This window comes from Chlamydotis macqueenii, chromosome 3 (assembly GCF_036417535.1).
Source record: "Chlamydotis macqueenii isolate bChlMac1 chromosome 3, bChlMac1.mat, whole genome shotgun sequence".
NCBI classification, from domain to species: domain Eukaryota; kingdom Metazoa; phylum Chordata; class Aves; order Otidiformes; family Otididae; genus Chlamydotis; species Chlamydotis macqueenii.
The window spans coordinates 75180227-75468584 of NC_141558.1; the positions used below are offsets into that span (position 1 = coordinate 75180227).

The 288358-nt window shown below is 36.6% G+C and overlaps 2 protein-coding genes across 2 annotated transcripts; one reads left to right on the forward strand and one right to left on the reverse strand.

Annotated features, from left to right (window-relative positions):
• Nucleotides 1-27659: 27659 nt before the first annotated feature.
• SPATA17 (spermatogenesis associated 17) lies at nucleotides 27660-114567 on the reverse strand. The gene is made up of 10 exons (XM_086745218.1): nucleotides 114485-114567; nucleotides 110997-111086; nucleotides 108800-108881; nucleotides 102304-102354; nucleotides 96806-96909; nucleotides 78306-78429; nucleotides 60709-60909; nucleotides 55874-56016; nucleotides 46955-47090; nucleotides 27660-27740 (listed from the first exon to the last, which is right to left on the reverse strand). Exons 1-10 carry the CDS (start codon nucleotides 114550-114552, stop codon nucleotides 27660-27662), a joined length of 1080 nt encoding a protein of 359 aa, XP_086601344.1. The 5' UTR covers nucleotides 114553-114567.
• A 289-nt stretch (nucleotides 114568-114856) lies between these two features.
• GPATCH2 (G-patch domain containing 2) lies at nucleotides 114857-241874 on the forward strand. Its single transcript, XM_086744834.1, has 10 exons — nucleotides 114857-115065; nucleotides 124426-125139; nucleotides 130388-130449; nucleotides 141331-141513; nucleotides 142682-142761; nucleotides 207278-207342; nucleotides 210046-210085; nucleotides 211605-211675; nucleotides 225948-226030; nucleotides 238169-241874. Exons 1-10 carry the CDS (start codon nucleotides 115010-115012, stop codon nucleotides 238336-238338), a joined length of 1524 nt encoding a protein of 507 aa, XP_086600960.1. The 5' UTR covers nucleotides 114857-115009; the 3' UTR covers nucleotides 238339-241874.
• The last annotated feature ends 46484 nt before the right edge of the window (nucleotides 241875-288358 follow it).

A 288358-nucleotide genomic window follows, 5' to 3' on the forward strand; every position in this document is an offset into this window, starting at 1 on the left:
TTGCTTTGTCAGCTCCTGCTTAATGCTTGAAAACAGTTATTCACTTTAACATCTTCAAATCTTTTTTTCTTTCGTTCTTTTGTTAAAAAGATCTGCTTATACCATGCAGAGAGAGAGAGAGAGAGAGAGAGAGAGATCTGCTCCCTTGAAAGCACCTACCTCTCCAACTAATGGATTAAAAAAATCTAGATTTGCTATTTGCCTGCAGGTATGTCAAATGAAAGATTTCAGACTTCTCCAGAAACAACTTCACTAAAAATAATAATAATGAAATAGTAATATAAAAACTCCTACCAACTGGTCTTTTTACCTTTTTAGATGTCAGGAAACTTTTCCATGAAATGTGTTCTTACAAGTCAGTCTGAACCGCTGTGAAATGCGGGGCAGTTTGTGCTGAGTGGCATTACTCTTGCAGACCTCTTGTAAAGGTGCTTTTTCAGACAATGTTTTGACAGATTTTTACAGGAGTGATTTTGTTTTCCCTTCCTTATTTTTTTTTTTAAGTCTTTACCTACTCTTGAGGAGGAATTTTAAAAGAAAAACAAAACCTCCAAACCTGCTGGAGTCAGAGTTATACTGTTATTAGGAGGAGTTAGCAGTCAGTTGGCCAGTGTTAACAGCAAATCAAGGTCCTTGCCGGTTTGAAGCAGTATTAGCAGACTCTAAAAGATCCTGAATTTAAGGATGCTGTCCAACACCTAACTGACAACCGTCTTTCACATCCCTGGCGAATTCAGAAAGCTCTGCAAAGCAGAGGAGGCTGAGAGATGCAGAACTGTCCTATAAGGCTGCATCAGCCCACAGGTAACTGACACTTCCTCTTCCTCCAAACGACTCCGGCCCCTCTTGCTTCTCCATCTTCCTACCTTCCCTGCCATCTGTTCCTGCTGCTCCCGCAGCTTCCCCGCTCTCCTCCCGCCAGGGCCTGTCTGAGCAGACGGGTACGAGAGCCTCTGATGAGGTAGGCCTCGGGCCCCTCCATCACTCCTCGCCACGAGGAAAGCACCAGCTGTCTGGCTTCATTTGCATTTTCTCTCCAAAATAATGAAATTAGCCATGAGTATCCTGAGGTGATGTGAGACGCAAATTTAGGCTGGATGTGTCAGTGTGCGCTGGGAAGGGAGAGGGAAGGTCATGGAGGATGCTCGCAGCATTGAAATGGAGGGCAAGGCATCTCCTGCCTGCTGCAAGCACCCCACAACCCCAGGGAGAAACTCGACATGCGGCACACCTCCCCACCACCCTCAGCCCGCGCGCTCATCTCTTTACGTGGGACAGATATGTCCACTCTGCATCGGTCAAAACACAGGGATGAAACATGAGTGTGTTTCAGCTTCTTGCCAGCCTTACCCAGATGTCAGCAGTTAGCTCAAAAGTGCAGCTGGGCGGTATTTTAATTTGTAGGTAGCTGTGTTACGGCAATTTCTGATGAGGCTGGTCTGGCCTCCCACCACGCATCTTCCACAGCACTCCCATTTTTAATTATCTCAGCGTTTGTTCAATCAGGACTCGCCACAGCTGTTGTATGGCAATTCTCATCTCCGCTTCATATTTCTGATCTAAAGTAAAACAGAAGATACTTGCTGAAGTATTTCTAAAGGTACTAGCACATCTGAACGAGGAGAACAAGCTGTGATTCAAGCCTTGCAAGCTCTCATTGCACTGGGGACAATCACTGGGTCTTCTGTTTTTACTGTTGTTCTTTGCACATGTATGATTTATATATTGTGTATATATTTATAGACTGTACAAGTATTTATAAAGCGTACAAGGAAGTTAGCTTTAGACATTCTACAGTTTCTTTGTCTTAATCGTTCTTCAGTGATAAAGAGTCTTGGGACAGCTTTAAGATACATATAGAAGAACTACAACAGTAGCATAACACTGCACCTAGATGAAGACTTAAAATATTTAGAAAAAAGGCATTTTGAAAAAAATATATATATTTAACTTTATTTCAGTCCGTATTTGCTCAAATAAGCTTATGGATCAGTTTATGTATGCAAGCAACTTATTTTGAGTTAATATTGTGAAATATTCTCAGAAAGCAGAATTTTTGTCCCTAAAAATTAGTGTTCTCACTCACAAGTGGACTCTATACAGACTTATGTCAAAACTAATCAATTCGCTCTGATTTTACTATCAAATGCTTACATTAAATTCTTCATGAAAACAAAGGGCTAGCTATGCATCATGAACTAATCTCAGAGGGACAAGTTTGAGCAGTTAATACATTCAAGAATATTACAGATTACAGACAATTCAAATTATCTGCTTTTTCAATGAAAATTATTTGCTCTGCTGCAGCTAGTGAGCTATGTACATATAAATATGTGTTTCTGTGTGTATATAAGGAAACAAACGCCCAGCTGCCAGATCAGATTCAACCGCTCATGACACCTCCAGGCCAGGTGGTTGGCGATGGATTCAAGAGCAGCCTGTAAGGCTACACTTCCTCTTGCCCATGTGGGAAGATTAGGTGTTTCCCTCCATTTTTTTTTTGTCTTTTGTTTCATATACATAACAAAAGGTTATGGTTTTCCATCCAGAAGTTTGGTTCATAGATTGTACGGTCTTGTGCTGAGGGCCCCCAAGACAAGATGGAGTATTCTGCATGTGGTCTAATGGATGGGGAGACACACTCATTAGACAACTGTTTCATGAGCAACTGGCTATGCTCTGTTAACATACAGGTTGTGACCTATAAAGACCTTTATTGTTTGGACTATATATTTTATCAGCAACCACGTGTTGCGTGCAATCATGTTGCATGCTCACATTGTCCAAAAGACAGTGGGAAGGTTCATCTGGTCATATACTGGACTCTCTAGGAAAAAGAGGGTACATTTCAGGAACTGGAAGGTTTGTGAGATGAGGATGAAAGTGTTTTTTTTACTTTGTACATACTTAATTTCTTACCCGTACCCTGCAGACAATGTGGATATGTATTAGAGTTAGACTGGAGAGGAGATACACAATTACAGTGGATCATATTAAGACTTTACCTTGTGTGCTTGGAAGTGAATGATAAAAATTTATCACATGATTTGTCATGATTTGCACTAATTGCAAAGTTTTGGTGATATCTTCAGCTCTAACTAATTCTTCACTTTCATCTTCAAACATATTTTACTTCATTATGTGTTCTGTCCTACCACTTTTCTCTACCTGTGCTTAAAGACTAAACAAAGGTGGAATAAGCCAACATGGTCTTGCCTTGCTTTTGAAGTCTTCCCCTTATTTTGAAATTAAAACAGATGTCATAAGACTGGAACAGGATATTTTCAAGTTCATGAGAATTTCCAGTGGTTTTGCAAAGCTGGTTTTGCTATTTGAAGTACAGTAGAACTCTTGCAAGTTCAGAATGTGAACAAAGACAGAAGCTTCTGTGATGTTCCTATATCTGCTTAAGGAGGGGGGAAGGTATCTTTACTTGCAGCCGTGAAGAGGAGCAGATTCACATGTGAATGGTGACTCCCCACTTCTAGGACACACCTCTTTCTTAGAAGTTTCAAGGTCTTGGGTTAGTCATATTCTTTTTCAATGGCAGAGGTATATCTGGAGATGTAGATCTAGCCATGTGTCTCAGCTGCTTAGTTCATTGTATCTCCCAGGCATTTCTGTACTTGCCTACAGTTCCATATCATATATCATTTCCAGGGGTGAAATACCATTTTTTTACATGCAGCCATTGATATGTTTTATAAGCAAGAAGTGTAATACATAGTGAAATACATGTTGAAAAATAGTCTCAAGGGCCCAACCTTACCTATTTTGAGGGAAACTTTAAACTTGATGAGTATGGGTAGCAAGGATGCTACAAAGTGTGCAGGTTCTCTGAGATGGAACAAAATAAGAAGTACTTTGGCAGCTACAGTGGTTCTCAGATACACTCAAGATATCCATCACCAGATGGAATGATTTAAGGGGATGGTAAATAGACAATGGGAATTTTTTGTTACATCGATCTTTAATTGTCCAAATCCAAGTATAATTATATTCTTTGCATTCTTACTTTCTTGCAATCTAGTTCTCACCTCTTCTTTCCATCAGAAGTTATTTTAGCAAACAGGGTAGTGCTTCATTCCTTCAGTGCTTACTCACCACTTATAATGATGCACCTTGCCTGACAGCGTTTCCTGTCAGTCAAAAGTCTGGGTCAGGCACTTATCAATTGACCCTGTGCTAAAGGTAGACCCTCATTTCAGCACCTGTCAATAGCAGCTTTTGATACATTTAGAGTAGAGGCTGTATCAGTAGTTATTTGTAAGTGAGAATACATGGACTTCAAAGAAAGCAAAACATTTCTAAAACTCTGGAAGCAGTTTGGTGTCTGGTTTATTGGTATTTAATAAAAAGATCTTTTTTTCTTCTTTGTGGAGAGGACAATTTTCATTACACTAGTATCACTGGGATATGTGTTGATAGCAAGAGATGCAGTAAGTCCTACCAATGCATACAGCTAGAGCCCTTGCTAATCTCACATTCCTTTTCTAATACAAATGAACACAAATAAAATGCTGGTCTCTTGTACTGTGCTAATGTGGAAGGAGAACCTTTTGATTATTAGTTGCAGTTACCATGAGCTCCCAACCTGGGATGGTGTCTACACTTCTCCTTCTGAGGTGTTAATCACAAATCTGCCAATCCTGTCCCACTTACAAGACAAGGAAAGAAATGTGAACATGTAAAAATTCACAGAGGGGCCCAGGAAAATTTCCCTGACACACTCCTGCTGTGACACCACAGCAATTGAAGAAGGCCTGTCATTTGGTTGTCAACCTTTGACCTCAACCAGACATATTTTGAAATGATGTGAAAAGAATTGCTGTGCTGTACGGCTGGCTCCTTACAGCTTTGCATGTCTGTCCTTGATGTCAGTCAAAAGTAGTTAACTGGCACCCATGGAGTCTAAAAAAAAAAAGCTCCTTTAAAATATCAGTAATGACTTCTGTTAGCAAGACTAGCTCTTGTCAAGTAATGACTTTATGACATAAGGTATTGTTTATCTAGACATCGTTCTCTTACTTGCATTTTAATGAGCCTAATTAATAATAAGTTAGAAGTCCTCAGCTATTTCTTCACAGCTGGACCATATGCACTAATTACACTGAGTGTGCAAACTTAGACTAATCCCTTCGTCAAAAGAAATATTTTAATTTAAAAAAAACCTCAATGTACTTTTTTTTTTCACCTGATTACTTTAAAGATGTAATCTTTTCATTCTGGCAAATTTGCACAGAATCAAAGTAAACCTGGGAGTGGGAGAATTCTATAATTTATAATTTTTCTATCAGTAGACTTCATTCTTAAAATAATTGAGGAAGATCATTCAAGAGCAGAGTGGTGTCAAGTTCATTTCTGATGTGCGTTATGTTCCATAAAGATAAGGGATAATAATTTTTAAGTTGAAGGATAATCACCAGTCTCTATAAATATTCTACCTGAACAGAACTATAAAGGATAACTATACTTAGGTGCAAACAAATTGAGTATGTTTCTCTTCTCAAAATACAACGAAATGCATAAAACCAGTCAGAAAATTCCTTAAAAGTGATGGGATGCTGTTAGTTCCAGTCTAACAATAATATAGTCAATATTAGATCAATTATTACTGTCTGAAAATAAGAAGGGTGATTTGGCTGTAAATGTGTATATTTGCCAGCTAATGAAATATAATTTGTTTTAATAATAATTCCTAGTTTTCTTCTTATGAGGTAAGTCACTTAACTGATATATTGGAGTTTGAATCTTTTTGAACAAGAAAAAGACCATACAATACTTTTCCAATCCTTTGATGACAAATTTCACTATACAAGTATCCATAGATTGCAATAGGGCACATAGGGAGCTAGAATCAAGAATTATCATAGAATCATAGAATCTTTAGGGTTGGAAGGGACCTTTAAAAGTCATCTAGTCCAACCTCCCTGCAAGGACCAGGAACATCTTCAACGAGATTAACCTCATGCTGATTCTATCATGATATTAGATGGCTAAGTATGCTGATATAAAAATAATGGTGGTATTAGAGATTCAATAACTAAGAAGGGGAAGTTAAATAAAAAATATCAAAATCCTGTTGGCAGATATGAAAATGGCCTGTCATCAGAAGTCCATGTTTTCTAACTTCATATCAGTTCAAACTCAGATCTGTCTATCTTCACAGTAGAAGCAGAAATCAAACCAGCCACAAGAAACACGAACTCCCCCAAGCAGGATCACTGTTGTCCAGTTATGTTGTTTTCAAACAATAAAATTTGACAGAATTAGACAGTCCACTTAACAGCTTTTTAGGTTAGCCAATAAAACATGTAAGAATCATATAGAATCATGCACTGAAAGTAGTTAGATACTCAAGTCTGTATGTGGAAGTAGATTTTGGGACTCTACAAACTGGCAGGTTTGTACAACTCCCACTTCTTCTTTACTGACTTGAACCACTGTGAAGAACCAACTTTGATAGCAGCACTGTTATTCCTATTTGACTCCTGCCCCCCCCTCCCCAGACTATCGTTTGAATTGGATTAGTCTGCTGACTGAAGAATGGTTCTGGTGACTCTTCTGCCTTTTCTTCATTTTGCCTGTAAGGCTCCTTCTTGAAATGAGCAGTGAGAGGATTTTCTCAACAGCTTCTGTATTTGTGTGTGTCAATATACGTGCAAGTGCCTTGGGAACATATATTTAGTATTCACCTCTGCTGATGGAACTAGCAACTCTTAACCCAAATAAAACTCTTCCCCATCTACCAAAGGAGTAACTTGCTCCTGCACATGATCACATGTGAAGCCACTAGAGAGCTAGAGAGTCATCCACTATGTTACTGACCCTTCTCCTTCATGTCTTCAGGTCTTACCCCTGTGCCAGTCTCAAAACTGTTTCTGTTCTTTCAATCAGCTCCTCAGTATCTGCAACCTCAATGTACAGCTGGTTTCTTTCTTAGCAGATATACTGTGTACCTAAGCCCATGTCGTCTATTCTTGATAAGTTACACTGCTATATTTAGTGCCCAACACTATTAGCTGAAGTGCCCAGAAGTAAGTATCCTATTTATCAGCATATGGTTTTCAGTGGCAGGACTGGAATAAGTAAGTTGGAAAGAGAAAATGTTGCAGTGTGGAAGGAAAAACTTTATAATCAAAGTAATCCTTCTGTATGTACATATTGAAAAGATCTTTTCCAAAAGTTTGGTTATAAAGTAATCCTTTCACATTGAAAAGACCTTTTCCCCAACAAAATATGATGTTAGGCAGTTACCTCAGCCTGGATACATATGAAGAATGTGAGGCCTTTCAGCAAAGAAAAACATTGACCTGATGTCATGAATTTTGGTTTGCCAGACAGAGACCCAGTTTCAGCCTGGAAGCTCACTGATGTGGAACTGAAAGCAGTTATTTGTGGAATTCCTACCCCCACAGGCTGGTCAGGGGACACATTTGTGTAATTCACGCATTATTCTGAGGACTATGAAGGCCTTTTCAATTTTTTTTTTTTAATAAAGGCACAAAACCTATGTAAGCGTGGACTTTTTTTCATTCACCAGCTACTTCTGTTCTTCCCACTTACATTATGGTGCTTTTACTGCAGTCTCAGGTCGGTGAAATGAAGATATGGAACCAGGTGATTCCATTAAATCATAGGTTGAGACCTTTTTCTTGTCACCAATCCTGATGTTGCTCTTGCCACTACGGTCTATTCTATTGTATGTAGAATCATTTTAACTATTTCAGTGAATTTCAGCAATTCTAGCGTATCTTTCAGGAGCATCTTTGACAATCTAATAAACTTTTCCAATAAGAACAATTTTCCTGATGTGCTCAGCTTGAATTTTCCATTTCTTATTTTCATTCCATTAGCCCCTGCTGCACTTTACTGTACCTTTCTATAATTCTTCATTACTTCTGGCTCATCCACCCTACAGATCATTGCAAACCGTTAGCTCATCCTGCCCTATATGTTGTTTAGCCATGCTTTCATTATCTATCTTCAGACCTTTAAACTTTTGTTTCAATGAAGTGCTACTAACCTTTCAAGTATTGACTCTGGAAATACAATAGTTCTTTCATAATGAGTTACTCCATGTGTAATAGTTTGCATGAAAATTTAATAACTGTGCTTTATCTTACTTTGAGAAAAACAGTCGCAATCAAATGAAGAATAACTTTTACAAAACTATAACAAGCATTTTTGTAATTTGAAACAGAGGGAAACATTCCACCAATACAATTAAATGAGCTTGAGGTTTCTATTCTGTGTTGTTCTCTTGGAAATCTGAATGCTATTCATTACTTGTCTAATTTGTAGTATTTCCCCTATTCTTTCCAGACAAACAGGGTTAGTATGCCAGATAATCTACCCTCAGTTAAAAATTTATGGTTTAATCCTTAGAGTCTCTCTCACAGCGCAGAAATCCTCTGCCTGCTTTCTATAGCAGCTTCCTCTATGAACAGACCTCACTGCTCTGAAAAGCAACTTGCTGTTGATATAGGCATATTTCACAAAAGGCTGTTCCTCTTCCTATTAGGCACCAGCCTGTGTTCACCTCTTTTTCTTACAGAGATGCACATTTTTTGAGTAGCTACAGTACATATAGAGATGTCCTTGGTGTCAGGTTGAGCTCTGGAGCCAGAGGTTGTCAGCACCATCGCACATGATGAAGTCGAGCGGTGAGTGGAGAGAAGGCAGCAGGAAAGACCCTGAGCTGAAGCTGAAGCTCAGGTGACATTCCTTCCTAAAGATCAGCCACTAGCTACAACAATGCAGCCTGACCCAAAGCTTCTGGAAATCAGCCTGCTTTCATTTTTGGTGCTGTTATCAGCTGTGGCAGCACTACCACTGCATGCTCAGGAACTCCAGTTGTGAATCAAATGAAGGAAGAAAAAAGAGACTAACTGTACCTAAATTACCTTCTCTGTACTTAATTTATGCTGATGCTAAAGTTTGTTCTCTCAGGACCTTCCAAATATAGACACAAAATCCTATTTCCATTGGAAAGCTTAGAATCTTTCCCCTCCAGAAGGTTAGCGCTCCAGTTTATAACCTTGATATATTGTCTGATCCTAACCTTGTTATTTAATTAAGTTTGGGCTCCAGAGCAGTGCAATTCTGAGGTGCTAATACTGTGTTCAGTGAAGACGAGGACATTGCTTTGCTTTTTTTCAAGGGAAAGCAGCAGTGTAAGAATGACAGGAATTACTTTTGGTGTTATAAAGCCTTTTATTCTTCTTTGCTTCCCATAAGAAAGATACAGCTAATTTAGGTACATACACAATTATTTTTAGTGATGATTAATGGATTAATCTAACCATAACTATTCTATGATTCTATAATTGTACATGGAATTAGTGTATTAGTCTCAATATTGCATCAGATGTCAGATTATTTTTCTGGTTTAGGACTTTGAGAGTTCATGGAACTGTTCTGGACGGAAAATTTTCTTTCTTTCTTTTTTTTTTTTTCTTTTTTCATGTTTTTTTTTGTTTGGGTTGGTTTTTTAGGAGATGGGGTTTGGTTGTTTGTTTGGTTTTTTTTTAGTATAAGCTAAAAGGGAGCCTGACCTCATATCTCAGTTCCATCATACAGATTTTTCCAGGGGCAGTAAGATCTCTGTTAAGAGCTGTGATAAGGCCTTTCCATATATTGTTCCACTATTTTTGCCATTTATAGCCCTTTAAAATGACATGAAATGGGTTAGCTGAAGGTTGCTAACATATCCAGCATTTACTATGGTTAGATAAACCTGCTTTATGTATAGTGGCAGGTTGTTTTGTGGGTTTTTTTAAGGGAGCTATTTGATGTTGATCAGATCTTTTAAATGATAGAAGTGGTCCCAGTGGAGATGGATTAGTAAGCAGAGGGTAGATGAGGCAGTCAAAAGCGCAAACTGCAATTTACCACATGGTCTCTGTAATTTATCATACGAATGTCTCTGACACATACTTAGTACGTGTGTATCCTACAAGTTTGATTGTGTTGTGCTTATCTACTCGATTAAGATGTTACCTAGCCTTCTCCTAGTACTGAAAAAAAGGCTAAACTGCACTGGAAGTTTGCTACTATTTGGTCGACAAAACATGGTGTAGTAATGAAAATATTCAAAGCAGAAATTCTTTGGGCTGAGAATCTCTATAAAATTTTTACTAAGACAGATGCTGAAAATAAGGTTCACCCTCAGGTTAGATATGAATACACAAGAAAGAAAAACACCTTAAGAACCTGACACAGGTTAATTTAATCAGGAAATACTCTGTGCATAACGCAGTACTGCGCAGAGGTATCTGTGCTAGCTAATACATAGAGATGTATTTTTTTGTGGTCTGCAGATAACAGTATGGATATTAATGAGATTCAGTCATTTGTGCTAGAGGCAACATTTCTCCTAGATCATTATATTTGTTCCATATTTTTATCCAGTGCTGCATCAGAAGGGTTTACTTTACTGGAGTTTCTTTAAAAATTACATCATGAAAACAGTGCAGGCATCATGCTGTGTGCACCTGATAATGTTCTGCACCATTAGTACAACGCTTTGTGCCATTATGAAAACACTGGAACACAATAAATGCTTTTATAGAAATAGCCTATTCATTAAAAAATAACACATATATACTATTTTTTTTCTCAACTGGGACTGCAGATCCTATAGGCACTTTCATAGCTCAGAATGTTACCTGTAAAGACTGAATAGTCACCATTTCTTGATTACATTTTAAATTAAAAATAAAGAATTCTGTACAAGTTGTTAAGACAACAATGCTAACACGAAGAAAAACAGGAGAATAAGATACAAGTTTAAGGGTGGATTTTAGTGATGATGTAACTTAGTGATGATTAATAATATCTTGCTATTTGTTAATACTGCCTTATTATTGACTGTAAAAGATTTATATGTGCAGCAAGGAGGACATTCAAGTTCTAGAATGAAGAACATTTTCATTGTCTAAGCTTTGACCAAAGTCATACCCAAGACAGATCAAAATGAAAAACTTGACAAATGCATCAATTATTACAATTTTTTAAATACTTAAGAAGTAGAGTAGCCAAAGAGAGGATGACTCCCAAAACCTCAGTGGAGACAGATGAAAGGATTTGTCTCTCCTAGCTGTGTGCACATGAACAGTAAGTTATTTATCATCCCAGCTAAATAACTGGTGAAAAATGAATCAAACACTCTGCTTTGTTCTACTTTAATGTAAGTACATTCCACATACTCCTCCCTTTCATGTTGCAAACATGGGAAAACTGGATTTTAAGACAAATTTCAGAATTCAGATGAGTTTCATTTGTTTAAGTGTCGGAAGGTTTAAGCGGCACTGATGGTTGCAGCTGAACTGTTACTCAAGAAACCTACTAGAGTTGCCAGAGGAAGCTTGTGACATGCTGTAAGTTTAATTATGTTCAATTAATTAACACAATTAGAGCTGTGAACAAATTTATCGACACAGCCAGAATCACTTAGAAACAGCTAGTAAGTCATAGATTACGGGGACTTGTTCTCCATTCCTACATGCCGAGCATGATTCCCTGGCAAACTACATCAGTTGGTCATTTGGGAATGTGTCTTTGATGCTAGGGGTTTGCTCTTTTCCCTGGATTAGGTTAGTTGCATTTCAGCAGAAACATCTAATCACACCCTATGATGAAAAACATCCTGAAAGCAAAGGCCTTAACATGCACTTATATCAAGCAGTTGTGAATGATTCCTTTACTGGGTTTACCTACTGATCTATTTGTTGATAAAGGAGATCGATGTTTCAGGTCCAGAATTTGATCAAAATCATAATTCCTTCACAATTTGGCAGCAACCTCTCTGAGAGCTCTAGTTTTGTTCTGAGCATGTGTTTGTTAGTATAATAAGTCAGTCAAATAAGTGATAGATAGGGGATTCAAGAAGGAATGTACAGGAGAGGTCTAAGGGGAAAAAAAAAATCCTTCCCAAAATTTCTGTTCTGTGCTTTTGCCACAACACTGCCCTTTTTGGGATCCACTCCCCAAACGTGTGGCTCACAAGAAATTTCTGCAAGGTCAGAATAGTCACTGTGAAAGTCTTTTGGTGCCATTGTAACTTAAACTACTTCCAAGCAACTTGACTACACTTGGGCAGGACTGGTAACAAATCCCTGTGGTTGTTTTCACAGGCTCACTGTGATAAGTGAACCAAGCAGATGGAAGGAAATGATATTAAGTATTTCAGGCTGTCTTCCGCAGTCTGTAGCCTGATTTCTCTGCTTTTCCTCCATCTTGCAGGTTAGGAGATTTAGGGAAGTGAGCTAAGGTGGAAAGTGAATCACACTGACTGTGTGAGGAGGTTATGTGAAGGGTCCCTTCTAATTACAGATGTTTGGAAAATAAGCTTAGTTCAAGTCTGTGTAGTGCCAAGTTGCTCCTAAGGACAGCTGAATAGTCCTAGTTTTGTAATTGATAGATGATGAAAGAATAAAGGCTGTGTCCTTACTGGTCTTTTTTATTTTATTTTTCTTAATACAGTTTTAAAAGCACAGCTCTCTTCCCCTTGATCTTCAGGGCGTGGAATAGTCCCAGATAAAATATTAAGTTTCACAGAAGTTTGCTTTTCATATAAGACAGTTAGGAACAGCCTAAAATTCATGGTCATTAGGATATCTACAGAAATGTGTAGTGAAGCTCAAAAACAGCATGATCTCTTTTCCAAGCAGAATTTTGCAACTCTGGAGGCAATATAACAAATCAAAACAAAATGTGCGAAGAGGGTACACTGCTTGTGGCTAATTTGTCACAGAGAGGCAATAAACAGGATCGTCACTGTTCCTTTGTTAGGCTTTGTGAACAATTTGAATGGTCTTGATTCTACCTAACAGAGGACAGCAGCCTGCAGCTCCACATCATCTGGTTCACAGTTTTATTTCCCTGAAAATAGATTTGACCGAAGTAGTCTGTTTCCAGTAGATCCTTACACAGAGGATGTCTACAAAACCACGTGTGGTTCTCTGTCTCTGTTGTGTCCTGTGTGAGATGCATAAGTTCTACATGTGACTTGTCACCACAGCTTAGTAATAATCTCTGGCACTAACACATGTTACCATTGCTTTCCAGAGCCACTAACTCCTATTATTATACAGCAGAACGAGAAAAGGACAGCATAGCCCCCATCTTGGGTCAGGACTGATGATGCCAGTAGCCAGACACCTGCCTTTGAATAAGCTGGAATGAACTGCTGAATTTGCAGGTGCCTGCAATGTGGGTGAGAGGCATCTTGAGAATTTTTTTCTTTCTACTTTCTGCTGAATGCTTTAAAAATACTAAAATAAAACATATGATTCTATATGCTCTGATATATGCACTGCAGAAGTAAAATTCATATATACCTTTTGCAGCATTTACTATATATTAATTGCAGAGATGTATCTAGTAATATAGTAGAGCTGTTGAATCTACCTTAATTGCACTATTAAAATCCACATATATTGTACATACACTATTTCACAAGCAATCCATAGAGCATCTGAAGGCCTTTAATAGCTATCATAAAAATTAATAATAAAATATATAAAGGATAAGCTACCATGAAAATTGCAGAGGAAAATGATGACCTGTGTATTTTAGATGAAGTAACTTACATGTATGTTATGGCGTTACTTACATTCACTTAACAATTTTTTTAAAAGATGCATTTAAGTGTTAGATAACCTGACGGGTTAATGCACTAGCTTTTCACGTCAGAAGACTGAAGTCAAATTTGATTTTGGCTGTGTGTTGAGCTTTGTTAGGTTCCTCTCCTTAACGAATCTTCCAAGCAGCAAAACTATGATAGAGTTTGGTATAATTAATCAGATTTAACCTTTCCTGCACAGAAGGAATCCAGGAAAACTGTATCTGAGACCATGAAAGCAGTTGCAATGGAAAAGCTAAACTGCGAAGCTTCCATCTGACCAATTATGCCTTTAATATTATTAAGCAAATAAAATGTCATTCACTGAGTTGCTGCTATGAGCATTATTCTGGAGCCAGTAATGGACTGGTAATAACAGGCAGCCTTTTTTATAGTTAACTGGAAGACCAGGGAATGCGATTATCTCTAATTACATACACATCTCGCTGTGAAGCACCCTGAAGACATCCCAAGCCAACTCCAGGCTAGCTAGATCCAGCACATTGAGATGTGTATACTCTTGTGTAGATTCATATCATGTGTCCATTCTGGGAAGTATGCTGTACTCTGTCCACACCATCTCTGTTTGGCTTTGCACGTGTCAGACACGTGGCTGTGCTGTGTCAGACACACCTGGTTGATCAGTGCCTCTGCAGGAATTTCTTCTACAGGGCCTAAATGCACCGGTGTAAACAAGTGGTAACTCCAGAAGCTAACTTAACTGGTTGCTTTAAAAAACAGAAAGCTAAAAATGGTTTATGTTCATAAGCAAACAACAGCTTTCAATCTGTAACTACACTTTTCACTGTCTTAACACTGATCTTTTTCTTCACATCAGCTTTTTGCATCAATCTTTCAGTGCACGATATCAGAAAGTCATTGTGGATCTAGCATTGCCATAGCTGTGGTATGGAACTTCCCTTTAATGATCAGGGATAGGATTCTGCCCCCGGGTCCCTGAAGTCAAGCTAAGAGCCTCTTGCCTGCAGCACAAGAACTCTATCTGCTTTGAGTTTGAATCAGCAGAGTGACTGAGACAAACTCGCATGCACAGAAGCTGATTGATGAAGCATGATGCATCCCTTAATTAAGCAGAAGCTACTAATAAAAATGAACTTACTGGATGATTTGTGTGATTCTTGCTAGGCAGCCATATGTGCTGCGCACTGGTAGTGGGAAAGGGTGGTATGCAGCTGATGCTGGGAAACTACAAAAGAGGAAACTTGTTAAGAGAGGCAGTTTGGGTGCTGTCACTATTTCAGGGCATTCCATAATTAATGCCCTCCTCGCTTATCCTTGCTTCTGTGATAAGTTGTCCTCTCCTCCCTCTCTACACCCTTTCAGCATTAGTCCTTGCCACCACTGCTGATCCCACAACTGCATCTATTTTTACTTCTTCTTTAGCTGTGACTGCAGCATTTGGGGGGATAAAATTCCTTGAATCTGCACATCTGTTCCCTTTTCTGTGAGCTATAAACATGTGTTTGTCTCAGCAAACCTCCACAGCAGTAGGGATCCAGATGCCTCTTCCTGTGCTTGTCTACAACACTTGACTGCAGCATTTGCCTAGGGAGCTGGAGTAGGAGCACACTTGGTGGGTGGGATCAGGAGGAGGCTCCTGGAAGCCGTTCTCTGTGCCATTGGCCAGCTGCAGTTGCTTTACCTAAGTGTACAGTTCACCTCCTGAAGATCCAAACTAGTTTTAGTAAGATGGTACAACCTTGTAGGGTTGTGTTGCCAACTAATCAACTAAGAAACAGCCTTGTGGTCAGGATGTTGTGAAAATGTGGCAACAGTTTCTTGGTTACTGTCCATGGCTCACAGGAATCCCTGCTGTGAGCCAGAGACACAAGAACAGAGTTTAAAGGGAGAAGTGATGTGTGATGCTTGTGTCCTCAAGCTCCCCACTCCATATGTCTGAGAATTAAAACATTACTTCCAGATGTACGTTCCTTTAACAGGCTGAAGAAAACTGACTCTTTCACCTCATTTGTTTGGGGGACATGAAAATGTCTTAATGCAAATAAATATTATTTTTCTGCAATTGTCCGCAGTGAAAAACAGCAAAGAAATCCCTTCTTCAATATATTCAGTCAACGTTTATTAAAACCAAGATGGAAATGAGCGGCTAGGCAAGAGTTCTGTAGGAAAAGACCATAAATTTATCACAAATAGAAAAAGTCAAACCTTAGAAAAAAAGCAAGCCTCCTACCAGGATACATAACAGGAATGTTGTCCATAACACATGTGATAAAATCCTTTTGTTCTGCTGAGCACAGGTAAGAGTGCAACTACAATGTTCAGTCTTCAGTGTCACCTTTGAGAGACCTATAGTTCTAATAAAGGAAAATTAAATGATCAGAAGTCTAAATGGGAAGAAAATGAAAATCAAATGATCAGAAGTCTAAATGGGAAGAAAATGAAAATCAAATGATCAGAAGTCTAAATGGGAAGAAAATGAAAGAACTGGTACTGCTTAGTCTAAGAAAAAAAAAAAAAAACATACCAGGGAAACACAGGAATGATCTTCCTATTTGTAAAAGGCACCTGGTAAAAAAAAAAAACGAAAAAAAAAACAAAAAAAAGACAAACTTTTCTCCATGCCCTTGATCAATAGAACAAAAAATAGCGAGTTTAAACTGGAGCAATGGTGATTCAGACTTAAACATTAGGAAAAACTTTCGAACAACGGGGGATAGTTAAACCCTGGAATAGATTGCCTAGGGTTGTTTTGGAACCACTGTGATTGGAGCTTTATAAGAACAGGTTAGACAAACATCTGTCAGGAATGATTTAGGTACAGTTGATCTTGCCTTGGGGTAGGGGGATGAACTAGACGACCTCTAAAGGTTCTTTTCAGCCCTCTTTCCTATGATTCTATTAAAAATACACGAAATGATTGCATGCAGAATTGAGTTTGGCACCTTTTAGTAAATCTCATTGTTTCTGCTTTTTTGTTGTTCGCTTTGCAGCTCAGGCATGCTGAAGACTCCAGGTTTCAACAAGAATATTAAAAAGCTGTTTGATGCCAAACAGTACTCTGGTTCTTTTACACTGTTACATTTAATTAGGGTTTCTAATTAATCATCTCTGTGTATTACACTATATCCAGCCATCAATGTTAATAAAATCTTTGCTTAGTTTAAAGACTCTCTGAAAGTTTTCATTTGGAAAGTGAGACCATCTGGCCTCTCTTCCTCACTAGGATTAGATTCTGGGAAAAGTGTACTCCATCTGTTTCTGAGATTCATGTACATATTACATAGGAATGTGCGTTGGGGCAAGGCTAAGGAGGGATTTCATTGCCCAAATAGCTGAAATACAGTTGGATCCGTCTAGAGAATCTATTTTATATTCTTGAGGCAAAAAAAACCCAACATTTCCTTTTCAAAATGTTCTCAACATCTCTTCAGATAAGAGGTTTTTATTGTTTCCCATTGTGTGAGATGAAGTCTTCCACTGAGAATATATCTCAATCCTGAACTTATTTAGGATAATACATTGAAATGGTAATCCCTGATCTACACTGGTGCTCCTGAGAAAGATTCTTCAGCCTACCCTGGATGTCACCGAGGAGTCTCCAATAAAGGTGTAGTATTGGGAGCTCTAGAACTGTACTGCTGCCAGACAGTATGGTACCGCAGAGCAAGCCCACGTATTTAAACACAGTTTGTGAGCTAGGATGAGCTCAATATCACATTCTTGTTCATTCATATCCCCTTAGCACCCCACATACGGTGTCTGCCACCTCCTTGACTTTATTAAAGAGGTAAATCAAATGCCTTGATTTACCAAAAAAAGTACAGTAAGTTTTGCAAGTGGAAATATTGGCAATTGTAATGGTTCCCCAGCTGTGGTTATAAGGTGACATTTTTAAATGACCAGACAACTAGATTTCCCAGTCTTCTTCCCTTACTCTGTATTTGGGGCAATCTTGTGGTTGAAGCCCATGTGATCTGGATTCCGTTCCAGCCATTGCACACACTTCCTCTTAGCCTCTGCCATCATCCTATTACTTAAAGAAGTCATAAAGCAGTTATGGGGCAGTCACACTCAATCACCTAACTGGCAACAGATGCTTATTTTCTCATTTTAGGTTCATTCCCATCTTTCTGTTCTAGTTTGGGTTGGATGATATCTAAAAGTTTCTGTGAACTATTATCCCTAAGAAATTTTGGGTCCATCATAGATTTCTGTCCATCACTGCATGGAAGATCAGGGTGAACAGAATGTTTTCCCTAGCATTTTGATCGGAACAACTTGAAAAGTTTCATTGCTATTGAATTTAAATCCTATTTCTAATTTGACCTTGAACTACAAACTATAAATTGTCATTTAACAGGAATATCACTCTTCCAATTCTTTTTTATTCAAATTTGTTTGCCATAGTCAACAGACTCTATCCACGGAAAAATGCCACATCCTCTTGTGTTCTCATCCTTCTTGACTGAAACTCACAGAGAAAAAAATAAAAGTAAAAAGCTTTGAACATTAAAACCACTTAATTAAAAATTACCATGGATATGTGGAATTACTTCCCCTTTTTAAATGTGTCCTGGCTTTGTCCATGTGTTATTTAAGAATAATAATAAAAAAAAAGCAGAAGGAGAGTATTGAAAAAAAGAAGTATGACAATTTGGCTCCTGGATGCAAAAAAACATTAGCTACGACTCAGCTTCCTTAGCATAGCAGTTTAGAACCTCAAGTAGATAACAGTGACTTTCATTGATACTGGCAGATTTATGGGGCCATCATTAAAAAGAGCAAAGTGGCCTTGATCAATGTTTTCAATGGATGAGGTACAAGCTTGCTTTCCATCAATATCAGACATGCATCACTACTTTTCCTACCTGTTCTTTTTTTTTGAGAAAAGATATAAATTGTGACCAAGGGAAGACTAGCTCTTTTCTTGAGGCTCCCTGCTATAGTTTTCACTGGAACAGACAGTGTCACGAACTGATAAAGGTCCAGTCGTGAGAAGTATGAATTTCTTGGTTACAGAATTAAGACACAACGGTGTCATACGCATATGTTGGTTCTTTATTTCATTCACACACAAAGGGTAATGGGGGGGAGAGAAAGAGAAAGAGAAGAGAGAGAGGAAAAGAGAAAAAGAGGGGAGAAAATACCACCACGGAGAGTCAGCATCCTGAAAGTCCGTCTTACAGAGTGGATGGGGTGGGCGCCTCAAAAGGATGACAATGCCAACACAGAGAATCGGCGTCCCAAAGGTTCATCTGAGTGGGGTGGAGGTCCACACAGGGGTTCATGCGGCGACCCTTTTTGTAGTCCTTTGTATCAGCCCCTCCTTCTTGATATTTTGGGGGCCTTCACCAGTCCTTCCATCTTAGGAGGTCAGGTGCTTCCTGCCTGTGGTTTAGCTTGTGATTGCTGCATTCTGCTGATCTGTCTTCATGGTGGTGGGTGTTAGCTCTCTGCAAATGCAAGGCCCGCTTGTCCTTTGTAAGCTGTGCGGTTATTTGAAGCATGTTGTTACCCGATGTCCAGTAAGACAGTGTCCACAAAGTCATTTTGCATCCCCCAGAGCTGGCCTCCATTGTGCAGTCACTTGGCAATGCTGTGCATGCTTGATATCGTCCAGGGCCTGAGCTCATGCACAGGGTTTGGCTCTGTTCTGGGCTAAGGGTACAAAAACAAGATACCCCAAAGCTGTGAATTTCTAAGTGCATGCATATGGAACTATTGCGGCACTATGAACTTCCTAGTTGGCCATAGATTTATAATTTTTTTAATTTGTTGTCGTGAGAGAGATGTAAGTGGGTTAAATATTGATGCAGCAAAAGCACGTTGTCCTTTTAGCTACGATTATATGGGAGGAGGAATAATGCAGTCTTCACTGTAAAAATATAGTGTTGAAAAGGGATACCCACACTTGGAAATCTTTCAAGCATCTTAAAGATTGTTATTGCGCTTGTTATAACATAGGTGATTTAATCTCAGTGCATAGTAGTTGTGATGAATTAAATAAGCAGATGGATGTATTTTACGAGAAATCAAATATACCATTGTTGTTTTCACATTATTGGAATATGCTAGTGGTTAAATGGAAATAAAATCTTCAGAGCAACAGGAACAACTATTCTTATTTTTTAACAAGAAACATAGCTTGTTACTGTAAATGGTCAGATCTCATCATTTGACAATACCTTTGTAAAGCATAAAGTCATCAAAAACCTTTCCTAATTCTTGGTGCTCAGCAACAGCTGTGAGATATATGACCATGAATAGAAATGAATGAGAGCTAAATCATGTGTTAATCATTTCCAGAACTAGGTCAAACATACGCTCTCTCTTGATGCTTACAGACACAGCTGTCTGTCACGGTCATCCTCTTCAACTGTCACTAGACTACAAGTGACGAACTAACAAGTTGCAGGAGCTGTGGTACCAAGCATCTATATCAAAAGTAGTCCCAGTCAGAATTCCTGCCTTCTCAGGGGCAACAGTGAATTTCCAGTCCATTCTTTACCACAGATACATGGCTTTGAGTCATCGTGGTGTAGATTAAGAGCTATTGGTTATCACTGGCTTGCATAAAGCAGGGAGTGACTCATGCCCTTGATCAGCGTAGTCCTTTCCCTCTCTTTTTCCTGTTTGAAGCCTGGATAAAATGTTCCCACTACTTGCAATATATGCCAATGGCTAGATTTCATAAGGAAGATTGTTTCTATGGTTCTTCATCACCACTTTCATTGCCTGTTTGCCTTGGTTCTTAAACTTGTTGTAAAGTCTTTTCCCTTTTTAATTAATTTCTTTTTTCTTTAGATTTGTACAGCAGGAGCATAGAAGAGTCTGTGTTCTGAACGGGGCAGCTGAACCCTCTAGTGAAACCATAACAGTGTCTATCCTCAGAACAGACCTCCCACAAAAAATGTGATGGGCAGAGAGCTGGACAAGTTTTTAGGTACCTGGAGTCAGGTGCTCTTCTGTATTTAGTTTAACATTAGAACAACTATGTGGTTCAGTGGAGTTGTAGCTGATTGTAAATGGCTTTGGAAACAGAGCCTAGTAATATGGATAGTTTAAGTAATCATCCCAACTAAGAAAGACTTAAGGATTAAATTTAAGTTTTAGAAAATATAGCTATCATTGGATACATTGGTATATTCTGAATGAGCATAAGATATAAGATGTTCAATCAGACCAGCAGTTGCAAAATGTTCATGTTTATGGCACTGTCATATGTATGTTCAGGGAACTGGGAAGAAATCTCTATTTCAAAGAAATGTTTAGATGTGGTTTAAAGCCACATTGACTGCTTCAGAATACTGCAGAATTCTTGCCTCATTTGCAGATGGCAACACTTTGTGATGGAAAAAAATACAGGAGCTTAAGAGGGAAAGAAATGTTAGACACAAATTTCATAAAGATTTGAGCTTTTTCCTCCCAACAGATCTTTAACTAGTTTCTGTCAAGGGTTTTTTTATGCCATTATTAGCAGAAACTATAGGTATCCTGTGTTGCAGGGGAAATGGAACAAGCGGGAAGAAAAAAGCGGATCAAGCACAGAAACAAAACCTAGAGGGTGAACGATTCCTAGCAACTACAAGGGAATCTCACCTATCTGGCACACAGCTTTGGAAAACAGGAAAAATGAAGCCAGCAAATGTCTTCTGAAGTAGCAAAAGACCCAGGCCAGAGGCTCTTTGGTCAGTGTCTGAAACACAGCTGACTATGTATTCCTATTCAAAGCTACTAGGTATGTGTGAGATTATTATTGCCATAAAAACATAAAGTATGGGCAGTCTGTTTCATACTTTTTACATACTATGCGTATTGTCTCCTCTTAGCAGTGATTCAATGGCCCAGATTTTGGTCAAAATGCCAGTGAGAAAAAACAAGAGTAACAATCCTACACACGCAAGAGGAATTATATTAAGGACGCATTAAAAGGAAGTTTAGCATCTACTTTACTTATGTATGAGTTATCACAAATTTACAACTCTACTTCTTTCTTTCTTTCTATACCTTTCTATCACTGAGTAGCTCAGATTTTTTTTTTATAAATCTAAAGAAGAGACAATAAACTGAAAGAGCAATGGTTGTCAGTAGAAAAATAATACAGTGGAATTAAATGAAGCATGTAGATAAGGAATCACCACAATACCATGCTAAAAACTTAAAAAGAAAATGTGGCAAGGAAGCTAAATCTGGCATCGTCTTCTTCTGACAACAGTACACTGGAAACATGGCTTTCTATTTTATAAGCACTGCCTCTCTTTAAAAACATTGTGAGATAAGCATGCACAGACTGCAATTTCAAGTGTCCCTTACTTGTACCATGAGCAGAGATACAGAATGTAGAAGACTGGGGTTTTGGCATTGTTGAATATCTTGACTCAAACCAAAACCGACCTTAACATTCATTAAACGGCATAAAGTAATGAAGAGTAAGAAAGAAGGTCCAGTTTGGGATATTCTAATCTAGTTTATATGTGTTATTAGCTGTTACAACAACCTAAACTAGCATTTAAGGATGCAATCATGTCAGACATACAGTAGCACCAGTGAATGAAATTTTTTTTGTTAAATGTTATATATATGGAGTCTCAATGTTTTTTCTTGAAGTGCCTGAGTGATTTATCTCAACAAATTTCTGCACTTAAGAATTTTTTAACCAAAAGATTCTCAAAGGAAGCAGTTTAATGCAAACTCTCAATATGTCACATTTTGGCAGTGATTGCTTAATGCAGCAGTGCACTAATGAATTGCTCCACTGCATCCTCTGATCATGAATATGAATCTGAGTACTATAAACTGAACTCAATGTACTGATAAGTGACTGTATCTGATTGTGCCAGCAGCCAGATGATTTTCTCATTAATGAGCTGAACTATTAAAAGATGGAAGAACATGAAGCCAAGACAGCTTTGCATTGTTTGAGCTTCTTTGCTGATATTTTTCCAAGCCCACCAGCAACCTTTGTCAACTTGTGAAAGAAAATTGACTAAAAAAAAAGTTTTATGAATGCAGTTAAGATAAATAAAAGCTTCAAGGCTCAAATTCTGTTTCTGATTACATGGGTGTGACTCCTTTGTGATTGCAGTGTTTCTGTTTTAATATGGGGTAATCCAGATTTTAAAATTAAGGAATTACTCACATCCTCTGCTTTTCAGTCTCTGCTATTCTGAGTACAGGAGCCCATGGCTGCCAGTGAGGGACAGAGCTCCTCATCCTTCTAACAAACTCTACTATGCAGAACTTCTAAATTCATTAAACTGAAGACCGTAGATTAATGAAAGACATGTTGCAAATACCTCCTTTGGAATAACAGTAAACTGTTAGAAATATTTTTAAATTTTCACACTTTCAGAGTCTCATTCAATGTCAAGCATTGGTATGTCAAACTCTATTATTGTTTACAAGTACCACCATTTTGCCTTGTAGTTTAAGTATGGCCACATCTCAGCTGGAGACCACTTCAGTACAAGTCCACAATGAGGCATCGAGATCAGCTGCAGAGCCCTTAAAGGTTCTAGACCTCTGCTGCCATGGAAATGTGAAGTTTGGCTTATTAAAGAAAAAAAAAGCAAAAAAGAAAACAAACAGACAAACAAAAAGCTGTTGCTTGAAAGCTGCAGCATCACTGTGGACCAGAAAAGCATAGAGTAAATCTGCGGTCAACACTGTTAAAGCAATTCTGCCTCTAGAGGGCATTACAAGCTAAATGTTTTCTCTGGCAAGTGTTGAGAAAAGACAGTTCTTAAATTACCTAAATTAAGAGATTTTCTGTGGTTACAACATCAGCTGTGTAGGAGTCAAACAAAATTATTGGGCGGCATCACTGAAAGATCCTTAATCCACTGAGTAACAGCAGATAGATCTGGTAAGAAAAGATGCTACCAGACATTTTCTAATATCTCTGAAACATCTCATGATGTGAGATGTTGTGAGCCATTTTTAGCACATTGCTGCTCCATTTTCATGACTTTGCCTGCATCCTTTTTATGAGTGATGTGATCCCCAATGGTCATTACACCCAAAGATCATTGGCCATTAGCACAAAGGCTTTGAATCCTTCGCACCTGGCATGTAGGCCTGGGTATCTGTTCTAGAAATAAATGACTTTATTATTTGAGTCTCTCAAGATCTATGACCTATACAAATTGCTTAGATACCAGTGGATATCAAAGTATTAAGTTCCAGGCTTTTTTTTGCATTAGACAAAGATATCTAAGCGACATATCAGAGATATTCTGTTAGTGAGTTGGTATGGCAGGTTCTTCCCAGTAAGTGCTGCTTCCAAAAGGTATGTGATAAGCCTCTTCAGCCAAGCAGCACAAAAAAGCCCAACAGTATTTTTTTTTTCCTCTGTGCACATGGACTAAATCAATCCAAATCACAAAAAAAAAAATTGTTTCTGTGACTGAATAGCAAGGATCGTGCATGTCTTGCTGCATGCTGAAGGCCGTATTTTCGTTATTGCAGAAAATAGCAACCGGGTCACTTTGGTATAGTTTGGCTCTATATAGTTTTATTATTCACATTTGTTCAACTCCAGATTACTGAAATACATTTAATGGGGCAATTCCAGTAATTATTCTTCTTTTTTTATGAAGACTGATATACAGCTTCTTATATTTGTCTATTTCTCTGTCATCACAATGATTCTTTTTCATTTTTAGATCCTGCTGTGAGTAGTTTGCTAAATGTCATAGCAAACTACATTTCTGCATATCTTCCAGACTCACCAAGACCCATAAGTCCATTCCAAATTTTCAGAGTATTCTTTCCTGGTGCCTCTATCTATACCCATTCTTTGTTGTTAAGATTTTGTACTGTGAGACTAGATTGTAGCATCCCCTATAAAACAGAAAAATCTTCTCTAAAGTACATGTCATTCAGTATTGGAATGCTGTAAACCAACAATTTTATTAATAAGGAAAACCTACAATAAATAAAATATTAAAAATACATTACTAAAATATATTACAAAAAGTAATTTAATAATTAAAATTGATACGGTAAACTACATCAATAAGAAAGATACACAGGAGAAAGTAAAATCACTTATTGTTTATATTGATAGACTGGTTACATAATGCTATCACCAAAATTCTTACTGTCTTGTTCACTATATTATTGCAGTGAATAAAAAAAAAATGAACATTTTAACTTTAACTGGCTTTAGATAAAAACTGTAAGTTTCTACATGCAAACATTTTGATGTAAACAAGAGAGCAAATCAAAACTTTCTTTACCAGGCAGACACTTTCACTTGCTTGCCACAGAGGGTTATCAAATGGAAGTGGTAGTCTATCCCAGAGTCACAGAAATCAGGGTCCACCCTGGGGTTAAAATTCATCTTTTATCTCCTTTCCTATATACTACAGAGTTGCTAGCATTCACTTCCAAATTATTTTTTGAATCTTTCATGATGTCCAATTCCTCTGCATAATAAAAACCTACTGGTGTCTCCTGTGCTATATTATGTACTCTGAGATTCTTTTGTAATCAAGGGAGTCCAACACGCTGAAGGTATCCAAAGACTGGTTCTTAAATTATTACTAGCTACTCCTCTAATATTGGGAGTTTCCTCTATCAGCCTCATCCATACATCAAAAAAAATGTAGATGCAGGTTCTTTAGCCAACGCTTGCAAAGCTTCTTGGACTGTGCAGCATCTGGATGGGAGTTAAAACTGAAAAAAAAAAGTCAAGATCTATCTAAAGTTTCATAGATTGATATGCATTTATATTTAAAAATATCTTCAAGCTAATCCTCTGTTAACCTTCTGTATGTGTTTATATGCAGTTTAAGATAGTAATAGAAATAATAAAAAGACTCTACACAATGCAAGAACTGGTAGAGGCCCCATTAGAATCATTATCAAATGGTTTGTATGAACATACTGAGTAAGTGCTGAATGTACTTAGCGAGAAATGAAAGGATTCCGGTGTGGCCACACAGAAGAGTTTGGATGTTATATGCCTACAAATGACATAAATTCTGTGTGAACTCCAGTTAAAGAGAAGTATTGGATTCCCTATGAAATATAATTGGCAAAAGAACCCCAAAATCTAAACATGGCAGGTAATGTGGTTGCTGCTTTATTAATTTTGCGGATGTTTATTTAGCTAATCAAATGAACAGACCTGGTTTTGTGTAAGAAGGTTTCTGGGAAGTAGCTGGCTGCCGAGAAACAAAGAAGGTTTGTTTTTTGTTTTTTTTTCTTAAGAGAAGCAAATATTTATATGTATCAAACAATTAAAATTATTTAATTATTAAATTATTACACGTGTTGGTTTTAACCTCCCATCTGTGTGCCAGAGCCTTAGCTATGAGCACTGCGGCCAGTGCAGTGCTGGTCCACACGGTAGGCTTTGTTTTGTCCTGGGGCCAGAGACACTGAAAGGAAGAAAGAGAAAGAAAGATTAATCTGATAAAGGCATTGCCATTTCTAATCGGACTGATGGGAAACTGTGGTATGAACTTAAAGAGGCAACACAGGGTGAATTACTGTGATGAACTACCTTAAAGCTGAAGCAATCAAATAGATAGCTCTCACATATAAAAATTACTGAGGCATCTTTATTCATCAACAGTTTTGCACAAGTGTCTCATGTTCAATCCCTTCCACAAACAACTAAAGCACTCTGGTACGTTTGATCACATTAACTCTTACTGGGGAGACCCAGCCTCCGAGGTGGCTGCTTCTCATTTCCCAGAGTTAAATGCTCATTGCTGTGCAGAAGAACAAACTTTTCAAAGCTTGAAATGACAAACTGCAAAAAGTAACACCACCACAGCCTGGTGCCGGTGCTCGTAACCTACTGTCATGGAATTGAAAGTGCTTTTATTCTTCTGTATGATAGCAGTAAATTTTTTTTCACATAGGCTGAGAGCTGAAAACATGTGGAAGTTAAAATTGTGACTCCTAGTTCAGAAAATATTCATACAAACAGACATCTCAGAGAGGTTTTCTGCACATTTGCAGAGGACAAAAGAATCACATAACAAAATTCAGTAATAAAAAGCCTACCATTAAGTGATTTGAATATTATAAACAGATTTATTTGATACAAATATAATAAAATTATTTGAAAAGCAAACGTGGTATCCTAGACAATTCAGCATTTAACTCCTGTAAAAATTCACTCACAAAATTTTAAGAATTAGCTTATGATTTGCTATTAAGAAATGCTGAAGTCTTCCCATTATGCTGAATTATTTGAGTTTTTTGAAGTTAATGGACAGTAAAAATACTGGATATTTTGCAGGATTGCATGATAGTGAACGCATGTGAACAAATACCAGTTCTGTGTGATCAAATGTGTTCTTCTCTGCCAAGCACCACATGATTATGTTCCCACATATCAATCTGCTTAACATGGGACTAGGAGTAAATGCACAGCTATTGATAAAGAAAATTAAGTGGATATAGAAAAACTTATCCAATAGTAAGGTTTATATTTTGTTAGAACTTTATTTTTTCAACACTGATGTTATATTCCCCACAGAAGAGCTAAAAGGATTTAAAATAGTATATTCCATGTAAATAGCCTATCCTGTCCTTCTGAAGAGATGGATTAGTATCCAAAAAGAACATATACTAACACAGAAAATTACGAATAACAATGATGAACCAGATGCATTTATAGCAGTGAGAAAAAAAAAAATCACAGAAGTAACTTTTAAACTTTTCTTTTTTTAGTGTTAATCTCACTTACAAATGTCTAAAAAATACAATGTGATTCCAAGTCTTTTACTTGATTACTCTGGTTTTGTATCCTAAAGGATTTACATTAAATAAAATACAGCATTTTCAGAAATAATTTTCCTAAGATAATACTTTTTTTTGTATAATTGCAAAAATATTTTTTTTTAAATGTTCGGTTCTGGATTGCTTAAAGATCAAGCAAAATCAATTAACATTACTTCAGACATAATACACATCATTTTACAGAAAGAGTACTTTATGGGACATTCAGACAACATACTGCTGTGCATTTGCTGGAATACATTTATTGATTACTTATCAGGTGTCTTATATTACGTAGTTTACAGGACAATTACACTATTTGCCCAGCTCTGGAATAAGTTTTTCCAAACTTTTCGAAGAGAGTAATCGATGGTAACACTGTTTGAAAGTCCTAAAGAAATGAGAAAGACAAAAAAAAAGTGTTAAGTTTGTCTTTCATGGTTTTATTTTAGAACTCTAAATATTGTCTTCTAGTTACATTTCATTATATGAGTTAGAATGCAAATTATGCAAAATAATGTATATTAAACATACGTTTTTACATTATATTACTTAGAAAAGGAACACAGGAATTTATTTATTTAATTGCAAGAAAATATGTGTTTCAAACTCTAAGTATAGCACTGGAAAAATTTCCTGCTGCAAAACCTAGATTTATAGTCTTTTGCAACATCATTATGTTCTCCTCCCTGGCAATCTGGTAAGTTAAAGATAGTAAGATATCCTTGCAATATTTTACCTTTTTAACTTGGCTAACATTTAAACACGGATATTAAATTAGCTCAATGAGAAATGGTAAAAAAAACCAAATATATATTAAGCGAGTATTGGTGGCATTGATTAGGAGTTCTGGTAGAAAAAATTCAAGCAGGGTGATTCCTGAACACATTTTTTCCATTAAAAGTTTTTTGTTATTACATTCAATTTCTTAAAACACAAATGCATACAAATCTAAACAGAGTAAGAGAAATGCAAGTGAATCTGTGCCTTAAGAGTACAATGTAAATACAGCCAACAAACAAGAAAGTAAAAGAAGCTAAGTATTCTAAACAGTATTTTGATTTAGCTACTTACTAATAAATGCTCAGGGTAAATGATTAGCAAGTCCATGGTGTTTGAGATCAAGGTTTTAAAGCATTCTTAATACAATTATTTTCTTTGACCCTGAAATACTGGGAATAGCATCAGTGATACAAAATATTTATTTTGCATTAAAATTTATTTCCCTTTCTGAAAGTAACAGGGCACAGATGAATTATCAGCTTTCTGGGATCTGGTGATTAATTTTTAAGAAATAAGTTGGTCTGAACACTTTCTACTGTTTTAGATTGTTAACGTGATACTGTGTGAAAGTGTATGGAAACACAATGACTTAATAAAATGTCTGAGGCCATGAGTAAACGAAAGCTAAAATTTTTTACAATTTTCAACACATTTCACAATTTGAAAGGTTTGGTTTTCTCTTAAAACCAGAATGAAAACTACTTTTTTTTTTTTCCTGAATAATGACATGAAGCAGAATTATCATTCTGTGGATAATTTAGATTTAACTACTTTACAGACCAGACAGTTCAGCTGAATCTCCATAAACAGATAGAGCAACTACAACTTCTGGTAAGCTTCAGGCAGACACTGACATGGCCCACTTGAGTTTCATCTGCACTGTGTATTGCCAAATTGTGACCATGTGATTTCTTACATCTCGTACCTAAAGTTATTTGGCACAATTCCTCCAAGATTCTGGTGTGTGAATCTTAAAATAGCAAGGTAGATGTATATATTCAAAAGGAAATACTCCTGGTGCAGTGTGAAAGTGAGTACTGCCCCATTCTTAACTGTTCACAAGATTTAATTTTTAATGTTTCTCTATGCCTTGTACTGCCCAATTTCTTACCCAACAGATACAGCATACTTGCATATTTTCATATTATTCTTCAAGAATGGGACAGTATTTTAATTTTCATTGTGTGCTTGGCACCACAAGCACCTTCTCAATGCAGGAAAAGTTGCCATGTAATTGTTATAATAAATATTACAACTGCAAATAGTTTCCGTCTAAAGTGAAGCTAGTTATATTTAATTCAGTAAATTCACCAGTGTAATATTCTTCATGGGAATGGAAAAAAACCCAGTTCTAGTTGCTCAGAAAGCAAACAGAGAATTCAGCTATAATTTAGGATTAAGCAGTAATTCAGAGCAGAATACAACACCTTTCATTTTGAAAAGAAGAAGTATATTTTTCATTTACATGCAGGACAGTTTGATACAGTTTAACAGAAAAAAAGCAGTCAACTTGGGGCAAGACAAGGAAAACAGTAAAAGGTGAACACCCCCCCCACATCAGGATAAAATCAGGAATGGTAAGTCTGAGCACTGAAGAAGTCTTCAGTTGCTGGAACAGACGGCTTTTGCTATTAGGATGCCTGGCCAAACAAAAACAATTGGCTGCCAAAATTAGCTCCTTGGGACGATTTAGGAGCCTTTGAAGTGAACAGTTTTTTGAGCTGGAACTAAGCCCAGGTCCAGCTTCAAACTCAAATCAAAATGACAAAGAGGAAATTTTCTGTGCCACACACCCCCTCGGTGTAAGATTATTTTGGGTTGGCAGCTGTACTGTTTATCTTGTTATTTAAAGCTATTTCACTAGATACTCACAACTGAGCATTTAAACAACTGGCTCTGATTATGACGACAGCAGTTATGTTTGACCAAATTCAGGAAACACCACACAGTCTGATGGGTAAATAAAGTGTTGCCGGCTTTGCAGTTGGACTAATTAGAGAAGTGTAGAATGTATACTAGATAAATGTTGCACAGCATCCATATAAAATATAAATATATTTTTAGGAAAAGAACCCCAGCCGTTTCTGTATTTGAAGATGTAGATTTTAATCAGGCTTCAATACTGCGAGAAAATAAAGCCTGAAAATACCACTTGGCCTTGCAAGATCTACCTCACAGTGCTCAAGAGAGTCTATCCCATTGTATCATTTTAGCAGCATAAAGGGAAAGGAATCAGAAGCCAGGATCTCATGTCTATCTAATTTGGTGATAAAATGTAGGTTCAAAGCACTGAAATGCGCTGCTGGTTGATTCTGGTAGCCTGATATAACTAGCCCTGCCAGGATCATCTTGAGTTTAAGCTGATTGCTACATAGCGTAGAAGTTATGAAGTTGTGCAGATAATCCTTTTGAAGCTGCAAGAATGAAAGTTGAGAGCAGAGAAGAACAGACTGCTTCAAAATTATTTTCACTGCCAGTCTGTCAACGTTGGTGGCTGGAATGAATTAGCTTACAAATATGAATTCCCACATATCAGTGAGGTTGACCCTACAGTTTTGCAGTCTCAGGATCATAGGAGCATAGAGCTGAGCTTTACAGAATTTTTCCACAACCCATTCTTAAATCATGCCATATAATTCTCAGCATCAGAGACCTGTAATTCTCAGGATCGAGACCTATTTTTAACCAAATGAAGTTAATATAACACTTCCTTTTTAAACTTGTCAGGCTTTGACTCCTTTCACTCTAGTAAATTGTAAGTGACTCAAGTTCAGCCGACAGAGCTTAACAAGACCTATGGACCCTTTCAATATATTTGACTGCTTAACTGTCATGTGTGCTTATCCGTTCTAAACAATGGAATCAAAAAAGGTGACATAAAGCCACCAAAGATTTGTCTCAATCAGCACACTCCGATGTCATACATTAGACTTGCCGAATGTTCACATAGTTTATCTTTGGAATCTTATTGTTAAAGCAAATTCTAAAGAGATTTTGCATCTGTGTATGTTTAGAGGATGCAATGGAAAATTCTGCATAAATAACCATGCAGTAGTTGCGTCCTTAGCGTAGGGTAATAGACTGAGGAATCTTGCTTTCCCCACAAGGATGGGACACAGCTCACGTGCACACCTCATCTGAAATCCAGGCAGCAGTGCCAAGTGCCACTGTGCAGCCATAGTCCACAACCTCTTCTGTTTAATACTAAGTGGTCAAATTTAAGTATTCCCTATGATCCTAATGATAGTAATAGTAAAATTAGAGTTTTAAATTGAGCTGTCATAGTAAGCCTCCTGACCTATTAATAGCCACGGAGGCCTCTAACAAGGAAGCAAACCAGGAATGGCAAGCTGTTACACCAGTAAAATGTTGATCCAGCTAACTTTTACTCTTAGCAAATTTATCAATACTGGTTAACAATACTTCCAACTAGTCCAGGGCCTTCTGACATGACAAAATGAGTGTAACAACCCATTCTGTCAATACAACACAAATGTCATTTCAAGTGCTCAAAACCCACTAAGCTACCCTAAAAAAGATTGATTTATCTGCTCCAGTGTTTCTTTGGGGCAAACTTTTCTCACAACTGAAACCAATTAGTGGGCCTGGCACTTGTAGTGCAGAATGTAGGTCAGCATCAAGTAATAAAAAAGTATTGACTTTTCTCTGTCTGTAAGCAGCATGAAAGGGGTGCCATGGCCTTGTCGTATATTAAAAGAGCTCCATTAATTTCACTTATTTCAACCAGGGCTGTCAAATACTAATGCTTCTATTGCACTTTTCACACAAAGTACATTGACACCAATCCTGGCCCCAGTGAAACAAGTTTACAATATTTCAGTCAGTGAAAGGGGTACTATAATTTTTAATTCCCTGTTGTACATTTAGTCTCTTTAAGCAGCACTGCTCATAAGACCTATTGAGAGATATGAGCTGAGACATTAATAATGGCTACACACTTCTTCCCATGGGCAACAGAACCTATTTCTTGGGCATAGCTTCAACAGCTAATTAGCCATAAAGTCCAAGACAGAGTTGTTTGGTGTAACTCGTTTTTGGGGCTGGTGGGCATAGACTGCCAATTTTGCTCTCCACTGTGGAGAAATAACCAAAAACAAGGAATAGGTCTTCCATGACTTAAGGCTATAAAATTGAAAAGCTAATGTGTTAACCAACTGGGTCAACTAGCTCCTTCAAATGAGAGATAATAATAAAAGCCTGGATCATGCCTTAGGGACTGGATCTCATTGTGTCAGTGCAGAGGTATTGACTTCCAGGGAAAAGAGTGCCTAATAGGAGTTCCCTGCGCTACAGTGGACAAGTGACCACTGCTGTGATGAAAGTGGGTAGAACTACACATTTCACTATTCAGTTTGCCAGTGCAATGCAAAGGAGGATAACAAATTCTATTCTTTTGGGAAAGCGCAATAAAAAAACCTGTGCTTCTATGAAGACTTCATGAGCTTCCCCATATTGTGGATCAACACAGCATGGTCAAACTGACCCAGAATGCTACGATCTTGTATGATCTTGTTTCCCTCTATTCTCTGCAATTTCCCTCCTAAACTGTCTGCTTTTTTTTTTTTTTTTTTTTTGCAAGTGAAGTTTATGGTCCTTCTTGACAAGCTCACAGGCTCAGAGTGTGATATCTGACTCATTCCCTAATTACTTCCTGCAAACACAAACATCATCAACAACAACAAAACTCTGATTTAAAAAGACTGGGTGACTATGGTAGAAGGCAATTTTCTACTTGCTTTAATAACTTCATCAGTGCAAGTCTCACCCTTTGAATCCACTTGCTATTAGATCTTAAAATAAAATGATATTGTATAGCCATCATAAAAGGCAACTTTATAACCTTCTCTGTTGCACTCACATCAGGCAAGTTTTTACTACTTGTTAGTTTTAGTCTTTTATTGACATTATGATAATGTGTTATAAAAAAAATCAGGAAATTATGTTCACAGTAGGAAATCTAATAACACTCTTTTAATACCCTATCTTCCAAACAGAAAGACAAAGCATTAATTGCTATTTAGTTTATGTAACAAACATTTCATCATTATTATACTTAAATTTTCATGGAGATTTATAACTATCACTGAGTCTTACACACTTCATCTTTTGGAATTACAAATGAGGAAACCAAACTCAAACAGTGCTTTCTAGAAATTAAGATAGACGACTTATTATGGTTCATGAATTTGAAAAACCACTGATCCGATAATCACATAGGTTTAGATACTTCCTGCGTGATGGGTCCAGTATGAGCAGCACAGCAGTGACAGCCGAACATGGAAATTATAACTCTATTCCTCCCTTTCTCTAATATTCTGAAAAGGAAGTGTTCCACTACTAATTCACGCTCACTGAAGTTTGCTTTCTTGGCTCAGCAGCTAAGGTGTGCTAAATTGTGCTTTGGAGATACCTGGTGATAACGGGCTAACACAAGTCAAGCTCTAAAACTTCTTGTCGTCATCTGTGCAAGGTAGGAGAGGATGTATTCTAGCCTTGAAAAGAGTCTATTTCTGCTCCTGCATGGTTAGAAGCAGTTTGGAGAAAGGAACAAAAGCACATCCCACTGTACCCTTCCATAGCTGCACAAATTAAGCTATGACATGACGGAAAATAATGATGCTTTTGAGAACGCAACAGTTTGAGCCATTGTACAAGGAAAGCACAAATGTTTCTAAACCAATAAGATCTTTTGCAACAGCTGTGTTCATTAAGGATCACAAGTGTGTCAGCCCTTACAATGCTTTCTCACAAGCAAAGGCAAACTATCTCTTGGCTTTGATGGAAGTTTGGTGCAAGGACAAAGGAAAAAAGGGGAAGGATTTGGTCCAGTTAATTACTTTTTCTCCTAAGTACTGACTCTCTAAAATTAACCTGGGATCAGAAACTAGCCTGTCCTTTTTGTCATGTGTAATGTAACCAGCAATGAAGATTTGTGGTCCAAATTTGCATTTGCTACATTTACTTAGTACCCTGCAGTCATTGTGGCTGCCCAAGGGGAAGGAAGGGTAGAATTCCCAGCTGTACCCTCTAAGTTCATTTATTCCATTTATTGATGATCTGCAAGTCAGACACTGTCTGGTCCGTCCTCCCAAACATATTCTAGCTTTGCAATGCTTTAAAAAGAAATGTATTCTCCTTCATAAATAACTGTTCTGATAATGAATTCACCTCTATGTAGGCACTTTTCAGGTACTTTTAAGTGTATTCAGAGTCAGTATCAACATTAAAAGTATAGTTTGCCACACATAAAGTTACAGTGCGTGCTGTACAATACTTCAGTCAACACTATGAAACGTCACCAAAATTCTGTTCTGAATGTCTATATTTGAACCAAAATTGCCAAAGATAATATTCTATTTTTTTTTCAACTAATGTAGCCTTTTTTTTTTACAAGTAAATTAAATTAAGAAAACAACATAAATTTCTCTACAAGCTATTTCATATTTGGATACCCTTGAACTTCACTGAATCTGGGCTATAAAACAAATGTGCAGTTGAAATAGTTCAGTAGGTATTCAGAATTCCAAGAGGTGTTTATTTGCTATTGTCATGCAAATGTCTACTTCTTGTAGGGTATTTTAACAAAATATTTTTGAAGAGGGGAGTAGATGTTCATCTTGATTTATTTAAGATGTATAAACAACATTGTCGAGTATGAAAACACACTGATGAGTAACACATAACCCTTTTATGAAGTTATTAAATCTGAGGTGGAACTATGCCTACACATTCCTGTGTAGAGAAAAATAGAGTCTCAAAAGCATCTGATGAAAAAGCAGAGGGTATTTTTTTTACCATAGTGCTTGCATTTTTAAACCAACTCCTTGTCCTGTTCATCACACACACTGCTAGCAACAGGACTTGTATTAGAAAATAATGCACTTAGCGATAAGTACCTTGACTTATGCCATTTATAAGCTGCCCCTTTCATTGTCTAATCTGTTCAACCACAACATTCTCTTTCCAGCTGAAAATAAGCCAGTGCCAAGTGTTGACTGCCAAGACAAACTCGGAACCACTTTTAACCTGCTGGACTAAAGACAGAAAATGTTTAACCTGCCAAGATCAAGTTGCAACTATCTCTAACTTGCCAAAATCATGCCACTAGGAGTTAAGGAGGAAAAATTCTGAGTTCAAATCCTCAAATGAAAATATTTTTTATCTTATCAGGTTCAGTTGTATCTGCATATGCAGCAAAAACAGTACTCCAGTTAGATTTCATCTGGTTTGACGTTGTTCTGGTTGATGCTTTCAAACCTGGTTGCTTTCTGTGATGAAATGACTAGATATGCAGATCAAAGAAGAGTGGATGCTATCCAGCTGAGCATAGCAAGGCTTTCAACATAGTCTGCCAGAGAATCCTTTTATCCACTTTGATAAATTATAGCCTAGATGTGCAGACTAATAGATATAATATCTGTCTGGAGTATCAGGTTCAGACGGTAGCAATGAATGGTTTGTACTCTAACTGGAACCTGGGTACAAATGTATTTCCTCAGGTGCTATCTTGGGACCTATCTTGTTTAATATCTTAATCAGTGACCTGGAGGTGGAGATGGAATGCACTGTCATTAAGTTCATGGACAACACCAAACTAATGGGTGCCATCGATACACTTCAGGGCTGTCATGCAGAGTGATGTAGACAAGCTAGAGGAATGGCCTGACAGAACTTCACAAAATACAATATAGAAAAATGCACCTGGCACAGACTAACCCCAGGAACAAAGCATGCTGGAGGCTGACAGACTGAGTAGCAGCTCTCCAGAAGAGGACCTGGGGTCCTGGTGGCAACTAGCTAAACATGAGTCAGCAATGTGCCCTAGCAATGATGAAAGTCAAAGAGAAAAACAGCTTTCCTGTTTTGCAAATACAAGCTACCTTCAGAAGAGATTGAAATGATCGAACAGAAAAAGGCCTTTCTCATTTCGCAGGCAGCTTACTTTGGAGATCAGCTAACACTAGAAAAACTACTCATCTCCTATCCAGTGTTCACAAATGCTCTCACTAATGAATAAAACTGGAACAATAGCTCTTAGGCTAATACCTATTGCTATTTCTTCTGTCTGTATTTATTCATATATGACAACATATATTCTTTGCGTGTCATGTTTTTCTTCATTTTTCAATGGCACCTTTTCTTCTGAGTAAATCCACCTGTTCTTTGATACAGTTCAGGACTAGCACCAGTAACACTGATCATTCATTCAGGTGCCACAGATTTGTTTTGGCATTGACATGAAGCTAGTTCTGTCAAACTGTGGCTGATCAAGAAACTTCAGGGAGAGGAACAGTTTATATTTATAGCCAAACATTATTTCAGCTTCAACAGTGTTCAGAAAAACAAAATGGATTACATGTATTAGTACAAATTTTAAAAATAGATGGCTGAACACTTCAAACCTAAAATCATACTGTCTTGATTCTGATAGGAATACATATTATATATACTAAATGTAACAACTTGTGTAAATATATTCTATGTTAGTACATAAGCAAAAGTTTATTTCATTTTTCAGCTGGATAACTTCCAAACTAAGTTCTACACTCTGTTGTCCATGTTGAGGAAAGAATTTAGCCTCAGACCTTCTTTAACATCTACGCCTTTAACGTCTATGCACAACTTTCAATGTATAGCTGACTACTATTATATCTTAGAAATGAACAGGAGCTAGGAGTTTTTACAAAGTTTTATATGCTAATTTATTCATTGACAGTGTAGTAGCAATATAGGTTATACTGTAAATTTTCCCATACTTCTCTGAGGACTTTGGATTTGACCTGAAGTGTGGAAATTGTTTAAATAGCAACACATTTTGGTCTTCCTCCTGCCAAAGGCTTGGGCATCTGCAAAAAACTACAAATCATGCCAAACTCTTTGAGTGATATATGGAGGATCACAATCCACTAGGAAATAAACTAAGACCAACTGATTCATTTCATTTAGGTCCTTCAGTGGGATTTGAACCATCCAGCCCACAAACCATGTCTCATGAGATTGCAGTATACATCCAGCCCACAGTAATAATGATTCATATACATATATGTGTATATGCTTTATTGCTACCTTTAGCTGGATTAAAAGCAATATATCAAATTTTATATTTCTGCTCCTTTTATTAGCTTTCTAGCACTTGATCAGCTGATAGAGGCAATAATGAAATGTTTTTTATAAACTGGAGTTTGTAAGTCCTGTCCTGAGAATGTAATATTTCAAAAAATAGCCTAAGCTTTGGGGAAAAAACCAATTACAGAAACAGCATTAAAAATGCCAAGCACTGGGCAGAAGCAATTCTGGATCAGTTTAAAAAAGTGATTGATGAAACTCTAATCTGAGCTGAAGGAACAGTTTCACGACAAGCTGTGACCATTCCACACACTTCATTAGCTGCCATAATTAGCCTGGTGTTTCAATTTGTTAGAACTGGTGAGGACAATTTTACTCAGAATGCAAACATCAAAAAACAGGGTGCCTCAGACTTCAGAAGAGGCTGATGAGAAGCTTTTCTAGTCTCTGTTAACTAAAAGATTAATTACAGCTGATGGGAGGCTGTACTCTGATTGTCACTCTGTCTATGTGCATTACTTTTAGCATTAGAAGAAAGACATGGTTGACACTACGCTGCTCAATCAAGCAGCTTCGCATTAGTGTACAAAGTCTGTTAATATGCAATGTTTTTAATATTTCTCTTCTTCTTTTCCTTCTTTTTCCCCTAAGTTTGAGACTGTCATACCTAACAAGCTATACTTTAAAAGAGCAGGATATTCAGTTGCTAAGTATATGTGCTTACCACTTCTGTTGTTATTCCTTCATACAGCTACAGGTGAGAGATCCTAGAACACCTCAAAGTTACTGGCTGAGAATATTATTAGTTCTTATTATCACAGTTGAAATGTAAATTCCTACTCAAACAGTCTCATTATGGAAAACAAAAACAATACAGTTGTGAAACAGATATTGTGTGCATCATAGCTTTCTTTCTTATCCCCTTTATTTGAGGTGCTATTATCTCTGTACATTAACTCAAAGCTTGTAAGGTTATTTACATCGAAGTGAAGTCTGAATTTGAAGTGCAATGGTTACTCCTGAATAATTCCATAAAACTCTTATTCTAGAATATTAACATGTGGTAATACACCTACTCATAAATAACTCCTTATGTGGATATGCCTTTCAGTTTCCCCTACATATTTTATGCTGAGATAAACAAAAACCATAAGAGAAGAAAGAATAGTTTCTTATCTCTAAAGTCCCTTCCAACTCTAATGATTCTTTTCCATGATTCTGTGATTTTATCCTGAGTTTATAAAGACCATGTTGAAACCAGCTCTTCATTGCATTATATGAATAAACACTGAAGTGTATTCCAAAGTGAATATCATATTACTATTTAAAATGGAGCAAACCAGTTCAGAGTTGATTCATGATACAAATTTAAAAAAAAAAAGAAGCAGTAGCTACAAAAAGCAGTCTGTATTACTTATAGTCTCTCATCCACTCCAACATAAGTGCACAAAACTATATTTTACTGTGATTTTTCCTATTCAGGGAATGTGGCTTACTCTAAAATCCATTTCACTGCACTGAGGTCCTACTGCTCTGAGAATAATCTACTCTTGCTCTCTGGAGAGATCATCAAAACAACAAAAACTTGTAGCCTTTCTCTCAGCCTGAGCATACACCTGGCATAACCTCATAGAATCCATCCAGAACAGCTATAGGTATTAATAACACTACAAATTATACAGTCGTAATGGGTCAGTGTAACAAAATACGTAATTCAGGCATTATTTTAAGATGCAACATTCTGTAGTGCTAACTGTATCTGTTGCAGTAAGTCATCAGAGTATGTGCTTCTTTTCTTAGGCTTCAGGTTGTAAACTCACCACCAACACACATTTAAAGATGATATTAAAAAGTCTCCTCTTCTCTGAAAATGGGTAAGAGCATTTTATTCATTCTAAATAGCATTTATCTACATATTGATTATATTCATCATGGGTCAGATCCTTATCTGATGCAAATTAGCATAGCCCCATAGTTCTATCTCAGTTATGCTAGGTGCTGAGGATTGCTTCTCATACCTGCATTCTTCAACAGTTATATGGACCATGTAACTCTTAGACGACTGTGAAAAGCTTTCTGTTACCTTCATTTCAACTCTAACCAGCACAAACAAGGTCTAGATGAGTATTATCAAATAGTAAGTCATTTGCTTTTGCAGATATGTTGCATGAAGAATTTTAAGTGACTTCAAAATATAGCCTTTTTGATTCAATATTGTGGGAAATTGAATTGAGTTGAAATGCATTATGTTTGGCACATATATAAACAAATCTTCTTAATTCCAAGAATGCTGAACAGCCCATCCAAAACTGTCACCAAAAGGCAAGGCCAAGCACTCCCCAGTTTAATGTGAGGATTTTCAGTTCCAAAAAAGAAAATAATATCTAAATAGTGAACACCTCAAAACAATATAAACAAAACAAATCAGGTGTAACTTCAAACTCTACCATTTCCATCTCAACAGATTATTTTTTTTTTTGCATTAAAAGCTCTGCCACAAGTTACTGTAATGTACACTAAGCATGCACTGAAGGAATTGGTCAAGATACTCCATATCTAAAGTGTTTCTGAATAAACAAGCGGCTTTAAAATGTTTAAGTAATGTGTACAATGGGAATTATAAAGTTAAAACATGCATGTATCTCCCTCAAAATATTGGTTAAAGTTAGCTTTCACCAAAAAGCAAGATTTTCTTTTATGCCACAAACATACAAGTTACATTATTAAATGAGGATGGTAGGCAAAGCGAGACATTTATCATCCAACAGACAAATGACATAGGATTGCTAGTTAGACAATATAATAAGTACCATCTAATTTTCTCTTTCAAATCAATTTATTCTTCAAAGCCTTGGATCATCATCAAGGGACTGCATTTTCCCGTTGAGAAATTACAGAACTGAAAATCAGGTTTTATGAAATATTCAACTAGTTGCCGACAAACCCTTGCAAATAACTACTAGAATGGATTTGATTAGAAGAGTCATGACAGTATCTTTTCTAATGCAAATAACAGAATGTTTAACTCTTCTCAGTCACTACTTTGTAATATTCCTTCAAAATAAAACCCTGTAACTCATCAGTAACCTTCACCAGAAAGTTTTTTCAGCCTTTCTTTTCAGCCTTCCATTTAACAGAGATTCTTTTCTGCATTTAGTTAAATGGTAGCCAGAGATATATTTCATATGTTTTAATTTGCTTCACAGTGTTTATCTTCCTTCTACACCTAAGAAAACCATTTGAAAGATTGCTGATAGTTAATAATCATTTGCACTACATATATCAAGAGCAGCATTTTTCAAAGGCAGCTCAGCAGTGCTGACCTTAAGGATTTTCTCAAAGGAAAAAATCTACAGCTCAAGAACTTCTCCAGTGGGAGCCCTGAAAGTGATCTTCATAAGAAAATGTTATTTCTGTAAATATGACACAGTCATTCAGTAAGGAATCTGGAAAGCCCATTATGTCAACTGTCAAAAGTTGAAACTGTCATTTGCTTTTCTGGAAGACTGAATGGGTGCATATTACAATGAGAGATATTTCTTTCTAGTTGCATGAATGAGAGTTAATGTCTGGTGTTTCCAGTATTGGATATGACCTGCTCTCTCCATTTCCTTCTCAACAGTACATTATGACATTTACTGAAAAAATAAAAAAAAATCCATTAAGTTGCAAAAGTAGCTTTAAACTATTTTTTGTTACCCAGTTTCAGAGATTGCTTGCTCATTAAGCTAGTTTGTGATATTAAATTGGGCAATACTGCTTTTCTTCTGTGCTACCTAACAAGGTGGCTGAATGCCTGAACTCCAAGGAGCTCGCAGCTCTGAAGACTAATGCTGCAGTGGGAATCGCCTTATGTGGAGGCAGGGAATTACTCAAGTTTATTTTCACATGAAGATACAGCAGCATTCTGACTCACAATGGTTGTTCTCAGAGCAGAAAATACAAGCTACACAGTACAAAAGACTTTTGATTAATAGCACAGGAGGTATTGTTGTAAGACCAGATCCTTCTGTTTAAATGATTTGGTTTGGTGCAGGACTCAGGATAGGAAGAAAAGGAAGTAGCCTTATCTTGGAAACAGATAGTTGGTAACTCAAACCAAGGGTCCATTTGGAGCATCTGAATAGATACATCAAGTCATGCCAGCAGTAATTATCATACAGGAGCCATGTTATTGGCCAGGGTTTGCTGGAGTGCAACACAGTTTGGCAAGAACTCATTATTCCTGACATGGCTCATGAGGAAACTGGTAGTGTAACAAGCAAACTCTTACAGATCATCTAATAATTCCCCTACAATAGAATCACTTCTGGCTGCCATATTATGTCAGCTCTGCATTGCCTAGGAAAACACATTGCAGTTGGATTGGGGAACTAAGAATCTAATGTTCAAAATATTTGCTAGCTCTTCTCATTGTATATTAGTAACTTCTGTCACAAAGTATACTAGTAAATATGGCCTTAAAAGTTTTAAAACATGTCATAAGGGTCATAGTACAGATGCACATTCATTAGCCAATATCACCGTATTAGAAAATATTATTGTGTAATCTTTTGTTCCTAATTAAAATGAAAAGAAAACAAACAAATTCCTTTTTAAAATTGCCAGGAAGTCACAATTTCACAGAGAAAAAGTCTAAAGCTTCACACAGACATTATACCTATCTCAAGTCCAATCACTGCAAGGGTAGCAAAAATTCAGTTAAGGTGAAATTTAAATAAATTTCAGTATAGTCAGGGATGGAAAAGTGTGAACAGTGTATAAAAAAAAATTTGCCACATAATTACATCATCCACTAGAGACATGATTGTCTGGGCCTACAAGGGTTGAAACTAATTTTCAAACAGAACACAACTTTCCTCCTTCTTGTTCTATTTTTCCCTTGCAGTAGTACTACACAAAGTGGTCTCAGAAGAATGTGGAAGAAAATGAGTTGGCCATGGCCACGTAGAAGAGTCACACTCATTTTCTGAGGCACTGACATTTTCCAGCCGTATTTCCTTATTTCCAGACATGTAGGAAGAGGTAGATCTCTTCCCACATAGCTGGAAATAAGGGCCCTACCTGATAATGTGATTCCAGTTGGGCCATATCAGCAACAATGAAAGCCACAGAGGCCATGGAACTTTCAGAGGCAGCAGACTATATAAAATAGGATTAATTCCTTGGACACACAGAGGTGTTCTCTTTTTCATCATAGAAAGTCCAAACTTAGTTAAGTCATGTGAGAGGAACTATGCAGTTGAGCCATTCATAGATGTTTGATCCTTACAATCTTCTTTATGGTAGAAAGTAAGTCAAAGATCGAGAATTTTTGCCATAGCCTGTTATCTCTGTTATGGTAGCTAGGAAATTTCTGCCAGTTCTTGGACAAAGAGCCAAATTTACACCTAGTGTAAATCAATGAAACTCTCTACTTTGCATTATACTTATGTTGTAACATTCTTTATATAAACTCTGACTTAAAATACTGACATACACTGGTGTTCATCAGTTATATATGTCATGATTTAATTAAATAGTTCTGCAACTTCATATAATCTCTGTTGAAGGCAATCACAAAAAAAACCAAAATCAACTGAAGCTGTTGATTGTGCCTTTATCTATATTGGCTGAATTTGAGCCTGTAATTCTCTGCCTCTGGTGACAAAGATGGAGACGATATAATTTATATAAGGAACAAATATTGCCTGCTCTAATGGCTACACAATACAGTGTTAAAATGCCAGCACTGTTGACTACAGCCTAACTTCTTCTTCTCCACCAAAAACAGAATTGTGTTTGTAGTGAATTACAAGGGCTATTTTTTCTAACCTAGGCAAAGCCATGACAATCAGAAATATTTGAACTCAATATTTGATTAATGCTGGCAGTATTCTATAAGTGATTTCCACTCAACAGCATCTAATTATTTAATTATTTCCCATTATTAATGGAATGAAACAATTCAAAACAAACAGCTAGAATGACTGTTTTGCAGGAAGCTCATAATCATCAATTCATAAATGTAGAAATCTTCCTAAAATTATATTAGGCTAGCCTGTTGAACTTGAAAGGCATATTTTATCCCAATCAATGCATAAAAGCAAAATTATCCATAACTAAGGCATGTTTCTCTGCTGTACAGTTCAGCTGTAATGATCCCCACACACTGCACTTGCACATCAATTATGATAATCATAATCACGGTCGTTAAGCTGAATGTTCATTATTATCAGGATGCTGGTGACAGCAGATTCAATCATCGGGTGCAATGGGCAGGCAGTCACAGTCCCACCCAAGTTTCTGCAGATAGCGTTGTGCCACATTAAATCTATGATGTGTTCCACATCCCACTCCATTCCGAAAGCTGTAGACGGTAAAGGTCAACTTTATGTTCTGTGCAATATGCTTAGGTTCTCTAAATTAATTCTTTGCAGTACTGGGTATTTTTATGCTTTGTAGATAATAAAATTCTGTTTAGGGCCAAAATACCTGTGCAAATAATGAAATAGTGATGCAGTCATACTGTAATTCACCTATAATAAGGCATCAGAGGAAAGAATCTATCAGGAAGGAACATCTTAAAATGTCACTTCCTGAATTTTGCAAATAAGAAAACATTAAGTGCTACCATTAAAGCCAGTTTTCTAAAATGCCTATGCAAACTAATTCCAATAGGGATTAAAGACTGTAAGCTATAATTTCTGCCTCAGTAAATATGAACATATATGAGTGTTTTGACAACTGAAAGATTACAGTTAGCGTATTTGATCCCTGGAATGTCCAGCTACATTGGAACCTGTCATTGTAGATTACATTCACAGTGACTGGTAATTTTTTTATATTGATAATTCTCATATAAATGCTATCAAAGGCATTCCAAGGTATTTAGGCATATGATATTCAACTTAAAATACACAAGCAGTTTTATTTTTATAATTGTTTACAACTAAGTAAACTAACCATTCAGTTTCATTAGAGGTATAGTATTTCCATTTCTTATTTATTTTTAATGAAGAATTAGAATGAAACAGGTTTTCCCTTAACTCAGAAACTTATTTGAAATGTAAACGGAATGAGATAAAAATTTTCAGATTATAACTAGATGAAAAGAACTATTAACTTTTCCTCACATAGATATGGTAATTATTATGTTTAGAAGAAGTTCATGCTAATACCCTTTCATTTTCCAGAAGAAATATAACAAGGCATTATTTTTCATTGTTGTTCATTTTCCTTCTAAAGTAATTATATAATTTACATACTAATCTTTCTGTGACTGGAATTAAAATGCATACTTACAAACACATAAAAACTTCAGGAAAATATAACTAGGACATGCTCATGAACATACACAGGGAAACTTTTTTTTGTATGTAGTTTTGTAAAAAGCCAGCTAATACCAGCTAATGTCAAATAATACCTCAGCAGCTCAGAGGGGTCAGTGAGCCATTGCCAACTGAACTGACTCCTTGGAAGAAATTACGCAGCAGTTTGTTTTACCAGCAATAACAAGAGAAACTTCTCTAGTAGACTACTATAAGAAGCTGAATATAGATCATGGCAAGGTTATCAGCTATTCAGGTTGTAATATAAGTTGCATCCACAAAAATATCACCTCATGCGAAACTCAAAGGAGGAAAGTGTTAAGCAAAAATCTGATTTTTTGGTAATATTTTGATATGTGCCCTTTTGCCTGGTGATTCATTAGAACAGGATAATTTTGCTCATAGCACTGATATACACAAAGTTTTAATACAGTTTAGAAATAAGAAAGGGACAGAGAGTTCTTTCAAAGTTAACAGTTATGAAAGTATGACCTCACACCTACCTATAGGGCCTTTTCCATTAAAATATAGAGAGGAGGTGGAGGGTGTTGTTTTGTTGTTTCTTTTTTTAATTCTGATAATAATGACCCATTAAAGCAGCAGGTAGGTCATAAATAGCTCTTTTCTCCTCTTATCTCTCTGTTTGGATAAGCAGCTCCTAATTGGAGTTTCATATTGATTTAGAACTGGGGTTGGAAGGCTGTATGTCATGTTGGGTTAATGTACACAGCTATTCACCTCCAGAGATTTAGGTTGAAATCTATCCAAGATCACAAGTGAAGTGAGTTTAATTGTTTCAGCTAAGCCCATAATTTATATAATATTATATATATGTGATATGATATACAACATAAATATATTTATATTGTTTGATATCGTCATCTGAGCCTGATCAAGAACTGCTAAGGACTGGAAATGGAAGAATCTTTAAGGGCAAGATGAGTGCCACCAATTAGACTTTTAGATCTTTTTATATATCATACTTATATTTTGAGACTTCAACTAGTCATATCCTCCGCTCATTGCTTTTGAAAGATAAATCAAGATCTTAGAATCATAGAATGGTTTCGGTTGGAAGGGACCTTTAAAGGTCATCTAGTCCAACCTCCCTGCAAGGAGCAGGGATGTAATCTTTTTGTTTGAATGTTCATCTTTATACCTTTATTTGCAATGGGATTTAATTAATGTATATTAAAATACCAAAATTTTACTTCAAGCTCATTTTTAGAGCTTTAAGTTTTGAGAAACAATTCTTTAAAAAAATACTACTTCTCAAACTAAGATTCCTTGGAACTTCTTATATATTTACAAAGGTCAAGTTACTTTCAGGGAAATAAGTAATCATATCTTACAAAATCCCAGAATTGTTTAGGTTGGAAGAGACCTCTTGACATCATGAAGTCCAACTCCCCTACGCAGGTACAGCAGGCTGCCCAGGACCATGTCCAGTTGAGTTTTGAATACCTCCAAGGATGGGGACTCCATAGCCTCTTTGGGCAACCTGTGTCAGTCCCCTGTTTCCCTCACAGTTAAAAAAAAAAAAGTGTTTTCTCATATTCAGATGGAATTTCATACATTTCAGTTTGTGTTCATTGCCTCTTGTCCTGACACTGGACACTACTGAGTCTGAGAGGAGTCTGGCTCCCTCTTCTTCATTCCCTCCCATCAGATGTTTATATATATTGATAAGATCTCTTCCAAGCCTTCTCTTCTCCACACTGGAGTTTCAGCACTCTCAGCCTCTCTTCATACAAAAGATGTTCCAGTCCCTTAATTGCCTTTGTGGCTCTGTGCTGCACTCCCTACCAAGTCCATTATCCTTCTTGTACTGGGAAATTTTAATATGATTATGATACCCAATACAAATACAAGTAATGCAAACATTACACAAACTCATGTTAGAAGATGTTCTGAGGAAAATAATATCTCTTGTAGTACTATAAATACAGAAATACAAGGAATGCTCCTGACAAAGCAGTTTAATGAGACTATCTTAAAATAAAAACAGCTCTTCACTAATTTTTAGAATTTTTCAAAGAATGTAAACAGTAAAATATCTTGTTAGTTTTAATCAGGTTTTGCTATAATTTTCTTAAGGTTTATCTTAATGTGCAAGAGTAAACGTGCAATCTCTTTTAAATCAGAATGGGCAATACAGATAGAACAAAACTTTAAAAAACTTACAGAACCAAAGCTGTACTTTGGCTTTTCAATCCTTATCTTGTAGGTGGGAGAGGTGTTGAATTTCCTCAAATTTAACTTACCAGAGAGTTGAAGCCTGACATTTCACCACATAATCTCTAACAATGTGATTTTATAACATGGTAGAAAGATTTCCATTTGATTGCAGGCCCAAATTCACTTAGTTCTAATACAATAATAATCGTAAAAAGTAAACTATTCTTTAATTTTTACAGTGACTTACCTTGTCTGCTACCCACTTCTTAGGCTGTACTTCTCGGAAGTGTTTAATTCCATAAGTCTCTTGGCCATATTTGCCTGACCTATGAATTGATGGGTTATACTTTTCATTTTTATGATACGAAGAAAATGGCAGAAATCTGAAATTCAAGGATATTGAAATATCAGTTATGCTCTACTCTAGATGCCATAGGATTGATGTAAATCATAGATATCAATGCTGCCAGAGGTGACATGGAGACATGTTCCTGCTATTTTCCGCTACCTTCTTAATGTTCCCCCTAAGTATTTTCAGAGGATTACTGCAATTTCTCCTACACCTGCTTTTAAATTAAATTTGGAGCAAAAAGATATAGAGTTCCAACGGGATGAAATAAAGACTTTCTGTACGAAGATATAACTTGGTTTCATTGCATTATCACTTTGGCTGTACCTGCGCTACCAACTGGTGTGACGTGAAGAGAGAATGAGCAGGGTTCAATTTGCTGAGATCTGCATGTTGACACCTCAGATCTTAGCAGGCAGTGCAGTCTGTGCCAGCTGACAGTGGTAGGCATGCACCAAGCACAAGTACAGACCTCATTTCTGGAGAGCTTGCATCCACTTTACAAGTCATGTAGACTCCCAACACATAACCTCAACCTGATTGTTCCATCAGGATGGAAACATTTCAAGCATGCCACCAGTATAAGCATGAACCAAGGCAAATTTATTCCCTGTACCTTGAACTAGGTATGCATCTTTTGATATTTGTTAATCAAAGCTAAATGAACCGTACTCTCATTCAGCAGAATAGCAACTTATACAAATAGTATTGGTGACTTTCACGTATTGGCAGACAACAAAGCAAATAAATTATTTCTTCTGAATTCACAAATCGTGTACTTTACTCTCAAGTTATAATTACACCCTAATTAGCAATCTTTCAGAGTCTGATTATTTCACTTTTCTTCATACTGATGGTGGACTCCCTGCTTACACAATGCCGCTGAACAGTGAAGCTCCAGCTACTTGCTTTGGGCATGGAAGAGGTTTTCAGATGGATGTCCCTGACTCTCATGGACAACCACAGGTTTTCTGGGTACATTCCACAGCACACTGTATGGAGGACGGTGAAAGATATCTTATATATAAAGGATCTGCAAGAGACCCTACAAAGATGTCTTAGCTTCATCTATTTCAGTTTGCAAGAGAGTTACGGGAGCAAACAGATACCTTTAATATAAAGTAAAATCTTGTGAATTAAGCTTATCATTGCTGGTATTCTGAAAAAGCAACATGCATTCTTTATTCTACAAGTACAGGAAAGTTATTATACAGTAAAATTAGAAATATATGCTTCAGAAGTTTAAAACATCACTTTAACTGCCCTGACAATAGATGTAGTTAATTAAAACCTTTTCCTAGTTGAAAGCTTTTCAGAATCCAAAGTCCCCATAACAGTTAGACAATCAAACAATCTTTTTATAAAGATGGGGATTAAAATAACTTTCTTCATCCCTCAGCTGATACAGACTAAGGAAATTATTTATTTGGACTAACTGATCCATCAGCTGCTGTTTGAGTGTTTGTTTTTTTAACACCTCATAAAAATAAACTATTTTAGAATCTTGCCAGCTATATCAATTTATTTTATCAAGTACCAGAAACAAACGTCATATAAAGTTAGAAAAAGAAAAACACTGAGTTAGCAGACTTTTAAATTACACAAAGCTATAGTAGTATGTGTATACTCATGGGAAAGGACGCTCTCACATAAGACAGATTATGGTACTTGTAATGCTAATTTGCACATGGGATGGACATCACACACATACAAAAATTAATGTGGCCCCAATGTCCCAGAGAATACATTGAAGGTGCTGTGAGCCGGCTGCTCCACTTGCAGTTTTTATCACTTCTGAATTGCATTTTAATAGTACATTTTTCTTTTGTTCAGACATGAAAGAAAATTGGCTTTCTCAGGGGACTGGATAGCTGAGAAGACAAGGCTAGCAGTTTAGGGATTTGCCCATATACGCATAGAATTTAGTTGAGCCATAGCATTCATAATTCAATATGAATACTATGACTGAAAAATTTATACACAAAATGGCAAAAAGAATTCTTCAGGAAAGTAGAAGATAAAGCAAATTATTATAGCTTTACCTACAAAATTTCCTACGTAGAGGTTTTGACTTTACCTGGGATAGGTTAATCTTTGTCTTTTTGGCAAATGAATACTCAGAGTAATCTATGCCCTGCCATTACTCCAAACAAAAAAAACCCACATATATCGTAAGATACAACTAACAGTATGTTCTACATGTAGTTTAGCACAAATGTGATGTTCTGCACTCTGCTGCATACCTTCTCTAAGATCATTAACTGGAGTGTATGCCATATAGTCTGCAATGTATGCCTATGGCTGAGTAAAAAAAAAAAAAAAAAATAAATCAATGATGATTTTTTGAGGAAGAACATTGAACAATAAAAATATTAAAATTGAAATTAAAGAACATTAAAAATATAATAGAGTATAATAGTATAAATTAGTCTAAAGTAGAAACTTCCTTTTTTTTCTTCTGTCTATAGTTCTGCTGTCAGAGCCAGGTGGGCAGATCCTTACAGCAATAATGATCTACCTACAAGAAAGGATCATATGCTTGCAAACTCAGTGTCTGTTTAAAGCAAACAAGAATTTTCATTGCTTTCTGTGAATAAGTAATTAAAAGGAACATTAAAACAATTTTTTGTGTTAAGTAGGGTAACTGAATTAATGGGAGTCATACAAAAGTCATTATACCCCCACAACCAATAATAATAGTAAAAAGCAATAGCACTGCAAAACACTCAGTAATGGTATTGTATACTATAGCTCTATATATACACCTGACACAGCTTTTCCCCAAATTAATGACAGTATGTGCTCTGAATATGACAGAAGATAGAGTGATCGAAGGAGAAGAAAATTAAATCCAGACAATGGTATGATGCCATTATCAACTGCACAAGTTAGGACTTCAATAGGTTTTTTCTACAAAAAGCTCACTCACAGGATTTTTACGTCTGAGTTTCAACTTTTCCGTCTGATTTAAGTGTAAATTCAGAAATTCTTAAAGGTTTTCAGTAAATATGACAGAGATCTAAGTAGCAGGATCAAAGAAAAATTAAATTCTGTATTTTTGTTATATTGTGCCATAAAACATAGACAGTATAAGCTGAGCCTTTCCAAAAGTTGATGATTTAATGGGAGGTGAACTTTCTCTATAGAAATAAATTTAAAAATGAAAAATTATTTTATTTCACCCACCACAAAAGCTTGATGAAAGATATGCCAAAGAACACATTCAAGACAGGGGAAAAGAGTTGGAACTGAAAATGGGAAGCTATCTTAGGTTCCACAAATAGCATTATTACACATACACAACCTGAAGGAGGAGCAGGACCAAAGCTGGCAGTGTCACTGGTAGTGAAGGCCAGCTGCACTGTTGCCAGGACCACACTATGTTGAATCTAATTAGCGTAAGAAGACATAGAAGTCTCAACTTAGTAGCCAATCCTGGACCTGACAGCTGCTAGTGGCATGTATTTAAGTTTCAAAAAATACCCTACGTATTTGTTGTTAATTAAATAAAAATTGCTTTCTCTCTCCCTTCACTCATCCTGCCCTGCACCTCCCTGCTAATACTAATTTAATCTTTCAAATCCTTCTTTTGCCCACATTTTTACCCCTCGATGACCTTTCTTCTGGCATTCCTCATCTGCCATTTCTTCCCTCCATTCTGTCTCTTATTGTAGTATCTCTCACTATTGTGACAGGAGATGAAAGAGGCCTTTTAGACGCTGAAGGCTTTCCAATTGGATCAATTGAGACGGTAGAAGCAACAGTAGGTGCTAGGCTCTAATGTCTATGGCAACATGAGAGGAGAGAGCAGTAGCACAAATAGGCAGGATTTGTCAGGTCCATCATTTACTGCTGGGAGGCAGCATCCCAATGCTATATGGCACCTACCAACAGGACATAGTTTAGAGGCATTCACTTTTTCTTCAATTTAAATGGCAGCAGAAAACCAAAGTAGTCCTTCAGTATGTTCTCTGGACATGCCAAAGAGGCAAAATCCCAGCAGTCTAGCAGCGCAAGCATGTAATTCTGATACTAGATATGCTTCAAACTTTACCCAGGCTTCTGACAAAGAACAGAGAGTAGATCTACTGCCAGATTGCCATACATGCTGCACTACCAGGGCACAAAAAGACATATTAAAACCAGGGATCTAGAAGGAATATTCTGCTTACATGTTTTTTCAGACTTTCATAGTATTTGTATGTACTGAACATTTTTGTAATTTAGTAGTAGAAATACTACCAAAATCTTAACTCTAGATGAGTGATAGCGCTGTTAAATTTTTATCTGAAGTGATTCTATGCAATAGAAATTAAATTCCTTGTTGTCTTGATCTAATTCAAATAAAACAATTCTATCTCACTTTGAAGAAGACCATGAACAATTAGCTACAAACAAACTATGTTTCTCTATTGGGAAGCTGTGAATCTTCTATCTTTTTTTTTAAACAAAAAAAAAATTAATTTTAAGCTTTCAAATTTGGGTTATACTTGAAGTAATTTCTTCACAAATCCAACAGTGTCTTTTCACTCAGAGAGCAAAGGAAGAAGCAAAATGGTTTTCCATAGCAAAACAAAGGGTAGCCATTAGTTAGTTCATAATGTATGTTTATGAAAATCAAAGTGTTATTTACAAAAATAAAGACAGAATATTTTACTTAACATATCTAGTCAGATTAACTTTAGTGCAGTATTTTCGCCATAAGTAACTTATTATTAAAATATTGTCTACCTTAGTATACTAAACACATACTTTGTCAATAAACTATCAATCACTTTTATCCTAATGTCAGTAAATCTAAGAGTTTTCTGGCTGGTTTTGATTAACCCTTTTCAGTGATAATGTAAATTGACAAAGAAAAGCACAGTCAAATTCTTGTAGAAAGTAAAAGATCTCTTCTGCAGTGAATTCAGGAACTTCTTAATTATACACAGGCTTATTATCTGCATCCCTAGTGTTATAAAGTACCAGAACTTCATTAGAAAAATTAAGATGGAAAAATGAAGCCGCTACTTTGTAAATTTCCAGTGGAAATTAGCTGGAAGAAGCAGAGGAATACTGGATCAAAAGAGGGTAATCATGCTTAACTGTGCCCTAGAGCACCCGCATGTATAATACGATTTGCACAGTAACTACCTCTCCTATTACTGCTTGTTTGGAGTATTCTGTGTTAATGGGGTTAGCTAATTTAGTATTTTAACTTAAAAAGACTCTGCTGATTAATAAATGTTGCACACTATGCTAGTAATTAAAATAAATGGAAGAGTTACAAATAGAAGTTGAATTGTTAAGAAAACATTATCTGAAAATATATGATAATCCCTGTTTATCATAATACAATAACAGTCCGGAAAATATGCAAATTGCTGAAGTTGCAAAGCATATGAAAAATTAAGTGGAATTTGAAAAAAGTTTTCAGATATGTTTGTGTGACATAAAATGTAGTAGACATTTTCACTGCCGCCAAGTCAGACATATAGTAAAAGATCTTATAAATGTAGAAATTAAAATATTTTTTAAAAAACTTAAATCTTATCAAAGTGACTTGCTTTTTAAATTGTATTACCATTAGTAACAGGCAGCTCATAACACTGATGCTCTCCAAGTATAGAGCTTATTTAGATCATTAATTTCTCTGTAAGTGTACCTTTCATGCACAGCACTGTGTAGCACAGAAACACCTAAACCGGTTCTTAAGGAAAGCATTAAATTGCTGAGAATAAGCCCATGAGGAGCTTGGTGCTGCAATGTTCGCACAGCATGTGAGAGGCAGGGTGTGCAAATGTTGCACTCTGCTGCATTTAAGTGAAGCGGTATGTTTAGGACTAGCTTGGCTATCTCCGGTACAGCACCGAGCATGGGCATAGCCAGAAGCTGAGATGCCTTGCCTGATGTCACAGCAAAAGACTACAAGAAATCAGGAAACCTCAGCATTACACTATTGCAGGTTCATCCTTATTCTATCATCATGCTGAAACTCATTCTGATGTATGTTGACTTTATAAAGATGCTTAATAGTAAACTTTGAAGCATGAGGCATATTACACGAGACATTTACATTTACATTTTTGTTCTCTGGAAAATTAGGCCAGCATGCAGCTGCATGCAACTGAGTAAAGACCTTTCCCTGCTTAGTGATCGAAATCTGCCGGATCCAGCAGTTGGTGTCTCAAACTAGACAATAGTTTATTAAGTGGCCATCCGTAAGGAGTCCAATTGTCACTCCTATCCAGGTAGAGAGGGAAATCGCTTCATTTGTATCAAAAATAGCACAATAAGGCAGTAACAGCTTCAATTACATGATAAAAAGGAATCATTCTTATTAGGCTAGTTGCTCTTTTATTACAAAACAGGAAATTCCAGCTGTTGCTTTAAGTAAGCACAACATTTTCTCTTGGTTTCATTTGTACTGCTTCTGCCCGCCTCAACCTCTCAATTATTTCTGCAGTTTATCAGAAGCAAAAACTTTCTCGGAGCTTGAAATCCTTAGCGAAAACATATTACCACTTTAAAGAACTCTGATAATCAGAAGTGAGTGGGAATTCTGAATGTGGTCAGAAATTGCAGGTATACACTGACGATACTTCTGTCTTAGGAGACACCACACAATACTCACTCCGGAAATACACAGATCAAGGATTCAGTTTGTCACTTTATGCAAACACAAGCTTTCTCAACAATTGCCACACGCTTCCGCTGTTCATTCTCTCCTTATTTTCTAAAACAGGAGAATAATCAGCATTGGAAGCGCTACCAGGAAGAAATACAGTCCCAAAGTACACAATTATATAGAAAAAGAGAGAAATTTGTCAATTCGTAATAGGCACTGCTGAGAAAAAACTAATGTAGACTCAGAGTAACCCTTTGCTGACTCCTCCCTGGAGACTGGCATCCCACACAGCAGCTGCAGCATTACTAGTGAGCGTTGGTCCTGATGATGACCTGCAACTCTGTCATCACCTTTTCAAGGTTACAGATGTGACCTTGCATGTTTGGTTGAATATGAAGCACAAACGAAATGATCACAGCCTGAAAATGTATAATACACTATGCATTTAGCGTGCGTGAAGCTGAGAATCACTGGTGTTAGAACACTGCTCCCGTGCATTGAGGATGGCACTAAATGCTTCCTTACCCATAAGGTAAATAAAGACTCCTCATCAATTAATATATGTCAAAGTTGGAGATTTCAGATTTAAACTTTGCAAGACCAAAGCTTCACAATCCAGTCACTGAAGAGAGTCAGTGCAGTATTTATTGCAAGATCTGACCTTCTGAAATGGTTGAGACAGTGATGTCTGGGGTAAACTTCATCAGAGAAAGACTGGGCTATATAGTCACGCCTATAAATGAAGAATATCATCCATCCTTGCTTGGAATGCGTCAGTCAAAACTTACTCAGTGAAAAGAACAATTTAAACGAGAGGCAGAACATTAATTATTACCTAGTGTTTTGTGGGTTTTTAATTCCATTGGCAGAAGCTAGAAATAAAAATTAAAAAAAAAAATGTCCTAGATTTAAGCTGAGATGTGAAAGTTAAGCTGCTTCCCCCTCACTCCAATAAATGAAAAAATACAGAGAGGAATGGAAAACTGAAGTACATTTTTACTTGTTATTTAACTCGGTTATGGTTGTGGTATGAAAGGAATAAAAAGAACTACTTTAATTTTTGGCACCAAATATAAAAATTAACATTGCCTAAAAGAGGAAAAGTAGCTGAACTAAGAGATTAAATCTGGTTTTGAGTAGAATTTCCATTTAAAGTCACTGTTAATATTAAATCAGGGAAAATGATCCAACAATAAAAACATAGAAGCCAAAGCATGAAAATGCAATTGGTTCTGGCATTCTCAAGTTCCAGTTCTGAAGCTGGCACATGGCAACAAGGAGCTGATAGAAAAGCTTGAGACAGATCAAAGATAGCAAAGCATCGTGCCCCTGTTAATCTGTGGATCACAGGCTGCTCATAAGGAAAAGTGAATTCCTTTCTGTCCTGAATTCTGGTATTAAAGTGTCAAAGGATTGCCAAGAGCAGTGAATTCAAGGGAAATGTTGACAAAACATCCATTTTTTTCTAGTTAACTACAAAGCCAGAGCAGGTGACTTAACAGGCTTTTATTATGATCGGATAAAAGATTTCCATCAAGATAAGAAAATAATTTTATATATTTTGGCAATAGGCTTAGGTCTTTGGGGATAGAAGCCTTCAACCTTTTTGGATGGATTATGTCTGTATTTGGGATTGTATGGAAAAGAACCGTCCTGTCTGACACGATTACAGACTCTGTGGCTTAGGATACCAAACTGCTTCAAAGATGATTACAGTTTTCGCATCATGTTCTAACATGCAATATACGCTGCCTTCCCTTCCAAGTGAGCTTTGGGAGTTTACTGGGAGAGAACGCAAGTCTCATTGGCATGCAGCACCATTTTTTCCTCCCATAGTCTATAAGCTCCCTGAATACAAAGACTGAAACAGTATTTTTTTCCTTAGCAAGGTGCATGTGGCAAAACAGAATTTGCATTTGTTTTCTTATTTCCCATTGAACCCATCTGTTGCATCACCTATTACTATTATTACAAGTTCTTCTGTACATTCATTGATATGGATGGCACATGTCACAAAATTACAAGATAGGGTCTCTGCCAGAACAGTTTATAATCTAAGGACACAGAACTTAGAGGTACGTACATAGAATGTTTGCTAGTAAGCTGTCAGGTTTGACATTTCATTTTGTCAGGCATGAAAGGTTTCTGAACGCAACAGAATAAAGAAAACATTCTCCTTACAATATAAGAAAAAACAAATAACTTACTCATTGTCATGTATAGAGTTTCTCCATTCCTCCCTTTTAAATTCCTTCTCTAGTGGTGAATTGATTGCTGCTGCCACGTGGAAGGTTGGCTCCAAAGGCTTGTAGCGCTGCCGCAATACTTCAGCAGTATCACGGAAAGGCCCCTGAAAGGTATAAGATAAAGTAAATTTTTTATTGTGAGGTTACAGTTCTTCTCTTTCCTTCTTTTATTCATGACACATCACTGATGAAAGAAGATATAGAATGTCTGGGAAGTGTAGCAAGACTTTCGTTCCAAAATAATTAAGGCAGTTCATTTTGATAGAAAGTTACAGATAACACAAAGGTTGATAACATGGTCTAAAGCTCCAAAGAGGGAATGAGAAATGTGCAGATATATTTAACTACTAATAAATATTTATTATTTTAAAACAATACCTTGTTAGAACTGATTATGAAACTCAGTTTTTCCTTAGAAAAAAAATACGTGAAATAAAATCTAATACACAAGCATTAACTGTATCTAGGCTCTACTTAAGCAGAAGCTTAACCCTTTTCATTTTCATAGGATAAATGTTTCACCTTAAAGAAGATGCTCTTTTCAATTTAACCATAAAGTTATCTGGAAGGGAACTTAATACATGACTTAAGATGTAATTCTTCTAATACAATTCAAGCTAATTACTTTAATAGTATAGTCCATTTTTGAAAAGTCTAATTTCACATTAATTTCACTATTCTTTAAAAAAAAAGTTTGTAATTTTTTTTCACAAGTCTCTATATATACATATTTTTTTTCCCCAGAGTATATTGTTTAATAATTGATCATATCAGTACCTACCATTTAACAACACCGACAAATAGCAGCAGGAAGTCCTTTCCTGCACCGTCAAAGTGGCATATCCTGTCTTGCTTTTAATACTAACCAGTAAAAAGCTACTTGGAGTATAATTAGTGCCATATTACAGTCAGGACAATTTAGTGGCAACTCTGGATTTAGAAATGTTGCTAATTAATTTTGACTTTATTTTCATCATTGTTGATCCTGCAATGAACTAGTGAAACCTTCCGAAACTATGAACAGACAAAGAATCCTAATCACAGCCTTTATTCTTAAAGATATCCTTCTTTAAATAGGTTATCACTAACAAGTCACAGCTGGAGTTACTGCAAGCACTGAGTGAAGACTGTGGGGCTAATAAAAAGAAATGATTCACGCCTCATTTATGTTCACTTATGTTTTACATTAATAGAAACCAATAATAGGAACCAGTTACCATAAAAGTCATGGACCGTAAATAACACAAATGGCAAATAAGTATCATCTAGTACTTTTCACAGCTGGACAGGAGGATTGCTATATTTGAAAGTAGTTAATGGATTTTTATTGGAACTTTACTTTTTAAAGGCACAGCACCATGATTCGGAGATCTTTTTAAAGACCCTAGTAAGCGAGTATAGTATTTACACTTCCTGCTTGATATTTTCTTGCTTCTACTTTCTAAGTCTGCATAAAAAAATACGTTCATTTGATATGACCACAATAAGTCTTTAAAAATAGAATGAAAATGTTATCGCCTGTGAAACAATAATCAGAATAATACTAGAACAGGACATTAAAACTAGTAAGCAATGTTTTAGTAACATATAATCTGATTATCAAGTTATTTAAAAAGTTTAACATTTATAATAAAAAATGAATACTCTGTATTGCAAGATGATTGCATGAAGTAGATATACGGAGTAAAGAAGAAAGAAATGTGATATTGTCAAATAATATCCAGATAAATATGTTTTCTTTTAGAAAATATTCTTTCAGAATATTGTTTTTCTTCTTCATGGTAAAATATTGACTCATATTCCATCAGGGTAAGGTCCAAAACAGATATCCAAGCAAGGCCTTTTTTTCCGTCTTTAATTTCTAAGACCTTCTAACTCTTTCTCAATCCATTTCATTTCTCAATCCATTTCATTTTCAAACGAAATTAATAGAGTCCAACTACTAATAAAAGGAGGAGGGAAAGAGCGTAACTAAGCAAAGGTCTCTCAAACAAGGCTGTGTCACTGCTAATGAAAGTAGAACACATATATTAGAATATTAATATAGAATATTAAGATAATTGTAAACATTCCCTGCAGATTTTCCCATTCCTCTGAATCACACATTTGAAGAAACATACTTATCAATAGGTACCAAAGGAACACATCTAAGATGACAAGACCTCTAAAAAATCCATTTACCTATGTTCATTTTGCAAGATTAACTTTATGATTTATGGAATCTGTGGTAGAATGGTGCATACAAATGTTTTTAAATCCAGTGCCTGCAAGCATTTCAGGCATCCTGCTTCAAAATGGACATCTTCCTGGGGAGGTCAGGCTAGGAAATGAAGGGAGGGAGTCAACCAACAGTTTTCACCATAAAGGCAATTCACACAGCTCTATGCTCTACGTTTGGAATTTGTACTGAGCAGCATAAATCTTCTGGCTACCGACTGGTCTGCCAAATAACGGTTAGCAGATCGGCATTCTTAATACTTTACCATAAAATCAGAAACTCCTGATAAAAATTATGATCTCATGAATGAAATAACACGTTCTTCACTGCCCCCATTCCAGAACAGCTAACTGCATGCAAAAAATCTCCTAAAAATGGCGACGTGCTTTCTGTTATTAATGCCTTTTAATGAACAGATGACTAATTTTGGCATTATCTGTGTTTCCATCAAACTGTAATTCTAGTTAACTCAAGTAATAAAAATGATAGATCTAACTGATATACAACCATCATTAAAACTTTTCGTTTAAATACACTACCTTACATACACAGAGCTTACCTACAAAATGCTAAATTTCCATTTTGCTAAGGGAAAGCTGTTAGATAGCTAATTTCTGTTCTTTTAAACATATATAATTGACATTCTCATATAAAATATCCAACCCTAAGGGTAATACAAATTTTAAATACCTGAAAGAACAATGAAGTAACAAGTGACTTACAGTCGGTCTGGTAGACATCAGAAAAAGAACCTTGGTGCCAAAAAGTGTAAGCACAGAGAACTAGAACGTAAGTATATCTACTAATTAAATTCCTTATTGTCACACCAGAGAACTTTCAGGATGATGTGTTCTCATGGGTTTTCATTTCCAGCTGTTTCATCAGCTCAAACCAGTGTCCTTTCCTTAGACACACAACCCTAAATTGTCAAAGTGTTGTGCAGGGATTTAGCCGTGTGACTCCCATTAACATCAATAAGAGTCGCGTAGCTAAATCCATATGCCGTGCTTTGAAAATTTACCCCACAGTGTACATCCCAGGGTGCTGAAAGGATTAAAGTATTATATAGTAAATTCTCTCTTTGAGGTGCAGAAAACAAACAGAACTCTTCTGGTTTGTTCCAAAAGGCTATCTGTGCACTGTGTGCAGTGTGTGTGTGTGCATCTGAACTTAGAAAGGTCTATAAGATATTAGAAGTCCAAAAAGAATCTTGTAAGATGCTTTGTATACAGTAAAGCAGTTATGCAAGAGCAACTTAACAATGGAAAACCTCTGAGTTCCCTCTTTATTTAAAAGCACAACTCCTATACCCTGTCTACTAGGCAACATCTTCCCCTCTATCCCGAGAGACAGTGCATTCAGTCACAACCCACTGAAGGACCATCATAGTCCCTTTGGTCCCAGAAGATAAAGCTATAATGCCATATTTATCTCAACTCCAAACTCCCTGATCACCCAAACTGTTTTTTGGCTCACACTTTGTCTCAATTCTAATGTGAGTCAAGGCGTTCATTCAATGAAGAAGCTCAAGCAGTCATGGTAGGGAGAACATAAGTCAAGGAGGAGAATTGCCCTTACTATTATAAGCAGTGTAGATCTCTGAGTTTCTGAAGACATTTTGGCCATTCAAAGTCAAACCACAACTGAAAGTGTATGTTTGAAGTAAGTAGAATGTTCAGTATATTGGGCAAACTGAAAAATCATTCAGAACAGAGGAAAAGGCAGAATACTTATATCCCTAAAGTACCTGTATCAAGCATTTACTGGCAAAAGCTACATGTCATTGTACTGTCATCAAGTGAGGAACATAAAGGTCTTAAAAGTCTATTTGCTGTGTACATTGGGCATATTCCCAGCAGGTTTTGATAATAAGGTGCAAAAGCTGTTTTACCCTATTGTGATGTTCACTCTGATGCATTATCTCAGAGATCTCCATTACCTTACAGAAGAGAAAAAAAAAAAGCTATCTGCAACTTATGTTGACATTAACTGAAATTAAAATTGAGACCATGACAGTTAAGAATGGAAGGTGGGCAACTTGGCTGTGATACAGAACAAAATGTAGACATTTTTGTAATTAAAGCTGACACACAGCTAGTGGACACAAAAGAGCAGGAACTATTCTATACTGAGAGGATATCTCTTGGCCTTCATAGGGAAAACAAATGCAAAAGAGGAAAAAGTTATCACAACTGGATAATTTGTCCTACTACTTTACATTTTTCCTATTGTTTTATTTATTTAAAATTGGAAATTAAGAATTCTACCTGTTATTAACCATAATATTGATATTCAATTATACCAGAAATATCTGAAATTACTTTTTTTCCCCCAAAGAACAAAAGCAAAATCTAAATAATTCTATTTAGCTGTTTTTACATGCCACTTAGTTTTCTTTTTCTTTATGCTAAATCTGTTTCAAAGACTTTACATCATGAATGCAAGCACTAGATCTAGATATAAAACCAAATCCACAAAAGGGATTTTTTGACTCAATGAATCAACTGGAGATATTTTATAGTAATCTATTATAAAATATATGAACAAACGCTGCCTTAGAGACACTGAAAAATGTTACCTGAGGTTTCTGTCTGACAATAGGTGGCAGAGGCTGTGCTGTGGAGAACGTCGGAGGCCTTCTACAAGTTGGCCAGCCATAGAGCTCAGACACAAAGGAACTCTTTTCCTGCCGTGTGTGGCTCAATGGCTTTGACTTCCGTAGCAGCAGTTCCATTGGGTCTGGGGATTTTCTGAACGGTGAATTGTAGATGCCTGCAATCTGAGCAGAAGATGGGGTTATCTTTTACTTCAACTAACTTAAAACTCATTCTTGCATTTATTCTATAAATCAAACAAATTAAAAATCCCTATATAATAAAAAGTTTTACATAAAGTTTCTGACTATTGACATGGGATAGATCTAGAGTTTAAATGCATCTCTGGGCATTGCATTACAGTTACACAAGGGTTTAAAAAAATAATGTAACATATAATCTGGGTTTCAGCCCTTCAAAGTGGGGTAACTTTCATTTTATGGAAGGAAGAGCTTCTTGTATGTCAAATCCGTGTTTTCTTTCAGTCACATTTAATCTTCCACCTTCCACAGCAGTAGTCAAAATATGCCAGTTTTCCCTTAAAAAATAATTAAAAGTGTACAAAATTTCATCTAGTTTTAAAGGCAAACTATTGTAGTCGTTTTGAAATTTAAAGTTTAATTTAAATCCGTATACACAATAGGAACAAAAAATATATTACCTACTATTTCCAAACACATACTTAAAGAGTGAAATAAAGGCTTATATAAGGGAACATAACTCTTGTTCCTTTGAACTCTGTGCTATCTGACTCACAATGTGGACTAAGACAGTGGCAACTGTAGCATTTTTAAAAGTAAAACTGAGTGATTGGTTAAGGGGAAATACAAGAAAATTTATGGACTACCAAAACCCAGCAATTGCTTTTTTCCAACAAAATGCTCACATTAAATTCCTCTAACTATTCAAATATATTCAGTTTCAATAGTAAAAAACTTGTGAAAAACAAAAATTTAGAATAAAATTTTTTGAATTAAACTGAAAGATTAATTCTTCACTGAATTTGACATTTAATTTTTTCAGGATATATCATTAATTGCATCACTAGTGTGATCTAATATAACAATTACTAATATAAAGCATACATTTCAAATTCTGAACTAGTAATCTACATCATTAACAATCTGTGAATATCTGGCAAGTCAAAATTATGTGACAGACTGTTCCAAAATCATTGCTATAAATGTAGGGATTTTATCAGCTGTATATAAACAATTCTCAAATAGACATATGTGAGTTTACTGAATTAATTATGAACTGTTCCACATGAAAATTCCTATATTACATTGCACAACGCCACTAAATCTCCTATAAAACACATGATATATGCTTAAAATACACCTGGCAAAATTTAATTTGAAGATACTGAGTTACTTTAAGGATAATTATATTTTCTACAACAGTGTACTCAAAGTATTCTTAAAACTTTTAAAGTAGGTTTGCTGAGTTAAATAGATTCTCCTTTGCTTTTATCATAATTTTAATTTGCTAAGAAGTATTGAATAAAAACACTAGGAAAACAAATAAGTTTTGTGATGCAAGGAAAGGTAAGGAAAGTAGTAAATATTTAAAATCTTGCATTTCTCTTTTGGAACAATACTGGGGATCCATGAGAAAACTAAGTAGAGCATCAGCCTCCTCATAAAGTATTAATCTCTCGGGGCTGAGAGGATTGAACACTCTCCAATTAGCTCTAATGCATTTTTCATTAACATATCCTACTGGGTAGATCCAATTTCTTGTGTCAAAACAGTTAAATAAGGCCCATATAAAACTTACTGTTTAATGTACAAAAATATTCAGAGATAGTAGCTTATTCAAAATATTGTTTGACAATGCAATGTTTTATGGGCTATATTCTTCAACTCTTTAATGGATCTGGCCCTAATGCCAGTTTATTTTGGCCCTCTTCTTTTATGTTCCCCTCTTAGTGCAAACCCTATAAACTGTTCCACTATACTATCAGTCTAAATGGGAAAGAGGATATGAATAGAGATAAGTGGTAGAAACATATGTATGCCAAATAACTACTGGTCGTTCCTTCAGCTCTTCAGTATGCCAAACTGAAATGGCAGGGATCCATGCTTCAAACAGCAGGCACGCAGAACCACTGGAGCGAATGTGAAATTGCAGGTCCATCTGTATGACCTGTAAAATCCAGCTGTATCTTAAAAATTTGGTTCAAGTCTGGCTCTTACTCACACAAACATCTCATAAAGTTACAGATTCTCCTAATACTGTTACTATTTTTGTAGCAGTTCTTACATTGTCCTATTGCAATTTTCTTATCAGCCCAGTACATTTTTCCATCTGAATACTGTGAGTGCATGCTACATAATATACATTCCATATGTTGACTCGGGCTTTATTGCACTGTTCCACAATTTTTGAATGCATTTACACTATATACTTGTTGCACAAGTTCTCTCAAATATAAAATGCCAAGGTCTTCCATATAAATTATGAAAATTTGTGGAACACCACCTAGCACCCATCTTTGAGGAAATATGAAATAAAACAAGACCTCTACTCAGCGTGTTAATTCATTTCTGCATACCCGGTAAATGGACCCAGATTTGGCACAACAGTTCTGGTGACCCAAGTAAGACTGCCATACAGCCTTTCTTTTCTGCTACTTCATCTTTTCCCTACTTTAATACAATATTCTCTCAACCACAAAGCCATTGTCGTTATTGCTGCTTTTTCAATGGTAGGAAAGTATCTGTCTTGAGATATTAGCTCATACTTCAATTCCAACATTTTCCCCACCTTTAGACCATAAGAAAATATGCTACCCTCCAAAGCATTATGACAGGTTACAGAAAGTACCTCTTCTCTGCAAGGGGAATGACACATTTTTCTGTACTCGTGTTCTTCACAACTAAGAAGGGCCTCTGTCAAAGCCAGCTTTCTGGGACTTCATTTCCAGGAACAATTTTCTAAAGTGACAAACACTATGGGGAAATCTGTGCTAACCGTTAAAAACCCTACAACTGAGTTATTTGCAGTACTGTCATGCTAACTTCCACCTCAATAAGACCAAAGAAATCTCAGGAGGGGACTCTGCTAATAGCTTCTTGCTAACCTCCTTGCATCAGGCCCTTCTGGTGAATGGTGGCCCAGTGGTGAATATGGCAAATGAGGTGTGAAAGCACAGATTTTTTTTTTTTTAAGACTATGGTTCTGACTCGTCAGGGAAAATAAAAAAAGAAGAGAAATGAGTTATACAATAGATATATTTTTCCCCTAGAATTCCCTGCCTCAGAGCTTCCATCATGGAAACCCAAGCATGACCTGGAATATTAATTGTGTCAGGTCAAGCATACTGGCAAATGTACCATTTGTTACCCAGTCATCCTTAGCATTACATTAATATTTTGAATCATTTTGCATTTCTAACACTCTATCATTTAGTTTCCTCCCCATCATTTTCTTACCTTTATAATTAATGGTGGCATGTAAAGAAAGAAAAATAATAAGAAAAGAAATATTATTTTAATGAACGTTAATAAAGAAAATATTTATTGGGTTTTTCTTAATATTCTGTATTGCTTTCATCTCAAATCCTATATTTAGTCTATGCTTTGGAATATCCATTTTTGTCTTTTCCTGTTTGTCATCTCTATACGAAGAGAAAGACTTAACTTTTTTCCCAGAATACAACAAAGAAATTATTAAGCAGCTTGCCTTGAAAGCTAAACTACGAAGGAAGGGAGTAGCCAAAGAAATAGAAAGAAGGAAGCAAGAAAGGAAAGAAAAAGGTGCAGGTAGAAGGAGAAGGACAAGGCTGTGTTGATTATGCTGCATAATTCCTCAGAAAAGATCCGTAATCCCAAGTGGTGTAATAAAACGTGAACAGCTTTAGACACTGCAATTTTTATTTATGCATGAATGAATTCTTATACTTCTTTCCTACTTCTTGACTGAGCTTTTAATGTCTACAGATAAAATTCCAAACAAAATATGCCCTAATAGATACAGTGTAGCTACTGCACTGCAAATAAATACATACATGCAAAATTAAAAATTGATTAAGTTAAGCTGAAGATAAATATCTTTAAAATATTTTTTTACTGTAATTTAACTAAACTATATTAAAGGTATGATCTGTTTTAGTTACTTTTCCATATTAACTGTGAAAATCTGAAAAAATCAACATATATTGTGAATATAAATGTTTCTTTTAACAGTCTTTGAAGCAATTTAATCTTGAAAAAAATAGCTTTGAGGGAGGAAGCCTTTGCAAGTGATTGTCACAACAAGAACCTAAATAAAGTCCTACTTTCTCAGTTTGGTCTTTTAATAAGGAGTTAAAGAAGAAGGAAACTATTTCAACAAAATAGGGACTTAACTTGAAAATCCTTTTTCCTCCATTGTAATTTGTAAAAAAAAAAAAAAACTAAGCAAGCTGAGAGGAGAAGTAAGAGATCTTTAAAAGCCATAAAAGTAAAAGCATGAAGGAGAGCTGTGAATGAAATATTTGCTAGAGATGGGATTGCTGAATCAACACTGACCAATGCACTTCATCATAATTATCAGGACATACTACTGCCAGGGGATTTATAAAAATCCCACTCAGCAAATAATTGCCCTGCTGTTAGGAGATAGTCGGAGTGTTAACACACTGTCACAGTCCAGCGTTTAGTAAGATATTCAACATTCAATTACTCTTGCTGAGAACTAAAAGGAAACATGATCATTTCTCAGCTACTGCAGTTATGCTTCCACATGAATTCCAGTGAACAATCTTGTTAATCCCCAGATATAGTTTCTCTAGGAGGAAAAAGAAATACCGTACATTAATGATTCACAAGGAAGAAATGTGTTTGTATGATGCTGCAACCATGTCTGTAAAATAAAAGGAACTTCTAAATAACTGGTTTATTACAGGCTGTCAGAATATTCCATATGTAGTAAAAATAAATGGATATCTTTAATATCAAATTTACTGGGAAAAGGGACATCTACACAAATTCTATAAGTACTGTTCTAGCAACAAATACAATAAAACTACGTCCATGGACTTAAATTTGAAACATCAAAATACTTAAGGCACATTAGAATGCATTCTACTAGGAATAATCTGTTACTTTTTACTAATATGAACACATTTTTATATTAAAAATTAAGAAATAAAGTGCAAACTTTATTCAGATATTGAAAAAATACCATGGTGTGGTTCAACACTCCAATCTGACATAAAATTTCCTTACCATCGCTGACAATAGGACAAATGTCACCCAGCTTTATAAATGTAGGTTCAGTTCTCACTGAGCTAATGCTACTCCTTAGGCCTGATACTGTAATCCCTATAAAAACATACTCTCAGGAATTTCTTCTCAGCAAGAACTGGAAGATCTAGCCTGCTACTGTACCTAAGGTATTTTAGCATTGTTTGAGATGCTGCTTTTATGCAGAGACTGAAGAATTCATAAATGAGTGATGAGTAGCATACATTCTTTCAAGTGGGATTAATTACCTGTCTTCTGCTTAATGTATACTCTGTTTAAACAGAGTAATAGAAGCATTAATTATTGTTATTCTGCCTTCAGATTTTAAAGCTTGCTTCAGTCCTTTTCATTTGTGAAATGTTTGCTTGATATCAAAATAATAGAGCAATCACGTTTTAAATGCACATTTATAAGTAAACCAGGCTGCAATTTTATGGACTATACAATGAGATGTTAAGGAAACATTCAAGTCCAGTATCCTGGCCACAGATCATAAAATCAACCTCTAAATCTGCACAGGCACTGAGTTCAATTGCAGGAAACAAATCTGTAATTGACTGTCCAAACAGGTACCAACTGCTTGGGTATTTAGGCAACAAGACAAAAGAGAAACAAACTCTTTGTTTAATGCATGGATCATTGTGGTACAACAGCCAAAACACAGCAGTCCAGCAAATGCAGAGGCATCCCCAAAATGTATGCACCTTTCATTGATTCTGTCTGTGACTGAGGCTTACTCTGTCAAATTTAATTCTTACATAGGCTTTTGATGACTTGACTAGATCAGGGATAATAACTTGAATGAGTGAGTGATGGCATGGGAAACAACACTCTTATGATGAAGACGCAAAACAGAGACAAAGCATTCAAGCTTCTCTTACGGACTTCTTATATGACTTCTAACTGATTTTAAAACAAGGAGAAAAATTTATTTTAACTTCCTTAATGATTTTATTTTTAAAATAGGAACAGGAAATTCCATTACTGTTACCACTTTTTCTTTAAGAAGTGCTGGAATGAGTGTGGGATCATGCACAAATTCTAGAAATCTCTGAAAATCAACCTGCTTCTACAACCACTCTGTATAAATGAAAATTAAAGAGCTTAGTCTGAAGAATAATCTCTGAAGGTGATTTTATTATTCCATATCTGAATAAGTGCACGTGAAAACACAGACATTATTTTGAGGTTATTTTGAGGCTTAAATTATTTATACTTGTGGGAAGCTTTCAGAGCCTGAAAACACGAATTTAAACGTGTGATATTTTTAACATCTTTAAAATTAAAATTTCACCTACTGTCATTGTCAGAATGGAAAAGATTAGCTTTGTAAGAAAATATTAACTTGAAATTCACTCCTTTTCTCATTGGATTGAGAAAAGTCCTTGTAATTATACCATTTAGTGCCTTTGAATTTGTAACACTAGGAGTTGCCTACAACAATACATCAGAAGACAGGAGAAGCTCTCCTTAACAGATAGAGATGGAAATCATACAGAAATTTCCTTTGTTAATGAAATAATTACAAAATACAGAATTCATTCACTTCTCCAAAGATACATATATGCAGCTAAACACAGTAACATTTCATTGATTTCCATTGTTCCTTACGTCTGTTGCACTGTGCTTACATGTGAATCTTCCCTCACAGACATATATTCTGACAGATTTATTAAACAATTTGCTGTAGTAAACCTATAGGATTAGACAATGACTAAAAACTCAAAAAGTGGCAGTATGTTTAACAAAGCAACCTTCAATGAGACCAATAAACAATGAGGTGAAGGTTTAATTAATGGTCACAGTATTGTATCCAGGAAAGAATAAAGAAGAGAGAACAGAGCCATGTTAGTCAGATTAGTAAAGGTAGTCAGAAATAAGTGGAAAAGACTGATGTAGTAAGAAAAGTGAAAATATGAAGATTTTATTAAAAGATTGTTGAAATAGAAAAACTGGAAGCAAAGAAAACATGCAAAATAAAGGCAAAGAAAATAATAGATGGGGAAGACATACAGTTTTCATCATGTCTGTTGCAGGACAGGCACAATTCCCAAATTAACAGTATATATTAGTTACTAAACAAAAGCATTGAATATTGAATAAACTGTGCAAGGTAATGAAAGAACTTTACCATTATACTATTCACTTGCAAAGAGCTGAAAAACAAAAAGAATTGGTGTGTACATCACTCATCTTGAAGTCTCATTAAAGCAAGGATAGCATCAGTGCCACTTCTTAATCAACAACAAGGTTTGCTGTTGAGCAATGTACGGCATTTTGTCTTCATGACTTCTTCCATGCCATTCCTAACCCCTCTCTTCTTATGCACTTATCTCTTATCTAGCATGTACTTTTTCTGATATAATAGTTTCAAAAATTACCTGAACAAGACTGTACATCACATCAAACTTGTATAGATGGACTACTACACATCAACCAAATTTATCCCAGTAACAATTTCAGGAATGTTAGTGGAGCTCCACTCTGTGCAAGTGTGTGTGAATGTGGCTCTGTGTGGGATCTATTTAGCTGATACTTGCACTACATTGTAATTTCCTTGCAATATAGATTCTTTCTTAAATGTGTGTACCACATCATACAGAAAGCCTACATTCAGCTCACTCTTACCAGTTTTCTGACTCTGCAGCAATCCAACCCTTCTGCCACCCCCGCTGACAGTTATACACAAAGTGTGGTCGTGTTTTTCTAAGATCTCAGCATGTACACTTTTGATAGATCACACAGCTTGTCCTTTAAACTCTGCCATTAATCCTACCCACAGGAGCTGAGCAAAAAGTTTGTTGTTTAGAAAAAAAAGCACACAAACAGAGATTATGCAATTCAGATGTTGAAAAGACAGTTTAAGTACAGAGACCTTCTAGCTAGTGGATTTTTAAATGACTAATGCTAGATGCAGAGATGCTAAATGCTGTCATACAGTAGATACAGAGATGCCACTACGCTATACTAACATACACTTAGTATGAGTGACATGCTTAGTAACAAGCTATTTGGCAGAAGCTCAGAGAAATATTGCCATGTATGCATCGGCATGCCTTTAAACAACTGAGCTTGCATAGAATCAATCACAAAACAGGACTCAAACTTTACATTCTGTTGTCTGTTAAGCTCTTTCTAATGACAGATAATTTTTCAGTGTAAACTCTTTCTCATTTATTTGCATAGTTACGTGGTTATCAAAGAAACTGAAATTATTTTATAATAATCAGCCTTTAGGAAAAATAGAGTTTGCAATACTGTCACAGAACATGCTTAAAATTATTACATTTGTTCTATTTTTAAATTCATTCACTCACTATCTTAGAAGAGAATGTGAATATCTTGTTTTTGGGAAGTGTGGCAAAGGGAGAAATTATTGATTTCTGTTGGAAGCATTTAGCACTTGTGCTAGAATGAGACTTACGAGAAAAATGCATGGGAAGGAAGTACTTTTCACTGACGCTTGGGAGAAATACATCTGGAATGGTACATAGCCATCTATTTCTTATAGGAGGTAGGTTATGGTGTCAGCAGATACCATTTCCCCATCCTCTTCCATTGCTCCCTAACCTATGGAGTTACCCTTTCCTGGGCATGAAGATCACCACACTTGACATCTTAGTTTTGGCTTTGATTGTACTCTTTCTCTCAAGGAAGACAACAACTCCTTCTTCTAGAAAAAGAAAGGCTGACTGAAAATGATATGAGCAAAACTGGAAAACCTACAGAAGTTGTAAACTTTGTCACTGAATGGCATTGGCAAAGTGTGCATCAGAGTATCTGGAGGTATATGTTAGCTTCCAGCACTCGCCTTCTTTTTACATTACATCCCAAAGGGCAAGAGTTGGACTTACATTCTAAGAGAACTGAAGACTTTTGATTGTGTGTGCAAATCACTTAAAGGTCATTTTTGGAATTCAGATGTAGTGGAACTAACCTTCTAGACACAAACATTTATCTTTGTTCGGGTACAATGTCTTTCAGAATCACAAACAGCTCAGCTACTGGCTGCTTTCAATTTACTTTACTTTGTCCTTCTTTTTGACAGAAACATTAAGCAACATTAACCAAGATTCCTTTCAAGTGAACTGAGATTGTGTGTATAGTGCTCCATGAGGCACAAGAGTGGAATGACTTTCCTATAGTGAATACCTGTGAATAGACTGATACATCTGGCTTCCAGCATGGAAGTGAATATACAAAGAAGGCTTGCTGATCAAACGCACCTGTCACAAGTACTATAAGAAGGATTTAATGCAAATTGAGAATTCTTTGGAAAAAATATTTTATAAAAAAAAAGAACACTAGCAAGAAGTGCTTTATATACTAATGCTATTTAAATGGAGTTGCAAGCCTGCTTGAGAGCTAGGAAAGCTCACTCTCTCCTCTTTAATTTAAATGGGATTTTTTATGGTACAAGCTTTGGGAAGTACTCAGAAATATCTGACTTCTTGGAAGAGAAGTGATGAGTGGATATTAAACACCCATGGATAGGTGGGGATGTTCAGTGATTGGGGCACCCACATTAAAAAAAAATTAACCATTTTAGTTCATCGCCAGGAAGTATTAGTACTTATAATGAATGGTAATTTCATCCCCTGAATGTTTTAGAGACAGGATAATAAAATTACAACAGTAAAGAGGGAGGAAATAAAATGTAAAAGGTAAGAGCTAATTTATTCTTTGTGCTAGCTCAGTCCTTGGCCTTTCCTGAACAGACACTGCCAATAGTAACAAATTATGTATAATCATTTTGTGATGTGGACTGTTCACTTGGGACTAAGCTCAAATGACCAAACTTGCAGCCTTGTCTCTTAAACTGTGGATCTGAAGGCCAGAGTTTATCCACTGAGTCCTCACCTTTATAAGAATAAAACAGCCAGGTGTCCAGAGACGGAGTGGGTGTCAAAGAATGTCATTTTAGACCAATAGTTTTTCAAGTTTTTACAGGACAGCACATTAGGTTAGAAGCATATTAATCACTTGTGTCTTCTGAATATTCATTAGGCTGCTCCAGGAAGGATTTTGTGGCTTTTTTTTCTGCCTCACTTAGAACACTTATGCCTAAAGTAAGTGCAGTAACTTCAATAGAATTAACTCCTGATTTCCTGTAGTGTAAAAAGGGGATACACACAGTCACTGAAATTTTTATGAATTGCCATCTCAGTTGACAGGAAAAATGTAATAAAAAAATATCTTAGCATTGAATAGAATTTGAATTTTAAATATTTTACTCTATGAACTGACAAACATTAAATAATGCCCGATACAATTGATAAAAGTGATATAATTTTGAGTTCTACAATAACAACAAAAAGTCAATTAAACTGGTCTGAAAAACAAAAGCTGAAAAGTAACCTTGGGACATGTTTTTGCTACCTTCGTACACAAAAGCCCTACTCCAGAGTCCACAGAAGTTTGCTCCATTACCCTAAAGAGGAATTGGTTATGGAGTATTGGTGTTACACAGAAAATAAGAATGGAAAAACTCAGTTCTCATTGCTGAAATTGGAACTTTTCACTGTTACTCACTTGATGCTAACATTTCCTTCCTCCTCACAGAACATTATTCTTATGGGTTTTGTTCTTCAATTGTTTTCTGTAGTGCTAAACTATTAAGGAGTGTTTGTCTCACATGTTTATGTCTTCGTGGAAAGGGTTATCTCAGCAAGACTAGTTCCATTAAAAATACTTCCTTATTTTATAGCACCAGCTATTATATCCCTACAAGTAATCCTTTCCAATGCATTAGTTCAATGGGAATAAATATGGGCAAATATTAACCACATGTCTAAACACATTAACCTTGTCTCAACAGAGAGATGGTGACACGCTTGAGCAGGCTGAAAACTGAAGGAACTACTGCAATCCAAAAAGATAACTCATGTGTTGTGACTGGTAGTTACCAAAAGAAATGTCATAGATTTTGTAACTTTTACAACAAAAAGGGTCCATTATTACACATGGGCTTTGTTCTTCTCCTGCAGCTTTAAATTACCTAGGAGCTTATGAACGGTATCTGTTCACAAACTTCCAAAGGATATCCGCAGAAATTGTCACCCTGCTAAAGAGGGCTGGAAAGTGACAGACTTTACTGTTGCTTGGAGTGGAAGAGGCAATCTGTAGAACCCCATCAAACTGTGGAGAAAGAATAATGCACTTTGCTGTTGCATATTCTCCTGTGGCAGAATACCAGAGACAGTATATGCTGTGAAATGAGCATGCTGCAGAACAGTACTGCAAGGAGAACGAGTGAACTTGTCAGCCAAGGAAGCACAATTTTAGAGCTAGTTAGTGTTGTGGGTCTAGGTCTCTTATCACCCTCTCTCTGTTTAGGTTACTCCTTCTTTGAGTATTAAGAGAGGCAGGAACAGGAGGAATACAGAGGCAAAAAGTGAACACCTTAATAATAAAAAAATTGAAAGCTCTGCCACAAAAAAAAAACAGTATTCTGGGACAGTATTCTTAGCATGTCATTCTATTGCCTCGCTGCCTCATTTTAGAGCTCCTTTCTAGGTACATGTTGTTGGTCACTGTTAAAGATAGGATGCTGACACAGGTGAGCCTTCAGTCTGACTCAGTCAGATCTTCTAATTGATCAGGGCCAAACAGAAAGAAGATTCTGTACCTAAATCAAGAGTAGGCATGTGCACACAACTGCATTATTAATTTTTCTCAAGGTTTCAACAGTTAAAGCACTCAGATAGAAGAGAATATCCCACAGATCAGAGGACCAACATTAGCTCATCTAATCTCAGCATGATTTATCACAGAGCAGGAAGTCCAGGCTTGAAAATGAGGCTGGTATTGAGTCCACCAACCAGAGAAATGATAAGCTTAATTGATCCATATATGGCATCACATTCTCAGTAATGCCAAAATATGTTTTGCAATTGTGTGAAAAGCTCTCAAGCTTTCATAGACACTATATCACAAAGAACTTCTGCTTTCTGGACTAATTGTACATTCATTTTCTGTGATCAAAGGTAAATGTGGTTCATCTGTTTAGAAACAGAGGAAAGTTGGATAAAAGAGAGTTAAAATTCTCTTTTACCTCACCCAGTACTGTTTGCTATATGGGAAAAACCTATAGAGTAAAGAGAAAAGATCTGTTGCTCTGCTGATCCTCCAATACTTTTCTCAGTGACAGGAGAAACTATAATAGTAGAAGGCTTTTTCGTCTGTGGCACTCTGAAGATTGTTTCCACAGGAATCTTTTCCTGATCTGTGACTTAACAAGACACCCACCACTCTGCTCCTTCCACCGCTTCTCCTGTTCTGACTCCTTTCAGTTACCACTGCCTTCTGCTCCCCACCACACTATGGACTTGCACCACTCCACCTAGGCACCATCAGTAGTGCTAGCAGCAGCTGACACACTTGCTCCCACTCACAAACTCACCTCAACATTGCTGCTTACTCTGTCAGTAGATACTTAAAGAATACTAGTCTGCTAGTATCTATAACATATCTAGCTTGATACTGGAACTTTTGATTTAACCTATTACATACCTAACTCTAATGATCATTGTAAGCAAGACAAAGACCAACTGCAAAATTTGTTGGAAGGCTGGATATATCAATGACAGGAATCATACAACCACATGTTCCAACAAATGTGGGCTCTTCAGATCCACTTCTACAAAGTGCCATCAATATATTCAGCGATTCTTTCATTGACTTTAAAGGTGGTTTGTCAGCACTTTGCAAAGGCCAGTCCTTTCTACAAATGCCAGCCTTGTGAATATGACAAAGAGCAGTAGTAAGAACCTGTTCAATTACATTGGATTTTATTAACATAGAAAGGGGAACTACAGGGATATAGAAGGATAATCTACGTAGGTAAACATGTTTATAATAGAAAACCACATTTAGAAAGTAGTTCATTTATTAATGACAACCAAAAAAAAAGTACTTTTACCACTGTAGTGGAAATAGCATACTGTGATTATGGACTAGTAAAAAAAACTTAATTATTATAAGTTTCACATCTCAATAAGAACTCACAATGCAGTTCATGACAAAACAGATAAAAACAATGAAAAAATACATCTGGACTGTTATTTCTTTGTGTTATTAATAAGAAATTACAAGACATATTTTTAACAAAGGCAAAGGCTTGTTAAATATGTACTGCTATTTTTACCATGTTCATCATGAAGTAAGAATTTATCAGATTCTTAAGGTAAAATACACTAAGGAAAACATTGTTTTACATATATAAATTTAAAAATATGAAATATAGAAAGTCTTGTTTTTAGAATGGAATTTAGTTTAGAAGTCCCATATTTGGCACCACACAGATTTATTTCTCGCTATATTTTACACTGGAATCTCTTGCAACAAGCAACCAGTAGGTGGAGTAGACAACATATTTCATCACGTGATAAAAAGGGTGTAGACTCGACTGTTGAGGGTTTTTTTTCACAATTATAGGAATCATGTAGAAGAAATTTCCTTCAAACAGAAGCTCGTGTGTAAGGTGTTACTTGACTAGTTATTGATACTACTAGCATATACAGCAAATTGATTAAAAGCTCAATATTTCACAACCATGAAGTTTTAGAGTTCCTGCTTTTTTTTCTCCAGACATTATTTAGCAACCCACTTAATTTAAATCAAATAAAAATTTGCTTTCTTTTTTTCAAGCCCACTCTTATGCCAACAAATAGGGTTACACTTGTGTTGCATGGACATTAGTGGTATTACAAGAAAAAAAAAAAATGTAGCTGGTTTTTAGTAAAGAAAAATAATTATGTTTTGAAGTTGGCAGGATGCATAACATTGTACTTTCACAGAAAGATAGTAAATACTTATTAATATAAATATTAATATTTATGAAAAACATCAAATTAACATTCCTACTGTTAGTAATTATTGATTACGCAAATATCATAACTTGTTTACCTTTCTTTTCTTTAAACTTCTTTGCTAAAATACTATGATTCTTATTCAAATGAACTGCTTAGTTCATCTGTGGATTAAAATGTTTGTGTAAATACAATGTATTTCTACAAGTAACAATGGAAAATAGTCATATTTGGGTACATTTCTATGGCAAAATACAGTCAGTCAACTATTTGCAAAAAATACAGAAAAAATTGAAAGTATAGTATAGTATCATAGATTTTTTAATCATTAATAATTTCCCTGAATGTCAGCTTCATAGCAATGGTACTCAATACACACAATACTCTCCTCAAAAAGGTGGGGAACTGTAGACAAAACAACTTAACTGTAGGTATGTCTACATAATATTTTGTAGGAAGATCAAACTCCTTGTTTCTGAATTGAAAGCATGCACACACTTATTCTGCCTATATTTTGAGCTGACCAGAAGCTGTGTAACTGCATTAATTCTTGAGCTAATACACCATGGCTCTCAACAGGGCTAATTAGTTTGGGTTCAGCCCCATGTTATAGCTCCAGATTGGCTTAGAAAGTAATCAAAGCAAGCTCACATCTGTCTGTATAAGTTTACCTGTATATATCTGGTACCAGTAACAATTCAGAGTTTGATATCAATTTATTCCTTTTTTTTTTCTCCTTTGTAAAGGTAACAGTTTATGGAAGAAATAAATGCTTGAATAGCAAGCTAATTAATGAAAAAGACAAAACATGTTGACTTCATCATAGGCCATACTGTAATATATATTCTAGACACCCCTGTACATTCATGACACTAGCATTCTTAAGTTGGTTTTTTTTTTTCAAATGTAAAATAATGCTAGTAGTTAGGAATGGGCACAACCATAAATATGTATGTTTATACACACACACACATATAATCTGTGGAACGAGAAGAGCAAATTCTGCAATGAATAAAGAATTCATAGACTTTAAGGCCAGAGAGAATCACTGTATCATGTGCCACATTGTGCAATGCTACCACATTTGATCGTCTCCCTGTTTAACCTGTAAGACACTTCTGAGATGGGTGTCTGGGCTTTGGCTTGTAGGGAGTGGAAAATGGAACCTGACATGCTTTTCTTTACTAAAATTGAGGAGCAATGACTCCTTAACTTCTTTCTGTTAATAAGTAAACATCCTTTTCTCACTCTTTTTGCCTAAAGTGAAACAAAAAGATTCAAAACTATAGGATCTATTTGAAATAACTATTGCAAATACATATTTTGCAATGCTGTCTGTATAACCTGACAGAACATCTGCAATCTTGATGCATGATGTGGCTCAGCTCCATCATTGCACCTCGTTATGCATCGCAGGAAGGGGAGGAGATTGGAGCAAACTTTACCAGGTCATCTCTACAACTCATTGACTATCATTAACACATGACTCTACAATAAGTCGAGCTCATCAACCTCCTCTTTTAATTTTCCATGCCCCCTGCTTACAAATTGTGTTTTTTCCTTAACTCACTCAAAAGTGTTGACTTTTGCTGTCTGATTCTACTGAGATATGAATGGACCTTGCTCAGTAATCCAATTAATTATCCATTGAAGACAGGAAGATGCAGATATAGTCAGATCAGAAGACCAGGCATATAGAGAGTAAAACATCAGACACAGAGCATCAGACCAGTAAATTCTTCACCGAAATAATCTGCCCTGTATCTTAGCAAGATACTAAATTCTATAACAATACGCAATTGTGGAATACAAACTTTGATTGGAATAGGTACTTTACTTCATATATAACTTTACTGGTTTATAGGTTGTCTGAAGGTGTTGCATTGATTTACACTCATTCATGTTTTAAAATACTACCTGCAAAAGAAGATGGCTCTTGGAGCACTATTCTGTCATAAAGGAAAAATTATGTGAGCTCTGAGTCCCAGAATTCACAAACTATCTCAGCAAGCCAAACCAAGCATATTTTTGTTCCGCAAAACACTGTTAGCTAAATTCAAATTCTGTAAAATTAGAAACCAACATTCATAAGAACATAATAGTTACTGCTGCCCTCTACCAGCAGTCCTCCAGGTGGATGGCTGAAATAAGGGACTACTTAGCATTCCTTAAAAATGTATTACAGTTTGCTAAGCCAGTGAACTAAGTGAACTAAGTTTACCATCTTTAAAATCTTATTATGCCACAGGTCACTCAATGTCTCTAACCAGACAATTTTTGTAATCCAGGTAAAAAATTAATGTTTAAGCATTTGTTCACATAAATTGTTCTATTCAAAACAAGAATTCACAATTTTCTACAATTTAAAACAATACAAAAACACTGCAGATTATTTTAATATTCTAGATCTAATCAATTATTGTGAGCTAATTCCAGTTATTAACTAGCTCCCCTGTCTAAAAGACACTCAGAAAATTTCTTATGCTATTTTTTATTAATATTTTACCACACTATTTTTTCAAATACAATTACTTAAATTTTATTTTCAATTTAGTTTTCATAACTAATATCCAGTTAATTAAACTATATTTCTACTTATTGGACAGATCACAAATGATTCCCAAATAAATGGAAAGACGAAATATTCTGCCACTAAGTGTCATGGTATTTTTCCTGCATTCTTTAGGATTAACGGTTCTTACACACAGATTATAATTAACAACCTATGAAAAGCAAGCACTTAGTTGATATTAGCATGCTATGATTGCTCATATGAAGAACAACCAGTCACCAAATATTTATGGACACAAAATCTTTTCATTTTTAACAAAAGTTCATGAAATGAAACCAAAAAAAAGGCAAACTCACAAGCTTTACCAATCATATCAATGTTGTCGAAGATACATCTACTGCCATATTCACCTGTCTGTAAAGCGTCTTATATAAGAAAGCTTGAAAAAATACACCACTTTTATCAATACAAAACAAATTAATCAGTAAATATTTAAAATTTATGAGGCATTTCTATGTGAAAACAACCACACTAAATAAGCTGATTCAGGCAGTTCTAGGAAAAGCTTTAGCTGAAAACCTGCATTTACAATCTATTCTAAAAACAAGCAGAACACAGCACCAATCCAAGCATTAGCTCAATTAAAAAAAAGGGAAAAAAAAAATGAAATCCCTTCTCAGCTTAATAACTTGTTCATTCTTGACAAGTGCAACAACACAACAATAAGCCAGTCAAAATGAGTTTTTAAAGCGAGGTTATGCCCTTCGTGTTGTGTTATCACAGTGGCAGATCAAACTGCTGACTTGGACTCTTTCTACCAGCAGTGCTGATGCTGCCTCTATGAAGCTGCTGTCACGGAATAGTCATGGTACCTGCTCTTGCCTATAGAAAAGGACTAAATTGAACTCGAAGTAGTGTCTTTGTGATATCTTTTCAACAAGTCATGTCCCATTCAGCCTGCTAGTTTATCTCTGTCAGACTGGGGGCCCAAGTGGTTTGCATGAGCTGTCAGGGACAGGTACACCAACCTGCTCAGTGCTAAGGAGGTAATGCATCTTTCGGGCTTGGTATTTCTTTTCCTTTTCTTTCTTTTCTAGGTCTTTCCTTTTCTTTTCATTTTCCTTCATTTCTGTGTACTCTTGGAGTTCATTCCTGGAATAAAATAAGTCTGCTAATTATATTACAACAATAAAAGACGTCCTAGTGTTTTATTTTACTTTAACCCTTTATAGCTTCACAATGTTCTGCTATTACGTAGTAGCAGTATACTGACACCACTGGAATGCAAAATTACAGTTCATTCAGTTCCACAGCAGCAGGATTCTATTCTATATGGATATAACTGTGAAGAAATAGGATTAAAATTATAAAAACTATGAACAGTAAATTAGTTCATATTGTTCACTCTTTTGAAGAATATGTCAACATATGTATTTTTATAGCTTGATAAAATAGCATGCATAGATGTCCCTTTTTTGTCTCTAAGAGTAATTTTAGTTTGAATTTCTCTAATCAGAAGTTAGTTATTTTCCTTCAAATCTAGTTATTTTCCTTCCAATGGTTTCAAAATAAAAGTTGTTCACTTCTGTTTCAGCTAGTGCCTTGCAACACCTTCTTCTGATCTGCAAACAGGGGAGACCTCATGGAGTGAGAGAGGATAGTAGACACAGGATAAGAGCTGACATTCACCCCTAGATTCTTGAGCCTTTTGTAAGGCTGAGAACATAGGCATAGAGAGGAACTGGATGCATGTAATGTCCTTAAGAGGAGTTTCCATAGCATTAGGTATCTTGGACATGTTGCTTTCTACTCTGGTCTGCTAGCAATGGTACAGGCCACTACAAGAAACAGGAACGTAATGGACTCCGGAGCAACTGCATGACAGAGGTTTGCAAACATGTAGTTTCATCTAAATTAGTGGGTCTGTGTATTCAATAGGTTGTAAAAAATTCTTTCATTGTAAAATAAATAAGGAATTGTACCTAACACCAGCTCTTAAAAAACTGAGAAAACTCATTATTTTAACAGGCTGTTTAGAGGAAGACTTAAACAGAAAATAGGCGCAGAATTTTCTCCTCCAATGGCTTTTTTTTTTCAAAGAGACAGGCTTGTCACAAATTAAGCAAACAGTGGACTGAAGTAATGTTCTATAAGAAAATAAATTCCGTGCTATTGTGCACAGTGCACGTGTATGGAATTTTTTTGACTCAGTTAAAAAAGGTTAGTTTGATTAACACTTGCTATTTTTGTTATTAAGAAATGGCTAGTTCAAATTAACCTGAGTGCTAAAGACACCAAGCATATTCAGCCAAGCATTTAGATTGTTTAAAAGTTAATTGAGTAAATTCTAGTCTTTATTTCTTTAAACATGTGTGTATATGATAAAATAAAAAGCAAAGAAAAATATACTATTCACATATCTGGATAATGCAAATATTTCAGCAAAACAGATTATTTAGAGAGGTCCAGATTAATAGACACAGTTGTTTCAATGAGTACCAAATAAGACACTCTAGGACAAGGGTCAAGTCCTGTCAAAACATGCACATAAAGTTTGCTGATATGAGTAATCCCCTGGGAAAGTCATATTGCTCCCGAAAGTGTTTTTAAGATTGTGACTCAGACTTATTCTTAATACTTTTCATAATCATAATGTTAAATTAGTTCATCAAAATATATGAAAGCAATAATTGCTTCATAAATATGAACACTGTAAAATTACATTCTTACATACAAGTTGTAATGTACAATTTTTATTTATTTCATGCTATCTTTCAAGTTTTTATCAACTAAAATAAGTAAAATGTAATTAAACAAGTTTTGTTTCAAATGTAAAATAAAATAGAACAAAAAGGAAATAAATTAAAGATCAGAAAAGATGTATAGGTCTGTTTCAATCTCTGGAAATATTTTTTGTTGCAGTTTACTGTTAAAGGCTGCTAATATAATATTTCATACAAGGTTACTTATGAAGCACACTGACGTTTAAAAATCACCATGCTATGCTTTTGCAGCAGTGTAATTTTTTTCCAACAAAAGATTAAATTGCAAAATAAATGAATTACTTAGAGTGGCATGGCCCCCATTTTGCCACCCTTCTCTTGAAAATTGCTTATTAATATGAAAAAAGAAGTTGGAAAATAGCCTGTTTTACTTTATGCATAGCGTTTCGGGGCCTCAAAGCCTGCAGAGCCAGACTAGCTGCACATTTTAGATTGTGTTGGCAAGCGGGGACGATGACCTTTCTGACCTGCATCTCAAGGCTATTATTAATCGCTAAGTAACCTGGTAGAGCCAAACAAATTTGTTTCCATTGAAAGGATCTCTATCTGTGTCTGAGAATTTGTGCTGTACCAAACAAACCTCATTAACTGTGTCCATTTTTGACAAAGAACTAGGAGTTGGAGAGATTGGCGACCTTTCTTTGTCCTTAAGGTACAGATTTCAGAGTCACTGCATGTAGGTACATAAGCATTTTTACCTGGAAACTCTTTGTTCTATATCAATCAATCATAAACAAATGAATAAATAGAAAATGTATATAGTATTAACTTTGTTCTTTTATTTTACAACACTTTACCTTCAATATCAAAGTGTATGAGCCATGTTTTACATATTTAATATTATTTCTTGTTCCTTTTTTATTAGAGTCCTTTGTTCAGCTTTAGTACCACTATCTATAACTGATGAAATGTCTATCAATATATTACCACGGTTTATTCATGTTCTTATATACACATGTACTTCTTCGCAAAAGTGGATATGGAAGCTTTGTTATTCAGAACACAACTGGTGATGAAAACTCTCAAATAATGATAAAAATATAGATTTTCATTACAGATGTAATGATAATGGGATGCAAAATGTTTCCCATTGTCATTAATCTGAATTTACCAGATTACATTGAATGAATGACTAATAATCATTATTTGCTGAAATTAATTGAAGTCTAAAACACTTGTTGAAGCTCAATGCATTTCATTATCTTTTTAGACACTATCACCCAAATCATCATGATCCTTCCTGATTATCACACATCCCCATTAACGTTGTACCATAATCCATTTAAAAGTTTGAGTTTTTTAAGCAGTTACAAATAATTTTCAACATACTTTGCAGTCTACACATTTTGTCAGTTGTGCTGAATATTTCTATCATCCATTATACTGCTCTGTACAGTTGTACAGAACATGCAGACAATTCTGTCTCGGAGATAACAGCTCCCAAGATTATTCTCTCCTGAGAGGCAGTACAAAATAAAGTGTATGTAGTAGTCCAAACATTGCTTGTCTGGAAAGCACAGATGTTTTAGCATAAATACAGATTTATTCTAAAGCTATTTGAACCTGAAACTGTCATCTCTTTTACCACACTTCCAAGAATTCGAACAGGAGCAACAAAAGCAGAGAATCTAAAAGTAGCTGTATATGAATGTAGAATTTCACACATTAGCAGATTAATAGTACCACGTTATGCACTGTGCAAGGGAGTCCAGTGTTACCATATAGAAAAATATGTATAAGCATAAGTGATACTAAAGACATAAACTTAGACTTCCAGATAGCTTATATGTAAATGTGTTTATTGAGAAGTTCCATGTTCGTGACCTTCTGTGTGTATGCCTGCCCAGAGAAAGTAAATCCAAATTCCATTAAAGTCAATTGAAAATTTATTGAAATTAAATGATCTTTGGATTAAACCCTTACACTTACTACAAACCTTCTCTTTGTTCATAAATATTTCAGGTCATTGAGTAATAGTAAGTAATCTTTTCTTGGGACTATACAAGATTACAAATACTAGCTATGATGCATGATACTCTGGACCAAATTTGCTTCAGGATGAACCTTTCATGGTTCAGTGTGAAGTGGGAGAACTGAATATGGGCAAATTGTTTGGCTGGCATTTTTAAAGCTTCACTAAATTTTGGGGGAGAAAAAGGGTTCTGTAGATGGGAAACATGTTTTACATTAATTAATAATCTTGTTCTATTTTTACAAATGATCTGTCTGCTGCTTGCTTCATAGTTGGAATAGTACTGCTTATCAAACTGTTATAACTGAAAAAGCAGGTAATTTTTTTTAGTACATGGTATTTTCATTATCTTAAAGCTTATCTCAGTATATTAACAGCATCTACTACATCTTTCTACAAACCTGGCTTCCCATACAAGCTTAGTCTAATCAGAGTTTCTCCCACACAGATTTTTATGGAATATCTTTGTAGAGGAAATATGTGTAATTTTTGACAAACGTAGTGTCTGATCACTTTCAGGATGTGAAAATTGTTCAACAATTCAGAAGAATATAAATTTTTATTAGTGCAAGTTTAGAATGCATTCTTCTGTTAAAAATATGAATATACTGGGTAACACAAACTGTGTTTTCCTTCTGATAGCGAATGTTTCATGTAATTGAAAATAGGTATAAGATTATCAACATATGTTCTCAAAGCCCATAATTAAAAATGATCTTGTTTAACAAATCTGTGAAGTAGCTATGGATTCATTAATGATAAAAATATTTGCTTTTTGTAGTTTGAAAATAAAACATTTTCATATGACAAGGTAACATTGTTATTCTGATACTTCATTATGCAGTAGGCAGTTGTATTGGTTCCAGCTATGAGATGCAAATTCAGTTGACAGTGCTCCTGCTGTCTGTATAAAGGTTAAAAATACACATATAATATTGTTCCTGGCACTTTTTGAAAGGTCTTCAAATGATGGTTTCAGCAATATACAGATTTTCATAATTCTGCATAGAACTGCATCATATTATAAATTCACACTGACTTACATTTATTGAACTTTATCGATCTATTGCATTCTGTTTGCATTTTCACTGGCATTCTGTGGTGCTTTGACCAGATAACCATAAAATTATAATATCAACTAAAAAGCATCTGAGAAAATCAATAATTAGTATAGCTGCCTAGAGTACGAAGTTATTGTGATTTTAAACAGTTCAGATGCCAAATCATAAAATTCCTGCAATATAGGCAGTAGGCAACTTTAGCATAAAAGTAGATAACTTAAATCAATTTTACCTTTCTGAATATATACCATCCTCTCTGCTCACATAGAGAATTTGGAAATGCAAATGAAATTAGTAGGACAATACTTTTGGTACACCACTGCATACCACTTGATTTCACATTACATTGGTGTAGGTGAGAATGGAATATGACCTGCCATGATAATGTCATATGACCTAATCTATTATATTGGGGAAAATTGAAATATACCTATAGACTAGACTAGGATGTAAAATCAGTTTAGAGAGCTCTGTACTTTAAAGGAAAGTTTTCACAGAACACACATACTACATATTTACGTTAACTATGTACCATCAGACAGTTTGATCATTCTCAAACTTTTTCTGATTTTTTGAATGTATCTGTTCAGATTTACTGAGCAGAATGCAGCAGCTCTGTAAACCTCCTACTCCTCTCCACCATGATGTATATTCCTGTATGTAGCCTGGTAGAATCCCTTGACCAAATTGTTTGATCTCAAGTTGCAGTGAAACATGCTCAAAGAGGCAGTCAATACCAGTGGTGCGAGTTATCTTACTGCCTAGGAGACCTACCACAAATGAGCGTCCAAAATTCTTACTAATTTTAAATATGAATGTTTACATCAATCTATTTGACAACTTAATCATGACACTCTCTTCACAATTTGGAGGAATGGTACTCCTCTGTCATTGCAGTGCAGTGAACAGGAAACTAATATGACTCCTTAGGATAAAAAAAAATAAAATACATAAAGCTAATTTGTAGCCATGTAAAAACACCCTATGGTTTGTATTATTATTAATTTTACAGAAAGAAATTCCTAACACCTTAAAATCCCATTAAAATCCAGTGCATAGTAGAACACACTCTCCTCATCTTTCCTTAATCACATAGTGTACACCGCCAATGGAATTAAGTGATACACCAGTTCCACTGTCAAGGTCCACAATGTGATCAATATACTACGTAGGAAATGTGATGAACGTAGCGGTGAAGGGCATACAGTGAATGAATACCTTGTGCAGATCAGGAGATCAGGACACAGCATGTACCAGACGATAGGAAAGAACAGACTGATGTATCCTTCTTATCCTTCCAATTTCCACTGCTGCACAGTTACTCAAGAGAGTGTAACAGCTTTTCAAAGTGCTGATTGCAGAGCCAGTTTATAACTAAAAAGGGAATATTTTCCCTAATCCATTATATAGAATCTTCTAATTAAGGTTTCAATAACAACTTCTACAGAATTTTCCCTCAGACCTACTTAAAACCTACTTTTTTTTTTGTGAACTTACTGGTCCAAATATTTTTCCCTTGTGTGTATAAATCCTTAAGCTGAATTTACTTCATGTTCATTGGCAGCACAAAATGCTGTGAAGATAAAAATATTTTTTGTAAAATAATTTATTTAAACAATGACGTTTTGTTAGCTTAACTATTTCAGTTTAATTAAACTGTAAAACCCACCCATTAAAGATGTGGCATAAGAGTAACTACAACACTGGACCTTCTGTTGGCTGAGTGACTGGATCCAAGTGTACTGGTTAAACTTCATTTATGCTCAGGTCCATACTAATATAGCTAACCATAACAGGAAAAATGTTTTCACTCCATGTCTGTTTGCTATTGACCCCTTCATGGAAAATCAGCCTGACTGATTAGCTTAAACAGTGATAGTATCTGGGGGTAAAAAAGCTGATCTGGCCCTGAACAGATAACAGGTAACACAATAGATAGTGGATAATAGAAATTATTCTGATACCAGTTTAGCAGTGGTGGTCATTTCTAGCACAGTGTCAGTGCTAGGCTGCTAAGAATGCAGTCATGCTCTTAATTTTTCCAGCAACACATAAAAGAGGATGTCTGACCACAGCCAAATACCATTGAAAGTTTTTTAGAGAATGTCATGTGAAAGTATCTGTTATCTTTCTGCACTGCAATTCCCAGAAGACTGTATATGCTACCATCTGCACAGTAATAACTAGAGGAAAGCATACTGCTATGTTTTGCTACAGTTAAGCTGTTCCCAGTACTAGAAGAACTCATTTAAGCTAACTGTTATCTCTCTGCTGCAGTGCAGGACAATGTAGACATATCTGTATTCCTTTTACTTTAATATCTGGTACTTGGCAACATCTACAATATTCAACATTATGTGATTTAGAAACCAAACATGACATGATAACTTCTAAAGGTCATCAGCTAAGTTAATTTTCCTTCTCAGGGTATTATGAAACCGTCTGACTGAGGTTTACTGACTGACTCACATTTTTCACTTACTTTCATATAAAAGTCTGCATATGTTTGCAAATAAAATTATACACTTTGCTCACACTAAACGGGTTTTACAATGGCAAGGCAGGTAGAAATTTTAAGTATTGACCCATTACACGAACCTGAGCAGTAATGCCAAATCTCACAACTTCATAGTGATTTTCACGGTACCTCATGGTTTTCTCAAATTCCATACTTGTAGAATAGTGTTACCACTTGAGCATCTATGATGTCATTTTTAATGAAGCATAAAATATTATGAAAGACACAGTAAATGAGTATTTTTTTTATATAGCAAATGTAATTATTTTGGGAGAGATCTGATGCATTTTAAAATACTGCAGTGCTACTTGTAAGTATGTGATTTCACAGCAGTGGCTAATTACCAAACTAAAATCAGCAACTATAATTTTTCAAAAGTGCTAGGAAACCTTGTCTCTTGTTGACTTGAAAACTTTGAAGTAATCAACACTCAAAAAATTGGGCATTTTTTTTAGTATGGCATGCAAGAAAATACACTCAGAATTAGTCCATACTCTGAAATTTGGGTTCTACCATATAAACCAGACTACATTTAATTATAGATTTAGGCATCCAATGACTCATGTCTAAAGAGCACATTCAACATTTAGATTCTATTGTCTATACCTAAGCACATAATTTTCTGATCTGAGTAGTAGATCCCTTCTTGAGTAGCTAAGTACAATGCTAGGTAACAGTGAGGGTCTCCCATCACCAAGTACAAGTAGGCTAATGAGGGCTGCATCATTTTTTGTGTCATGCAGCTGAAAGATCAAATTTATTTGTTAGATGAGGCTGTAAACATTTTGCAAAGAATAGCCTACTTAGAGAAAAGAGGTGGAAAATGTTGCTTTCCTGAAACACTTTGTTGTGTTGATTTGGTTTGAAGGCAGTAGGAACTATGAAGTACAAGGTAAAACACTGGGATTTAGATTCATTGTCAAGGATAAACTACTTAACAGATTCATGTAATTATCTCTACAAGGTGAAGAGTCGGAAGAATTTGAAAGGGAGATCATAATAAGTAAAAGTTTTGCACAGCTTAAAAAAAATCATGCTCACAGCATGAGAAACTATGGCTTTTAAAAAGGGTATTCTGAGTAGAAGTCACAGAGATGAAGAAGCTCTTTTATGATACTGTGATGAAAAGGTATATAAATCAATGCATAAGCTGACAACACATCAGAAGAAAAGAAAAGTATTTTTTAAAAATTTCTTCCGCACCTTCACTATGCTGAATTCCGATTCCTATAGTACGGATGTTTAAGTCTGTCCAAAATGGTCACAAAAATTATCTTAAGCAGAGACATAACACCTTGCATTGACCTTCATTGCTTATATTTAGCACAAAGAATACTACAAGGTGGCTAGATTAATGTATGGATTCTGAATAGTAAAGGTGTTTTCAGTCTAGTAGAGGAGGATATAACAAGAAGCAATCGTTCAAAGATAGACTCAAACTATTTCAATGAGGAAATATGGGACATGCTTTGAACATCAAAGGCAATAACTCCTGGAGTAGAATAAAAAGGGTATTTTCTATAATTTGATTTCTTATATCTAGATTGTTCAGCCAAAGCTTAATGGACTTTTTAGAGATACTGTTATAAATTTGTTATTGACAGATATGATACTGGTGCTAGATCTGAAGTCAGACTAGACTATCTGATTCAGAATAACATTATTTTGAGCATCACTAGAACAAAAAAAAAAAATCCACAACATTTTTTTGTTATTCCTTATTACTGTTCTAAACTGTAAAAATAGAAGACAATTAGTTTTTCCGTTTTGTTCTCTGAATGAATACTTAAGAGAACTAAATCTACTTAGATAACAGAAGGGTCTATTTATAATGATCTAGAAAATAAAAAAAAAAAATTAACAAAGATATTAGTTCCTTTTTTAAAAAAAAATGCCTTTTTTTTTTCATTTCAGACATTTTTCTACTAAAACAAAATTATTTTGAGAGACTGTATACTGCTTTGCATCTCATTCAATTCTATGATACTTCATGGGATATTATAGGATGTACCAATATATAGGGAAAGACTACAATTTTCCACCATTAAAAAATCTGAAATGTCAAAGAAGGATCAATAAGCCTTCAAATCCTCAGTCACAAATCAGATAATGAACTTGCAAAAATGTAATTCATAGATACCATACTTCTAATAACAAAACACAACTGTGGTGTGGCTTTTTTTAAAGGTCTTCACCACTGTAGTCTCTATTTCTCCTACAAAAATGGGAAATGAGAAAGGCAGTCTAGAAGCCTTAAAAGGCTTCCATTGGGTAAGGCAGTGCCAAAGAACAACTTACTTAGTTTGGTCTTCCTTAATATTCCTGCTATCTCTGAGCATTTTGTTAAATTGTGAGGTACACTACTTATTAAATAAGGAGTTATGAAATTTGTGAACAGCTAATAGCAATTTTCTAGTTGCAATCACACACAGTATCTTACATTATGACAAAAAAAAAGCTTGTGGTGTTAAATCAAATGGACTGTTGTGCATTAAGTAAAAAAAAAAAAAGACACTTATGTCTTTGGATTTTCTTTTGTTTCTTTGGAGAACTCAAAAATAAGCTACATTCAGCACATTCTTGAAAACCTGCATGTGTAAATTAAGTACTCACTGATGTATCTGTAGATGCACTCACATAAGAGCTGGAATATTTGGATAGCACAGAGCAAGCTTAGCTACATAATCGTTTGTATACAAATTGCTTTGATAAATAAAAGAAATATCTAATTTACTAATGTAACACATAAATTCATGCATTTAAATTTTATGCTTCATTATTAAACTGAAAATTGCACACAAAAAGAACTATCACCTTGTTTTAATGACAAAACAACTGCATTAAGTCAGTTAAGTAAACGGCACATAAAATTTGTCATACTTCTAATGACCTAAACAGCTGAAATGACTAGTTCTCCAAAAGGCATATGAAAAATATTTATATACTTTTTCATGAGTCTTTAGTTTCCAAGTGGTAGAGCTCTTCCCTGATAACCTAGTATAGCCTGTATATAGATGGCCTGTCATGTCTTTACAATTAGATAAAAACAGAACTGCTGTAATTTAATCAGTTACAACCTGAAAATTGTATTTTGAAAATCAAGTTTATTAATATGTAATCTTTAGGTAATCATATTTATCCTCCTAATTTACACAATATTTATGATACTCTACATGTCCTTGAAACAGGGAACAGGGACACTACACTGTGAAAAAGTGGCCTAGCTGCTGGAGTTCATAAATTTTGTTCAGCTTTGGATGAGTTCAAAGAATTGCCATGTAAGAAAAGCCTTACAGAGGGAATTTATCTGATTATGGCAGTAATAATTACCCAGCTGTTTATTGCAGATAGAGAAATAATTCATGTAGGCAATAGGCCGTGGTGGCAATGACACTCCGCATTTAGTAAATATGCAAACTGTTCACTTCTAATTAACCAAGCTAGAGGATGCCCTTATTAAATGTATAAACTAAAAGTGCCTTCCTGACAAGTGATGAATTGTTACATTGCACAAACTCTTGCCACAGAATTACTGGAGTGAACTTGGGGCTTAACTTCATTAAGAGATCTTGTGGGATAGTTAAATGAGGATGGACAGCATAACAAGACCTACCTGACAGTCAATGATAAGTTAGAGCTTAATGAAACTGTACCTCTTCCCCTTTTCTACTTATTTTACAGCGAAGATCCTACTTCAGACAAAATATAAGACTATGACATCTGTCTATATAAGACAACATAAAATGCTAAGATTAGTCAGTCTGTGTCCGCATAAAATGTTTTGTGAGCTGTCAGTAATTCTAACAGAACTACTGCAAAATAAAAAATCTATCCAGACACTACAGTGCCTTCAAAGCTCACAGGTGTAAGATTATTGTTATTCTTCAATACTATGTTGTCACACATGTTTTATTCTACTTTTACCAAAAGTTATCAGCTACACCACAGAGTATTTTGTTCAATGAGTGAATGCAAGGATCTCAAATTTCTTTCTACACACGCAGATTAAAAATTTTCCTTTGGATACAAGTGAAATAAGGCTTAATGTTCAATCTGTTACTGCTAATGGTGTGTTTATCGCTGTACAAGAATACATGAGAAAGTATAAAGACTACAATCTAACCCCTTAATTATGTTACTTATGTTATTCATATTTATCTGAAAAACTTGATCTATATTACACAGAACCAGCTAAAAACGTGGTAAGACTGCTTTCACCACTTGCTCAAGAGATATAGGAATAGAATAAGGCACATGAAGTATGTCTAGCTGAATCTACATTGGAAATTCACCTTACTGTGTAGCCACAATGGTTCTTACCTTAACCTCACTGCATTCAGAAAGTGCTTTCCTATGGAGTTAAAACAGAGTACTGCCTGCTCTACAGCTTTAGCCAGTTCATTTCAATTTCACGATCAAGCTAAAAAGACAAAAGGTCCATCTAAAATGTATTGTTTTGCGAAATGCATTAGTAAAAGCCTACAGTTATTAAATAATATACGCTGTATAAAAGCATATATGTAAATAAACGTGGTAGTATGTATAAAGGTAGGCAGAGAGAAGAGCTAAAAATGGACTGACTTGTCAAAGACGTTTTTTATGCTTGGAATCTGTGAAGAAAGCTGGATTTACGGACAACATGTTTAAGAAGGAAAAATCATCATTAAATACATGACTGTAGAGAATATTTTAACCAGATGTGAGTCTCTTTAAAATGTATTCTTTTAAAGCTTTTCTCTGGCCTAACTCCCAATTCAGTTAACATGAGCATCTTAATATTGTTCAATGGAAACTAGGTCAAATCACAGAGAAGAATCAAATAACTCATTTTTTATATCTTACTTATCCTAATAACATCAGGCTTGTAGCTATGAAAGTACTGTGGGATCCTCAGTGTATTAGAGTTCTAAGTTTCCTACAAGATCTATCAGTTACACCTAAAATCCTCTGGAAAAGGCATAGATGTCTCAAATTACGTTCCCTACCACTCTAAATTAATATTTAAGTAAAAGAAAGTATATTTGGCATTTGTCTCTATTTCTATGACTCCTAAAGAAAGCTAGCAGAGTAAGTTTACATTCAGAAAATTCTAATTACAGGTAAGTGAGTTAAAAAGCATAACGTATTTCCTCTAGATATCTTTAAAGACAAGGAAAAGAAGATTGGTTGAAGATAAATTAGTTAATTAAACATCGAGTGAAAGACAACATTACAAAAATGAGTTTTTTATTGTTGCAAGAAATCCAAGGAGCTGTCTGAAAGGCTTGGCACTAATTGAAAATAGACTACAGAATCAATTGCTTCTGCAGTCAATGAGGAGGAACATTTTAATTGAATTATAAGACAATATATGCATTCTTCAAAATACTTTGACACTTGAGAAAATGGCCAGCACCTGGACTTATCTTTATCGGAAAGGAACAGACGGATGGAGGCTTTGCAAGTTCTCCTCATATTACTGTGACAACAGATGATTTATTTCAAGCCCACTTCATGGAAAACAGCAACACCTCAAAAGTTTTCGGAAGCAAAGTACTTATCACATTAAAAGTAAATAGATCTCAGTAATGCTCTAGTAATCAAGAGTAAGCTAGATATTCTTACTTTTTTCAGTACTACATTTTCAGGCTTATTTGCAGAAAAGCTGAACAATGGATTAAATCGCTAGCAATACATAACAGTACTGTATTTCACTGTTCAGTATGATGACAAAAAAACCAGACGGGACAAAGGATTTGTGAATATATATATATTGCCAAGGAAGTGGTTTTTATCACTTTGCATTATCTATTTCCCTGACATTTCTTGAAGACCAAAAAGATGACTGTGATACTAAATCTGCTAATAGAACAGCTAGTCAAAATTGGATGAAAGTTACACTCTTCAGCACCACTCTCAAGGCTTTTTCACTACTAGAGCCAATGACAATGGAAAGGAAAGTTTGGCGTCAGCCATCTAAGTGTGTGAAATTCACGATTTATAATCATAACAGTGTTTATGTACACTATGATGCTTGCTAAAGCTAGATTCAGGTCTCAGTTTGCTACCTTTAAATTCAATAGCCAAGAAAGCTAAACTGCTTGCCTTGATTACACGGGAACCTCAATGCTAGTGCTTTGCCACTGCTTTGTTAGTTTTCTGATACTGCTGTCTTACTGAGTTCCGTGTCTAGAGAAAAATTTAAATGGTGCCATTCATCAGTAAATGGAGCACTACATCCCAAAATCTTATCTCTAGTTGCACACCTGACATATAGCAAAGTTGCTTTAGTGTCGTTTAAAGGCCAGTGTGTAGATAACCTTAGTCAAAGAACTGCAAGTTAATCACACAGTTGGGCAACTGACATCATCCATAAATTCTTCTGATATAATGGCACCAGCATGCTAATTTATGTCAAGTGATGTCCATTTGCTTATCATGGATTGGAAACTGTTTCACATAAAACAAAATTCTAATGCATCGTATGGAGTTACAGCCCATGCTAATTGCTTTTGGCATATTTCCCCTTGTAACCATTTTGCCAGGTCTTAAAGATGTTAAATGCAGCTTTAAGGATGTTTCAAAATAAGGTATTTTCCCTTAAAATGAAATACACTAGCTTCACTGAGAAGTAATGGAATTTATTTTAATGCATGCATTTATATATGCAACCACCCAACTAATCCATATTCAGATACAATATGGTATGCATTGGTATTTAAATACAAATGGATGCTATAGGTGAAGACTTATTTCTAAAATCTAAATAGCAACATTTTGGAAAATAAATATTTAAGAACACATTTCCTACTTGGTTGGTTATAACTTCCTAAGTCTTGTAGGAAAAACAGAATTCAGGACTAATGAATTCATTTCTCCATTACACTGAAGCTAAAATGTACCGATGTAAAGAAAAATCTGAATATGTTCTTATGTAGACAGAGTTCAGGGTTCAAATTCATTCTTTTGCCATCTGTCAAGGCATTCTTGGAATCAGATCTCAATTTAACTACTAAGGACTCTACTGGGAACATCAGCAACCATCACACCTACTGTTTCTGTAGCAGTAGGAAATAATGGGAATGCTGAAGGAAAATCCACCCACTCTTCAGCCAGGCAGGGAGCTAAAGCTGACAGTTATCTTTGGTTCATACAAAACCAGTGTCTTAAGTTAGGATAAGCAGTCTGTTACGTGAGTGCAAACTCACACATAATATGACTATTATTATTTAATTATATTTTAGGTCAATTTCTGTTAAATCAATTTCTGTTAAACTTAATTACATCCCTCTATGGCTTTAAACTGGGGCAGCTTCTATTAAGTTTACTTTCTCCTGGGGTTTTCACAGTAAAGACAAATGATAAAGGTCTGGCTACTAAATGAGGGCAGCTATTAAATAAGGACGGTTTGTATTAAATCTAAATGGTAAAGATGTGGCTACTGGTTGAGAAAACACCTTAGTAAGGGCAGTGTCTTGTATTAAAAAAAAAAAAAGAGAACAAAGGAGGAGAGAGAGAAGAATACAAACTTTGTTCAATAATTCTTCTAAGATACTCTTAGAAGAAACTAACAGAATGTCCAAAGTTTTTGTGGCAAATTCCTCTGAAGTTTCTCTTAGAAACTAGTAAGTGGTAATTTGATACAGGCTCCTCCTTAATGAAAGAAGAGAAAATTAAGGACAACCCCTGGTTCTGTAGACCAAGAGGTAAAAATGTATCTCAAAAGGACTTGCAATGTGATATCAGGTTGTTGGTCATAAATAAAAAATCTGTCAGCATTATTCTAGAAGATAAAACTGAGAATCATATATTGTAGTTCAGTTTAGAATTACATCATAATTCCAGAAATAATATAGTTTAAACAAACTTTTGAAATTATAAACTAACAGTGCGTATTTTGTTGTTGTTTTGGGGGTGGTGGGGTGGGGAGTTATACCCCTCCAGAGTTCTTAAAATCAGTCTGTTTCACTGTAGTTCTGTTGCTGTTTGTAGAGAAGCTTGGTTCTTTACTAGCACTGATACTGCACAAATGCATATATTCTGATGAATGCAGCTATAAGACAAATAAGAAAAAAAAAATGCATTACTTCCTTTATCATGTTGTGTTGTTTTGTGGTGTTCTAGAGATATGAAACACTCAAAGCCAGCCTGATCTGAGTCTCTGTTCACCCACATGTACATTTCCATATTAATGCTGATGCTGGAATAAAACCCAGCCACTTCATAAATGCACTCCTTCAATTTCAGACAGTTCCTGGTATTTTTTACAATGAACAATTGCAATAATTTTATATACACAAAACTGTTTATGAACAATGAGGTTACACTCTTCCATATTTGACGTAATGGTTGATGAAAATATGCAGAGAATCTCTCCTCCACTTTGTTCAGCATTCCTCTTAAGAAACACAGTGAGCCACCCTGGAGCCAAAGTAGTTGGCAACAACTTAGCCCAATGAAAGGAAAAATGTGTTTGGCTGAGGGCCTACACCTGATCTTCACTAGACATCTGTTAAACTTCATAAGAATAATGTTGAATATAATATACATATTAGCTTTCAAATGTACCCCAGTAAAGGGATTACTGCATTGATTCTTGATTGCACTTGAGAACCAATGCATTTTTAAAACTGAAATGATATGATCACTTTGACTAAATTTTCTCAAAAATTAATTTTTAACTTTTTTTTTAATCTGAAAGATGGATTTTTTAACCAGAAAGACATATATTTCTATGAACTCCAGAAGACAGAACTCAGATTAGCAGAGTATCAATATATCAGTTGCCAGTTAAGACCTCACATATATCAACTTTGACACATTTTGATGTACCTGAAGTCATACTGCTCACCTTACTTGTTAAAGTAAAACAGCATAAAAGTATTTCCTGATTAAAATACCTACCCAATGCATAGGTTTAATGGTTTTTAATGACCTGGAACAAATACTAGGAAATTTGAGTACTGCAAGACAAATATTTTTGTAGTCCTCCAAAGTTATCCAGAAGAGATCTATTGTGGGTGTCGGAAATGAAATACAAAGCTTGCATCAGTCTGTGTTCAGTACAGCAGGAATACCACTTGCTATCTTGTTTTGTTCACACACATCAAAGGTCAACGTAACTGACACATTATGAGCCTTGTTCCAGGTTTACAGAGGGAATGGAGAGGAGTGATAGAACTATTACGGACAGAGAGGTAGGTTGTGTCTCTGCAGTTCATCCACTTATATTAATTTCAGAGTAGAAAACTGATGGCTTCATTTGCTTACCAAGATTGGATCTAGTCTTTCTAAGATTCTACCTTTTCAAGAAGAGAACATATTTCAAGGATTTCAGAACAATAAGGTACAGTTGAAGAGATGATAGATTTTTTTAAGTCTGGTTTTGCTGAGTTATGACCTAACTTTCTGCATGGAATACATTTAAATGAAGAGTAATGGGAGATTAGAGGTAGGCAGTTATCAGTATGCTTCATTATACATAACAATGTAATATGTAAGCTATAATGCTATGACAAAGAGAATGTAACATCAGCTATAAAGGATGCCATCCATAGGGACCTTGACAGGCTGGAGAGGTGGGCCTGTGAGAACCTCATGAAGTTCAACAAGCCCAAGTGCAAGGTCCTGTACATGGGTCAGGGCAATCCCAAGCACAAATACGGCCTGGGCGGAGAATGGATTGAGAGCAGCTCTCAGGAGAAGGACTTGGGGGTGCTGGTGGACGAGAAGCTCAACATGAGCCAGCAATGTGTACTTACAGCCCAGAAGGCCAACCACATCCTGGGCTGCATCAAAAGAAGTGTGGCCAGCAGGTCAAGGGAGATGCTTCTGCCCCTTTACCGCTCTCATGAGATCTCACCTGGAGTACTGTGTCTAGCTCTGGAGCCCTCAACACAAAAAGGACATGGATCTGTTGAAGGGAGTCCAGAGGAAGGCCACGAAGATGATCAGAGGGCTGGAGCACTTCTCCTGTGAGGACAGGCTGAGAGAGTTGTGGCTGTTCAGCCCTGAGAAGAGAAGACTCCAGGGAGACATTATAGCAACCCTCCAGTACTTAAAGGAGCCTTATAAGAAAGATAGGGAGAAACTCTTCAGCAAGGCCTGTTGTGATAGGACAAGGGGTAATGGTTTTAAAATAGAAGGAGATAGATTCCGATTAGATATCAGGAAAAATTTTTTACAATGAGGGTGGTGGAACACTGGAACAGGTTGCCCAGAAAGGTGGTGGATGCCCCATCCCTGGAAACATTCAAGGCCAGGTTGGACAGGCCTCTGGGCAACCTGATCTGGTTGAAGATGTCCCTGCTCCTTACAAGGGGGTTGGACTAAATGACCTTTAAACATCTCTTCCAACCCCAACAATTCTATGATTCTATAAATGTGGAAAAATAATATAAATTAATAAGCAGCATCCAAAAAAGTTGCATCATTCTTTTCTTCATATAAAACTTGTATATGCTATTTTCTGCAGCAGTCTTCTTACTGAATTTTCTTTGCCATGTGAAAAAGTCATGGATCATTACATCAAATGTGCTAGAGGGAAATAACTGCCTCTATTTTACAGAGCTTTCAACTTAAGTACAGGGAAAGACAAGGGGCAGATAGGAGATATACAGTAGAACATACAGCAACAACAGTTCTAGACAGAAATCTAACAGGCAAATTAATCTCTTCTGTAACTATGGAAAAAGTGTGCTTCACTATGCCCTCACCAGTATTTTTCACAATTAATATTCATAGTACGGCTCATGAGTATAACTTAGACCCCCAAATCTGCACTTTCATTCATTGCCAATAAACAATTAAAAAAATATGAAAATTATTTTTTTTAGCTTGTGTGTGCTGGGAAAAAATAATCTAGTTCAACAAACCATATTTAAAGCATAATAATCTATGAATTCTGAGCGTAGATGAATAGTCAAATTCAGCTTTATTAAATTAGTGTAAACTCAGAGTACATCTAATTAATCCAAAGAAATTATTCTGAATTTGTAACAGTGTAAATGAGAACAGAATGTGGCACGATATACACAGGCTTTGGATAAAGAAAATGATGACTGATATATGTATATATATACACATATATATATATATAAAATTGATAATGGAGGGGATCCTACACTTGAGGAAATAGTTTAATCAGTGCCATAAACTTTTTACAAATAAAATAAAAGTAAATTAATGCTTTACCACATGGAGTTTTTATCTTTACCTGACAATCTCGTTATTCACAGAAATGGCTTCCAGGTATTTCTTCAGTGCATAATAATTATGGATATATTTTCGAACATAATAGCCTCGCCACCTTTTCTGAATCTAGAGGAAATAAATATTTGCTTAGTATATTTCAAAACAAAAGTTTGTATGCATATCAAATATCTGTTGTATTTCCCAAATAATATGGTTTCATATGGTTAAATGTGGTAACATATTGTAGTTAAATAGTGAAATCAATTTACTATTAAATGCCAACATTCAAAAAATAATGTCAAGTTTAAAACCACTGTTTATATTGGGGTATGGCAATGAAAAGAAATGTCTGCTACTGCCAGTGGCATTGTTCTATGTAAGGATGGTAAAAAAAAGAGAACAGAAGTCATGTATTTTCTCAGGCACAACATATATTCCCTACTGAGCCACCACTTCACCAATATCTTCTACGCTCTCACCTTTGTGCTCTGGATACAATCTAAACTGAACAGAAGCCTTCCCAGTAACTCAATGAATTAGGCATTCTGGAAACATTGTTTACAAATTGCAGTTCTTTCATCTCCAGTGTAAAATGATGCATGTCTATTTGTTGGACATTAATGATAATCTTATCACAAAATACTATTCCTCCTGCATAACAGATAAAATTTAAACTGGAAAAGGAAACCTTTTTATCTGTAGCTAAGAAATAAGAATAGAAATTAGGTAGCATCCACCGCTAGAAAGGATTAATATTTTGGTGCCTTTTAAAAAGCATCAGTTAAAAAAAAAAAAAGATTAAAAAAAAATCCCCAATAATTTATTTCAGCAAAACAGCTTAAAACTTCTTTGACACTTAAAAATACTAATCATGATGTTTCTGAAATTATTACAGGTTTACTGATTATCTGTTTTGTGATAAGGGTAAGTAAGTATTAATTAAGTAAAAAATTATCACTACTGTCATTTGGTTCACCATATTTATCCCTATGCTGTGACACATACAGGCAGAAGATGTAACTTGCTCTATTCAGTCATGTTGAGGGCTGTTATCACTCCTAATTTTCTTTCCCGCAAGAGGTCAGTGTATTCTAGATCAATACGTCTGAAAAACCAGTTAATGATCTTTTCCTCTGGCCTCAATGTCTAGTACCTCTTTCTTTACATTCTCCCATCCTTGAATCTGTTTGGTTTTTTTTCCTGTAAAATATTATTTACTTCATTCCTTGCATTTTGTCTCCTTTTTTTTCCTCAGTATATTTCTAAATTAATCTCCCAATTTCCATCTTCTACTCTGTATTACCTTCATTTCTCCAAGTTCCATCTCTGACATTTACAGCATTGGAATCTTAAAAGATATACCAGTTGAAAGGCAGAATCTACATTTAAAAAAGCAAGATTGAGCTCTTAGGATCCAGAAGCAACTCCAAGGTGAGAAGCTACTCACCTTCACTAAGCGCATTGAAGAGAAGAATGTTGTAATTTGCCAAGAGCTCTCCTTTTCCTGTGGGCCTCTGGCTACTAGACTTTTCAAGAACTTACTTACACTCTAAAGTGTATCTACAAGGAATGTTTTTCTTTTTTTTCGTTCACACTAACTCTTCTCTTTCCAGAACCAAGGTATGAATTCATTAATGGAGTGCAATCTATTTGTTTGTGTTGGTTTTTTTTTCCTTACCCTACCACTTATTCCAAAGCACATTAAAAAAATAGAAAAAAAAAAAAAAGAGTGTCATATTTTGTTGGGTTTGATGCAGGGAGAAGGCAAGGGAAAAAAAAAAGCTGCCTGTTGCCCACACTATCAATCAACATTTGCAGTCAGTGACTTCAGAGCCTGTATCATTAAGTCTTAGGAGTGCTCGTCAGTAATAGGCAAAATTCTCTCTATTCCTTCCAGTTCCACTGCAGTCCAATTCTGTATCACTGACAAAAGTTATTGCAATTTTTCCGTCTCTTGTCCTTTCCTGAGCTTAAATCAGTAACACAGCCATGGAGCCATCTATAAGCAGACTAATTAAGACAGGGTTGCATATTTTCATACTTTATCTTCGGTACCATTTTGCAATCACAAAAGCCAAACCACTATTTTTTAAAGTAAAAACTAGCATCCAGTCTCAACTGATGGCACTTTGTCATACCATTGTGATTATCTCTTTACGTGAGATTTAACAAGAGAATGAGTATCACAGGAAAGCTTTCAGTGGTCTTTGAGCGACGTGTCACCAAGAAAATAAAATTATGCACTAAAGCAATTAGGAATAAGAGGATATTAAATTTTAGTGTTAGTACACTCATCTATTTCCCCCTTGTGCATCACTATGTATTTTCCTCTCTTCCCAAATAAGACTCAAAACTAATTTTAAAAGCTGGTATTTTCTTTTATCTATTTGTTGTTGTTTGGTTGGTTTTTGGAATAAAAATGGTTTGGATCTCTATATACTGTTATTATATGAATAAATAATAGTTATATGAGCAGCTGAAGATGGGAACAAGACAGTAAATTTCATACTCTTCACAACTCCACTTTCTCACACGCAAGCTTATTGGGTTAAAAAGGGATAGAGGAAGAGCAAAAATGAGTATGCCTTCAGAGATCTGGGATTAAGCAAAATCTTGTGCATGTGAATAAAGATCTTAGCTTTGTTTTTCTGTTTGGCTTCAAAATTTCTCAACAAGAGCAACTTGGCTCCCATATAGCTCTGTGCTCATTAATGCAGGATTATGGTCCCTTTGAAACTCTTTCTGACAGTCTTCACCTCATAGTTATAAATGCAGAACTGGATATTTCTGGGTTAAAGGATCAAAACTCAAACTGAAATACAAAAGACACAAATTGTATAAAGCTGTAATTATCTCCAAAGGGCTCAGTGTACCAATTAAATGCTGCATTCTACCTTTATTTACACCACTTTCTGTTCAGAATGACCTCACTGATTTCAACTGAATGAAATATAAGTAAGAAAAACTGTATTGTGTTTCAAATTATTTTATGCTAGATTTCTGTATGTCAGAGATCACAAAACTGAACACTAATCTTTTTGGAAAAGAACATTTTACATGCTCATATTTTCAATGTGAAAGTTCTAAATGTTTGCTTTTATAAGGAAGTATAACGTGTTATGATCATATTTCTTTTTAATTCCAAGGTGAATGTTTAAAAAATTCTTGAAAAAAAGAGACAAGAGTGTATGCCCTTCAAAGTAATTAGCAAGTTTCAACAGCGATTGGTACAAAACAATTATTGTCATTGATCAGCACTGAACAGATAATTTTAAACAAAGTCATTGTGTGCTCAGCAGATTACAGCTTGTTAACGGGCAAGTTCTAAATGACCTCTTAAGCTAGTCAAATCAATGATGCATATTCCTCATTAAGTAACATCAAAATGTAAGTGGTCTTATAAATAATGTTTATTTTAAGCACTAAAACAAATGGCAAAACCTTGATATATCAAAAGCCATCTGCTCATGGAAATATTTTTTTTCCATAGAATTACTTTTGTTGCTGAAAATTTATCACAACCTTAAATCTTTTAAAGCAGAGAATCATATTCTGACATAGTACTCAAAACTCAAATTGATTAAAACAAGTTATCTGATTCAATTTCAAAAGGTGAAACTCATAGTTCTGGTTACATCTAAATGCAATTCAGGGAGACAGAGGTGTAGACTGACTTCAAAATTATGAGGATGTGTAAGCCCTCAGTGATACTTCAATTGCCAAAATCAAAAATGCTTTTCTAATCAGTAACTATAAACTGAAATAAATATTTTCATAGTACTATGTGGCAAAACTAAGTGGTTAAATAGAAAAACATACACAGTTATTGTTATATTTTCAGAACACTGAAGTACATTAATCATGAATCAAGCTCACAATGTGTGAACATGAGGTACTCTTGGCTTAGGAAACCTAAACTCTGGCCACATATCTTCTGTGCAGAAACTCAACAGGCCTTATTCTCTGTTGTCCTGGACCTTGGTTAGTTCAAGAAACAGATGACAGCAAGAAAAACCCATTCAGTGTTTCAGAATGGCAGCATTTTAAATCTGCTCTGCAGATATGGCTGCACAAGATTTAGACAGTGGAGAATCATATTCTGATATCTGCAACTAAATAAAGATCTGTTCTATTGTTTTCTACTGATTTAAATTTCCATTAAAGAAAAGGACACGACTGAAAACATGGTACTTCGAAGATTTATATCAGCTAATGATTCAACATTATATTTCCATTACAAATGAATGGGAACACACTCAATTTCTTTTAAAAATGAAAGACCAAATGCAACACTCCATTTGACTAGAATACATAATTACCTCTGAAATTTGGTCTTCTAATGCCTTCTAAAAGTACACAGCTAACTTTTAAGAGCTGGCTTGCATCTTGTGATTCTCACTGTTTTCAGTTGCATGAGTATACAGCATTTATCCACCGTGGAATCCACTTTCAAACTAGCTAACCAAGGGATAAACTAAAACAACAAAAAAAAAAACCTGCTTTCTGAGGAATTAGATTGCTGTTAAACACCTTCAGCTCTCTAACATGCACTAAATGTAATGTTCTATTTCGTGCCTTTGAGAGAACCAACAGTAAGTCAAAAACCTGACGGGAACATATCTCTTGAGTCTGAGTTATTCTGGAACCAGAAAGGCCACAAAATCAAAATCCATTCTGAGAATCTTCCCATTTTACAGGAGATTCCTTGGGTTACTCTCCAACTCCACCACATTCCTACATTTGGTAGAATTCAAAAGGTATGACGCCCTACCTAAAAAGATATAGGCCTCTAAAGTAGAGCAGGTTTATTCCACTAAATAAAAGAACTAAGATAAAAATATTTCATCCCAAGAATTATCTTGTGTCCTTCCCATGTTTGTTTTATATATTTGTTTAAGTGCAATTCCGAAGTTCAGGAAAAAAAGTGCTGATTTCTAGTTAAATGCATTTTGCAGTTTTCCCCATAACAAACTTAATTTACTGTATATTTATTAAAGTTAAAGTACTATTTACACTTTTCTTCATCTAGCAAAATTCACTCATAGTATCATCAATGAGATCAGTGCTGTTCCACCTCTACATTTAGACAATGAAACTGTCCTGTGCTCGCGGAGTAGCTCTTTTGAGATTCAATACATCAAATGTACTAACAAAAGAAAAAGCACAGCCACATCAACTAACATAAAAGCTCTATAGTTTGTCAGATTTGTAAATATATCTACATTTGTTAAGAATACTCACAGATAGAATGCCTGGGGTTTTTATCAGTATCGCATATGGTAAGGTACAACGAACATTTAAACAGGGCAAGACACACACAGATGCCTTGAATTCAGCTACAGTTTTCAAATAGAACCCAGACTGCTGAGTGTAACTTTAATTTTTAACTATGTACTATTTCCCACTGTTGCCATCAGCATATCAATCAAGTGTATATTATTCTGGTTTGCTCATTTTATTAAAAGAAAATTCGGAGCACAATTGACTTTTCATTTGTTTAACAAGTGAAGAAATATTTACCCTGACAGCCATTTCATTGTAGAAATTCATCTTCATAATAAAATATGCTGTCTGTGAATCAAGGAAAAAAAGAAGATGGCATATATTTCAGTTACACAAAGACAGTGCTCTTATTTTTACATATAAAAGATAAGAATCTTTATACATAATACATAATAAGAGTTCTAGGCTTAGAGAGAATAAAATCAAACTTTGTATTGAAGAGATAGGCTTCCTAATACATAATGCAGGCTTAACCAGAAAAATCTATGGTAGTCAAACTAGGAGCTAATGGAGATATATGATCATAAAATGCTCTCCGCTGAGTTTGATAATCAATGGTGCTCTACTGAGAGTAGAATAACAAAGCAGAAATATTCACAAGTGCTGGTGACATGTAGTATTGTATGATTTATTCACTGGGGTTCTTTTAGCCAAAACTCACAGAAACATAAAAGGAATTCATATTTCAAGACGTCTGGTTTAATGAAAAATTCAAAGAAATGCTGTCTTCAGTCGAAATCATTCAAGGATACGGATGCAGTGATGGAGCAAAATTGTGCCTTCCAACCATCTGTACTAAATGTTACGTACTTAGCTGCCTCCTGAGTAATCCTTGGGAATTTTGTTTCATTTAATATTCATTTTAACATCATAAAATCATAAATACAATGATACCATGTTACAGTGAATCCCCTGATATAGAAAACATTTCCTGAAGTCCTGGTTTCCTTCCAATAAAGTAGAATTCCTCTCATAGTGAACAAATCCCCTATTATACTAAGCAATCACTTGGCAGCATAGGTTATTTTAATGGATACATCACTTTAAACTAAGCTTTCACATCTGTTCCGCCCTCTAATTACAAATGCAAAATGAACATAATTCACAATTGTATCATAAAAAGTAAAATATAAGTACTTTGAATGCAAGAGTATGTCCTTTATTTAGCACAACATGCAGCCTTTATGTGTTTCTCATGTTTTAGACACAAATCAAAGGCAAAAGTGCTTTCCCCTGATATAGTGATTTTCTCCCCCATGGCAAACAGGAATTCACTATAAAAGGGTTTCACTGTAATTAGTGTTATTTGAATTGCCTAGTCTGATCCAAAGCAAATTGTCTGTGGAGAGCAGCAGGACTGGATTATTTATCAACAGTCTGGGCAATTAAGAAACAGTTGGCTGCAATATGTTATTTACAAATGAACACAATGATGCTACTTCATTTTAAATTCTCTTTCTTCATTACATTAAGCAAGGCATAATTCCTGCAGTTTAATTAAGGTGCATTTTAAATGCTCACTTTAATATCATACCAATCTACTAATAATGGAAACAGTAGAAAAGATATTTCTTACATGAAGGAAAAATGCATTACTGCTAAATTTAAAAAAAAGTTTCACGTATATGTGTAGATGTTTACACACACACACTTATACATACATACATTTGAAGGAATCTCTGCCCCAAACGTATAAACTAGAATAAACAGCGGATGCTATTTCCCCTTTTGTCTCCATAAATGTTTTCTGAGTGATACCAACTGTAGATAGCTAGTACTGGAATGAAATAACTGTTGCCAGGCCTAAATATATTCCTAAACTGTTCAGCTAAATTTATACAATTTTGCTTTGCAGCTCATCTTTTCTTTCTTCATAGGGGAATGTGAGAGTTGCCACACCACCAAATAGATAAAGTAGTTTTAAAATAGAAATTCCTAAGCTTAGCAATGATCATCAGATTTCTGTTCAGCAATGATTAAACTAATATCATCAATACTGAAAGACAGAGGGACCACTTTCCCTCTGAGCTTGGCAAAGAATTGAAGAGCTCTCCAATTGCATCTCTGTTTACTATTTCCAGAGATAGCCAACGGCAACTAGGGTCCTAACTTGCATACCTCACTTAGGTATGAGAAATCCAGGCCTTACCCTACTGCTACTTAACAAGGTTGCTCACAATAAAAAGGATATCACACATTCCTGCTTTTACTCAATGTTGTTCTAAATCACAAGTTAGCCAAATGCTGAATTGCTCATGTAAGTCTCTTACAACCTTATCCTTGTGTCAAAAGCCAAAGCCTGCGTCACCATCTAGGTTCTTTTGCAAATGGATTTGCCCTCTGTTTTCTAATTCTGATTATAAGAATATGTACTAGTTCTGCTATTACAAGTAATGGAGAATGCGTTCATCCCTATTCACAAAAGCATATCCATAATTTAGTGCTTCAATCCAACTCTATATTTATGTACTTTCCTAGTAAACAAAATATTATTTCCTGAACTGGGGCTTTCTTGTCCATAGGACTCCTTTCTTCTGCTTAAGTGGAAATTCCTGCATTTCAGCTTGTGCCCATCGCATTACCGCTCATTCTTTCACTGAGTGCCAATTCCAAGGTGACACTGCAAGGTTGAATCTGGGAAGAATTATCTTGTCATCTCACCCACATACACCACCTCCACTTCTGAACCATGAAGTCTTTGTATCTATCTCTGATGCTAACACACAGGTCTCCCTACTAGTATACTTTGAGTCTATGATTCCAAAATATATTTGAAGCCTTTTGTGTATGAACTGTTGTACTAATTTCTCCTTTTCTGTTTAAAAACATGTTTGGAGATCACCAAAAAATGTGATCTGATTCTGATTGGTTTTTTTCTTTCAGTTAATATAAAGTGACAAATTCAAAGTAGAACCAGAAATTTCACTGAAAGTAGATTGAGAGAAGGAACCAACACACGCTCTAAGTTGGAAATAGGCACTTTTTATTTTTGTTCTTTTATAGAGCAAATAGCCATTTGCCTAATCCCTATCGATCTGGGACTATTTAAAACTGATTACTAAGTTGAAGGTAAAATATTTAGGATGGTGTCAAACTACATCACATAATATATATATTTTTTTCAACTGCATTTCCCTCCAAAGTGAGCTGAAAATATGGCTATCATGTATGCTGACTTCATGAAATGCTGCAATTCCCTTTGCTTTAACAACTGATTTCTGGACTTTGAGAATACTGTAAAAAGAAACAGTGATGTATAGTTTGATTCATGTCCTGGTGTTTGGCTGGTTTTAAAACTCATACTTTCCCGCAGGTCATGCAAGACTTTCAGTATCCAGTACAACCAACATAAATAAGTTATTAAGAAAACTATAGGAGTGAAGTTCTTAATTTTAGCTTGAGATTAATATTAGGAAACAAAGCATTATACCAAAGCACCTATATTTATAATGTAGAAAGGCACATAACTTTAATAATATAAATATCATCAAAAGTTTTTTTTAATTTCTTGTATTTTAATAATTAAAGGAAGAGGCACTAGAGGAGTACCAAATGAAATACTAGTAGTGATGCACATATGGACAGCCAATCTGATGAGCCTAAGCCTTTGTTATTTTCCGCATCAGTACCACTCACATTTCACAATTTTGAATATAATCATTAAAATGATTTATTATCAAGTAATCATGGGTATTTTGTGCATATGCTTTGCCTTGCTTGCTGGCAACAGATACCAATCCAATCATTATCAGCGAACAAATTTTAAAGTGACCAATTTTTTTTTTACTTAAGGAACTATCATGTCAAATGTATGATTGTGTTTCATAATCAGGAATCATTACAACAAATATTAGCAGTACTTCAATGCAAACATCAACTGATCCTTTAACTTAAAAGTTGTGTTAAGCTGCTGAGAAGATTTTTGTTTCATTTTAAAACACTCCAAATGCAGCCATTGATTGAGTAAAGATAGTAGAACAATGAATATAAGGAATGAACTTGAATTTGATATTTAAGTCAACCCCAGAACATACAATATTGAATATAGTGGTCTAAAGGGAGAAAAATGTGCCTTTTTATGTGCTACTTGCATGGCTTTAGGTTGGCTTCCAATCAGGCTGTCCTATTTACTGCTTACCAATCAAAGAGATGGCAAGCACAAAATGAAGCATTTGAGAGAAAAAGGTGGCTTTCTGTGCTGATTGCTGTAAAATTGCTGATGAGATTCTGTTTCTCTAGAGCCCTGGCTAATATTGGATAAGTACTCGTATCCAGATACTGGATGAATTAATGGTCTGATTTAGAATGTGTCAGCTTTATTATGTGTCAGCTTGCACAATTTTTTGTCCTATATTGTTCCATAGACTTCAGACCTGGCATGGCCTTGTCATTTATGTCTGTTTGAAGAACAACTTATGAACCAGGCTTTATTGGTTAAAGCCTTTTTTAAAAAAATATTTTTCTTTTCAGAAATATATTTCAAGAATGGAAAGTTGAGGGGGTTTATGATGCTATCTCAGCTTGGTTATTACAGGAATTCTGTGCTAATTTTAAAGACTTTTCATCCTAAAATGTAACTGTCAAGAGTATTTTTTAAGACGAGAGAGCAAAAGAAGAAAGAACTAACAAAGAGATGAGGTAAAAGACCTCCGATTTAACAGAAGCATAGAATAATTGCGGTTGGCAGGGACCTCTGGAGCTCCAAACCATTGCTCAAAGCAGAGTCAATTAGAGTAAGTTGTGCAGGGCCTCGTTCAGCTGGGTTTTGAGTATTTCAAAGGATGAAGACTCCATAAGCACAGCTTGCACTCTCTGAGAAACTCATTCCAGTATTTGATCACCCTCAAAGTAAAAGTTTTTTCTTATCTTTGAGTGGAATTCCCTGTATTTCAGTTTGTGCCCATTGCCTCTTATCCTATCACTGGGCACCAATTCCAAATGCCATTGCAGGTTGCCTCTCTGGGAAAAACTATCTTGCCATCTCACCTACAGGGCACGACTCAAAATAGCACAATGGACAGTAGGCACTGTGGTGTGGTGTTCATTTTGTATCTTATCTGGGTACCACTGTTTTTACAACCTTTATATATAAATACGTTTCTGAAGTGACATCATTCTGTTTAAAACAGGAAACTGATTACTATCAGCAAAGAAATTAGCATCTGAACATGGGGTGGCCAAAAGATTACAATTTGAGGGGATTGAAAAATATGTAAAATGGCCACAAGCAGATCTCTGTCCTGCCTAAGCCCTCTTAAAGGCCTAATGATCAGATGCCAAAATTTGACAATGTTCTTATTGTCATCTTGAAAAACACAGAAACACATAAATTGTCTTGTTTCTGAAGTGAAAGTCACCACTCTGCAATGTTTTAACTGTGAAAAAATGCAGAACTTGAGGGGATGTCATAAGATTACTACACCTGAAATATTGCCTGAAGCATATCTAAGCCATCCATGATAAGCATGTGTCTAACCTCCTCTTGAAAACCTGCAGTAGAGGGAGTTCCACAACATCTTTTGACAGTATGCGTCAATGTTTCACATGAAATTGATTTCTTCCTTCCCTTTTCCTAGTGGCTGCGGTGGCTGGATGGATCATTTCTTTCAGTTAACAAATTTTAACATGCATTAACTTTATCATGTCTCTCTTCTTCTATAGAAGCATTTCTAGATTAAATAAACCTTCCCTAAACTCAGGGACAATATTCAACTGAAGTCCCACTTTTTTAAAAGCAGAACCCAATCCAACCATGCAGCTATATCTGCACTGCATTCAAAAATTAGAGTGTTTTAGAGGGTAGACTGAAAATCATAGCTTGAAAGGATGACTCATAATTTATTAGCTAAGCCAGGTAAACTAGAAGAGATAAAATCTTTAATTAGATTACTGAAAGATTAGAGGTAAAACAGATAAGCTTTCAGGCACACAAGTCCTGCTACTTGAAAACATGGTTTAGTAGGAGGTATGGACTTTAGCCTGTAATAAATGAGTTATCATGGCTCGATTTTTTTCCTTTTCTTTACTTTTTTGTTTTGACTGAAACACAACAATTTAACGAAATTAATCAAGAATAAATGAGTAACAAGTTTAAAACTATTGTAAAGTACTAACATAAAATGATAAAATAGTGAAGTAAACTATATACTTAACTTAATTGTTTTATGTTAAAGGCAAGATAGTTTATTCTTAATCTCCTAAACCTGTTAACAGGGGTATTAGCTTGTGTGCCATCATACACTTTTGCTCTCTTCAAGTCCGTCAAGGGAATTAGATTGACTGTTATCTGCTGCGGGCCTTAAGGCAAAACCTCAAATACTTCAAGGGTCATTAAGTAAGAAATTTAAACCACTAAAACATAGAACAGCAATGTGTAGACACATTGGCTTATTTTATTTTCAGAATTTAAAGTTCTGCCAGGGAAAAAAAAGGCATCTTGAAAAGCTCCAATCCTGCAATTAGCATCATGCGGGCAGGCTTCTGCATGAACAGATCTCATTGCTGGTTTGGGGACTAATACTCCAGAGCTGCAAACACTTAAACACTGACTTAACTTGACCATTATGAGCAGGTTTATTGAAATTAATGGTGCTTTTCATTACACTAGAGTTAAGTATGTGTCTGTGTGTATAATTGATCAGGTTTCAGCATTTTAATTTCAAGATGAGTGAATTAATTGCTTCATATGTATTCTATAAATAACAAAACAAAAATGTTAAAACTAGTTTTCTACCTGCACCATTTTTCCGAAGTCTCTTCTGCTTCGATAGCCTCTCCACCACTTCTGTATAGAAATCACCATTTTGTTCAGATATCTAAAATGGAATACATTAACAAAATAATTATTATTTTAAGACTTTACAATATAACTTTACTTTTTACTAATATTAAAAATAACGTATAGTGTATTATATCCATACTTATCCCATACAGATGGCCACTGCAAACATACTTTATACACATACATGTATGCGTATCTATGTATGCATGTACATACACACTTATAAACCAATCTATGCATATATTTATACATACATACTTACTTTGCTTTTGGAAAAAAATAGTTACTGCAAACTCACCTATATAAGATTTCAGTTATCACAAAAATTTAATGAAATAGCATTACAAATGTAATTTGTATTATAGATGACTGTATTTTCATGAATTATTTTAACCAATGTATCTGACCTGTTCAGAATTTTTTCAGTCACACGCAACATTTTCACAGCTTTACAATTTCTAAATATTTGACAAAACCCACAGATATCTGAACATTTTAGACTACTTTTTGGCTTTTATAAAATTACATCTAGCTTAATTGCAAGTAAATCTCAAATCTGCCCTTATTATATATACCTTATTATGCTACTAAAAATTCCATAATTGATGTCTCACCTCAATTTTGCAGAAAATAATACAATCATTAGTTTGGGACTGCCTAAAAAAAGCTATATAAGGGAGCATTCATCCCACCTAATGACAGACATCAAATTTAGAAGCCTTGCGGTACAGTAGGGGTCACTCAGTGGAGGAAGTCTTTTCTAGCAAGTAATTCAAAGGACCTAAATGAGAGGGTAATTCAGAACACTGACAAGTGGCTATATTGAGTCTGTGCTCCTAAGTCAGTCACCACATCCATCTTTGGAAAGAGGACACTGAGCAGGATTACTCTGTACACAGCTGCAGAGAAAATCCTCTTCTACACTTAGCTGATTCAGTTCTTCTTACATGCTTGTTACAATGACATTGTTCTTCTTACACTGGTCATTACTAAATACAAATCTGTATTTGGAAGAGCATTTTCCTACAGAATAGATTGGCAATGACATTTGAGTTTTCAGTTTCTTCTACAACACGCTGTTATTACTCATGTGCTGGAAACAGAGGGGCACTAACCAATCCTCTGTCTTTGCAGGGGCTTTTGACATTGATGACATAGCTGATATTCCTTGGAGGGCTGAAATACCATGTTTGTTTGCCTGCTGAACACTTGCATGTGATGGCTGCATCCTGTGACAACACACTTGAACCAGTAATGGAAAACAGATTACCAGTGCTTTTTTAAACAAGTGCACATAATGGCTATAGCCTATCTTTTTATGCGGTAAATATCAGTCATTAAGTATTAATATTTATTCAAACTAATAATTCTTTAGGCTTGGTACAGTGTGTTGAGATGATACATGATGACTTGCGACAGACAAGAGGTGAAACTAGAAGATGTAACGATCATTCTCTCACACAGCCTTAATTTTTATAAAGAAAATCCATAAATTTTTAGACAGAAATCCAAGCATATGAATTTGACCAATTGCATTTATGATCATGAAAACTAAAGGAGGGCCTCCTGGGAGAAAGAACCAACCATAGTGTTTCCAAAAAATTTTTATCAACGTTAATATGGCATTTTACAGAACAATGTAATTGTACATGATCTCTGTTTCATAAATAGAGAAAATTATGCAAAGAAAGATTTTTTTAAATGACCTAGTCAAATTCAGCAGTAGAAATAATTTTCTACTATAAGAGTCCAGTTAGCATATATTCACTAGGTAATTTTTCTGTAACATCCACAATAACAGAGGTAAGCAAAGTCTCTGCAAACAGCATATATGAGGGTCATCTTTTTTTTTTTCCAGTCATGCCAAGATTTCTTAAACGATATTGTGTACCTATTCTGAAGATGGATTATTTCCATGCTTATTAGTATCATGCAATTTTAATTGTATGCAGTTCTGAAAATCAAAAATTATTATTTCTTACAGTGGCACTGTATATTTTTAATTCTATTTAAAAGTAGAATAATGTGTTTGTGGGTTTTTTTTTCCAAATGCTCCCAGTTTGTTAAAATCAAGTAATGCCATGAGAAATTTGGAGGAAAAAAAAAAATCAAGATTGAAATATAGATTAAAATAGGTTTAATATACTACCTCAGATAGGCTCGGACTCTGCATCCTCGAAACCAGCTCTGGATTTTGACAGCAGCTTTGTACTTTATTTTTCTGTCTTCATCTACAGATCTGAAAGTATAAAAAGTAGTACTACTTGTCAGCATAGTAACTCAGTACCAAAGCAGAAAAAAAATCTGCTAAATACATCTTACTGTTGCAGTTGGGGATAATTTTCACCAGGTTTTTAACTTTTAAATTCTACATAGTAAAATAATAGTGCAGAACAATATAATCTACACTAGTTGAATATTATGAAGATAACAAAGATAAAGAGCACCGCAATTTGTAGATGATGCAAGATTAGGGAGAGTGTACTTCTTATTCCCATACAATACTGAAAATACATATCAGCATATCAGCATGTTATGGACTTTTTCCATTGTAGGTGAAATACGTGGATAATGCTTTGAAAGCCTGAATTATAACAAAAATCCTGTAGCTATGTATAAAATCGTATATCTATATGAATATTAAATAAATTAACTGTGGCCAATATTATAATGATAAATATCAATTGAGTTCATAAAAAGCACATATTAAGGGTGAGATCTAGGTCAAATACATTGTTTTATGAACTATATAAAATATTTGATTTGTTTATTACCTGAACAGTGATAGCATCAGTAATAGTGACAGATACACTCGTTGTTTGTAGATTATTTTAATGAATATGAGCTGATCTTACAGGGTAAAAGCAGAGGATTTAGATCTTTTCGCTAGTTTCTTAGGAAGGAATTTAAAGAGGAGAAATATGTAAAAGAAGAAGAGGTGACTGAAGGAAAGTGAGACACTAATGCAATTAAAACTATTATGAGTTAGAACAAATAAAGCATAGGAAATAAACTAGATGTCAAAATTTTGAAACCCTAGAAGGCCTGGAATGTCAGCATATGAAATCTTTGCGTGGCTTAAAAGGAAGTTGGAAATTGGAAAGAAATGGTGTTAGTGATTTGGATAGATTCCAAAGGGATGACCATGGGAATCTTTTACATGGAAGTATAGTACTCAAAGCAACAGCTTATTGAGTCTTGATAGGACTTATGACATACAGTTGTTACAGTAAATAAAATTAGATACAGCAATGAGTAAGTGATAAAATTGTTTAACACTTAAAATAAGAGAATGCACTAACAGATCCTGTATATTCTAATGCTTATCCTGAAAGTGTATCTATCTCTAAAGGTGCAGGCTTATGGCATTTTTGCCTTGTGCCATGTTGGGCAATTCCTTCCCTACAAAGGTGCTTTTGCTAAAAAGACATAGTCAGTTTAGGAGACCTTATACCTCTGACATAAACAGAGTTTGGCATAAAGCATGACAGGAACATTATTAAGATCAGGAAAACATTATTAAGATCAACTAAATTGTCTAACCACAACCAATAGGCAAGATAGTACAGTCATCAACCTGCCCTAATTGTTAATGGAACAGGTGCAGAGGCCTAAAATAGCAAATACATTTTGAAAGGTAAAGAAAGTTTTCTAATTTGGGGATTTACTTTAAGGCACTTCAATTTCTATGTTCCTCCTGCAGCAGTGATTGTTAGCAAGAGTACTTAGTTTTCACCAGGGTTGCTTTAAATCAAGCTGCTCTAGAGGGTCTATGTGTTCTAGATGTTCTACACAATTCAGCTTTTTGGTCTTGATAGATAGGTGAAGAAAGATTTATATTCTATCTTAAAACATGCTTGATACACATGGAACTAAATCTCTCAGGTCTTGCCATTGGAGGTCTACACAAACAGAGAAACTCATGCAAAAAAAAAGATAAATTGTTGGTGATCTATATTCTTCTGCACCTTCTGATGCTTCAAATCAACTCAGATCTTATGGGGAACCTGGTATTTCACTGCAGAATACCAACTTCATAGAGTAATTAACTGCTTTTTTTTTAAAAGTGTCATGCATTTTTGTCTGAATGCCCTCAAAATATTTGTGCATGATGAGTGACTACACAGATTATACTGACTCACGTGCTCACAGCATCCCAGATTGGGCAATTTTAACAGATCTATTACATAATGTAGACAAAGTATAGTTCTGAAAGGGAAATTAAAGTTTCAAAATACAAATGCTCCAAAATTACTCGAGACTACTGCAAATTCACTACATTTCAATGCCCAAAACTTATTTGTTATGTTTAGAAGTTAAATAAGGATCTACTAAATCTCTAACCAAGATATTCTTATTTGCTTCAGGATTTTACTGACACCTGTGTTGAAGTAGTCCAAGATTTTCACCCTAAAGAACAAAGATCAAATTACTGATTAGCCCTTCAGTTGCTGAGCTTGACTGTTTGAAGCCTCTCATTTCTCATCTGAATTTCAAGAATCTGGTGGATTATAGCCTTTTCTTAAAAGTGAAACAACTCATTTTTTGAAAGCTCTGCCAAAAACCAAATCCCCAAACCTCAAGCATGCTGCCCTCCAATGGATTCCATGTCTGGCTCAGTCTGCTCTTTCTAACCTGAAATAGGTGAAATAGAAGCATAGCCTCCTGTAACTGATGCTCGTTTACTGAACTGCTGTGTGTACATACTCACAAGAGTATGAGCTAAAGTTCAGGGAAAGGACAGGAAAACACAACACCTTACGTACAAGCAGGACTTGAACTCAGGGTAACTTTCAGCAATGTTTGGGAGCTTTGTAATTCATGCTAATGATGTTACAACTGGATTCTAAAACAAATGATTCATTAATAAGCAAAGAAAAAACCCTACAACTATGGTAAATATGCTTTTTTTTTAAACTGTTTAAGTATTAGCATTACATGTACAGCAGTAGCAACAAAACAATTGAATAAAAGGGCTTACAGGATAGATCTATGCAATATTAAAATAGCTCTTAAGACATTTTATTTCCTAAAATCTGATCTGGTAAAAGCTGGACACCACCATCTTAGCAGTCAGAAAAATCACCAGCACAAACTGTGAAGAGAAGGGTAACAGGCGATCTGATCGATCAGCCCGCCACTCTGCTCTACCTGGGACGTTTTCGGCCTTTCATAAACATCTCCTTTACTTAGTAGAAAAAAAAAAAGACAAAACCTGTCCCAGGTATTAGAAATTCAAGTCGCATAACCTAATTTAGAAATGAAGCTCCGTTTTAAACAGTGTGGATGGTAAACATCAACTCGCTCAGAAGCGGGGGAGTTCTCTGTCAACTGAAAAAAAAAAAAAAAAAAAAAAAAAAAAAAAAAAAAGCAGTGCCTTTCAACAGGATAAACTAAACGCTCAGTGAAAGTTACAGATCTGAGCCAGGACAGCAGGGGCTGCAGAGCTCCCGGGGCGGGGCCGGGAGGGGGCTGAGCTGACGCGGCCCGGGAGTTCCCCGAGGCTCCTTGTCCCTCAAAATCAGCGCGGGAGGGGCGTGGGGGAAGAGCCGGACACTGACTATTTTCAGTGCGTAAACAGCCCCAGCCCAGCATGAGGAGGTGCGTCTCGCCACACCACCAGCAGGACCCAGTTACCTCATCCCACGGAAATACTCCTCCCGCAGCGCCCATAACCTCGCCTCAAGCCGGGCCAGGGCGGCCATGCTCCTTCTCTCCCTCCCGCCCTCCCGACGCCGCCACCATGGCAACGAGACCGTACCACTTCGCGCGGGTGCGGGGGTGGCACGTCCCACTGCAGCCCGGGCGGCATGGAACGGTGGGGCACCGGCGAAAGCGGAAGCACCACAGAGCGGGACTGAAAAGGAAGCGGAGCCAAGCTGAGGGGTGCTGGAAGGGACTTGATACCCCTGGGCAGCGGCGTGGAGAGGGATTGGAAGAGGCGAGATGGTCGCGCCCGGCTTCCTCCCGGTGCCGCAGCTGCTTCCGGGCTCTCATCATGGGGGCCTGAGGAGCAGTGCTGGCCACCCCCGTCCTCCCCTCCCGGCCCTTGCCCACCAGCCCCCGGCGCTGCCGGCGGCCCTCGCCCCGTCTCCCCTCGGCCCAGTCTCTGCGAAGTGGCGCCAGCCTCCCTGGGGAGCGGCCGGGGGAGGCGCCGGGTTCATGTTCCGGGTCGCTGAGCCTACCCCGACCCGAGCTCAGGCGGCGAGAAAGAGCTGGTAAGCCCAGGCCTGGGGGGCGCGGTGGGGGGGGGGGGGGTCGAGAGGGGGCTCCGAGGCCCTTCGGGTGGGGCGTCTCCGCCACCCCTTGCTCTCTCGCGGAGGCAGTGCTGGTATTTTGGGGAGGGGATCGGAAACAGCATCTCCGCCTTGTGTACGGAGCTTGGAAGCTTGGGGGTGAGGGGTGCCCGCGCCCCGGCCGGCCCTCCCGGCGGGCTGCCAGGCCTTTCCCCGCCTGCGCTCCCGACTCCCTCCGCTGCTGCCGGTTACCTGATGGGGGAAGATACCGGTGCTTTCCTTTCCCAAGGCCTCCGGGGGAAGAAGGGTTGGAGGCCTGGCACGTTTCAACGGCTCACCGCGTTTATAAGCGAGGAGTGGGCTGGAGGAATTGCCTCCTTGCTAAAAAAGGACAGCAGGCAAATGATAAATCGAAACTTTTATCACAGGTTTATTCAGTTTTTTTTTTTTAATGTGAGTTTGAGTTTTTCTAATTGTGGTAGACTCTCCCTTCTAAGAACTAAACTCTTTGCAGTGTATGATACAGAAACAACCAGTTGGTGTGATTGCTGCTCTGAAGCTTTTGCTTTTTGTTGTTGCAAACCAAGAATCAACAAGTGCAGCTGTAGCCAATGAGTAAAGAAAATATGGGTAGTTCTGCTGCAGTATAGTTAATGGATTTACTATTTTATGTAATTCCATACACTATCAGAGTGACTTGAAAGGCTGTATTGTTTTTATTGTAGAACTGTGAAGAGGGGAAAATGAATAACAACAGATAAAGGGAAAAGTGAGTTTTGTTAATAGGCCATGGTGATAAAAAGACTGGTAGTGGAGAGACTCAATAGAAGCAAGACATCCCAACCAAATAGCTGGGAAGCCTTTAATTTTCTTCATAAAATGTTAGGTATCAACTGATGTGTGTAACTTCTAGTTCATTTCACTTTTATTAATAGACGTGGAGAAGAGGATGGTGGGGATTTGTTTGTGTTGTTTTTTTCTTGAATGTTGATAATTTTAGGCCTTGAGGCTATGTTATGTATACAAACACCTGCTCATAGGGTTTCCAGACCTGAAATAGACTTTCTTTAATAGTTTTCTTTGTTTCTTTTCTGGGAATGGGGAAGAAAAGGAAGAGAAAGGCTTAGCACTTAGGTTTTTTTTTTACATAGGAGACTCCATTCCTCCTCCACTTCTGCTGGTACCACCACTTTTTTTTTTTCCTGTGGATATTTTCATGGCTTCTTTATGTTTTTCAAATGAGAGAGCTCATTTAGAGAGAGAGGGAGCTTATTTGCCGAGATTATATATATTTGCTAGCAGAAGTTTGCTGGTATTGCTAGGCACATGAATTTGCCTGGTGTAAATATAACTTTTCTTCTGTTGGTGTAATGCAGAACACTTGAGAGAATGAGGTATGCCCTAGTGGCAAAAATATTTTTATTTCAGTACTAATGCTGCATGCAGTGGAAACATCGTCCAAGACATTCCAAACTTGTGTTTGTACTCAGAGAAACTTTTCATTATATACCTGTTCTGTCATTTGTCTCTAAATTTTGCTATTTTGTGTCCACATAAAGTAATTTAGTTTCAGAGCCTTTAAAAATAATGTTGAGCAACACAAGGTGTGGCAATTTGTCATATTCTTCTGTAATTGTCATCAGATAGTAATGATTTTGCTTGTGCAAATACACTCTTCAGAGGAATTCAGTATAGAGAGGATTATTGAACTCTTATCTATAGGACTGTTAGTTTAGCTGTTCTGAAGGAAGATCTGTTAAAAATCTGATTATTTTTCAGAGCCACTTTTTTTTTTCTTATCCTTAGACATAAGTTATTTCAGAAGTTGTCTGTTAAATGAAACCCATTTGAGTGAAATGCAGGAAATGGTGTTTTTTTTTCGTGTCTAATACTTGATGTAGAAGATCAAGAACTTACACTTTTGAAAAATATTAAGACCTTAAGGAAGCTAGTGTATTCTGAAAAGCCACAGAGTAAGTGTGTTCACTTTGGGTGGTAAAGGTCCTCTGAAGCCGAATGTTTTTCGTTTATATTGTGAATACATGTAATAACTTAGGAGTAGTTTGTATTTGGGGTACTTACTGGGCACTCTGGTTCTTTTTATAATTACTTTGGTGCTATAGAGTATTACCATCATATGACAGTTTATGTGGTTCCCCACCTTGAAAATTAATTAATGAAGTCATACTTCTGAAAAGGGCAAGCATATCAGTAAATGGCAGCAATGGGATTGCAAGAATTGCTATCTCTCATGATAAATTGCTCTAGATCTCATTTCTGGCTGACCAATTCATTTGTGTTAGAGCCCTATTAAATGTAGTTCATGTCAGCATCTTTTTGACTGTATACCACTGCTCTATACTGAACACTTTCTCACTGTTAAGTATGAGTAGTGTTGATAGTTATTTATTGTTGTGCCTTCTTAGATAAGCAGCAGTTGTAGAAAAGTCAGATGTGCTTGTTGAAAGTCTGTCCCTAATTGTTAGGGGGATCAGTGATATAATCAGTTAGTAAAATTCCATCTTTCTTCAAGTAGTAATGACTTTTTATTGTGTAGGACAAATGTAAGGAGATTCCAAAATTTCCCTAAAGTTGTTTCTTAAGTGCAGAATGGTGCCAGGAATTGATGTGTAGCATGTGACTGGAGGATTAAAATGTTGCTAGTAATTGTATACAGTTGAATGTATGGAAGCTGTGTATTTGATATAAAAGAATTCATTGAAATTTCTAGCAAGTGTAGTAAATATGTCTTTAATTACAGAACAATTACTTTCATAAACTTTCTTTTTAAAAAAAAAAACTTCTCCTAGATTTTATTATTTTGTGAAACTGATTTATATACACATGTAACTGACTGCGAAAGAGGAGAGTTGGCGTACCCTTGAAGATGAGAAATAGCCTGGGATTTAGCGTTTGTTTTTCCCCTTTCAGATATAGATGTGCTCCAACACAGTATCCCAACTTGTCTCAAGAGTCCTCAATTCTTGTAACTATCTTATATGAAACTCAAAATAATTGTTTTCTGACATTTAATTTGTCTAAGTTTCTGTTCTGACACTGTCACATTTAAATTTTATAGTATGAAAATTATATTTGTGTTAAGTTTCTTTGATCTGCATGTCAGACTTACTCTGTATTGCCAGTGCGTTGGCTCTTAGTCTTTACAGGAAGCACTGAGCAGGATCTTCAGAAGTGGAAGAGTACAGGGATTCTCTGTAGCTTGATAGCTAGCTGTTATACCCCCCAGCAATGGTTGGTACGTGGCAGAATGCATTTCCATTGTTGTGTAGCTTTGTGTACCTGGTTGTCCAGCAGACAATACTGACGGATATAAACAGGTGTGGACGTGGAACTGGATGCCTTGTGTCCTCCTCTTGATGATGTCCATTTGATGACAGCTGAGTTTAAATAATCTAGGCACAGCTTCTGTTTCTGACGTGTACCATGAGCGTCTACATAACATCAATTTATTGGTTATTTCTTCATCTACCATAGTATCTTACTAGCTAGTACTTTTAACTAAGTTGTGTTGTTCTGATTTGCTTTCCCCTTTGAATATTCCAGGAAAGAACCATGATAGTTCTTTTTTGCATTTGCAAATTCTTCAGGCAAGGTGGTGAGGTTTATCAACTGTTGCTCCCTCCTAAATACTTGCACCTGTTCAGTCCAAATTTCAGTCACTTTCATCAATAAAGCATAAGTCTCGAAACTAATGTTTCTAAGACTTTGAAAATTAACTTCTGAGGTGGAGAAATGGGTTTCAAGTAGTATCTGTCTGAGGATAAAGGTACACTCTTAAGTACAGCTGTGTTACGAGACATTGGAGAATCTGTATGGCAAAAGATTCTAGAAAGTCAGGTTTTATAATCCTGGTGTTCAAGGAACTGTTTGATTTTTCTGGTGCTTTTAGTTTGTGATCAAGGTGAGTTGTGAAGGCAGCAAAAATCGTAGTTCCTTTCAGAACTTATGGGACACAGATGCTGGAAGAAACCCCACATCTGTTTAACAGGAAAAAGTATAGAACTAGAGAGTAAATGTAGCTGTCCGTTTAGTAGAAGAGATTCTTTTCTTATGAGTTGTGCAACTAAATTCAATGTCCCATCAGTATGAAGTGTTTCTTAAATGTTTTGTTGAGCAGTCAGAGCTCTACATCGTTATATGCTTTAGGTGGGAAGTTGTGGTTTAGCTCTAGTCACCACAGTTTCTTGCTCACCCTCCCTGTCTGCAGCGGGATGGGGGAGAGAATTGGGAAGAAGGGAGAACTCATGGGTTGAGATGAGGACAATTTACTAGAATAGCAAAGGAAAACTACAATAATAACAAAATATAAGGATACTAAAACGTACAAAATGAACAGTGCACAGTTTCTCACCATGCAATGTCCCAGTGACAGAAACAACCTGTCCCAAGCAGTGATTGTGGAAATGAAACTGAGCAGCAAGTGAAGGAGGGAGAGGGTTAGAGAGCCAGATCCCCTCCCTTCCCCAGGCAGCCCTCACTTATATACCAAGCATAATGTTTATGGCATAGGATACTCTCTTTGGCCAGTTTGGGTAAATTATTCTGGCTATATGCCTCCCAGCTTCCTGCACCTGTACATTAGTGAGACCTGAAAAGCCAGACAGTGTCCTTGGTCTCATTAGCAACTACTCATAACATCAGTGTGTTTATCAGTATTCTTCACATATGAAATCCAAAACACATCAGCTACTGAGAGGGAAAACTGAAGAAAAAAAAACCAAACAACTGAAAAAAAAAACCTTTCTTCCTTGCTGAAACCAGACAGAAGTGAACAAAAATGATACTTGATTTTCACTGAAAAATCAAGTCCTTATTCCCATTAGAGGTTTCAGTACGAATATTAATGCTAAACACAAGCTGTGTGAACTGTTTTGGAGTAGGTCAAAGCAGTTACACTGTTTCCTGTAACAGTACTTTTATGGTCTGCTCTGGTAAGTTTTAGAGAGGAAATGGGTAAGCCTTTGGTGAACTACACTAAAATTGCTTCAGATAAATGTAAAGGTCAGTGTAGGCAGACTAGAATTTCTTATAGTAAAGTAGAATCTTCTCCTAGTGAAGACATTACAGTTTATTGCTAGCTGTGGGCTGTTGCTGTAACAGAATTTTTATAGCCTTCTGTGAGTCATGCTAAACTATAGCTCAACTTAATATTTTATGTACCTCAATATGTTGTTCTACAGTCCTTATTACAACCTTTAAAATTTCTCACCTTGCTAAATGCAATTGATACTCACTGGTAATGTCTTCCATACTTCTTGTAGTTATTTTTCAACTTACTTCAAATGCAAATATTTTTGTTACTGTAATGTCTGCAGTGATGATAAAAAGTACTTCATAGATTTGGAACACAGGCTTGACAGCTGGTTGTGAGCAATGGAGAAAGTTACAAAACTGAGTTTGCCTGATAAAGAATGCTGTAGCAGAAAAATACTCTTGACTTTTGGAGACAGATTTCAGATTAACTTTTCCAGCTAGTTGCTGTTGCTACTTTTTTTTTTCTTCAATTATAGCAAGAGAAATGAGACCTCCAGTATAATTAATCAAAAGATATTTCTTGGGTTTTCAGGAGAAGGACTTTTAATGTGGACCACTGGCATGTTGAAAGTGCAACATGAATAAAAAGCTGAAGTAATATGTGTATTGTATTATCAATCTATTACAAAGGAGCTTCCAATGTCCAAAATAGATGAAGTAATTCTTGTAATCATCCTAAGGAAACTTGCTGATGTAATTATAATGCTAATTTGTCTGATCTGTCCAAGAGGTAATGCAGTTAGGATACAGTTATATCATACAGGAGACCATGGCTGTAATTTTTAGGGTAAACAAGGTCACTGCCCTGTCCACATCTTAGCTCAGGAGTTGCAGTTAAGAGACCTGATATTCAGTAGACAAGATTAATTGCGGGAGTGCATAAAATTCAAGCTGTAATCTGATGGAAAACAAGTGCCTTACTGCTCAGAGCCTTTAAAGAACCATATTATCCATTTACTTCAAAAACACTTAAGGGTGTCCACTCTTCTTGATTTGGCAGCATCTATATTGACAGTATTTTGAGATGAATTCAAGGCAAGTTTAGATGAGATATATAAATCCAAGCTGGATATGTTGTGTTTGATCTTGAAGTGTTTCACAGAACTAAGGCAACTTTACCACCATGCTTATGCCATTAACTGAAGTAAATTGATAGGTCCACTCTAGGAGCTACACTGATTTTAGTGATATGGTTATCCATATGGATTAGGAGTACTGAATTGATTGAATTAATCGTAAACTGTGGTGTAAGACATTAGTGTCCCTGTCTTTCATTCTCTTTTACTTTGGACTGCAAGAGACTATATATGGTAGTTCATATTTTGGCATGTTAGATTCATAGAATCATAGAATGGTTAGGGTTGGAAGGGACCTTCAAAGGTCATCTAGTCTAGCCCCCTGCAAGGAGCAGGGACATCCCCGACTAGATCAGGTTGCTCAGAGCCTCATCCAACCTGGCCTTGAATGTTTCCAGGGATGGGGCATCCACCACCTCTCTGGGCAACCTGGTCCAGTGTTCTACAACCCTGAGTGTAAAAAATTTTTTCCTAATATCTAATCTGAATCTACCTCCTTCTAGTTTAAAACTGTTACCCCTAGTCCTGTCACAACAGGCCCTGCTGAACAGTCTCTCCCCATCTTTCTTGTAGGCCCCGTTGAGGTACTGGAAGACCACTATGAGGTCTCCCTGGAGCCTCCTCTTCTCCAGGCTGAGCAGCCCCAACTCTCAGCCTGTCCTCATAGGAGAGGTGCTCCAGCCCTCTGATCATCTTCGTGGCCCTCCTCTGGACCCTCTCCAGCAGGTCTATGTCCTTCTTATGTTGGGGGCTCCAGAACTGGACACAGTACTCCAGGTGAGGTCTCATGAGAGCAGAGACCTGCTGGCCACACTCTTCTTGGTGCAGCCCATGTTAGCAGAAATCTGTTTGTTTTGAGAGCTGAGTGTAGATTTAAGTGTATTAGTTTAGTTTTTGGTGCACCTCCGCTTCTGTCAGTTTGCTATAAATGTCAAAGCCTGTGGTAGAAGGGCTGGGCAGGCAGCTAGGGGAATTTCTGTCTCAAATTAACCCAAATAAATGTACTGGAGTTTGAGTCTTATAGCCCCTATTATATTAGCACAGAAGTATTAGAAAGCCTCTTAAACCTCAAGGGCATCTCATTTCTGGTATGTGTACCTGCAAGGATAGCTGTCTTCATGGGTGTTTAACAATAAGAAAAAAGGGACTAGGGTGCTCCCCATTGTGCAATTATAGCTACTGAAAAACATGGGTTAACATATCTATTTAAACATCACGCATAGAAACCTTGTACAAATATGCCTGGACTTACCTCTACTGGTGATTGAAATTCCTACTACACAAGCAAAAAAACTGAACAAACCCTCCCACACACCCCTAAAACTCTCCACAGTAATTAAAACTTTGAAAACTTGAAGTACTAGTTTTAAAACATTTTGATGCCGTATGTCTCTAGAAGCAATTTCTAGGTTAATTGGCTTCCACTTTTCTCTTTCTCTGAGTTTTCAGAAAATTTTTGCTTCATTTTAATACTTGTCCTACTATGTTGCTTCTCTTACTTCTGAGAAGTATTTTTGTGTTATTTTGGATGTTTCGATTCTTGTGAACCAAGTGGCTTAAGGAGAAGTGTAGCATTCTTCCAGAGCTGTCTCTCGGCTTACAAGATAATATGAGGATTCTGCTCTACTAAGAGCCAGAGAAAATGTTGGGCTAAGAGGATGTAATAGGACCAGACATTACAGCAGGACAGAAAGAGGTAGAAGAAATGAATGCAAGTGACAGTAGTTTCAGGAATTCGAAATGAGCTTGTGTTTCTACCACTCTCTGTGCTTTTGGTGTTCTTGCAACTGAAATGTTTAAAATAAGTATCTCTGGAAATGGCTTAAAAGGAGAATGTTATTTCTTTATACGAGATATTTCTTGACCAACTTGGATTTCTTCTTAAACATACTTTTCAGTTCCCTCATTAGCATTTAAAATTTGTGTACTTTATGTTCATGACTGTCCATTCAGCCTTCACCATTAAGTACCTTTAACACTGGAGTTTGCAGTAAGTCAAAGAGGGAACCTGTGTGCTATGTGTCTAGATTTTCTCCACATCTACATGTCCACCAGTATGGGCAGAAAACCATTTGTTCATTCCTCTATCAGTTTATATTGGAAAACGAAGTGAAGAGTCTTGCTTTTAAACATCCTCTACATAATTTACTGAGTGTCTTCCATATTTATCAGTTGATGTAATATAAAGAACATGAACGTTATTCTCTGCTTTACCTCAATGAAAAGGATCTTCCAGTGCTTTGATGTGAGAATCTGATTGTTTTGCTTACAGAGAAGGTTCACAGCCTTCAGAGAGGGATTAGAGTTCAGCAGCAGTCATTTAATGTTTTCTCATCTTTTTGGAATTGTTTTCTGCTAAATATCAGTGAACTTTCTGAGCCATACTGAGTTAGACATGCTAAATGCGAGTAAAATTTGAGGAAGAAGCAGCAAAGTATTTAAAAGGCTAAGGCCTTAATCAGACACTGTGTGTTTAGGGATATTTTTCCTTACACAAATTCTATGGATGTGACTGCCTACATGTGGTGGGAAACTTCACATTAAATACTCTAGAATTACCTGTAGCAGTGTATTCTCTCACCTTAGTGTCACTCTACTGAACCAAAAGATATCAGCCATTTGGAAAGAAAGAATTAGTTGCTACTTGAAGTAATATATTATCAAAGAATCACTGTCTTAACTTCATCTTGGTATTTAGGCAGCATTAAGAGATAATTGTCCTTAGAACTATTTCATCATGATGACAACTCATAAACAGAACCCCCTAATATACTATTGAGGAGGAATATTATGTATTCCATTTCCCATTCATAAATTTAAAATCCGCTCCCTACCTGCAGTTAGAGTGAATAGTCTTTGATGCTCTCACTGTGCGGAATCCCTAAAAATCTCAAAAATGTGATGAGATGAGTTAAAACCAAACATTAATAGTGAGGTCAGAAACAAATGGGGAAGAGAAAACAAACAAAAACCCACTTTTCTTTCTAAGACAGAAACTTGGGAAGATACCTTTTAAAAGATGTATGCTGATGTGCTGTAAATTGCATAGGACTGACTGGCAAGGCTTTGTCTCTCAGCAGAAATACAATAATCTTTATAGGATGAACATTAAGACTACCTTGTCTAAAGTGAGTAAAACTGTTATAGAGTTTATGATTAACACTTCACATTCATATGTTTTGTTTTTTTTTTTTTTTCTTGAAATATATAGGCATTTCAGTAGGACTATGGAGGAGCTGGTTCACGATCTAGTCTCAGCACTGGAAGAAAGTTCAGAGCAAGCGAGGGGAGGTTTTGCTGATACTGGAGATCATTCTCGAAGTGTGTCCTGTCTTCTGAAGCGACAGGCAAGGAAAAGGAGAGGACGAAAAAGACGTTCATTTACCACCCATCATCCCTGGGAGACTGGTCACTGCTTAAGTGAAGGTTCTGATTCCAGTTTAGAAGAATCAAACAAAGACTACAGGGAGAATCATGCTAATAAGAAAGACCACAGTGACTCTGATGACCAATTGTTGGTTGCTAAACGTAGGCCTTCCTCAAACTTAAATAACATTAGAGGCAAAAGACCTCTGTGGCATGAACCAGATCTGGCTGTTGACAGTTTGGGAAACAGAACTTTGCGCAGGAGAAGAAAGGTAAAACGGATGGCAATAGATCTGCCATCAGAAGTCTCTAATACACTGACAATAACTCAACAGCAGGATAACAGCAGAGATCAAGAAATGGACAATGACAATAAGTCATACCAACACCAAGAGTTTTCTAAGAGCAAAGTGAAAAAAAGAAAAGTAGCTGCAGCTCGACAAGGACCAGAAATCTTGGATGAAGGAGTAGTTATAGAAAATGAAGAAATGAGCCAAGCAAATAAGGACAAAATGGAGTATGAGGAGCAAAAAGGGTCAGATGAGAACATGAGTGACAGGTTATTCTTTCTCTTAATTTTTACAGAAACTTTGGATAATATTTGTTTGCTTTTATTACTGTTGCTTGTATTGGGAATCTTTTGAATTTTTCTTTAATTCCAGAGTTAAAATGCTAGCATCAGTAGTAGGTGTTTCAACAAGTTACTCTTAATTTATTTTTAAGTCTACTGGTTTTAATATATGACTTGAGAAGGTTAAGGAATTTGGCATAAAATAGTCATGTAGCAGAAGAATGACCAAGAAAACAATTTATTGAAAGAATACATTGTAATTGTTTCAAGATTAAGAATGACAGACTATACAAATGATTAATATGTTTTTTCTGGGTATTTCAACTAGTGACAGTTCTCAGACAAAAATTTCAGGTTTTTTCCAATTTCTAGACATCAGTGCTTTGATTGTTATCTCTGTTCATCAGAAAGGTTGTCAGTGTCTAGAGTCACCATTTAGACAGTATGTTCTTATGTGTCATGGGCATAAAAAGTCTGCAGGTTGCCAAGGATATACATCATTTACAAAATGCAAAAACCAATTTACAGTTCACAAACACCTGAGCTTACCATTAGAAAAATGGAGGAATGATGACCCTTTGACAGGACACCTCATCCATCCATTCCAGACAACAGTCATACTACAATGGTAATTGTTTCCAGAATACTATTTTGACAACACAGTAAGGTGTAAGTCATTTTTCCACCATACACAAGGGATGTTACCTGCAGGGCCTGGTAAGCTTGATTAGGTTTATCCAGTGTGCCTCATTCTGAATGCAGAATTGTCAAGAAGGAAGACTCATATGAAAAAACATAATTTTGATCAGTTGCTTGACAGCACTAGTGTCCCTGTTTTTTTTTTCTAGGCACTTTATCTATAAACTGTTAAGCTTTTTCCTTACTGGAGAGGTAGAATTTAGATGCAGAGTGTACTTGGGGTTCCAGCCAGCGCAGACAGATCGGTTACTGTAGTAACAGTGGTATTCGTAAGTCACTAACCAGTTATTGTTGGATAAGTTACTCTAAGTCTTTTTATTACATGCTAGTTTTGTCCCTCATCTGCAGACAATAAGCAGCTGAAAGAGCAATAGGAATCATGTGTCTTAAAGATTATTACTAATGTCTTAATGTGCTAGAGGAGAAGCAGTCCTTCAGGGCAGCCAGTTTAACAGGTGAGCCAGGAGTGTGTGTTGTCAGGAAGCCTTTAGAAATCTTCCTTCTTTGATACTGGGAATCTGTTCCCCCAAGTTTGGTACATAAGACAGATGTTTTAAAACTTCCTTAGAGCTAGGACCCATTGCATATTTTATTATATATCCATATTTTGGTCACTTTTTTATTTATAAAAGATTTTCTGTTATGCCACAAGGATAACATTTCTCCAACTCAAAAATTCTGTAGCTAATTTTGGGGTGGAGAGAAGAGTGATCAATACAAAAATCCTCTTGCAGACTCCCAAAACTGTGCTACTTCCAGGTCAGTCTGAATGTATTTTTATCTTTTCACAAAAGAAACATTTTTGATTTAAAAATGAATCTTCCGCTTGAAAGCAATTAAGGTTTTGTTACACCAAATGCTGTCATTTTTCAAATCATACTTCAAATGTTTGTCTCTGGTCCCAATAAATGACCTCTAAAACCATTCTCATCTTCATAGTGTTTTCTGCTCATGCACATGTTTGAGTGATGGTCTGTCATTCTACCAAATTTCTTGCAATGGTCATCTGTAGCAAAAGGTTTGGAAACCACTGAATTAGAACACTTGCATTCCATAATGTAATTTAGAAATCCACCATATCTAAGCCTCTCAGGTATACACTGTATCTGAATACTTTGTATGTAAATAACTAATTTTTAAACTAGCTTTACTTAAATGCAGTAGTATCTGTATTTGAGATCATCTAGCCGGAAGAATTAGGAACAACCAGCAAACTCTGTTCCTAAGAATATGTTCTAAAAATAAAAGCTGAGATTTTAAAAGGGAGCATGAGTTTTTTGTAAGATTGCAGAAGATACGGAGAGATAATAAAGCATCTTGGATGAGACTCATGCTTCGGCACCACTTGTTGGAAGAGAAAACATTAGAAGTATACAAAGCTTGACTAATTTTGTACATTTGTGTGCATACAGTTTAATAATGTCTCCCAAAAAATGATTAATATTTTAGAAGTTCAATTTTTAAAAACAAAGCAAATGATTTTTAATGGGACTTCAATTGCTTGGCTCTAAAACTGGTGAGAAGTTTTCAGTGTATACGTTAAGTTGCTTTAAAATAACATATGTTTGAAGTGCACATTAAAAATGCTAAGTGACGCTTCTTTTGCAGTGTGTTCAAAAACTAAACTCAACAATAACCCTTTAAGTGCAGGGTTCAAGAGTAGTAGTAGGAGTCTTCAAGCTCTTAAAATGTCAGCATCTAAATGATCCCGAAGATGAACTTCTGTGCAGTTGGTTTTGAGCACTAGAAATGAGATTTTCATGATCAGAGGCTGTTCTTTGCTCGTTCTCCCTTACTCTCAATGCTTAGCTCCTTGTCCAAATTTGGCAATGCATGGAATTCTGGATGATGTTTAATTCCTGCAAGCTTTGGCAATTGTTTGCATTTGAAGTGACTAAATAGAGGAGAAATCTCAATTACTCCTTCTGAAACAGAGCAGCAGTGAAACTCTGACCTTTAATAATACCAGAAATGCCCACCCACCAGCCTGCCAGTCAGTGCAAGTGGAGTGGCTGGTTAGTTCTTGGGGACAGGCTTGCTTAGTGAAAATGGTCACAAATCTCATGTGAAACCAAGGTAAAGGGACAGTTTACTAGTTATAGTAACTAATAATAAAACTTATTTCTTCTTTGTTTCCATAAATGTATAAATAAAGTTGCAAAAGCTTTTTGGGTAGCAGAGGTGTTTTATCCAAGTTTTTGCTTGCATATTCTATTTTATAGGACTGAAATCTGTGGCTTTTTTCTTTTTCCTGCAAGTCTTGCTGGGAGCAGAATTCTCATTACAAGCAAAGGAGTTAGCAATATATAGTGCAAAATTATATTAAAACTAGAAATCAATTCCATTATAACACCCTTCTTGTACTTAGATATTAATGTATTAATTCTAGAGGATTTGAATTTAGTCAGTGAAATGACTGCCATGTAGCAACTATCTCAGCTGTAATCCCTGCCCTGTTTGACTGTGGCCTGAGGAGAATGAACATTGTGGCTGCCATGGGTATACCAGTGTTAAGGCTGGATTTTTGTTATTATTATGTGTAATTTTGGAAATTTTAAGTGGTTATGTTTTCATGAACTGGCTAGTCCTTTGTTAAGAATTATTGCACAATTGAAATATATTTTAAAAAAAAAAGAAGAAAAAAGGCAGGAGACTGTTCTCAGAATTGGAAATTTTGGTGGGGAAAGGGACTGAAAGACTAGTATTGAAAGGATTTCCTAACTTTTGTTTTAAAAACTACAATTTAACAATAAATGGATAGGAAGAATCTATGAAAAGGAGATAGTTTTCCTTTGAGATGTATGATTTGAAGTTGTGCAGGATGAAATGTAAGGACAGTAAATCCGTCTATGTTGTAATTAAAGTGAGGATGGGATTCTTGTTAGAAAGAAATTACTAGGATTTGCAACACTAGGAAGTTCAAGTTTTGGTTTCCTGTCCTAGCCAAACCAGGACATCTCCTTCATGTAAGATGGTTCCATTCTTGCATGCCTTCATCTTTCTTCTGTGTAGGGCAATTGTGCAAGTGCTTAAGTCTGTTCTGATTATATCATGTATAAAAGATAGTGTAAGTATTGCTTATACAGTAAGAATATGAAAAAGCAGAAGACACAGCAAAGATTAAGAAAACTTAATCTTCAAACACAACTATATATACATATATATTTTTTTAAAAAAATCACTGCTTTGTATCTCCTGATACCATATTGTATTTCAAATCCTCCCAAAGGAAGATACAAAAAAACAAATATGTACTTATAATTAAACACAAATTAGATTAATTTTATACAATTCATATTACATGCTTTAAAAAAAAATTGAGGTTGATTTTTGAGAGATAAACACTTAAAAGGAAATAATTTTTCCAAAGTGTCCTAGTTATTTAGAAACAAAAATAAAACTAATTTATTATTAGAAAGTATCTAAAAATAACTGAAACCAGTTGAATTCAAGAATAAGACTGCATGTATGTTTTACTATGAATAAGTGTAAAAAGGTAAAACAGACCTCAAGTTCTTACAAATAGCTTGTATGGAATGTTGAGAGTAGCTGAAGTACTTATAACTTGTATGTCAATTTGTGTGGTAAACTGAAGTGATTTTTTTCAAATTGTTCTGTATCTTATTGTAAGTAAAATGTGATTAAATGTGTCTTAGCAGAGCTACTCTATTGACAGAAAAGGAAATAAATGGTTTACAAAATATCCTTTTGTGTGAAACTCGCAACATTGTCATCTGTGTTATTAAAAGACAATTCTGTTTACTATTCAGAGACATGTGGAACATTGGTTGTAACCATGTTTATACAGCAAAGAACAAAATACTTTACCTATTGATGTCTTTAAATTTAGAAAGAAGTATGTGTGTTGTATACACACATTCTAATTTTGAGGCCATGATGGAAGTCACAGGAAAGTAAACCATACCTTGCTTTTTTTGTTGGTGTTATGATCATTGATCATACTTATTTTCTTCAGGGTGAGCTTTATATTTATTTAATTGGCTACCTTTGTTATAAACTTTTTTCCTTCTTCCCAAATACTATATCACAAAACCTTAAGCAGTGTCTTATCCAGAATACTTGCAAATGATGTTTAGAAAGGTAATTCGATTTTCAAACTCCTATATTTCGTATGCTGAGGGAAGGCTTAGGCTTCTTTTGATTGAGACTCTTCCTATTTTATTGAGCAGTGGTGTTCCAGGATCAAGCTGAATTGCACAGCGTAAGGAGGAAGCAGTGAGCATTTGATGGAAGCAGATAATAAAATGCATCAATTGTGTCAGCACCTCGTTGCAGTCACATCTGGTTTACTGTTAGGGTACCATTAGATGTCCATGGTTTTATGTGCCAAAAATAATGCTTTGTAGTTAATGGAACTAGGATATTTGCAGTTTGATTAAATTAAAAAATCATCCTGTTTTCTTTCCAATCTTTGTTGGGCTTAAGTTCAATTTGAGCACAGCCTTGTCTCCTTAAAATTTTACGACTGAAAGATCAATTGTTCTTTTGATCTGTTTCTTTCTTTCTCTTATTACAGTGAATCCAGCAGTCTGAGCAGCAGTGATGCTGGTTTGTTTACCAATGATGAGGGAAGACAAGGTATTGAAACAATCTTTCCCTTCCCCCCCCCTCAAATCACATCAGTTGAAATTCTGTAAGCGTTACAAGTTATTTAACAGGTTAATTACTATATTTCAGTTGCTATTACTATTTTAATGAGTTGAAGTATAGCTTGCTTTCTGGGTTTTTTTTTTTAAATGTTACCAGAGGTTGTCCTGAATCTATGACTTAGTCAAAAGCTGTCTTGAGAAGCAGTCTCTGTAATACAATAAACCTACTTAACTTGAGCATCTCCAAAAGATTGTCTATACTAAATTTTAATTATTCATTGTTCCAGTTTCTGGACAGGACTCTGACCATAGTACTGCTTCTCAAACTGTTTTTGAGATGTATTTCTTTATTTTCCTCCAAATTGAAAAGGCAGGATTTGACAGATTTTTTTTTTTTTTATTCAATAGGTTGTTTGAAAAGTAGTTTCAAGCAAACTACTTTTTCAGCAGTCTAAGATAGAGATCGGAAGATGCATGCTGTTTAAAATCCTACCCTTCTGAAAATTTTTTTCTTTAATCTAAATTGCAGTGAAGATTCAAAATTTTCCTTTCTTATGCGTAAGTTTATAATCTATTTTTATGTGATAAAACTATGGAGGATGGAAATACAAGACTTTTTTTTCAGCTTTAGTGTTTATTGCCATCTTTAATTGCAACACATTTACCTGTATTGTGCTAGCATCTTAGTGCCTAGCTCATGGACTAGGAAGTTGCTGTCTTTAACAGCATAGAAAAATGAGGCAGAAAGTTTCTCGGATGATGAAGACTTGCTTTTCTGTTGGCAATTCTGAGTTAATGGTAATGGAGATTATTTTCTCATGCAGTTTGCCACATACTACTTGAGTGTTTGCAAGAAGACAAATCCTGCCCCACTCCACAGATGTAGGTTAAAGGAATATTTTTTTAATTTTTCTTTCTCTAATATATAATTCAGTCACTTCTGTATTTTTAATCTTCTATTTTAATGTTATAGGAGGGAGCTTTTCAGACTTAGAACAGAGGTTGCTCAACAGTCGCTCATGCTACATAAACTGTACATCCCAGTCTCTATCTGTTTTCATTGTGCTAACACATACCTTTTTTTAAAGAACTAAACTCTCTCTGAAAGTTTAGATCAATCTTTTAACTTCAGATGAAAAGTATTTCAATATGAGACACATCAGAAAATGTTTGCTTTTACTGCTTTTCTCTTTTGATTTGCAATTTAAAAAACTTTTATCCTCTATATTTTTATGTAACGTTTGTATGTACTGCATTTCATAATTATATACGTTTTTAAGTACCCTTCCGATATTTTATATTGAAATATCTATCAATATTTTTGTCCTTAAATCCTGAAATAAGTTATTTAATTTTTTGAATAATATGGTTTAGAATGTCTCCGTTACTTTTCTGTTTTGCTTACATATTTTGTGGGAGGAGAAAAAGGGGGAAGATTGGTGAATAACACTGTTGTTTCACTAATGTGGTGTTACCTTTTCAGTGTTTGTTCTTGATGACAGAGCTGTAATTCTTATTTTTGCCTGTTTGATTGTTGAACCTTGATTCAGTTTGATTGTACTTTTCAAGCAGGAAGCATTAGACATGAAATAGTTTTCTGAAATATAAAAAAAAAAGAACAATAATAAAACTCGAGAACAATATTGTCAGGACAAAACTCTTTTTTTTTTTTTTTTAATCCCTACTTCAAACTAGTTATTTTGTGGATGTGACCATTAGCTTCACTCTGGATCTGTGAATATTATTCCATGAAAGTATTACCAGAGATCCTACTGTAAACCCAAAACTATTTATTTTCTAATAATACTTACAATACCCTGTCCTAGTTTTGGCAGGGATGGGGTTAATTTACCTCTCAGTAGCTAGTGTGTTTTGGATTTCATATGTGAAGTATACTGATAAACACACTGATATTAGGAGTAGTTGCTAATGAGACCAAGGACACTGTTCGGCTTTCCAGGTCTAGCTAATGTGCAGGTGCAGGAAGCTGGGAGGGATATAGCCAGAATAGTTGACCCAAACTGGCCAAAGAGAGTATCCTATGCCATAAACATTATGCTTGGTATATAAGTGAGGGCTGCCTGGGGAAGGGGAGCATCTGTCTCTCTGTCTCTCTCCCTCTCCTTTGCTTGCTGCTCAGTTTCATTTCCATGATCACAGCTCAAGATGTGTTGTATCAGTTACTGGGACATCAGGTAGTGAGAAACTGTGCGTTGTTCATTTTGTACGTTTTAGTATCCTTATATTTTGTTATTATTGTAGTTTTTCTTTGCTATTCTAGTAAATTGTCCTCATCTCAACCCACAAGTTTTCCTTTCTTCCCAGTTCTCTCCTCCATCCCACTACAGACAGGGAGGGTGAGCAAGAAACTGTGTGGTGACTAGAGCTAAACCACAACATACCTTCAAAGTAAATGCTAATAATTTTTCTTTGTTCTCCTCTTATGAAGTAAGATGATGTTATTTAGCTCTGTAAATTAATTTATAACTGACCTGAAACACATAGAAATTATGAAGGAAGGAGAAAATAAATCTGATAAAACCAAAGGAAAAGCCTAGGTGAGAGAGATGAAGCTGGAACAGGACAGAATGAAAATGTATTAAGTGAAAAACTAGGTGATTTTGTCTGTTTTTAAATGCAAAACTAATTCCTGTATTTCCAGTGTCCCTCTTCTAGGATTTATGTTCAGAATATCAGCATCTTGACCTCATTTGTAGTTCAAATTTTCCGCTAAGTCAAATGGAGAACCAGAGTTTGATTAATACCGCCTGGTGAAATACTTTGTTTAAATGATGTGCCTGCCATTATTTATAAGTTTGGATAGCAGAGGACAAGAGGATCTTGTTCTCCAGGGCAAGATTTGTTCATTTTGTGTCTCTGAGATTAAGAAAGGTATCTCATTTATTGCAGATAAATACTCTTTATAAAACCATAAGTAATTCCCAAAGCATATTAATCCTATGGGACAGATATTCTAGAAAAGAACGTGATCTAAAGCAGCAGTTTCTTCGAGCAGTTGGCCAGTCAGTTAAATAGCTGAGTATTTAGTTCTGAATTTTGGGAGTGCCTGACTTTGGAACTTTTAATATTTTTCCAAAATTGTTTCTAAAATTGAATGGAAGTAAATTCCACCACAGTAACTGTACTCCTCTGTGCACAGACTCTCAGAAGAGTTTCAACTGTTATGAAGTTTCAACTAGTTAAGTTCAACCAGGCCAAGTGCAAGGTCTTACACTCGGGTCGTGGCAATCCCAGGCACAAATACAGGCTGGGCAGGAAATGGATTGAGAGCAGCCCTGAGGAGAAGGACTTGAGAATGATGGTAGATGAGAAGCTCAGCATGAGCAGGCAATGCATCCTTGCCGCCCAGAAGGCCAACTGCATCCTGGGCTGCATCAAGAGGAGCGTGGCCAGCAAGTCGAGGGAGGTGATTCTCCCCCTCTGCTCTGGTCTCATGAGACCCCACCTGGAGTGCTGTGTCCAGTTCTGGAGCCCCCAACATAAGAAGGACATGGACCAGTTGGAGAGGGTCCAGAGGAGGGCCACGAAGATGATCAGAGGGCTGGAGCACCTTTCCTATGAGGACAGGCTGAGAGAGTTGGGGCTGATCAGCGTGGAGAAGAGGAGGCTCCGGGGAGACCTCATAGCAGTCTTCCACTGCTCCTTGCAGGGGGGGTGACTTTTGAAGGTCCTTTCCAACCCTAACCATTCTATGATTCTATGATTCTATTACAATTTGGTTCAGGGAACCTAGATGTAGCTGTAGTTGGGTGTAGTAATTGGTTAATTGCTAGACATACTTTAATTGCCATCAATTGCTATGATAAAAGGAAAGTGCTGAGACTTGAAAATCTTATGTTCCACTTCTAATATGTGGTGTGCCATCAAACACTTATAAAACTGCTTATATCCCTTTTCCAGCCTGCCTCTGTTCCAGTCTCTTAGCTTTTTTGTTTGATATGTTTTGTTCTTATGAAGCCCTCATCTGAGTCTACCTGTGTTTGTCCTCCTTTTCCAAGTTATCCAGGTGCTTACATCAGGTCATGTGAGAGGGCAAAAGCAGCTCTCTTGCTATGCTCTATTCTACTCTCGTATTAGCTTCTGGCAGAAGGCATTGGTGCTCAATGTCTTGCAATCCCAATGTAGCAAATGTTTTTTTCTGAGGAATGTTGCATACTCTGTACAGTTAGCTGGCAAAAGCTTAGAGATCATAGGAAGTACTCAGTGCAGGTACAGTCATTGAAGAAGATAGCTGCTACTTCCTACCTGCTAACTGTTAACAAACCTCAAGTGAATTCTTATGGGTTGTGTATTTTTCAAAGGTTTGTAAATTGGGCAACTTTGGGGTAAAATTTAATATAGTTAGCAAAAAAAAACCAAATCCTATGCAAATATCAAGCCTTTGAGTATGGAGGTGGGACAGCCTGCCAGCAAATGAAGGAACTGAACAGTAGCTGGAGCTCATGTATCAGACTTAAAATCATAGAATCATAGAATGGTTAGGGTTGGAAGGGACCTTCAAAGGCCATCTAGTCTAACCCCCCTGCAAGGAGCAGGGACATCTCCAACCAGATCAGGTTGCTCAGAGCCTCATCCAACCTGGCCTTGAGCGTTTCCAGGGATGGGGCTTCCACCACCTCTCTGGGCAACCTGTTCCAGTGTTCTACAACCCTCAGTGTAAAAAAAATTTTTCCTGATATCCAATGTAAATCTATCCCCCTCTATTTTAAAACCATTACCCATAGTCTTGTCACAACAGGCCCTGCTGAACAGTCTCTCCCCATCTTTCTTGTAGGCCCCCTTGAGGTACTGGAAGACCACTATGAGGTCTCCCTGGAGCCTCCTCTTCTCCAGGCTGAACAGCCCCAACTCTCTCAGCCTGTCCTCATAGGAAAGGTGCTCCAGCCCTCTTAGCATCTTTGTGGCCCTCCTCTGGACCTTCTCCAACTGGTCCATGTCCTTCTTATGTTGGGGGCTCCAGAACTGGACACAGTACTCCAGGTGGGGTCTCATGCGACCAGAGCAGAGGGGGAGAATCATCTCCCTCGACCTGCTGGCCACGCTCCTCTTGATGCAGCCCAGGATGCGGTTGGCCTTCTGGGCCGCAAGGGCACATTGCTGGCTCATGTTGAGCTTCTCGTCCACCAGCACTCCCAAGTCCTTCCCCTCAGGGCTGCTCTCAATCCATTCCCCGCCCAGCCTGTATTTGTGCCTGGGATTGCCATCACCCAGGTGCAGGACCTTGCACTTGGCCTGGTTGAACTTCATGAGGTTCACACGGGCCCACCTCTCCAGCCTGTCAAGGTCCCTCTGGATGGCATCCCTCCCTTCCAGCGTGTCAACGGCACCACACAACTTGGTGTCGTCATCGAACTTGCTGAGGGTGCACTCTATCCCACTGTCCATGTCACTGACAAAGATGTTGAACAGGGCCGGGCCCAACACCGAACCCTGAGGGACGCCACTTGTGACCGGTCTCCACATGGACATTGTTCTGTTGACCACCACTCTGAGTGTGGCCATCCAGCCAATTCCTTATCCACCGAGTGGTCCATCCATCAAACCCATGTCTCTCCAGTTTAGAGAGAAGGATGTCATGCAGGACAGTGTCAAATGCCTTGCACAAGTCCAGGTAGATGATATCCGTTGCTTATCCCTTGTCCTCTGATGCTGTCACCCTGTCATAGAAGGCCACCAAATTGGTCAGGTATGATCTGCCCCTGGTGAAGGCATGTTGGCTGTCACCAACCACCTCCTTGCTCTCCATGTGCCTTAGCATGGTTTCCAGGAGAATCTGCTCCGTGACCTTGCCAGGCACAGAGGTGAGGCTGACCAGCCTGTAGTTGCCCGGGTCCGCCACAACTTCTCAAAAGTCACATCCTTGTGACTTTCCTTTTTCTTCCTACTCTTTGCTCTGTTCCTAATAGTATTTTCATAAAGGGCTGTTTGCACTTATTAAAAACTTTAATGCTAAGCAGTGTTATGCATCAAGTAGAAAACTTTTGCAAGAAGAGTTTCAAAACAAAAGGTCTATCTAATCTTACATTGCAACATATAATACAACTCTATTATAAGCGTAGCTAGTAGGATCACCTGCAGTTTCAAGGCACTTGGTAAATTAAAAGGCACTTTAACTTGTTAAGCTTTCAACACAATGTTAACAAAATTGTAGATTATTCAGACACTAGTTGATAATATTGCTGTTTTGGAGGGGGAAAAAAAAAGTTAAATTGGAAGTTTATTACTTAATGAATTTTATAGTGTTCGTATGGCAAATAAAACATTATATTCTGTATTTCTGGTCTATCTACACCTACTAGTACAGTTAGGGAAATTCAAAGTTTGACTTAAGACCTCTTAAATCATGACACGCAGCACTTGAAATGCCCTTTAAGATCTAGGCAAGTAGGAAGGAAAATTATATTAATAAAGTGTTAAACAGTTAAAATTGGAGAAGGTCAGGGAATGTCAGAGTTCCACTGTGCATGTGGCTAAGCTTTTAAAGATAGCTGTTCATTATTTTATGATTAAACATATATTCATTACTGTGTCCTTTATGAAAATGACCCACTACAGATTCAGTATGTGAAACTCCATCCTTTTGCTGCAGATGTCAGTGTGTCGTTCTCCATATATAAAAGAAATGGACTGTGCAATGCGAAGTGTAATCACACCAGTCTTGAACAGTTGTGGCTAATTAGTTTATAGTCTCTGCAGTTGAAAAAGAAATAATATAAACATCAGGTATATGACCTAAATAGTTGAAATCCTAAATAATGTGTGTGGATCACAGTGGTAGAGGTGAACATGAAGCTGAGATGATGTGATATCCTTGGTCCAATTCATTAATGGCACACCTGTGCAGTCCTCTTACTCAAGGGCAGAGTACAATATTATTTTGGATGGGAGGGGCGGGAGGAGGCCTTCTTGCAAAGTTTTCAAGCTTGAGTCAGAAGAACTAGCTGCTTAAATTGAATGATGTCTAAATGGTGTCCTGCTATCTCTTTTGCCAAGGTGGCTCTGTAGAGCACAAAAAGGGAGATGTGGTGTGCCTCTGTGGATGGGTAACTTAAGCTTCTGCATTCCTGAAACTCCTTGTATGTCTTAGTTAATCTTCTGATGTCTCCAAATGATTATTACAACTGTTTGCAGTGGAGTTTGTTTTATCTAGAAAGAGGTATACTGGTCATGGAAATGAGACTAGCATCCGAGGCTATTTTACAGTCTATGTGCTATTGCTCTCTGTATGCAAGTTGACGGATAATGGAGCAGCACAGTATCACTGACGCCGAACTTTTTGCACAGTAGCCTCTCAAAGTAGGTTGTGGTTGCTATAGACAAGCACAAGTGCACCATATGTGACTGCTATAGAGGATAGTCTGGCCGTTTTGAAAAAAAACGGGGGGGGGGGGAACTCTTTATTTGTGTGCAGTGGAAAGTCTGTTTGTTATAATCCTGCACTGCTTTAGCTAAAATAAGAGTCAGATGAAGCCATTTTGGTATTCTGAATGTGAAACTGATAGTGATGCAAAAGGGGAAAAAACAGAAGAAGCCCACATAAATAATTTTCAAAACTTCTTAAAGGGGGAGGCAAGTAATTTAACATGAAGGAGTGGTAATTACATAAATATGTAGCCTTTATACCAAAATGAAAATTAGGGAAACAGTAGTTGAGGGGAGAGGAAAGCTTAAAAATAAAGCCAGGAACTGAAGTGCCTGAAATTTTAGAATTGAAGTTGACGTTTCTGAGCCTTCAGTTGTTTTGGGTTTGTTTTTTTTGTACTGATTAGTACAGTTATAATTGAATGTAAATTGCTTTGAAGTAATTTCTTGAAGCATTAGCAATACTCACAAACAAGTCTGTTTTATCTTACGTGTGTGGGTAGGAGAACGCATGGACTAGAAGCACAGTTTTTGGAGATCTGGAGGTGGTTTTACTTTTCCTGTAGCTTGGAAGAATATGATAATTTGCTGTGGTCTTGCGCTGAATAGTGTTTCATCAGCCCTAAGAGGGAAGGACAGTGTAGGGAATCTTTTGAAGTATTTTGAAGTGAAAAATGCTACTTTAGATTTTTAATTCTCGTAAGTTCACGTTTGCTATGGATACTATATTGCTTTTTGAGAGCTGGAAATTAAGTAGGGTAAAATCCAAGTATTTGGTTAACAAACTCTTGAGCAAGGAGGCCTCTGTTTTATATTCCATGTACGTATAATGTCAGGAATTTATTAAATGTGGTAGTCTTCCCTGACTCCTTTTGAAAATGGCATCCCTTCAGGGTGGCTCTGGTCTCATGAGACCCCACCTAGAGTACTGCGTCCAGTTCTGGAGCCTCCAACATAAGAAGGACATGGACCTGCTGGAGAGGGTCCAGAGGAGGGCCACGAAGATGATCAGAGGGCTGGAGCACCTTTCCTATGAGGACAGGCTGAGAGAGTTGGGGCTGTTCAGCCTGGAGAAGAGGAGGCTCTGGGAAGACCTTATAGTGGCCTACTAGTAGCTAAAGGGGGCTTATAGAAAGATGGGGAGAAACTCTTTAGCAGGGCCTGTTGCTATAGGACAAGGGGTAATGGATTTAAAACAGGGAGGTATATTTAGGCTAGATACAAGGAAGAAATTATTTTTTTTGAGGGTGGTGGAACACTGGCACAGGTTGCCCAGAGAGGTGGTGGATACCCCATCCCTGGAAACATTCAAGGCCAGGTTGGATGGGGCTCTGAGCAACCTGATCTGGTTGGAGATGTCCCTGTTTCTTGTATGGGGGGTTGGACTAGAGGATCTTTAAAAGTCTCTTCCAACTCCAACTATTCTATTTTTCTATGCTTCTATGAGTATTTAGGGAAGTGTATAATAGCATAGCAGGTAAGATGTCTGAATGGAGAGTTGCTTAGCATGCTAATATTTGTATTGCACAAAAAAGAAGAGTCATTTTGTATTTTTTCCCAAAGAACTTTTGTTGGGCGTGTAGTGAATATACTTGTTTCCTTCCACAGCTACTGTTTGCCTTACCTTGCAGTCCACCAACCCAGTCTTAAATTATTCTAATTCTGTCTTCCAAGACTGCATTGCATACCTCTTAAACACATCTATCCTTGAGCCAGTTGTGAAACCCAATTTCAGAATTCTCTACTTAATTTCTTAGCTGAATTATATGTAACAAGACTTCTTTTGAGTTCCTGGTAGTGTTTCTTTTTAGTCAAGACATCTAGAGCTCTCATCTTATGACAAAATATTCAGACAAAGTTTATCTGCATAGGGGTTTGGAAAATCTAAACAAAGGAGTTCAAACTTAATGCCGAACCACCGATTAATCTAATGTAAAGTTGGGTTTTTTTCCTCTACCACTGTGTCTGTTCAGTGCTCTTAGACATCCTCCAAAGAAACCATACCTGGCTATAATTAAATTAGAATAGAATTAGGATAGAATTAATGGTGAATGCCTTTGTGAAATGTCATAGCCATAAATGAGGATTAGAATAAATATGGAGAATAACCTGAAATGTGCCAGGAATGCAAAGAAACTTAAATCATATTTGAATCTATGTATCTCTTTCCACCTCTGTTTTCCCTGTTCTCCATCTAAAAGGTCCTGTTCTTTAGCCTCTGCTAATGTTGCTGATAGTAGTAATCATTAAAGATGTAAGGATCATATTACACCTGCAAGTGACCAGTGAGGGGCTTTAATTATTCCATATTTTCTTTACTTACTTGTCCTGATGAATGTTTACAGCCATTTTCACTTGTATCTTGAAGTATTCTTTTCATTGCAACAATTTATTTGGAGAAAATATGTTGAACTTTATTTTTCCTCCCATTTTGGCTTAGGTTTTCATTATTTGTATTCTCCAATTGTGAGATCGAGTGGCAATTAAATTTTACAGGAATTTTTTTTTATTCTTGAAAATTGGGTCTAATATATCTTTTATTTGTGTCTTGCTTAGTCCTGCCTAATTAAAAATTGAAATACCAAACAATTTGTATGCAGAAACAGTGAGGCATTATTTGGATACTTTGAAGTAGAGTTAAAATATACAACACATCCTTTGAAATCTAATTTTTGGTTGTAAGAAAGGAAACTTGCAATGTGTTATGAAGATATTTACTGATCTTCTGTAAACCAGCTAGCTTGTATAAAAGAACATATTTTAAAACAAATACAGCAGTTGATTTTTAGTTGCCAATGTGTTTGAGTCAAGTTTAAGATCAGATTTTCAGTTCTCTCTTACTTTTGACTTTAAATCCATATATTTAAATACTACATCTATAAATATTATCAGTAAAATGACCGGCTTTGTGGTATAATGTGGTATAATTCTCAATCACATGACACTGTCAGTTTTAATTTAAAATCAACTTTTTCAAAACTTATTTCTAAATGAACTTAATCAGATTAACTTAATTTAGTCACATCTGTTCATGATTGTTTTCCCCTTTTACTAGCCATACAAATCATGAAATTAAGGTAATTATATACCATTATCAGCTGCAAAGAACTAGTTTCACAGTTTTATACCTTTTAATTCCCTGCAGGAGATTAAGCTTGTTTTTTGTTAATATGTAAAGTGCAGTAACTTTAAATGGATTTCCCTGCAGTTATTGCCAAAGGATTAACTAGTTTATTATTGTTTTTCACTGTTGAAATTGGTTTTAAAACATTACATTTTATATGGTTTCATTGATGGCAACACTTGCCATGCTATGGAGAAACATTTTCCAAATAGAACTGCTATATGCGAGTAATTGTTATACAACTAGAAAGCAAAATAAATAATTGTCCTGTCAGAATGTTTATTGATGGTAACATCTGATTTTTATTTTCTCTGCTCCTCCCTCTTTTTTGGGGGGGCTTGGGGGGATACTGCCTTCACACAGGTGATGATGAGCAGAGTGATTGGTTTCATGAAAATGAATCTGGTGGAGCATGTGGAATTACTGGAGTCATTCCGTGGTGGGAACAAGAAGACTCTACAGAACTGGAGAGAGAATTGCCTGATCCAGTCTTTGAAAGTATCTTAACTGGCACTTTCCCCCTTATGTCCCGTTCAGGGAGGAGAGGTAAGTAGCAATCAATCAAATGCAAACTGTAGAATCCCTTGGGTATCATAGAAAGATGTCTGTAGGTTATACAAAGTATGTAAAATGTTGACAAGAGCTTGGAGTTACCAGTTTGTTTCCTTGAGCTATTTTGTTTCTAAAGGTACCGTTAGAGAGAAATAATTGAAAAGTCAATGATTAGAAAAGTCAGAAAGTATAAAACTTTACTCATTTTGATAGCCTACTCCTTTATTTGATGTCTCAGTGTTTGTATTGAGAATTACTAAGCGTTTTTGAAAGTGAATCTTTATGTTCCTTTTTGTTTCTAGCTTCTGTGGTAATGTTTAGAATTCTATAGAAGTTCATTAATTCAAAGGCTGGAAAGTCTAGTATGACCATTTGCTTTGCTTTGCTGTATGGTCAGGCCATATTATTTGTGGAGAAGAGGGAAAGCTTCCTTTAAAGCAAGGATTGAGATGATTGAGATTGTAAATTAGAAAATATCTTTTTTTTTCTTCTTTTTATTTTTTTTTTTTTCTCCTTTAAAATACTTCAGACAACTTGTGAATCAAGTGTATCCAATGCTAAGTTGTACTAGTGTTTGATTGCATATACAGCTAGGAACCCACTCTTAAGTTGAAGTTGTCTGACCTTATCTTACTGCTAAAGAATTTTGTTGTACCTTCCCTCTGCCACAAGAAACTCCTTTCACATTCAGAACCAGATCTTTTATGTGATCAGTGGTCAAATCACTTTTAAACTACTCTGCACACTGAATGCATTGAATTCTTTTGTGAGGTTTATTTTCCAGATGCTTGGAATTGTTTATCAGGACTTGGTCTTTGCATATTCACCAGATTTAACCTTTTCTAGTACTAATGAAGTTGTAAGTGATGCAAAAATCATTTTTCTGCTGTAGTTCAATATGCTCTGCTTATGCAGCCAACTGTACATAGGACCAGGAAGACAGTAAGAATATCTACAGTAATGCTCATTTTCGTGGAAACTTAGGCCTTCTCTCACTTTTTTCCATTCTGTGCTCTTTGTTTCCGCCAGTACAATGTTTGACAATATTAAGACGTTTTTATTTAACTGAAGTCAGATTAATAGATTGGTATATAATAGTGGATTTTTTTTGTTATATGGTATAGGAAATATTCTTAAATCAATTTGTACTCCTTTTTTGTAGGTTTCCAGGGTAGATTTAGTCATCTTAATGGAATGCCAGCAAGAAACATAAAAAAGGCTTCAGGAAACCCGAATGCATTGGTAGGTGCTTTTATTATTGTAAGCTAATGCGCACTGTTCTTAGTGTTTTTTTTAAAAAACTATATTCCTCTCATGCTTGTTTCCTAATGTTGTAGGTAATGTAATGGTAAGACTGTAGTGCCACTGCTGCCTGATATTGTTTGTTTCTTTGTTTTTTTAATAGTTAGACTACTACCACTGCAATTCTATTGTTACAAATTAGTTGTGTGTACAGTCTGAGACTGACTGACTTTTGCTCAGTACTTCTTTCAGACAAAGTGAAGGAAAATGCTGGAGGAGCATTATGTAACATTTTCAGTATAAATCTTATGTATCGAAAACATATTTCTCTCGTCTTACAATGAAAATCAAACCAAAATTATTTGAAGTTTTAAGTTTTTCTGATACTGAAAGCATTCTAGGATGGATTGTGGTACAATTCTTCTTTTTCTTTTTTTTTTTTTTTTTTTTTCTCCCAAAATTCTTCTTTGAAAAATCTGTCCTTATTTTGTATTGTTTGGTTGACTTCAGTGTGGTTGGGGAAAGGGTATATAAAAAAAATTAAAGCAAGTTAGCCATGCACCTGTCATAGGCATCATGCATTCCTTTGGACTCAGTCTGTTCTAAGGCTGTGATTACAAATGAGATATGTTTGAGGTTTTAGTGTCTTCAGCTCTAGGACTAATATTTATAAGTGAAGGAAAAAATCCAACTGTTCTTGGGTTTTTGTACAATATAGTAATTGATTTTCCCATTGCTTTTTTATGAAATAAGGTTCTAATGAATTTTCAAGAATTTGTTCTTTGGAGGAGGACATGAGGAGGAGAGACTTGACTTTTTAAATTACAATGTTAAAATGTATTCATTGTAGTGCAGTCTGTCCTTTCGTATCAGAATAGTGTTTGGAAGAGGAGGAGAATGTGGAAACTCTCTATCAGTGTGTAATAAACGTATCCTAGCACAACAAATACTACAGCATTGATGTTCTTTATTATTTGCGACCATTAAATGTTTTCAAATTGTAATTTGCCTAAACAAAACAAGGTGCTTGTGAGAAATGTAAGAGCTATTATACGTGGAGAGAATAGAAAGGAACTGTTAGGAATTTAACTAGTTTTGAAGAGGGAAGGTTTTTATAATTGAAGTCCCTGTCCAATAATTGCCATTTGGAACTGAATAAGGTGCTTTAAAACCTTGGCCTGTGATCTTTGCTGTAAGTGGTCATGAATTAGATGAGTGCTATCTAGTTCTTGGTTTCCTATCTACCTGTTTTTATTTTTGGTTCAGTGCTTGCTTGAGCATATCTGGGATTTGTAGCCCATTTTCTAGGCTTATTGCAATTTCATTCTGGTATTTTATAGGAGCTATTATAACTGATAGGTTAGCTTCATGGTATTGATGATACATGGCTTAACTACTCTAAAAACAGCCTTTTCCTTTAAATTGTAAAAAGGTGATTAAATTTCAATTGATGACGATATACTGTGAATGCATATATATAATAAAAAAACCTAATGTTTATTTTCTGCTGTGCTTTCTGGATTGTCCTTAGGAGCCCATTTTGTCTTCCAGACATGATATATCGTATATAAAGAAGATATCATAGTTCCCTTTATAACAAAAATGCAAGCTGATCTACTAAAGACTGATAATTCAGTTACCTCCAGTTATTGAATACATCATTTACATAGTGTTGCAAAACAAGGTTGACACATGAACGTTCCTTTTAAGCCACTATGTTTAGGCAGGAGTGCATATACAGAATGGATGTGCAGTTGGCTCTTCAGATGCAGAGTTTTCTGGTTTTCTCACCTTCTTAATGACTATTTATGTTTGTGGGCACATCTGCTGCATCCATCTTTGCAGACATAGCTATATAAGCCAGAGCTCATGTGCTTCCTTTTGTCAGTGATTGCTTCTTAAAGAAAATCTTTTTAGATACTCCAATCCAATGACAAAAAAAAAGTCATTTAATACCTGTGACATGTGATAACACAGAACAAGAAGTAATTACTGCTATTAGATGGTAACAGTGAAGAAGAGCAAGAATGCTTTTAGAAAGATTAATATCCTAAGGAAAGAACACTGCAGACTCAACTCATTAAACAGAGTTGTGGTGTGACTTAATTCTTTCTTTTTTAACAGCAAGGAATCTGATGTCTGTATTGCTGCTTTTACACAGACTTTAAAGGGAGACAAAGTAAAAACCGGAGTTTCCTGCTGAGATGCACATTATATACCGTATTCAGTCTAAGGATGTGTAGTTTGTATCTAGGAAATATGAGCATATAGTTAGCCCTTTGCATACAGTTAATGTGTGTTTAAAATTTTTTTGACAGGTTTAGTTGAAGGTACACAATTATAGCAAAGCCTTCCAGAGATTATTGGTTTAGGGCAGGCAGAATGAATAGCTATGATAATACCTTGATATATCATCATCCTCTGTCAAAAAGTGTTTAATGCCCAACTGTTTGGATGTTTTTTTGTAAGAGAAACATCAGGCTTAGAGTGTGATTATTACTTGCTATATACCAAGGAAAGGGCTAGCTTCAGTCATTTCAGACCATGGTTTCTAGAAGCAGTGGGAACTGAGAATCAGGGCAAGAGTGCTGCTCTTTATGGACCAGTTAGTGAACTTAAATTAGAAGTAGCCGCAGCTGGCACTCAGATTCTGTCCAGATGCTCCTCCTGCATTTCTTTGACAAGTTGCTTAATTTGAACAAGCTTATGGGTCTTTCTGTCATCAAGCATACTGCCTTTGAGTCAAAGCACTTTTCTAATGAACATAACAACACTGAACACGCAAGAGAGAAGTAAAAACCTAGCATGCAAATACTATGAAAATCCTCGCCTCATCTAATGTGCAAGTTGAATGAGTTGTCATAAAGCAGATGACAACTGAAAAAGCTGAGCAAAAAAAATGAAAAAAAATATTAATCACAACTGGCTTATATCCTTTGCATTGTCCAATTTAGTTAAGGTAGGCATTTTTTTTAATGGAATCCATGATTAAATGCTTTGTCAGACATATGTTTTGGCATAGAATTATAATGCTGGCATTTCATGTCTTCATAGCTTTGTTTTTGTGGCAGCATCATTTGTAACAGAACTTCATTTGAAAAGAAATAAAAAAACTTGGCTTCTCTAATACACTATGCTTTTGATTCCACCTGTGTCAAGTTGCTAGTAGCAACTTTGTGTAATTCTACTCAGAAACATGATACATGTGCTTTCATACCATACTAGTATTTAATGTACTCTTTTAGTAAGGTATATTGCATGAAATCTTATTGTGCTCAGTTATATATGACCTGATCAACTATTCCCAACCTCCACATTCTTTTGTTAGGCAAAAGTTCAACAACTTAGAAGCCGTGTTCTCTGAATGAAATGCTGATTTCTTAGAATGTATTTTTCGTCCAGTCTTTTTTCTGTATGTATTTAGATTTGTATGTCATTTATCTAATACTATAACTCTGTCCTTTTCAATAAATTAAACATGAGCCTTTGGTATTTAGTAGAATAACCTAATGTCGTAGTTCAGCCCCGATCGGGACCAGACTACGCAGTCTCTCTCTCACTCCCCCCACCCTTCAAGAGAATAGGGGGAGATGATATAAGGAGAAACGGCTCGAGGTTTGAGATAAGGACGGGGAGAAAATCCTTAAATTTACCATTACGGGCAAAACAGACTCGACTTGGGGAAAACTGTTCCTTTATTACTAAAAACAGCAGGATAATGAGACAGAGAACAAGATAATCTCCCTCCACCCCTCCCTCTTCCCAAGCTTAACATTATCTCTACTACCTTCCCCCCACCCCAAGCAGCACAGGGGGAAGAGGGAATGGGTGTTGCGGTCAGTACATCACGCGTTGTTTTATGCCACTGCTTCATTGTGAGGGGAAGAACTCCTCACATTCCTCCCCTGCTCCAGCGTGGGGTCCCTCCCATGGGCCACAGTCCTTCCTGAAACTGCTCTGGCGTGGGTCATCTCTTCCACGGGGTGCAGTCCCTCTAGAACAGCTGCCCCAGCGGGCCCTCCACAGGCCACAGCCGCCTTCAGGCATCCACCTCCCCCAGTGTGGGGTCCTTCATGGGCTCCAAGTGGATCTCTGCTCTTCCATGGACCTCCATGGGCTGCAGAGGGACAACCTGCTCCACCATGGTCATCACCACAGGCTGCAGGGGAATCTTGGCCAGGATTACTGGCCTCCGCATTACTCCTCCCCCTCCTTCTTCACCAACCTTGGCATCTGCAGCCGTTCCTCTCACAAGAAAAGTTCTTCACAACAGGCTGGCAGACGCCTCTCAGAATCTCTTCACATCATCCATCTCATCTCCTCTCCACTTCTTGCAGCCAGGCCGGGCCGAGTCGGGCCCAGTCGGCCGCCTGGCAAGAGGCCAGAGGGTGAGGCCTGCAAGGCCCATGAGGCCTGCGCCTCCCCCTCTGTGCTTCTGCCCCCACCCAGCTTCTTCACATCTTCTCTTCTTTTTTTTTTTTTTCTTCCTGTTTTCCCCTTCTTAAATGTGTTATCGCAGAGGCGTCACCTCAGAACATTCTGCTACCAATCGGCTCGGCCTTGGCCAGCAGCAGGTCCGCCCTAGGGTCGGCTGAGTCCACTGAACAAAGGGGAGCAACTTCTAGCAGTTTCCTACAGAAGCTGCCACCTTGGCCCCCCCCTCACTAAGCAAAACCACAACATCTAACATCTAAATGCATTGGAAGAAATGGGAAGATTCATTTTTATGATGTAATACTAGATGAACTCTACCTTCAGTGATTAGATCTCCATACTTCTCTCAGGTAGATATCTGGGGAGATCACAGAAGCCTTAATTAAAGAAAATAAGAGTTAATAGTTATAGTTAGTAACAATAGAACATGATTACTTTTCCATTTCTTCCAAAATGTTTTGCCTAACTTAGTACTCAATAACTGAACAATTTCAGTTATATTCACAGCTCCTGCATGCAAGTAAGTTAAGGTTTTAAAAATAAGTGCTGCTGTCTTAGCTGTTCCTTTTCTGGTTCTAGATATAGTTCCTCTTCTGAGGTATCGTAGGGTTTTGTTTGAGGGCTCTATATGTGTTATCTCTTCCTGTCTGGATTCCCTGTCACAGCTGGAAGCTGGGAAGTGATTTCACTGGGCTAAAGTGCAGAAAACATGACCAATAAAAATGGTGCTTTCTCTCAACTCTGCCAATTTTTCCACCCATCACCTTATGTCATGGGTTCTGATTTCATTATATTAAAGACAGCCTATTTTAAGTCTTACATTCCTAGGATTGACTTTTCTGTCTGCACAACTGTGCTATTGAGCTTGACTATATATAGTTGTAATTATTAAAAAAGTATGTAAAGAACAAAAGCTACATTTCAGAGACCTGTTATCTGAAGATGTCTGGGTATTTCTGTCAAATCCTGTGACTCTCTTTCAAAAGTTCCAAGGTAAAACAGCTTTTCTCAAAACGGTGTTGTCAGATTACTACTACTCTGTTGATGTGGGGAGAAAGGATGTATTGAGCACTGATGCTTTTTGTTAACTGCTTTCAAAATGTAACATCAAATCAAACATTTCTGCTTCTGAGTTCTTTCTACCTGAAGACATAGCCAGGTGTTTTCAGGAATTCTTTTCTTGTCAAAATATTTTGGAAATTGACTGAAATAGTGTTAGATAAGAAACCTTGTTACAGATCTAAGGAATGTTTCCTTAAAGAGTAAGCTGGGTGTTGTTTTTACAGTATTGATCAGAAGCCATTTATGGATGCTCTGTGACTACTGGGAAAACACCAGTTCTAAAGTTAAAGTTGATTTGGTGTTGTGGAGAATTTTTTTACACTGGATATGTGCATACAGTCAGGTAGAACACAATTTGGTTTCAGTTAGGTACATGAAATAACTTATCTGTAGGGTTTTAATTATTCTCTTCAGTTAATGACTTTTGTCATTTGGAGCGATCAGTCTCTATGTCAAACTCTGTGGAAATATGAGTGGTACCAGATGAAGTCTGATAACAAAACTAGACTTTTGTTGGATTCCAGACTTTCATTTTTTCAGGATCAGGAATATTAGACCTCTGTGAGGATGACATTTTGAAAACTTATGCTGATAAAGCTGCAAATGAGTATTCTTTTAAGTGAATAGGAGGGTAAGAGCTTTTCTTTTTTTTATAATGGGACTTTTATTAAGATTTCCTATCATCAAAAATATTTTCAGCTATTTAAAACACTTCTTGCTATGCTTTTCCTTTTTATTTTTAAAATATTTTTCATTGTTTGTCATTGTCTTAAATTTGTATCTGCTTATGCAAAAAGTAGTGAATAAGTCATGCTCTTTTAACCCTTGCTTCAGTTAACAGAGTACCTTAGTTTTACAACATAGAGTAAAAGGATAGGGTGGTTTCCTGCACTCATATGCTTCCTGCAGGTGTCGTTTTTCAGACAGACAAATCCAGGTTGTTAGCAGATGAGGTGTTGCTGTGACAGCCCCACCTTTGATTCTTCCAGCATTCAGTCACTGTTGGGGAAAAATGCTGTGGTTTTCCCAAGGAATAACTTAAATGGCACTCTTCAATCTAAGTTCTGAAGTCTAGAAATAACTTTATTTTATGAGAAAACAAAAAGGAAAAAAAAAAGCTTCTGTCAGATTTCAAAACCCCATTATAAACAATGTAGGTTTCAAAAATGGGACGTAAATATTGGGGATGATGTTGACTTTTCTGTCATGTTCTTATCTTCATGTATCTGATTTTTTTTTTTTTGATAACTCCTTACTATTCTTCCACCTGCTATGTATTTTGCATAGTAAGATACTCTTTTTTCCACAAATTAATTTTCAAGTGCATTTTTGCTAAAGCTTCCACTTACACTGATGCAGGCTTAATGTAATTTGTTCCACCTGCCATGGTAAGCACCTGATGGAAGAGTGAAGGCTTCTTAGTGATTTTAGTAATAGCTTAGCATACTTAATCATCAAAAGAATCATAATTATACCTGTACCATGTTTCATAGTAGGTCAGTATTTCTCAGTTATTCTCATCACTGGTAGTACCAGTGGTGGTACTAATTATGCCATACTTAAGGCATAATTAAATACTGTGATCCTTCAAGGTACTAGAACTGGTAAATTGGTTTTGTCAGTATAGTTGTCATTGTTACAAAGCATTTTGAATTCTACCTGTCCTTTATGAGATCTGAATGGTTTAATGAAGTCTGCCTTACAGCCTATGTTTGTTTTAACTGACTGATTTTTTGTCACTTGTAATTGTCTAATGAAAATCTATTGTCATCTTGGTGCAAACAAACCAGTAAACAGGCACAAATAATACCACAGTGTTTCTGTCTCATTTGAAGTTGCAGTTCATTAGCTAAAACGGAGTTACAGGTAACTCAAGTACCAAATGTTTATATTTCAAACAAGTCTAGGGTTGGTCAATTTTGTTATTACTTCTGTTACCTAAGTGAATTATCTGCCATAATTCAAATAGAGAAATCCTCAGCTGGTTTGTAATAGTTGTAAGGGTACTAACTGGTGAAGGTGAGCATGTGTGTTATTCTTTTCTTCTATATTACTGATATTGTAAATTATAATTGTAATTATAGTCTTGAATTGTGTCCTAGTTTCATCCTTACAAAATGTATGCCTATCAAGAAAAAATAGTTTATATGCATTAGGCAATTCAAGTATAATTGTTAACTCTACAAGCTATTATCAACAAAATGAAGATATAACTACTGAAAGATACTCTGCGCAGCAGAGCTTGCAGTGGTTTTTCTTGGTATGTTTCATCTGCTATGATGATCAAAGCATACCTTTAAAATATCAAAGATTAACTTCTTTCTAGCTAAAGTGAATGTGGTGACTTAGTCTCTTTTCTTGGAGTCTCACTTCAAGTGTAGTGTCAAAAACAGCATCCTACTTCAGCAAAATAGTTGCCCTCCAGCATTAGTCTCAGAAATGCCAAATGTGCTGCTTATTTTTTAAATACATCTTGTGGTTTATTCATGGTGACAAGTGTTGTGAACTGTTAGTCTGAGCAATATTCCTTGTAATTCACCTTAACTCAACAGCTCAAATGATAGTCATCTACAATTACACTTACGTGTACTTTTAGACCACGGCAAATAGCATCATGATATCCCTTTTATTCTTCAGTTAGTGTCTATCTTGAAAACACATTTAATAGGGTTTTACAGCACTCCTTATAGATAATAATTATTTTTAAAAACCTCTGACTTGAAAATATGAGACAGCGTAATTATTCCTATTCTTTTCTGCTTCTTATCACGAAGAAATCCCCCCTTCTGGTGTCTGGCTGCATGAAATCTTTCTTCTACAGACATTTGCGATTTGCTTGTTTTGACTTTCTAAGTCTGTATTGGTTCTTTGGTGTTTTATGTTCTGGTGCAATTCTAATGGAAATAATTTGTCTTTAAATGTAATCGAGTTTAGTATGTTTTCTGCAAAAATTTCACTCAGTCATGTCTCTTCTAGAAACTTCTTAGAGACTCAGTAGCAGCGTTTTGAAGAATTAATGGTAAAACAACATCATCTTGTATCCAGCGTCACGTTAGGAGTTGTATTTCCTTGTATGTAACTTTTTGGGGAATTGATCATTTAACACTGAGAATAGACAGAAAATCTTATGTGTAATAGGCAAGGAACACATGCATAGATACCATGGCTTATCTGTGGAGTAACTTTTCATGCTGTAGTAACAGCATAAATGTCAAGTGAATCATGACAGTGATTTCAGCTAACACATTGTTTAACATTTTTTAACTGAAAGCATATGCAAGATCAGATACAACTCCTGAACTGCTGAAAGCTTCTTGCTAATTCAAACCCTGGTAACTTATTCACATGAGTAGGTGTTCCACTCCATAGGAAACTTTTGTCTTTTTGCCTAGAGGAGGTGTTGTGGCAGAATGAGGGCTATCAGGAGACAGAACAACTTGAAAATTGTCCTGCTGTTTTTTCAGTTGCATTTCATATGGTCGCCATCCCTAGGGAAAACAACTTTCATAACACACTTTAGGTATATAATAGAAGTGCTGTGCCTATCTGTAGCAGTCTAGATTAAGTCTATTAGTAGTGGCCTTCTAGATTTGTGCTGAGATACACAGTTTATATTCGCATGCACTCGTTTCTGTTTTTTCTCTAGCTCTCTTCTAGCTTTGCTTCATGTAATACATATTAAAAAAAAACTTATCTGAAAAGTGATCAATATGATTTGCAGCTCATCTTTCAAACCATTACTCTAAGGCAAAGACTAGGAATTAAAATATTGTAATCTTGTTTCATTTATAACAAAAGTGAAAATACAAACTGCAACTTAGTGTTGCGGATTTTTTTCTACATAGAATCTGAGTTCTTACGGCTTGTACTCAGAGTCAGAGACAGCTGTAAAAATACTGAATTAAACTGCATCTTTAGTGTCCTCTCCAGCAATTTGTCATGGAGATGCATATATGAAGTAACTTCAAAATACAGCACAGAAAATAAAGTAGCAAACACATGGTGCATTGTGTTGAATTTGAATAGCCCAAGAAAATTATTCTGCTGCTTTTATGATGTGAGATATAATTCAGGAATGAAAAGGTACTCCTCTGCCATTGTGTTTGATTACTGTGACTTCACTTAGTCAGATGTAAAGACCATGTTCTATAACCTGTTAAAAATAGCCATAAAGAAGTGGAGCAGACCACGGTGGTTGTAGCCTAGGTTACCTGGGACTTAACTGGAAAATGACATGTTTGCTGCCATTTTATTCTTGAAATAAGAAAATCAAATTTACATGTTGAGAGCATAGTTTTGAGGAGGGAAGAAAGTACTCAAGATTTCTCAAGGACTGCCTCTTCTGATAGTTATTGTTGTATTTATCCTGGTATTTACAGCAAGTAGTCACGTAACTGAACAAGAAAAGACTGTTTTCTTTATAGAACGTTAGACTTTGTTTAATGTGTTTCTGAGAGATGTTAAAATTGAATGAGCTGTGGAAGTGAATACTTTCTTAAATTATGTTTATCCAATGTCAGGGACTGCAATGCTAACTTTAAATGGTAGTAAGCCATCCTAGAATGGAAAGGTAATTTCCTGAAGGTAGTCAGTAAATTATTAATACCGTGGGTTGTGAGGTGAGTCACAGGTAAATTCAAAGCTCCTGTGTGTAGTGGTCTCTTGATGTTGTGGAAAACCCTACATATAAAGTTGGTATGATATTTTCAAAAGCATAGTGACCTGTATTTTGTATGTACTTAAACTATTTGTCCAGTTACTAAATCACATATCGTGTTGGAATAGACAGGATAAGAGAAGGTTTGACATCAGCTCTTCCACCTGAACTGGAGTGGTTCAAGGAACTGTTGGTCATTGCCTTTTAGTTGCTGTCCCTTCAGTTAGGACACAGTAGCTGCTTTTCTAGTTTCTTTTCCCCATGAAGCGTAAATCATTATAACTGATCATGTGAACCCTTTCAGTCCAGCCGTTTTGATAACTGTTCAAAATCTGTTCTACTCAGCCCGTTACATTTTGATTCAGCTCTTACTTGCTTCTGATGTAATTTTCATTGTAGTTTGTTTTTCCTTTTCTTGATATTAACTTTAGGTAGTCGCTTGTTTGACAGGTGATTTTAAAACCTTCATGCATAAGTAAGGATAACTTTCTTATTCTGTTGTTTTTCAGCTTTGATTTAGCATTCCTGCAGATTATGGTTTTAAAGATCAAGGAAGAAACTTATCCTCAGTTCAGAGAATTGAAAAGTGTGTTTTTCTTACTGCTAGCTGATGGCAAACTCTGCTACATCTATAGCAGGACAGTTACATTTTTTTAAACACTTGTAAAATTTACTGTAAAGAGCATTAGATTAAATGTGCCACATTTCTCCTTCTCCCTGACCCCTTCCTGTTGGATTGCTTGGTTCTAAAAGACTTTTTTTACAAAGATCTAAGCAGATAGATATGGTAGGCTTACAGTAGATTGCATTTTTATTCTCTATAGAATATAGTCAAACTGGAGAAGAAGAAACCTTTTTTCCTGGTTTATGTCATGCTGTTACACTTTGAAAAAGAAAGGATGCATATGGTGATTGAGATTTTGTTGCCATACTGCTTTCTCTCTTTTGTTCTTTAGCTTTTTAAAAAATTTGGAATCTAATCTTTGATGTAGATCAAGGGCAATTTAAGACAGTTTGCAGTACCTAGAATAACTTTAAGAACATTCCCTTTTAGATGTTAGCATAAGGCAGCTTTTCTGTGCAGCAAAATACAGCACTTAAGCAAAAGATAGGAAATGACTGCATAAAAAAAAGAGAGGAGTTTTTGCATAAATAAAAGCTAGCATTTCAGTGTTAAGTTGGGCATAAATATTTTAAAATATATTGCTATCCCTTGTTCAGGAGAACAGAACACTTAACTATATTTTGTCAGATTATGGAGAATAAACTATTTAGTAGTCACATCATAATATTTTAAAACTCTGAAGGATTTATTAAAGTTTTATTTGTACACAAACTGATATTATGAAATGAATCACCCTGTATCAGTGATGTATGTGCATATTTTCTTTAGGGTTTAATGTGATGATTTTTTTTTTTTTTCAGGAAAACAACTTAATTTACATAAGATGTTTTACTGAATCTTATATTAAATATTGCTAGAATGTTGAAAATGTTTTTAAAATATTTGGGAGTTGATGGATTAGTACTCTTCAAAGGGAAACAAAACACTAAATATTTCTAATCCTGCATTATTTACCGCATGGATGGTTAAATGCTACTTTAAGCCCCATAAAATTAAAAAGGAGAAATCTGCCAACTGTAGCAGGAATTGGATTTAGGAAGAGTGGTACAGAGCCAAAATATTGCTACAGAATTAAATGTCAAAAATCTTCTTTAATAGTAGATATATAGTTCACAGTGCCTGGTTATGATTAATACATTTAATCTAAATCACTGAAAGTTGCTCTCTCCTTTTCCATAAAATACAATAGGACACAAATCAGTTTTACTGTAGGTGGATAACAATTGGAAAATAATGCATCTTCCCGCCCAATAAATTGTCAGTTATACCTTTTAACTAAAATCTATTCATCTTTCCAAAATTTATTACAATTTCTAATAATAAATCTTTTCAAATATTTATTCATTTGCTTTTTGATACATTTGTGCCACTTTTGCTATGGTCTAATGTTTTTTCTTTTGATTCATTGTAAATTAGAAAATCTATTTTGAGTCAATTTTCTAGTTAAGAAGTTAAAATCTATAACCTAGCCATTTTTTTCCATAGTCTCCTTTGCACATTTTAATACCCTTGAACTTAGATACAATCCAGTAAATTCTGATCAGAAGGTGATTAAAAGACTTTTCACTGTAACTTCTTGACTGAGGGCCAGATTCATAAAACAAGTACTTGGGATTGTTAACTGGTTTTCTCCTGCATATCTCCCTGATTCAAAGAGGAAGATTGAAACAATTATAACAAATGAACAGCTACATAGGTTTTGACCAAAGATTTTTAGTACAGAGAATCAGAATTGCATTTTTGAATGAGAATCCAGCTGTGACTATACAAGGTATGACTGAAGCCTCCTTTTGTTGTCCCTTCATAGCAGCAAGACAATGATAGTACTGGAGATCACTAAAGCATACTGTATTGTTTCCCATTATTTGTTGTGTCTGTAATTAGCCAGTGCTAACCTCTTCCATTGTGTTCATCTGCCACTTCACGTTCTTGAAAGTAACACTTTTTTTAGGAAGAAAATATTTTAAAATAGATTTTCCTTCACTTTCTCTAATGATTGATATGCTAATCTGTGTTGTGAAATTATGTTCAGTGTTCAGCAGTTTCCTGCTCTGTATATAATAAAATGTGTCAGAGAGAGATAGTCTTAATTTTTAAAAATACCTACCAATAAGCGTATTTCCTGTTCTGATCCAGGTAAACAATGTGATATCTGAGTCAGTTTTCTGATAAGAATTATCTATGAGAGGCTTAATCTAGTATGTAGCCATATCAAATTTCTCAACACAAAAATCTGTTTTATTTATATTATAAATGTCAATGTTGGCAGAATAGAGAGAGTGAGGGTTAGAAAAGTTTCAAACAATAACTATAAAGAAAATCACATTCATAATTTGAACTTGATCTACAGTATCACTTATTGGTAAATTTGTGTAGCTGAAAGCATCTTGGATTTTAAAGTGATTGATTTCAGAGTTAAAAAATAATTTGTGTGGATGAATTGGAATTCATTAATTTTACTAATTACACAGTGAAGAAAACAGATGATTTCTTAGACAAAGATCAGGCTTTAATTACAGGTCTTACCTGCTCATCTTAATATAGTGTCAATATGTTCATGACTGTCTAAAGATAATTTCTTGTTTCTATATGGAAGTATGATTCTTACACATTTGTTAAGCCTTACTGTTGTGTACAAATACAAATCTAATACTCAGTACTTATTAACAGGTACATATGTCGGATGTATTTTGAAAATTCTTCATGTAAGTTGGTAAAGATTGCCCCTTTTAAAATGTCAAAATCAGTACTACCCAGTACTACTCTATTTTTCAGTTATAATAATGTGTGCTATGAAAATTGTCCAAACCACTTGCAACAAAGCTGAGTTTCCAGCAATTATGTAAATCTGTTTAGAGTCCTCTTAGAACTCTTATTCTGAAGTATGTACTCTGTAGGACTGCCACCTACATGAGAAAGGCACAGTAAGCTACCACAGAATTAGAGGAAGAACCTAACAGAGGTGTTGTGTATGTTTTGTCCCTTAGCAAATTGTTATAAATATATTGTCTGGTTTTAATTTCTTTAAATATGTATTTGTAACTGTCATGAGGCAGTGGAGATCACCTAGCTAGTACTAATAATTGGCAAGATCCAGAAGTTACCTTTGAAAGAGCATTTGCAGCCAACAGCCTGAGGATGCATGATCTGTAGAAAGAGTAACTCTATTTTAACCACATTCTTCTGGGCTTGGAAGAAGTGCATAACAGGAAAGAAGCTAGTAGAACATCAGTAAGCCTAGTTTTTATAATGAGTAGTTAATGGAGTAAACTGATGCAAGGCTGTAAATGAGCTCAGAGATGTAACAGTTGTCATAGTAGAAAAATGTGATCATTTTAACTTTGTGTAAAATCTTTTTAACTTCAAAACATAATTTTTTCAGTACTTCATTATCTATCCTTTCTCAGACTTTACTATTTGCCATGATTATTTATTTCAGAAAGTGCATGTTGCATGGAAGAGAATCCTTGTATCTTTTCAGTGCAAATGTGTTTTCTTCAAAATCAGAATACTATCTCATAGTGAGCACAGTTTCTACAAAAAAAAAATATGTACTATTGATGTACTGTTTGTTATTGGTTCTTTGGGAGAAAATGGTGACCTTTCAGTTAATGTTGTGGGTTTTTTGTGTTCATAAATTCTGTATTTCTTTTGGATGTGTTTCTTCTACACTTCTTCCATTAAATTAATTAAGCAAAGAAACTTAATCTCAAAATAATCAAAATGGGAACTTTGCACTGTGAAGAATGTGTTTGAATCGATAGCTCAGTACTCATTGTGGCTGACTGTTTTGATAGGATACTAAATGTTATAATGATACCATTCAATTTTTAGTTCTGCCTTTGTTGCCATGCACTGTAGAATTATTATTCTTGAAAGGAGATTAATTCTTGCCTCTTGTGCATAGAGATGTTTAGGGAACAGGGCAATGTTTAGACACTTTGCTTTGGAAGGTAAATAATATTTTTGAGGTATTGTCCACTGTGCTATCTGTCGCTTTCAAAGTGTGTTACCAAGCACGACTATTTCTTATGTCTTTGGAAGAAAATAAACAGGCTTTCATGTCTGCCTTAACCTAAAGGGAGACTGAAAACTGCCTAGAGATTCAGGTACATCTGGTGTCCCCTTTATTTTAGTGTCTTGCTGGAGGAGCTGGAAGTGGCCAGCCGTGCTGTCAGGATACACATAGCCCAGAGGTCTCAAATGGCCTTGACTTGCGCAAAGTAGATTATTCCAGTAGGGTGACAGAGCTGGTTGGCTTTTAAGAGCGCTAATCAAAGTAGACACAAACCCAAGTATAATACCAGTTATTAGAAACTCTGCTGGCATCAGACTAATTAAATGTAAACACCTAAAGCATTCATTTATTTCTTTATCAAAATTATCAAACTAGTGAGGTGCACACAGCTGCGGAGAGGTGGGACTTTTTGACCTCACTTAACCTTTCTAGTATAACTAAGAGGATTTGTCTTGGCAGCCCCCTCTCCAAGGGGAGATCATTGAAACTATTAATGATCTATCCTTTGGCAAAATGCCTGGCACAGATTTTCTCAGAGCAGACTTTTAAAGCTTTGTGTGCTTTCCTTAACACAGACCTTTTTAAGTCTGACTATTCTGAGGAAACTGGTGGTTCTTGTCTAGATTTGTAGATCATTCTTCTTAAAGTTTGCAGGGTTATGTGCTTTGTATAGATCAGTCTTTTTTATCCACATGTCCAAGTTTGTTTAGTATAAACCAGATGTTGAGTGGTCTGACAAACACAATTGCTTATTGTTGTTTATTTCAGCAGCAGCACCTATACACTTAACTTATTTCTGAAGAACAATTTGGGGAATGGCAAATCCTAGGCACTTTAATCCTTCTCTCACAAGAAGGAGAGATATGGATATGTCTGAATTCCATATATACTTTTGTTTACATTGGGAAGGACTGACTTGCTTTTGTGGACTGAAAAAATCAATGCTGCTTCTAAGACTCAGAAATTGAAGCACATATGTTTACTGTCATAGATTTCACATAGCAGACTCTGAACATCCATTTTCAACAGTTTGAAGATTTAACAAAACGCCTGTTTGCATGTTGATGATATATTAAATGCAGTTAGCAAATAAAATTCTTCTTGACTGTTACAAAGAGCTCTAGTTTTTTAAGGACTTTGTTCTACTGCCACTTCACAAAATTCCTTAGCCACAGTAACCTTAGTTTCCTTTCCCTTTTTTCCCCTCGCCTCAGTCTTTTCTCTGTTCCGAATGATACCCACAGTTTCCTTTTCATATCTCTTTATACCTGCATACAATCCTCATAACTCCTAACTGACAGTTTGAAAAGGGGCAGCATATGATGTGAATTGTTCCAGGCTCCATGTGTGAACTGGCAGAGTTCATGCTGATATCTCCTTGGAATGAGGGCACTGGTTTGGGTGTCTCTTCCCACTCACTGTCACAAATGCGAACTTATTTTTAAGACGTCTCCCCTTTTAGAACCAGCTGAAATTTCCTAATGGACTTAAAAGCTAGTGAGGGAGTGCTAGGAGGTCAAAAGTTGCATATAAGTATGCAGGTCTCCTTTTTCTCAGAAAACCAAGCTAAAAATATATTTTGTGAAAGCATGTGTAGAACAATAACTTCTAAGGAACAAACAATATAATAGTAAACTGTCTTCACAGGAATAAAGCTCCGGGTTAGCATAAAGGATATTAAGTATGTGTGTATTTACTAAGTACTATGGTCCCAGGATAAACTTACCAATCTGTTTTTAGTGTTGGCAACTTTCCTGCTTAGAGGTGTGTCATGGGCCAAAACATAGCTTCAAGTCAGAGAATGTCCGTTTAATTTATGGCCATTAACAACCTTTCAATTACTGATCCTGGTTTTGAAAAATTAAAACTATCAAACACACAAGCGTATGTAGATGCTTTCAGTAGTACAAAGAGAAACCTGAGAATACGGGGGGCGGGGGGGGGGAAGAGTTCAAAAGTGTTGGGTTTTGGTTTTTTTTTATTTATTTATTGGTAAGGTTACTTACACAAACTATTTACTCAATAAAATGCCTTGGGGAAAGTAAAATTAGAACTGAAAACTGTGTGCATAACTGGTACAAAACCTCTTGTATGCCTAGATAACACTTATATGTAATGTACGTAGCTTAGTAATACTAACCATACTTTAAGAAAGCAATGCAAATTACTTCTGTGGTACCAGTTTGCTTCCTAACAAGGAGAAAGTAAATAAATTTCCAAGTACAGTAGTTAACTTTTCAAAAAGCTGTGATTTCTCTTCAGTGTAGAAAAGTAAGTTTTTGGTATATATACTCACTGTACCTCATTTGACTATATGTTATATAATTTTCCAGCAGTGACTATATTGATATAATCTCATGCTTTACAGAGGAAAGAGAAAGTCTTGTTTGAGACTGTAATTGAGATTCATCGTGGCTAAATGTCATCCATTTAATCCAGTCCAAGCCTAGTATTGTCTATTAGCTATCTCTAAGCGATTAGAGCTAATAAAATCTAAGGAACTGAGACTTGGGTAGAGTCTGTAAATCTGAATTTACATGTCTGTGGGTTTTTGTATCTTTGTCTAATAGCTAATAATACCCTTCCTTCCATTTGATAGGAATGCAAAAAGAAAATAAATAGCAAGTGGTAAAGAATGTGTGTAGAGTACGGACTATGAACATAGAATTTATTAAAATTTATTTTAACTATTTTTGTTAATTTCTCTTATACTATAGGACCAACTTCTCAGAACTGTTTGAATAGATAGCATAAGTGCTAATGAAGTTCTTGATGCAAGAATATATCTTCCTTTTAAGCTATTGATTTGTGATAGTTTGTGAATTTACTGAAAAGGATTCAAGTAACATCTTGGAAAAAAGAGTGATACTGGAATACTGTCAGAAGAACCTTGAAATTGAATTACAGCTTTAATTTTCAAACTGGGGCATGTATTGTTATTTGTAGTATATGTAAAATGACTTTTATAGATGAAATTTAAAATCGGTGACGCAGAATAGGGTTTATAGTGCATGGGGTTTGAGAAGAGCAAGGGAAGATCTTTGATGTAGAGCATGTAGCATAAAGATGCATATTTATTAAATAAAAGAATTTTAAAATAGGCGTATGGTAAAATAAAAGGTTATTCTTGCTGATGTGTTACTCTGATGATAGTCTGTGTTGCCAAAAACAAAAATGCGTAGTGTTTCTCTGTGCTTAAGTATTTTATTAAATAAGTATTATTTAGATTTTCTAAAAACAATTAAAATCATGAAATATTTCTCTTGGAAAGCAGTGAAGGACAGCCTTGTCACATCTTAGTGCTTAAGGCTTTCATTTCTAGGAGTCTCATGCTTTGTGCTGCGGTGTCAGTATTGCCTGTTTCTAGCGACGTGGTGTGCTTTCTTCCCATCCCTGGCATTCGGTCTGAATGGTCAAACTTAGCCAGTTAGGCCTCTGCTACCTGGTTTAGAACACAACGCCGTAGCTGCTTAGGAGCATTATTCTCTGGGCTTCCAGAGGCCAATTCAAGACAGTCATCCAAGCAGAAGGAATTTATGTGGATTGCAAGGGATGCAGTATTGTAGCCAGCAACCCTCTTTCATTCAAAGTGGAAAATTCTTAAGACATTGATAAAAATCCTGACAGCTTATCAGGAAATGTCAGACTTCTGTCCACTACACAAAGTACAGTAAAAACTTTGTTATGAGATGAGTGTGTAGGCTGAGAGAGAAGGCTGGTTTTGAAGACAGAACACAAATAGTGAGGAAGATGGTGCAGTTGCTTTCAATGTACTTCTGATATTTTGCATTTTTCACTTTTAATTGCGAGAATATGATAAATGTTCTTTTTTAATTATTTAATCCTCTGTTCAACCTAAAACATCACATAAGAAACCTCTTTAAAGAACAACGGTTATCTATTGAATATACTTCTTACTGTCGTGTTAAAGAATAGCAGGTCAACTTGCTGGGCAGTTACAGCAATTTGAAATGCTGTGACTTGATAACTGTAATAGTATATTTCGGGCTTTGCACGTTCCAGTGGAGTATAGAGGCAGTTCTTAAAACCACCTTTTCATTTTCTAATCCATTACCATTTTCCAGGAGCTGTTTGAGTTTGTGTTTAGATTTTTAGCTTCAGATAGGGGTTAGCTATTAGAAATTAACGTGTTACTGGTCGGTGTTTACAGGAAATGGAGAGGAAGTGAAAAGATGAAGATTCCAATTGCTAAAATCCATTTTGAATTATTTAGTTCTGCTCTTGGTTCTAATGTTCTCTTACTGTACTTACAAGTAAAATTATAATCAGTCTTTTAGCATTCATCTCAAATTTAGCACAGCATCATGGTGAATGAACAGTTGGCCTTATTAGCACTAATTTGTTATGATCAAAGTTGTAGTCCAATTTTAAATTACTACAAACTTGATGAATACATCTGCAGAAACGGCAGAAACTTTGATTATATGCTAGGGTATAACAAATAGGGCAAACAGAAAGAAGAGCAGTAGCGCTGCCAAGAAAAATTTTAGTCTGTACAAGTGCTATGTAATGAAGGTGACATCATTGTTTCTAAAATAAGCAATTATAGCTTTATAAATTTAAGACTAATAGTTTCATTGCTGAAATAATCTTTACAGATTTTTTCTTTTCTAAGAACAGTTTATCTCCCTTAATCACAATTACCTTTCAGTGATAAAAAACACAAAATGAGAATCACAAATAACTATTATGGAATGTATTAATTAACACTTCTTTAAATTAAGATCCTTTTAAGAATGTCCCAGCTTGCCTGCTGCTTCTCCTGAAATAATTATTCTTTCACTACATTGTTAATAGATTCCTCTCTCATCTGCTTTTATTAATTATTTTCCACCAGGCTTTTATTTTCAAGTTTGCTAAGACTATATATTGCTGACTTTGAGATTCTTAATTTTACCATAGTGTGGGGTTTTTTTAATTAAAAAAAAAAACCTGTTGAGTTTTTCTCTGTATGGCATACTGTAGTCCATATTAAAATGTGAAATTGAGGGAATGGGTTTCAGATTTGTATATTTTTGCTGAAAGCTTGTTAAACTTAGTTTCATAGTCTCTTAGAAATACTAGGAAAGGTAGCAAGGTAGTTTTGAAGTAGCATGAGGAGAATGTGTGGGGGCAGTATTATACCGTAAGAAAGCAATGAGGAGTCTTTACTTGCACTTGAGACTTTGAGTTGCTTTTATCCTCTCTTTTTTTTCTCCTTCTGACATTCATTTTGCTGAAAACTGCCTGGGTCTGAACTTTTATGACAGTAGCAAGTAGATGGAGCAGATTGCAAAACAGACAAACTCTGAGAGTTTTGATGATTTTTCCATACTGTCCTTTCCTTGACTTCATTAGGTAAATTTAAACTAATATTAATAGAGTAAATTTCAACATGTTCCCATCTTTAGTTAATAAGCTTTTCAAAAACTTTTTGTTACGTGTTACTTGCATCTGAGCTGTGCATATCCTCTCATCTTATCTTGTCAAAAACACCCAACAATCAAACCCCTCTGATTTGTATGTGGTAAGTGCATAGATTTACTGCTGCAGTTTGAACATTTTTAAATTAAAATACATCACTTGTTCCAAATGTATTGATTTGCACATCTCTGTGTCAATATTAAGTAGAGCAACTTTTCCAATAAGTTAAAAAAGATCTAGCAAGGCAAGTTATATTTAGTGGATTGGTTTAAGTTTATATTTCTGCATGTTACATGTTTGTGTATTCTTGCTCTTTTGCCCTTTATTCTCAAATCACTGTTGTAGGTGTTTTGTAATGTTCCCTAACTGAGAAAAGATGCAGCCACTTGCACTGTGAATTCATACAAAATAGCGGTCATTCAGATGTGACCCTTCTTAAGTTTTCTTTATGAGTTTTCAGCTCCTAACAAGTGCCTAAATATGAAAATTATGCTTAAGGTTAGGGGTTTTTTTAAGTATTGAAAAGTCTTAAAATGAGCTTCAGAGCTCTTAAGCTTAATGGTAGTGTAACAGTAATTCTCAAAATTCTCAAAATATTTGCTTTTACTATAAGTGCTCTTGAGTAAAATGTTACAGTTCTATCCAGGTTTTTTGAGTTAGCAATGTAATTATGTCCTTTGTCCACTTCTTGTCATCAGCCAGCTGCTTGTGCAATAGTTGCTTGTTTTCAGAATATGTGTACAAGAGTTACCAATGCAAATAATCTTACTGCTTCTCTCTTCTCTGTTCCCTTGTACCTGAAGGTTAAACTACTTTATTTGTCCTAAGTAAGCAAATGAGCAAGTGTGTAGTGGTTGATGGACTACAGGGACATCCTCTAACTTACTCTGTTAACAACTTTTGTCTGTCTCTCTATTTATATCTGCTCCTCCTGTTCTCCTGATGGCTGACCTGAGGAGCAGCTGAGATATAAAGCTGGACATAACATTTGTTAGTGGAACATCAGTCTGATGCAGATCAAGAAAATATTGTGGATTTGAGCAGTTTTTTGTCTGTAAATGTAAACTTAGATCGTGCTTAGTAAGATTGTGTAAATCTTTCCAAATGGCAGGTAGCTCCAGCTGTGAGTTGTCCAGTTCCCTAAAAACTGTGGTGGTGTTTTTGGTTTTTAAATACTGTAATTCCAGTTGCTTAAAGTTACTAAGAAAGTCTCTTTGGTAGTGAAATGCATAACTGGAATTGGATAACTTCATTTGTGAAAGTATGTTCTATGGTGTTGGTACCTTTGTTTTTTCCAATATAATAAATCTGTTTTGTCAGGGAGAGGGAGAGAGGTGTGTTATCTATTTTCATTCTCTAGTGGAAAGCCGATTTTTTTTCTTACTTTTTTTAGCTAGGTTTTCTAAGGAAGTGAGGTGAGCTATCATCAGTTTTCTTTCTTCCTTTCCTCATCCCAATATGTTCAAAAATTCCTAGTTAACTTGATAATCCACTTAAATTTGACAGTCATTCAGATGTAAATAATTATTAAATACCTTAAGTTTCTTGAAAAGAAGTAGCCAGGCTGAGGTGACAAACCTAAATTTATTAAGTCCCTTGAGGAAAGCCTTGTGGCATAAACTCACTTATTAGCATGAGAGGAAACCCATGTGGGAGTAACCTTATAAATGCTTCAACATTTGATCAGTGTTTGTGCCTTTGTTACACCTCAAAGTTGGTTAAATGTCAGGTGTAAAGCTGTAAGAAGCCAGGTGGAGTTGCTTTTTCTTATTTCTAGCTTCCTTTCTCCAGAATGCATGATGAACAGGTAGAATGGAAATTTCAGAAACACTGATTTTATTGATTTGCTGGCGAGTTCAGTTATGTTTACTAATTAGTATCCTCTGTTATCATTAATTATTTTAGACAATGTTATTTATATTTCAGTTCGTTCTACTTGAAGCTTTTTTAGCAGTAGAAACCATACTGATTTTTTTTTTTATGTGGCTAGATCTAGGGCTGTAGTGACCTCTAAGTCTTACTTAGTTTTGTCTGAATATTCTAAAAATGTTGTGTTTTCCTATTTTAATAGCATCTAAGGTTAAATTTCCACAAGGTACTGATAAAAGATAATGCCAAGAAAATTCTTGGCAAGTTTTCAAGAAGGGCAAGTCCTTTGAGTTCCAAGAATAATGGGTCAAGGGGGAAGCAGACATGTGCTTTCTGATAGCCCACAATAAGAATTGGGTCTCAGCTAGGTTTAGTCAAGTGAAGCATGAAACAGAAAAGACAGTAAACTTTTTTTTTTTATTTGAACTGTATATGAAGCACATCTACATCTGTAAGCACTAATAAGTGTTAAATAAAATGGAGTAATTATTGTCCATGCATTTTCATACTATCTTTCTTATCCCTCACTTGGAATTCTAATTTCTAGAAATTCAGCCATTTAATTCCTTCTAATTTCATCGTACATTGTACTGCATCACCTGAGATCCTTGATTTTTATTTGGACCAAATAAGCAAACTGAATATTGCAATGCTAATAAGTTGCTTGAATATGATAAGTTTCTTCCTTTGATTTGCATAGAGACAGAGTTCATGGTTCAGTACTGCTGATATCGAAGGAAAAACCCATGTTATAGCTGCATAATTCAGCAGGAATTTAGTAGTTTTGCTGGAAACAAATGTTTTTCATTATTTAGTGGCATTGAGGAGATACTGTTTGATTCAAAAGAGAATTTGACACAATCTATGCAGGGGATTTGACATATTTGTCAGTAGTATTAGCATCCTCAGATGTTAATACCTTGTTAAATACAAACAATTGAAATTTATATTACTTCATCACAACTTCATTAGCCTCATTTACACTGATTGACTTATGACTCTTATACTAAGGAAGTTGTATGCCTATGAATCTAGACTATAGGAAGAAATTGTTTGCTAAGTTTTTGTATATTGTTGTTCCATGTGGAAATACAATTTTTACATGTTGAGTCTGTGTTTATAAAGAAATAAATTATGATTGTAGCTGAGGTTAAAGCCCAGTTGCAGCCTGATAGCTATATCAGTCAAAATTAGAAAATCAGTAGAATCCAAGGTCTGCCCTTTTTCATATTACCTGAAGTATTTAAAAAGATTTACAAATAGACTATGAAGTTAACTTCTTAAGTGTCAAAAGTCTGCTGACTTTGTGAGAACTGCTACATTTAACTGAGACGTTTTTACAGTTTCATTTATTACATTAAAATAGTTCTCAAGAACTAAGAAAAATAGCTTTAACATAATTTAGTTGCATTACTTCATGGCATTCAGAAAATTGAGGTTGAAGTAGTTGTCAAGTTAATGTCACACCATACTGTTGCCTTAGTGGACTCTGCTTCAATACTGCATTTAGGTTTTGGCCTGGTTTTGTGACTGGCTGGAAGGCTAATGTATATAACTGCTACTTCAGGACGCAATCAGAGTTATAATACTGTATTCCGTATAGTATATTCTCATCTGAGGGTTTTCTCAGACTTTCTGTAAGAAAAAAAAAAACAGAACAGCAAGGCTAGCTGTGTACTGTCATCTGTTTAATCCTTATCCCCTTCGCATTGTCAATACCCATCTAATTCCACTTTAACAACAGTAATTGGCTGATGGAGTAGCAGATATAGATTTGTTTTCCTGATGACTCCTTGACTTTTTTCCTCTGGTAATACTAATAGAATTCCAAATCCTTACTGGTGTGATCATGTCATGAGTAGGTCAACAGTCATGTCAAGGTCCTATTGGAAACTTCATAGCCAACATCTTAATTTAGACTTAGCTATCTTTTTCTCTTGTATGTGCAATTGCAAGCAATTCTTTGAAGTATCATACTCATTCCATTATAACGCAATTCATTTGATGCAAAGGGAGGCAGTTCTACATGTGGATTGTTTACTGAGTTGTATTTGGTCACACAGAAATTCTGTAAGCCTCTTTCCAGGTGTGATGCATTATCTGAATTATGTTGGCAGCTTGAAGGAAACAAAATATTGCTTGTTTGCCAAGATTTTCGAAGTTATTTCAGTTTTTCAATTAATGAGAATTGAAATGGATATTTTGAGTTTCTAATATTTAACAAAAACATGTCTGAAAATTTGATAGGTAAAGTCTCTGGGGTGGCTGAGTTGATCCAGTGGCTTCCTGCTACTGGAAGGAAAAGGCTTGCCTCCTTGTTTCTTCCTTTCTTTAATGCTGTTCTAGCTCTTAATCCCATCTCTCACTTGCTCCAGGCCATATTGGTTGGAAGGGACCTTTAAAGGTCATCTAGTCCAACTTCCCTGCAAGGAGCAGGGACATCTTCAACCAGATCAGGTTGCTTAGAGCCCTGTCCAACCTGACCTTTAATGTTTCCAAGAATGGGGCATCTAGCACCTTTCTGAGCAACCTGTTCCAGTGTTCCACCACCCTCATTGTCCAAAATGTTTTCCTTATATCAAGTCTGAATCTGCTTCCCTTTATTTTAAAACCATTACCCCAAATCCTTTCACAACAGGCCCTGCTGAAGAGTTTGTCCCCATCTTTCTTATAAACCCCCTTTAGGTACTGGAAGACCGCTATAAGGTCTCACTGGAGCCTCCTCTTCTCCAGCCTGAACATCCCCAGCTCTTTCAGCCTGTGCTCACAGGAGAGGTGCTCCACCCCTCTGATCATCTTTGTGGCCCTCCTATGGACCCCCTCCAACAGATCCATGTCCTTATGTTGAAGGCTTCAGAGCTGGACACAGTACTCCGGTTGGGGTCTCACGAGAGTGGAGTAGAGGGGAAGAATCACTTCCCTCAACCTGCTGGCCACACATAGTTTGATGCAGCCTAGGATGCGGTTGCTTTCTGGACTTCAGACACACATTGTCGGCTCATGTTGAGCTTCTCGTCCACCAGCACTCCCAAGTCCTTCTTCTCAGGGCTGCTCTTGATCTGTTCTCCACCTAGCCTGTATTTGTGCTTGGGATTGCCCCAACCCATGTGTAGGACTTTGCACTTGGCCTGGTTGAACTTCATGAGGTTTGCCCGGGCCCGGCTCTCCAGCCTGTCAAGGTCAAGGCCTGTCATTTCCTGCTGGGATTTTACCTTTAGGTTTTGGTTATGTAGGTTAAAATTGAGAGATAAGGCTCTATGAAGTTGTTTGGAAACCTGTCTAGGTTTGGGCTAATAATAGTCTTTCTCATCCCCGTACAAGTTACTTTCTTTTCTATTACCTGCAGCTTCATATTCATTTTTAGCACCCATGTATCCAATCTGGAAATGGGAAGTATGCCCTGTTGCCTTTCATGGACTTGAAGCAACATTGCAAAAGTTTTTGATATTGACTTGAGTAGGAACAGAGTAGACTACATATGCTCAAGCTGTCAGAAAAACCCGTAAGAACTGATTAAACACCTTTTGTCTCTTAAAGCGTGTCAGATTTAATTGAGTGGTTAAGAAGCAGTTTTGGCAGAGACTTAATCTCACTTACTCATTTGGCTAACTGAATAGTACTCAATATTGAAAGGGTGCATGCGGTCTCTTGATAGAGATGTATGCACTTGACCAGGTGCTTAAATTTTACAGGGAAACATTTAACTTCAAGTGCTTTGGTAGTCCTACATCAGACGCAGTGCCTATATTGGGAATTACCACTGTTAAATCGGCAGGGAATGCTAACCAGACAGAGCCTACAGCCTGGCAGACTGCCTTAACAAAGCTCCTGCTTTTTATCCTCTGTCCAAACCTTTCACTTTGTGGAGCTGTTGACCAATTACAGTATAGTCAACCATTAACACTTCTCTTCCTAATGTATTAGCTTGTCCTCTCAATGTAATAGGTAGAAGGCAGAAAGGGGCAGGGATGAGAAAAAAAAAAAAAATGCCAAAACAGAGCATTTGCTGTTTAGCTGAGAAATAATCTTCAGTATTAGGTTTCTTAGTGTCAAACCTTGCAGATCTTTAACTTCTACTTTAAATTAAGGGTAGGTCCCAAAATTATTATCCTTTCTGAGAATCTGGCCCAATATCTGAAACATGCTTATGGAAACGTTATTTTAGTCTGGAAAAAAAAAAAACAAACTGCTTTGCTGTAAGTAAAAATGCATACTGTTTGAAATATTGATTAAATTAATTTGCTACTTCTGGAAAAAGGAGCCCAGAAAGCCTAAAAATAGTAATCTACGCTTATGTACACATGGTTTTAGTTTTCCCTTGTTCTGTAACTGAAATAAGAAACAGTAGGATGTTAATCTGTAGTTTTAGAAACATGGGACTGCCTAAATATCTAAACTCACAGGAACAGTAATAATACCATGTGATGCTAAATTCTTATATTGAAATATTTTAATTTGATAATATTGTATGTGTAATAAAGATGAATACCTAATGCAGAAACAAGTGGAACTTCAAAATTTTTTTGTCTATGCAGTAAAAGATATAATCATATTCACTGGCCCAGCAAGGTAATTCTTGTACCCGGTGTAAGTTTAGCTTTAGCAGACCATTGCTACCTCAAGGAAACATGCTGCCTTTCTAGTGTAGGTGTGCACAAACACTGTATAGTAATAGAGCGTGTTTGGTTTGGAGGAAGTGACTGGACTCAGTTCCCCTGTTTAAGGAAGAATATGAAATATTTTAGTTGAAATAATTTGTTTCTTAAACTTGCATGTATCCTTCAATGTTACTGTTTTCTGTATTAATAATGTACGACAGTCTAGTTGTTAATCAGACTGGGTTATGAATGTGGCAATTAGTGATGAACAAAAGTGCCTTGAAATTGCTTTTGTTATTAACCTGAAACTCAAGCCAGTCTTTTCCAAAGACCAAAAATCTGGATGTGACTATGGTACAGTTTTAATTAAAAAAAGTTTTACTAGCTTCTTTCACCATAGACGTATCAGTTTCATTTCAGTCTCGTATTTTTCCTCTCATTAATAACTTTCTCTGGAAGACTGAAATAGTGTGGTTTTCTAACTAGCTGAGAATTCAGATTTGAGGTAATGTCTTATTTCCCTTCACCATGAGGACAGCTGAGTGATGGAATAGGTTGCCCAGAATGGTGTGCAGTCTCCATCTTTCGCAGTTTTCAAGACCCAACTGAATAAAGCCTTGAGTAACCTGGTTTTATGTCAGATCTGAGGAGGAAGACATCAGACTAGAGAGCTCTTCCCACCTGAATTTCTAATTGATCCCAGCCAATGATCCCATTCTATGATCCTGTTATATTGGAAAGTACCACATCATAGCTCTCTAATTATGTTTTCTTTTTTGTATACATTCAACTCTCTTGTTAAATTAATTTTCTTCAGCTAGTTGTCATATGAGCAAGACAATGTAACTGGGAGTCGAAGTAAGTGACCAGAAACATTTTTAATACATGCATGTGTGTATCCTCATTACAAGCAAGTCAAGAAACAAATAAATGTTTTTAAAGGTTAGCCTTTGTTTTATTATAAAATGAACATCTTTCTGTCAGTATATTCTATGAAATATTTTTAATAGGCATGAGGTACTTTAAAAAGTTATTGTGAAATACTGTTTCAAATTATAAAATCAATTAACAGGCTTTTTGACTTAATATCAATCATGTAAAAAAGTTGAAAACTTTCACGATGGTGATTCTTCTGAACTTATTTACTGATGTCATTCTTTAGGAAAATATTTTCTTGGGTTTTTTTCCAAATGTATATTAGATTTTCTTGTGGCAGAGCTTGATGGCTTTGGGATTCTATTTCCATCTTTCTTGTTCAAGGTATAATAGGTTAAGTTAACAGTATGAGTTTTCTTTCAATAAAGAACATGAAACGATCTTCTATAATAATCTTCCCCTACCAACACGCCAAAGGTTACCTATTTATTCAGTCTCTTAAGGAGAAGCTAAATGGAACAGCTGAACTGGCTTAGCAGCTTGCAGTCTCTGAAGGAGCAGAGGATACGAGAACACACATTCTTGGTTGATCCTGCTTCTTTCCACCTAGGGAATAGTTCAGTAACTGCAGTTACTCAACTTGAATTTGTCCACTTGGTTGCAGCCTCCCACCCCTTAGCATTTCAGTGGGTTGAATCAGCTCACTAAGTCAAATAAATGTGATAGCTGGTGGAAGGTGCCAGAGGAACGTAGGAAACTGTGGATTAATAACACCATTTTGCCTCTCCAGTTGCAGTATGCTGTTAACTTCAGCAGTTCTGCTAAAAAAAATTAAAATATCAAAAATTCCAGAGCAAGGCTACATGTATCCTAGTCTAGAAAAGATAAATATTGAAAGAAAGAAAACAAAAACATTGGCAGATTTAACTTCTACTGTTTTAATTGGAGGAGTTCATCAGTCATGTCTAACATGTTTAAAACTTAGGATTTTTGTTCCCTGTGAACTTGAGTGTCACATACTTGTGCTTGTTTTTTGTTATTCTCACAAAGTAGTAGGTACTTTCCTAATGTGCAAAACACTGTCCCTGCCACAAGGAGATAAAAACATACATGCAAAGGAGATTGAGGGAAATAGTATAAGAGGGTATTTGACTGTTGACTGGTAAATAGGAACAAGCTGATATATTTTTTTAATTAACTTGTCAGTATAAATCAGCTGGATTTCCCATGGGCAGCATGGCAGATGAGGGTCTTCCAAAAGGAATTAACTGGGGGAAGGGTGAACGCTGTACAGATGAGTTCACGAAAAATGTTCTGTGCACAAGAGACAGGAAGAAGTCAAAGAATTGCTAATGCTAAGAGCACTAAAAAAAAAAAAATTAAAAAATGCAGAATCTGGTCTGTGTGACAAGGGAGGAGGAGACGGTATGAAAGAAAACAGGGGAAAATTTGTGTGGGGCATGAAGAATGATAGAAGGCTTCAATTAGATTTTGTGATACTGGTGTTCGAATTCAAATATTCCTGTAATCTTTGAGTCTGAAACCTGAACTCTTATCTAAGACGAGAATAGCAATGGAGGAAGACTGGGATGTTAGTATCACTGCTGGTCACAGTTTTGTAGGGTTATTAAGAGGTTTTTGAAATAGGAACAAGGAACAGGTGGTTCGAGTTTTGATTTTATTTTAGAGCTATAATGGTATTAAACTGACCTTGAGATGTCTGAGCGGGGTTTTGGGAAAGGAGTTGGGGTCTGGGTTAGATGATGTCCAACAAGTGGAAGATGAGGTGCATTTGAGAACCATCAACATAGATGTTCTGTGCTGCAGAACCTTAGCTGCCTCTCAGTTTTTCAGGTTGCAGAGCTAAACATTTTCTAGTGTGCAGAACTAGCTTGGTGTAAACTCAGCGGATGCTTTGAGTAGTTGCTAAAGAAGGACTCCCTCCATTTGATTCTACTGCAACAGAAATAAGCTGAAGCACTGTTTAGACAATTCTGAGCATGTCATTGAAATTACTTCCCATTTTGATGAGGCGGAGCCCAGGACCAATCTGCTGAACACGCAGGAAGACTTAGAGTTTCTCCAAGGATTTCTACGTAGGAGAATGTTCAAGGAGAACGGATGTTGAGAGCTCTCTGTCATAGTGAAGTCCAGATTCTTATATTATTAATTGCATTGGAGATGGTGACTAACAGCAGTGAAGGAGCTGGTTCTGGTGAAGTTGTTTCATAGGATCTAACTCTTAAGAATTCAATTTTGGAGCCTCAACTCTTAAGTTAAGCACTTGTGTAGACAGTGGGACTTTTAAAGAGTGATCCAGAGCACTAGTGTTGCCTATGTTTTTCAGCAATTTCTTTTCCCTTCTCCTGTCACCATTCTACCCCTAGCAGACTTACCTCTATTGGTAGAGGTTCCACATTTTGTATACAAGTATTTTGAGTAATAGTATAAGATACAAACCTTGCGTGTGTAAAACAGTACGATTTGTTTTACATATTAAGGTACTGGTGTGACTAAATGATTCTGTGATTCTAAATGAGTTTCAACTTGAATGTCCTTTTTCAAGTATTGTATTAAAAGAAACCTAAGTTTATGTGAAGTTGAGTCTTTTATCAAGTGAGTTGAGGAGCTCACGTTACTTGCTTGCTTTCTTGAGCCTTTCTGTATTTCCTTCCAAAATTTCTTTCTGTGCTTTCATAATGTCACAACATGATTCTATTTTCAAGCCTGATTTTTATGGTAGTATAATTAACAGACAGAGTATGTTGATACAAAAAAAAAAAGACATCTACCAGTTTTGACACTGAGAATTAATTATGAAATAAAAGACAGATTTATGCTCAGGCTAGAATTAGCCTAGCAGTCCAAAATACAAGCAGTCACCTTGGACTCATGTAACAAAAAGTGACACCCTTTCTTTTACAACAGACTAAATATATCTTGTGAACTTTAGTTAGATAAGTCATCTGTGTGTCAGTTCTATCTGTTATTCTATTTAATTAATTTAGAAAATAGTTGTTGCTTTCCTTTGACAAGCACAGAGTTCATGTTTGTTAAACACGTCAAAAAAAAAACCTGGTTATGCTTTGAAGTGGTTTAGATTGTTATCAGAGAGGTTGTTCATTCTTATTAGAAAAAGGTGACACTCAGCACATCATTGGTAGCCAGTTTTAAATGAAGCAAAGTTTCAAAAGAGTATCTATAATACTGTTTTTCAAACCCTTTAATTAGTTTTTGCATGGAATACCTTACACAAAGTGCTGGCATCGTATTTTGCTCTTGTTCCTTGCAAGTGAACACAATTTGAATGCCTTTAATGCAACTTTCCTTATTTTATGGCAACAAAGACTCCCCCAAATATCTCATGCTGGTTAATACAGAAAAACGTTGTGTTAGCCTGCTAATCTTGAGCGCACAAAGAACCACTGGAGGGTAAGAGGAGGGCATCTGCTGGATAAGCTTTCAATATGATGGGAATGATAACAGACCTACAACTAGTGCAAAAAAACAGCTAATCTTTTACAGTATGTGATTAAAACCAATACATATCTTCTTTTCAAAATTTGTTTCTTGATGCAGAGGGGAACAGCCCTGTATTTCCTACGTAGACAAAGAAGGAACATACTTTTGAGAAACCTGGCTGTTCTAAGCTGCCACAATTTGTATTAGCTGTAGTGACCATTTTAAGTTTTTAGGCCTACATGTTCTGGGTGGATTATTTTTGTGATGGATTGTCACTGTGATGGATGATCCCCTACTACCTCCTTTATGTATTTGTCAGTACAATAGTAGTTGTAGTAGTTTTCAGCCTTTTATAGTAGGAATTCTTGGGAAGATCAAGAAGTTATAAATCATCTTGGAGTTTTGCATAACTAATGAAAAAGCTTCTTTTATTAGAATGAAGTAGTTATTATGAGGAAGAAAATGAAGATGCTGAGAAATCGGCTTTGGAAATCAGTAATTAATGTCTTCATTTCCTGATGACTAACATAAGACAGACAGTCCTCGTGCATTTTGTAGTTCCAGTGTAATTGAAATTCCCATGCAGATTGCACCTTCCTTTAGAAGATGGAGATTTTTAAAGATTTGGAAAAGTATTGAAACTGTTGATGTTGCTTTCAGAAAAGAGTATAGCAATTGTGTACATTTTAAAGATGACTAGCAATTAAAATATTTACAAAACTGTATGTAAAAATATATAAACACTTTCCTAGGCCACAGAGTATTGTAATTTTCAGACATTTTTGCTACCTTCTGCTTAGTTGGCAGTAAGGCCACCAGCAGTTGACTGTTGATTATCCTTCAGACTTACAAAAACTACACTTAGAGCTAGCTGATTGCTGATACGAAGGGTATTCTTAGGTTTTGTACATGAATGTTTAGTATGTGCACTAAGGCGCTGTTCAGAGCTCTATTCAAACATTAACTATTTGTATGAGCTGCCAAGCATTAAGGCAAGACTAGAAGTTTTAAGTTAGCATATATCCGAGTTTGTGGGAAGTTAATTCCAGTCCACAGTCCCTTGCTTAGTATTGTTTAAGAAGTTGCGTACATTAAAAAAAAAAAACAAACTTGTATATGCACATTTTCTGAACGTTAACAAAAGGTGGACATGACAATCTGAGTTTGTCTTTCAGTCTGTTTTATGCACAAACTTGTTCCATTTAGTTATGCTTCCATTAAGCAATGTGTATCACTTTACTTACCAATGCTAGTAAAGTTTCGTGTGAACTTAAAACAGATACATGTGTCTTCATATATTTTTCATAAAACAAAGGAAATTGAGGCTTTTAGTGTCAAGTACAGGAATGAAATTAACATGGAATAGAATCAGTTCCTTGCTTGTTACATCCAAAAGCACCTGCTCTATTAGTATTTGGCTGTAAACCAAAAAAAAAAGAATGGTTTAGTCAAAACTGGGGGGAGGCGGGAACTCATTTAATCAAATTTATACAGCTTTCTGAAAGTTACTGGAACTAAAGTAGTTGGTGATGTAATGTATGAAGTCAAAGAGTGTTTTGCTGTGCTTGGGAAAACTAATGGAAACATTCACTTGGGGTAAGACAAATGGTATTAAATGAGAAAACACACCATGAATTGCAAATGGAGCTGAGTTAATTTGTTGCTACAGTAGTGTTGCCCTACTGTTAAATGAAGGCTGTGTAATTATCTTGCTGGCAGAGATAATGTCAAAACCTCATTTCTCCTTACATGTCTCATTTTTACATGAGGGCTAATTGAGCTGCAAGGTGACAACTGATTATATATGGCTATCATCAGGTCCTCTTGCTCAATTTACAAATAATGTTATCTTTTTTAACTGATGATTTTTATCACATGTCAAATTAAGGCATTAAAAAACTTTTTAAAGCTGTTTTAGTAATTTGTAGCATTGCATTTGTCATAATTTTGTTTGTATTTTTCAGCATTAATTAATTCTTCTTCTAAGATTCTTGACATCCGTTTGCTTGCCATTCTTTATTTAAAGCACAAACACGTGTACTAGTCAGTTTTTCATGTCTTTTGAACTTTATGAATTAAAGGACACTTTATAATCACAAATACATTCAGTTTTCCTTAACTTTTCTGTTGGGTTCCTTGTTTATTGGAAATACTGCTAAATACTTTTTGTTAATAGTGTCTGATTTAACAAATATCTAGATTTAAAGCTTTTCCTTGTGCCCAAAGAAGCCCAATGATGCTGTGTCAAATAAAGCACCATTCTCTCTCTTTACCTGTTGGCTTAATGAATACCGAGGGGCCGCTTCACTTTGTGACGGGCAAGAATTAAAGGCAGAGGGATGGCTAATGCCATTTGGTCTGACACTTTGTCTTGGTCTGCTCAGTCTCTGGTTTACCGCTAGATTCAGTGCAGTCTCTTTCCAAGATCTCGACACTAGCTACATTCACGAAAACTAACATTTAAAGAGTTCATTTTGCATTCCACTAAGGTAGAGGAGCAAGCTGGACTTCTGCGTTCCTGCCCAAAAGTGCTGAGCTAGAGAAGCAACATGTGAGATGAGCCTTAAGAACGTACTTGTAAGCAGAGAACTTTAAAAATCTGGCACTAATCCTGAAAAAAAAAAACCAAAAAAAAAACCACAGTTCTTCATACATTTCTTATATTATTTGTATTTAATTGTAGTCTAAATGGTAATTTATAACATTTAAAATAGGAAAATATTTTAAATTGTAAAATGAAAAAATAGACTCAAATAGTTTGTGTTGTATTAAATACATTTAAAAAATAGGACATAGTAACTTATAACTGATTGCAGTTTAATAACATGAGACCCTTTTGTTTGCTAAACCCCTATACCTATTTGGGATTCAAAGCAAATACACACTTTCATTCTCAGATCTTTCATGAAACTTAAATATGGTTTTTTATATTTTTAAGTAGATTTACTTCATCAGACATGATAACGTTCAGCTGGGACTAGGCTTTTAGACAAGTGAAATCATGATGCAAGACTGTCTAAATAAAGTCTCCTCTTATACTATGCAATAACAGAATAAACCTTTGTTTTGAGATTAAAAACCTGAAGGATGCTTCAGTATTTTCTTATACTGACACACTTTTCCAGACTATTTGAATCTTGTGGTATAGGAAAGATACTCCTCTTTACTGGAAACCTCATGACTGAGACCTTAAATCATTTTACTTTGTTAGTTAGTTCTGCATTTAGAAATTAAATGTTGCTACTTAAAAAAAAAAAAAAATTACTCCAAGACAATTGTCTGTTTCGTGCTTGTCTGACAGCAGGGGAAGCGGATGGGGGGATGAGGAAATCAGAGAGCTTCTCTTGGATAAAAGGAGTTACTTGAAAGTGAAATGTGCAAATCCATCAGTGATATTTTAATAATGCTGGGTCATGTTGAGTTCTGAATAATTTAATCATTTGGTGTATAGTTGTACTTCAGTATGAGACTTTGTTGGAAAATACCTTTTTAATGACTGACTTGAATCCTAAGCTATTTTTTAATAACTTTGATGTTTGTATGATAGCTCTATAAATCTGAGAGTGTATAGTAAGTTTATACTTATTAAATTCTTCATAAACATAACACAGTTCTCCCACATGCAATATAGCTAACATAGGAACTGAAAGGATACTACTGATCTAAGAATACCAGAAAACTTAACTACTTTCTTGAGTTTAAGCAGCATGTGTAACCATTAACCAGATCAGACTTACATTTTATTTTTTGGTTTTTGGAAACTGCATCTTTTGAATGACTTATAGGTAGAAGCATTTCTGCTGAGTTTACTGACTACTTACTTATGAGGTCCTAGTTAACCTTCTTTACTGATGACCTTCAGCTCAGCTTAAGCCTGGACAGAGTTTTAATTTTTTTCCTTCATCAACCCACTTGACTGAAACCTTGAGTTGTTCCTTCCTACCTTAAATGACTGCTGTAATGAACAGCAGAAACATTACTCTTGGTTTTCATATATTGAGTTTTAGGGGTCTTAGAATATTGTGGACATTAGAGAAATTAGCAGGTTTTCTTAATAATATATCCTCGATTGCTAACAGAAGATAAATCCATGCTTCACAAGATTTTCACTTTAGATAACAGTGGCTGTTCTAGTAATTAAAAAAAAAAAGTGAGTATTGAGACTATTATAATAAAACTGGAAAATAATTCAGTAAGTAGTGGGAATAGGGGAGCTGATGAGGAACCAGCGTTGTTCTCTCAAGACAGTATTTCTCTACTTGAATATTTACCAGTACTGAGGAAAACTTCAGCCATGAGTAACCAATTTCCACTTTTAAAATACTCATGCAGTGAGAAACCCAGGGTAAAACTACATGATTCTTTGCATGGAATTATTTTCTTAAGCTACTTATTTTTTATTTGTTTAACATTAGCACATTGTACATCATGTTATTTTGTGGTCTTAAAGCCTACCTGAAAAGTACACTCCTATTGTACTTAAGATAACTTTAATTCTTTATAGCTACATATAGTAAATATTGGTTTACAACTCGAGAATAGTTACGACACCAACTCGCTGGATTCTGAAGCGGATGTAAAGTTTTATTATGTTGTTAAAGAGTTAGAACTTGAGGGATGCTCCAAAACACACGTATACCATAACTGCAAACAAAACCTGGCATTCCAAAATGTCCAAACATACCAGGAGTAACATCGGTGATATTTGTTATGGGTGCTGGTGGGGACTTGAGGAGCTCTGTGGATGTTGGGCTGCCCTAGCTGATGACCTCGTAATTTCCAGAAGCAGGTGGAGGTGGCAATTATAGCTATGGCCACTATCTTGAACCTTCTGTAGTAGGTGATGAATTGTAAATGGCTAGACCCAGTGTACAACAATAAACTCAAATAAATCTTCAATGTGTAATAATGACAAGACTGAAAGACTGGCAGTTATAACAAGGCTGCTGTTGTCACCCACTTCACTGTAGCCTTGATATCCATCATTATCAGCTGGAGCTAGCTCAAGAGTCGGACAAGAAGGTCTGAAGAAGAATGAGTTGTTTGCGCTGAAGCGTCCAGTAGGTCCCATCTGGCAGAGAGTAAATGGGATTTTTTTTTTGCCTGTTCACTGGGCCAGAGCTGTCCATCATTTTGGGCAGATGTCTGATCACTTCATGCTGTGGGACAATATGGCTTTGTGCTGTTTGGTACAGCAATGGCAATTAAAATAACTAAATTTTTCATTTATTTCAAGGTTCTGTTTTACCTTAGCCAAAGGTGATCCTAAGTCATCTTTATATTAACAGAGCTTTTTATTTCTCTGAGTCAGGAAGTCAAGTCAGACCAGTCAATGCCATGTTATTGAAAACTTTAAGATGGTGATGCAAAGAGATTTAGAAATACATGCACAGTGGAGTTTTTTGTCTGTGTTTTCCCAGTAGCATGCTTTAGACTACCTGAAAGTATCAAAATAAAACACAGAAATTGGCGAAAACACAAAAACATCATAAGTGCTGCTACAGAAGTAGCAGGATTGCTTAGCCCCTGGCAGTTTCTTGTAATTACTATAAATCCTAGTTTCTTAATGCATCTTAACTTGATACTTTTCTCTAAGTACAGCTCTGCTGAGTTTACGTCACGTGTAGGTTTCAAATGTATTTATCAGACAAGCATGAAGGATGATTCCAAAAAATGTTGTACACCAGAAATAAAATGTGAAAATGGAATACTGCTTAGTTTAACATGGCAGCTTTTATCTAATATTCGTTTGATCTTTAGACTTTTCAATGAGATCATAGGATTAATCAACATAACATGTTAATCAGTGAATCCCAGATTGATTCCTCCCCCCCGAGGTGTAGCGCTTCTTCAGCAGAAGACAATTGAATTTATTGAATATTAATTTATGAAGTCAATATAATTGCACTTTGTAAATTTGTTTTGTACTTGTGTTTTAAGATACTTAGATGTGAGAAAAAAAAAACCCATCAGATGTCATCATTTTAAAATTGTGATTTTATTAGAGGTTAGAATTTTATAGTATGTAGATTGCAAGCTACTCTAACAATAGTTTCTTCTGTAAAACTGTCTTGATTTTGAATTCAGGGTGGGTTCTTAGAAAGCTTAATCCTGGCTTTAAAAGATTCTAAGTTGTGAAGCGATGCGTTATAGATATGTAGAGTCAGATGTTCTTTTAATTTCAAGAGTATTAAGTGCAGTGGGAGAATATTATTCTAGCTTGTACGTTCTTTAGTTTATATCTCAAAAGTGTTACATTTTATACATGCCTCAGCTGTGTGATAATAGTTGTTTTACAAACTTTTTAATGTCTATGATGATTAAAAGTCTTTTTCATAATGCAGATTCAATAGCTGATGTCCAGACCAAGTGACATACCATCATTCATTTTTTCTTTATTTCACAATAAATCTTGAAGCCTGGAGGCATCAGACCCATGCAGATTTCTCTACATTTTAATGTCTTGATGGAGTAACAACTTCCAAATTTAAAGTAGCAGCATGTTGTATTCTCTCTCTATAGATTTAGCTTGAAACAACGGTAGCCTCATGAAAATATGTCAAGAACACTATTTTCTCATATTGGAATTTAGGCAATTTGTTTTCAGTCAGAGAGCTGTTTCTAACCTATTTTTGGAGCCCCTCTGTGGCCTGACCATACGTTCTAACATAATTTATGGTGGCACTGTAACATATGGACTTTTCATCATTGTCCAGCTGAAATCCTCTGTTGGGCATGGATGCTACCCCCATATAGAAGCTCCCAAGGCAGGTATTTTAGAGCGCTATTTAGTTTTGTGTAAGCTGAATTCATCAGTGTATCTAGCATGATGTCAGGTTTGTTCTGTGCTTTTTCCTTTAAAAGTAGTAAGATTTTTTTGTTTGTGTATTCTAGCTGCAAATCATCCATTAATTTTCAAAATTTTTTTTAGCAAATAAGCTGAATACTGATTACCATGTTGGCATGCATTGTAAGACCACCTAACAAACTACAAAATTTCAGATTCTCATTGGGCTGGCCTATACAGAAATAGAAAGTAAAAGTAATCCTAGACCCATGGAGCATTACAGTTTTAAATACTTAGAATAGTAGAAGCAGGAAGCGAAAAGATTATCTCTCAGATATTGATACCTTGTGACTGAAACGATATTGTGATTGTAATGGATCTGTTTTATTTCTGTTACTTTTTGGTAGGTTCGGGCTGGGTTTTGGATATGAGGGCATGAGTTGAACAAGGATGGAGGTAGCGAGGGACTAGTGTGGAAAAAACAAAGGAAGAGTAGTAAAATAGAATGGGAAGAATTTAAAGACAAGTTATTGAGTATAACTAAATTGAAAGAAATAAGAGAAAATGTTGAGTGTTTTTGGTTCTCATCCCTGTAAGAGCTGATGTAGCAAGTGGTATGCACGTGATATTAAGAATTTTGTGACAGTAACTGGAAACTGTGAAGTTATATTAGTTAAATAGTATTTATTAATGTTGTTTAATATTAACCTTATAAATTATAATAATCTTTCTCCATATACCTATGCATTTTAAAGCCTGTATCTTACCAAACTGAAGCACTGATACTAAAAATACGAAAAACACTTGAAGAGGGATAGTTTCCTTCATTCCCTTATTCTTCTCTTCTCGTTGTCTTCATTTTCTATACCTACTAAAGCTTAATTGCATTCCTTAGAAGATGAAGCAATATGTTGTTTGTTTTTATCAGAAGTATATCTCCAAGAGGTGGCTTTATTTTTCTCAGGTGACTGACTCATTTACTACTAAGAGGATAGCAAGATTCAAAAGATGTAAGCACCTACAAACTACACTTGAAATATTTTTTTTTGTTTCTGATTCCTGTAACAAAATAGAAGTAAAAATTTTTAGAAAATCATTTGTTCCATTCCCTAGTGTCATATTCAGTGCATGTGTAGGTCATTGGGCATTTCAATGTCAGGCCAAAACAAAGTCACACACAGAAATGCACAGAATTAGCAGATGTTGCAATAAAACTGAAACCCAGTTTTCCTTGCAGAGGTTAGTCATTTGAGGCAAGATTGTAGGCAAGTTCCTCTCCTGACACAAAATTTAGATTTCAGAGCCTTTTCCTGAGAATGGTACCTTCAGCTGCATAGATGTCCTGGGAAATGATACTGTTGGTGATGATGGTGGCAGAAGCACCATCTGGCCTTTGCGTAACTCCTTACCATTCGTAGTACTGAACAGGATAAATGCAAGCTCTAGATTCGCTGCCCATCTCTGCTAGCAAAAGCCTTTAACCCACGTCTTGCATCTCAGCCAAGAGTCTCTGTAACAAACAGCTTATAGTGCTATGTGCGGGCACCGTTCTCTCTTGCTCTTGGTGCTGTGTCACTGAGCAGAATGGAAAGTAGGACTTGTGGGCAAGAGCAAAGCAAGCAAGAACATAGACTGTTGGTTGAACTCCTAGATTTATCTTCTGGAATTACTTCTGGCATTTCTCCAATGACTGTTACAATGTGTGAATCTACACATGGGACTGTTTATACATACTTTAATTTATCCTTTAGTGAAAACAAATTATTTTTTTCATAAATATTGTAGTTTTGCACACTAATTCAAGAGTTAGAAAGTGACTGCAGCTGCAAAAGAGCTGGAGTAGGGTTGTGGAGGTGTGACACTTTATGACAAGAAGAAATTTCCAACTAAACTTTGAGCATGCTTGGTATCTAATCTGACAAAGAAAAGTAGTCTGGATTAATACCTTTGAAGGAGTTTCAAGCTTTTCTATAGTTAGTCCTCTGATAACCCTGCACCTTCTTCAGTTTGGTTATCTGACTAGGTTTTCCCTTTTAACAAACCAACCAGTGAAAAAAAACCACAAAGAGAAAAAGCTCCATTAATACTCTGTAATTAATTTCTATAATTAATTTGGCATCAGAAATCTGAACTTATAGGTGCTGTTTAGTAATGGAATCAATGAATGCACTTAGTTTGTGATGAAGTTTTCTTGTTAGTATGGTGGAATCAAGGTACTGCAGAGATGGATTCTGAAAACTTGTGTGTAAGTTGTCAGGATTCTCACAATCAGCTCGATGTTGGTTGTTTACACATACAATTTACACACAATTCACCACTTGTCCCTTCACCACAATCAGAACATAAATTTCCCCTAATCATTTTGCTCTTTTGTCAAGTGCAGTCCCTGTTTTGCCCGTTACCGCTCCCAATTAAACTCAATCCTTATCTCAAATTCCTCGAGCCCCACGTTGGGCGCCAAAATAACTGTCGTAGTTCAGCCCCGATCGGGACCAGACTACGCAGTCTCTCTCTCACTCCTCCCCACCCTCTGAGAGAATAGGGGGAGATAATATAAGAAAAAACAGCTCGAGGTTTGAGATAAGGACAGGGAGAAAATCCTTAAAGTTACTGTCACGGGCAAAACAGACTCGACTTGGGGAAAACTATTCATTTGTTACTAAAACTAGCAGGATAATGAGACAGAGAGCAAGATAACCTCCCCCCACCCCTCCCTCTTCCTGAGCTTAACATTATCTCTACTACCTCCCCCCCCGAGCGGCACAGGGGGGAAGAGGGAATGGGGGTTGCGGTCAGTTCATCACGTGTTGTTTTACGCCGCTGCTTCATCATCGGGGGAAGAACTCCTTGCATTCCTCCTCTGCTCCATTGTGAGGTCCCACCCATACGCCACAGTCCTTCCTGAAACTGCTCCGGCGTGGGTCATCTCTTCCACAGGGTGCAGTCCCTCTAGAACAGCTGTCCCAGCGGGCCCTCCACAGGCCACAGCCTCCTTCAGGCATCCACCTCCTCCGATGTGGGGTCCTTCATGGGCTCCAAGTGGATCTCTGCTCCTCCGTGGACCTCCATGGGCTGCAAGGGGACAACCTGCTCCACCATGGTCATCACCACAGGCTGCAGGGGAATCTTGGCCAGGATTACTGGCCTCCGCATTACTCCTCCCCCTCCGTCTTCACTGACCTTGGCATCTGCAGCCGTTCCTCTCACAAGAAAAGTTCTTCACAACAGGCTGGCAGACGCCTCTCAGAATCTCTTCACATCATCCATCTCATCTCCTCTCCACTTCTTGCAGCCGGGCCGGACCGAGTCAGGCCCAGTCAGTCACCTGCCGAGAGGCCAGAGGGTGAGGCCTGCAAGGCCCATGAGGCCTGCGCCTCCCCCTCTGTGCTTCTGCCCCCACCCAGCTTCTTCACATCTTCTCTTCTTTTTTTTTTTTTTCCTGTTTTCCCCTTCTTAAATGTGTTATCACAGAGGCGTCACCTCAGAACATTCTGCTACCTATCGGCTCGGCCTTGGCCAGCAGTGGGTCTGCCCTAGGCCCGACTGAGTCCACTGAACAAAGGGGAGCGACTTCTAGCAGTTTCCTACAGAAGCTGCCACCTTGGGCCCCCCCTCACTAAACAAAACCACAACAGTGTTTATCACCCATTGTACTGTAATGATGTTTATCTCTCTTCCAGAGCTACAGTTCCCTGGGTTTTTTTCACAGCAGATCTTTTAGTATGTAAAGAATTACTACCAGGAAAACCACTTGAATTCATAGTTTTGTCTTTAGTCTGTTCTCAGTAGTACAAGTTTTAATTCAGTATCCTAAACACCCTCAAACTTTTAGTTGCAACAATTATTTCCATTTTTTTTCAACTGTTCGCTAGTTGATCTTCATACCATAAAAAAAAAATGGCTTAAGGTTTTAGAATTATAAAATAGGGTTGGAAGGGACCTTTAAAGGCCATCTAGTCCAACCCCCCTGCAAGGAGCAGGGGCATCTCCAACAAGATCAGGTTGCTCAGAGCCCTGTCCAACTTGGCCTTGAATGTTTCCAGGGATGGGGCATCTACCACCTCCCTGAGCAACCTATACCAGTGTTCCACCACCCTCATTGTAAAAAATTTTTTTCCTTATATCTAGTCTGAATCTACCTCCCTCCATTTTAAAACTGTTATCCCTTGTCCTGCCATAACAGACCCTGCTAAAGAGTTTCTCCTCATCTTTCCAATAAGCCCCCTTTAAGTATTGAAAGGCTCCCCAGAGCCTTCTCTTCTCCAGGCTGAACAACCCCAACTCTCTCAGCCTGTCTACACAGGAGAAGTGGTCCAACCCTCTGATCATCTTTGTTGCCCTCCTCTGAACTTGTTCCAATAGGTCCATGTCCCTCTTCTGCTGGGGACTCCAGAGCAGGATACAGTACTCCAGGGGGGGTTTCACGAGAGCAGAACAGAGGGACAAAATCACCTCCCTTGACCTGCTGGCCACGCTTCTTTTGATGCAGCCCAGGTTGGCTTTTTGTGCTGCAAACACACGTCACCAGCTGATACCGAGCTTCTTGTCCACCAGCACTCCCAAGTCCTTCTCCTCAGGGCTGCTGTCAGTTCTTTCTCTGCCCAGCCTGTATTTGTGCTTGGGATTACCCCTGCCCAGGTGCAGGACCTTGCACTTGGCCTGGTTGAACTTCATGAGGTTCACACGGGCCCACCTCTCCAGCCTGTCAAGGTCCCTCTGGATGGCATCCCTCCCTTCCAGCATGTCAACCGCACCACACAGCTTGATGTTGTCAGCGAACTTGCTGAGGGTGCACTCTATCCCCCTGTCCATGTCGCCGACAAAGATGTTAAACAGGGACGGTCCCAGTACCAACCCCTGAGGAACGCCACTTGGACATTGACCTCTTTGAGTGCAGCAACCCCGCCAATTCCTTACTGAGGTGTCCATCTGTCAAATCCATGTCTCTGCAGTTTAGAAATAAGGATGTTGTGTGGGACAGTGTCAAATGCTTTGCACATGTCCAGGCAGATGACATCGGTTGCTCTTCCCTTATCCACCAATGCTGTAACGCTGTCGTAGAAGGCCAACAAATTAGGCAAGATATGCCCTTAGTGAAGGCATGTTGGCTGTCGCCAATCACTTCCTTATATTCTATGTGCCTTACCATAGTTTGCAGGAGGATCTGCTCCATGATCTTGCCAGGCACAGAGATGAGGCTGACTGTCCTGTAGTTCCCCAGGTCTTCCTTGTTCACCTTTTTATAAATGGGAGTTATGTTTCCCCTTCTGAAACATGATAACCATCACACCAATCCCAGAATCTTCAAACAGATATACTCCTGCTTTGTTTGTTTTGTTCTGGTAGTGCTTGCATTTGAAAAGCAAATCATTCTAATCAAAGAATAGATGGAAACAGTTATGGTAGTACCTCGTTGGGCCCATTTTGTACAGATGTATTGCATCTCAACTTACTTTTTCTTTAATATGATAGATCAAAAGCACCTTTTATAATATGAGCATCTTTACACCAGGAACTGTCTTGAAAATTATTTTCATTATAAAGCTCAGACTCTTAAGCAGATATCATTACTGATATTTTTGATTATATGGCTGCTCTGTCATTTGTACTGTTTGCATTTCCAGACAGTTTATTCTAGAGGAAAAACATTCTGTCCTTTAAATCTGTGATATGAACTGGTTGATTATTTGAATGTAATCCACAAGATTGTTAAAGACTGCATTCTCTTAAAATGGTCTTTCGTCATGTCAAGCAAAGTTTTTAGAAAGCCTGTGTAATTACACATGATAATTATATAATTGCACATCTTAATTATGATATTTCTTACTTAGCAAGTTACATGTATTTGCACTAATTATACTACCAAAATGTTTAATTACTGCATTATTTTCATGTTGAGGGAGGAGGGCTTTAATCTGCCAGCTGAAAGCAAGTTTGTAGCTAGCATTCTTCAAACATAGTTTTGTTCAAAATAAATATATTTAACATTAAAATGATAGTATGCTATGGTGGTGGTATCAGTTTGAACAGAAATATTAGAATGGTTGTCTGAGAGAAATATTCGTGATGATATAGCTGAAGGCAGGATAAGGGACACCAGCAGATGGAATAGTAGAAATAATTTAGTATACAGAATTGGTTTTAAACTATTATAGTAAAGCACAAATAATATCAGGTTTCATAACAAGAAATTATCCATAACTACACTTTATACCCACCTTAAACAATCCTTCATCTCTCGCCCATCTGGGCTATCATTATTTTTATTTTATTTTTAATAAATATGGCATTCCTTTATTTAATCACTGTGGAGAATGCTCCCAGCCTCTGTCATATCAGTCAATAGTGTGTGTCAGCTTTGACTTAGCTTTCTTTCTAAATCATGTTATTTGGCTGTCTTGCTAAGAAACAGCCTTTCTTTTTCTGTCTTTCTACACAGTTTTTATCTTTTGCTCAGGCTCCCATCTGTCTGTATTTTCAGTTACAGTTTCTTGTCTAGCCTTAGCAAAATCATTCTTGTCTGTATGTATCCATTTAGAACGTAGTTACAGAGGCTGTTTTCTTAGCTGAGTGTCTTTGCAGTATCATCCTTCCACTGCTTTCCCTTTTCCAATATTTTCAAACTTAAGGTGCATTTCTTTCTCTTAAGATCCTTCCAGATTTGTTTTTGTAGCCAGCAGTCCATTTCAACAAGGTATCTGAGTTAAAAATGTTGTTTAAGACTCACACTTTGCTTTTGGGGAAACTTACATGTGCGTTGTTTTGGGTTTTTTTTCTTGTGCCAGGTAGCTCTGTGTACAAGGTACTAAGATGACAATTTCGTCTTGCTGCCTTTTGTTTCTTCAAGTGCTCCTGATGTGAATGCGGAGAAACTGTCGCCTTAACACCAAAATCAAAAGCAATTCCTTCAACATGATGATATGGTCTTCAGTCATACTTACTTGCTTGTATTGTCACTTACCTTTTGTTTCAAAACCACAAAGTCAGTTCTTGGATGTTTTTCTATGAAGCTGTAGAGTCTCTGTCCTTGGGGCCTCCCTATGCATTTTGTTCCAGTTGTTCAGATCTTATCCTAGGAAAGTTGTTTTTATTGTCTCTAATCTAAATCTACCTTCTTGCAATCTTGAATTTCTTACTCAAATGATGATAGATGGCAATTTATGTGCTTTACTTTATAGTCATTTACTATAGTCACACTGAGACTCAGAAATCTTGGAAGCTTTCCTGCTGTCCCTCTATCTCCTTCACACTAAGCCATCAGTATGATGTGTGAGTGAGTTAAGATATGAGAACCTGTTGTGGTACAATGAGGGGTAATGGTTTTAAAACAGATGGAAGCAGATTCAGACTGGACATGAGGAAAAGGTTTTTTATAATGAGGATAGTGGAACACTGGCACAGGTTGCTCAGAGAGGTGGTGGATGCCCTGTCCCTGGAAACATTCAAGGCCAGGTTGGACGGGGCTCTGAGCAACCTGATCTAGTCGGGGATGTCCCTGCTCCTTGCAGGGGGGTTGGACTAGATGACTTTTAAAGGACCCTTCCAACCTAACTGTTCTATGATTCTGTGACCCAAAGTCCTGTCACTGCTGTTCAGTTACTGTGTTCCCAGATATCCACTTCAAGAGATTATTGCTTGTTCCGTAGCACACAGCTTCCTCTGCTTTTTGTAAGAAATGACAGTGAAAGCCCTCACAGTGACAATTTTACAATTGTCAGTCCATCCACTTGAACAGTTTTGATAAACCAGTGTTTTCTGAGGAGAGGAAATAGGCGCTTAATGAAATACTTCAGAATCACCAAAAGAACAGCAGCCTCTTTCAAAAGGACAGGTTGAGAGCTGTGAGAAATTATTTGTCTATACTTTCCACAGTGGCAACTTTTACATTGCCTGCATGCTAGCCACTTAGTGACTTACTGGGGTTTTTCTTTCAGTTTTGCATACTTAGCTTTTTGCTGTTTAGTAGCTGTGTCAGACTCCTGTGGAGTGCCGCTAGGAATATGTCTATTAGAAGAAGGTTCCCCATATGTAATTCTTTTTGGAGATGGTCGGCTGTGGTTTTAATCCATTTTATATATATATGCTAGGTGATGTATTGATTTTTGACTAATGATAACTTTTAATAGACCTGTCATGCAGTATCAAGTCAGATTCTTTACAGAGTTCTCTAGACTTAGATTTACTTCATAACCTCTATAAGATGCAGCAAGTGTATTCACCTTAAAACAGTTGTGTTATCTTGGTTGATGAGACTTAAGATGTTCTTCCAAGCATGCCAAGACGATCACTACACGTACTGTGTTTATTACAGAAGAGATGGTGTCTTGCACCAAAACCAAGCAATAAAGCCTTACTTATTTTTCACGAACATCATTCAATATCAGTAATGTTTCTGTGTGATGGCGTGTTTACTTAGTTTATATAATTAACACTTATGTGAATTTGGAGAGAGATAAAGAAAAGTTTCATTTTTGCTGAAGAGATGAATGTGTTCTGTGAGAACAGGAGACTTTTGGGTAGGAAAAGTAAACAAATGATCAATTTTATTTGTCTCTCAACTTCACTGAATAGATGCAGACCACTGATATGTCTGGATAGCAGAATCCTCAATTGCTGTTTCCACAGATGAATTCTTGGTCCTTCTTCTGCAGTCATCACTGACAGTTGCTTAGTCTTAGTTTTCCTTAAAAAGTATTTTTTCTGCAGTTCATAAAATATAGAGTGTATTCGCTCTACTACATAATTCTATGTTTATGGAAACTGTTCTCTGATACCTGTTCTTAAATGTCTCATTTATTTGGTGAATATTGGAAAGGAAGATGTTTTAACAGGTTTTATGGTTGGATAGTTACCTGATTAATAGCAAGAAAACTTTAAAATTAAGGGATTATTTAAAAACTTAAAAATCAGCTTTTACCCTTTTGATCTTAAGAACTTCCTCACATGACTGCTGCCATTTTAGTCTTCTTCTAGGATTGTATGTTCCAGTTTTCAACTGGAATACCTTTTGTCTAAAAATCATTTTTTGTTCATAAGAGATGTGACATACTGTACTTCTAAATACACACTTTCAGAAGAAGGAATCTTCATTTTTAAAAAAGATGCCAAGACGTGTGTACACACTTTGTGCAGAAACATTTTTATTTTCTTTTTTCTTTACAGTTAGCTGAAGTAACATAGTAGTATGTTAAGCAATAGAGTTCTCAATATACAAGATCTTTGTTACATTCCCAAATTTTTTTTTTTTTTATCAAGACCATATTTTGTGGAGGATACAAATCCAAAATAGAATATTAGAAAAACATTGGGAGACTCTTCAGAAATATTGTGCTTTAATTTATAATGTATAATCTATACACACTGTATAAACTATATGAAGAATCAAGCAATCATGTCTTTCAGTGTTATCTATTGCCATCATTCCCCATGCATTGAGGCTCTCACTATAGCTATTACTATAAAACGTTCCCTAAGTACATAAAGGCTCTAATCGTTAAGATTTTTATTACCAGCCGCACATACAGAGCTGCAAATTGCCTTGTTTCAGATTTATTATGTATTACTCTAGAAATTCTATAAAGATCAAAAGAACTGATTACAATGTTGACCTTTGCATTAACTCATCTGAATTTAAATTCAAGTGTTTGATTTGGGAAAATAAGTCCATTTATCATAGGTCTGCTACTGAGGGGATTGTGCAGCCCTGATTGGGAGTGCTGAGACCAAATTTATTTATTGAGCGTGGGCTTGAAAATTGTTTGTAGGACAAGAGGAACAATAGTTTGACCTGCCATTGTGTTGCACCAAGGAAACAATGTGGCAGCTGCCCTTTTTGAATATCTAGCAATCTGGTTTTTTCTGAAGAGCTAGAAGATATTTATAGTTTAAATATATACAGCTGCTTTGAAAGTGGAAGCCAATGAGCCTTTTCTCATGGTGAGATAATTAACTGTTAAATACAAATGTTACAGTCTAGTAATATGGAAGAAGACATACAGTATTCTGGATCTTAACATTTCCTTTTTGAAGTCTATTTGAAGTTTACTGTCCTGGAAACATAAATATTTATGAGTGTAGATTTTAGAACTGGCTCCTCAGCTAGTACAAGGAAGGTGGCTTTATCAGTTAATTAATTGTAGCTCATTTAATGTGCATATTTATACCAGGTGAGAGGCTAGTCCCTTCAGAAAAGTAAATAAAGGTAAAAGAAATTGGAACTAATTGAGCTGGAAGTAATGTTTCTGTACAGAGTCCCTGTAGTAGTGTTCACTTTCTTGTGAAATGTTAAAGGTGGGATTTTTGTCAAATAAGTGCACCTTACACTTTGAATGTTGCAATTGGCAGTTTTGTATGCTTAGGTTGAGGTGTCAGTGTGTGAGGCACAATTTACTACTTAAAGATGTTTCCACTCTGGTTTGGAATAAACATGTTATATTTAGTATAAACTTAAGGTGAGTAAATTCAAATAGAATGCAAGTCCTTATCTCTTCTTCATGTAGTGAAAGCAGGTTTACAAATAGCGCACCACGATACATAAAGCTGTATATAATACAAGATATTTGTCATTTACATGCATACGTTCTTACTCTTAGGTTGATAAATGCAGACAAGCCATGGTGATGATGCACCCAGTACATCTGTTAATGCTTTATTTGAATTTTAGTTTTTTGTTAAGGAAAATAGGTATTATACTGAATTATTTCATCAGAAAATACTTTGATCAAATCTTTGCTATATTGAGAATGTGTTGATGTCACAACTATATCCTCAAATGATTCAATTAAAAGAAGAAGCAAGTGGAGATGAAATACTGTTTCTGGTACAAAAAGAGGATTTTCTTGGCACATTGGTTGCAACATTTTGATCAAAAGTCACTCCAGACAGCCAGCAGGAAGGGTAGGTTTCAGAAAATGAAGTTAGTATTTACTCCACCTCTAAAGAAGTACATACAAATATGTTTAAGACACCTAATAAAGTCTGATTTGGGAGCTTACTGTTCGGTGGAGACATTTCTGTTTATATATATGAGTCCTATGGCTGAGAAATTAAATGCTCTTAGTGGGAATGTGTTTTTCGTATGTTAAGCCAACAAACTTTCAAAACAATTGTGAGGGATGTTGTCATGTCTCCAGTGTTAATTCCTTTTTAGATATATAGTGAGAACCTAAGTGCTTCATTAAAATGAATGGCTGCAGCTTTGGGAGAATTGTTTGGTTTTGCAAGGTATTTCTCATCTACCACACATTTTATCTGCAAACTTGTCTGCAAGTTTATGCTTTTGCTGTGTGAAGAAATGTATTCCAAAGATGGAAGGAAAGAACTCCATTGTGTTAGGGGTAAAATTTTCAACTCAGAAGTTGTTAGTCGTTTACTTAGTGAGGACTCCTGAGAAACTGTGAAAACTTTCACTGCTTAAACTTTTAGGAATTTCTTTTCCAGAATTAAATTGGAGGAAATGGAGAACTAACACCTACCCTAAGTCTCCAGTTTCTTTATTGTGATCCCATATTTGTAATATTTTACTTAGTTTCATTAGTAGTAATTTTGAAACCTTGCCGAAGGTATCTCAAAGTATTGTACATGGTTTAAAAAATAAATATCTTTTAATAGAAACCAAAAGCATAAATAGCCTTTTATGAGGAATGCAAAAAAAAAAAAGGGCAATTACTTCTGTGTACCTCAGAATTCTAAAGCATATTGGGAAGAAAATATTATTCAGACAGAGAAGATGTAGTATCTGTTCTTTTGGCATGAAGGCATTCATCAGTTGGCTCTGATAGCAGGTGGAAGGAGAGCAGACACTGAAATGCTTGAATTTAAAAATTAGCTCCTTTATTTAAACTACAGTAGTTTTCAAGCATAGTATATTTTGAAATTATGTTAATACAGATATCCCTACAGAGTCAAAACAGAATCCCTTGGCCCTCCCGCCCCTTTCTCCCCTACCTAGGTCTTGTAAATTTTAAAATGTTGAGCCTGGTGGTGTGGTGAATAAAACATACTCTGATTGCATAAGGATCATCTAGAAGCATGTCGTATCTCTGTTTTCAGGTATCAAGGATTTTTTTCCCCTGCTATTCTCCATTCGTATGTTTACCATTTGACTTCTAAAACTAAACCTTGGAGATTATATTCTCCTCAAATGTTTTTAAATGGCAGAAATTGCACAAATATTTAGGGTTAACAAAATACAATACTACTTTATTCTTGAATCAGTCCAGAGCACTGTGTTGTGTTGTGTTGTTTCTTTATGTTGACTTTCACTAGAAATCTTTTTGCACATAATAAACTAAACATCTTATCTAAAGAGGAATGAAGCCCATTCAAAGAATTCAAGGGGCATGGAAAAGTCCCACAACAGGAAAGAGGAGTCATTTATCAGGGTGAAACAGTGCTATAATGGTGGGTAATACAAAATTATAGTAAAGAACTTCGGAAACTTTAAGCTAAAGTACAAATGGAAAATATACTCGTGCTAATTTTAGCCACAAAATCCATTTTAAGTAATTTGATATGAAAACTTCTGGAGCTGATGGGCTTTCACTTTGAGTGAATGAAAACCATGGTTCTTTCCCCAAATCTTATGGTAGGACTTTGGTTAGAGCAGAAGCTTTCAAAGCTCATCTCACAGGTCTGTGCATAAGCAGGAAGTAAAAATGAATTCCTGTAGAGGACTGAAGTCAAAGGTATTTCTGAAAAGGTTTTATGGGAATAGGAATTTACCCATTGCTTTTACCCTGGCACCAGAGATACAGGGAACTATGTAGCTGTAGAAGGAGGTTAGGTAAATATTTTGAATGGTGTTTACAAAAAAAAAAAAGAAAACATTTTAACAAGCATTTCCTTGTATATCAAGTTAAACATATAGGAAATTTTCAAGGTTCAGGACACTTCATATTGTGTGGTTAGTTGAGGCTAAGGATGAGCTAGGCAAAACTGGAATAGGGCAAGTATGCCTGCATCGCTCAATTTCAGGGTTGCCAAGACTTTTTTTTTTTTTTTAAGGTGGTTGTGTCTGTTGCTTTTCCAAGAAGGTGTCTTGAACCGTGTAACTAGTACCTATGTTCCCCCGAGCCTAAGGAGCAGGCATTCCCTCAGTAGGTACCATCTTTTGATCAGTGTTGGACAGATGACTTCTGGTTTAATAGTAAGCTGAATTGTTCCTTTTGAATATGAACTACTTCGATAACTTTCCAGAATTTTCTGTAAGTTTTTTTTTTTCCAATTGATTATTTTCCTCAGTGCATGGTTATATATGCAGCAAGAACTTGAAAATGTTCCTGAGTATTTCATGGCATTTATGGCATTTTTTCAGTGAACATCTGTCTCTTGCCAATTAATATATCACTATATATTTATTGTTTCAGAAATAATAAAAAAACCCTCAAAAAGTATTTTGTTTTGTGCTGCTTAAATATCTGTGAGTCATAATGCCAAATTCAAGTGGTTGTTTTAATATATTTTTCTTCTTGACCACCTGCACAATTTAACACTGTTGGCAGTATGATATGTACAACAGTGCTTTCTGCCAATATATACAATTTCTTGAATGCTGCCATCAAATACAATTTCTTAAGAGATTTCTGTTTCGTTTTTCCATTACTTGAGCTGTTTGTTTGGTATAACAAATAAATTTGCTTCTTAAACTCACAGTTTCCAATTAGCTTTGTGGAATGCAATATTCATGCCGTTGGTGTCCATTAGTAACTAAATAGATGAGCTTTCTCTTGACCAGCAATTTTTATTTTCCTAGGGGAAATCTGAGCATCTTGTCAACACGTGGGAGCCTACCATGCTTTCTAGTGTTAAACCTGCCTGCAAACCAAACCAGGCCTAGTAATCTGCTGAGTGCCCCAATTCAGCCTCCGTTCCAGTACTGCGTAAAGTCTTTAGGTATTTGGTAGGAAATGGAATAGGCCATCAGTGCTAATAGAAGGTACTGATCCTGAAACATGCATTTAGAAACTTGCAAACATCATAGATATGCATTGGTAGCAAATGGAATGCAAACTTCATAACTCACTTATGAACTGCCCAGGATCAAACCACAGTCAACTTGAATGGCAAGTAGTGTGTTCAATAAGGCTTTGTGTTGGTGGTGTTTACTCAGCCATCTTGGGGATGGGAGAGAAGATGAATCAGGTTATATTAACCTGATGCCTTTGAACCTTGAACAAAGCAGAGAGATTCAGAGAATTCCCCAAGCACAATTTTTTAGAGGGATAGTCACTGTTACCTTTCAATGGCCTCTTAGTTTTTATCTTACTGTAGATTTCTGTGAAGGTGTGCTTTTCCAAATACTCTATTTTTTATGGTAATCTTTACACACAGTGCCTTCTACTTTCATTGTGGCTTATTTTCCTCTTCCTTTGTTCCCAAACTAAAAGCAAATATGTATTCTGGCATCCCATAGGAGAATACTTAATTTTTGTACTGGTGTTGAAAATATTTCTCTTGACTGAAAGTGAAGTTTTTGTCTCAGAGACCATCAAATTGTACCATGAATAGTCACGGAAAAGTTCTAGACATGTAGAAATTTTTAGTGCCAAGGCTGTTACTCATAAATAGCTTGACACAAGTACTCTCCTCTTTCCATCTCCTTGTCTTGGACATTGTCTTGGTGAGTCATGTCATGCTCTTATACAAGTTTTGGGCTTTTAGGGAAACTTGTCTTTATTAGGGACTAAGTTAGCTCTAGGTGTTTCCAGAATAACATGCCCGTATAAATACAAAATGTTAATATCTGATTCAAGATCTTTTCTGTGACCCTCTCTTTGGCTTCTGATTTGTTTTCATACTTTAGTAACAGGGAAAATAACTTTCTTGCTACTCAAGGGCAATTTCAAATTCCCTTGGCATTTTGCAAGGAGTTGCTGATAGCCACAGGTCATAATTCTATGTTGTACAGTCTCCACCCTAAGGTAGGTGGAAAGTCAGTCTTCTCCGGGACCTGGCAAAATGTACTTTACTGCTTCTATCTGAAAAATACTGTTACTCTCTGTGCCCTGCAACACTTTAAACACTTGCAACAGTTCTTAGTTCTTTAGTTGACCCCCTGTGTAGTCAGGACCCAACAAAACAGTTACTCCTTTTGTCCGTATTTCTACAGTGATGCTTCATAAGTAGAGGATATGCAATATTTGTGGAATATTTGGTAGCAGAATTGTCTGTACGTGGTTTTAACAGGAATTCCAGAAGCCTAAGACAGGTAGCGTGTTGCATAGGGACCAAAACCTATTCTCATGGATCTAGCCAGAAAAGTAAGATTGATGCCACCAGAAACATTAGGGGAAAGTGAAATGCCTTTCCCCTATGTTAATCCCAGGAACAGAAAGAAGAGCCTGTACATGAGAACAGTGCCCCGATTTCTGTTTTACAATAGAGACAGCTACTAAGTGATACACCTTTCCCTGCCCTTGGTCACACACACACACACTTGTCTAGCCAATGATTAAACTCTGTTTCCTGTACATAGTTTTAAATTTAAAAAGAGCAAAAGATTTTCTCATGCTAAACACAACTTTCTGACAGAAACACTACTTGTAAAAGCAAGTTTAACTTGACAGCACAATTCCAGAAACATCCACTGTTTTAACAAAATAGCATAAAAGTACCAAGGAAACAGATCCTGTATGCCGTGAAAAAAATAGGAGAAAACATTAGCAATGATATTTTGTCTTGCTGGAGGATTGGATAGCAGATACAAGCACCATTCTACTCCTAGAACACAAGCTTCACCTTCCTTTATGAATTAGCTTTTTGGGATAGCTATCGTTTTAATACATTACAAGTTTAAGTTGCTCTAAGGAACTATAGACTCTGAAGAGTGCAATGTGATGTTTTCCATTATGTAAGGCTTGATATCATACAAAGAGAACCTTGGAGCGCTCTTAACTGATAAGGAGGGATTTGAGAGTAAGATAAAACAGTTTAGTTGTCAAATCAGAGTTAATGGTGACTTTGCACAATCCGTTCATGAGCTTTTGGTAGGCTTTGTCTTCGGTATCTGCATTATGTTAGAAATTTTGAAATGCAATGCTACCTTACCCAAGTGTTGATATCCCAACGTGGGACCACTGTTAAGCCTAACAAGCCTGACAGTCTCTTTTAAAATGTGTGAGTGGAATTCCCACTTTTTTTTTTCTATTAGAACCTACTTGTTTCCATTTCTTCTATAATAGAAGTCATGAATTATTTACATTTGATATTTGAAGACAAGATGATGGAAAAGCTTAAGAATGTCTTCCTAAGAAAAATTACATTAAATATATTTTAAAACATATTTTATTTCTACATCATTTTGCTTAGGGAGAAAAATTAAGAAGATATCTTCAGCCTGAATTTAGCTTGACCTTAAAAGGGCCCAATGAAAAGTTGATTTCTGAGCTTCCTTCTTGCTTCTCCTGTTCATCTCTACTGACATTTAAAATTTGAAACAACAGCTATAGTTGTACTTTGGAAGTTCAGAGAAAGTGGCAAATACAGGATTTCTAAAATCCAGCAATCATGTAAGCTTGCAGAGTAACACATTTACCTTCAGGCAAGCTCGAAGTAATGAAAAGTATCATCCACATACAGTACTGCCAACAGTGAAACTGGCCACATTTGTACCTCAAACTCCCCTAAAGCCTTTTTCCTGCCATTTCACCACTTGTTTGAGCCCTTCTGGTTGAAATTTCACTTGAAAGTAAGAAAAATTGTTTTATGGACACTAATTATTTAAGTGTTATCTAAGCTAAAGGGTCATGCTTTCATTTTAGCAATTCAAGTATGTAAATTTCATAAAGTCTGTTATTGATCAAACTGTATAAATTTTGGAAGTTATTTTATTCTAAATCTTTCCAAAGTGTAACCCTTTAAACCAAAATTTCCTGATACCTGAATTATTTTCTTTATGTAGGAAATTCATAGGTATGCTGCTATCAGCATTCCCTGGTGACCAGTCTTCCTATTGTCTCGTTTCCCTGAAAATTGGTTAGGTATTGTCTGGTTTATGTTGTCCAGGCTTTAATACAGAGCTGGCTGGGTGCCTGTTTGAAAAACAAAAGGTAACAAGGTTTTCATGCAAATGAAACTTGGCTGGTTCAAGACTTTAAGACCATGCAGAACTGTAGGTGCTACAATAGGAAACCATTCTGTGGCTGAGAGGGAGAGTTATCTTGGCAGATCCGTTCTGTCTGCCTCCGGGGTCACTAATCCTAACCACTTTCCCAGTCACTGGAAGTGTAGTAGTATGAAAAAGATGGGCCAGAAAGAATGAGACCTCTCTGTACTTCTGTCTGCTATGAGCCTTTCTTCAGTGAGATAAGTCTGTGGCAATGGGCCGTTCTGTTTAACTGCAGTGGCTGGCCATTTGCTTTTCATTTAGTTATAATTTATATATATATATATATATAATTAAATTAAAATCCCTTTCTCTTTAGAAAAAAAAAAAGGCATTACTTGCAGTCTCCATTCTAGTCATAGTATTTTTCATCTACTTTCTGGTAATAGTCAAAATCTAGCATTAATGTGTCTAAACGTGTTCATGGCTATATAGATTAATGGAAGTGATGTCAGTGTGTTTAAAATTAGTTTTAATGTGTAAGTAAAATGAGAAGACTTAAAAACAAATTATTTGGCTTAAAGCTCCATTTATATGGTGTATGTTTCAAGCTAATAATCAGAGCTTTCTGTGGGTCAGCATGTCATATCCCAGTGGTGTCTAGTGAGATGGAGGGTTATCTTCTATGTCAGCTAGATAACCCTGTGAACAGTTTTGAGCAGTGGAGATAATGGGACTGAATGCTGAAATGAGGTAGAACTCCAAAATGGGGCAGAATTCGGAAACGGAGCTGAAAATATCACATAGTATAGTGTCGTATGTGAGCACCATACGCCTGCTTATAAAGGCAACCACCTTTTGGCATCAGCAGACACTTATGTTTGACAATAATCCTTCTTGATAGGTTGCAATTAAAATGTGGGAGAATGGCAAATCAGGTACATATTTCTATAGAAAAGAAAGATAAAATTAAAAAAAAAAATTATTTCCTTGCTAGTGGTACTATCTTTTTTTTTAATCTAATTTTTTTAAAATATGATTATTGCATGATAAACTAATATGCATTTTTTGCCATGTTTTGGACAACTTCTACTCTCTTCAAGTTGTGCAGTCCACAATTATTGTGTTGTTTAAACCATAATCTTTTTTTTTAAATATTTGTCTGTCTTAATAAAAATATAATTTTAATGTGCTTTGAGGAAATTGTAGATCATTTTTGTGGCACTTCCATACTTCATTTTTTCATTTTTTGTTATTTTGTATTTTACTGTTTTAAATTTTATAAATAAGGAAAAGCTCAAATTTGCTGCACATTTATGAAAAGAATAGTTATATAGTCTCTGATTTCATACCTTCTCAGATGACACAACAGGCTTTCTAATTATGCATCTAAATCAAACCATTGATATCATAATTGAAGTAATTCAATCTTTGTACAAAATGTGTAACATATAAACACATTATAAACTACTTATAGTTTCAAGATTGTTTCCACGTTTAGAGCTAGCATAGTATATCCTGCTGAATTCCATTATCAGCTTTTGTAAAATGGACTTGGGCGTGTATATATTTACGGTATGTATTTTGACAAGTGTTAGGAGCACTGGTGTTAAAGGTAATTTTTTTTCTCCACTGTCTATTATATCACTCGTCTAGTGTTCTTAGCCATAGCCTAAATGAATTATCTAGCACTGATGAGCGTATTCTTTCTATTTGCATTTCTTCACGCAGTTGATAACCACAGTTGTAACTCAGCAAAAGCTCAGTGACTTCTGTAGCCTTTGGTCAGCCAGTAGAGGCCACTCATAGCTTGCTACTGAAGCTGGGCTGTGATTTGAAAATGGGGGTTTTGTTATATGCATGGGCTTTTTAATCCCCTCTTAGTAAGCTTACACTGTCATGAACTGTCATAGTATGACTTGTACCTGCAAAGAGTTCTGTTATGAGTAATTCTACTTATATATGTAAATACATTTAATATTGATATTTTTCTGTTTCCTATAAGTCCTGTAGCAGTAGGAATAAAAATCACTTTCAGTACTGTACTTCAAGCAGTTTTAAAGCAAATGCTTTGATGACATGTTTTGTTGTTGGTACAATCTTTACTGTTATATTTTATTACAGTGCTTCAGTGAAGTAAGGGAAAACTGTTACAGATTACTTTCTGGGGGGGAAAGGAGGGTCTCGTTTGTATGTTTTTCTTGCTTTTCCCAAATGAGGAACCAAGCTGCAGAAAACAACTTACCAAAGGTCAAAATAGCAAGCCTGCAGCAGAGCAAGGAATTGAACCTGCATCTGCCAGGTCAAGGCTAGAATCCTAATCACTGCTCTACTCCTTCCTCCTATCTGTAGCACCGTGTGGGTAACTTCCCTTATTGATGATAATTTTACAAGTAAAAACATTATTTCATCATTTTAGATCATTCTTAACTAATGAGGATACAGTCCCAGCACTACTGAAATTAAAATCCTGTTGACTTAGTGTAGCTAAGATTTCACCCTAGAATAAGTTTTATATCTAATCAGACAGCTGAAATATCACAATAAAGATTTTTTTTATATGCAGCATATTACTGCAGCATTTAATTAGTAGCTCATTGTACTAAGGGACATTTGGTTTCATTTAAATAAAATTTGTTAAATATTAGCTATTTACAGCGTAATTAAGTAGCAAAATTTTGGCCATTGCTTTGTTGCCGTATCTAATACAATTCAGACAGGTGCCCTAAAGATTTTCACTTTCCTGATATAAAAAATTGAAATAGCTGTGCTGTGCAGTGTGTTTATGCAGTTCTGAGGATTTTACATTTGCCTTTTAACAAGGAATTGTTTTATTAAAAAAAAAAATTAAAGAAAATAAAAGAAAAATAGTCTTGTTTATAGTTTAAGACTTATAAATCGGTTCAATTTTTGCAGTGCTGTGAGCTGCTGTTGGAGCAATGCTGCCATATAGTACTATTTCATATTAAATACTAGGAATCTCAAAAGAAACTCTCCTCCTGACTTCCTCGCAGATAGGACTTTTGCACTTTTCACTTTAACTGATGCTTTCTCCTTAGACCAAATAATTCTTTGACATTATACACTGGTACTTACTTTCTCTGCTTTAATAGCTCCTCCAATGTTACCATAGCACGTACCTAAAGGTAGCATGTATGCACTACTGTATAGCATTAGAATGCATTGTTAAACTTACTCTGTTGCCTGTTTTATGGTATATAAAGCTTATCCCTTCAACAAAGATTTAGGACAAAAGATGTTCTATGCTATTTTCTGCTAGTGTTACCATTTAAAACAAACAAACAAACAAAAAGCCTTATACTCAGGCCGGTTTGTTTTTGAAAGTCTTTTTTTGTTTGTTTTAAATTTATAATTATTTAATATCAAATTCAAGTTCTTTCTTAAAACCAGCAGAGAAAAACTGTGTAACAGCAAATATTTACAAAGAAATTAGCTGGTTAGCTTTTATACATGAGATTTAAATTTCCCATCTTTTTCTGAAGGAGCTGTGTTCAGCAGTGGACTTCTCTTTTAATCTACAATACCATAGATTTTCTTTTCCATCTGTTAATCACGCAATTGAAAACTGTGTATAAAAGACAGAGATATTTTGATCAGTTGTGTGAGAAGAAATGTGTAGAAAACTCTAACAGTGTGTGAAATCACAGGAGAAAGTGGGGAGCTGGGAGATATTCTTTAATTCCAAGAGCCTTACTGATTCTCATTTTATCTAGGGTGGCTAGCTCTTGTTTCTTCTTCTTCTTTCTTTTTTTTCTTTTTTTTTTTTTTTTTAAACAGTAAAACATGTACATGAGATGTGTGTTTGCTTTAGGATTAAAGTCCACATCTTTTGACCTATTTTTCTGAGTTTTTTCTCCTTCCTTATCACTTGCGTATATTTTGCAAGCAGAATGGCAATGATCCATGGATTTTTGCAACACTATGTTAGCAAGAGGTCCATTTTAAAGAATTGTAACTAGAGTAGCAAGAAACTGGCTTAGAACTATTTTGCAAGTGAACTATGTATTTGTGAAAACTTTGTAGAGTTTGACTGAGCCTCACTTAAAGATATTCTGTACATTCAAGAGATGCTTCTTTGGAATGGTCAGTTTGGGCCCTTCAGCAAGAGTCTGCTTGTAGAGGAAATAAAAAAGTAATCGTAATATCAAGTTAGGGTTATTGCAATGATTCAGTAATGTGTACTGTTAAAGTTCTTTTTATTTTGTTAGCTTTCTATATTGCTCCAAGTCAAAGAATTTGTATCTGTATTTTTTTAAAGATGTGTTTTAAATCCATAGCTTTGTTTATTGTGGGTGCTTTCCAATGCTTGTAGCAAAGAAGGGGTAGAAAATGAGTGATAATAAATTGATGCCGAAAATAATAAGAAATTGCTCTTAATCAGTACATAAATTGGCAATTACAGATCTGTGAATGATGTATGCTATTGTCATGCTGTAATTTCTGCCAAATCCTATTGTCCAGGATTTTGGTTTAGTTGCGTTTTGGTTTGGACAACAACTTGTTTTGCAGAAACTCCTGCCTGAGAAAATTGGATTTGCTATTGAACTTTTCAAAGAATCAAGATAGTGTTTTTAAGGAAAGATAGCATCAATATGTGAACCCAGGAAAAAAAAAGTATCTTTTTCTGGGATTTAAAAGATCTGATTAATATAATTAATTTTTACATGTGTTAACCTTTAGTCGATTGTAGCAGTTAACATATAGAGCGGAAAAAGGGACCTATCCTTTCGTTTAGAAAAGTGGTTAGCTCATTTGCGTAACTAGTCTTTGGCAAAATTTTGCTGAAATTTTACTGGTTTTGCATATACTACAAGTGTGACATGCTGTGATGGCTAAGTTAAGCATTCAAATGCTTACAAAATTATCTATGTGAATTCTTTAAACACATAATTTACACTCTCACTCAGCTGATCAGAAGAGGTGATGATCCCACTGTAGTCAGCACTGGTGCGGCGTCACCTTGAGTACTGCGTGCGGTTCTGGGCCCCACAATTTAAGAATGATACGAAGGTCCTTGAGTGCATCCAGAGGAAGGCAACAAAGCTGGTGAAAGGACTGGAAGGCATGTGCTATGAGGAAAGGCTAAGGACTCTGGGTTTGTCTAGTTTGGGAAAAAGGAGGCTGAGGGGCAACCTCATTGCTCTCTCCAGCTTCCTGAGGAGGGGACATGGAGAGGGAGGCACTGATCGCTTCTCCCTGGTATCCAATGATAGAACACATGGAAATGGTTCAAAGCTGGACAAGGGGAGGTTTAGACTGGACATTAGCAAGCATTTCTTTACCAAAAGGATGGTCAAACACCAGAACAGGCTTCCTAGTGATGTAGTCAATGCCCCAAGCCTGTCCGTGTTTAAGAAGCATTTGGACAATGCCCTTAATAACATGCTTTAACTTCTGGTCAGCCCTGAAGTGGTCAGGCAGTTGGACTAGATGATCATTGTAGGTCTTTTCCAAGTGCGATTATTCTATTCTATATTATTAGCATTTTAAAATAACAGTTACTATGTTCAACATTATTTCTACAAAGTAAAATCATCTCTTTCTTATACTTCTTTTCCCATTTAATCCCACCATCTTTCCATATATCACTTCTGAAGTTTGTCTAATATAGTTTCGCAGGCAGCAGTGTAAAATGTTGTGTATTTTGAGGCAAAACACCTTAGTCTTGAATAGTTTTCCATTTTGCTGTGTCCACCAGTGTAGATCATAATTTCTCAGGCAAAGCAATCTTTGCAAAACAGGAGTACTTAGTCTCTGAGTTGGAGTACCTGTGTTTCAAGAACTCTGTAAGCAGTATGCAACCATCACCTTTTCTTACTCGAGCGATGGTAAAAGGACTTGTAGCCAGAAGAAATAAAGAGTTCTAAGGATTACCTTGAATTTTATTAACATTAAAATGTTTATATATTTTGTAGATTACAGTATCTCTTGTGCAATGTGTTGCTGGAGAGACTTTGCACAGGAGGAAGATGAAAAGCAAGGAGGCTCAAAGGTTTCCCCTTTACATTCCTACTTATTTTGCCACTTTATGCAACTAAGCCATGGTACACAATTGGCAGCACAGCTGGGCTTTGTGAAGACCTGTGATGTTTCTTTTGTACTTTTTGAAGGTTGATGTTGTTCCTCATCCTCTAGGACATCATTCCTAGTCATTTGCCACATCTAGTAAGTTTTTTAAAAGCTACTATTCTAATTAGAGGAAATAGTTAGAAATGCTTCCACTTCTTATGTTAGTTACAGTTACCTAAGTTCCAGTATGAGTGTGATTATGTTTGGTTATAGGAAGTGCAGCTTCTAGAAACAGAGACTATTAAATATATTGCTAAAAAGCTTGAAAGGTTATTGGGCATTTCCTAGGCATTTTAATGTCTCATGGGAAGGAACTTTTGAAGCCAGAATCGTGTTCATGTTGTTTATGAACTTTAAAGTGTGCCATGGCATTTTTTCCAAAAGTTTATCCATCGAAAGATTTGGAAAAAATATTACTATATTATATTAGAAAAAAATCTGCTGCATTTTTTCCTGTAAAGCATGTGGCAAAAGTAGTCTACAGCACTTGTTGGACATTATCAAAATCTCCTTTTTCAGATTGCACTTAACTTGCCTGTGACCCACGTGTTTGTTACAAAAAAAGAGAATGCACCCCCTCCCTTTCCTTTTTGGAGGGAAGAGTAACATAAAGACATCAGATATAAGCAAGGAGAATCTGATGAGAAAGAAGACAAGCCCACTTCAGTTCCAGCGTATTTTCTCAGATGGCTCGGTCCTGGTCACCTTGACCCCTGTGGCTAAGAATTACCAAGGACCATAGCCGTCAGTGCTAAGCATACAGCATTAGCTCTATGATACTGTGTACTCACAGATAATTTAGCATTTGAGTGTTAAAAGCTAATGGTCTCCTGTATGTAAGGAGGATGTTTAATAGTGTGTAGGAATTGACCATTACAAAGAAGTGTGGTGTTAATGAATGAACTTAGTTTGAAGTTTAAAACAGGCCTGATTTGTAAGTCTTCTAAACACTCTCATCACAGTAACTCTGATTCCCTGATACACATGTATGCACTCAGGCACGCACACTCACATTCAGTTTTAAAAAAAAAAAAAACCAAACACTTATTTATGCAAACTTTAAGCAGCACTGCTTGTTCTTAATATCCCAAGAGAAAGGTAGTACTTACTTTAACCCCTGGTTTCTTCTTGTGCACTTCATCACCTAAACCAGTTCTAGGTAACTATGGATTTGGGGTTTTTTTTCGTGAATAAAGAATCTGAACAGTTGAGAGGATATTTGTTTTTATTTTAGTGCCTTGCAATCTGTTGTGACTTTCTGGAGCAACTGTCTCTCTTCTGTGGATTCAGCAGCACTTTGCAAGAGATGTTTCTAATAGTTAGCAGATGAAGATGTGCAATAGGGTTTGTTTTGGTTTTTTATGTCCTAGATAACAGGTTTTTTCAAACACAAATTCATTTGCATTAGTGAATTGTGACTCTTAGAATAATCAGCATTCAGTTTTGTGTTAAGATCTATATATATGCATTATGAGTTTAGTTTTATAAATATTCTATGGCTTCTTGGTAATTGGAGCTATCTAGGATGTGCAAGGGAAACTTCAGCGGTGTACTTGGTGATCAGTTGTAGCTGTGTTCCAGGCAAGTTCATATTCTCATATAAATTAGTGGGAAACGTGCTTCTGTGCTTTATTATTTTAAAACTGACAATTTATCAAGTGATTTTTCTTGAAATTTCCATGCTTATTAAATTTTAGATTATGTATCTTGAGTAAGCTGGAAACTTAAACTTGTTTCCATAAGTATGGTTGCAGGTAAACAACCAATTTTAGTCCAGAAAATAGCTTTTGCTTCTGTCAACATGTTGTTTATTTTCTCCCTGAGATAAAAAGTTCAGTTTTCTGATATTTGTACCAAGATAAAGTCTGTAAACAAGATTAATATAGTGTGGAAAGGGTTGTCAGCAGCCCTGGCAAAGGAAATAAGTTGCCTGTACACACAACATACTGTAAACTGAATAAAAGTGTCAGGTCCACCATGAGATAATGTGATCATGAACCTCTAACAAAGCATGACATAGGCACAGTCGGCTTTTCTTATAGCCACAGTGTAGAAAATGGATTACTATATTCCAGGGATACCCACTGGAATAGCATGAAAACCTCATTTTGAGATTAATGCAGGATGTAACTCTCGAGAGCTGAGCTACATTTTTACCTATAGTGTTAAAGTTACAGTTTAGTTATTAATCTTAAAATTTGGAAATTACATTTTAAAATACTTGTTCATATTTCTAGGTCTGTCTTTGTGAATTGTCATTTCTCGCTCATATTATTGAGTGAACTATGACATTACAAAAGTAATGTTTGGTCACTATTTTATTATTATCCTGTGGCTATGTAAAGCCTCAGTAAGTCTAGTAAAACAGTAAATTCCAAATACGAGTGAAGCAGTAGATGCTCTTTTCTCATGTAGCTGTCGTGATTTCCTCTACTAGGGATTTGTATGTTTGCATAGATTTTTCTGCAGTAAGGTATTACCGATACTTTTCAATCACCACCAGCCAGAAAAGTGACGACACTTCAGGGTTTCTCGATTTGGCCCCGAATGACATCATTCTTCAGGTCAAAGAAACAGATTTTGATCAAATGCTTTAACTGCATGGAGCTTTCAAATTATTCAGAGAGTGTTCTTTGAACGTTTTCCAGACTTGGAGTTCCGACTGCCCTGGCTTTTCTCCAGCATGACACCAGATGAATAGGAATATTTTTCTTTAAAAGTTGAGCGCATTGTTCTTTTAATAAAGAGTAGGCTACTTTTATCTTTATATCTTCTGCTTATGTACTTTTGGCAAGCCTGAGCCGTATAAATGTAGTATCATTGAGTTTTTGTGGTCTCCTTTCAAAATTGGCAGAACGTCTGACTTCATTCTCACCTCTGGTCATCTACTGACTATAAAACTATCTCCAAGGAACTGAAAATCTATTCCTGCTTTTTTTTCCAACAGGAATAGTTTGCCTTCTGCTATGGTTCTTCAAGCATGAGTTTCATCAGGTGGTCTCTTACTCTTCTGCTTTTACCTATCTACACATGCAGATTATAAAAATAAAAATAAAGCTGTTTGAATTAATGCATTCTTGAGCAGTACCAGCATATCATCATCTACAGAAGTCTGCATGTGCTATCATGCATTCTTAAAATCATTCTTAAATTAAGCATATTATGTATTTTTGGTTTCAGTATATATAAAGCACTAGACAAGGACTACAGTACACTGTGGTAAAACTTATTTTATCTTTGCTTTCTATCCCACATCAACTTGAATTTCAAAAGCTTTGTGTTGGGATACAAAGATCGGGAGCTTTTTTTTTTAATTATCCATAAATAAGGATAGTATTTTGAACTTAATTTTCAAAACCTCTGACTTTCATTTTTGGAGTTAAAGTGCTTCTTTCTGCACTCAGACTTTACTTAAAAGTTGCAAGTATTGCTAATTGGATCTACTGTATCTAGTGTACTGTCTTTATTTTGTATTTAGTATTTGTGATATGTTTTTTAATAAACAATCACTATGTGTGTGTGCTGCCTCATTATTCAAAGACTCTTTTTTCCTGCTTTTTTTTCCATTAGATAACTCCAGGACCAGGTGGTAGCAGGAAAACGGTTCACTTATCCCAGGATTCTCTTCACCATGAGTGAGTATCAGAGATGGGAGTTATAACGTTTTATTATTGTGTGCTTTACAGTAGTACCTCTGTCCCAAAGCCACATTTTACAACTGTACAAGCATGTGATAAGAGAACCTCAGCTCAGTTACACAACGATCTTTATTTAATAATAATATTTACAATCCTTTGTAATTCATTTTATGTTTCTTAATGAAACATGAAGTTCAGTGCTTTGCAATTGTGTTTTTATTAACTTGCTAAGTATATGCTTTCCTAAAATACAACACTTTATAAGGCTAGATACCAAATGAGAGTTGTTTAAAAAGACCTGCTTTATTTTTCTCCAAAGGGAAATTCAGAAATGCCAAGCTTGAATATATGAAACTAAACAAGTATTGCATCTTTATTTATCATAAATTCCACAAAAAGACATTGAGTGAATTGTTTGGACACATGTAAATGGAGGAAGTCATTCAGTTCATTTAGTTACTCCAGTGTGCCATTGCTGTAAACTCTTATTCTGATCAGCTGACAACATTTAGCAGCTTTATTTCTTGGTTTTCTCTTTTGCATAGTTAGAATAAGATGATTAAATTTTCTTATATTTTCCAATTCAGAAATCCAAACCACAGACATACATGATAAGGAAATAACACATTTTGAGATACATTTGTATGTTCCAACTGCTGCTAGATATAGCATCCAGAGTTTAAAACAAACCTTGCCAAAGCACATGTACAACAAACATCAGATCCTCAGTACCAGCTGTTTTGTGCTACTAATCCACTTGTGTTGCACCCCATAACTTGCTAATGTGTGTTTCATAAGTAGGCTGTGATTTCATAAGTTATTTCTCCCCTGAAGTAATTCAACTGATATCTTATGGGGTTTACTTCTGTTTATTTTATTAAAAAAAAAAGAAGCAAACAAATAATGCTGTAATTAAGTGAAGGGACAAAATCATAAAAATCAGCGTGATGTGAATATCACTTACAAGAGAACTTATTCTTTATGAAGGGTTTTTAATATCTAAATATGAGATGCACTCAAATTACTTTGATATATTTTTTTCAACGGAAATACATTTTACTAATAATTTAGTCTGTAATCTGCTGATTTGCCACAAACCAGTAGAATTCATGTGGAGGAGGATACCCCAGTTTGCTGCTCCTCCTTGAGCATTCCCTGTTGACACTGGTCAGAGACAAGACAGTCATCTATGTGGAATTTAGATCTAACCCATTATATTATCTTCATCAGCTTCTTGACATTTGTTACCTTATTTCTTGGGGTCACTTGCAGATGTGGTGGTTTTTCTTTTCATCCACTACCAACATCAAAGTTGTGCATGAAATCTCCCTGTTTTTCTCAGATTTTGAACTATTTGGTGCAGTTGATAAATGTTTCATGTCCAAAGTATTAACACTCTACTAATTTTTTTCTCAAGGTATACTGTCATTTTTTTTTTTTTCATTTCCAATTTCTTTTCCTTAATCACCTTAAAAGTAGAAAAAGGAGTTAGCAGTATGCAGGTTTTGGTGAGAGCTGGTCTTGTATACAAGAATGAGAGGATTGACTGCTCATCAGCAAACTCACAAAAAGTGAGCAACAAAAAGCCACAAAACTGTCAGATTTTTTACTTTAAAAAAAAAAAAAGAGTAATTTAGACCAAACAATTCAATGGAATCTGCTTCTTCTCAGTATATTATTGAAAGTAAAAATTTTCATGTTGTCATGCGGCTGCTGTGGGGGGAAAAAAAAAAAGAGTAAACTGTATTGAATTTAACTACTTGAGAAAAAGTGTGAGTAGGTTAAGCTTATAATCTTTGGTTATATTTCTAGAGGAACTTACAAGCATAATAGCAGATAACGTGATGGTCTTTTTGTGCAATATTATAACGGGTGGAATTTTTTTATACTTTGCCCAAAACCTGTTGCTTGCTTACATGACTAATAGGTAGGTACTATGTGTAATTTCAGATCCCCTTTGTTTTAATTGTTTTTTTTCCTTTTTATTTTGGAAGTGTCAAGATTTGCCCTGCGTTGGTATAATGCTTGCTACAGCTACATACAGATGCTAATTCAGTTCTGTGTGATCACAGTGTGTATGTTGACCCAGTATTAATATGCTTTTACTGCTGTTGAGGGAGAAGTCATTGTGCGTTCTTATCGCTGCGTGTCAACGTCTTAGTCCAAATTTTAATCTTTATTAAATAAGGCTGCCAAGAGTCAAAATTCTGCAATTGTATGGAGATGTGAAGCCACTGAATTTACAAACTTTGACTTTCACTTTATGTTCAAACTCAGACCTCTGTTGTGAAACAATACATTAACAACTACCAGGTAGTCAACAGTACTTAAAAATCTTTTTAGCTATAGTCATTAATAAGTAACACTTCGGTACTAAATATGGAATTACTTTTATTTATAAGACATGCATTATCGTATATTAAAATAGTATCATTTATATGTTATTTTAGCTTGTTTGACAAAATATAATTACCTTTAAAGCCAATAGCTACTCAGAAGTTAAATTTGTGGTGTATTCTTTCAAAATTTTTACCGATTTGGAGAGTTCAATAAAAATACCCCATTAAAATAAAGCATAGCCAAAGGCTGTATTTTCCTGGCAGACAATAAAATACCCAAAAGCACGCACAGACTGGTCATATGACAGCATGTGCTTTGTTAGTTATATTGTTAAACCTTTCTTTTCTTTTTCTCCCACAGCCACTGGTTTAGCCCTGGGGCTAGGAAGGAACATAGCCAGGTAAGAACTGCTTTGATCAAGAACAGTTTACTTTAGATGTATAAAGGAATTTAACTACCTCTAATCCAGAGGTAGTGGGCTAATATTTTAAGAAGTTATAAACAAAGCAGGTATGATTTCATATTTTCTTGAAAGGAAACATATTAATAGCAGTGCATTTCAGAAAGTTCCTTAATTAAAAATCTTTCATTAGTCACTTAATTTCAGTTAAGTATCTTTGAGTTTTAACAGGTTAAATGAAGTCTGGTTATTGTTTTAATGATTTTGTTAATCACAGTATCTCCAAATGTTGCGTTTCTCAAAATACTGGAAAGCAAAACATTTGACTCACAAAATCAAGAAACGCAGAACAGTGACAAGAGTGGGCAGGCTTCTACAGGAATTCCATTTTTCATAATTTCATTGGTTAAAATGACCACAGCAGTAAAAAAAAGGAACTGTTAAATCTGCATCCTGGTGCAGATATTGATGAAAATATGTCACTAGTTTGTCTGCTGAGCCCCTGCAATGTAGTCCTTAGGAGGTTCAAGCCTAGAGATGTGGTTGAGGGAATGTGAAGACATGTTTACATTTGGTTAGTGACATAGCACATAGTTCTTTAGCTTATCTTCAGATATGGAGGAATACCTTTCTTTATGGATGGTAGATAGTAAGGTCTAAACAGAACATACTGTCCAAGAACTTAATGTGAATATTAGATCCATTTACCTATAATCTGCTTTCTAAACAGTCTTTCTATACTTTTTTCAACATATGATTAATTTCAAGAAAAATTTGTATTTTTTACAGTGTCTAGTTTTAATTTCTTTAGTGCAACTTTTTGATAGTCTGTTTTTACTGTTTCTGCCATTTTACTCATCCTGACAAATATCATAATGCTGGAAATAAACTTATTATTATTGGAGATAGTCTGAATGAAAAGTCTTTCTTTATTTATCTAAAAATAAGTAGATTAAGTCAGAGCTTGTTCCAGCAGCTGAGTCATTTTTTCAGTTAAAAGAATCCTTCACTATTGTTACTTCCCCACTATTATGGGAAGCTTTAATACTGTGTTTTTGTTGATTCTGCAGCTTTCAGATTACAGAAGCTCCTGGGACTTGGAAGAGTTTATAATTGTTTCATAACTGCTTAGATGCAAGTGCCAACCTGAATAGTTTTTCATAGTTTAAGTTTTCTCCAACACTTTTGTTGTACAATTTTGAAAATTTAAATTGAAATTGTGAAAATTGTAAAATATTACACATAATTGTGAAATTGTTAATTGCATGGCTTTCTAACATGCTTTGAAAATGCTTTTATTTTTACATTTTCAATTATTTAGGATTTTTAAATTGGATATATCTTGAAGTATTATCTATTACTGTAAAATTCTATTAGATGTCCGTCTCTTTTAGAATCTTGAGTGAAAACTGTTGAAAGATTACATAAGACAGGAAAGAATGGCATTGTCGGAACAACATTTCTAAAAACTAAATAGAGGCCTTGCTTGTGACATTGTTCTGAACATTTTTTTTAATAGCTTCAACTCTTGAGAGACAACCGATCAGAGAGAGGACACAAGAAGAACAGCTCTGTAAAAACAGCTAGCAGGTAAGTTAATGCTGCAGCTGTCATTAATATTGTTTGTTCAAATTTGTTGATGTTTAACTGTCAAATTTTTGTTAGTAAGAAATTACATCATTCTTTTGGGATATTTTCAGAGATCTTCTGGGGTTTTTTTGTGATTTACTTTCAAGAATTTCTTTAGTATGGTATAATCTTTGCCTAAAATATGGTTATTAGACTTTATTGGTGACTATATCCAACTAAACTTAATCTCTTTAGTAAACATCAGAATTAAATGCATGCCACAGTAAGGTTGGTGCTTCTGGCACCTAAATGCTGAAAATGGGTAAAATTACCATTATTCATACATGCTTTTAAAATCAAGAAGATAAATACTGTAACACTTAAATTGTTCTTATATTTTGACAACAAATATTTCATTGTGAAGACTGATTAAAACCAAATCTAGTTCTATCGTCCAACTTCTCTCCTCCCCCTCAAAAGACAAAAAATTCAACACTGAACTGATGGGCACTGGTCTGGGAGGCTGTTTTAGGGGCTTTTTTTATGTACATGTTACCTGCTGACTCTGTTCTACCAAATAGCATCTCTGGTGACTAGTTTCTTCCCATAGTTTAAGTGTTCTCTAACCTAGTATTTTACTTTTTATTAAAAGCTGTTACAACCAAAATAGAGATAAATTTCAAACGTATAGGAACAACACTTGACAAATACATGGTTCATCTACTCATATGTTCGTAGTACCTATCCTCATTTGATTCAAGACAATTCCTCTGGTATTCTCTTCCTTACAAATTAAATTTGTGGTGCATAGTGACTTATGTCGGATTTATCTGTGGTTTTATATTGAAGGCTGATTTTGTTATGACTTACTTTTAAAATATTACTGCTACCAAAAAGGTTAATCTTAGTTTCACCAGACAATACAGAGAAGGAAAATGTTTCTGCTTAACAAGGTACCTCTTCAGGTACTACTGGTTTAATAGCAAATATTGTTCACAGAGTTAATAAAATGGTAACCATCACCTTAGTTGCAAATGTACATTACTGTATGAAATCTTAAAATGGAAATATTTCATTTAGATTTTTGCATGTACCCAAATATTTTAAAAACTCCTAATCTGCAATGATACCAATCAAATGTCACAAGGTTAAGTTACAGAAGTAAGTAACATTGTAGTAATTCTTTCATTATTTCAGTGTACTACATGCATATGCAGGTAAATCTTCTGTTGAATGCAAGTATTTACTCACATTTGAAGGTCTGGAGCTTTCTAAAATTGACTCTAAATTAGTTCTTGCATGTGTTAAACTATTACTGTTGACACATCAGAGTAATTCAGATGAGTAACTTCCTTAAAAAGAGGCATATAAAAAGTAATGGCTGTGACTTTATATTTTCTTACTGTTTACTGCTAAATGTGGTGATAGAATAGCAGCAGTAGGTAAGTATTGGAAATTGTATAAAATTATTATACTTATCCAGAATACAGTTTAATTTGCTTTTATTGCAAGACTGAATTTCTCTGGGTCTTTCTTTGTATAGTTTTCACACAACTGTATTTCTTGTTGTGGGACATTTTTGTTTGCTCTTCTGGAAGACATTTTTATGGTTTTTGTTATGTATATACACAAACATTTTTCTCTGCTTACCTTGACTTTTCTTACCTCTTTTGGATGACTGAACACAATTCTTGTCTCAGCATGTAGACAATATGTAAATACTCATATTGTATTAGTGACTTGTGGAATAATTTACTCTGTAAATACACCAGAAAGGTGTGGAGCTCTAAGCGTGGCAGTGGTCTGCAGCTGTCTCTTCATGGTTGAATAATACTGAGTTTCTGGGTAAGTTTTACTGTACTGGGTTGCTTGTATTAGGTTACTTCTGACAAAATTAATAATAATGAGCCAATCCTATATAAACTAACATGAGCTTAGACTAGTGGCAAGATAACTAGATTGTTGAAAACTGTTGGTGTGGCTACTGATGAACCAACTATTAAGGATGGGGAAGGTCCTGCACCACAAAACTTAGAACCTGGACAGGTTATATCATGCTCATACAGCTCAACACATGTGATCTTCTGTATTCAACACATTTAAATATATAGATATATATTTATGTTACCTTTACACATAAGCTTTAATCTGCAAATATGTAGTTTTCTCATTAATTATTTAAATTATATAAATGGTAGTAGATAATACTAGTTTAGAAGCTGCATTTGTTTCTCTTGTATAGCCTTGAAAAAGTTACCTGTTTACATTATCTATCAGCATTAGGACAGGAACAGTCCCCTCCCCAATCCAGCTATACTGCTTAAAGGTGTTAATTCTTTCAGTTGCTTGTGTTCATCCTCTACTCTTTTGCTAGTAAAGAAGTTTATTTTCTGCATTTTTTAATACGCTTTGGGCAAAACCAGCCTGGTTAGCTCAACTCGCCTATTTAAATTAAATTGGCTGGTTTTGTACAAACCATATTAGGGAGTGCTCACATGATTTCTTCCTCCGGCAGGGCTGTAGAGATGATAATCTCCAGCAGATGTGTGATAACAAATAGCTTGGGATAGTAATGTCTTCATCTGGCACAGTTGTTAGCAGACCAAATGTCTGTCTGTAGCCCGAGGCTGTGGGCAAACAATTGAACATGATTGAGTTATGGTGAGTTAACAAGTTGCTGCTTGGCAGCTGAGCTGCCATAGCTGATCACGCACTCATTGTTTGCCTGCTCCCATCATGAGGTGAAACATATTTTCTTAAGTCACCTTTGTAAAATTTTATAAAAATTATTTCTACCTAAAGAAGATTCCCCAGGGCTAAGAGACTCATTTGGTCAGCTATGGAGACAGCGTTGAACGATCTTTTGCTGAGCTGCTATAACATGATTTTGAACTTGTGATTGTATTGTTAAATATATGGAGGACCTCCATCACACAGCTGTCTGCCTATCTCTTAATAGTTAATGTATTTATCCTCACAACACCCTATGAAGTTATAAAGTACTTTTACCTTTGTTCGACAGAATAACCAGAATACTTAAGCAACTTAATATTTTCCGCTTGGTCATACAGTTGATGCCATAATGAGTCAATGTAGCAGCGGCTTAGTATGAAGTAGTTTGCCACTTCTTGTGGCTGCAGAGTACACCATAACTTGTGGTAGCAGTAGTACCTTTTCTCAAAAAATCAGCAGGATCCACCTACTCAGCCATTACTATAATGTGAAAGGAGGACTGTGTGACAATCATCCAATGATCATCTGTTGCTGCTCTACTTTAAGCTGGCAAGAAGTCTTCTCCTGCCATGGTGAACAGCACAGACTGAAATACAGGTCTTTGCACATGTGGAGGAGACATTCAGGTAGGCAGACTCCAATAGTAGCATGAGAAGGGTTACATAAAGGAAATATGTCAGATGCTACTAAACAGTGATGTGTCAATAAAAACCCAGAACATTAGTCGTAACTTCCCCATGTTTTCTGCAACTGTCTCTTTCCCTCGTTTCCCTAGTTGTTCTCAATCCGGTTTAAATATGTGCCTTGTGTTGGTGCAAGAGGATGACTCTCAAGTATTTTCAGTTTTTATAACTAACAGTATTCTCTATGAATTTGTATTTAAAGAAAGCTCCAAAGAAAAAATGACACCAAACCTGATGAGCTTTTCAAAAGTGTACTATTGCTTTGGTATGAAAGAAGACTTTGTCTTTCCCAGGTTGGAAGGGAAACTCCTATTTGTACGTTTGTACAGCACTTGTTCATTTTCATCTCATGATACAGATCATAATACTTTTTTACACAGATGTGACAAATAGTGTTACAGATGCTCTTTATTTGATCTTCTAAAGACGCAAAGGTGTGCAAGGATTCTGCCTGCTCCCTCTTTCCCACCGTGTCATCTGTTGTTTGGGAAAGGGTCCTAATTTGCAGCAGATACAAAACTATTTGTCGAGTTGCAGGTTTGCCAAAAATAAATGAAACCATTAATTACTGCATTTTTTGAGCAGCTGTTAATGGAGTGGGATAAGAAAACTGTACATTAGACTACTGGTTAATTACAAGAACTGTAATTGTTTAATGCGGCTTTTGCGGAATGAAATTACAACACCAGAGGAGGTAAATTCAGCCAGGTTTTGAAAATTATACATGAAAACATGCACATACTTACACTACAGTAAAGCTAAGGAATGCATAGCTGTTTTACTCGGTGATTCACTTCTGCCATCACATGAACACGTATTCCCAACAAAAATATTTCAAAAGTAAGTAGTATTTAAATACATCTTTTAATTCAAGTGTAAAATTTTTAAAGGTAGCAAGTTAATATCTTGTAACCCCAAAGCTAATAATGCAGGCGATTCAGATATAATATTAAAATCCAAATGTGTTTACATCATTAGAAATTAACAACTAAGCAGTTTTATCTCCTCTTTGGAGTGCCATGAAGCAGTAACTGTACTGTTATGATTGGTGTTTAATAATATTTGCAGTTCCAGATTAAATTATGTGAATATTTGAGGACACATTGCTTTCCTCCCTTGCTGTCACCCTCAGGGACAACATTATTCCATCGGTTTGGTATTTTTCTTCTCTGGGAAGAATAAAAGATGGTGCCATTTTGCAGGTGGGCAATTCCTGATTGAATTTTCTATGCTATGCCCTTATTTATAAGGTCCCGAAAATATTTTCATTTGGGAGAGGAGGGTGGGGTGATGACAGTTTGATTGTTATTTCAAAATGTAGCCAGTATGTGATGCTCTAGTTTTATGGAAATTTTCAAGCCTCGGTATTGGTTCATGGGTAGGTTTAAAGTATCCTTTGATTAAATGAACATTAGTCACTAGGTGTCTTTAAAAGTCTCATATTTTAACTCAACTTCCAAAATGAAAATATTTACAGAAGTAGCAGAAATTTTCAAGAGACCATGCTCTGTTTTGGAAATATATTTTTTCCATATGATCTGAGCAGTTTCATTGCATCTTTAAGGCAAAACTAATTAAATACAAAACCACAAGCCAAATTTGCTAATTAATAATATAGAGCAGAAGGACATGACTGAAGTATTTGCTATTAAAGAATTTAGAGACTAAAAAGGACCCAAAAAAGTCCGTGTTTCTTTAACTTTCTCTTACTTGCTGTACTTTGTTATTAGGATGTCAAATTTTGCATTCACTCCTACACACATAGATTCCTTGTATTCAATGGAGTTGCATGACAGTTACTGAGGGGAATGGATGTAGAGTTTTAGGAAGCATAATCTGTTTAATGTTCAGTCTCAGCTTTCGTGATTTTTGGGGAGATTTTTTTAACCCCTTTTCCCAGCTTGCATACAATTATGTCTTTGTTTATGAGGTTTGTGACTGAATTATAACTGTACTATCTTGGCCAGACAATAAAATTGTTTGAAGAGTTGTTTCTCAAGCACAGTATTAAAAATAGGGAAGTGAAGGAGACTAAGGAGGAGAGTGATGTTGGGGTCCAGCTGGAGAGCTGTTAGTATCTTGGAACTGATTGGAAGGCAGTAGGTTAAGGACTGACTACAGTGTTTGTAATATGACAGAAAGCTTCAACATCACTGGTCCAGATCTAGGTCTGAATGACTGATAGAAAATCATTATGTTGTGCTGGCTGTTTACCTGCATTAATTGAATTATTGGTCTGTTACAGTGGACCAAATTCATTCCAGTTAGCCATGCTTGCTCGCCTTCCCAGTACAGAGTTAAAGAAAGAATTTGACATACAGGTTGAGTGCGTCCAACCTGATAAGACATTTTCCTTCCTCCATTTTTAAGCTACTGTATCAGATATTTGGATTTTTAGTGTTGCTTCTTATTCTGTACCTGTTTTAAAAGTAACTCTACATTAGCATAATCCAGAACTTTAAGATTTGGGGGTTTTTAGGTATTTTCAACACAATACGTTTTTCATACTTAGTAAACAAATATGTGTCCAGAAATATCTGGAATAAATAGTGTAGCTGAGTAAGCTATTGTGTTCTTTTGTTGAAGTATCTGTTCAAGCCCATGGTTACTGCTCAAGTCATAAAGGTATTTTCCAGATCACTTCAGAGCTGGGTCAGGGCCTATATCTCGTGGATATGAACAATGTTGTCAGAAGATGAAGAAGAAACCAAAGAATATTTGCTTTAGAATTTTTGAAACAATATTGTCCTGTAACAGGATGTATTCTATTACTGCAACCTGTTTTCTGTCTACGTTTCACCGTTACATGAGCATTATTCATTTTTATTAAGTGTTACTTGTCACAAAATAATAATGGAACTTGCTGTCAAAAATATTTAGAAATGTTCTGAATGAATATAAAATTTGTACTCTGAATGAGTATAAATCTTCATTTCCTGTCTTGAAAATGTGAAATCATGTCATTTGTTGAAAAAAAACCTGTAGGTTTTACCTATTTAATTTTTAGCAGAAGTGGGGTTTTTTTTGTTTTATTTGCTCAGTGTTCCTTGGTGACTTGTTTGTACACCAAGATATTGGTTTGGATTTGCCTTTGTGTAATTCATATACTTTTGATCAATTCCAACTCATGCCCAATTATATTACACTAAATTAACATAATTCAACAGATGTTGATATTTAAATGTTTTCTGGCATTCACATCTTGGACAGCTGTCTTAGAGCTTGGGGAAAAGGCAAACATTTAGAGTTAAATGCTGAACATATGCTTAAATTACTAATTAGAAACAAGAAAAAACAATGCATTATCCTTTCTGAGGGCAGTAGGCCTTCTACTACAGAAATTTTTTTAGAGGCTCAATTCACAAATGAAGTACATAAGTTTTATTTGCCATTGTGTTTGCTAAAATTTTGTCAATGTGGAGTGGAGTGTGTAGATTTATAGAGTTCGGGAAAATTTTGGACTACTTCTGTATCTGAATGACACTTAGAAGTGCTGAAAAAGATAACAGAAAGGAACATATTAGGATATAGTATTAGGTGATGAGATAATCTGATGGGGCCAGGGGAAGATTGCATTCTTTTCATAAGAGGATTGCCCTAGGACTTTCAGTAATACAGGTATGTCACCCTTATGTTTGAAGGTATGTTGTGAACAGATTGGCATAGTATGAAAGGAGTTTGATAGAGTTGCATGGTTTTATCACATCTGTTTAAGATTTAGTAAAAGGAAAATAAAGTACATAGCACTTGTGGTTATGTAATGGGTTTTTTTATACTTGTAGAGGCAGATGAAGCAATCTGTTATATAGATGATGTCATTCTTTAGACAGGTCTGAAGAAAAGCTTTACTGTTTGTAAAGGATGTGGAGGAATCAAGTGTGGAATTGATTTCACCTGAATGGTGTCTGAGAAAAGTGATACCAGGAAGAAATATATATTCAATTTCATAAGCATTTAAAAAATCGATATATATACTACATATGCATTATCATATTGCCAGTTCATTAACACAGAATGCAAAGTTTCTGTAAAGACTTTTAATATTTTTTGTAGACAAGACTAATTTGCAGCAGTATTAGCCTACTGCTCCTAGCCAAGAGAGAAATCCTTTCAATACTGTCAACACTGGAATTGGGGAGGGTGGTCGTGGTTCTTTCTACAACCACCAGAAAGCTAGCATAAGGGAATATGTATGAATCTGTGAATTATTTCACACATTAGAAACAAAATCAAGCAAACTATAAAACAAGATTTTTAAGTTTCTTATTTCCAGGAATCTGTCTCTTTATACTGCATATCATCAATGCTGCTTTCACGGGTTCCATAAAAGCCGTGAAGTCCTTCTAATTCACTGAGAGGATCAAGTGGGGAACTATTCACCAGGAATGCAGCCGTGACAGTAGCTTTGGTGTAGACTGTGGTGAGCACTGAGGCTTTTATTACACTGACTGCGTTGCTGTCAGGCACACATGCATGTGACATGTTTCTGTGACTAATAACAAAATTCAGACATTGACCTGAAGTCAGGTAAATTTTCAGTAACTGAGGTTTATTGCAAATATTCTTAACCAAACATTGCTGGATTGTTTTTCAAGATTACCCTATATCATAATACTGAGACGTGGAGTTCAGATCTTCATTGTTAAAGCAACTGTTTTGTTCACTCTTATCTATCTTCATGTACTTCTCAGAAACATTGACCTCAAAGTAGTGTCCTGTGCATCTGCTTGAAGTGCATATGCACTATACATGTTTTAGAGAGCATAAGAATGTAGGTACCTTCTTCGGAATGGACAAGGAGGCATCCTTTTGTAATTGTCCACGGAGCATATACATTACTGCCTGTGTTATTTTTCTCTAGGTGTTCAAATGGAGACCAGAGACTGTGTCCATGTTTTGGCCAAGCTGCGTGCTACAAGGGAAAGGGAAACCTTTCCTTATAAAATTCGTTAGCTGCTTGTTTTTCATGTGTTTTTTTTCTGAAAAACAAATATGCCTTGTGTATTTCACTGTAATATTATGAAATCATCATGCATATTTTCTGTGGCTGTATTGAGATACATGCCAAAGGTAAAGATTATAAGTATTCATTGCACCTAGGTAACACAGAATAGTCTTCCCACATTTACAGCACCAATACCCTAGTACGTGTGTTTGACGTGATATCTTTGATTAAATCCATACTTCTGGAGACTCAGTCAAATTAAAATGTAGGATTTTGTGTTCACCTTATCTAATTAGCTAATAGTGTGATTGGACATTTAGAAATACATATATACCAGTTTTTTAATGGTATTTACCTCTAAACTGATGCTAAACTGTTCCATGGACTCTTGTGGATGTTTCATGGATGTTCTTGAAGCCATTGTCTGCAACTTGGACAGATTTAGGAAGGTACAGTAAGAGTTAAAGTTCATCCAAGCTCTCTTATTTAAGCAGTGCTCCTGGGTGCACTTCCACTGGCTGCCTGGTACAGCAGAGTCTGCATTTTAAGCCATGTAAGAAGTGAGTTCATCTGTACTATAGGTCCATTCTGTGTAAGGATATGAGAACCATTTCTGTGATATTTTTGTGTAAAAGGTACTTGAATAACGGGAGGTTTGCTGGGATTATTATTTGATTTTATAAAGTTAAGCTGTTCCACACATTCCAATTTTTAAATAATTTTATTGGTTTGCTTCTCTGTTACACAGTTGCCAGTCCTTTTTTCTTTTTTTTTTTTTTTTTAATTTTTAACTGGTGCTGTGAACATTGCTTCACACACTCCCTACTCAATTTCAGTTTATAAGAAATTGTCCAGTCATTTCAAGCTTAAAGTGAGTCATGGTCCTCACTGCACTCCCTCTTCAATCAGATCCATATTCATATCTATTTTGTATCTATATTTTAAGACGGAGGACTGACAGTATCAATCAGATTTCTCCTTCAAAATAATTCTCTCAAGTCCCTTCTAAAATGCAGACCAGTCAGCTCTTGCCTTATTGTAATCTCTTGTGAAATAAGTTCACTCACAAACTTTTTTCGAGCCTTTCCATGAGCTGAAGCATTGAGCGGTGATAAACTTGCGGAGTTCTACAGCCATCTGCAGGAATGCATTGATACTGTGGCAGAATGGTGTGTCACTATTTACCATGGATTTGTTCCTCAGGTGAGAGGGATGTTACTTGGAATATAATGGGTAGACAAGTATTGATCATTACCAATTAATCTAATTGTGATATAGAAATCAGGCTTCTTGAAAATATTATTGCATCATAATATGCAGCATAGACTTTTTCCAAGTTAGAGTAGAGATATTTAATAAATACTGTTAAACAAAAGTATACATTCGTCCACATCTGCCTTTGTTAGTAATCAGTACTTTTATGCATTTTTGACACAAGCAGAGCATAAAACCATCACCTTTGTTATTTACAAGTAATCTGAGCAATGTAGTGTGATCTGGTAAGTGGTTTGACACCAAATATACTAAGGGACAAAATTGAGTTTGCCTTCAGTGATGTTCTAACTGTTGGCACAATTACAGTGCACCAACAAAAGTAACTGCGCTGATATCAAATAAAGCATTGCAGCTTGCAAAGAAAGTGACAGCTGCTAACAACAGGCAAAGTGGTCAGCAGACATGTTGTTACAATGAGATGTATAAAATAAACATGCAAACATCTTGTATTTAATACAATAGTACCCAGAGTTCCCCCAAGTGAGATGACGGTCTCACTAGTTTAGGCCATTGTGCTAGTGCATGTGAAGCTACCTGCTGTATAACACTGGGTCTTCATTGCATCTTCCTGAAGAGACTATGGAGCAAGTACTGAATTTTATTAGGCTTATTTAATTGCGGGGTGGGGGGGGGCTGCGTTTTGGTGGGGGGGTTGGGATTTTGTTCTGGTGTGGAGTTTTTTGGGTTTTTTTTTTTTTTTACACATAGGGTGATAGTTGTAACAGAAGCATGTAATAAACCAGAGAGCTAGAACTCATGTTCAGGAGTATCTGCTGTCCTACATGCGTTTTATTGTATTATCCTTCTCAGTGGTTGGACTGGTGAACTTAGAACTGAGATAGCAGCAACGGTGATAGCTACTGATGAAGGAGTTAAGAACCACTTCTTGTGCTCAGTTTCTCAGAAGGTTGATTGCAATTAATGCAGTGCAGCTATTGGTTCCCTCACAGAACAGGATATTTATTTGGGGAATGTAACCAAATGGTCCTCTGGCTGCAAAGGTGAGGGTAGATAAAAATCTGACATAGCCAATTACAAATATCATGGAGAGGTGAACATGTGTAACTGCAGAAGAGGCAGTCATCAAAGGTATTTGTTTATTGAGCTATGAAAATTAGAGAAAAAGAGATTATGTTGTGTAGGCATGGATAGAAATGTTTTGAGAGCTTGAAGAGAATTCTAAACATATTACCATAGTAAGGGCAATTACCTTGAAAAAAGAAATGGTAGGGAGACTGCAACTATTTAAGGAAGATATAACAAAAATTCTGTCAGAGTGAATGTTTGTCGCAAGAATATATAGATGCTTGTGAATTGCTTTACATATCATTGCTTCTGTGAAAGTATTTGCTGTATCAAAACTACTTTTTATTGTATGTAGTATTTATTATTTCTGTAGCTTTTGTTGTTGTTACTGCTTTCCCAGTCTCTCTTCATTTTTGAGGCTCTTCTTAGAAAGAAGAGCCTCAAAATTAGATTCTCATAGAAAGGAGAATCTAAACACTGTGTGCGAGATGAAAAATGAATAAAAATTGACAGTGGCTTTTCCAGTGTTTTTGTTTAGTATGTTGAGGCATGACACAACAACAACAATAAAAAATTCTTGGCATGCTAGTGTAAGTTCACACTAGCCTGGCTTTTGCAGCCCTTTTATTTCCCTCTGCCACAACTTTGCCGCTGCTATGACACTTGCAGGCCTGCTCGGCCACGGTGCAGCTGATGCCCTGTCCATGCTCATATTTTTCTTATTGACAGTGAGTGTTCTTGCCAAACGCCAGGGACCATAGTCACATCTGTTTGTCTCCCAAGCTTGTCTGAGGCTGCTTGGGAACACTTTTTATCCAGAGGGCAGCTTTAACTAGGCCTAATACTCTGAAAAGCCTCTATTTGTAAATGCATACAATGAGGCGACAAGTTCCTGTTGTCTTTCCTTAAAAATTATTCCATTTGACACTGCTTGCTCTAGTCCCTGTCACCAGCACGTCAAAAGCCAAGTTTTCAGGCAAGGTGGTCTTAACAAGTTTTATTTTTTCCCTAATAAAATGCCTAGCTTCCCTCCAGAGCACTATTTATAAATGATAGCTGGAAGCAAGCTATGGGTAAGTAGAGAGAAGTCAGGCAAATAGCTTTCTTCCCTTCTGTAATCCGTGCTCTTCTGATTTAATGCTAAGAAACATAATGCTGAACTTAGCCTGATTGAGGGTCAGAGATCTCCCTACTTTATAATACCCCCGTTACAAGCATTTCAAAATGTACTGTACAGCTTCAGAATAACACTTCATTTTGTCTGACCTGCCAGTTCCAGAGCAGTGATACTTCTTGTCTGTTCCTCTTAAAATATATATATATAAAAATAAATAAAATTTAAAAAAAAAAAAAACAACCACTTTGTTTTGCTGTGATCTGCATTGACAGTGCACATCAAGTGTTAAGACCCGGCAAAAGTAAATGCCACTTCAGAATCGCAAGTTAGCTCAATGTTTGATGTTAGTGGCCATAAAGCCAAGTTTGCCAAAGCTCAATTGGTGCTCTAGCACATTGTTATTTATTTGTGGTGTACAGAATTTTTGACAACAAAGAAATACCCACTCTCACCTTGGCTGGTGATCGGGTGGTTGTGCTCGGCAAAGGCGAGTGATTCATTTATGCTGAAGAAACAAGGCTGCCTTTCAGACGTTCATTGATTTTAAATTAAAAAGTAACTGCTATGTTCTACATGAAGGGTGACAACAATAACAAAGTAGTCCTTACTTAGTGTTATTTGTTGCAGCTCCATTCCGTGTGCCTGGAGGGAAAGTGGGGGGACCCCAGTACCATAATCTTTCAGATCAATAATCTAGATATCTCAATGTAGTGTAGCAGATAATCAATTCTGGGTAAAATAACTCAAACACTGCTAGCTGTTACTGCTGTGGCTCAGGTCTTCAGGTTCAATTGCCTGACTTTATTAATTTTTATCTTTCATCCTACTCGTATTCCTGGCAATTTTCTCCGTTTTTAATTCGGAAAATGGAGAGTTGCACAAAGTTTAACATCTAAGTTACTACACAGCTTATTCTGCATGTTTAATATCAATGTTATATAAATCTCTTAAATATTTTTCTCTAATAATTGTTTCCCCATATTGTATTTAAATATTAATTGTCTTTATTGTACAATCAGTTATGGAAGGGTTACACTTATTGATGTCTTTCTAAATTTAGAACTGGAATTTATCACTATGTTAATATATAGTAGTTGTATTATTCAGTTTCTGGATGTTAAAAAGGACACAATTTCAACTTAGAAGGATGGCACAAAAAACATCTGGTTTAGAACAAAGAGAATTAAATAAGTGTTAATAAGTGCTAATGTTCATTAGGTGAAGCCAGAGTGCACTTCTGTGCAAAACTTAAATTTCTTGGAATATTTTACTATTTAAATAAATTGTAGTACTTGTTAATTTACTGTATCTTTTTAAAATAAGTATGTAGAGGATTGTACATTGTTATCTTTTTCATCAAGGTGTTATTGTCACTCTTCTATGTTACTGAGCAGATCTGAGGTTATATACAACCATTTTTTATTAATTTAGAAGCAGTATAGGTTTTAAAAGTTTATAAATGCAGTAAAGGAGAATATCCACACTGAAACCAGATCCTGTGAGTGACAGAGTATTACTATGCTACCGTAAACCATCCGATGCAATTCTCAGCTTTTAATTTCATCAAAATTTACTACACTTCTGTGGTAAGAATCACAGAAACAGTTCTCAGTAACACTTACGGAAACATATTAAAATTGTGGAATTTAGAAATTACTGCATTTCCCCCCCCCCTTCTGTTCTAGTTCTTTTCAAAAAAAGATGCTGGCTATATATATTACATTCTACAGGCACTGACATTACTTTAAGAAAAATAATAACTATATTTGTTGTTGAAGATTATATTCCAAAATTCAGTATTTGAAAATTCCAAATTTAACCTTTTCTGTGGTACCTGACTTCTAATAGCTGGCTTTAATGCAATAAGATTTGCTTGTTTGCCATCCTCTACAGCTCCACCGTTTTTCCAGTCTCCCAAGTATAAGCTTGTAATCGTTTGTTGAGTATACCAGATACTGTGCTTCTGTGTTGTCATTCTCACAACTTGCCAGTGAATTAGAAGAGGGTAAACTGGTGTGCTACAGGTTTATTTCATGTACCTTTGAAGAGTTTACTGTTTCATGTTTTTTCATACATTCTTCATCTTACCTTAAAAAAAAAAATTGATAATATTTTTCATGTAATAAATGCTGTTCTGACAGTCAGGCATTACTAGCCAATTGATAACCTACCAACAGTATTGTGATCTCTTTAGATAATTAATCTTAGTTATCTTCCTGTCAGGAGCAACAGTGTTTTTGTTTTATGTTGAGCTAGAAAGATTGCCAATTTTGAAAATTAAAAAGCATTCCCTTTATATTATTCATTCCAGTAACAATTTATGATGCTGCATTTAGATACTGAGTGCTTGTCAACAAACATAATTACGCTTCGATATAAACAAGATTGGTAGCTTCCCTGTGCAGCTTCATCTTGGTTGAGAATGTTTTGATATAGGTTCAGATTATACAAGCTGTGTATTTATGTGGCAGATTTCTTCCTTTGTTAATAGTTTTCTCCTATAATTACTTGCAGGCAAACCAGTGTACATTTAGGATCATTGTGCATGGGAGACATCAAACGGAGAAGGAAAGCTGCTCCCCTGCCAGGACCCACAGGTAACCAATTTTCCTGGGACAGAACACAAAACACAAGATGTTAAATCTCTAAATACAAAGCAGTAGGTCAGTGACCTGGGGAAATGCTTGATAAATTCAGTAACTTTCCATAGAACTTCACATATGTGCTATCCTTATTTATTAATACAGATTAATAAATAAATAGACTCTCTTAATTATCCCTCAAACATTTCCAGTTTCTAGTACTTTGTAACACAATGCTTCTTTAAGGAGAATAAATCTTTTTTCATATACTGAGAATAAAGTAAAAGAGTAAAGATTACTGCTTATGTCTTTTCAAGCATTACAAGTTAGAAGGTATGAGGTATCTGTTTTTTCTTGAGGAATGCATATGAATACTATAAATATCCTGTGAAATAAAGGTAGGATGTGAGTTCTTGGGCAAACAGTTGAAAATGTGGCGATAAGGCTGTGAAACCCAGCTTTGAAATTAGTGCTGTATATTAAACAGGGAAGCACTTGGAAGCACATTTCTGAAAGAATTTTACACATGCGAGGTCACAAACATTGGAGGCATTTTGCTGATGTCAGAGCTGTGAAATTACTTTTTCAATACTTAGCAGTGATTTATAGGACTCTTATCAGTTTGTTGTATTAATTATATATGTGCATACTGGAAGGATTAGATTGTGTGTCTGTGCCTGTATGAAACTTTTTATATATTGCCAATATGGAAATCTGAATTGCATGTCCTAGCCTTATATCAATTACTATAGCAACATATGCAACCCATACAGTTCTTCAAATCTGTTCTAAAAAGATGTCTTTGGAGAAGCCTAATATTTGTATTCCAACTGAATTCCCCCTCCTGAAACTTCTTTGTTTTAAACCTCAGTGGCAGGAAATAGACCAAGAATAATATTAGAAGTGTTATTAAAGCACCTTAGTGGCAGCAGTACGGAAAAAGAGAATGTATGGGTCAGCTTCTAAGACTCTGAACATATGTGAAGTGAGAAAGAAAAATACTTAATGGCTGAAGAGAGAATAATATAATTATTTCTACAAGGTGATTTTAACTTCACAACTTTCAAGTACTAGCGGATGTCATTTTGTACTGAGAGAGTATGAAGTATCATGAAATTAATTTTATTATTCAGTTTACCTTGGACTTTCAGCATTCAGTATTTTACTATAAAAGCTGGTTCCTCTGCGTAACTTTGCAAAGCCAATACAGTTTTCTCAAAGGCTTGCTATAAAACTTGCTATAAACTATTGTTTATCCATCACAGACCTTGTTTGTTTTTAAAGACATTTTATGAAACAAACAGGGTTTCCTTTTAGAATGGAAATGCATTTGCAAATTTGAATCAAAATGAAAGATCACTGTTTGATTATTTTCCTGTCAGTAGTTTTAGTTAGCTAAGGTGGTTGGACTTGATGATCTTGGAGGTCTTTTCCAACCTTAAGATTCTATGATTTTGTGATTCTAAGTTACAGGAACAGAAGGACTAGTTCTTCTGTGGAAGAATTTGTTAACTTCTGTCTTGAAAGAAAGAAAGGACAAAAGTTGTATATTTACATGAACAAAAGTTGGAAATTAAAAGAAGCATTCTGCTAATAATTGCCCATATTTAACATCATAGTGAAACCTGAAAAGCTAGCTGTAAATGAGTCATTAACTGCAAATATTTTCTTGAGCTATATGTGCTGCAAATCAGCAAAGTTTCACCTAATATGAGCCAATCCATTGAAAAAAAAAGTATTTTCAAAATTCTCATCTGCATGTTTTTAATAAATTACACTGGTAAATTAATTCTTGTAGCACTCGGCACTGTGTTGAAAATGGTCAGTTATGTTTAGTTTCAGTAGTGCTGAAGGGAATGACTAGTGATCCTAATGAAGTATTGAAACGTTCTCTAGTTTTGAGTCTCACAAGGGTAGCACCTGCTACTTTCAGACATCTTACAAAGCCATAGACTTCTGTAGCAAGCAATGTTATTGGTTAAACATTTATTAATTGTGACAAGAACACCCAATTTATTTCAGTACTCCAGCTTATTTACTGCTCTTTCACCTTTGTATTTTGTGTTGAAAAAGTAAAATGAATATTGATAGAGTTAGATATTGATTTCTAAATTTATAGCCTGTTCTCAGCCTGGAGTCAAAGTCACATACCAATAGGTTTGTGTGTATTAGTAACAAAGCATGTAGATTTACTTGTACAGCAATGAGAAACTATTGAAGCAAGAAAGTTTGAGCAGCACAGAGCATTTTATAGTTTCAAAAATGTTATTTGTAAAGGTGAAGAAAAGCTGTGTGGAAAAGCAATGAAGAAAATGGGAGATAATATAGGTATGGATTGTTAGGAGCTGACAGTACTGAGACAGTATCCTATTCTGTCTTTTTTACTTAGATAAATTTTCTAGTTTGTGGATGCTTGATACAGCCCCATCTACATGTTACTGAATCTATATAGTTTATCAACTAAAAAATATATACTAGTAAAAATTGTTTACTTTCTATAATTTATTTTAAGAATAAGGTATTGTACATTATAAATATCTTTCTTGCACAGCTGCTTCCATGAAAGCAATATTATTTCAGTGGTTCTAGTCAAATTTGGGACCAGGTCATTCTCAATGACTTCATGCCCTCTCTGCTTACCTATGACTGGTAGAGCTATTTTGTATGACACCCAGAGGTATTTCACTGCAGCAATACAGTACCCTCAAGTTTGTATAAAAACCTCTTAGAGAAGCTAATACATTATCATGGAAATAACCTTACCAAAACTAGGTTCAGTATTAATGAAAATAATAACAAAACAAAAAAAAAAAAAAGAATTTGTATGCAGAAGAAAGGACACCCTCTGCAAAATATTGTTGCTACTTGAAACACGTGTATTTGGAATAATAATTTCAATCTTAGATTACTTATTTTAAGTCTCTCATCAACCCAGTAGATGTTATAGAGTGTTAAACACTATGTTCATACATTGAATATGCATTTGCCTCAGTTCCTTTCGTGTTGATTCTGTTGTCTTCTGTACAAGCTTTTTTCCCCCTCGATCAGTTAAATCCCCAAGACCTTTTAGGTTCTTTTTCTTCTTTTTTTTTTTTATAAGGAATCTCCAAATCTTAAATGTTGGGGAAAAAAAAACCATTAAATTCTGTTTCACATTTGCGAAATGTTAACAAATTAATTTACACAATGTAGAAATTTTGATTCAGAACAAAACTTAAGTTTTACTTATATGCCTTGTAAAGAGCCATTTATTTCTATTTGAAAACAATCTTTTTGCCCATGGTTTGCAGTTTGCAAAAACTGATTTTAAAAAGATTAAGCTATTTTGTAGTTAAAATACAGGGAATGTGCATATAAAAGATAAAAAATATTGTGCATCTATGGGCACTTTAACAAATACATTTTGCAAAAGCAAATTTTAGATGTCATTTTCTTTATCTAGTTGGCATGTTGCATGCTACACTTCAGGCTGGTACTGATTGAAACTACCAAGTTTAAAGTCTCATTTTAAAGAATGTGTTTTAATGAAAAATATGACAGATTCTTAATTACAGCAGAAATACTGAGCACTGCTATAATGCCATCATGACTCACTTTAACAAGGTAATCAAAAGGGTACATGTTTTCATTCCTTTTTAAAAATTGCCAATGAAACAGCTAAGCAAACTATTTTGCTGATGCTTAATATGTCAGCAATTAAAAATCAGACCTGAATATCTGCAGTACCGAAATGATGATTTGAAAAAGATTGTGATTATACTGTGATAACAGAGATGGCTGAGGCTAAGTTTGTGGTGAAGGTCAACTTAGTGAGATGGTTGTAGAGAAAGGGTAGACTTCTGTGTGCTTGGATGAACTGGCAGTAAATTTTTGAAACTCTAGACAAACTAATAGATGTCTACTAAATGTACAACTCCATGGACAGAAATCCTTTTTCACAGGGCAGTACAACATTGACATGTGTTGTGAACACTTACCCTTACTGCGTTGTGCCATTTCTAGTCTACCAAAGTCCTTTCTGGGGTACACAGCTTCATCATCCACCCTATGGATACTCTTTCTTGATTGGCTGATTTCTGCAGCAGGTTAAATTTTAGGGCCTCTGTTCTGTGTCTTCTTTTTATTATTAATTTTTTTACTACCATATCGTCTCACTAAATCAATTCCAAAATGAAAAGATCAGAGTGCCATCCAGTATTGGGAAACTTCTGTCCCTGCAGAGCAAAAGACTTTTCATGTTGAGCTGAGGTCATTGGTTCAGACAGGGCCCCATCCATGTAAACACCACAGTAATGAGGAGGGTTCCGTAGCAAACTTCAGAAGATCCACAATGCAACAAGAGCCAACCTTGTACTGGTGGATTTCTCCTGATCTAGAGAGAAGACGATATTCTTCAGACTGTACACAGAGCCAAGTCTAGAATAATGTTGATAGATGACTGTACCTGTCTTTTATAAATGCTGTCATCTTCTGAAATATAGAAGGTTCAAAAATAATTGCCCAGATTACTCTGGGAGTCTTTCCTAAGGTAGCTGTTTCTTTCTGGTTGTGAAAAGCATTCAAATTGCCTCCACTGGGATCTGGACTCGATGATCCTTATGGGTCCCTTCCAACTTGAGGTACTCCATGATTCTATGGAGTTCTGGACTTTCAAGAATAATAAACCAGCTTAACAGAATATATCACCAATGAGAGCATCCTTAAATATAATATATAAGAAATTTCTGCTCAAAAAAGACTAAACAAGGCTTTTTTTTTTTTTTTTAATTCCAAAGATGTCTTACTAGATGGTTATATGCTTGAGCTTTCCATGAAACTGAGAGGTGTTGGTAGGGAGACTCATCCTCCAGGTCACTTACATGCTGACTTCTGCTCATTCTCCAGCAGGTACCACAATATAGTGGTTCCTCACAGAGAGGAGCTGCCTCCATTTTAGATGCAATTTGTTAGAACCATCACCTTTTTCAGATGGGCTAATGAACATGGTGCAGTTTTCCTAGAACTCAGCCAATAACAGCAGTACCCAACATTTCTGTCAGTCTGCTTTAGGTTGGTCATACCAAAGGACTTCTGTTAACCAGAGAAGGTTTAGGAGTTAAAATGGACAAGGAGGAAATACTTGTATGTAGTTTTTCCCCAGTCAATAGAACTTCTTATCCCAGCTCTCCACAACAACCTCTCAGCTGATGATGACTCGTTTTTCTTTCTCCCGAGGGAATAGGGAGCACTGCTGCAAATAGACCCTGCTATAGATTATGCAAAAATCACTTTTCTTAAAGGTTTGTTAGCATGTAATTTACTTTTTGAATAAGGAAGGAGGCCTGTGCATAAACCTGATAGCTTTATGTAGAAGGTTTTTGCCACTTCAGAGGAATAAAAATAACTGCTTAAGAGATGAGAAAATATTTTAATGATGTGAGAATATAAAATTCATGGATCAAGTTTCCAGTGCAGGAAAGCTTGGAATTCTATTTTCTGTTGTTCTAGAAAATCTTGGCGATTGGTGGAAAAGTTACTGATAAAAGCTGTCGTAGATACCTGTTATACTCTGGATTTCATAAAGAAAATTTTAGCTTTTGATTTCCACTACGATGAGAGGAAATTTTGATTTTGTGATTGTAAGTTAAGTTTACCCTTCAATCTATATATTGACACTACCAATGCTAATGTAATTACTGCGTTTTACATTCTGATGCCTTCATTACTGATAGAGGGATCATAGTGAGCGTTTGCGTAAACAAGTGGCCAAATGGTTATTTAGCCCACAGTAAAAAAATATGCAGATGTATTTGCCTAGCTTTAATGAACTAACCTTAACTTTAAAATTAAGATGGTTTGATAGAAGATGATACTCCAACCACATAGTCACAGAATAGGCAATAGATGTGGAACTTCACCTCCAGTATCCTGTCAATCCGTCCCAGCTTGGTTTAGATCAGTTAGAGCTACTATAATGTGCATAGTCCTAATACCAGTTTAATCCTCAGTCTTTCTGCTGAAGTTAACAATAACCACGCTGTCCGTTTTGAGACTATTACTGTGATGTAAATCTTTTCCCTGTGGGTTTCAGTGTAAGGTTACAAGTCTTTTTATAAAAGTGAGGGAATGCTTATCAGAAGGGAACAATTTTGCCAAGTTTTGAGGGGTTTGAGCAGAACTTTGGAATGATCCCCAGTGAGAACACTTCTAAAATGCTATCCGATGACAGTCTTTCTGTCAACGTAGGCAAGGTGTAAAACTGACCTGCTTTGCACCCAGGTGAAAAGACAGTCTTTGGTATTCAAGGGATTCCCCTTACAGAGGGATAAATGGAAATCTAATAATTCCAACTCTTCCCAACCAATTTTAGTAGTAGTAAGGACTGAATGGGCACGGTTACACTCGTGTAACACTACACACTACACAGTGTGGTCCAATAAAGCATGGAAGGAGAAGAGCACCTGCAAATTCACTTCCAAGTGATTTGTGATACTGGATGACCAGTTGAACCTGAAGTTCAGTCTCTCAATTTTCATCTATATGTGGATTTATGTTTATATATTCAGGGGAGTTGAAAATGGATTTAGATCTAGGGTCTGTGCTGCAAGAAAGGATGCATTTACCCATGCTGCAATTAGAAATAGGAGTGAAACCATGGCAGTACAGACATTAACAAAATTCTGCTGTGGATGCTGAGTAAATATGGAGGTTTCCAACACCTACTGAAGTTATAGCTCTGTCCTCTCTGCTATTTTTATGTCTCTGCTAGCTAGAAAAAAAGTACAATGCAAGCAGACTCACCTGAACTATAATCATTCTAAGGTTATTCTTTAGACACGGTCTTAGCTCAGTGTGAGGGATATGTAAAAGCCTGGTATAAAAATGCAACCTCAAATATTTGTCTAAATAATACAGCATTTTCATAACTGTTTTCTTCTCAAGATATACAGCCATAGCTTACTGAATTTTGAAAACCACTGCAGGTACTGATTTTAAAAATCTCCGTATGGCTGTTGGCTATGCATACGATGCTGACTGCACAATTACCCAAAACAGTTTTAAGTATATAAACATCTCGGCAGCCTGATTCCCATTTTGCTAGTTAGAGCAAGCTGGCATAAAAAGACACACTGCAGCAACGTATTATTCTGATTACATTCCTTGTGAAATTGTCTTGTGTATCAGGATCAGTCCCTACTGTTCTGAGCTCATCTGTCTAGTGAGGAGTCAGAGAAGAAAAAGAATAGATGGAATATTAAATGCTTTCAGAAAATGAGGGGGAAAGTGCACTAGCTTTTAAAGTGAAGCAGCATGTATCGTTTCTGCTTCCATTGGCTGTTTATCCAACATCAATACAACACTTTAGGAGCCAAATTACTAAACAAGCTGCCAATTAGGCTTGCAGTCAGCTGGATAGATTAGTGGCTAAGAGAGGCAGATACAAGATTTTCATCTCTTGAGCCAATTACGCAAGTGAATTACCATCCACAATGCTCCTTGGAAGATTTGAGGTGGAAAGACTGACTCTGCTGTGATAGACATAAGTGAGATCCAGGGTAGGGGGTAAGGGTTAGCAGGCCATGTATTGCAAAAATTACCCAAGCAAAAAGAGATCCTTCTAGGAAAGGATTTAAAGGATTTAAGGCTGCTGAGAGCAATAGAAGAGGAAATAATAGCTGTGGTATGCTCTGCAAAGGCATTGCTGTTCTGCTCACAAGTCTTAATCATATAAAAGAAAGATGAAAGGCCAAGACTATATTTATGTACAGTGTCATTTTCTCAGAACTGTTTAAAACCCTGTTTTCTTAAGATCAAAAATAGTTTTGTGGCCAAAGATGAAATTACTATAGTATACCTTCATTTGTTTCTTACAACTGGGAAAAAAAGAAAAAAAAAATCTTAAGTAAGGGTTATTTAAGAGATTGAACCTAGCTGCATTCTGATGTTATTCACCCCAGTATAAACCAAACATGCTTGATTTTAGTCTTACCCAGCAATTGGACCAGGCAAATAAATATTGTCACAATAGTGGTTTATGGGGTCACAGTTCCTTTTTTATTCTGTAATAAATGATAACTTAATTGGTGAGCTTTTAAATTTTTTAGACGCATTTTGCAAATAAAATGGATCTGTCAGATCAAAACTGTGCATAGGCTCATGTGTTTCCTGCTGATGATGATGTATGCTGGTGTTAACATGGTTTCTTAAATATGAAGCAAATTTAAAACCTGAACTTTTGCAAGCTGTTGTATCCAAAAATGATTAAACAGATGTGGAGCCTGCAGCAGCATTAGACCTCTGATCTGATTTTAGCTTACAGATGGAATTAAATTAATTCATGGCAATCACTGTAAAATCAAGGGTATGGCGCTGAATGCTAGTGTACTGTTTAACCAGGACATACCTGTCTCAACAGCTGTTAAGAAAAAATTACATACCTTTATTTTTCATTGAAACCTGCCTTTAATGCCATCATAAATATCATACCAAAATTAAACAAATGTGAGGAGTTTTCTGTTTTCTCCTTCCCAGTTTTGCCTCTTTCTACTCATAGGTTCCATATTCTGCGTGTGTTAAGGTCATGTGCACAATACGTGTGGACCTTGAAGTGTGTCTCTTCATATACACATAAGTCTGAGGATTGACCTTCTTAAAATAATTTGTTTTATTTCGGTTGGCAGTATTGCAAAGAGAAGGAACATAAGTGCAAGTATTTTACAATGCTATCTTTTCAAGCAGGCTACTGTTCCTCAGTGTTTCTGCTCACTTGGGTAATGGCAGCCACTTCTACATGGATACTACTCGTGTGGTAGATCAGGAACCAAATTGTTACGCTTGCTAAAAACATTTTCAGTCTGTAGAAAGAAAAGGCTCTGCACAGGAGATTCCTACAAATTATTAGTACAGAGACTTCCTCATGACTCATGGAACCCCACAAAGCCTCGTACAACAATAAGCTTAGAAAAATGTACCCCTGCTTTTGTTCTTAATCTGATTTTGCATCATTATTTTTTGTGGGACGAAGTAATGGGTTGATTTTGCTCTTGCTCCTGGGTGGGTCAGGACTGAACACGTCCCAGAGGTAGTGCAGCCGTTTTCAAGGCCAGTGTGCTTGGATCATTCTCTCTAACAGGCCCTGCTGGCTAGTCCAAGAAGTGCCGTAGGCATGAATTAAAAACTGAACTTGAAGATGAATATTGCAAGGACAATTACTGCTTTTAATTAGAAAATAAAAGCCCAAAGCACAGGAATGGGGGTCAGGGGAATAGCACACAGTGTAGCATGATTTTTAAGAGCTCTCTCCTGTCATGCAGTCAATCAGCAATGCAAGGTTTTTTTCCGATTGCTGATGAGTCGTGGAATGGAGGAAGAGAGCAGTACCACTGTCCATATTCTTCTGACTCAAGTAAAATGTGTAGTGTTACAGATTAATTTTTCAAACGATGAGTGAAAATTGCAGGAATATTAAAGACAGATATAGATAGTATTTATATAAAAACTGGTTCTACTGCAAAAGAATTACCTGCATATATTAAATATTTTTCACAGTCAAAAAAAAAAAAGGTATCCATATTCACCTCATTTGCAAGAAGGAGTCATTAGTCAATTAGTAATATAGGCAAGTTGGATGAGTTTTTGTCATTTCCTTATTCTTGCTGCAATACAAAGCCTGCAAACACATTATGCTTTGGGCAGTGTATGCTGTTTGATTGTTTACCCAAAAGTGAGTTGTGAAGCCATGTTTATGGTGGTTTCTGCTCTTTTTTTCTTTTTTTTAATCTGGTGGTATATAAGAATAAAACAGCTCTTCAGGGGAGGTTTCAGTCTTCTAACAGGAGTCAGAAAAGTACGTACAGTGGAAGGAAAAATAGTTATAGTATACGTTATAGAAGTACTTATATGTCAGCCACAGGAAAAAACAACATTGAGCTACTTCAAAAAATATCAAAAATAGAAACATCAGTTTATTAAGTAACACATCAGGGTACAGATTGTTCTTTCATGTATCTTTTTTGTGAGGTAGGTCTGGCTATCTTGAGAATTGACATTCATATAGAAAGGTACATCTGTTCCAGGAAAAGGTCTGTGGGTTTTTCCCCCCAAATAGACTAAGAAAAAAGCCATTTATATTGTCTCAGGCTGTGCCTTGCATATACCATTCCAGCAGCATTGCTGTCTTTGCCTAAGCAGCATTATGAGTGGTGTAATATTTCCAATTCTTAGATGTCATGAAATATACTCTTACTCTTGCTCTTTCCTGCTTGGCAGATCTTTTGGGTCTTTCTTCCCTTTTATGTTTTTCCATTAATCATTCCACAGACATTCATTGGAATGATGCTCCATTTCTTGCCATCACTTGTGAAAAGTGGACCAAAACTCACTTCCAGGATTTTACCTGCGAGGTTTATTGGAACTTTTGTTGAACGATAGCCTTTTTTCTTTCCTTCTTTTAGAGCTAGAAAGTGTAACTACGAAGGTTGCAATGCCTGCGTTGTGTATGCCAGGCAGTGTCAGGGACTCATCTGTATGAAAATTGCATCTGCCTGTGGGGGCCTGAAAAGAAAGGAAGTCTTGGACATTGAATTTTGTGCTGGTCAGTTCAAGAGAAATTCTCTAGGGGACTGGAGGCTGCTGACTTAAAAGCCTTTATTTTAAGCCCAGCATTAAGCATAGCTTCAAACCAGTATTAAAGAATGCCTTCTCTCAATGTGTTTCCCTTTTTCTTTGACTCAGGAACTGAGATACTAGAAAGCTGTCTACCTTTTGTGTAGCCAGTGTTGTACTGAATATGCTGGATAATGCTGGAGTACTGTAAATTCATCATCACAGTCATCATAAGGTTTTTAACCTCTCATTTTGAATTTATCTCTGTGTATGCGGTTTCCACTGCGGGGCTTTGCTTTTTTGTGTGATAAATGAGACTTTTCAGAAGTGCATGTTCAACTTTTCGTGTATTTTTGTTTGGTAAGTTAATACAGTGATGAGCCCGCTGCTTGTCAATGGTAAATTCTTGATTGAAGACATCCTAGTCTTAAAAACTATAGTCTCTTTCTACAGTATTTTTCAGGAAGTAGCAGGCCAGAATAAATAGGTAGAAAGTTAAACAGAGAATATTTGAAGCTGGGCACATGGTGGGGTTTTTTTTGTTCTCTTGTTGTGGCGAGGGAGATGTTGAGCAAAGCTGAGAACAAAATCCAGCTGCCCATGTGCAACTGCTTGTGTTAGTTCAAAAACTTCCACCCTCTTAAAAATTGTTTGTATGGTATAACTTGACAAGTTTTAATGCAGATTCTTGAAGTAAGTATCATTTGTATTCCTCATGCAAGACAGTTACATATGGAAAGGCTTATCCATGCATCATCTTCAAGCTGTAGCTTGAGGAGTTCAGTTGATGAAGGAAAACCGCATCTTTGTTACTTGACTTCACTTTTTTTTATGATGTATTCATGGAAAAAAAAAATCTATTATTTAAAAAAATGAATCTGTTATATTAACACTTGCACTCCTGACAATCCTTTCTGCAATATGTGTGCAGCTTTTCTCAGAGATCTTGACAGTATGGAGAGAAAAGTGTAAACAACACTTAATGGCATTGAAAATACCAAAAGTAAATTTGGATATATCAAATTTCTCTTACAATGTTCAGTAAAAGAGAAACTAAGTAAAGATATAGCTGAATTTCAGAATGGTAGACCACTTGACTGTCATGTTTCTGTAACAGCTGTAATAGTTTAATCAGAAAATATTTATTGTGTTTTATTGAAAGAGCTCTTGAGCATTGATAAATATTGCTAAGAACGGAAAGATGATCATATTACTATGATGTGCCTCGGCTTAGTAACTGAATAGGACAAGAAATTCCGGTAATCTTGCTGATATATTGGTAGACTTGGGCAGATAATGCATGTTCTTCGAGACGGATGTAAAATCCACTGTATTGGAATATTTGTCATACTTAAAAACTGAGTGAGTCTTTAAAACATAAAAAATAAAGCAAAGCAAATTTAGAATCATATGCAGTCAGGAGGTCAACATGTGCAAAGACAGCCTGTTCTAGCAACCTATTAGATGAATTAGGAGAATAAGAAGGTTTAAAGCTTTAAGGGAGATTATCCTGCTCTTCTCCACATGGCAGGCACTGCTGATTAATGCTGTGTGTTTCTTTAATCTCAGGGTTTGTAGGTGAAAACACTCAACCAATCCCAGAAAACAACATTGGAAACAGAATGCTTCAGAATATGGGCTGGACCCCTGGCACGGGCCTTGGACCAGACGGCAAAGGGATGGCAGAGCCGATACGAGCCATCCAGAGACCAAAAGGACTCGGACTTGGATTTAGCTGACAGAAATGCACTCTGACTGCCCAATAAAAATTAAGCTCAAAATTAATTTAAAAAGAAAAAAAAAAGGCAAACTTATATTATTTGTTGTGATCAGCAAATCCAGTTATTCTTCTCTCAAAGATCACTGAAGTCAATGTGCTTCACATTAGCTACACCAGCTGCAAGGTACAGCCACAGTGACAGAACCGGCATTCAAGTCTAACTTTACCATGGTGCTAAAATGTACAAAAACTTCTACTTTTTTATTTCCTGTGATCTTAAAGTTTGTATTAAGCGTAAAATTCAGTATATTCACTTTTTTTCTTAAAAACTTCGGACACAGAAGGTTTTAGTATATAAACAATTTTTTTTTTTGTAAATATGATTTCATCTCAAGAGTCTTGATAAGGTTTGTCAAGGAAAATGGAACTTTTTACAGCTGTTGTGTTTTCCCCCGTTTCAGGCAAAGTTTCCAAACCTGATATTTCTAGTGTTTAACAATATTTGAGAATAAGCTGTCATTTTGCCCATAAGATATACATGTTCCCCACTGGAAGGTGATATGGTATGCAATTTTGTGTAAGAGCCTGAAAAATGGCTTTGTTGTCATAGAATGCCATTCCAACATCATTATCTGGCAATGTATCACTGTCTTCCACATTCAAGCTCAAAAGTAAAGCTTTTATACTTGTTTTTACATTTAGAGGATTATCTCTTTTCAGCAGAAGATTTTTTTAAAGTTTATTCTTACTTTCGATTTCCCTTTACATTAATAATCCTCACTGTTTCCACATTTAAGAATAGTTTGAGCTTTGAACCAGGAAATTGTATTTTAAAGATGACTTTGTCTTTCAGTGTTTATATCCTGGTTTTGGCATATTTTAAACAATGCAGTGTTCAACATCGTATTATCATTTGGTTTGTGATCGTGCTGGTGCCAGTAGGTCACAGCACTGAGGGATCATGAACAGAAAAAGGACAAGGAGAAGCAAGATTAGGGTGGAGGAAAGGAAGGAAAAAGATATTTTGATGGCATCTCACAAATCTAAGCTAGCAATTTAAAATCAAGAAGGATCATTAAATGTTTTAATCAGTATCCTAATGTATCTAATGTCAGCAGAAGCAATTTCATTAAGCACCAACCAATCAAGTTCCTAGGGTACTTATTGGTCTGCAGTATAAAACAAATTCCACTCTAAAATTAAATCATAGGGCTGAAGGAATCTTGTTCAGAGGGACTAAGGAGAAAATCCTGCTACCCCTGCCCCGGCCACCCCTGTAGTAGCTGGCAATATTTTCCCTGACTGCAGAGGGAACAGGATTTGATTCCCCAGTCTTTTTTTCTTCAAGAGGAGGATGTCTCCCCTCCTGTGTTCCCAGACTGCAGAGAAAATACTTTCAGATGTTTGCAAAGATATTTCCTTAGAATAAAAAGAGCATAGCTTCCTTCGTGTGACTGTGAAATATAGTAATGAATTTTAAGAAGTATTTTTATTGCATTTCTTTTTCACTCAACTTCACCTATTTTTCCAGAAAAATAATACTAGGAAAAGAAGTAGCACCATTACAGCATTGAATTTCCTTGAAAGAAATGTTCATGCTTTCCACTGTGAGTATTGTTGGTTTGGGAACATTCTTTCACCATACACATAATATAGAGTAAAAGGTTAGTACCTGATACTGTTTTTAATGATAACTGAATGCACATGTTCTCTGAATTTCAGGAGAAGTGTTTATTGCTGTTTAAATATTTGATATGATTGTGCAGTTTTGCTTTTTGAAATGATAAAAACTTTTAAACAGACTTGGGATTTATAATCAACACACATACTTTTTATTGAAAGGTTTTGGGGCAGAGTTTAATGCGAGTTCGCCACTTCAGATATCTCTTGCACAACAGAAATGAGTTAAATACATTCCATAGCCAAAGAATTTCAGGGCCACATAATTGCAAAGGGCTGAGAGCCTGGAATTCTGCAGCTAGGAGAGGTGCCCACTTGTATAAGTGTTATTTACATTAATGAATTTATGTGGCATGCTCCCCTTCTTTCAATGCAATGTGCTACTGAGGGCAAGTGAATTCAAAACACCTCTCTGGCTTGTACACCACAATCAAAAATTTCTTAAAAACATTTTCAACATGTGAATTAAGGACATAAAGTGAATCTTTAGGTTCTGGTTGTTCTAGCTCTATTTGCAAAACTGTAAAGGAATATTCATTCTCTGTTAAAATTCCATTGTTGTGCTTTGATTACAACACCTACATATCTAGGGCTGGAAATTCTTAAGTATGGCACATATAACTCTTGTTTGAAGTGTTTCTGTAGCAGTAGTTCCTCAAGAAAGCAATCTGCAGCTCAAAAGTACTTGAAAATGTTTCCTGTTTTAAAAAGATACCAGGGAAATAATGGATACATGTAGAGGGGAAACCTCTTTAGCCCATTCAACTCTTTATTAATCCATTCACACGGATACAGTGAGGCAGCCAACCTAGTAAACAGCCATAATGGAAGAACTATTCTGTCTAATTGGAAATCTTACAACTTTTTGTTTTAAATCAGTCTATTAGTGAGAAGCTATTAGACATTAAGACCAGTCAAACTGATTTTGATATAGAGACAGATACACCTTGTCTCTTTTCCAGCAGGTATTCTCATAGATACCACAGCTGACAGTCAGCTTTATCTGTAAGAAGCTGTAGAACAAAGTGATTTATAAAATATTTTAATGTAGTGTTTTGAGATATTTTTATGTTGCAGTAAAATTTCCATTCTGACTCGCACTGTAATTTTACTTCTGGTTTTCCACATCTCACGGGAGTGGTTTTAAAGATATTCAAGTAGTGTGATTTCGCACAGTTAAAACTAGTGTTAAGAAACAAAACAAAAATACATTGTACTTTTATTTCTTCTTTTAAACCATTGCAATGTTAGTTGGCTTTGAAAAAGTCAGAGTACTTGGATATTTTTTTTTCTTCAAGTCTTTCCCATACCTAACTTTCAATCATACTATGATACCTGCTATAAAACTGGCTCACATTATTTTAAAATACATATACAAGTATTTTAAGCTAGTAATTCCTACTGGCTGTGACATTGAAGGTTTTTTGCCTATGCAAAAAAAAAACCAGAATCATCTTGTATCTAAAAGTCACTCACCAGATTCTTTCCATTTAGGTGTTTGATTAATCGGTAGCCCAGCTGTTACCATAATATTCTGCCTATGCAGAATGTTTAGAGAAGAGAAGAGACATTACATATTGTCAGCACTGCATTTTGCTACATGTTCCATGGTTTCTCAAAGTTCTGTGAATTGAGCCATTAACTGTTAATAAAAGAAACCCATGAGCAGTATCTTATTTTTAAGTAAATATTTGTTGAAGTCAGAGAAGCATTATCAATATGCTAATTTTAACAAGTTTGTCCCTGCATTTGTCTTTCTGCAATTAGGTCAATAATGGGTGTAGAATGGCAGTAAATAGCTAAATAATATGTATAGAGCGCTTTGCTTTAACAGCACAAATGCAAAATGAAATAAAATAAATAGACTCCATTCTTCATGGGTTTTGTACGTTCTTTTCTTTAAATTACCTTTTTCAATATTATTATTATTGCACAGGTGAGTACAAAAACATGCGGTTTCTGAAAATATAATTAAGGTTGCTAATATCTTCTAGCGAGTAGATGCATATTATGCTAAAGCTGTTGTACTACAGACAGTATTATATGTACCTTTTTGCTAGTACTTCTTTTCTAGTTTGCTATTATCCAGCTGAAAAGGTTACACCACGACATCAGGAAATGCCGCTTTTAAGATGTTTGCAGTGCTTTGTTATCGTATTCTTCTAAGACGTTTAAATACAAGTTGTCTCCACTCTTTAAGTATGTGTATACTTGGATTACTGTGACAGGACTTCGTGCTTTCTCTTCAAACAGTTCTGCAAAACTGTTTCTGCAAGAAGAATTCACACACCATTGTTTTACCTTCCCTCTCCCCACGCTCCCAGGGCAGTTTCAGTAAGTTACTCTAAAGTCAAGAGACTTTTTAATTAGACTTTAATTCCTAGCAGAGTTTTCAGGAGCAGCGGCATAGTTAGCACACAGCAATTGCATAAGCGAGTTACCCACAATAGAGTCCCATACCTAAGGGCAGTGTGTGTGTTTAGTCTGAAAAAAACACAGTCTGAATTATTTCTTTATTGACCTGTAGTCCAACTGTATAGCTAATGTTTTATTTTTACAGGTACGGTATTTAAGATTGGGATTTCTTTTTTTTTTTTTAATAAACTCTCTATACTGGATAAAGTCTTGGAGGAGGTGCAGCAATTTCAGCACGGATGTTCTGCTTATCTCAAGTGGGGATTTTTGCTAAAAAAGCTATGTAAAAACTACCAGCATGGATTGATATAAGCTGTATCTACCATCTACTAAGCTATAAGAGAGTTTGTCCAGTAAAACCATAAACAAACTTTTTAATGTGGAAAACTTTACAAAAGCAACAATAGTTTCATGATTGATTGGTAGTAGGTAACTGTAGTGGAAATGTTTGGGCTTCCGGTGATTCTTTTCTCCTGTCCTACAACAAAACAGATATTGGAGATATTTTGACTGTGATGATAAACTTGATCACCTGCATCTGTGAGAATGGTGGTTATTAACAGCTACTAAAAGTTATTTGAGTTAATATGAGGTATTCCATCTGTAGAAAATTATGATTTTGGCCTGACTGCTCATGGCATATTGCTATGATGAATTTAAGTATTAGGGAGTCTGACTTTTGAAACTGTGAATATAAGTCATTGATCTCTGAGGAATGTATGTTTTATTGTAATATATTTACTCTGATTAAATATGTGAGCTTATTAAAATGATATTATCTTTCAGAATATTTGATCATAGATATGCTCAGTTTAATTTTGCCTTGTCCCTAGTGTTGTCTTTCATCCTTAATATTTGTCCATTTTTCTGAAAAAGAGTAACCGTTTATATGTTTTAAGTGATTACACCCAATGTTTTCTCTCTTAAAGTGTAATCTCATGTATGTGCTAAGTGATACCACTCAAGATTTTTCCATCTTTTCTACTAGTCTATTGAAGTTGGTTTTCAGTACCTCTCTAGGCCAGTTTTCTGAATGGCCTACTGTTGCCTTCATCAGTTGTTTCAAGATATTTTGACACTGCAAACTGTTTGCTCCTCTCTCTTCTGTGGCCCCAAGCTGGTGAAGACTGGAAGATATGTAATGTTTTCTGCACATAAATATCTCCATTGACTTCAAGATGTGAAGTACTACATAGGTCTAAAAATAAACATGCATGCAAGTGTTTGCGGATTGGGGCCATAACTTCCTTCCCCATAAGGGTCCTAAATTTTCCATGGCATCAGAGTTCCCACAGACCCCTGGAGTCAGCTGCCCCTGGGCTGGATCGTGCTGGCCCATCTTCAGCATTGAGTTTCTTTAGAGCACCTCTTTGGCTGCTGTAACATACGAGTTGGCTTGTGGTTAATGTTGGTCTAGCTGTCCTTTCAAGTACCAAACATGGTACATGCCAGCAGTGCGGGGAGTAAGGGTGCTGTTTCAAGCTGGAATCTCTCCATTTTGCACAGCTCAAAATACACACCGAACCGCTCACGCCTGGTTGTCTGGGCCACAGTCAACACCATCAGGCAGTCAGTCTAGTACTGGCTAGTTGATTCTGTATGTGTTATGTAGTCCAGCAAAGTGAAAAGAAAAAGGGGAAGAAATAAATACAAAATGTTTTGAATTCAAAAAGGATATAGCAGAAATGTAAGAACTGTAGATAATCGAAGGGATCAAAGTAACTTCGGAGGCTGTGACACAATGAGAAAACTGAAATCGCTATTAAATTTAGGGGCAGATGAGGAAGGGAAAAAATGCATCAGAAGTATACAGAGGTAAAGTGTACATGGCTGAAATAATATTCTCTCCTATTTAAAAAAAAAAAAAAAAGGTTTCATACCAGACAAGAACAACAAGAAATAAGACATTTTCATTTTCTTTTAAACTACTATTATGAGTGATTAAGAAGCACAAAAAAGACGAAAATCAGTGCCACAAGATACTGAGTCAAAGTGTTTGGCAAAACAGACTCGACGTTTTGGACCCACCTGTGAAGGATACTGGCAGTTTTAGTACCTGACGTAAGTTAAATTTCTGGTGCAGCTATCACTTTGAATCTTTTAAACTTTCTCAGTGAGTCAGTTTAGTCAGCTTATTCCACACTTTTCCACTCTCAAATTTCCTCCATCTTCTTATCAGTCATCTCTTACTGTTGGTACTGGATGTCAGATTGCATGCTGGTTTTCCATTTCCATGAGTTTTGGTTTTTTGCTTTAATGAGCTGTGAATTTTTACATTTAATTTCCTTGGAAATTGCCCGTAATTTGGTTTCAACGTATTACCCTATAAGGTATATTTAACTGGTACAAGTATGCAAATCTTCAGTTCTGTACTTTTGGTTTTCAGTCTTAAGAGTTAAGCTTTAATTCCACATGTATTGCCTTATTTTTTTCAAAATGTTCAAAGTTAACTCAAGCATCTAGATGTTCTGCCATTTGTAAAGAAAGTGGAGTATTTATCTAAAATTTTCTAAATGCCAAACTGAGTATATGTGATGCTGGCCCTCTCATTTCTAGTAGTGATAAATATGGTCTAAAACATAAACCATGCATACGTAAGTATAACTGATACAACATATAAAAATTTCTTGAACGTGAATACCAGTGATACTGGTATGTTAGTACTGGATGTCTTGACAATTTGCAGCCCTTGAAACCTTCTGGTGTTGGGCCTAGCAGCGAGAAGGTTTCCGAAAAGCTCTCCCAACTTGCATGTTCTCTATTGCAGAGCAAAGAACTGGAAAACCTGAAATCACTTTGTAGCTTTTGTAGTTCTGCTATAGCTCAGTCATTGGAGGCAGCAGTTTCCATGCTTCCAGTTCAGGAGCATCCATGTCAGGAGACAGGACTGACCAAGCTTCTTTCTGGGAAGCTGCAGCAAGGGCAGGTCTAGAGACTCTAGGTATGCAGTGAGTCCTCGGCGCTTCAGCTTAACAAAATACATTTTGAAAAACACATTCTTGCTCTGAAACTTTTTTTGGAATTGTTGAAATGTGCTGTGAAGGGACAGCATCTAAGACAACTTCAACTGTCCCCAGCAGTAACCATGTCACCTGTTACTACAAGTTAAAAATATCAGTTGTCTTTTCCATGAGAAGTTTGGGTTGTGGTTTTTCTTAATCACCACAGCCCCAGCAGGTGCTGTTTTGCAGCTTGGTCCATGATCACTCACCACACAGATGAGTGACATGTTGACTCCTATGGGCTAATCGCTTCAGGTTTAAAGGTGATCATGGGGAAGGGCCAGCACCAGTTTCTGAGACATACTACCAATAGCATCCTGGTAAGTGCAGGCTTGGACTTCCCAGAAGGGTCAAAAATGCTGATCATGGAGCTGGATAGCACTAGCATGGTATTTTGTTCCTGGCATGTGTTGCCATTTTACTATGAAACAGAGCATTTGGTTTATCTGTGAGCCTCATGCATTGGCATGCAGGATTGGTTACAAATTTTTAGGCAGTGGTTTGAGATGGGGATTGTTCCAAATGAACCACTGCAAGACTAATTGTACTGGACCATGACAAAAAGGTTACAATGTCATAGTGAGGGAAATATCCTGTGGTGGTTTTTGTCAACTTCCAGGATAGTGGCTGAAGGATTTTGGCCAGAACCACTTTCCTGTGCTGCTTTTGGACCTAGCGAAGCAAGAAGGCAAAACTAAAAAAAAAAATTGTTCTAATGCGTAGTTCAGAAAAATGAAGTTATTTGCCTGTATGTGTCTACATAAGCAAACACACGAACATGCATAGAAGATGCAGATCTCTATAGAGAATGGTGTAATACATAAAGTTATGAAAACGATAGTTAAATGTTAGGGCATTTGTTAAATTGCCACCCTACATTCTCCACAGAAGTGTGACAAAGCCTCTGGTTCTGCTAAGCCCATGTTACTTAAAAGGAGTGAGTGAGTTCTATGAAAGTCAATAAATCTGCAATGTATTGTTTCATATTCTGTCTTTATGTAAACCTAGCAAGGTTTTTTTAGTTGTCTTCTTCCTAATCAGTGGTACAGTACATTTAATAGCTCACTTAAGGTGTCATCCATTACTATGAGTTACTGTTAGAACTAATTAATAGAGCTGAAATTATTTTGTAATGAGAAATTGAAGTATTGCAGTGTTAAAAAAAAATTACCATTCATAGCTAATTAACGTTTAACAATGCAAATAAGCTGATAATTATTTTTCAAGCCGTAGAAAAATTCTGTGACACTTTATATACTACCTTTGTGATCCTAATTGTTTCTGAAAAATACCTTTAGAGAGACATAGTCTGAAGAAATTTCCCTGGATAAAAGGTGGTTTCTAAAGCACACAATGAATGAGAGCTCTCCTATTGTTCATGTGTGGCCACATTGAGCAACTACTTCACACAGTAAATACTGATAAGAGAAGGAAAAAGTAAGCATCACAAAGGTAGGTGGAAGGAGGAATTATGTGGGATCTTGGCCAAAATTTCCTGGCTGCTCCAAGTCAGACATTCTTCTCTTCAATTAGTGTAGATATTACAAATGCAGCCCTGGTGGGCTGAGATCGTTTGAATTCTTCGTGGGAAAAGATACTAACAGCAAGTGAACACTGTTGCTTTGGCAGCAAAATGTATTATTAGGTCATAGACATGGTAAATTCATTCAGAACTATCCACCACTGCTTTTTCACTGTTGAGGTTTTGGTCTGCAGACTGGTATCAATCCATCTCCCTTAAAAATTGATTTGAATTTTTTTGCTGATTTTGACCTTAAATGAGGTCTTGTGATCATGTCCTATATAATCTTCTGGGAGTCTCCCATAATACTGTATGTCTTGCTGAAAGCCACCTCTTCTATTTGTGTATTATCTTGCAAAGCTTTACCTGTAAAATATCAGTCATTTGTGTCTGATGTTCCTGTGCCAGAGGAAAGGAAAAAGAACCATGAAGGTAATATTTTCTTTTCTTATTTAATTATTTTAAATTGAAATTATTAATTGTTGGAAGAGGAGTTTTGAGTCAAGACTTGTCGAAGTCTGGAGCTGGCAAAACTAGGCCTGAAACCAGGTGCATGCTTTGGTTGGCACATGAGCCACGTAACATCTTAAACCAGAGGGAAGAAGCTTGTGGACTAGCAGCAGGTCACTGTCCCAAGGTTTTCCTGCCATCAGGAAGGTTTGTACAGCACTTGCTGATATTTTCATCATTCTGTATGTTCATTTAATAATTAAAATATTAAATACATATCATAGGTCATCCTGTCTTTGGTTGGTATTTTATACAAATTTATGCTGAATGTGTAATGACTGGTGTGGCTATCATGGCTGAAGGTTGTGATTTTTATGGATTGCTTCACCAACTTTGATTAATATTATCATGAGCCCCCACCTGGATAATTTTCATATCCATTGAGTGGTCCCATCCTCTGCTCCCCATGCTCTCCAGGACCGAGCGTAGGCTAGCTGGCTGCCCCAGCCTTGGACCTCTGGCAATCATTTTCCCCACTTGGCTCAGAACAATTATTAAAGATAATTTGAGCACCTCTCAGGCTCAAAAATCTGTGGATGTTTTACAATTAGGCATTTTTCATGTTAATTTTAGTAAGTATTTAAGAAATGTAACATGAAAAATAGCACTTTCAGCAGGCTTATTCTCATCTGTCTTGCATGTTGTGTTTTTCTTTTTGCAATGATGGTGTCTGAAAATCTTACCCATGTGTGTTACAGAGCAACGCAAAAATTTAGAAAGACGGATTTTGAAGCCAGGTAGTAGTAGAAGTACAAAAATTTTTTGCAACTTGCGCCTCTAATATAGCTATAGAATATTAGATTACTTAAGCTATAGGTTTAATTGTAGCAGTTCAGACTCTGCGTGCCACGGAGCGTGCTTTCAAATGCTTTAATTTTGAAATACAATTTTACAAAAGGATGGAGAAGGCTGAGAATCCTTCCTGTCACAGCTCTCTCACTCTTGTGTTTCTCCATTACACCCGTTAACAACTACGCTAGAAACAAGCAGCAGATTTTTTTCCACTCCGTGAGTAATTGTCTGCACAGCAGTGACAGATGTGCAATATAGCAGCTTCTTCAGGAAAAAATTAACAGTTTGTCCAGCATGTCAGCTTGCTCTTTTTAGTGCTTCGGAGGTCTTGGCCCCATTATGGATGATTTAGAAATTGAGGCAAGCTAAGACCAGCTGCCTGGGTTGAAAGCCTTAGTTAGTAGCCCTCATCTGCATTCCAGTATTCACTTACATCTAGAAATTGGTAGGGCCCTTCCGGCCACAAGATGAGTATGGGCTGACAATGCCTTGATTTGTTGAGAGAGAGAATAAATGGGTTTTTCAGAAGATGAGGAAATATCACCATTACTGGCCAATTTACAGCATTTTATCTGTTCTTCAAACATGTCACTTTTGTTATTGTTGCATGGTAATTACATAGTGAAACGGAAAGAAAACAAATTCTGGTTACATATTCAGATGGATTGCAAAATCATATAATCCTGATAAATGCCCATTTATGATACACACAGATGAAAGGTTCATTTTAATTTTGAATAGCTAGCACATCCATAAATAGGATATAGGATTAGATCCCACAGAATCCGATTACCTAAAAGCAAATAGTATTTTTCTTCACTTTTTTCATAACCAGAAAATTCAGTATGTGCAGGGTATATAAATAAGCAGGTTTTCCACAAAAATATATGAAGTAAATAGAGTTCAATAATTTATATATTTTAAATATAATCATTTAGGTCTATTCAGCTAAGTCTTTTCTGAAGTACTCATTTGTAAAAAGACATCAGCCCATCAGTAGTGCTGAGAAACAGATCTCACATCTGTACCCTACTGCAAGCTATACATTTACAACAAGCAGAAGCAGCTTTGCTTATTGGATATCTAGTGCAACAAAACAAAAGATGGTCAGTATTGTGCATATACTCTGAATTGCAACTGTTAGACCTTAACAGTTTTAAAGAAAGTTTCAGGGCAAATGATTAATTTGAGAAGCACGTTCTGACAAAACACCAGGTAGCTGCAATTTTGGCAATAGCTTTCCTGGCTGAATCGTCTAAAGTACGGGAAGCTCCATTTTCCTCAATGGGAAGGCACAAGGAAAGGAGTGCTGTGAAAATACATGCATATATTAGCAGGAAAGCTGTGCAATTGACTCCTGATCGTTACAGAGGCGAAAAGAAACTGCTTTGTAAAGCTGTCTGCTTCATAAACCCTTAGTGTCCAAATTACCTTCACAAGATGTTATGTTATCAGCCGTAGTGAGAGTTTGCCATTGCCTTAAGAAGAGTAGGGGTGACTGAGAAGAGAGCACCCAGGAAGCTTACATGGAGGCCCCCCTCTCCCTGAGCAGACATCTCTCTTCCTGAAGGGAGCCGAACTCAGGGAGCCCTGCCAGACATGGCAGAGGCTGCCTCACCTGCGTTAAACGAGCTTGGATGCAGAAATGGCCACCTACAGATTGCACTGCTTCCCAGGGAAGAAAGATTTGAAAGTTTCAGCTTTGGATATGTCCAAGTATGGTGCCACACAGTGCTAGGCCAGCCATCACATTAGACATGTTCTGGAGCAGAGAGTTAATGAAGATGGTTAGTCAAAATTCTCTCACAAAGGAATATAATTAGGCCCCTACTAAACGTTTACCTGTGGCAAAGTCTAGCCTGATTTTTTTCAGCTGTTTCTATTCAAATATATCATAAATGTAAGTAGGTACCAGCAATCAGAGCAACCAGGCCTCAGTTGGATCTGCCTGCATTTGTCCACCATGTAATCATTTAAAGGTTTACAGTTTGGGATTGGTTGTTACAGTTCAGTTTATGTCTACAATAAGCCTGATGTTATCACAGGTAAATATTACTTAAATGACTGGAATCGTTCTTTTCTTCAACCTTATACTGTTATTTGTAATAATTTAACTTTTCTTCTCCTTCTTCTTGGCAAGTCTTGAATCTATATATAGGTATTGGCAAGGCTGGTACCAATGAAAGATTTCAAAAAGCAACTTTATTGTGAGTCAAACTTTTTGGTAGTGGAAGAGGGATTATATAAAAAGGCTGATCTTTGTAAGGCAGCAATAGATGCTCTGTTACTTCAGACATTTGAAGTTGAACTTCCAGTTTGTTAGGGATCCCAGTATGGAGGTGGCCAGTGGGTTGTGTGATGCTTTCAAATGGGGTGATGGGTGGAAGAGCTGTTGTTCAGGATTTCAGAGGGAACTGGATGACATGATCTGATTTATATTCTTCTGTGGTTTTACAGCAGGTGTTATTGGAAAAAGAGTCTAAAATACCCTTTCCATGTTATTGTCATGAAGTCACTTTCATAGTTCTCTGCCCCTAACTGAGTTTTGTTGTCACTTTAGCATTGAGTAACTTTTCTCCTAAAAGGATTTTTCACATGCTTCAGGGTAAGGTAGTGGCAAATATGCAAAATGACTACAAGAAGCATATCCTGGGAGACATATCTGTAAGATAAATAGCTGCAGTTGGCTGAAGGCATTCAGATACAGTAAGTGCATTTGCTGCAGTTTTGAATGCTCAGTTGAATCTCAGAGCATTAAGTGTGTGCTATTTTTTGTTAATTTACCTTCTAAATCCCTTTTGAAGATTGTGACACAGTGCTTGTGAACAGCAAAGACTAGTAATGCTTGTTCCTTTGCCACTAAAGGAACTACCCACAGCCTGAAATCCATCCCCTGTGCAAGTATCCAAAGTTTTTGACAAAACGTATTTGCCCTCATAGGTACATGGTAGGATTTGGAAATCACAGTGCCAGTGCCTGCTGTTTCCCAGAATGAAGAGCATGTTTGCAGCCTACGTGATGACATATCTGTCCACCACCGCCCTCTTCCCTGCACACTCACTTCTGTCCACATCTCTGACTACAGCAACATCTGCCCTACGAGAAGTGACCCCTCCTCTCGCTGTTCATTGTGGCAGGGCTGTTGTGTCCCTCCTTAGCAGACTTTCTAATGTGACTCACCAATAAAACCATTGTTGTCCCGGTTGTCTTGAAATGATGTGGGGGATGTTCTAAGAATGGACTTTCTGTATTTTCTCTCTCTGTGTGTGTGTGCATGTACATATACTGAAAAAGCCATGTTTTAACTCGAATGCCATCTAGAAGAGTTTTTCATTTCAGCCTTCAGCAGTTACTCAGTGTGATGAAATATGCACACTCAGGAGAAGAATAGTATACAACAAAGTGAAGATTTCAGCTTGTTTTTCCCCCCTCCCATTCAGACTGAAGATTTCCTGCTGCTGTACAAACACTAAGCAGAGTGTTAGATGTAGCTACATGCTGCTGTAGCCTGACTTTAAAAAAGCACCCAAAGTGGCTGTTGAAATCTGAATAATACTTGGTCACCACATTTAAAAAGACCATAGTTTTGCCATGAGCAAAATTATTAAGCCGTCCTTCTTTAATTATTATTATTGTCATCCTGAATTTCTTCTGGCACTGAAACTTCCAGCCATCTGGTACAATTGCCTCCAAATACAGCCTCACGTTTGATTGTAGGTTCTGGAACATCAGCTTGTCGGAATGTGCTGCTAAATCATCTTCCCTTACTGTCTGATGCTGAACAAATGTAGGATGTTGCCGTTTACTCAAAAGCCCAAATTTTTTGTATTTTAGACATATCCATAATAGGTGGGATTTTGAATGCAACACCCTAAGAAGGCAAGAAGAAAGCCACAGCAAATTCCAATGAAGCTGAAAGCATTGCAAGGATGTGGATGTACTTCATATATAATTAAGATGAAGTGCAGTTATCTTAAGGGTCCTTAAAATCACTTGTTGATTAAAAAAAAAATGTTATTGTGCTGAGAACTGGTATAAGGTCACTAAAACAGAGCTCAACAGCAGGAATTAAAACTACACCACCTTTATGTTAGTAATAGAGGTAGTCAGCTTCCTCACCTGTGTCGGTTCCAGCAGAGAGAGGTCTGGGGCAGTCAGAACGAAACACAAGGCTGGCACAGTCCCCAAAGCTGGGAAGCACTGACACTGCTGCTCCTCAGCCTCTGCAGAAGGATAGGGCTGCCAGTATGCCCTCCAGCCCTTTTCCTGCAGCAGCATGCTTGAAGCAGATCGGGGATATGTTGGTATGTACAGGTAAATGGCACTTACCTGCAGAATAGTTTCTCACTTCTTAATGCCCAAGGAGTAGCCAAGTTCACAGCGTATAAGGGTTTGCATTCTGGTTCTCAAAACCACTGCCTTTTGCATGAGTAGCATTGTGTTTAAGGGACTGTTTTGTAGATTTAATTAGAGGTGACACCAGGCTTTCACTGGGACCTCAGTGAAGTCATTTAGTCTCTCTGTGACATCATTCTTCCAGAGAAAACCCAGATTATTCCTATGCAGCAATTGTCTACACATCCCTTTGTGTGTGGTTTTCTGTAGATGTTTCAAGGTGTGACATTAATGCAGCCCAAACACAAGAGCAGCTAATGAGTTTAGGTCAATTGCGATTACCATTCTCTCCTTAATATTTTTCTTTGCACTTGTCAGCATCCAGACGCTTAGGAGAAGATGTAACAGTTAACTTTTTGAAAGTCAAGGCACAGAGAAGCATGCTGGTCCAAAGTAACTGGCTATGCTGATCATAACAGATAGTTCAACCAGTTAAATGGTGGATGGCTTATCTAGAACTTGCTGCCCGTTTTGTTTGGAACTTGTGTCTTCAACCTGCCAATTCAGTCTTCATTTCCTATATGTTATTTGTGTGGGTAGTGAATATGGCAGAGTTATTAAAGGAAAGCCATTTTCATAAGTTACGTGGTTAATCTAGACTGTAATATATAAAATATATATTTTAAATTCAAAACAGCCCAAAGAAATAGCAGTTCTATTAAAACACATCTAGATCAAAGTGCTGCCTAGTTCCCAAGTACTACGTACCTTGTATCAACATGCGAACACCTGAAAAGTACAGTCATCAGCTTTGAATAAAGACAGCCAGCTATTTTCTCTTCCCAGGTGTGGACTTCACATCCATAACCTGAATTAGTTTGCTAAACCTGCATCCGACCCTTGTTTCTTACGTGGCACGTCTTGGTTGACAGGATAACCTACTGTTTAGTATGAGATCTTATACCCTTCAGCGACAGAAGGCAAAGATAAAATAAACCTTCAGAGGTCCCAGTACTTGCCAGGTGATCTCATCGGTGTGCATTACTGACAAAATAACATACAGCACTCCTGGGGTCCATATGCACTTACCGATCTGTTGCAGATCACAGATTTTTATCTCCGCTGCTGTGCATCCGTAGAGATGTCCTCCAGGGAAGCGCTGACGGAGCTCAGGGGGAAACTCCCGGGGCAAAGGGAAAGGAGGGTGCTGCTGGTGGGGGCCTCCTGTCAGCCCACCCAGCCACGAGGGTGAGCACTAACTGATGGGGACAGGATGGGGAAAACAGGCCAGTCTGGTGCATCATTCAGCATCGTCACTGAGTCTTTAAAAAATAAATGCTGCAGGCTCAGATTTAAGGGACTGGGTACCTGGTGACTGGAAGGAACCGGTTCTCTTTCCATAATAGCAGTCATCACTGCCCGTGACACATCGCAACAAAACTGTATAAAAACAACAGCTATTTTTCACACTGTCCTCTGCCATTCCCTCCTATAAATAGCAGGAGTTTGTATGTTAATGTTCCTATTGTTTTAATATCCTTGTTTTCCTCATTCATATTCGAAGGTATTATTGTTAGTGCCAACTCATTTGATTTATTATTTAGAGAAAGCACTTGTTCAAAAAGTCAGCACTGGATATTAAATGATGATTGCTTGCAATGAATTTCTTCTTAACATCTGCAAAGACAATTTTGCCTTTTCTTCTTCCACTTAACTCTAAATGAGAGATCTTAAGCATAGTTAAATAGGATTCATAATATCATGCTGACTGAAAATCATCTTAAACTAACTGGGGAATATGAAGGCGAAAATAGTTATCACATACAAAGCCCTCTTCCCCTTGAATTTAAAAAAGAGAGAAGAGAAGAATGTTTTGTCTGGGTGTACATTCCTATTCCTGATTGTGTATGTAGTGAGGAGACAGGGAACTCCAGGGTCAGAAACACAGGTTTACTGGAGATACAGGTCTGACCCATTGATTCCGCTTCCCTTTCCCCAGCTCTCAGGCTGTTGAAATTAATACTTTACTGTGATTAGCAATTGAAAAAAAAAAATTGCATACAATAATGCAAATATTTTTATATTCTTAACTGTATGTTATGTAAAATTACAGCCAAAGCCCATTGAATTAAAGAGAAAATTTCCACTGATTTGTGTGAACTTTGTATCATATTCACTCAAAAATTTTTTGCCATTATTATTTTTTGGCCACGCAAGTAATATCTCAGTAACTGTTTCATTAGCATCAGCATCATGATAAAGAAGTAAGATAATGCTTCTGTATTATCATATTAATTATAGTTTTTACACAACAGCTTTAAAAATTCTTGTGGAAGCGGAGCTGCTGAAGGCACATCATTTCATCATCCCTGAGAAATAAACATGAAAGTAGCTATAAACAAAGGTGCAATTTAGATGTTCACTGCCACTAGCCAGGTTAAAGATGGACAAAATGAGAAAAAAAAAGATAATTAAATTACAGATTTAATTAAAGATAGTCATCAAGAAGGCAGGTAAAACAAACAATTACATTATTTTATAAATATCCTAACATGAAGTGTATGAATAGACTGAACTTTTTAGCAGTGCTTTGATGATTCTTTTTTGTAACATAACTCTTTTTCCACAAATGGGAAAATACTACTGGGTAGCAAGTGACTACACTGATGTCCTACTTTTCCATGGGAAAAAAAAAAATAAAGCAGCTTTGGTTTAAAATAGTTGGCTCCTTTAAAAATTACAGCCATAGCAAAACACTGAAGCAGAAAATAATTTCTGACATAGGATGCAGCATTGTATTTCTGAATATATTATTATGAAGCTAATTGTCACAGAATTATGTTTGAATTTTATGACACATCCTAACAACAGTGACATGAGATGCAGAGTAGGCATTTCCCACATAAATATTTTGCCCCCTTTCCCTTCTAGGCTGTGGCAAACAGTAAAAATGACTCCAGCTACAGTACACTTGGAAACCACAAATTGATTGTGCTCACACTTTAAACCTTGTACTGCGAGTACCTTACCTTTAAGCTTAATCTTACACATCTGCTATATACAGGAGAAACATCATAATACAAACTGATTGGATACTTGGTAATTATAAGGGAGTTGGAGAAGGGCACGATAATGGAATATTACCTTGATTTTTTCTCCTTTTATTCATAAGATGTAGTTGTTTTATTAGCTATCAGCATGCTTGATGGTGTGATGTGACCTAAAGTTTCTTTCAGCATTCATTAGACATGGTTTTCTTACTAAGAGGAGAATTCAGACTTAAACCTGCCAACTATGTCTTTTATTCTGAACCATTATGTATTCCATGTAGGCCACACAGGTTGCAAAATATTATTCTGCAAGCAAATTATTCTGCTGCAGTGGCTTTTTTTTACATGTCTCTTTATCCTCCAGTTTTCCTTATTTTCTAAAGGCCATATTGTGGGTTTGAACTAGATAAATTGATAACTAACATGTTTTAGAAGTCTGTATTACTTTGGAATAGGTAATTTTCAAGAATATATGTAAATGTGTACATGTATACAATTCTTTTTATTTTTAGATAAATTTTTAAATGGAGATGGGCTGTCACTGGGGAGGACTGTGTGTGTTCAGCAAGCATGTGTTTAAATCTCAGTGACTTCAGATTAAATGTATGCTTATAAACGTTGTTCTGAACAGGAGTACTTACCTGACCCAGGACCAGGTAGAAAAGATGCTTAAGAAGATACAGACGCATAAAGAACCTTATATGTTTATGTGGCTGTGTCCTTAGGACTTAAGTATGGTTTATGGGCCCAAGGTAAGAAGCATCTAAAGGGCCGCGGTGTTTGGAAGGTGCAACTGGCTACCCGTGGTGCAGGAAACAACCGATGAAATTTCTGCCTGAGGGAGGAGCAGTGGTTGGAAGGGCTGGGCAAGCCTCCCAGCCAGGAACAGGAGCAAAACATGAGGCCTGGTAAGACCTCCTTGACTGTACATTGACCTGGGACAAGGGTGCCCGGTGACACTGCTGGGAAGCCTCACTCACGTGGGGGACGTGAATGAGATTGTGATGATTATTGATCCAATATAATGGCTCTTTGTCAGCCTATAGAGGTCTGATGTACATATGTGTGTTTAGAGACTCTTAAATATACCTTGTGAGTAACTTGACAGACCAAAACTGCTTCAAAAGAGACACTCAAGGCCAGGTTGGATGAGGCTCTGAGCAACCCGATCTAGTCGAAGATGTCCCTGCTCCTTGCAGGGAGGTTGGACTAGATGACCTTTGAAGGTCCCTTCCAACCCTAACCATTCTATGATTCTGTGATTGCAGTCGGTGGTGTAAATCCTTCTCAGTTCTCGGGTAACTGAGCATCACCTCAGAGGCTGTTTCACGTGCACACCACACCCAAAAGCTGAAAACATTAGTATTAATTATAAGATTTGTGATTTCCTTAGTTTGTTTCATTATCATCACAGTTTTTAAATCCCTCTTTCATATGGTCAACCAAATTGAAGAACTGAAACCACCTAGAGACCTTTTGTCACAGGAAAAAAAAAAAAAAAGCTCCTGAAACAAGTAAGCTGTTTCTTTGTGTTCTGTAGCTTACTGTTGCTGTATACGTTAGTGGAATTTTATTCTTTCCTGTTTTTCTCTTTTTTTTTTTTATCCCCCCTCAAGTGCTTCTGGATTGTATCTTTGCATATGAGATTTCAGCCTAGAGCTAATTGTTACTGTTGATGAATTATAAACTGCTTAAAAATAGGGTTATAAAGGAAATTCTAGCACATTCTTGAGTATAGTGGCACGAGCTTTCTTCCCTGATACCAAAGTAAACCATATTTTCCTCCTTAAATAAGTTCTATTAAGTCATCCACAGCTTTCAAATCCTCATGCATTTCTTTCATGATGCCCCTGTGGAGTTATCCTTGTTGTTTTGAAAAGGATAGTCTCGAGTCTGAGCCTGTACTTCCAAGTCCCGCTCTTTGTTGCCTAAGGAGTATACAAAGGTTTAGATTGCATCTTTTCAATGCATTATGGCACTGCAGCCTAAAGCAAATACTTGTTTTTTAACTGGCAACCTGCCTGTACGAATGGAGGAAGCAGATTGCCTCTTTGCTGAACACTTAGACAAGGTACTGATTTAACAACAGTGGACAAGCAGCTGGGAGCTGGGCTGTCAGCCTGTCACACACTGACAAATCTGTTGTTCATATTCAGGCAGGATGTTCCCGTTAGATTGCCATCAGTATCATCCATCTACCACAGGCATGCGAGGCGTACCAGCATCTCCTGCATACCCATAGACGAAATGCTGGTGATACAGCTTTCCGGGGGAATCTCAAGAAAACAGCTAATTTGCTTTTTTCTTTTTTTTTGCAGTGGTCTCCTGCAAAGAGACCAGGAAGGCAGCAGATTAGATTTTTGCCTCTCTCTTTGTTTCCTCATCTGGTGTGCTGGAATTATGCGTGCAAATTGTTGGTTACTCTGATTTCATGTGTCAAGCATGAAAGGAAACCTCTGAATGGAGCCTTACCACTTTCTATGAAGCCATGAAAGCTTTTTCAAAAGCCAATTCAATAAAATGTAGCCTAACTAAAACAGAAATAATAAAATCACAAATGATGATTAATAAAGAAATACTGATATTACATTGTTCTGGCTTACAGAATGATTTTGAATATATTTTCATACAGCTGCTAGATTTGTAGCACTAAAATAACACACTCCAGAACTATTTCATTTGCAGAGTCGAGCTCAGTCTGTGAGTGAATTCTCAGCTAAAACCTGTCTGTCTATATTCATGCTAATCAGTTGGAGTCAATCTATGTTGGGTTTGTATGTAAGAGTGGGTGTGGGGAGGGGGTGTTTATCAGAGCTGTAGAACATGTGCTGTAATTATTTTATCACAGACATATACTTGCCTATTTCTTTTTTAATTTGGAAAAGCTGCTTTTAAATACTTTGATTATATGTTCAACAGATTATAGTTTTGTATTATCTGTTCTTACGTCAAAGTTATCCAATTTGCAGCCCCATGTGCCCTTTATCTTCTCCTGTAACAACTCCAGATCTATAATTCCAAAGCCCGAAAAAGGAACTCCTGAATTTAGCTAGGGGGGAAAAAGTGGTATGTCTGTGTAATTTCATCTGAATTTGTCATCTGATTTTGCTGCTGCCTGTTCATCACCTCTGAGTGATAGAAATAACCCACAGCTTTCTCAAGGAGGTGACGGAGGAAGGAGTCCAGTTAACTTACTACTTATTCTCACAGTGGTATATACCATTTTACATTTTTAGACCGACACCAGTGTAATTTAAAACAGTAATGGCTCTGAAAAGTGGTAAGCTAGTCAAATTGTTAGTATTAATCTATATCTTTTTACATGTTACCTTAATACTGTAAAAATCATAATGTGACATACATTTACGTAGTGTGTAATTTAATCACCTAATATCTTCAAGCCCTCTTCCCAACCTCTTCAATATAATACCTTTTCTGGTCAAGAAAGCCATTTACTTTCACTGTATTTTTCACAGTAAGGCTCAAGATCTTCTGGAAAACGCCAAGTCCATGTAGATTAGTTAAGTAACCTATCTAAAAGGAAGGGAAGAATCTTGCCATTTTCTTCCTTTTTTGCCTCAATTTTTTTTTTTGAGTTATGTCCATCAGTAAGAAAGCTTGTAAGTAGAAAATAGTGCAGTACAGATTGCAGTAAATTTTCAAACAATGCTGGGAATGATATAAAAGATCAGTAAAAACATATGTAAAGGCGGCAGCCAGATGATTGTGTTTCTTATGCAATACGCTGCCGATTCTTCATTTTTAGAATTACTTAATTTAAGGTAAACCTTCATCATTCCTTAAAAGGAATCTTAGTTATCTTCCCACATATAAAGAAAGGGATAAAACCAGAAATCTCTTTTTATAATTGTCTATAGAGGTTTTTTTTAAATAAAAAATGTATTCCCAAATATGAACATTTGATAGAATTGCCAGGTGAAGATGCTTTTAAATTTATGAAATATTATCTCACTTTGGGTCATATTGAGATGAGTGAAATACATAGCAAATTTCCCAAATGATGAGCTGCAGCAGTTTTTTCTTTGTTGAAGTCTGCAGCCATAGCTTAGTGCTTGGTCTTTTAAAATAGCCCTAGCAAGTTCAACAGTGTCCTGGTTTTGGCTGGGATAGAGCCATTAAATGTGGACTGTATATGTAGGAGGTAAAAGAATTTCTAGATTCTTGTTAAATTATAAATAAAATCTAAGGGAATCAAACTGCTTTTGTGATTGAACGTGACTAAAAAACATGCTTTAAAGTCTTTTGTACATGGTCATGTCTTGAGGCTAAGCTCCTCCTCTTCGTACACAAAGATAACAATATCAGTTCCTTATCTTTATAAAATCTCTGGGTGTTCTTTGCTCTGAAACCTCAGTGATTTTTGATTGACAGAAAGATTACCTAATAAACCTTCACCACAAACTAATTAATCACTGTGAATACAACACTAAATTGGCAAGCATAAAAAAGCAAATGAGATGGGTGTTGAAGACCGTTTTCAAATGACCTTAGTTAAAAGCCAAGTGCAGAGTGTTGAAAGCATCAATAATATTGCACTGCTGGTAAACTTACTGCTTTACTAGAGCTGCCTGCTTACAGGAAGCATGTGAGGGTGAGATATCAAGTCACACCATTCACAACTGCGCAAGCCCTAACACTTTTTGGTCGGTGGAACTGCAATAAGAGTGGGGCATTGCCTCTTCTGAAAACACTCAGGACATGGGCAGGACTGGGATCTGGTTTATAGCTCCTCCATGCTCCTTTTGCAATTATTAATTGTAAATATTTTTCGTGAAGAAAATACATTGCTGTAGTTATTATCCAGATGTAGAAATGTAATTGCATGCATAAGCCCAGCTTTTGTTTTGCAGCAAGAGGGTGGCATTGTGGCGATGCAGCACAAAGGGGTTTCCTCCAGTCACAGCGGCCCCTGCGAGCTGTGAGAATGCCTCTTCCCCACACACAAGTTTAACAAAGATAAAGTCACCACAAAGTGATATTCCTGACAAGTTTATCTGAGTCTGAGGCTTAGGTAAATATAAGATCTTAGTTCTCCACTTTCTTTTTTCTTTTCTGATGATTGAATACCACTACAGTCTTATTCATGGCTCAGGTACAGGGTATGCCAGCATCACCGCAGGAAATACACTTGTCAATTTTTTAAGCCTTGAAATTAAAGACAGGAGAAAGCTCTGATGGTTTTTATCCTACTCAGATTGTTCCCTCTGTTCAGGGAGGCTAATATCAGGGATTTTGTTCAGGCAGCCCCTGCCAAGGTTGAGATACACAACCCCCCAAGGAACTCATCGCCTTTGGTGGAACAACCGCTTTTGCTGCTAATTCACTTTCCTGCGCTGAGCTGCAGAGGGGGTGGCTTTGCTCGCGGGGGCCAAGGGGAGCATGGTTTCAGCGGTGGGGGTAGGAAAAAGACGGGTGGCAGGAAGGGGTTGTGAAGCCCCCCTGCCACTTAGAAGGGTGGAGGAGCAGAGTGGGGGAAAAAAAATTCAAAAGTAAATTAAAAAATACTGCAGCAGTGAATCAAAGCAGTGGGAAGGGCACTGCAGTTTTTTGGCTGATGAGGGAAGCTAGAGTCATGTTTCCACCTATAATTACAGCCTGTTAAAGTCTGTTTCTGTATCCTTTCAGCTACATTCTGCCATGTAGCCCAGCTTAACATCAGTGTTGTGTTTCATTAACGTGTTGGTTTACCCATTCATCTGAAGAGAGGGTGAAATAGGCTCTTTCCTGCAGTTTTCAAACAGGTGTCTGCATAACCATCTCAGTGGCTTGCTAACTTTCTGTTTCTGATCTTTCACTTCTTCAACAATTCCTATGTAAACCAATGGAGATGGTTTCTATGTATCTGTGAGCAGACAGGTGCAGTGACTAACTTGAATCCAGCTGGTACCTCTGCATTTCCCATTCAGTCACTTAATTGGAATGCTACTTAAAATAATAATTTCAGATTTGTGGATTTGGATTTTTTTTCCCTGCTAACATTCTGGTTCATGATTTGACAGACTTGAAAAAATTTTATTTTGTAAATTAAGCTAAAATTCTAGCAGGTTGGGGATGAGGGAATAGATAACCACGGTCTTTTTCATGAATGTAGACAGACTCCTCTAGTCTACAGCCTCTCGGTACCTTGTTTGTTCAGCAAGGTGCCGTTTGCGTGGCTGGCCCTGCGCGATGCTCCCTCTCAATAGCTAAGGAATGAAGCAAACCTCCGACACTACAAATATCCCGTTCAGCTTGGCAGGACTATGAACAAGCACAAAAGGGACAGTGTGCAATGGGCAGTTACGAGATTGAAGCCAGTGAGAAATTTTAAACAGAGTCCAAACAAACCTCAGCCCGAACTAGACTGACATTTTTTGTCACAGCATTTTCATCTTTTGTCCTCTCCTAGTTATCCGTGTTGCCTTTACGGGAGCGTACGCATAATTTGTGCATCCTCTCGCCCCAGTGCTGGGGCTGTCTCGGAGAAGCGCGGTGGAGTTCTGCTGGGTCGGGGCGGGTACAAGCTGTCTGCTCAACTCCAAACCTGCCTGCCAAGCTCCAAACATAGACATCGCCTTTCACAACGAGCGGCAGCAGCCGCCGCCGCTCCTTCCAGAGATTTTAATGAACTGGCCGCTTTTCTCCATCCCACTTATTTGCCTCCTGCAGCACCCCCCTCCTCTGCACATCTCTTCCTCTCCCCACTCCCATCCTGGCTGCTCCCAGGCAGCAGGGAGAGGGAGAGAGGAATTATTTATTGTGTGCCTGTTGAAAATGAAAGGCTTTTACATTTTAATGAGCACTAAATAGGAGCGAGGAAATATTGTTCATTAGCTGTAATCTGTGGAATTGCTTGAGTGAACTTCCTTTGGAGCCCGCTTTAAACGTTCACTCAAGTAAAGCAGTTTGTATGGTAATTAAGGGAGCATTTTTCTGTCAACATCTGTGCTGCTATTTATAACACTGAAGGTATCTTATTACTCCACCAGAGAAACATTAAAAAGGGTGGGCAGAGGGGAGGTCGTATTTTATATATATTTATTATTATTGTTGTCTCTCTTCAAAACCTCTCCCTTTTCCTTGTTTCCTTTTTGCTTTCTTATTCTCATCTCACTCTTTCTACCACCCCCCAATTTGCCAAGAAAAAAAAAAATCCTGTCCACTATTTGCTGATAGTAAGGATTATCGTTCTGACATCTTTTCATTAATCATACCCTTTGCTCAGCAGCCAGGCAGGGAGACTCAAGCTGCTTGGCAAAAATGAGAGGCCTGTGTCTTTGGAAACCATTCCTTGTCCCACTTCTCTCCACGGCAAAATAGATGCCTTTTGGCTGGGGTGTTGTGGTGTCCCCAGAGGGGTAACACAGCACCCCCTCTGCCCTCTGTGCACCGCTCGGGTAGCACTGCTGCACCACAACCAGCCCCAGTTCCCCTGGTCTGCGATGAGGAGAGTGAGGGGGCAGGGGGTGATGGGGAGATGCAACCTTCAGCATATTCAGTGTTGTTACATTACTTAAAATTTGAAGTTGATGCTTTGATTTTGCTGCTCTGAGTTTGGGTATAATGAATGGACCTGGGTTTTACATACAAAAAATAGAAGGATTTTTATTTGTTTACTTTCATTTGATAACAACCATCTTTTTAACCCCAACCAGCTACACTACTCCAGGGCGCTAAGGAGCCATCACCAGGTGTAGTTTTACCCTTGCTTTTTCCCCTCTTTGATTTTTCCTGTACTCATAACAATAGCATTCGCATCCCAAATGCAGCTCATCACCTAGTGACATGGGAAATTATGTCCTTTAAAAGTTGGAATTGCTAAGGCAGAGATTCATGTTACCCAGCATGGCTCAGCGACACCTCCCAGCCTGCTTGGCTCTAGGCGATTTCCAAAGAGCTGCAAGCCATCTCCCGGCATAGATGTGTGCAACTCCTGCTTTCCCAAAGCTGAATGTCTTCTTTCTTCCCCTTTTGATATTCTGAATATTTCATTTATGCTTCGACTGCTTTAGTTCTCCCTTTAAACCTCTGACATAATTTTCTCCTTCCCATAAACTAAATCCACATCTGGGATGTTCAGATGGATTTTTCCTTGGTGTTTTTTATACATGCTAAGAGGGCTTCAGAGAAGAGAATATTCATTTAGAGCTGTGAAGATTTTACCTTTTTTACTAAAAAGAACCTCATAATGTATGTGGAAAAATGCATGAGGAAAAGCAAGAAGTTGAGGTAAAGCTTGCTAGAGTGCACCAAAAACATTACTCTATAGAAATTAAATATGCTGTGCCAAAGCAAATAACTTTTATAGATTTTTCTCTACCTGTAATGAAGGAAAAACATAAATGACTATCATAAAAAGTAAACATTAGAGATAGAAAATCCCTTTTACAGCATTCAGTCCATCTTTCTGCCAATAACGAGTTGTTCACTGTAGTATTTTTTTTCTAGTGATTCCTCCAGTCTAGTGTTAAACATTTCAAGTGATGGGTCTTCTGTTCCCCTGAGAGATGGGCTGAAAGCTTTCAATGTCAAGAAGTTTTTCTTGGCAATTTTAATTTTCTCTGTCTGTATTTCTTCCTGTTGTTCTTGGGATATCCCTATAATTATTTGTGTTCCTTTGAATTTTCTTAGCTCTGCTGTTTTGAAGGTATCTGTATCTTGATTCTATATCACCATTTCATAGCTCTGCAGCAAAAATTACAGCTGCACATTTCTTTTTCATTCTTGGCTTACAGTCTAATTTATAGGTAAAGTTTCCTTAATGTTTACATCCTATTTACAGCAAAAGAACTTATAGTACCAGCAGAGTCAATATCACTGCTCTTTTATTTTTACGGGTAACCAAATCACGAAACCCTGACATCTGCTATTCTTGGTAAGGGGCCAGCACTGGTTTCAGAAACAGGAAAGCACTTCCAAAGAGAAAAATTACAAGCAGACAGAGAAAAAATAATGGAGAGCAAAACTGTCTAACAAGAGAGATATAAAAACAAAGGGGAGAGGTTTTCCAGAAGAAAGCAAATGAGTGAAGGCCTCTGACACAGAAGTGAGTAATTTACCTGAAGATTGAGAGCATTTTATAGTGACGGAGAAATGGAAATTTGCCTGAATCAGCAGCACAAATACACAGACCTGTTCTGAAAGAGCTGTATCACACCTAGCATGCACCCACCCACAGAGGAGATCAGAGAGGCTAACGGCACTCCTGCACTTCAGCTAATGGATGTTCAGGTGTACACCCGCCTACAAATTGGGATCACAACAAAGAGCGGAGGGCTGTTTCATGGGGCTGAGGAATTTGCTAGAGAGTTGGAGCCTTTCCATGATGCCGCTGGCAGGAAAGGTAGAGGTTCTCTGCCATGGTCCTTGTGAATATAGACCTGCATCTCCCAGGCATGGCAAAAGGGGAAATATGGTCCAGATTGTGACATATCAGAGTGCTTGAAAAATTAAAACTCTGTCTGGATTTCAGTATGTCTAATTAACTGTGTGATAAATGCCAGAACATGGATCCTGGAAATGTTGTCTATCTCGTTTTCATTAACATTTGAAGTCTAGGTGAAATGCGTATTTTGCAGGCTATTAATCGTGCTTGCAAAATCATCTCTCCCAGAGCATCTGAAACGTCAACAGACATAGTGATTTTCCAAGTAGCACTGAGAAGAGACATGTTTACTGTAGAGGTTTGACAGGAAATGTTTCAAGGTCCAGTCTGCTGAATATCTGAAGACAGACTGGGCTCTTCCTCATCTGTTGGACGATTCCAACACGAGAAAAGGCAGCAGGCAGACATCTATCAAATAGCGTGAGCGTAGTTAGTAGCAAAGCACCACAGCTCGTTTCTTTGCTGAATCGGAAGGAAAAAAAAAATGCTTACAAATCACAAAGTTGATTCATTGCCAGGAGGCTGTATCAGACCTTCTGTATATCACACAACTTTACGTTTCCCTTGCATCTCTGTGATGGGCTCAATTTGATTGAAGCATAACTTCCCAATGTTATCCAATCTTAATTTGTCTAATTTTCTCAAATATTTAAACCTTTCAGGTACTTTTCAGCCAAACACACAGAACTAGAGGAGGACAACTCCAGAAGAAATGTAAAGACATCCACCTGGTGACAATTTGCTGTGATGCTGGAATTGTAAAATCTGACAGTAAAGGACTCTTACAAGGTGTATTTTATTTGTTTTTTAATAAGCAATTAATTTGATCCAGTTGTTTAATATATCTTGTTTAAGAGGCCTCTCAGTGAAATAAAATACCATAGTCCCAAAAGGCAGGAGAGGAGGAACATAAACCTGCACAGTAATTGTTCATTTTCTCCCCAGTTATATTTTTAGTTGTCAAAACAACAAGAGATGCCAAATGAAGAAACAACTTCTAAGCATATGAAATACTCCAGTCTTTTGCTCGTATTCAGGTAAGTAAACTATATTTTAAAAACATCTTCCTTACTTCTCACCAAACTGTTTTTCTCAGAACTTTAATGTGCATCGTTATGTGGCATCATGTGAAAGGCAGCTTTACAGACAGCTCTGGCTGCACCATCAGTGCATCTCCTTCCAGCAAGATGCTCACACGCCTGCTTATCTTTCAGGATGTGCAACTTCTACTGGAGCTCAACGGGATTTAAGCTCATGGAGAAACATTAATGCTTTGCTGAGTGGGAGTACAGTTTAGTATATGCTCAAGTATTTTTCTCAAGAGGCTTAGCATGCATAAGAATTCTTGAAAGGCCCTTCTGAGTTAAAAATACCTGAAGTTCTTTCTAATGAGGAACTACGGCATTCTGCTCAAGGTAATCAAGGCTCACAACATCTCGTATTTCAAAATCCTTATTATGAAAGCATAAAAAAAAGGATTAGATTAGATAAAATAAGCACAGGTTAGAGTGAAAGATAAAAATGGAGAAGGGAAATAGTAGAGCAGAAATAAGAACAGTAATCTCTTATTGAACTTGTTCATTTCTAACCTTTCTTAAGCTATACCATATTTACCTATAAGCTCTTTAAGGAAAGGATTCATCATTCTACATGTACATGAGAGGCCTACTGTGGTTCAGGGCACATTTTAATATTTAAAACCAGATCATTTTCTATGGGCGTTATGGATTTTATTTGCTTTAATACCCTTTTGGTATTTATTGATTATCTGAACAACACAACAGACACCGTCAGGCAGGCAATTAATCCTAGTATTTTCCAAAGATCAAAAACATTCTTCTGATTTTTTGGACGTTATTTCTGAGGCTTCCCAGGTAATGCACCATTGTCATATGATATCAACACATGACAGGGCATGTTTTGGAGGTCCATTAATAGATGCTGTAGATGTGCAGCCTCATGCATTCAGCCACTTGAGGTGTGTATTATTGGACCATTAAAACATGCCCAGAAGTCTTTTAATGCTATTACAGTAAAGCAATGCAAATTTTAATTCAACTTTTGTATAAAACAATTATTTTAAAAAATACAAATTTTACTATACTGTGAAACCTCTCCTATCAAGAAAAGAAAGGGCTTTTGTGACATAAGAATAAGAAGACAGCAGGATATGGATATAAATACCATTTTTCTCTACTATTTTAATACATTCATTTTTTATTTTATATTGTTTTATAAATAGCATAGTCCTAAGGCCTGATTTTCATTTTTGCTGACCTACCTTTCCACTGCTCAGGAAGTGTAAACGAGTCTTAAAGTACCATAAATGTAAATCACCTCCCAGACTACTTAGCTTGGTTGCTAATTTCAATAGACATTTCTAGGTTTCTAGGTGAGTAAGACTTTTAAGCAGCTTTGGACTTCTGTTGAGGAAGAAACAAAACTAGAAATCCAAGCGGTTTGCTAAATAAGTTTTGCAGTAGAAAGCTAAACTAGGGAAGGAAAAACTGGGTCTACCACAGGGCGGTCAGGCTGTTCATACCCTTGGTAAAAGGCTGTTGCTGACCCACATCAGTCTTACAGCTAAATCTCAATTTAATTAACTCTGTAAAATAATGTTATCATGCAGTACTGTTATTTTATTACTGTTGTGTACCAATAATATGTAAATTTTTATTTTTATTGTGCTCGTGCGGTAAACGATCATCCATGATTTCATAGTAAATCCTGTGTGAGCACATACTGCAAGCTGTGGAGCAAACCTTGTCCTCCCATGTCAACCTCTTGCTTAAAAGTCAGGAGCAGCATAAAGAGCTTGGAAGTACTTGAGCCTGGCTAGAGAAGATTTATCTAATGACAGTGCTTTGAAAGAAGGCAATAGGCCACACTTCAAAAAATTTAGCATCCACCCCAAAATAAAATATTGACTCAGGTCAATTTAAAAATTGCATTTGGATTTTGCCTTTATTTATCTATCTATTCATTACTACGTGCCACTGTATGTAACTGAAGCCAGCAGTCATCTGAAATGGAGCATTGCAACACACTGTTCAAAAAAGATTATAATTAGGTATCATTGCATTGTTTTTTCATGTTTATTTCTAAAAACTATTTAAGGAAATTCTTCACCTCTTTCTGAATTAGTTTCCTGATAGAAAAAGTTGCAGTGGAGCTCAGCATTTAGACTAGCATCACTTAGGGCTGTGTATTAATCATCATTATCATAATAATAGCATTACACTGTTATTACATATTACTCCTCCTCTGAAGTGTGTAAGTACAGTGAGCTGTAATTTGTAAACACCAGTGTTGCTTGAGCTGCGCTATTCATTCGCAGTGCTGCAGGACGAGCGTCAGAATAATGCCAGGCTTGACTGTAGCATCACCACCTCAAAGCATCAGCTCCTCAGCCAAAAATCTTCGCTGCTGATCAGCACATGGGCAGAAGGTCCAGAAGGATCCATGGCTGAATCACTGCTGGGACATGGTGTGGATCTGGGACTCTTCCTGTCCTGCCGTGTTCGTATAAGAGCTATGGTGCTTGTCAGCCTCGGAGCTGGAAGATCTGACTGATGGGAACATTATGATAATCTACAGGATTGTAACAACTGGTTGGATTTGAGAGCTTTTTTCCTATTCTTCCTTCCCCACGCTGATTCTAACTGTGGGGCATTTTTTAAGAAGCTTTTTTGAAAGGAGAAAGAAGCAATGAAGGGCACTTGGTTTTGGGTTTGGGAGAGGCTAGAGGGATTCAACTGGATGCAGTGCTAAGTTCCTATGTCTGCAAGTACAAAGAAAGGAAGCTGTTATTAATATCCCTACTCGTGAACATAGCCTGTAAATTCAAAACCCAGTGATGATGATGTAGGTCTTATCAAGGCTGATAGCGTCAGTGCTGTCTTATAGTGTTGTTCAGTAGGTATGGGAATGTTGACTATTGCCTTCCAGGATGAGCTTGTAGCCTTCCTTGTAATTAGATTTTCCAGTTCTAAAGAAATCCCACAAAATTACAGGTGTGCTGAAATTAACCATGGCACATATTTTCTTTGAGGTTGAAATTATATATACATACAATCTCCAAATTACTTAAAAGAATTTATTCCAATTAGAGGAAAATATATGATTTGGACCAGGGACTAGACAGTGCTAGTTAGGCACTGCAGTCTTTAACTTTTAAGATGGTGGCTGTCAGAATTTACTCTAATTCAGCATTAAACACCTCATCTTCCTATGCAATTTGGGTAAAAGGTCATATGCTGCAAAAACTGAGAGCATGGAGTGGGAAATCCAGTAGATCTCATCAGTAAGCAAAGAGCTGTCTTTGAATTTATGACACATTTGCTTCAGGGCTCTTCAGGGCTGTGAAGCAAGGACTAGGATGTAACACTGGACCTGAGTATGTGAGGAGAATGGGACTGAAAGAAGGAATCAAAAACAGAAAAGCAGAACAGGGAAAAGGACAATCTGTCAGGGAAGAGGCTGAGACAGTCAAGCTTGGGACAAACATGCAGAAGTACAATATCACATGCTTTCCTCCTCTGCCCATAAGGGCTTGGATTTTTACCTTTTATTTTAGAGTTTTATATGGTTTAATATATGTTTTCTACATTATATCTTATATATTTAATGTATATTTATTGCATATTTTTATATTCTAATATTATTTTAGTCTCATGCATTACTTAAAAGAGGGCCATTACTATTTATTGTCAGGACTCTGAGATCCATCTGTGATTTATAGCTTATACAACCTTAATTCAGTCCTTACAGCCTGAAAAGTAGATGCAGTGTGGTTTTACCATAACTGGCACTCTTACGCTGCTTCCGATATATAAGCTAGTTAAAGTTAGATTTAGCTTGGGCAATATGGAATCTAGACAATCATAATTATGAGCTGGGGAACTGTCTCTCCCCCTTCCAGGCCATGCTTTGGCAGAGCAACAAGAGAGATGACACATCTGAAGTGGTCTGTCTGGTGGGGAAGGTGGTCAAAGACTGAGGGAATTTTAGGACTTCAGGAGACTGCTGTTGCCCTTCTGAAAGGCCACTCATGGGAGTGTTGGCTCTTAAGATATTCGAGGTTGTACATAAAATAAATGAGAAGAATCTTGTGCATGTATTGATCATTAAAGTCAGGTCATAATTATTATAATCGGTAAGTAATAGAATTAACAAATATTTGTACACCACTTCAAAAAAAAGCAAGAAACATGAAAGTGCTCTGTACAGTACTAGTTTTAGTGTTATGATAAATGATGCAGGTGTGACATCCCTCAGCAAGCACCAATCATCTCTAGAGCTGCTTCAGAATTACTTTTTTTAGGGTTTTTTAAGCATAGCAGGATGGAGAGACCTATTGTATGGTACAATACCAAAGACACCACCACTCTTATTGATGCCATGCTGCCAATACAGCTGGTATTTGACCTACGAGCCATACAGCTCCCTTTGAAAAGGATGCAGAGTAGTTGCACCTTAGTTTTGAGTCTGAGGCAAGTATTCCAATCATGTATTTTTAACAAAAGAAGTAGAATTTAAAATATTATTTAATAATATTATTATTACATTCAAAATCATGCTTTGTTATGCGAGTGCAATTCAGAAATAACAGAATTCAGATTCCTACCCAGCGCTGGCATTAACCAAACACAAATAACTGTCGTCTCCATTTAGTTTTCCAAAAGCAACTTCCTAGGCAAAATGGCTTGGTCACAGGTTCTGTTTTAATTAAAGCAAGAATGTTAGAAGTTAATTAGCCAGGACTGCTCCTCCTTTTCAAAAATTCTGCAGCTTTTACAGGTTTCCAGATGGAGGTGGAAATGTTGAAATGGTTGCATTAAAAAGGTTTTTTCTATCCAATTTTGTGTCAGCTTCTGTAATGACAGGGGAAGAAATGCATTCAAATTTTGCTTCCAGAAAGTCACACTAAAAAAAATCATAAAATACTGCCCTACGATGTGCTCTGAGATTAATGCAGAATGATAATGATGCATAAAACAGCTCCTAACTTTTTCCTTCAAAGGCTCTGCAATTTCCTCTTACACAGAAAATCATGTCATTGATATAATTTGGAGTCTCTCCTGGCAAGTTGTAGTAGCAGCTACTTCACACAGGGGCATGATAGATGGAGAGGAAGGGATCCACACCTCAAGCAAGATTTCCCTGGACATCACTTCATCGCAGAGTTTCAAAAGAGATTATTTCACATTGCTTCAAATAGCATCATACTGTGATACATTTGCTTTAATAGTCATGAAGAAATCATTAGTTTACTCATTTGCTGAAAAGACATGCTATCACATTTTAAATAAGAAGACAATAACAAAAAAAAAAAAAGATATCTCTTGGAAATATGTCTCTAGAAGAGATGTGTGGGAGGAAGTATAAAACCAGATGGGGGAATATTTAATAACTTGTCTTGAATATAGCACTGTTGTTACTGGAACAGCATTAAAAACTTGTAAGGTGCTCCTAGGAACTTCCTTCACTGGCATGGCTTTAAGCTACACTAAGCGATCTCACGATGGGCCCCGCCACGTAAGCAGCAAATACTAACGGAGAGTAGATGGGATGCGAGCAGAGGAAATCAGGGTATCAATGCACAAATGCTGGCTACCATCTGGCACAGATGTCATTTACTGCTGTTCATGAATCAGGAACCAGTTAAATTTAACAGATTTAGCAGTCTATCTCTCCTCATGCAGTGCTAGATAATACAATAATTATTCTTCAAAGTTGCAAACTATATGGTTCATTATTTCGCAAACAGAAATTCTTGATAATTTTTTTAATTAGCATAGTTTTTAGGTTTAGGTTAATATTCTAAATACACACCTTTTACAGAATCTAATAGCAACCTAAACGCTCAACAATAGTCATCTTTCAGCTCTAAAATATGTGTATTTCATGGCTGTTTTTTGAAAGACAGCTAGCAGGATTGAAGGGTTAACTCCTGAATGGTGGAGTTTCTTTCATTCATTGGAAAAAAAGTAGAAGTTTTCAGCTTAATTTTTAAGAAACCACACATAATTTTTTTTTTCCAAGAAATGTGGTTATTTGCTGAGTATCTGTGAATAAGCTTTATATGGCATTTGGTAGCCACATATATATATTTATTTTAAAATATATTACATTATATAGCATTTAAAAATCTATAGCAGAGTTGCAGATACTCTACCTTGTTTGCATTTTAATTTTTGGAGTAATATTTACATGCTTAAAACATTAAGTGATGAAGTTAAAGGCCCTCTGTCCAGCATTCCCCTATAAAAGCAAAGCTCTGAACAAATGAGCTGTTTATGAGCTGCAAATGAATATATTGAGGTTTCGTCATTAATAACAGCAGCCAGTTAATTTTGCTTAGATGTGAGGTCAGGAAAAGCATCCTATGTGGATGATAGAAGATATTAATTTTATTAAAGATTTATCAATTTCCAAACTTCAACCCTTTGGACTCTTAAAATTTGATGTAACTAGATTTTTTTTCCTAGGACAATAAAAAGTGTTTTCAGAAGTTTGTTCTGGTAGTCTAGGCCAAGAAAATAATTACCATGTTTTATTCTAAACAGAAAACAAAAAGCTGTTTAAACATTAATTCTGGCGTGCAGGTGAGGTGATGACAAAAAAGCAGAGAAGGGGCGAAGGAGCGAAAGCAAAGGGAAGCAGAGCCACTGTGCCAGTTATAAAGCCTTTTTAAAACATGGTTGCTTCTAGAATTATACTGTTAGCATTAACTACTCTGCTAAATGTAATTTCAGAGCAGCTTGGCTATGCTGGGACCAATAATGTTTCAGCAGATGTTAACAGTGAGGGAATTTAAAGATTACAGAGTTTCATGGGTGTAGTAAAGCTGCAGTGGGAACAGAAATATTACCGTAGCTGTTATGTTCTGAGTGCACCACATTTACTGACAAGTAATACATGAGTGATAGTGAGGACCAGGGGAACAGAACTTTATACTTACTGGTCAGCAGCCTATAAATTCCATAAATTAAACAAAGTTTTATGTATTTTTCATTTCTTTTCAGAACGATCCTCTCTAAGGGCCCCTGCTTCATGTTAATTCCGTCGACAAAGTATAGCTCTGTCTTTCAGCATTTCTTCATAAGGGTATTTCCCCACATACATGTTCTCTTTTTCTCTCCCCACTGCCCTCCACTCGAAAGGTTTTCACAAGCGGTGCTTTCTCCCCAGAGATCCTCCGTGGGTTAAGCCTTGAAGATCAGCTGAAGAGCCATAGATATCAGCTTCTGTAGGAGGAAGGCCATTCACAGAAAGACTTTTTTTTTCCAAAATGGGGCCAGCCACTTTGTGCACAACTTCTGCCCACAGTCTCCAGGCAAAGAATTAATCATCATGACTTACTGAGACAGCTAGAGATTTACAAATTCATGGAGAAATTTATATCCTTCAATTGGCCTTCCCAAAACATTAGAGCAGCAACCTGAGATGAAGAAGGCAAACTAGAAGGATATGGCTACTGCCACCATGTAACAACATCTAGTGCAGTTTCAGCAGTAAATGGAGTGTGGGGGTAAATAAACTGGCCAAACATGATATATAGCTGTCAGATGTGAGGTACGTGTCCACTCACAGATCTACCTACAGAGATGGATCATGAGCCAAGTGTGTATTACAGAGACCAAGGCTAAACTTGCAGAAAGGATGAACTGCTGTATCTGAGCTTGATTACTTAAGTGTGGATAAAGTCTTAAGTTGAATTAATTTAAAATTTTATGTTTAGTTGATATTTATCTGGTATTCAGCTTTTTGTGATCATGCCAGTCAACAACAGTATTGCTTACCAGTCGAAGAAAAAGAAGCTAGACTTCTCAGAGAAATGAAGAAAAGAAACAAAATTTTTGCTATTTTCTATCAAAGAACAAAACAGATTATAGTTTAGAGTGAATGTATTCTGCACCACTACAGAAAGCAGACCAGGAGAAGGTAATTAATGTATTCACATCTTATAGACTAGACAGAGCCTACTGACTTCCTTTCTACTTTCAGGTTGGGCATTAGGAGGGAAACCGATAACCTTTTGTCAACTTTTTCCATCACAAAGTTCAGTACAAGGTGCCACTGACGTAAAAGTTCCCTTTCCGTGATGGCGACTGTGCAAAGCCCACTGCCAGTGTTGGTCCTGCCCCAGACATTTCTCTTAGTGAGTCAAATGTGCTTATGAAAAACAATGCAGTGCCAGTATGGTGCTCGTTAGGATAGAAGATGGCAATACAGCAGACTACATAGTGAAAGCCTTTTTATTTTGATGGCAGTCTTTCACTGTCTATCATAAACTTAGTGAAGCAGGCTTTCTCTATCCAGCTCTCCTTTTATTGGGCACAAATCACTGCTGACAGGAAGTTTTATGCCTAAATCCGTTTACTGTCCTTGTTGGTAGTCTTTAAATTAATATTTATAAGGTGAGAGAGGCCTAAAAGGATGCAGCAGTAAAATATCTAAATGCTTCAGTTTGGCTTGAGCTGAATTTTCTTCTTCTCGACCACTGACATTCCTTAATTACTAGTGACCCAGGCATGTATTGTCTCTGCTGCCCCAAGCCTACAAATCATTCCTTTCCATAGCATTGTGGCTGACAAAAGGGGAGGTTCAAAGCAGACCAGTTTGTATGATATATTGGATGAATAGGTGTGGATATAGGGAGAACAGAGAGAAAAAGAAATACCTTCAGAGAAATAGCTTAGGAGAAGCAACTTAAAGCTGAAACAAATTATTTGGCTATGAGAAAAAAAAATGAATAATATTTGAATTGGCAAAAATAACAGACTTAGTTGCTATAATTTTAAAAACTGTGGGAAATAAACCAGAGGGCATACTGAGATAAAAAAAAAAAATCAGTTGGGCATATTCAAATTTTGAATGGACAATACATATGCACACTCTCAGCAAAATGACCATTTTCATTAAATCAATATGAAGGACACTTCTTTCACATATCAAAAATTGTTGGGCAAGCTGAAATTAGAACAAAGCTGATTAAAAGTAAAATTTTGTTACATTCAGTCTTTTCCTCCTTTTTGGTAACATTTTGATTTTTTTTTTCCCTTCACGTCTTAGTTCTGTCAAAGTAGGTAAAGGGTGTGCAATAGAAGAAAAGAAAATATAATAAAAAACAGATCAGTTGTCACCACCTTACCACATAAGCACATAAAAATAATGAGGCTGGATACACTGGAAAAAAAGTAGAGATAACAAATGGTGGAGTCCTCTTAAAAGGTCATTCTAGGAAAAAAAAGTCTTAAAAGAGAAAAGGGGCAGAGGATTCTAGCCTGCAAGTGTTGAATCTGCACCCTGGTTCTGATGCAGATTACGTTTTGGCATGTGAATCATTTTATATATACACGGGAGGATCCCTAAACAAAAGGTAGCAGATACATCCTTGAAAGACCCAACAGACCCAAATCACCATTGTCTGTGCAGTGAAATCTTTTTCAAAAGGAATAAGTGAGACTTTTATGTTTTCCAGGAAACAGAGAAACAACTGATTAGTTTGTAATAGAACTACTAAAAGATGCAAATAAAGATCTTTCATGTCTTTGTACTCACTAGATGTTTGTCTGTAAGGGATGTCTAAAGGTGGGTTAATACATATCCATTTCATTTTGGGAGTGAAGACATTCATCACCCTATTTTATTTACTCTGCAAAGACTAATTTGGGGAGACAAATGATAATTTTTGCTTTTGACTTCTGTTGACTATTTAATATATTTGCAGATTTTATTTATTACGTTTGACCAAACTTTCTTCTACATCCCTGGCTGCTGCATCTCTGAATGAGTGTGCTGGTAAGTCTTCTTTGCTTCCCTTCCCAGGAGAGCTATACTTCGTACACGCTACATTCACACAATACAATAGGATACATTTGATACGTGGGAAGAAGACTGGGAAATAAACCATTAATTCTTCAGTACCTCAAAACTGCTGTTCTTTTGTGTTCAAAAGCCTAAGCTGCCTCAGGTAGTCTTCAAACTTCTTTATAAACAGTGCTCCTGCCAAATGAGATAGCTAATGAATAGAACAAGCCTACTCTCACAATTATGAAACAGGCACGATTATGTGTTCTATTAGAATGACTCAGACTCCCCCTAAATCCTATTCTTCCCAAGCAAGATAAAATTATAAGACTTGTAGAATAAGCCGATCATCTGCTGAGGGCAACTAATTCCCGTATAAGTCTCTCTGCTCTTGGGTAATCAAGCATCCAAAGTGATTCATTCTAGAGCTTAAAAGGAGATGGCTTTTTGACACCTGGGCCACTACCCTGAATCTCCAGGCACAAAGACAGGCATGAAACTTGAGGCAGGATGTACATGATAGTGTGTGTGTGATAGTAAAAAGGAAGATGTAAAATGCAGGATGATGCAGGACAACAAATGTGAATTTAATGAGTGCTAAATCAGCCAATTAGCTCACTATTTTTCTACCTCACTCCTCCTTCTCTTTGTAAGGGCACAAATAAGCAGTGATAGATAAGGTTGAAAAAGTAAAATGTAACAACATTTCCCTTTGCTCCTTTTTCTGGAGTTTTACTTTTGACCTTTTCAAATACGTTAATTGCGTCACAAGTACAGGGGTACCTTTTCTCTATGCCAGTGGTTCTCTATGCCTGCAATGAGTTATTCACTCTTCCTTGAATTGATGTCTCCATTCAAGTGAACAATAGCGAACAGTAATCAGGGCTGCATTTTTTCTTGGGCCTTACAAAAATTATAGCTTTAGCCTCCTTTTGTTTAGATGTTGATTCCTAATGCAGACCATGGGACTGTCCAAATTGAAACAAGATATTGACATTTTCGATGCTTTTTCAACATGTTTAGGGTTATTTGAGTGGCTGGTTTTGTTCATGCTTTTTTAAAAAGAGAAAAGCATAACTGTAGTACCTGAGTGGTTTACAAACATTTGGAGAAAAAAAAGATCTAAATGCCTTCCTTTTATTCTAGCTGTTCAGCAGTTAAGATAATACTGTTAATGTACTGTTCCATTTTTTCCATCATCAAGACTGAAGGCACTATAGTTCTCAATACTGTGTCAGAAAGGCTGGCCTACCGGCTATAAAATAGCATAGCAATTACTAATAACTCCTTCTTATTCTGAACCTTTTTTCCTACCAGAAGATGCCTGTGTGGAGCTTTTTGATGCAAACAGCACTGAAAAAATCCTCATCTTTTAATAGTGTTTTTCCTACAAGTTGGATGAAGATCACATGCACACACAGCCAAGCATTTGTTGATGGAATCTGTGCCTATGGCTGAGGCATGCTTGCTAAATGGACTATCATACTTTCTAAATGCTCTTTCCCTAGTGCCCTGACCTGAAACAAAGCCCCACGGCAATAATTTTCCATAGCTGAGAGACCTTTAAATTGAAATGTTTGGAAGTTGCCTTTCCATTGGCTCCAACCCATTGTTCTCAATAGCCCACTTACTGTAACTTCCAGCTGTCCTAATGGGGACAGAATAGTCAGTTCCCTCTTCCGTGCTGTGCTATCAAATGCCTCCCTGTGTCCTGGTGTGCAAGTTTCACTCTCTTTGGGAAAAATCTTGTAGAAATCAGGTATTTCTGATTTGCATACCAGGATACTGAATGTCTTAGCCAGGATGCAAATTTTCTATTGTGTTATTTTACACTAGGAAGGTAACAGCTGTGACTGATTTTTACATTGGGATTCCTGGATGGTGACCCTGATGTTGTGGGACATTCATGAAAGGCTTTTTTCTTTTTGTTTACTGTTCTTCTCTGCTTCTGCAGGTGGCATGTGGTTATCTTGCCTTGGTTCTGTTCATTTCCCATTGCTCTTCCTCTGCTTTTCCACTCACTATCTGGAACTGAATAGAAAAATCCTTTGGGATTAAATAAAGTCCATATCTCTCTCTTCTCCACACATATACTTTCCTCATTCTTTTACCTCAGAGCCTTAATGCCTCACTACCCACCCCCTGTCTCCCTAGTGAATTTTTTTTGGTGGGAGCAGAAGGGCAAAGGAAGAGGACAGAGGAATCACTTACTCTTATGACTTGAACTAAGAAAAGATTATTTATTACAAGTGTTTCATGTGTCCTTCCTGAAGTACACAGGATTTCCTTCAGGTCAGGGAGTTCTTTAGAGAGGGGATGGGATTTAGGTACTTAGATGCCTTGAAGTCTGATCCTCCAACTCTTCTTTCCCTGGGCTGAAAAGCTGAAATCTTGTGGCACTTCACATAGCGAGGTCTCAGTACCAAGACTGATGCTGTCTTTGGAGTCCGAGGGAATTACAGCCATCTGTGTTTGGCCAGAGTTATGAAAAGCTGAATAGCAAAGAAGTTAGAAATAAAAGGAAAATTAAGGATTCTTCAGGCCACAAGAAGGCTTTGAATGTCCACATCCAATCCATTCTCAAACCAAACTCCTCTGAGGGCTAAAACCATAAATAAGGAGCTCTGAGCTGCAGCGCGAGACTTCAGTGCTGCCACATCAACAGCTGTAAATCTGCTCTTGAGCTCTTCTTACTTACCCTGTAGGGGAAGCAAAATTCTGCCTGGATGAGGCAGCAGCATTTGGCGGCAGCGCTCTGGCAAACAGACTTCCAGATGTTTGATGAGAATGACAGCCTCAGAGTGGGAATGCTTGAGTGTGTGCATGCATGCCACTTTTTAAAATTCAAGGCTAGCTTGCAGCATTATCAGGGAGTGAAAATGTCAAAAGAAGACAGTGTTCATAGCAGGCATCGTGTTTCAAGCCTTAGGAGAAAAAAATGAGGGAAGGCAGCACTGAAGCAATTTAAAAAATAAAGAAAGGAGGGGGGATCCAGTAGTTAGAGCAAGTCTGGGAAATGTGGAACAGACTGTTACCCCCAGCCCAAACCTGCGTGCCAACACTCATCTGGCTTTGTTGAGGGGTATTTCAGATCTCTACCCCATCGTACCTCTTCGGTATCCCCATCCCTTTGCCAGTCCCTGTTGTCAGCTGCCCTGCATTCAGGAAAATGGGCTCTACATTTTTCCTTATGATATCTGGCTCTTGCTTCTGACCTTCTCCTGACTTCTGTCACAGATGTCCTTCACTACCATGCCATTTCTGCAGTCCCTCCTCACGCTTCTGCGGGTTTTGCTGTTCACATACACCAGTTTTCCTCTGTCTCTGAGGTTGTGTGCCTTCCTTCTATCCATCACCTGCAAAGTCAATGCCATTTGTCTGCCATTGCACAGTACATGGCTTACGCTGTATCCTTTTCTGCCACACTTTGTCTATATGGCCTACATAGCTTGCATGTATAATAGCAATATGTTAACCTAATTTTCTTTTTTTTTTCTTTTTCCTATTATCTGGAATGTTGCATTAGATTTTCCTGATTTATTGCATATCTGAGTAGAAAAAAAAATATAGATATGTGAATCTACTAAGTAGAATTATAATTTCAAAAACATGTCTCTTTTTTCCCAAGTTTGAGAGACAATCATGTTCTTACATATCTCAGCTGTTGTCATTTCCATATTGTTTTATTTCTTTCTGATTAAAGCTTTTTATGAAAATCCTATATTGAGGGCGTAAGTATTTTTTGGTACAAATGTAATAATATTTCTGCATTCCCATTTGGATATGCTCCCTTCCATGTGGAATTCTGGCTTTCTAAAATATCTTATGCATGTTTCTTGCACTGGTGATCTTTGCAAGTATATATATTTTAAATTTAACCTTTGCTGTCCCTGTAGAAAGGCAAACCTTTCGCTTCATACATAAATATATTACAAGCTTTTTTTTCTTCCACTTAAATGTAAATCTCCTATAATATGACCCTGATATCCCTTTGCAAAGAGAAGAATCTTGATTTGATTTTGTTTGGAAAGAGATTTCAGGTGGATCTGGCAGTGTTGGGCAAAGCATCTAAGGGTCACGGTGGCTGAGTGTGCTAATTGCACCTTCCTGCCTCTGTGAGCCATACTGAAACACAGGTTTTGACAAAGTACTGTACATCATTCTGATAACCACTGCCCTTCTTGTAAAGTACCCATACTGCTCTGCTGAGGGTAAGAAAGCTTATGGCTCAGTGCACTGCTCTTATTCCAGAGCCTCTGTCATCTTCCCTAAATAAACACGAGGGACCAATGCTTTCCCTGGTGTACCACCACTGACCTCTCTGAAATTACACCAGGGATGAATTTGATCAGATTTGTCGTCAAATCCATTTTGTACCAGCAGGAGCACAGACGAACGAGGCGAGCCATCCCACAAGTCCCATCCAGGGCTTTTCAGTTGCCCTCACTATTACCCCAGGCTCCTTCCTCACCTTAGGCTGAAGGGAATGATAAGGTCCAACTTGTCAGGACTTATTACTTATTCACAAAACTATCACACCTTTGACACATCTGTCAGTTTTTATACAAAAACCGAATGAGCAAGGATGCTGAAGTTTCCTTTCAGCACACTGGAGGGCAGTCCTTTTTACCACACCCCTAAGGCTTTCATGTCAGGGCTTAGTTGCAATGACAGAGCAGTGTGAGAGAGCTATCATTTTGCCTGGCCATATTATGCTTTCCTCTGGACAGATTACACTTGCCCCCTGGTATTTAAGAGAATTAAGATTTCATCCTTTACATAAAATATAGATAAATAAATGTGGGATATAATTGTTATAAATGTATAACATCAAACATCCAATTTACGTACGTTAGAGTTATGGATTGGATGAAGGTATTTCTTTTTCTTTCAACACTTCCTAAAATAAATTCGTCACATTGCCACATCATAGAGCTCAGTCTTTTGCTAGAGCCAACAGCAAATTTTTTTCAAAAATCTGAAATCAAGAAAGGCAAAGCACAAAATAGAGCAGTACATTTTCTAATGAGTTTGTGGCCAGATCTGTAATTTAAACTTGACAGTAGAATCACAGAATTCAGATTAATACTGAAGCCACCGGGGATCTTAGGAAACACATTCAATAGAGGCTAATGGTTACAAAGTACAAAGGATATAGATAAGCATGGCTGATTTATGAAAATTCAGTCTGTATACCAAATGTATTTATTCCAGCATCTGGGCTTTGGCTGCATTTAAAATTAAAAGAAAGGCTGTTTATTAATTTTACATGAGCTTTTTTGGCTATCTTATTCAGGGCCAAGTTCCAAGCAATTTACTGCATCCTTCTGTGTATACACAGTCATTACGTAGCCTGAACTTCAAAACTGGTTCTAAGTTTCTAACGCTTTGATAATCCTGTTTTCACAGTCTTCATTTTCTGAACATCCCCATAACTAGGAGCAATGCTTTATAATGCTTTGTATCATTAATATCCCCGTGGATGAGAAAGAAAAGGATGCATGTATGACAAAGTTCTTCATTACTAGCATGTACACCACTGTGGTCTGAGCTTTTCTTCAGAATCCATAATTCATTCAAAACCTGAACTTCATAGACAAAACTTCCGTGATACATTGCCACACTGACAGTGAGCTTGTCAGCCCTTTGTGAGCACATTTGGCTTATCTATATTGCAGTTCTCATGAGTTTTGGTGACTTCTTTTTTATAGTCTGAGAGGTGGACCATATGTGCCTCACCGATGGGAAAAGCTTCAACTGTAGTTCACAGTTAATTATGAGACACAAAGCAGTAGGAAATGAGGCTTCATTAGTTCTGTTCTTGCAAAATTACTTATTTATGTTTTTATTTTCCTTCCACGGCACTTGCGAACGTAGATTATGTGACACTTGAATGTACCTCAAGACTTCTTTATAGAATTATGTTGCTACTGCTTTTCAATCATCTGTGGTAAAAAAGTATGAGCACATAAGTAACATAAATTGAGTAGAGTTATTCTTCCTTGTGCATCTGTTACTCTCTTAGTCTACATCATATCTTTAGTAGTAGTAGTAATAGTAATTTAAAAACCCATAGGCTCTCCTCAGTTATGTAAGAGGAAGTCAACTTATTCCAAATATTAAAGCGAGCAAAAGCTGATCCAGGAAAGATAAAGTGAACTGAGCCCTCAGACAACATTTCTCAATGTGTATCAATGTGTTATCATTTAAATATGATTCTCTTTGTCATCCTTAACATCAATGAAATTGAACAGCCTTCCTGACTCTCACTGGGGTGTGTCTGTATATGGAGAGGGGAAAGGGTGGTAATTGCAATAAAAACATCTTAAATGAGCCAGAAATGTCATGTGAAACAAACTCTTTTCCCTGCTTTGTGTTCTACCTTCATTTCCAACTTATTGGAAAGACGAACGAAGGCAGTACACAGACAGAATAACAAAATACCCATAAAACAATTACATCATCAAAACTAATGTCATATTCTGTGTCCTAGTTACTTAAAATGTGGTGGTCCAGAAATGATGCTTTAGTTCCTTCCTTCAAAGTATCCTGACTGCAGCTGAAGTCGGATCAATTTTAAAACAGCTAAAATGTTGTTACTGTGCTTTTGTTGCAGAAACATCTCCCCCCTGCCCTGGCTTTCCCATTCTTACCCAACTCAGTTCATGTATTACTACAAGAGATTCAGAGCATGCTATCAACCAAGAGCCCGACCTGGCTCCCACTGAAGACAGCGGCAGGACTCCCCTTGACTCTGAAGGCAGATGGATCTGAAGTGGAATGTGAATGAGCAGATACATCCTGGATGTTTAAAAAATGTATTGACTCTCTGGCATCAGTTTTGCCCTAAGCAGAATGAAGATAAACAATTGCGGAACAATTATCATTATTTTGAAAAGACAGTGATGGGGGAGGTGAAAGAGGAGCACTCCTTCTAATTATGTTACAGACATAACAGGATGCAGAAGTGTGTGATGAGGCCCCGCTACAGCAAAGCAGCTAAGCACAGGCTTAAAATTAAGCATTTGTTTAAGGGTTTTGCTGAATAAGGATGAGATCATTCACATACTTAAACTTAAATGCATGCTTAAGTGCTTTGCTGAATCTGGGCCCAGATACATAAACCATTAAACAGCCACTTTAAGAAAACGGTGGAAAGCTGTTATACAATTTCTAGACCTTTTAAGTCATATCTCCTACATTTCCCACGATCTCTTTCTTATTAGCTCAAGGAGGAGGTTTTTAAAGCTCCAGTTCACCAAAACCGATAATGTTCATTGCTACCCAATTGTAATTCAGATTGCTCTGTGCAGCCCCAAGCATGTGTTCAAACATATCATCGAGCAAACAGGAGACTTGAGTCTTGCCAGTTGGAATACTGTTGGTCGCAGATGCTGCACTTTTTTTTTTTTTAGCATAAATGAAGAGGGGTAGAGAGGTTGATAAAAGCTGGTCTTTGCTGTCCGTTTTTGGTGCTCTGTTCCTGTGGCCTGGGTTATTTGGGTACATGTTGCTTTGTATCTGTGAGGGCTCTATTTTTTTTCTCCTGTCTCTCTCTCTCTCTCCCCTGGTCAGAGAAGCAGTACTCATCACCTGGAGTGAAGGCTGACAGGAATGAACATAGGCAGGAAGCAGCGTGACACACACATTGTCATGCATGACTGACCAGCAGCCATCAACAGCAATTAAACATTGAGAGCACTGGATCCTTTTGGACAGGTTCAAGTTTCCTGGCACTGCTGTGATTAGATGTTTTGCACTGTTTCCCTGTAGTCAGTATGTGACACATTCCCTTTTGCTTGCTCTTTTCTGATATTTATTTTTGCACTGTCCTAGTATTAGCATCTTCTCATGGAAAATTAATCACTTTAAAAGGGATCATTTTGAAGGAGATTTGTGAGGCAGGTTAAAGACCAAATGGATATTAAAAAATAGCTATTTTTTAAAACACAAAAATTCCCTCCCTTCAGTCGAACATTATAGGCTTAAGCGTATTAATAACCATAGGTGTGTATGAGATTGAACGAGAGAAAACTCTGTGAACGGCAGAAGCCAGTGAAGAACAACCCCAGCCTTTGGGTTTACCCAGCTGACTGCAATTTTATTGTAATTTAAGACGACAAAACAAAATGCCCTTAAAGGCAAAACTGAAGTGAAGAGCGGCTGCAGTTGTGCTGGGCTGTCACTTGCTTGCCCTCGTTTCAGGGCTGAGATCCAGAGCAGCCCAACTGCCCAGCGTTTAACGAAGGCCCAGACTTCCAGGGCAAGGTCTGTGGCTTGGCACAAAGTGCTGCACAAAGCAACACTGAGCTAGGGCACCGGAGGCTGCGGCGAAAGGCCTTTTGGCACACAACAAGGTCTCATGCCTAATTGAATAGTCACAGGGTTTGAGGCCTGAAAGGCTCATTAAGGCTTGATTCTGACCTTGTGAATCGTTGTCCTCTCTGTTCCCCCAGATTGAGTCCAGCAGCTTACGTGTGATTAATTAATTGCTCCTGTTAATTTGTGGTCTCCTAGTCTCTACAAGGACCTGGGAGATCTGCTAATAAGCTGCAAGAAGCTGCCAGATTTCTGTGTAGGAAACCTTCATTCCTATGTCCTTTCCATCTTTCATTTCCCATGCACAAGACGTGGCTCCAAACGTGGTTTCAACCAGGGGAAGCAATGAAGTAATCAAAACTAACGGGATTTCAGTGTTCTGCAAGGAGTAACGTGAGAGGGCAGTGTAATTTTAAATGGGCTGTGCTTTGCTGTTGCAACGACCAGCCCAGCGATGGGAGCCAGTCAATGCATTAGACTTTCTCCCTAACTGTTAATTCCCTCTTGCGCAGTTAATGAGAGTTGCTTCAGCCATGCATCTGTTTCACCTTTATGTTCTTGCAATAGCATTTAGAGGCCAGAGCAACCCCGGGGCTTTGGTACTACTGCCTTTTACTGATAATATAACTCTTTAAGAGCTTCTTCTATCGGATAGATGGCTGGGATCGTGAGGGCAGAAATAAGAACTGCTATAAGAACTGGTTCTGAATGACCATCTTAATGGCCATTCTAGATTGCCGTATTTTTTATAATAATTCTACTATTTTGTGAAGCATGGTGTATTGATAACACTAAATAAGCCTCAGAAGAACCACGTGAAGCAGAAAATATAATTATTTCTGTAGTGCAGATACAGAAACAAAGGCACAAAAAGGATGAGTGACTCACCCAAGGTCACACAGTAAATCAGAAATGTAAATATATCAAAACCACAGCCACATCTAATTTCTGTATGGTGTGGGTGTATTCAGGAAAAAAATAGCTTACTTGATTCTGTCTTTTTGGAGTTTTACAAAGACTTTGTACCTTTCTCCTTGTAGTCCTCCAGGATGTCCTGACAGGTCATCATAGGCACTTCCACAGATATTAAGGAAAGAGCATCAGATGGTAACAAAGCGATACCTGAATTTCTGTTACCAAAGTAGATGACAATCAAATGGATGGGGCACCTAAGCCTAGAATGTCTTCTTTACCTGTGAATAAGATTTTGGACCGTCTGCTGATAATTGGGAAAAATAACTGTGGCATGAACAATGAGACATTGGATTTCCAGCCTAGCAGAGCCATTGACAGCCATCCCAATGTAAATTATGATGAGCATGAAAAGAGCATGAAAAATTGAACATGCACTGGAGAGACAGCACTTGATTAATTAACTTCAGCACTCACTTCTTTAGCACTATTAGTAAACTTACTACACCACAGCCAAGATGCATCAGAAGGTTTTGCTTTAAGAATCATAGAATGGTTAGGGTTGGAAGGGACCTTCAAAGGTCATCTAGTCTAACCCCCCTGCAAGGAGCAGGGACATCCCCCACTAGATCAGGTTGCTCAGAGCCTCATCCAGCCTGGCCTTGAACGTTTCCAGGGATGGGGCATCCACCACCTCTCTGCGCAACCTGTTCCAGTGTTCTACCACCCTCAGTGTAAAAAAATTTTTCCTAATATCTAATCTAAGTCTACCTCCCTCTATTTTAAAAGAAGAACTTCTTAAGAACTGAAGCAAAACTATATAAGAACCAGAAGAAAACCAGAAGATTAAAAAGTAGTACTTCATAAGTCAACTGCTAGTTGCTGACATCAATAAAATATTGTCCTTTATTATAGTCATTAGGGAACCTTTTAACAATGATTAAAATTTCTTAATATTGTAGTAAAATTTTTAGCTCTTGCCTGGAAAAAAAAAAGAAGCTACTCTAAACTATATGGCATGCAAATATTTCAACCAAATGTTGTCATATGATGGACGTATTAAAAAGTACTTCTTAGAGCTGATGGTCTGTTTTTGGAACCCACTCAGGAAAATAAAATTATATATATGTATATATATTATATTTAATACAAGAACATTGAGATCTTTCTGGCAACTAAATAGAGATAAATTATTTAAGCTCTTTAGAAGTGGAGCTGAAACCTTATTAATTATGAAGTTTGGATATGTACTGTCTGGGCTTTGGTGTTTGCTTCACCTGCTAGACAGTGTCTGTGCTGGCTTTGTGTAGCTGCAGGGGGCTACAGTGGCAGCTTCTGTGAGAAGCTGCTAGAAGTTTCCTCTATGTCTGGGGGACCTGGACGGGTCTAGGATAGACCCACCACTGGCCAGGGCCAAGCTCATTGTCAACAGTGATAACACCTCTGTGATAACATATTTAAGAAGGTGAAAATTTAAAAAAAAAGAAAAAGAAAAGCAGTGAAGACACTGAGTGGGGGCAGAGAAGGGGAGGTGCAAGCCTTGCGGGCCTTGCAGCCCTCACCCTCTGGCCTCCCGCCGGGCGGCCTGGCTGCAAGAAGTGAAGACAGGAGACGTGAAGAGGATATGAGAGGCGTCTGCCTGAGCTGATTGTGAAGAATTTCTTGTGAGAGGAAGGGCTGTGGACGCCAAGGTCAGTGAAGAAGGAGGGGGAGGAGTAATGCTGCTCCTGGCCAAGATTCCCCTGCAGCCGGTGATACAGCCCATGGTGGGGCAGGCTGTCCCCCTGCAGCCCATGGAGGTCCATGGAGGAGCAGAGATCCACCTGCAGCCCGTGGAGCCATGGGAGAGCAGGCGGATGCCTGAAGGAGGCTGTGGCCCATGGAGAGGGCCCGTGCTGGGGCAGCTGTTCCAGAGGGACTGCACCCTGTGGAAAAGGACCCACGCTGGAGCCGTTAGTGAAGGACTGTAGCCCGTGGGAGGGACCACACACTGGAGCAGGGGAGGAATGTGAGGAGTTCTTCCTCCAGGAGGAAGGAGCTATGGAAAGCAACATGTGATGAACTGACTGCAGCCCTCATTCCGTATTCCCCCTGTGCTGCTCAGGGAGGGGAGAAGGAGGTAGAGATAGTTTGAAATTAAGTTAAGCCTGGGAAGAGGGAGGGGCAGGGGGAAGTTGTTCTCTCTCTTATTATCCTGCTTTGGTTTTATTAATAATAATAAATTTAAATAGTTTTCCCCAAGTCAAGTCAGTTTTGCCCATAATGGTAACTTGGATGATCTCTCCCTGTCCTTACCTCAAACCTCAGGCTTTTTGTCATATTATCTCTCCCCCATTCCCTCAGAGGGCCAGAAGAGTGAGCAAGAGACTTGCGTAGCTTGGTCCCAAGTGGGGCAAAACTACAACAGTGTCTTCCTTTTTTCTTTTGAGTTCTGTTTGCAGAATGTGAAACCATGAAATTAAACTGAACAGTTTCACCAGCTACAGAAAGTATGTGGTGATAGCACTAAACAGAGTAATAGTGTAGGAGCATGGTTATTGATCAGAAATGTCTTGGCAAAGCAGTGTTTCAAGTGGATAGAAAGACTTATTTTAATTCATTTTTTGAAACAGAAGAATCTAATATTCAGTTCTACCTATATAATGTTTGCAGTTCAAGAGCAGGCTCTCCAATGGCACATAAAGCCAAAGATTTTACTTTAAAAATTGTAATGCACCAGTGTTTCTCTACTTTGACAGAAGTGCAGTTCAGATGAGCTCAGCACAGGATGTGTGAGACTAACCATATGATTCCTATGATTAAAAAAGACAGGGAGCTTAGAGGAGCTTCCTAGCTCCTCTGTGTGCAGCAAACAGTACACCGTTACAATAAAACTGGGTCATATTCTGGCATATTTGAAGTTACAACTGGTAGGAGAAGGAAAGGGGAAGCACGCCACGTCTAACTGCACCAGCAAGGAGGATTAAGGCAAACAGAGCATAAAGTTCTTAAGCAGCATGTTGGCTGGGGAGAGGAGTAATGACTTGAGTCTGGTAACATCCTCTGAGACCTTTAACAGCCTTAAGTATTCAGGTTGCACATCATGGGAAAGAGAGCACTTTTGGAGCTGCAGTGCCCCACAGAACTGTGTGAGAGGACTGATGAGAAGGAAGGCTGAACAATGGCTGCAGAGTCGCCAGCAAGTAATTTCTTACATACGAGTGCAGAGAACCTTTGTTCATTGCCCACAAAGCAGTATACAGCTTTGATTGCAGACAAGTCTGGTCCAGACACTCTCAGACTTGGAGTATCTGTTTAAACAT

What these genes read in the sequence shown, in the direction of transcription:
- SPATA17 (XM_086745218.1), bottom strand. Translation starts at nt 114,552, where the DNA reads ATGGCCGCCCTGGCCCGGCTTGAGGCGAGGTTATGGGCGCTGCGGGAG. An exon ending in ACAATGAAATGGCTGTCAGG is followed by an intron (nt 96,910 to 102,303) that starts GTAAATATTTCT and finishes TATTTCCTCTAG; the next exon opens with ATTCAGAAAAGGTGGCGAGG. An exon ending in GTGAATAACGAGATTGTCAG is followed by an intron (nt 78,430 to 96,805) that starts GTAAAGATAAAA and finishes ATTTTATTCCAG; the next exon opens with GAATGAACTCCAAGAGTACA.
- GPATCH2 (XM_086744834.1), top strand. Translation starts at nt 115,010, where the DNA reads ATGTTCCGGGTCGCTGAGCCTACCCCGACCCGAGCTCAGGCGGCGAGA. An exon ending in CTAGGAAGGAACATAGCCAG is followed by an intron (nt 210,086 to 211,604) that starts GTAAGAACTGCT and finishes TTTTTTTAATAG; the next exon opens with CTTCAACTCTTGAGAGACAA. An exon ending in TCCCCTGCCAGGACCCACAG is followed by an intron (nt 226,031 to 238,168) that starts GTAACCAATTTT and finishes CTTTAATCTCAG; the next exon opens with GGTTTGTAGGTGAAAACACT.